Consider the following 251,916-nt stretch of genomic DNA (forward strand, 5'->3'; position numbering starts at 1 on the left):
TGCATACATAATGTTGCATGTGTATCTTTACATACACTTGGGTAAACATAGACGGGTATACTTATGGCATACACATGACTTTATACACGAGAAGCAATAATGGTAAGGAACATAGGCCCCGGATTAGACCAACCTGGTTCAGATCACACCTCTGTGACTCCAGGAAAGTTGTAGCACCTACCTTATAGGGTGGTGGCAGGATTCAAATGAGATAGTCCTGTTTAAAGTCTTAGCACTGCTCTGAGGCATAAATGTTACGTTACTAAGATGATGAGTATGCTGTCCTTGTGCAAAACACGGTGTGCCTGATGTGTAGGTGCAGATGTGGTATGTAAGGGAGAGAGAGATGTCTAAGAACAGGAGCGGGTTGACTTCCCTGGCCATCCAGTGGTTAAGACTCTGCGCTTCCTGGTGGGGAACTAAGATCCAAAAAAATACAAGAGAGGGGAAGAGGGAGGAGTTGCCCACCCCTGCAGGTGGAGTTCCCACTAGACTGGCCCTTTCTATGGGGTGAGGGGACTGAGCGACAGCTCACAGAGGGGACAGCTCAGCTTTACACAAGCGGGGGACACCAAAGGGTCTGAAACTACAGGGCCTTCCTGATAAGCACAGAATCTAAAGTGGAAATTAGTTGAAGGAAACAGGCAACAGAGTGGGATGTGATGCTGAAGCTCAAAACACCCTACATATATATATATCCACTACCAAATGTAAAACAGATAGCTAGTGGGAAGCAGCTGCATAGCACAGGGAGGTCAGCTCGGTGCTTTGTGACCACCTAGAGGGGTGGGATAGGGAGGGTGGGAGGGAGGGAGACGCAAGAGGGAAGAGATATGGGAACATATGTATATGTATAACTGATTCACTTTGTTATAAAGAAGAAACTAACACACCATTGTAAAGCAATTATACTCCAACAAAGATGTTAAAAAAAAAACCCGACATAAAAGAGAGATGAAAGAAAAAAAAAAAAAGAATTGAAAGTGATCTCTGGAATTGACATGTATCCAAATTAGGCCTCTGTGCTTGGAGAACATATGACTTCATCTGCTCCATCCTAAAGCTCCCCCCTGTTTTGAGCCTCATGTATGTTTGCTTTTTCAGAACTGACACAGAAGAACTTTGAAAAGCATGTAAACCACTGTGATCTGTTCTCAGACCTCTTGGTTCCCTCTTATGATTTTCCCATGGAGTTATATCTGAGTACTTTCTTCATGATAAGGAATTGTCATCCCTGTGTTTGAGAGAGAAGATACAGTAAAAGCAGAGCACCCAGTATCTAGTCCCAGTTCTGCCCCTAACTCACTGGGTAACATCAAGGAATCTCAGTCTCTCTGGGCACAGCTGCCTCATCTGCCACAGAATTTGATTGGTCACTTTGGGTCATTATCTTTTGACTTCCTGCCATCCTAGATGAGGTTTAGCTCCCCTCAAACATCTCTCCTCCCCTTAAAGTTGTATCACCATATGACATGGTGGTTAAGAGGCCAGACCACCTGCCTCTTGCTAGCTGTGACTCCTAGGATGAGTTATTTAACCTCGAGTCTCCATTTCCTTCTTTGTAAAACGAGGGTAAGAAGAGCATAGTGTATCATTGGGCTGCTAAAAGGATTAAATGAGTTAGTGCAGGTAAAGTATTTAAAACAGTGCTTGGCACAGATAAGGGCTACACTACTCTGGTGTTATGTAATAATAATAAGATTATTATTACTTTATTGGGTAACTTTGTAGTGTTAAATGAAATATACTATTGATAAATCAAGAAATAGAAGTATAAGCATTATTTGGAGCTATAAAAGGCTCCAGTGGGTAGGGTAGGGGGGACCTGGGACATTGCTTTTCCTTTTTCTTTAAGCCATCCTGTGCTTTGACTTTTCAAGGATGTGTCTGGACCACCACAGTACTGTTTTTTTTTTAATTTCAAAAGATTGAGCAAAAAGATCACTCAAGTCCCTCTCAACTCTCACAATTCAAGGACTAACTGTGATTTTTAAGGAGCAGTATTTTTTAGGTGGCCGGTTTATCTTTGGTATCATAGCTACCGTTAATACATTTGACGTTTTCAGGAAATCCTCGTAAAAGTTTAAAATAAACACAATCACCGGGGCATGTTTATAACTGAGTGTGTTTCAGCGTCTGGGAAAGGAGCGAAAATGAGAAAGGTGAAAATATAAACTTTGTAAATATTTGGCCTTATGAGCTAGCCAAATATTTTGCCCCCTGTGATCTTTTCCCAGAAATCGACTCAATTGCACAAAGGAAGGATCAGTGGCAGAGAGTAAGCTCAGAGGAAAGCACTGCGGGCGCCCGGCGCTGAAAGCGTTAACAGGGCTGAGTAAGGCGATCCCTGAAGCGAGTAAGGCTCGAGTTGTAAAAGTTTGCAAAGCAGCGGCAGCCCCAGCTCCCGGGGAAACGGAAGCCGGTCGAGGGAGCCTGGCGGAGCGGGAGCCGAGAACCGCGCTGAGCTGAATTCAGCCGGGATTACAAGCTCAAGGTTAGTGGCCCCCGCACAGCTCTCCGCGCTGACATCTTTGGAGAGTTGTCTCAGGAAGGCCGGCGCCGGCTCTCAGCCTGGTGTGTCCTGTCTGCTTTATTCACCAGTGGGGCCGCCGGGTGTCGTGCCAAACCTCCCGCTAATGCGTTCGCCCAAGCCCTGGCGCTGTGAGGGCCGGGGACCTCTTCCCTGGAGACTCTACTAAAGGGGAGACTTCTTTTCAGACATCCGAAAGGAAACTGTTTCTGGGACAAAGATGATTTTCAGAATACACACACACACAGACGCACACACACACAGACGCACACACACACCTGTATATGCTGCTCCCTATTGGTTCTTGCAGGCTGTGACCACAATCCAGAATTCCTACCTGCTTCAGTTGAAACTGAGAACAATTGTCAAAGTAACAAAACAGGCTGTGCAACTTTATCTTATGGGAGGGATATTGTCTCTGGGGCTAAGATAATCAAGGTGAGAAAAAAGAGAGAGAGAGAGGAAAAAAAAAAAAAAAAAAGAAAGAAACTTCCAAGCCACATGGCCTGGAGTTGACAAAAGAATTTTTGAAAATTAGTTTCTAGTAGAAATTTTTCTTGTACATTGCTAGAACAAAATAATGGGAGAAGATGTAGTGTGAAGGAAAGAATTCTACAGCTACATGAGATTCAGATACATTTATCTATGTAAACAATTTGTTATAGTGTGGTGCAGAAAGCAGATAAACTTATAGAAGGGGGGGAAGAGTAAATAGCTTCAGAGAAATTGCATCCTGAGGGGCCTTTCATTTGAGACTCAGATGGACTGCCTGAGGGCTTTCACCCTTGGAGCCCTGGCTGAGAGAGAGGGGTGGCTTTGTCCCCTCAACGGGCCAGTTCTGTTTCCCCCTCTTGCCTTGCACACGGAGAGGCAATGAGTAAGTCGTCAGTGGCTGTGCTGACTGTTCCCTCACATCCACCAGCAGGCAGGAGTCGAGGCTTATACCTGCGAGCACTGAATCAGAATGAGTCATCCGAAACTTGGGTGCGGGAGCAAAGCCTTTGCAAACTGCCTTATGAGACTGTGGCTGGATGTAGGTGGGATGCACCTCTCCGAGCAGTCACAGGTTTTTCTTCTCTTCCTTTCTCCTTCAAACCGGCAGGCATCCGGACACTCTCAAGAGGCAGTCTCTGCCCCTTTGGCTCAACTGACCTGACCATGTGGACTTAGCCCCTCCGGGGTCAGGACTAGAGTTTTAAAATAAAATGGATGATGTGACGTTACTTGATCTTCTGGAGTGCCCCGTGTGCCTCGAAAAGCTCGATGTCACCGCCAAAGTCCTCCCTTGCCAGCACACCTTCTGCAAACCATGTCTCCAGAGGATTTTCAAGACCCACAAGGAGCTGAGGTGCCCTGAATGCAGGACCCTGGTGTTTTGCAGCATCGAGGCGCTGCCAGCCAACCTGCTGCTCCTGCGCCTTCTGGATGGCGTGCGCTCGGGACAGGGCTCGGGGGGAGGGGGCACCCTCCGCAGGCCTGGCGTGCTGACCTCACAGGACAGCAGGAAGAGCAAGACTCACCCCCGAGGTCTGCAGTGCAGCCCTTTCCGGCTGGTGCCTAACATCAGAATCCACATGGATGGGGTAAGAAAGATCTCATTTGTTCCTACTGTGTCCACTTGGAGGTTGGGTTTGCCTGCACCAGCAGTTGGGGCTTCTCTTCTTTTAGTTACATTTCAAAGAGCCCCTGCGGAGGATCCCCTGGGGATAAGTTTCTGTGGGCGGTGATCGTTGTACTGAGACTTGGTGGAATCCTGAGCCTATCTGATCCACCCACGAATTCTTAGAATTGTTAAAGCTTCCCAGTGTCTCCCTGCTCCTGGTCCAGAAGGTGGTAGGACAAGGAAAAAAGCTTTCTTGATTATATTTTTGGTCTTACATTTCTGCTGTTCTGAGGCCAAACCAGGGCACGGGAAATGCACAGAGGATGGGAAAAAAGAAAAACAAATCTAACTGCTTGCTGCTTTTGAGATCTCAAAGAAGTTTCCAAATGTCAGGTTTTGTTTGCATTTTACCCCGATCCATCTTTCCATTCCCAGTCATAAAGTGCCATCATGACAATGTTCATTCATAATGGTTCAAAGTTATCAAGACATTTAACTGCCCAAATTTCACGTGGGAAGGGAGCATGTATGTGGGTGGAGTGATTGACAGGAAAGGCTGGCTGTGAAGTACAATAGATGTGTATAGGAGCCCCGCAGGTGTGTCTTACTTTACAAAATGAATAAAGCATACACAAAGTGCACATCAGAGGCTGCAATAAAAAAAATGAAGAGCCCCAGGAGAGCCCCAGGAGATCACCCAGTAACGCTTTTGGTGTTTGTAATGTGAATCGTTCTCTCCAGCCTTGTGGGCACATCCTCAGGACTTTATCTGACCTGGATATGGGAAGCTGGGTAAGGGGACATTTCAAGAGAAGAGCGTGGGTTCTTGTGGCTCCAGGAGGATTATATGCTGTCACCCTTGCAGTCAGTGTGTCCACGTGGACATGGCAAGCTGTGGCTTGGGTGGTTGGCATACTTAGAAAGTCTCAGCTGTATTCTGTGAAGTCCCACCTGAAGCAAGCTTTAATACTGGCAGCAGAGTCTCACGACTCCCTGCTGTGAAGAGTAGCAGAGGGTGGGAGGGTCCTCCCCGGATTCCTTCCCACTGAAGGAGAATAGCCTTGTGGTGTGCGTTCAGAGCAAGTTTCTAAAGTATTCCTTCCAACAACTCACCCCTCCTTGGGTTCCCTGCACCCTTTAGCCACCCATGCAGTAGGAGAGTGTGGAAACATTCCAAAATGAGAGCGGGAAGAAGCAGGGCATTGGTGTGATTTCTTTACTGCAGACTTTTTAGTGCCATTGGGCCTGTGTGCGTGAACACATTCCCGAAGAGGGCTTGGCGCCCTTGTTTAAGGCTCCTTATTAGCCCTAGGTCTAGTCATCAATCAGAATCCACAGGCCTGGAAAAGGCGGGGTCAGGGTGGGGGAGCAAACTTTCTGAGGCAGGCTGTGTTTATAGAGCATTAGGCTCTATCTTGGGTCAGCAAATCTCCCTTTGAATTCCTAAGACCCAGCAACCTCTCCCCTCCCTTGCGCTGCAAAGTCTGACTTGCCTCCCCGCAGGGCAGAGTATCATCGATCACTCAGAGAGTGTCGGGGGACTGGGAGGAGGCAAGTCCCCTACCACCTTCGCATGTTTTTGTTCATGCTTTCATCTTTTTTCGATGTGGCTATGTTGCTAAGAAAAGGTAGCAACAGATGGATCCACAGCTACCTACTTTTTGAGCCACAGAGGATTCCCAGGCCCCTCCCGGCATAGGGAGTTGTAGGAACTAGAGCTGGTCCAACGTAAGAGACAGCCAGTAAGATGCTGCGTGTCCCTGGAACTCTTTCACAAGGACCTGTCACTGCAGACCAAGGTGCCGGTGATGGGGTTGTGCCCATCCTCTGAGCTGCACTGGAGTCCTGCCATGAGGCTGAAATAGAGAAGCAAGCCGTTGAGGGCTCCTGCTTTCAGGCAGGACCTGGTTTAGTGAAGACTCTCTACAAGAGAGCAGAGCTGGCATCCACCCCACAACTGCCCCTGTTTCCTTCATTTCCTGAGCCTACCTTTCTCCAAGTGCCTCGTGTCATCCCTTTTGCCCCTCTCAACGGGGATATGAACAAACTACTCCTGGATGTAAATACGGCTGTAATTCTGCAACCTGTTCTACTCCCCCAAATACAGCTACCTTTCCTGTAAGTGTGAAAGCGATCGCGTGTCCCTGGGTTCAGAGAATTGCGGATTATCTGGGAGGCCACACTGTTCTGAGAGGTGGAGGGATGGCCTTGCATCCTCAGTCAAACCCTCACCAACCTACTTGCCCTCTCAGCCTCAGTTTACCCAATCCAGTCAACTTGCTATCTTTACAGCATACTCATAGCACCTTAGAAAACCTATGCCGTGTAAATGCAAAGCATCATCATTATCATTAATTTAAACCGGCTGTATGTCTTTGGGCAAGCCACTTAAGCTTGCTGGGTCTCAATTTAAAATTCTGTAAAATGGGAGAACGTATTATAAAAACAGAGAGCCACTGTGAGGCTTAACTAATGAGTGTCTGCAAAGCACTTTGAGATCCTTAGATGAAAGGCATTAGGAAGGTCGTTATCATAGTAAGCATTATTATTGACTGTTCAGTGTGCCCTGCCATGCATGAGGCATTCTATAAAATACAGCAGGAGTGATAGCCCTTGCAGGAGAGTGTAATAGGTGTTATTATTGAACTTGAGTCTATGATGAGTCCAGGCCAGGATAATACTAAGTATCAAGTACTACCCTAATACGGCGTAAATAACCGGTTGTCACAGGGTACCATTTTCTAAAACACCTCTTCCAAAGGACTCGATGTTAAGGTGGCACTCTCAAAGAGTTCATTGAACTTCCTGTCCAGCAGCTTTTTAAGGCCAAAGTCTGTTCTGCTCCCCTAAACTCATCGAAAACACAAGCTCATCAAGATGTTTCTGTTGGCTCAAAGAGGCCTGGTACTTTTTGTGCCAGCCAGTATACTAGGGTGGAACCAATAGTCACACTTCACGGTGCCAGCCCAAGAGACAAAAAAATAGTCCATTGTGCTTACCTGTCTAAAACCCTCCTAAGCCGATTGTGTAAAAAGAAAACTTGAGAAACGGCTGTGGGTATCTACAGCACGCAATTATTTCAAACCAACAGGGGAGATCAACAGACTCCTGGAGGGCCCATGGCAGTGCAAGTCCCACCGGCTCTTATTCCTTCCCGTACTGCAGGTGAGCCAGAGGAACTTTGCAAGCCTTCGAGAAGATTATGGGCTTCTGTATAGCTGATCTCTCTTCCTCCTCGCTCTGTTATCCTTTAATAATATTTCTGAATTAGAACAGGCAAGAGGGGCTTCCCTGCTGGCACAGTGGTTAAGAATCCGCCTGCCAATGCAGGGGACACGGGTTTGAGCCCTGGTCCGGAAGATCCCACATGCCGCGGAGCAACTAAGCCTGTACACCACAACTACTGAGCCTGCATTCTAGAGCCCGCGAGCCACAACTACTGAGCCCACGTGCCACAACTACTGAAGCCCGTGTGCCTAGAGCCCGTGCTCCACAACAAGACAAGCCACCACAGTGAGAAGCCCGCACACCACAATGAAGAGTAGGCCCCGCTCGCTGCAACTAAAGAAAGCCCGCTCACAGCAATGAAGACCCAATGCAGCCAAAAATAAATAAATAAATTTATTTAAAAAAAAAAAAAAAAAAGGCAAGAAAGCAGTGAAGATAAAATTTGCAAAGTTAGGTTTGAAAAATACCAGAATTCAAATCCTGATTCTGCCCCTTGATAGTTGTGTAATTTGGATGAATCACTTAAACCTCGGTGCCTCTAATTCCCCTTTTATAAACTAGAGATAACAGTATCTACCTCAGAGCGTCGTTGGGGAGAAATAAATGAGACTGTTAATGTCAGTTAGCTCGTAGCACCGCAACTGGTTCCTATTACAAGCTCAATAAATATGAGCTGGTATTGTTATTAAAGCGACTCAAGACTTTCCAGTCTAAATTACGCAACATCTCTCACCCCCTTGTTAATCGAGTGTCCTCCAGAGATGGTCCCGGGTACCCTGATTTTTGGTTTGCTTTGCGTCTCCAGAGGATCCGGGGCCATGATTCAGGTGTGTGATTTCTCCCAGCATGCGCTGCCTTGGCAGCTCACTTCCAAGACCCTTTAGGAGCTAGGAGGTGATGCTAGGAGAAAACGTGCGACCCAGCGTCACTTCCCCAAATGGCAGGCTCAGCAGAACACCATACAAAGGGCAACAACCTGGGCCACGTCCGCAGCATCACCAGTTTCTCATTAAGGTCTGTCTTTCCTTTCCCCTGCATCTCTCTATCCCCAGTACAAACGTTGCCGCCCTGGGCCTTGCAGGGCTGGACTCTCCCTTCTTTGTTAAACAACATGCCAACCACACACATTCCTGTCTCACTTGCCCTGTCTCAGCAAGAACACACCTGCTACCTACAGCACACAGACCAGGTGGCTATGTCCTAGAAACTTTTTCAGCTGATGTTGCAAGCAGCTGAGAGGGCAAAATGAGGTCAGCAGGCACGTGAGGGAATTGAGGCTGGGTAGAAACCGGAAGGAGCCCAGCCCCTTTTCCTGGGTTTCAGCTGCTGTGTCCTACGGCAGAGCTGTGACACAGACGGTGGTTTCTGCTAAATTTACAATGGGATTAAAACCATCCCAAGCCCCTGAAAACAGCAGGCAGATGCCACTGGGCCAGCAAGGCCTGGATGCGGCAAGTGGAGGAAGACATAAAGGTAGGAGCTGAGGTTGAGAAGTCAGGAGACCCAGATGGTTCCCCAGCTCCACCCACATATGCAAACCTTTTAAAACACCACATGGCCCCAGACTGGCTTTGCTCCCAACCCTCTCTCCATGGACCTCCTTCCTGGTTACAGTTCCCTCCCTTTTACTGATTAGTGTTTAAGGATTGTGGTCAAATGGAGCTGGGTTTGTGCTGGGATTCAGTTACCTGTGAGCTATGAGGCCTCAGGCAAATCACTTAACCTCCCTGACCCGCAGTTTCCATATTTGTGTACTGGGGATAATAATGGCGTACATATATCAGAAGGCTATTGTGAGATTAAAATGAGATAATGTATGTGAAAAGCTTAGTATAGTATGGTACATAATAGATGCTAATAAATGTTAAATAACAAAATTAACAATAGAGGAGAAAGTTTGGGGCATTGGATTTGCACCCACGCATAAACATGCAGAGACTTCTGTTAAAAAATTAAGCAAAGGGGATAGCAAAAGGACAGGGGGTTCATGAAAAGACAAAACTATAGTGATGAAAAATAGTGGTTTTCAGTGGTTACCAGGGGTTCTGGGTTGGGAGAGGATTATAAAGGGATAGCATGAGGGAATTCTATGGGATGAAGGGGCTGTCCTGTACCCTGTCTGTGGTGGCAGTTAAATAAATCTGTGTATGTGTTAACATTCATAGGAATATATACCAAGAGAAAAAACAGTCAATTTCACTGTATGATGATGTTTAAAATAATATTTTTAAAAATGAAAGGGAGCTCTTATACATTTCTTGGAGTCTCTGCCTGATTTTTACCGGTCCCACTCCGATGTCCTTTCATCTCTGTATGTACTGGGTCAATGCTATTTCGGAGAAGGATTTTGCCACCGTTTAAATGATCAGGGTAATTCCTGCAGGTGGGCTTCTCTCTGTTTTAGCAAACCATTCTATTACCTGCTTCAGTTTTCTCATCAGTTAGAGGTATCTGGCCGGTAGACAAACACAGCGGCTCAACCCCCAGTGGATGGCCCAGGCAGATGGCTGGGATGGAAGGTTCTCCTCACTCAACCTCAATTATCCAGCACATGCACTGGGGCATGTCACCTAAGGGATTAGTCAACGCATATATTTTGTGTCATTTTGTTGCCTCTTAGGAAAGGTTGCCTTCCCACATGTCCCTTCATACTATAAGGAGATTATGAAATGAGGGAAAGTGCTTGTTCAGCCCTTGACTCAGAAAGAGCACCTTCATCCATCCCATTCCAGGCACCAGTACATAGCTTTGGGCTTAGCTGGGACCAGCTCACATACAGCTCTCTTCAATCTCATGATCTTCTCCCTTGCTTTCTTATTTTTAAATTCATGCTTATATGACAGTCTTTCACAGAGTGTATTCTGTAAGCTATTAATGGATGTTCCATAGAGCTCCAGGGTCAAACAAACCTGGACTGAAACAGAGCCAAACATTTTTTTCTTTGCCGCAGGACTTTTCAGCACTTTTAGCACGCTAATGAGCTGTGAGTCTCTAAGTGGTAGATAATAATAAGAAACGTTCCCCAAATTCCTGTAACAGTGGTACTCCCCTCTCCCTCCTTTTATTAGTACCTTGAGTAGTGTTAATTGTCATGGAACAAATTTGGGGAAATGCTGTCGCATACTAATGCAGAGGTAGCTAAGCCCCCGGAGAGAAGCTTTATTGTGGTTAGAGACTGTTGACTCGGTCCAAAAAGAGTTTTAGGCAAGCTCTTGTCATTAGAAGATATTTTTGGAAAACTGTTTGAAACTCACTATCACCACCTTCTGCAGTATTTATTTAGCTTCTATCAGTAGTCAGATATAGGTACACTGGGAACCCACACAGCAAAGTAAAGATTCCACCTTCCCAGTGCTTACCGTCTAATGGTAAAACCAACTAGTTAGATACATGTGTCTAAGCATTCATAAACAAATATATATGTGAATATATGTGTGTGTGTATATATATATATAACATATCCCTGATTTAAAGATATTATCTATCGTAAGATATATTATTTAGTTATAGCTCTTAAGGGAAAAGAAACATTACCATGTTAGATGTTCACTGTAAGAGACATCCAATTTTAGAAATGTTAAGATATGAAAAAAGGAATGTCTTGCTGAAGAGTACATATTGTGTGATTCCATTTATATAAAATTCTAGAAATGGCAAAACTATAAACTATAGTGATTTTTTGGGTAATGCAAATGTTTTATGTGGTGGATATAGGTTTGTCTAAATTCATCAAACTGTACATTTAAAAAAAGTGCATTTTTGGTATGTAAATTATAACCCAATAAAGCGATTAAGACAAAGAAGTCTTAGACACAAAAGATGATGGTTTATGAAAATGTCAGGCGAGGAGGTGGTTCAGTTTAAGGGAAAGGAAGTTTGGCCAATAAAAAGAAACTTCCTACAAAAAATGGGTGTTTTAATGGTCAGGAAGGACATGGTCAAGGAATGAAAAAGCAGGGTCTACTCTGGGCATGTGAGTGCTAGGAAAGTCAGGGCAGGACAAGGATATCTTGAACAGAATGGAAGTTGGAAGAGAGGGAGAAGGAAATAGATGGAGCGGAGATGGGGTGACCAGTTGCCTGCTTCAACACCACTGCTAGGAAGGCATGTGTCAGTTTACTCTGTAATAAAGTCTCTCTGCGGCCAAACTGCTTACATGTCATCATGTGGCCTGATGGATTCAGTGCAGCCAAACAAGATATCTCTGCTCCAAGCAGATGGCTGAGCTCACTGGGTGACTGAGGAGCAGTCTCCACTTCACTGGCAGACAGAGCCACTCTTTTCCATTGAAATGGTCAGGTTACCTGACAACCCTAGCATGCAGGAACACGAGCCAGCACACCCAAAGCAAGGAGGAGAACACAGGACAAGGAAAGACAAGTCCGTTTGTCGTGAGCTGCTTCCTGCAACTTGGGTCTGTGTCCGCCCCCAGGACACAGACACCGTTCTGGATCCCCAACTCAGAAGCCAGGGCATTCAACAGACTGCTTCTAAGTGCCTGCTACGTGCCAGGCTCTGTCTTGAAAGCTCACACCATTGAAAGCCCACACCAGGAATGCTCATGGTCTCAGACTCCAGGACTCAAATAGCAGCTGAGTTCACCTCAGATCTCTTGTCATTTTTCCAGTCTCTTTTCCAAACACCAGCAGAACAGAACAGTCTTTCACAAAGTGTATTCTGTAAGCTATTAATGGATGTTCCATAAAGCTCCAGGGTCAAACAAACCTGTGTCCCGTGTCTCAATACTGTGCTTGGAGTACCCAGCCTACAGCCTGGCCCAGATTAGGAACCCCCAAATATTTTTCAAATGGATGAATAAATAATGAATGTATTCATGTCTCTGGTAGACTTCATGGAATCATGGAATAACCCCTCATAATGCAGAAATGAACTCTATGGATAGAGCCATGACAAAGCTATGTGAGGAATGAGCAGCATATTATAGTAGGCATACTGAAATAGTCTAGTTGGGAATCACCTTATTAAATACATTTTTGGGTGACAGACAGTACTGTCCAGAAAACACAATGGGCCAGGTTCAAAACCACTTAGCTCATGAATTGCTAACCCTAAGAAGATAGGAAATGCCTCTCCATATATGGCCAAACTCCTGCATCAGACACCACAAATTATACGTGCTCCTTTGATCATGGGGGAAACGCTTCATGTTGAGTTAATTTACACTTAGTCCCAGGGATACCAGTGACAGAGAAGATAAGGCACTAGAAGAATTTGCCCCTGAGTTATGAGCTAAACTGACCTGGCCTCCTACATGAAGGGAAGGCAGTATTTCAGGTAGGAACATGGCCCCTGCACCTCTCATGCTGACAAACCTACATCACACATGTATATAATGTATATAACATAAAGGTTGCAATTTTAGCCATTTTTATGTGTATAGGTCAGTGGCATTAAGTATATTTACATTGTTGTGTAACCATCACCACTATCTATCTCCAGAACTTTTCATCATCCATACTGAACGCTGTACCAATTAAACAATAACTCCTCATTGCCCCCTGTGTGTGCATGTGTGTGTACATGTATGTGATTGTATATATATATACACACACACACATATATATTTAAAACTTTTTTCTGAGTAACAGGAGTAGGTGTTTTAGTATCATTTTTAAAATATGTATTCCAGTTTTCTGCTGCTTCTGACCTTAGACTTCCAATGAGATAAGCAAACAAGATAATGCTGTGATTCAGGACAAAGGCTCTTCATAAATGTATACTGGCTGTGTGCTTCTGGGCAAGTTACCTAGTAATTCTGAGCATCGCTGCTACAGAATGAAAATAGGAAACTTAACTCATAGTGTTCTTGGAAGGAGTTAATGAGGCGATTCTTGTAAAGTGCTTAGCACAGGGTCTGGACAAAGTAAGCTCCTAGTAAAGGTTAATTGTCTGCTTGCACTCATCCAGGTAGGTTAATCTTATAAAGTACTACTACACTGACTGTGGTCAGCCTGCTATTTGACTGCACTGAAGACACGGGGGTAACAGTGATCGTGGCATCATTTGGAGGATAATTCAAGATAATTCTTGTGAAGTTCTTAGCACAGGGCAGGACACATGGTACTCCATGACAGTGAGTGTGAGGCACTATTATTTCTTCCTATGCCTCATTCATTCAACAAGCATATACAGGATGCCTTTTATGAGTAAGACCCTTTGCCAGGCTCTAGTGAAGAACAAAAGGATTGTTATTAAGGATATGATCCTTAATAACATGTAGACATGGAAGAGACCCAGGAAAACTGACTAATTCACCAAAATGGCTGAAACCCTCCCTTAAAGAGCTCATGGTCTTTTGGGAGACATCCATGTAAAGTAATAATTATGATGCGGTTAATAAACGTTAAACAACGACTTACTATGTCAGGCACTGGGTAAAGCACTTCTACCTACAGAATCTCACTTAATTCTTTCTACAACCCACTGAGATAGGTGCTACCATTTTCTCTACCTCACAAATAAGAGGCTTGTGCTCAATAAATGTTCATATAAGAAAACACAATGGGAGAAAATGGCTGCAGATGAAAATTGAGCATTCCTGTATTTGTGTTTGGGGCAACTGTTGAGGTTGCATTTTTTAAAAATGCAAATGGTCTGATTCTTGACCATTCATAGAAACCCACGACACTGAGGACTGCAAACCTCAGAATACACTGAGAGGCATGTACATTGGGTGGTGACTTCCTGGCATCATGGTCCCAATGCTGCTGGTTTGGAAAGATGTGCCTTTTGGCTTCCATTCACACGCACAGCATGGAAAGACCAAGTGAAGAGGGTGAGAGAGCTTGGATCATTCGCTGTTACTCTTCCCTGAGAGGCTAACAGGAGAACTTTAGCCTGGAGACAGGGGAAATAAGGCAAAATACTCCCGGCGTGCCTGAAGCAAACCACCCCAGCTGAGGGTATCAGCCACCTGCCAGCGTTAGAGAAGGCAAGTATGGAACCATCTGCCTAACTGGGAAACTGGCCCACGTGCTGACTGCAACCCATCCTCTGGTCTCAGTGTAGCCTTCACTCCTCTAGGAAGTCAGCCCTCTGTCCCCAATCCCAAGCCAGCCGGCCATTTGTTCCTCCCCAGGCTCCCAGAGTCCCCAGTGCTACCCTCTGGCCTCGTAGCACACATAAGGTCCATGAGGTTAAGGAAGTGTCTTGTCTCCTCTGTACTCAGCACAGTGCCTGAAATGCAACCAGCATTCAATAAATATTGAAGTACTGAATGCATAATGTTGGCGATATTGCAAGACACTGCTGTTAGATTCAGAATCTTCAAGGCTGAGGAGCCCCTGGTGTCTTCCCCTGAGGCTAGAGGAGAGGAGACAGCCCAGCCATCTCATCCCCAGGATCCCTTCCAGCCCCTGTCTTGTTGACAAGGGTGTTTCTTGACTCAAGGCCAGGTGTGCTAGGAATGGCACGTAAGTGCTTGCAGGGGATTCAGAGGTAATTGGGAGGTGAAAAAAGAAATCAGAGCAGAATGGAGCCAGAGAGAGAGGAGAACACCAACTGCCTGGCAGGCGCAGCCCTCTGAGCAGATCGCCCTGGATTTGCAGAATTGAGGATGATATGGCCGCACACATAGAAGTATTTTATTTGGTTGCCAAGGCAATGCAGCAGAGTCAGTGGGCATGGAGCAGGAAAAGATCTCTGCAGAGCTGTGTTCCGGAAGGGTGTTTGGCTGTGATATTAATGAGCTGCCTGGATAGGAGAAAGGCGAGGCTGACATAAACCTTATTTGGGACTTTTGCTTAATAAACAGGAATGGCAGAGAAATGGAGGGGCAGAAGAGAAAACTTCTCTTTCTGGCTTTCTGGGGAAGCAGGAGAGGTAATCTTCTGGACTTCCAGTTTCTCGCTGGAGTGGTTCCATGCTTGAAGGAAGGCGGAAGGGGATGATTGAAGAACAAAAGGAGATGGCAGCGTTTTCTTCCCCTTAAGAGATTATAAAAAGGATGCAGAAGCCTACATTTTAACAAAAAGAACATTTTCCATCTCCTCCTTTTACTTCCCTTTGTGTGAGAAAGGAAAAGAATTTGCCGTTAAACATGTTTCTTTTTATTTTCTTAAGTTTTTGAAACACTAAGATTTTTTTTTTTTCACGATCAGAAAACTTTGTGATTGAGACAGGTCCTGGGTTTTCTAACTTCTCCGTCTACTTGCTGTCCCAAAGCCTCGAGAATCAGGCAAACTCCAGCAGGCAGAGTGCTTGTCCCGATGGCTTGGGCAAGGAGGGTGGGGCCAGAAGAGAGAGAAGCCAGAGGGGAGGTGGGCATTATTAATTAGCACCTTAATAACTACAACTGTCACGTAGCACACACTGTGTGCCAGACACTGTGTGAAATAAGCATGGTTTTCTTGAGTTCTCCCAACAACCTTTGGAAGTCCATGGTGTTTTCTCATTTCACAGTTGAAGGAACTGCTAGGAGTGGCAGAGACAGGATTTGAACCAGGTTTTGCCTACATCCAAGGACTGGGCTCTAAACGAGATCAGTCAGGGTGACCAGACAAGTATGGTCTTCCTTGGCACCTCAGGGAGCCCTGCACCATCTGCCATTGCTGGTTGGTTCCTGTTGGCACCAACACCACCATTCTAATGTGGTGATAAGCCTTCCAGAGCATGATGTAGTCTGTAGCCAGTCCAACTCCATGTGCACGATATGCTGTGTCTTAACTGGGAGGCCACTTGGTCATAAATTTAAGGGTGTAGGTAGTAGAAATGAGTCTAAGTGGATGGAGAGGGAGACAAGAAAGGAGGAAATGGAGCCAGAGAAGAGAGGAGGGTAGGGATAGAGAAAGGCAGAAAAGACACATGGGAGATGTAGACGGGCAACAGAAAGCAGGGAGGAAGGAGGAGGAAAGGGAGAAGCTGATCAAGGAAGCAAGTGTGCGGGGGAGGACTACTTGGGGAGATATGTTATCAGGAGATATGGCAGGCTCTGAGCCAGAGCTGGTCTGCTTTTCCCAAAATATAAACAGAGTTAGATCAAAATATGTATGCTCCATTCCTTTCGGAAACCTGTCATCGGGATAGGCAGAATGGTCTATTAAAGGTGGAGAAAAATAGAGCCTGAAATTCAGGAAAGTCAGCTTCTAATCCTGTCTTAGCTGAGAACCAGCCCGGTGACATGAAATGTATCTGAGTGCTTAGTAAACGTAAGCAATCACTATGGTTATAGAAAAAGTCTTAGATTCTCTGAGTCTCAGAATTCCACCATCTCAAATATTTTACAGAATATGCAAATGATACAGAAGTATTTGCATTTATGTTTTGTAAAAAATCTATATAAATTTAAAGATTTTCAGAGAAATAGTTACTGGTTTTGAACCCTTATGGTCTTCACAGGCCTGGGCTAAATACCTGCAAAAGCTTATTTAAACCACAGAGCAACACTGTTTAACAGCAGAGGAAATTGAGGTTCAGGAGTACTGAGTGGCTTGCCCAAAGTTACTTGTGTAGACTAACTCTAAGCCCACATTGTTTTTTTTTAAATTTTTTAAAATTGAACTATAGCTGATTTACAATATTGTGTTAGTTTCAAGTATATACAGCAAAGTGATTCAGTTAAATATATATATTTTTCAGATTCTTTTCCTTTATTGGTTATTATAAGATACTGAATATATTTCCCTGTGCTATACAGTAGGACCTTGTTGTTTATCTATTTTATATATAGTAGTTTGTATCTGCTAATCCCAAACTCCTAATTTATCCCTCCCCTCCCCTTTCCCCGTTGGTAATCATAAGTTTCTTTTCTGTGTCTGTGAGTCTGTTTCTGCTTTGTAAATAAGTTCATTTGTGTTATTTTTTAAATTCCACATATAAGTGATATCATATGATATTTGTCTTTCTCTGTCTGATTTACTTCACTTAGTATGATAATCTCTAAGTCCATCCATGTTGGTGCAAATGGTAATATTTCATTCTTTTTTATGGCTGCGTAATATTCCATTGTGTATGCATATCAACATAGCTTCTTTATCCATTCATCTGTTCATGGACACTTAGATAGCTTCCATGTCTTGGCTATTGTAAATAGTGCTGCTACAAAACATTGGGGTGCATGCCATCTTTTCAAATGAGAGTTTTCATCTTTTCCAGATAAATGGCCCGAGGAGTGGGGTTGCTGATTGTATGGTAACTCTATTTTTAGTTTCTTAAGGCACCTCCATACCATTCTCCATAGTGGTTGCACCAATTTACATTCCCACCAAGAGTGTGGGAGGGTTCCCTTTCCTCCACACCCTCTCCACAAGCCCACATTCTTGACTATCACATTATGCTACCCTGCAGCACAGTAGCTCTGCTTTCCTTATGCAAAGAGTATATGTAGCACATACATTTTGTATTTATTAACGTGGCGTTAGTAACTTCCTCTCAAGTCATGTTCCCTGTGTAAATCTTGTTATTCCAGAACTACATGGTACCAACCACATGTGCAGGGACTGAGTGAGTGTCTTCTAATTCCTTTGTATTCTAGAATCTCACACCGCAGGAGATCTTAAAGTCCTCCAAACTAGCCAGCCACCTCTCCTATGCTTCAGTCCTCTTTGACTTCCACAGAGACACCCACTTGACTGTTGCCTTCAGACTCCAGTGTGGGGGAGTTTCTGTGCCTGAACCTAGTCTATTCCCTCCATTTCTTGCCAGCAATCTTAGAAAAGTCTTTCTGAGATTGAGCCACACAAAACACACCTGCTCTCTCTTCCATGGGAGCCTACAGGTCTTTGAACCAACTCTGGAGGGTTGCATCTTATTTTTGTATTTCATTTTCGATCTTACTTTCTACAGGCTAAAGTACTTCTCTTAGTTCACCTGGAGAGCTGGCTTAGTTATTCCTAACTCAGGGGCAAGATGGAGGAATAAGAGCAGGGGCTCTGAAGTCATGATAGCTGATTTCAAATCCCAGTTCTACCTCCTGTTAGCTGTATGAACTTGGGTACGTCATTTAACCTCCTGAGCCTCACTCTCTTTATCTGAGGACGAGGTAACATACAAACTACCCCACACAGTGGTTCTGAGGATTAAACAACATGACACATGTGACACACTCAAGCACTGGCCCATAAGTGCACTTAGTCCACGTTGGTGATTTGTTTTTTTTTTACTGAGGTATAGATGATGTACAGTATTATATAAGTTTCAGGTGTACCACATAGTGATTCACAATTTTTAAAGGTTATATTTCATTTATAGTTATTGTAAAATACTGGCTATATTCCCCATGCTATACAATATATCCTTGTAGTTTATTTATTTTATACATAGTAGTTGTTCCTCTGAATTCTCTACGCCTATATTGCCCCTCCCCCTTCCCTCTCCCACCAGTTTGTTCTCTATATCTGTTGAATCTGTTTTCTTTTTTGTATATTCACTAGTTACTGTTTTTTTTTTTTTCAGATTCCACATATAAGTGATATCGTACAGTATTTGTCTTCTCTGTCTGACTTTTTTCACTTAGCATAATACACTCCAGGTCCATGCATGTTGTTGCAAGTGGCAAAATTTCTTTCTTTTTATGGCTGAGTAATATTCTGTTGTATATATAAACCACATCTTCTTTATCCATTCAACTGTTGATGGGCACTGGGGCTGCTTCCATATCCTGGCAATTGTAAATATTGCTGCTGTGAACATTGTGGTGCATGTACCTTTTCAAATTAGGGTTTTTGTTTTTTTCAGATATATACCCAGGAGTGGAATTGCTGGATCATATGGTAGTTATATTTTCAGTTTGCTGAGGAACCTCCATACTGTTTTCCATAGTGACTGCACAAATTTACATTCCCACATGTTGGTGATTTTTTTATTCTTTAGTATTATTATTGCCCCTCTCCCTGCATAGTTGTCCATCTTATTTCACTGGGAGCACCTGGTCCAGGATCCAGTTGCTTTTTGCTTTAAACTTTCCACAAATAAGCATAACAGGGTCTGTCCCAGAAAAGACCTCTGAAGTATCTCCACACTGGGATTTCAGGAAGAAATGCCACAGTCCTAGAGAATTTCTCTTGGGATCTCCTCCCTGTAAAGAGCCTCTAGCCATAACAAACCTTGCTAAAGCAATAACAGGAATGCTACTCTTGAAAGCACTATAGAAGACAAAATCCCTCTTTTTTGTACTGTATGTTTAGGAGGGCACACGTAACATTCTGTGGGTGCATGGTAGGCTACTGGTATAAACTAAACTAAATGAAAGGAAAAAACACTACATTACAGTAATAATACCACTAGTAGGTACTCATTATACAAATATATATCGAGTGCTGTCACTATGTACCAGACAGTAAACTGGGCAGCAGGATATAATAATGAACAAGATAGACATAAAAGGTACACTCTACTGGGGTTGATAGAAAGAAGAAAAAAGCCATGGACTTAGTTAGGTTCCCCCAGAATCAGACTCTGACATGAGGATGAGTGCTCATAGATTATTTGGGAGGAATGAGGACATCGGTCGGGGAGTGGGAACATCATACAGGAGAGGGAGGTGACTAGTTAAGGTGTGTTTTGAATCCACTCACCACAGTGGGCTACTGATGCTTTACCCCTTGGAAAAGCTCTAGGAAACTGTAAAACTCAGACTGAAGAATTATCCTGGCCAAGAGGTGAGAGATCTGGGGCATTTATACCTCTATACCTGTTGGTCAGTGGTTAAGAGCTACCCCAAGGGGCAAGGTATGTTCTAGAAGCTCAAGGGAAGGCTTCCAACAGAATTTGCAGTGCTGTGGCTATTGGAAGTGAAGTTCAGCTGCACAGAAATGATAATGGGATCTGAGAAGATATGGGTAGAGCACCAGCCACGTCACTTACATACATACAAAATAACCAAGATAGGGCTTCCCTGGTGGCGCAGTGGTTGAGAATCTGCCTGCCAATGCAGGGGACACAGGTTCGAGCCCTGGTCTGGGAAGATCCCACATGCTGCGGAGCAGCTGGGCCTGTGAGCCACAATTGCTGAGCCTGCGCGTCTGGAGCCTGTGCTCCGCAACAAGAGAGGCCGTGATAGTGAGAGGCCCGCGCACCGTGATGAAGAGTGGCCCCCACTTGCCACAGCTGGAGAAAGCCCTTGCACAGAAACGGAGACCCAACACAGCCATAAATAAATAAATAAACAAATACTTAAAAAATAAAAAATAAAAAAATAACCAAGATAATCACAAATTGTGCTGAGTGTCTGCTGTATAAACTAACTCTTATCTATACAAGGACATGAAATAGAGGATAAAAGGGAAGAACTTTGATCAGGGGAGGCATTGATGCTGAGACCTGAGTGAGGAGAGGAGGGCAGCTCTGTGACAAGGAGAGAACTGGGTTCCAGCGATGGAGGACATCTTGAGCCTGATCCCAGACGGAACTCGCTGAGTTTGGGGAACCAACTGAATGCCCACTTGGCTGAGGGGTGATAAGCAATGAGTTGAGATGCATGAGAATAGACTGCAGAGGAAGGTCTAGAGGGACCAAGAAACCATGGTCATGAAGGGAGCTTGGATCCTAGATGCAATGAGAAAGATTAAAGCAGGAAAATCATCTGACCTGATTTTCAATTTAATATCTTACTTTGGCTCTTGTGTGGGAAACGAATTTCTGGGGGACAAGAGTAGAAACAGAAGATCAATTTCAAGTCTTCTGGATGGGTGGCCTGGACTAACATGGCACCTGTGATGGAGAGAAGTGGATGAGTTTGAGAGCAAACTTGGAAGTAGAAACAGTGGGACTTGCTGCATTTGGGCATGCAAATTGGACCCTTTATGTGCCACTAACCTTACTGAAAACTCACTATGCCAAGCACTTCCATTTAACTCTTGCAACTTCTGTGTGAGGCAAATACCATTACCTTCATCCCATTTTACAGGTAGGGAGACTGAGGCTCAGAAAGATTAATTTGCTCAAGGTCTCACAGAGATCAAGAGACAAAGCTGGATGCGGCCATAGCTGGTGACCTCAAGGTGCTCTACTGTCTCATTAAACCCAAGAGGAGGTGGAGATTGGCCCACGTCACCCTCTATGAATGTGTACCTCACTGTTCAACGGTGTTAAACCTGCAGGATGCCAGTCAGGCAGAGGGAAAAGCACAGGCATTAAAACCAAAGGACCTGAGTCTGAATCCCAGCTCTCTCACTGGCTACTGTCACTAGAACTCTCTGGCCTCAGTTTCCTCCTCAGTAAGGTAGTAACATCTACTTCAAATGGTTGTTTGTTTGTTTTTTTAATTTTATTGAAGTATAGTTGATTCACAATGTTGTGTCAAATGGTTGTTCTTGATATTATAATAAATGGAACCTTGTAAAGGCTGAATCACCAGGTTGTCCAGAACCAACTTAGACCACCTCCCTGGGTGCCTCCAGCCAGGAACAGAATTGGGGCCACATAAGGCCTCCATCCTTGGGAGTTGGTTCAGGAGACTTGACTCTCAGGACTCAGAGGGGCAGATTCCTTCAAAGGGGAAACTCATCCAAACAAATTCCTCCCATGACTCTGCCTGAGGCCCGACCTAGACTGGGTGTTGCATATAAGGCAGTCCTTACCCAAGTTCATCTCAGGCATTCTTTAAAAATGCCACCTTGTAAGGAATCATAAAACACAGGTGCTGGGCTTCCTTGGTGGTGTAGTGGTTTAAGAGTCCGCCTGCCAATGAAGGGGACACAGGTTCGAGCACTGGTCCGGGAAGATCCCACATGCCGCGGAGCAACTAAGCCCGTGCGCCACAACTACAGAGCCTGCACTCTGGAGCCCGTGAGCCACAACTACTGAGCCCACGCGCCACAACTACTGAAGCCTGCGCACCTAGAGCCCGTGCTCTGCAACAAGAGAAGCCACTGCAATGAGAAGCCTGCGCACCGCAACAAAGAGTAGTCCCCGCTCGCCTCAACTGGAGAAAGCCCGCGCACAGCAACAAAGACCCAACGCAGCCAAAAATAAATAAATAAAATAAATTAATTAAAAAGAAAAACACACAGGTGCTGAGAGCTGAAAAGGACCATAAAAAACCATCTGGCCCAATGTCTTCCTATGCAAATGAGGAGTCTGCGGCTTAGCGAGAAGAAAGGACTATCCAAGGCCACACAGTTTGCCAGTGGGACCAAACTCCGGTCGTTCTGAATCTTGGCCTGAGCACTCTGTATTTTAACTGCCTTGCATCTTGCCCAGGCCATTGTAGTGAGTTTGTTGGGCTTGGGTCAGAGGCCTCCAAATCAGATTTCAGCATAAAGAACTCCTTTAGAAACGTGAGCACATTCAGATCATGTGTAGTGTTTTGCAGCATGGCCTGGTGAGGGCACTTTCAGACCTCTGGCCCTCAACTGCAATCTGGGCTGAAAAGCATGTAAGCATTTACACGGTCTCACGGTTTATGCCAATTTTGAGCCTCAAAAGGCAATTTCCAAAGACTCAGGGGGAAAGAACAAGGGACAAGCTATACAGAGAGACATAGAATAAATCTAGGATGGCAAGGAAAGAAAAATCTTTCCGATGTAAAACAAAAGGTATGAAAGAGGTGAGCCTGGAATTGGCATCGAGTGGCTCTAATTTCGTGGATATTGTTCTTTAGAAGCACTTTGTTATGCAACCGTTTGCCCAATCCCACCTGCTAGTTCGGTTTTGTCTTTTAAATATTTTAAATTATTTCCAAAGAATAGAAAAGTGATTACTGGCTCAGAGGGGATGAATATTTTTGAGACTCCTGATACATAATATTCATTTGCTTTCGTCTGTGTTTGTCAGAACTTTTACTTGCAAGTGACAGAAACTCACCTCAAATGAGTTCAAATAAAAGTGGGAATCTGTTAGCTCATGAAATGGGAAGTTCAGAGAGCTGATCTCAGGGCCTCTAAGGACCCAGACTGTCTTGCCAGTTTGCTCCTGTATCTTAACTCCACTTCTTTCCCTATATTGGCATTATTCTCCCCAATCACAAATAACATTCTCCACGATGGGGTTGGAAGAAGGTGCATCCCCCAGGTTCTTAGTTGCAGACAACAGAATCCACTGCAATTGATAATAATAATAGGGACTTCCCTGATGGTCCAGTGAGTAAGACTCTGCGCTCCCAATGCAGGGGGCCCGGGTTCGATCCCTGGTCAGGGAACTAGATCCCACATGCCGCAACTAAGAGTTTGCATGCCACAACAAAGATCAAAGATCCTGTATGGCACAACTAAGACCCGAAGTCTGACTGGAGGCCACTATGCCAGGAACACTGCCTTAAATGACCAAGTGCTGACTTCCAGGGCTGACCTTGCACGCTCTGAACACGGAGGCCTCCTGTGGCCCCCCTCCTGTTACTGCAGTTGGAGGTCACCTTTGCATTAGCCCCTACCACTTTCCCACAGAAGCAGAGATGAGTCTTCCTGGGTCCCCTCTTTGTGTCACTAACTCCCAATTTGAAGTTCAAGTCAGATCTCTGGCACTGACAGAGCCTAGACCCCTGGTTGAAAGCAGTACTGATAAAGCTGGCATTTTCAGCTTCTTAATTTTGAGGCAGTTTCCGCCACCCACCAAAATTCATAAGGTGGGTGAGTTCCCAAACATAGAAAATGGGTTCAGATGCATGGCATTCAAAAGGAACATGAACATGTACTACACAAAACACAGCAACAGACAGCTCAGATTTATATCGCTCCAGCTCCACCACCCCAGAAAAAAAGGAAAGCCTCTTTCAACACTACCTAGTTCAGTGCCTGGCACATAGTAAATACCTGTTGGACAGAAATGATCCAGAAGCTTTCACAAGTAAGACCTGATTCCAGATCCCAAGACTCCTTTGTCTGATACTGACAAAACAAAGATGAAATTAAAGTCCTGTGTCCCCCTAGTTTCCTTATATCTGAAATATTTCTTCCCTGAACTGTTGTTTAAAGGTGGGCAGGCTGACCTACCTCACTTGTGTCTAACTTTTATGGCTGTCTGATTTCTTTTTGTGGGGGGAAAAAGGGGGATGTAATATTTCTGATAAATGGAAACTTGACATCTTTACCAATGGAAGTCTACTGAAATAGAAAATGAGATTCTTACCTAGGAAGAACATTAACAGCATGTAAAATTGCTATTGGCACTTAAAGATGCATTAGGAGGGTCAAAACTGGGATCAAAAAGAACCCAATAGGCAAGGCAGAAGACAAACACAATTCTCAGTTGCATTGAAAACAGGGCAGGGAGTTAACATGCAATCCCTCAAAGAGCTTTTACAGGTAGTGTGATATTTGATAGCATCAAGCAACTGATGGAAATTTTTATACAGATGCTGAAATTAGCTTTGCTAACACTACTCCTACAGTGAGCACTACCCAGCCTTGACTCTTGGCAAGTTGCCTGTGGAGATAAAATGAAGAGGGCAAACTGGTATCATTTTTGAAGACAGTAGGATTTTTCAGGAACCACTTCATTCCCACGTCCATCCTCATTTTTTTTGCCTCATGTCAATTCAAAAGTTTGTAGTAGAGAAAAATCCTGAGGGGGTTATCTTTAGTTGTCACTTGTAACAGTCTTTCCCTAATTTGGTAGTAGAAATAAGCACATGTTGAGTCATTAGAATTTTCTCATTTCTCAAGAAAGCACATTGACTCTTCTCCAGACTATACTGCCTCTTTCTGCCTGCGGGGAAGGAGGGAGCCACAGAGAGAGATAACCTTTCAGAGGTGGATGAAGTAACACTCATAGAATCCTGGGTGCAGACAGGGAACTATTTCAGGATTCTCTGGAATGAAAGGACTCAAGTACCTAAAATACATGAAATAATCAGTGATTCATGGTTAAAAGAATTTTGTGGTTTTGATCTAAACTACTTGAAGTCCAGGCATCTACTTGGCCATTATTATAACCACAGTGGTTTTATCATTTTAAGTGAAGTTGCTGATTGAGGCCATCAATTCATCAAGAAAGAAAAGTTGGCCAAGCCAGAGGTCAACCTGAAATATCAATTTTTATTAATACTGTTTAGACCAACTTATCCAAGAAAATTTCCCTTGTGTCAACACAGTTTATCAACTCTATGTGTGAGGTTGTTTTCAGTTGTAATTTGCAAAATTCCTTGCCAAACTAACTTAACCAAAAAAAGAAAATAATTGGGAGAGGGTGACTAGAGGATTGATGGTTTCACTGAGATTTGAAGAGTGGATTTTAGGAGTGGCAGGATCTATGAGTTCACAGTAATCTAATTCTGTATCTCTCTGTCTCTCTGCTCTGCCTGCTACTGCTTTCTTCATTCTTAGGAAAGTTCTTTCCAGGAGAAGGATATTGGCAGCCAAACTCTACATCATTCTTAAGGCTCTTAATCTTAGAGAAATTGAGGGCATACTGCTTGACAGCTCTGCCAGAGATGCTAATTAGCTTGCCTTAGGTCCTATGTGCATCTCTGAGCAATTGCTGTGGATGGGATATAAGGAATACTCTGGTCAGGACTAGGTCACGTGGCCACACCTGAAGCCAGAGGGCAGGGCAGGGCAGGGTCAGCCCACTTGCATCACAGGGACTGGGCAGAATTACCAGGGGATAAAGGAGAGGTGGTTCACAAAAGTAAAAGAGTCTGCAGACAAATGTCTCAGTAAGAATACATTTAAATCCTGGGCACATTTTTAATATTATTTAGGATTAACTGCCATGCATGGCAGTTAAAAGCAAAAAGGAACCAAAATACCAAGTTCCTCCCAATGTTTTATTATTTCCTGAACTGACTTTCCATCCAAACTTTTCACCACCCCACGGTTCAGTGTATCAACACCCTGCCCACACTTTTTAAGGTCCTGTTCAAATGCCACTTCTTTATTTTTTTTAATACTTTTAAAAATTGAAGTATAGTTGATTTACAGTGTTTCAGGTGTACAGCAAAGTGATTCAGTGTGTTTGTGAAGTATCACCTCACACTGGTAAGAATGGCCATCATCAAAAAGTCTACAAATAACAAATGCTGGAGAGGGTGTGGAGAAAAGGGAACCCTTCTACACTGGAATATATATATTCTTTTTCAGATTCTTTTCCGTTATAGGTTATTAGAAGATATTGAATATATTTCTCTGTTATCTATTTTATATATGGTAATGTATATCTGCTAATCCCATACTCCAAATTTATCCCTCCTCCACCCCCTTCCCCTCTGGTAACCATAAGTTTGTTTTCTATGTCTGTGAGTCTGTTTCTGTTTTGGAAATAAGATCCTTTGTATCATTTTTTTAGATTCCACGTATAAGTGATATCATATGGTATTTGTCTTTCTCTGTCTGGCTTACTTCACTTAGCATGATAATCTCTAAGTCCATCCATGATGCTGCAAATGGCATTATTTCATTCTTTTTTATGGCTGAGTCATATTCTATCGTGTGTGTGTGTATGTGTGTATATATGTGTGTGTGTGTATGTACGTATACACATACACACCATATCTTCTTTAGCCATTCACCTGTTGATGGACATTTAGGTTGCTTCCGTGTCTCAGCTATTGTGAATAGTTGTGCTATGAACATTGGGGTGCATGTATCTTTTTGAATTAGAGTTTTTGTCTTTTCTGGATATACGCCCAGGAGTGGGATTGCTGGATCATATGGTAGCTCTATTTTTAGTTTTTTAAGAAATCTCCATACTGTTCTCCATAGTGGCTGCACCAATTTACATTCCCACCGACAGTGTGGGAGGGTTCCCTTTTCTCCACACCCTCTCCAGCATTTATTGTTCGTAGACTTTTTGCTGATGGTCATTCTGACTGGTGCGAGGTGACACCTCATTGTAGTTTTGATTTGCATTTCTCTAATAACTAGCGATGTTTAGCACCTTTTCATGTGCCTGTTGGCCATGTGTATATCTTCTTTGGAGAAATGTCTATTTAGGTCTTCTGCCCATTTTTTGATTGGGCTGTTTGTGTTTTTTTGATATTGAGCTGCATGAGCTGTTTGTATATTTTGGAGATTAATCCCTTGTCAGTCACAAAGTTTACAAATACTTTCTACCATTCTGGGGGTTGTCTTTTTGATTTGTTTATGGTTTCCTTTGCTGTGCAAAAGCTTCTAAGTTTAATTAGGTCCCATTTGTTTATTTTTGCTTTTGTTTCCATTATTCTACAAGATGCATCGAAAAAAATATTGCTGTGATTTATGTCAAAAGTGTTCTGCCTATGTTTTCCTCTAGGAGTGTTATACTGTCCAGTCTTACATTCAGGTCTTTCATCCCAAATGCCACTTCTTTAGAAAATCTTCTCAGTTTGTCCCTGTCTGAGATTCTGCGTCCCTCTTTAGTTCCGATAGCCTCACCTGGCAGTTCCCTTGCCCGGCCTCCATGTGTCTTATATATGCATGCTTTTGCCTTAGGTACCACCCCCTGACTGCCACCAGAATAAAACTCAGAAGATACTTAGAAAGGAAACGATTAAGGGAGCAAGAGAAGGAAGAAGAAAGGAAGCAGGCTAAGTCAGGATCCCCTTTGGACTCCACACTTCCCCCTTTATCTCTTTTACTGACATGGATTTCTTGTCTCTTTCTCCTCCTGGACTCAGTTCCTTGAAGGCAATGACTATGTTGTTCAATTATTCATTTTTTTATAGCTTGCACAAAATAAATACTGGATGCATGAATGGATGGATAAATGAATGACTTTATAGAGTTAGTTGCAGGCTGACATAAACCTTCCCCTTCTCCAATAAAAAAGAGGTCCAAAGAATGAAGGGATTAAGATCAGCTGAGTAAGCAACCAAAAACTTTATACTGGAAGGTATCATAACCACATTGAACACAAAAGGAACACACACACACACAAAAAGAAAATAAATGGAACACAATACATTACACTATTGCACAAGAGAATTTGTTTTAATATAATGAAAAACTACCCTCCTGTCAGGCTGATTAAACACCAAAACCCCTCCTACCTTCACTTACTACTTTTCAAGTCCCCTGAACACAAGGGGCTGGATTAAGTGACATCAGGTGACCTTCTTCAACCCTCTCCTTCACCCCCAGCTCTTTGATTCCTTGGAGTTCCCCTTAATTGTTTTGGGTTTTTTATTGCTGTGCCTCCATATCATTAGAAAGTCCCAAAAGTGCAGTTCTAGTTAAATTCTACTTACAACAAAACAAGAGGCAAGCATGTTGTGGACATGTGCCCTGTGTCAGTTTTGACCATGGATCCTTAAGTGATCTGCTCCAAGGCTCCACTTTGCTCTCAGAAAAAATGCTCCAGTAGAAAGACGTTTTCTTGTATGTACTGAGAATAATTAAATGAAGTGGCCAGCTCATTTTTGAGGCTTTTGTTATTTCCGACAAGGTTGTTCAAAAAGCAAAAACTAGGAGAGCCCTATTTCAGCCAATTGCAGTTTTTCAATTTTTCTCCTAGAAATGGCATTGCCCTGTTTTGTCAGTGATGTTTACCCTCAGGCTCTGTCTGATTCTGTAGGTAGCTATCAAGTAAAGAGTGATGTGAGTTCGCTTGTTTATCTGGGGCTATATTAGCCTGATATCAATGGTCAATTGACTCTCTGTGTTACAAATCATCGTAAAACTTCTGAGCAATTGTCATTTTGTGATCTAGAGCCATCACCGTTTTGGACTAGGATGATGGCTGTCTTCTGTTAAACTACGAGAAGGAAAAGAGAGTTGAAATTCAATTGTATTCATTTCAACAAACATTGCCTTTTGCACAGAGAGCAATAGACTGGGCATTGTGGGGTTTTCAAAGTCGAAAAGAGGTAAGATAATCAGTGTTTACATGAACTACTCTAAATGTCATTCATCCTTTCAACAAATATTCATTTATCAGCCACCATTTGCCAGACATCCTGCTAGGCTGTGGAGGGGATGGAGTGAAGAAACATGTAGATGCAGTTTCCGCTCTTACAGAGTGTGCTGTCTCATTGGAGAGAGATTAAGTAGTAAAACACACAAATATGTATAAAATTTTGAGGTGTGATGGGTAATAAGAAAAAGACCTGAAAGCTCTGGCCTATTCTTGAGGAGGGATATTTTAGACAAGAGTCAATGAGGGAGGCTTCATTAAAATGAGAATCAGAGATGAGAAAAAGGTACTTCCTGAGGGAGTGAAGGATAAGTTGGGATGACCCAACTAAACAGTTGGGCAGGAGTATCTGAGGTAAGGGAGTAGCTTGTGCAGAAGTCCTGCAGAGGAGAAAGGAACTGTTAGAGGACCTGCCCTCAGGTAAAGAAGGGGAGAGGAGTCACAAGGTAGAGGAGAGGGAGGCAGGATCAGATTTTAAATGCAATGGGAGGCCACTGAAAAGTTTTAGATGGGAAGGAGATGATCTAATTTACATTTTCGAAGGATCTTCCTGGCTGCGTTGTTATGAAGGACTGGGTGAGGGCAAAGGGGAAGAGGGGTGACTATGAGGAGAGCATGGCAGAGAGAGATGAGAGTGGAAGTAAGACAGAGAAGTGACATAGTTGAGACCTATTTTGGAGACTCAATTCCCTCAACTTTAAAGTGGAATCGATAACACCTATACCTTGGGGTTGTGAGAAAAAAGGAAGACAATGTATGTAATGGTTTATAACAATGCTTGACACGTTGTGAATGTTCAGTAAATGTTAGCTATTATTGTTTGCATAATTTTCAGAGCAATTTTCAGAATGACTTGAAAAAAAAAAAAACTCTCTCCTCTGTATTGAGAACCTTCTGGAAAGGGGTTCTGGTTCACAAGAATTAAAATATGCATTCTATATCCAGCCCTGTACCAAATGCTGGAGGGAACACAAGAGACAGAGGAGATATGGTTCTTGCACTCAAAACAATCCAGATTTGATGGGTGGGAATGAAGAGATGATAAGATGCATCCTCATGAAACAAATAGAAGTAATGACTTTATAAATAGGGACCAAAGACCCTTCAAAGGGTCTTTTTTACCCTTTAGCTTTTATCCTTTAGGTGAAAATCTGCCAAGTGGAACCGTGATTTTGGAATAGGAGCCCTGGTATAAGTTGAATACTGTTTAAATTGTTCCTATTTAGGCAGCTGCTTCAAAATAATAGTTTTGGTGTGGAGAAAAGGTGCCCAACGTTTCAGTAAACTCACACAGACACCAGTTCACTCTTCTAATTCTCCATTTTAATGACTCCTGCCCCAGTCAGTCACTGACCAATGACCGAGCACTGAAAAGCACTGTTAACTCTGTCAGTGGAACAAGATGCCTCAAGATAAAATCATTCAGCAGAAGTGCCAAAAGAGAAGTAATATTTAATTAGTGCCTCCTTGGGTCAGACCCGTGAGGTAGGTCGTTTTGCCTTGCTTCATGGAGGAGACTGAGGCTGTGTGAGTTTAAGGCTCTGAGCCCAAGTCTGCCTAACACCGGGTGGGGAGTCTTGACCACTAGGTGGGATTGTCTCTCTCTTCTAGTCAACAGTCAGGACACTTAGAAGCTGAATTTATGGTGAATTGTTTCCCTAGAAGTAGACTTGTTAACTTTGATTCCAGGAGATCCATGAATTCCTGATACCCTATGGAAAACCGTATGGATGTTTACCTGTGTGCAATTTCCAGCAGAGAGAGTCCATCAGAGACTCCATCAGATTCTCAAGAGGGGTCATGACCCCCAAATGTTAAAAGTTGGCTTAATCTATCAAAATTTAAGATGTGTGTACTTATTAATTTAATAATCTCACTTGTGAAATACTAGTGAAGTGCTTAACAATATTTTTGTACAGATGCTCAAACTCTGCATCACTGCTTATAAAAGAAAACACTGGAAACAACCCCAGTTGTGAGAAATGGTCAAGTAAACAATGGTCTATCTATACAACAGAATATTTATTGCCATTTTAAAAAACGAAGGTAGCTCTAAATATACTAATAAAACATGTCCATAAAGTACAACTAAATGAAAAAAGCAAGTTGCAGAACATATCTACATGTGCTATATACATATTTTTGTTAAAAATTATGGTTACAAATGTGTTTGTGCATGTATGTAGGTTTGTGTATGCATAGAAAAAAATCCTAGAACATTATTCCCTAATATAATGTGAGCCATGTATGTAATTTAGCTTTTTTTGTGGCTGCATTAAATAAAGAGAAAGGTGGAATTAATTCTAATAACATATTTTATTTAATCCAATATATCAAAGTATTATCATTTCAACATGTAATCAATATAAAAATTATGAGATATTTTACATTCTTTTTTCATACTAAGTCTTTGAAATCTAGTGTGTATCTGCAGCACATTAAATTTGACTAGCCACATTGTAAGTGCTCAGTAGCCACATGGGGCTACCATACTGGATAGTGCAAATCCAGAAGCATATACATCAAACTGCAGACAGTAGTTGTCTTGTCCAGGAAGTAGGATAGAGGAGAGAGCAAAAAAGGGAGCTATATTTTCTTTATACATTTTATAGTGTCTAGGTTTCTTTATAAATATATATTTCTCTTTTTACTTCTTAGTTACATATATTTTAAAGAACTATTAGGAGCAACATAGAGGTACCTGAATTTGCTTCTCAAGTCCAGCCAGATATCCACCCGGGCTGTAACATACTTGATGTCAAGGGTTCATGACCAATATTTACATGCTGCTGCCAAGCAGATAAATCAAGCCATCAAGTGTTTATTAAGAATATACAGTGTGCTGTCAAAATGGCTATGATCAAGTGGTGCTGGGAAAACCGGACAGCTATATGTAAAAGAATGAAATTAGAATACTCCCTAACACCATACACAAAAATAAACTCAAAATGGATTAGAGACCTAAATATAAGACTGGACACTATAAAACTCATAGAGGAAAACATAGGAAGAACACTCTTTGACATAAATCACAGCAAGATCTTTTTTGATCCACCTCCTAGAGTAATGGAAATAAAAACAAAAATAAACAAATGGGACCTAATGAAACTTCAAAGCTTTTGCACAGCAAAGGAAACCATAAACAAGACGAAAAGGCAACCCTCAGAATGGGAGAAAATATTTGCAAACGAATCAATGGACAAAGGATTAATCTCCAAAATATATAAACAGCTCATTCAGTTCAATATTAAAGAAACAAACACCCCAATCCAAAAATGGGCAGAAGACCTAAATAGACATTTCTCCAAAGAAGACATACAGACGGCCACAAAGCACATGAAAAGCTGCTCAACATCACTAATTATTAGAGAAATGCAAATCAAAACTACAATGAGGTATCACTCACTCCTGTTAGAATGGGCACTCATCAGAAAATCTACAAACAACAAATGCTGGAGAGGGTGTGGAGAAAAGGGAACCCTCTTGCACTGTTGGTGGGAATGTAAATTGATACAGCCACTATGGAGAACAATATGGAGGTTCCTTAAAAAACTAAAAATAGAATTACCATATGACCCAGCAATCCCACTACTGGGCATATACCCAGAGAAACCATAACTCAAAAATACACATGGGAGATTAACCAAGATGGCGGAGTGGAAGGACGTGCTCTCACTCCCTCTTGCGAGAGCACCAGAATCACAACTGGCTGCTGGACAATCATTGACAGGAAGACCCTGGACTTCACCAAGGAGGATACCCCACGTCCAAGGACAGAGGAGAAGCCACAGTGAGACGGTAGGAGGGGCGCAATCAGAGTAAAATCAAATTCCATAACTGCTGGGTGGGTGACTCACAGACTGGCGAACACTTATACCACAGAATTCCACCCACTGGAGTGAAGGTTCTGAGCCCCACGTCAGGCTTCGCAACCTGGGGGTCCGGCAACGGGAGGAGGAATTCCTAGAGAATCAGACTTTGAAGCCTAGTGGGAATTGATTGCAGGACTTTGACAGGACTGGGGGAAACAGAGACCCCACTCTTGGAGGGCACACACAAAGTAATGTGTGCATCGGGACCCAGGGGAAGGAGCAGTGACCCTGGGGGAGACTGAACCAGACCTACCTGCTGGTGTTGGGGGGTCTCCTGCAGAGGCGAGTAGTGGCTCTGTTTCACCGTGGGGATAAGGACACTGGCAGCAGAGGTTCTGGGAAGTTCTCCTTGGCGTGAGCCCTCCCAGAGTCTGCCATTAACCCCACCAAAGAGCACCGGTAGGCTCCAGTGTTGGGTTGCCTCAGGCAAAACAACCAACAGGGAGGGAACCCAGCCCCACCCATCAACAGTCAAGTGGATTAAGGTTTTACTGAGCTCTGACCGCCACAGCAACAGGGAGGGAACCCAGCCCCACCCATCAACAGTCAAGTGGATTAAGGTTTTACTGAGCTCTGACCGCCACAGCAACAGTCAGCTCTACCCACCACCAGAGCCTCCCATCAAGCCTCTTAGATAGCCTCAAACACCAGAGGGTAGACAACAGAAGCAAGAAAAACTACGATCCTGCAGCCTGTGGACCAAAAACCACAGTTACAGAAAGATAGAGAAGATGAAAAGGCAGAGGGCTATGTACCAGATGAAGGAACAAGAAAAAACCCCAGAAAAACAACTAAATGAAGTGGAGATAGGCAACCTTCCAGAAAAAGAATTCAGAATAATGATAGTGAAGATGATCCAGGACCTCGGAATAAGAATGGAGGCAAAGATTGAGAAGATGCAAGAAATGATTAACAAAGACCTAGAAGAATTAAGAACAAACAAACAGAGATCACCAATACAATAACTGAAATGAAAACTACACTAGAAGGAATCAATAGCAGAATAACTGAGGCAGAAGAACGGATAAGTGACCTGGAAGACAGAATGGTGGAATTCACTGCTGCAGAACAGACTAAAGAAAAAAGAATGAAAAGAAATGAAGACAGCCTAAGAGACCTCTGGGACAACATTAAACGCAACAACATTCGCATTATAGGGGTCCCAGAAGGAGAAGAGAGAGAGAAAGGACCAGAGAAATATTTGAAGAGATTATAGTCGAAAACTTCCCTAACATGGGAAAGGAAATAGCCACCCAAGTCCAGGAAGCGCAGAGAGTCCCATACAGAATAAACCCAAGGAGAAACACGCCGAGACACATAGTAATCAAAGTGGCAAAAACTAAGACAAAGAAAAATTATTGAAGCAGCAAGGGAAAACGACAAATAACATACAAGGGAACTCCCATAAGGTTAACAGCTGATTTCTCAGCAGAAACTCTGCAAGCCAGAAGGGAGTGGCATGATATACTTAAAGTGATGAAAAGGAAGAACCTACAACCAAGATTACTCTACCCAGCAAGGATCTCATTTAGATTTGATGGAGAAATCAAAAGCTTTGCAGACAAGCAAAAGCTAAGAGAATTCAGCACCACCAAACCAGCTCTACAACAAATGCTAAAGGAACTTCTCTAAGTGGGAAACACAAGAGAATAAAAGGACCTACAAAAACAAACCCAAAACAATTAAGAAAATGGTCATAGGAACATACATATCGATAATTACCTTAAACGTGAATGGATTAAATGCCCCAACCAAAAGACATAGACTGGCTGAATGGATACAAAAACAAGACCCATATATATGCTGTCTACAAGAGACCCACTTTAGACCTAGGGACACATACAGACTGAAAGTGAGGGGATGGAAAAAGATATTCCATGCAAATGGAAATCAAAAGAAAGCTGGAGTAGCTATACTCATATCAGATAAAATAGACTTTAAAATAAAGAATGTTACAAGAGACAAGGAAGGACACTACATAATGATCCAGGGATCAATCCAAGAAGAAGATATAACAATTATAAATATATATGCACCCAACATAGGAGCACCTCAATACATAAGGCAACTGCTAACAGCTATAAAAGAGGAAATCGACAGTAACACAATAATAGTGGGGGACTTAACACCTCACTTACACACCAATGGACAGATCATCCAAAATGAAAATAAATAAGGAAACAGAAGCTTTAAATGACACAATAGACCAGATAGATTTAATTGATATATATAGGACATTCCATCCAAAAACAGCAGATTACACGTTCTTCTCAAGTGCGCACGGAACATTCTCCAGGATAGATCACATCTTGGGTCACAAATCAAGCCTCAGTAAATTTAAGAAAATTGAAATCATATCAAGCATCTTTTCTGACCACAACGCTATGAGATTAGAAATGAATTACAGGGAAAAAACCGTAAAAAGGACAAACACATGGAGGCTAAACAATACGTTACTAAATAACCAAGAGATCACTGAAGAAATCAAAGAGGAAATCAAAAAATACCTAGAGACAAATGACAATGAAAACACGACGACCCAAAACCTATGGGATGCAGCAAAAGCGGTTCTAAGAGGGAAGTTTATAGCTATACAAGCCTACCTAAAGAAACAAGAAAAATCTCAGGTAAACAATCTAACCTTACACCTAAAGAAACTAGAGAAAGAAGAACAAACAAAACCCAAAGTTAGCAGAAGGAAAGAAATCATAAAGATCAGAGCAGAAATAAATGAAATAGAAACAAAGAAAACAATAGCAAAGATCAATAAAACTAAAAGTTGGTTCTTTGAGAAGATAAACAAAATTGATAAGCCATTAGCCAGACTCATCAAGAAAAAGAGGGAGAGGACTCAAATCAATAAAATCAGAAATGAAAAAGGAGAAGTTACAACAGACACCGCAGAAATACAAAGCATCCTAAGAGACTACTACAAGCAACTTTATGCCAATAAAATGGACAACCTGGAAGAAATGGACAAATTCTTAGAAAGGTATAACCTTCCCAGACTGAATCAGGAAGAAACAGAAAATATGAACAGACCAATCACAAGTAATGAAATTGAAACTGTGATTAAAAATCTTCCAACAAACAAAAGTCCAGGACCAGATGGCTTCACAGGTGAATTCTATCAAACATTTAGAGAAGAGCTAACACCCATCCTTCTCAAACTCTTCCAAAAAATTGCAGAGGAAGGAACACTCCCAAACTCATTCTATGAGGCCACCATCACCCTGATACCAAAACCAGACAAAGACACTACAAAAAAAGAAAATTACAGACCAATATCACTGATGAATATAGATGCAAAAATCCTCAACAAAATACTAGCAAACAGAATCGAGCAACACATTAAAAGGATCATACACCACGATCAAGTGGGATTTATCCCAGGGATGCAAGGATTCTTCAATATACGCAAATCAATCAATGTGATACACCATATTAACAAATTGAAGAATAAAAACCATATGATCATCTCAATAGATGCAGAAAAAGCTTTTGACAAAATTCAACACCCATTTCTGATAAAAACTCTCCAGAAAGTGGGCATAGAGGGAACCTACCTCAACATAATAAAGGCCATATATGACAAACCCACAGCAAACATCATTCTCAATGGTGAAAACTGAAAGCATTTCCTCTAAGATCAGGAACGAGACAAGGATGTCCACTCTCACCACTATTATTCAACATAGTTCTGGAAGTCCTAGCCACGGCAATCAGAGAAGAAAAAGAAATAAAAGGAATACAAATTGGAAAAGAAGAAGTAAAACTGTCACTGTTTGCGGATGACATGATACTATACATAGAGAATCCTAAAACTGCCACCAGAAAACTGCTAGAGCTAATTAATGAATATGGTAAAGTTGCAGGATACAAAATTAATGCACAGAAATCTCTTGCATTCCTATACACTAATGATGAAAATCTGAAAGAGAAATTATGGAAACACTCCCATTTACCATTGCAACAAAAGAATAAAATACCTAGGAATAAACCTACCTAGGGAGACAAAAGACCTGTATGCAGAAAACTATAAGACACTGATGAAAGAAATTAAAGATGATACCAACAGATGGAGAGATATACCATGTTCTTGGATTGGAAGAATCAACATTGTGAAAATGAGTATACTACCCAAAGCAATCTACAGATTCAATGCAATCCCTATCAAATTACCAATGGCATTTTTTACGGAGCTAGAACAAATCATCTTAACATTTGTATGGAGACACAAAAGACCCCGAATAGCCAAAGCAGTCTTGAGGGAAAAAAATGGAGCTGGAGGAATCAGACTCCCTGACTTCAGACTATACTACAAAGCTACAGTAATCAAGACAGTATGGTACTGGCACAAAAACAGAAACATAGATCAATGGAACAAGATAGAAAGCCCAGAGATTAACCCACGCACCTATGGTCAACTAATCTATGACAAAGGAGGCAAAGATATACAATGGAGAAAAGACAGTCTCTTCAATAAGTGGTGCTGGGAAAACTGGACAGCTACATGTAAAAGAATGAAATTAGAATACTCCCTAACACCATACACAAAAATAAACTCAAAATGGATTAGAGACCTAAATATAAGACTGGACACTATAAAACTCTTAGAGGAAAACATAGGAAGAACACTCTTTGACATAAATCACAGCAAGATCTTTTTGATCCACCTCCTAGAGTAATAGAAATAAAAACAAAAATAAACAAATGGGACCTAATGAAACTTCAAAGCTTTTGCACAGCAAAGGAAACCATAAACAAGACGAAAAGACAACCCTCAGAATGGGAGAAAATATTTGCAAATGAATCAACGGACAAAGGATTAATCTCCAAAATATATAAACAGCTCATTCAGCTCAATATCAAAGAAACAAACACCCCAATCCAAAATGGGCAGAAGACCTAAATAGACATTTCTCCAAAGAAGACATACAGATGGCCACGAAGCACATGAAAAGATGCTCAACATCACTAATTATTAGAGAAATGCAAATCAAAACTACAATGAGGTATCACCTCACTCCTGTTAGAATGGGCATCATCAGAAAATCTACAAACAACAAATGCTGGAGAGGGTGTGGAGAAAAGGGAACCCTCTTGCACTGTTGGTGGGAATGTAAATTGATACAGCCACTATGGAGAACAGTATGGAGGTTCCTTTAAAAACTAAAAATAGAATTACCATATGACCCAGCAATCCCACTACTGGGCATATACCCAGAGAAAACCGTAATTCAAAAAGACACATGCACCCGAATGTTCATTGCAGCACTATTTACAATAGCCAGGTCATGGAAGCAACCTAAATGCCCATCAACAGACGAATGGATAAAGAAGTTGTGGTACATATATACAATGGAATATTACTCAGCCATAAAAAGGAACGAAATTGAGTCATTTGTTGAGACATGGATGGATCTAGAGACTGTCATACAGAGTGAAGTAAGTCAGAAAGAGAAAAACAAATATCGTATATTAATGCATGTATGCGGAACCTAGAAAAATGGTACAGATGAGCCAGTTTGCAGGGCAGAAGTTGAGACACAAATGTAGAGAATGGTCATATGGACACCAAGGGGGGAAAACTGCGGTGAGGTGGGGATGGTGGTGTGCTGAATTGGGCAATTGGGATTGACATGTATACACTGATGTGTATAAAACTGATGCCTAATAAGAACCTGCAGTATAAAAAAACAAACAAAACAACTAATACTAAACTTTCATTGGGTTATTTGTATGGAAATATGTTAATATAAATGTTTCAGACATTACATGAAATTTCTAAAAATCTTATATTTGTATTTGTATGGAAATATGTATGGAATATGTTAATATAAATGTTTCAGACATTACATGAAATTTCTAAAAATCTTATATTTGTATTTGTATGGAAATATGTATGGAAATATGTTAATATAAATGTTTCAGACATTACATGAAATTTCTAAAAATCTTATATGTTCTGGTATAATGTTATAAGTAATAATCCTAGTTATTACTTTAAAATGTATATCTCAGAAATAAAAAAAAAAAAAAGACACATGCACCCGAATGTTCATTGCAGCACTATTTACAATAGCCAGGTCATGGAAGCAACCTAAATGCCCATCAACAGACGAATGGATAAAGAAGATGTGGTACATATATACAATGGAATATTACTCAGCCATAAAAAGGAACAAAATTGAGTCATTTGTTGAGACGTGGATGGATCTAGAGACTGTCATACAGAGTGAAGTAAGTCAGAAAGAGAAAAACAAATATCGTATATTAACGCATGTATGTGGAACCTAGAAAAATGGTACAGATGAGCCGGTTTGCAAGGCAGAAGTTGAGACACAGATGTAGAGAATGGACATATGGACACCAAGGGGGGAAAACTGCGGTGGGGTGGGGATGGTGGTGTGCTGAATTGGGCGATTGGGATTGACATGTATACACTGATGTGTATAAAATTGATGCCTAATAAGAACCTGCAGTATAAAAAACAAACAAACAAAACAACTAATACTAAACTTTCATTGGGTTATTTGTATGGAAATATGTTAATATAAATGTTTCAGACATTACATGAAATTTCTAAAAATCTTATATTTGTATTTGTATGGAAATATGTATGGAAATATGTTAATATAAATGTTTCAGACATTTAAAAAAAATGGCTATGATCAAAAAGAACACAAATAAATGTTGGCAAGGATGTGGTGAAAAGGGAGCCCTCATACGCTGTTGGTGGGAATGTAAATTGCTAACAGCCACTATGGAAACAGTATGGAGGTTCCTCGAAAGACTAAAAAGAGAGTTACCATAGGATCCAGCAATCCCACTCCTGAGTATATATCCAAAAAAAATGAAAACATTAATTCGAAAAGATACATGCACCTCAACGTTTGCAGCAGCATTATTTACAAGCAGCAACCTAAGTGTCCATCAACAGATGAATGGATAAAGAAGATGTGGTTCATATATACAAAGGACTACTACTCATTCATAAAAACGAATGAAATTTTGCCATTTGCAGCAACACGGCTGGACTTGGAGGGCATTATGCTAAGTGAAATAAGTCAGACAGAGAAAGACAGATACTGTTTGATATCACTTATATGTGGAATCTGAAAAATACAACAAACTAGTGAATATAACAAAAAAGAAACAGACTCACAGATATAGAGAACAAACTAGTGGTTACCAGTGGGGAGAGGAAAGGGGGGAGGGGCAATATAAGGATGGGGATTAAGAGGTACAAGCTATTAGGTATAAAGTAAGCTACAAGAATATATTGTACAACACAGGAATATAGCCAATATTTTATAATAACTATAAATGAATATAACCTTTAAAAATTGTGAATCAGTATATTGTACACCTGTAACTGACATAATATTGTACATCGACTGTACATCAATTTAAAAATGTACAGTGTGAAAAAAATCTCAGTGAGAGCTAAACCCCATGGAGGTTATGAAGAAGGAGGAGGCACAATTCCTGCCCTCGAATTTAGAATTCTGTTGAAAGAAAAGGCTTATTTATGGAAAAATTGTAGAAAAAATTCAAGGTTGAATGGCATCATCAAATTGGCAGTGTAGAGGTGACAGTGCAATGGGAATTCAAAGAAATGGGAGTTGGTGGGAAGTGGGAGGGAAGGAAGGATGGAAGTGAAGGAGGTGAGAAACAAAAAATGCCCATCGTGGGTGTATTGGGGCAGGAGGACTCCAGGTTCGCTGTGTCCCTGAGTAGTGATGGAAAGGGATGGAGGGCAGATCCCAACACCTCCTTATTCTCTACCTGGTTTATGTAGCAGCTACAGAGGTGAGAGGGTAAAGCAGCTTAGAGGAAAGGAGGATCCTAGCCGTGAGTTGGCAAAGAACACCAGGCAGATTGGGATGGGGTGGTCAGTATATTCTCTAACATGGGTGTGTGATTCCCAGGATCCTGGAAGACCCAGGTTGCGCTGTAACATCACATATTCTGAACACATTCTCCCAGAACTCTGCATTTATTCTCTCCCCATCCCTTTAATCTGAAAATGCTGTACTTACCAAGAAACAAGGGCTTCATGTGCAAAAGAATCTACTCATACTGCCTAATAATAATAATGGCTAATCATGACCAAGCCCTCATTCACACTGGCTATACATGCATTAACTCATTTAATCCTCACAGAAACCTTGAGCAGCTGTACCAAACCTTGAGCATCATCCCATTTTAGATACTGGAAACTGAGACTCAGGAACATTAAGTGGCTTGCTTGCCCAGATTCCCACTGCCAGTAAGGGCTAGAACTGGCATTTGATATAATCTGAACCCAAACCAGCATTCTCCTACCGCCCCTAGTGGTTTGTTTGTTTTTTGAGGTAACATTGATTTATAACATTATATAAGTTTCATGTGTACCATATTATATTTCTACTTCTGTATGCCCTACAGTGTGCTCACCACCAAAAATTTACTTTCCATCTGTCACCATACAGTTAATCCCCTTTACCCATTTTGTCCTCTTCCCCTACCACCCACCCTTTCCTCTCTGGTAACCACTACTCTGTTCTCTGTATCTATGTGTTTGTTTTTGTTCGGTTTGTTCATTGACTTTGTTTTTGTTTGTTTATCAGCTTTTTATATTCCACATAGGCGTGAAATCATATAGTATTTGTCTCTGTCTGACTTATTTCACTTAGCATAATACCCTCAAGGTCCATCCATGTTGTTGCAAATGGCAAGATTTCATCTTTTTTATGGCTGAGTAGTATTCCATTGTGAGTGTGTGTGTGTGTGTGTGTGTGTGTGTGTGTGTGTGTGTGTATACACACACCCACATCTTCTTTTCTTCTTTATCCATTCATCCGTTGATGAGCACTTAGGTTATTTTAGTATCTTGGCTATTGTAAATAATGCCGCAATGAACATGGGGGTGCAGATATCTTTTTGGATTACTATTTTCATATTCTTTGGATAAATACCCAGAAGTGGAATAGCTGGATTATACGGTAGTTTTGTTTTTAATTTTTTGAGGAATCTCCATACCATCTTCCATAGTGGCGGCACCAATTTACATAACCACCAACAGTGCATGAGGGTTCCCTTTTCTCCACACCCTCGCCAACACTTGCTATTTGTTGTCTTTTTGACTACAGCCATTCTGACAGATGTGAGCTGATATCTCATTGTGGTTTTGAATTGCATTTTCCAGATGATTAGTGATGTTAAGCCTCTTTTTGTGTGCCTGTTGGCCATCTGTATGTCTTCTTTGGAAAAGTGTCTGTTCAGCTCCTCTGCACATTTTTAATCAGGTTTGCCCAACCAGTACTCTTGACCTCTGTGCTATATTTGCTTTCCCTCCTACTGGGTGTTGACTGGGCCCCATCTTACTCTAGTAAATGAAACGAACATCAGCATAAGAAAAACATTCTTTCAATTTTCCCAACAACCTGGGAATTCAGAGCTTTGAGAATTTTTTTAAAGAGGGAAGTGAACTTGGTGTATATCAGATGTTCTGACAATTAATGAATGTGTAATTTTCACTGACATGATTACAAATGCAATTTGATCTCCACATTATTCTCAGAGCATTTGAAAAGAAGAGGGAAAATCAATCTCTTTACAAAACTTTGAATCATTTTTGAGTCACAAGGAATATTAATGGGAACCGAGTTCCAAGGCCTTCCAACTTTAAATAGTCTCTAGTTTTGAGGTTTCCTTTGCAGTGGGCTGGTTCTCCTTAGACCAGGGCTCTGCTTTCTCTCTCTCTCTCTTTTTTAATACATTTATTTACTTTATTTATTTATTTTTGGCTACATTGGGTCTTCATTGCTGCGGGCAGGCTTTCTCTGGTTGTGGCGAGCGGGGGCTACTCCTCGTTGTGGTGCACGGGCTTCTCATTGCAGTGGCTTCTCTTGTTGTGGAGCACAGGCTCTAGGCACGCAGGCTTCAGTAGTTGTGGCACATGGGCTCAGTAGTTGTGGCTTGCGGGCTCTAGAGTGCAGGCTCAGTAGTTGTGGTGCACAGGCTTATTTGCTCCACGGCAGGTGGGATCTTCCCGGACCAGGACTCGAACCTGTGTCCCCTGCACTGGCAGGCGGATTCTTAGCCACTGTGCCACCAGGGAGGTCCCTCTGCTTTCTCTTGCAAGAACTTAGAAATTCAGCCCAAAACAACCTATGAATATTACTTACATGGCTGCATCTGGACTTGAGAACTCTGCAAGAAGTCATATTTGTTCCACCTACAAACTGAGCGCTTGGGTTTGGAAACTTTTCCTACCAGTCAAAAGCTGACAAGCAGGCTTTATTGGTTTGTAAGTAAGTGAAGCAATAAGCCAATAAACAGCAGTCTGCCTCTCTCCTTCCCTCTGGATCCTGTCATCAGAAGGTGACTGTCCTAGTTACAGGAGCTGGTTGAGGGAAGAGGAGAAGGGACCAGCGCATGTGGGGCTTCTCACATGTGTCATTTCACCTTTACAGCGACTGTACAAGGTGGGAATTATTATTTCCACTTGACTGATGTGGAAAGTGGAGATTAGAATAGGCAGGTTATTTTTCCAAAGTCTCCCAGCTGGCAAATGGCTCTGAAGCCTGTGTTTATTCCTCAGTACTGTGCTGTTTTCTAGGATGGTGGAGGCAAGCATCCAGGCTTGAATGAATGACCAAGATGCCTACTCTGGCCAGCCATGTGCTAGGTGCTATGGTGGGTGCTCAAGAAGAAAATTACATGGTCTTAGCTGACCCCAGCAGTGTTGATAAATAAGACTATCAATCTGGAATGGTCAGGCTAAGATCAATCCCCAAAGTTAAGACACAAGACAAAACATGAGGTTTGAAATAGCCAAGAAGTGAAAATAACAATGATAATGGCTAACAATTTTGAGCATTTACGAAGTTCTGAGCATTGTTTATGGGCTATCTCCTTTAGTCCCACAACAACTGTATGAGGTTGGTGGTATTACCACCCTCGTTATAAAGAGGAAGAGACTGGGCCAAGGTCACTCAGCTAGGAGTGGAAAAGCTGGGATATGAACCAGAGAGACTTTGCTTTAATCCTTACTAGACCGGTCATCTGATGACCTTGAGCATGCTATTTAACTTATCTTGCTTGCATCAATTCATCTGGAAAATAAATAAATAAAACTAATAATACCAAAAGAGGGAGGGAGGGAGGGAGGAAGGAAAGAAGGAAAATAAAGAAGGAAGGAAGGAAGAAAGAGGTCATGCTCTGAACCATAGTAGGTAGAGAAGACAGGGACTATTCCAGCATCCTACCAGAACAGCAAAGGCTCCATTTCTACTCTTCAGGACAAACTGGTTTGCTGCCTTCTGAGGGAGTGAGCGCAGAAGCTACGGCATTAGGAGGATGTGGGCCCCCCCCTTCCCCACTACCCACCCCAAATACTTGACTTGCTCCCTGCTGATCACGCTCCAGAGTGTTATCACAAGGTGACTGCCCCAAGCCATAGAAGGGGCAATGGACTGGATGTGAAGTCCTCTCCCAGCCTGAACACTGCCTCAACGTGTGAGTGTCACAGGAAGCGCAAGTATCTGGGGCCACATGACCCCAGAAGGAGACATCTGCTCTGCAATTGCTCCTACATCCTTTGCATCCTTCCAGGAGATCCAGAGGCTGCGTAAATTATCTTTACCTCTAATGATCTAGCACCATGGCAAGTCACTTGGCTGCTTTGGTTGAGGGATTTTGAGAGTATAACTGGGGCCAAAGTGAAGCTGAGGCTGGCGATGTACATTACCCTGATCCTACTTTGAGCTCCATGGAGGTGGAACTTTGTCCTATTTGCTGCTTTAGTCACAGTGGTAAGCACACAACAAGGCGTGAGGGATAAAAGAGTAATGTAGGTATGAACCCTGCCCTTAAGGAACTCATGCTTCACTGCAGTTAGACAGGCATGTGAACATGGAATTAAAATGTAGTATAGTAAGAGCTATGGTTGGGGAAGTAAAGGGTCCCCTGGAGAGACACTTGACTCATGCTTGGGAGTCAAGAAAGCCTTTGAGTGAATGGCATCTCAACTGGGACTTGAAAGATGGATAAGAGTTAGCCAGCTAAAGAATATGGCAAAGAGGGTTCAGGGCAGAGGAACAACACATTCCTCCAGGAGGAAGGTTCTGAAACGAGAGATCTAGGAACATCAGAGGAAGAAAGAGGAACAATGAAGGTGAAGAAGTTGACAGTGGCCTTTAAGCCATGTTAAGGAGTCGGGACTTTATCTTGGGGGCAATGGGGAGACTGCTGAAGAGTTCTGAAAAAAAAATGATATGATCATTTAGGAACTGGGCATTTTCAACATTATTATCTTCCACATCATTCAAGAAAGACAGTGGATCTGAAAGCAGTCGTGCTTCTCTCCATAATGTCTTTTGAGTCCCTTTCACTCTTTCAAACTATTCGTCACATATGTAGTCGTTGTTGAAATGCCCCAAAATAGATTCATCCTTTTAAGAAGGATAAGTTGCTGAAATCTCTATTGATCTGTATAGGAAGAAAGAGGTGCTGCTTTTATTATGCCAGAAAAAAATAACTGCAGCTTCCCTAGGTCTTTCTCCAAGGATACTTGAGCCCATTCAACCCAACTCAGTTTGTTCTTCTTGATTGTTTTTTTGTTTGTTTTTGTTTTTAACCTTAAGACAAAATTGCCCTCTAAATATTTCATCAAGGGATATATGGATATGGTTCTACTGCATTTTCTACTTGAGACATATATGTGGCAATTATGAAAGTCATGAAGTAGTGAAAAGGAAAGTAGAATAATTGAGAAAGAAGGGCATATCTCCGCTGTGTAACAAATGTGCACAAACTTAGAAGCAGAAAACAACACACACATTATCTCACAGTTTTAGTAGATCTGGAGTTCAGGCACAACCAGCTGAAACTTCTACAATCAAAGCTTCTAGCAGGGCTGGGTTGTCGTCTGGAGGTTCGACTGAGGAAGGATCCACTTCCAGGCTCACAAAGGTTGTTATCAGAATTCATTTCCTTATGGCTGTAAGACTGAGGGCCCAGGCTTCTTGCTGGCTGTAGGCTGAAGGCTACCTTCAGCTCCTAGAGACTGCCCTCAGCTCCTGGCCATAAGGACCTGCTAACATGACCACTTACTTCTGCAAAGCCAGCAAGGGAGAGAACCACTAGCAAGATGGAGTCTGATACAAATGAAGTAATCACAGTAGTGCTGTCTCATCACCTTTGCCATCTTCTGTTGGTAGAAACAAGTCACAGATCCCACTGACACTCAAGGGGAGGGGATTACACAAAGGCATGAACACATTTGTCCATGGTGGGGCGTCATGGAGGTCACCTTAGAGTCTGTCTGCCACAGAAGGACAGGGAAGGAAAGGGCAAGAAAAGAGCAAGGAGAAGAAAAGAAAAATGGAAGGAGAAGGAAAAAATATCTATGTGTACGTAACATTTATTAACCATGTATTGTGTGCAAGTTCCTGTGCCAGTTATCTTTACGTTCATTTTATCACCCTGTGTAGTAGGTGCTACTAATATCCCCATTTTGCAAAAGAGAAAACTAGGGTTCAAAGAAGTTAAATACATTTCTCAAGTTTACGTAGTGTAAAAAGTAAAACAAGAATTCATAATCATTTCTACTAGATTCCACAGTCCAAGCTTATGACTACTATTCTGTGTTTTAAGAGAGCAGGGAAGGAGAGAGCAAAAGAGGATTAAAGAGAATGGAGCAATAAGACAGGACAGAGTTTCCAAACAAATGCAAATTTGTTCCTAAAACAGTTGGCAATCAATGAGGAAATCTTAGGTCTATAATATATTGGATTGGTTTCAGCAAGAAGCAGCCAATCAGAAAAACATGAACTTGAACTGAAGCTGGTTGGGACCATTGATGAGTCTCAGGCTTCTGAACCCTTTTCTGGCCCATCTGGGTTTTTCAGAACCTAGAGCGAAGCACTACAGCCAAGGTGCGCTCGGGACCTTGGAGACGCCAGCTCAAACAGGCAGCGTCCTATACCCAAGTTCTGCCGAATTTCTGCAGGAGCACATCTGGGCCCAGGAGCTGGGCCGGAGCCTGGGCTTGTTTTTCACGACTCAGTTGCAATGTCCCGTTCTATTCCTGGGCACTCCGTCCTTCCCAAGTGACACTGGAGCTCAAGTTTCCCAATAGCCACTTCACCACGATGGCTCCAAAAGCGCTGCTCAGCATCAGTCCTTGGAACTAGCATTGTCTTGCTCTAAGAAGGATGGCTGAACACGGCATACCCCGACTCCCCTCAGCTGTCTGAAAGGGGCAGCTGCAGGCTGCACAGGAAGCCTCCTGCCCCTGACAAAAGGTGACTCACAGCAAGCAGTATGGGGGAAAGGAAGGGTTTCGAAATAGGCCCCCCTGCACCAATTTGGGGCAGGCAGTATGGCTAGTCCCCGCCCCTGCCTCCTGCGCTGTTTGACTTGACAAAGCCCCCAGCTGGTCCCCACCTGCCCAGAGGGAGAGATGAGTAAAACCATTGATCTTATGGTTCACAGTCAACCCTGCTGGAGTCTACCCAAGCCATAAACTTGAATTGAGTTCAAACTTTACACAGGGCCACTGGACCCTCAGCAGAGAGTCCAAGGAAACAGAAGACATTATGTCCTCATACCCGGCCCCTGCCATTTACAAGCTGCGGTGCTGCGGACAGATCCCTGCTCTGTGCCTCACGTCCCTATCTGAGGGCTGGGATGATAAGTGGACTTATCTCATGGACTATTGTGAGGCTTAGAGGAGATGCTGCATTAGGACATAGTACTAACTAACCAATAAATGTAACTTATAGCAGGCACTCGATGAGGAATGAAGGGTGTTGACTTTTTTGAAAAGTTAGACACCTGCAGTGAACAGCGTACACAAATACTTAACTGTGCAACTTGAGTAAGACAGTGACAGGTCACATGCATACTGATCAAGAATTTCCCTTTACACGTGATGGATTTTAGTAAACATTTGGGGAATTAATTGACCTGGAATATTAAGCAAGTACAACAGGGAAGCCACTCCTGTAACACTACATAGAGAGGGCTCATTAATAAATGTAGGATGCTGCAGATGAAAGAAGCTGGGCTTTGTCCTCAGACTCCACCACTTATCAGCTGTGTGACCTTAGGTTACTCCTCCTCTCTGAGCTTCAGATTTCTTTGCCTATAAAATAACAGTAATACCTGCCTCATAGGCTGGTTATAAAGACTGAATAAGATATTACATCTAAATGAACTTTAGCCTGCTTCCTGATCCACAGCAAACACTAAATGATAAGTAATGACTTTCATTCGCTATTTGACAGACTAATGGAGTTAAGAAAGGAAAACAAAAAGGGATTTTCAATTGAAATGCACTTGCCTAAAGGCTAATATCACTAACTCTTAGAAAACACCTTGCCATAGTTTCACTTCCTAAATTGACAGAAAGATTGCCTTATTCATGCTTGACTGGGAATTTGAATAGCCTTGTTCTAACGGGAAAAGTCAGTGAGAAGTGAAAGATATTAGTCAATGACTGATAAAATATCTGAGCCGGACATCCTCTTAGACGGAATTGAGCAGAAGCGATTTCACCACTGTAACCCAGTTATCCCAAGCAAGCCTAGAACTTGAAAGAGAAGCTCACATGCCTAAGCCATCTAGTTGACAGCTAGGCTCTCCATCCAGTTCTCCCCATGGTTCTCTAAGTTGAGGTCATTTGAAACGATCAAAAGCTGACCCACTGTGTGATCCTGGGCAAGTCCTGTCATTTCAATTTGTGTTTTATAAAGCATGTTAGAACAGAAAGTCACTCTAAGACTTACCCACTCGCCACCTTCCAGAGTCTGGCTCATACCCTTTTGTCTATACACAGACTAGGCAAAGCAAGAACTTGTTCAAATGAAGTACATTCATGTCATAATACCAGCACATGACCTAGGCCAACCCACACCCTCATCTCAGTCACAGATGAGAAAACTGAGGCTTGGTGAAGGTCACTTGGGACAACTAGAGACAAGCAATGGGTGAGCAGGGGCCAGAACCCAAGTCTTCTGATTACTAGCCCAGAGCTCTTTTTCTTAGGTCAAACTACCTCCTGCACCTACTATAACAAAAGGAAAAACAAGATAGCTTATGGTTGCCCATCACCTATACTTTGTTCTGACATATATGTTTACTATTTTCCCACAGACTCCGAGGAAGGAAACTAACAGTTATTGAACACCAACTATATACTGTAGATGCCTTCCTTGCATTAAATTCTCATCATACACCTATGATAATGAAAGATAGCATTTATTGATTAAAGTAGCCAGCTGCTCTTCTAGGAGCTTTACGTGTTTTTGCACATGGTACCCAGCCAAGGAGGTATACCGGAGGCTGAATCCAACCTCTGCTTACCAAACCCTGAAATGCGACCACATCAGCTGCTTGGTAGGAGTGCCTCTCTGTGTAACTTATCTGCCCAAATATACAAAAAGGCATGCATAGATATGTGGTGGAGGGATCTTGACAGCATCCCCATAGGGCTGGTCCTATGACCGTTCACTTGCTGAGATGTCACAGCTAGTTAGTGGCCAAGGCAGGATTTGAACCCAGGAACTCTGACCCTTGTCTCATATCTGGGCTCCGTGAGAGGCAAATTGAGACAGGGGCTCTGATATTACATACACCCTGAGGACAGAAATTCTGGCTGCTTCACTGACGTGCCCCAGTGTCCAAAACTGTGTCAGCACACACAGGCACTCAGTAAATTTCATGGACTGATTGACCTCCATTTTACAGATGAGGAAGCTGAGTGTCAAAGAGGCTAAATAACTTGCTTAAGGTCACACAGAGAGTTGGAGATATAGTTGGCATTTGAATGCAAATCGCTCTGACTCTAAAGCCCTTGTTCTTTCCACAACAACATTCTGTCACTCATAAGCATTTGTTGAGTGTACTGAACTCTAATTATGTGCTCAGGAATATGGAGCTACAAAGATTAATAAGATTTACTGCCTACTCTCAAGAAACTGGGATTCCAACTGCCGGCAAGAATTCATATTCCCCTGAAAAAGAATAGAGATATGTATATTTATGGCGGGGTCACTTTGCTGTACACCTGAAACTAACACAACATTGTAAATCAACTATACTCCAATATAAAATTTAAGATATTTTAAAAAAAGAATTCATATTCCTGGAATCATATTCCCTGATTTCCTAATTCAAAGCAAATCTAAATGGTATAAGCCTGTGGTACATTTTAAGGCAAGAGGGTCTGTCCTGTCTCCCAAGCTCAGGATTATAAAAGTGGCCCACCACAGTCCATTGGCCTGGTCTGTTTCCTTCTATACACCATTGGCTGGCGTGTCCACAGAATATCATTGCTGGGAGAATGAATTACATCTGTGCAACCTTGGGATAGCCAAATCCCCATCCTAGCTTCTCTAGATTCCTTTGAAGTGAGGTCCACAGGTGAGTTTTTATATGTAACTCCATGTCCTCTTGCTTTCTTCCCCATTTACCAAAAAATGAATACTTAAGTTAGAACATTAGGCTAGGAAACTTATGCTTTTCTGAAAGCAGCGATCATGTTTCGATCAGGAACATTAATTCAGGATTTACTTCATTTTCCTTCCTGCTTTGGTTTTCTATCATATTTAAGAGGCAGGAAGTGGTTAGAAGAGAAGGGTGGTTTAACAAAAAAAATCTCTAAATTCATTAGTTGAATTCCACAGGGCTGTGTGAGCAATCTCTTAATAATCCTACATCAATACGAGAGAAGTTGTAACTAGTTCACTTAGTGTAATTATAGGGCAGCTTTCTGCCAGCCTTTAAAGATAGACTTTGAAATGTTTCTTTTTTCATTTGCCTCCCGCTGTGTGTGGGGAGCAACTCAGGTTGCTGGGATACCTGCCAGAGCTAAATGGGGGCCAACTGGAGAGAGAGGCACCAAGATTTGGTTCCTGCTTTCTTGTGCTCAGACTGCTGGGAGCACAAATATCTTACCAAAATGGTCTCCTGTAGAAAGCTCTGGGCCTAGAACCACTGTCTAAATCCTCCCATCTTTAGATCAGAGAAGAACTGGTAAAGCCACTAAGATTATGGCAAGATATATAGCACAAAGCTTCAGAGTTTGCACTAGAATAGTAGTTCCCCAAGTGCGGTCCCCAGACCAGCAGCAACGGCATCACCTGGGAACTGGTTAGAAACACAAATTATTGAACCCCACCCAAAATGCATAAGAAATTCTGAGATCCCCAGCAATCTGTGTTTCAACAAGCCCTTCAGGTGAATCTGAGGTGCCCTAAGATTTGAGAACCACGTTTCTAGGGACATGACATTGATGAGCATGATCCTACTAGCTTTGTCCAGGAGATGGGAATTCTAACTCGTAAAGAGAGACTTATTCAAACAAGGCATATCTAAACATTAAGATGTTTGGAGTTGCGTAGAGCAGGGCTCCAATCCAGGCTCTGCCTCTCACCAGCCATGGGGCTTAGACAAGTTACTTAACTGCTCTAAGCAATAGTGTGCTGGTAAATGTTTAACAAACAGCTCGGTGGGAAATGTAGTGTTTGCCAGTTTCCATGGTGTATATACTCCCATCTCAGCTAATTTCAAGCTACCCACATGATGGTCAACTAACTCAAAAAATTCATGAAAATTTAACAGTTAGTTCTCATAAACCCATTCAAGCTGATGCCAGCACACCACTGTTTCTAAGACTCAGTTTTCTCATCTGTCAAATGGACGGATTTAGTATTTACCTCGTAGGGTAAGTGGAATGTTGGAATGTTGAAGTGAAAAAATAATAAGAGTACTTATATGTACCAGGCACTTAATATGCATTATCTCACTCAATTCTCATACCCATGAGTTGGGTACTATTATTCTTTCCATTTTATATATGAGGAAACAGCTGAAAGAACTAGTCCAAGGTCACACAGCTAGCAAGTGGGAGAGCCTGTGGGTGAGAGACTTCTTAGCACCTGTGTGTAGACTTCTCTGCATGATGCTGGGCACAGGGTGTCGCTCAGTAACTGGTAGCTATTATCACCATAGAAATGAACTCATTAAACGCCTCTCCACTTTGGAAGGAGGGATCAACAGTTTGTGCTGAAAGAAACTTCTCAGTCACAGATGCTACATTCATTTTCTCCTGGGAGGAAGGGCCAGTATCAGTCCATGCAGGCTGCTATAACAAATACCACAGACCACGTGGCTTATAAACAACAGAAGTTTATTTCTCACAGTTCTGGAGGCTGGGAAGTTTAAGATCAAGATACCAGCATGGTCTCGTTCTGGTGAGAATCCTCTTCCTGGTTCATAGCCCCTGTCTTCTCACTGTGTCCTCATATAGCAGAAGAGCTGGGGAGCTCTGTGGAGTCTTTTTTACAGAAACACTAATCTTGTTCATGAAGGCTCCATCCTCATGACCTAAGCCCCACTTCCTAATTCTATCATCTTTGGGGGATAGGATTTTAACATATGAATTTGCGGGGGACACAACATTCAGACCAGAGCTGCCAGGTTGTCTGATGGAAGAGCCAGCTAGCTGTTCATTATTCGTGGGACAGATGTAAGCTCCTCCCCTCCCCAATTTGGCAAGCCTTTTTCCCAGGCTTCCTCTGTGCTTATACACTGATATATGTACACATACACATATGTCATTTTATATCGGGTCATTTTTTTGCAATTTTCTTTTCTTTTTAACCTAAGAGTATATCATGGACATCTTTCTGATGGCGGTCCATATCAATCTATGTCATTCTCTCTCAAGCTTTTGTCACTCACTCCACAGTGGCTACATACCAGCATTTATTTAACCACTTCATGACTGAAAGACATTTAGGCTGTTTCCAATTCTTCATTCATATAAATGATTCTCCACTCCACAGTATTTTATAGATTCTTGCACATGTCTGAAGGAGAAATTCCTAAAACTAGGATTTCTGGGTCAAAAAGAACACCTAGTTTAAATCTGGATCAGAGTACCCAAACTGACTTCTCAATGTGAAATTAAAGCTCCCAGCATTCAAGAAGAAAGGTGCCTCATGAAAAGATGCCCGATATTGCTAATTATTAGAGAAATGCAAATCACAACTACAGTGAAGTACCACCTCATCCCGGTCAGAATGGCCATCATCAAAAAGTCTACAAATAACAATGCTGGAGAGAGTGTGGAGGAAAGGGAACCCTCCTACACTGTCGGTGGGAATGTAAGTTTGTACAGCCACTATGGAGAACAGTTTGGAGGTTCCTCAGAAAACTAAAAATAGAACTACCATATGACGCAGCAATCCCACTCCTGGGCATTTACCCAGACAGAACTCAATTCAAAAAGATACATACACCCCTATACATGCAGCACTATTCACAATAGCCGAGACATGGAAACAGCCTAAATGTCCATTGACGGATGAATGGATAAAGAAGATGTGGTTCACATATACAATGGCATACTACTCAGCCATAAAAAAGAGTGAAATAATGCCATGTGCAGCAACATGGATGCAACTAGAGATTGTCATACTAAGTGAAGTCAGAAAGAAAAACAAATGCCATATGATATCACTCACATGTAGAATCTAAAATATGACACAAATGAACCTATCTATGAAACAGAAACAGACTCATGGATATAGAGAACAGATTTGTGGTTGCCAAGGGGGAGGGGGTTGGGGGAGGGATGGAGTGGGAGTTTGGGGTTAGCAGATGTAAGCTATTATATGTAGGATGGATAAACAACAAGGTCCTACTGTATAGCACAGAGAACTATATTCGATATCCTATGATAAACCATAATGGAAAAGAATATTAAAAAAAGAATGTATGTATATGTATAACTGAATCACTTTGCTGTACAGCAGAAATTAACATAACATTGTAAATCAACTATACTTTAATTTAAAACAAAAGAAGGAATGTGCCTGTTTGTCCATACTCTCACCAACATTGGCATTCCTCTGATAATTTTTAAAACTTTTTATTATGAAAGTTTCTTGATATAAAAAACAAAGAAAATAATAATACTGAACTGCTATGTAGCCATCACTTGGCTTCCACAATTATCAACAATTTTAAGGCAGAAATAGAGACACAGATGTAGAGAACAAACGTGTGGACACCAAGGGGGGAGAGCGGAGGGAGCGGGTGGTGGGATGAACTGGGAGATCAGGATTGACATATATACACTAATATGTATAAAATAGATAACTAATAAAAATAAACAAAGAAACTAATAATAGTGAACTGCTGTGTAGCCATCACTTGGCTTCCACAATTATCAACAATCTTATTTCATCTATACCCCACTTTCTCCCTCCACTAGATTAAATTGAGATAAAGCTCATATATCATCCTCTTTTATCTGTAAACAACTCAATAGTTACCTTTAAAAGATAAGGACTCTTTTTAAAAAAATATTGATCGTTTTTTTAATTTTTTTTTTTTTTGGCTGCGTTGGGTCTTCGTTGCTGTGCGCGGGCTTTCTCTAGTTGTGGCGAGCAGGGGCCACTCTTCGTTGCAGTGCACAGTCTTCTCGTTGAGGTGGTTTCTCTTGTTGTGGAGCACAGGCTCTAGGCACGTGGGCTTCAGTAGTTGTGGCTCACGGGCTCAGTAGTTGTGGCTTGCGGGCTGTAGAGCGCAGGCTCAGTAGTTGTGGTGCATGGACTTAGTTGCTTGGGGCTTGTGGGATCTTCCCAGACTAGGGATCAAACCCATGTCCCCTGCATTGGCAGGTGGATTCTTAACCACTATGCCACGAGGGAAGGCCCAGGACTCTTTTTTTTAAACATAGCCTCAATACCATATCACATCTAAAAATTCCTTGATATCATCAAATACCCAGTCAGTGTTCAAATTTCCCCAATTGTCTCAGAAGTTTTTAATAATTGGTTTGTTTGAATCGGGATCCACCAAGGTCCACACATTACACTTGGTTCATATGCTTCTTACATGTCTTTAAATCTCTCTGTTTCACACACACACACACACACACACACACACACTGTCTTCTTTTATTCCTTGCAATATACTCATTAGAGGAATTGGGTCATTTGTCTTAGAGTTTCCCACTTTCTGATTTTTTCTTATTACATCCCTGTTGTGGCATTTGTTTATTTTGTGGGGGGGGGGGGTGTCACTTAATATGTCTCCAGTCTTCTGTATATCTTGTAACTGTTAGATCTAGAGCTATGCTGTACAGTGTAGTAGCCACTAACCACATGTGGCTATTTACATTTAAACGAATTAAAAATAAATAAAATCTAAAATCCAGTTTCTCCATCACGTTAGCCATACGGCAAGTGCTCAGTAACCATGTACGGCTGGTGGCTACTGTATAAGACAGTACGGAAGAGCACACTTCCATCATCACAGACAGCTCTTTGCACAGAATGCTTCTAGAGGCATCATCAGATCCTCTATGATTATTAAATTATTTTTTCCTCATCTGTGCTCAAGAGCAGTGATGAACACCCTAAAGTCTGTGTTACTAGGTAGGCTCAGGTAATATAAGGGAAGTCACTCACATGGGCCAGACTACTCCTGCCTGTTTTAAGCGGCAGCCACCTGTGTTTACAGACGATGATTAGATGTTTGTGATGAGCGCGCCACAGGTATGTATGAGATTCTGTGATGCTAAAAGGTCAGCAGCTCCCAGCGTGCAAGCAGCCCTGACCCTTTCCTGCCTCCTCAGAGGGAAATTGAGAGGAATCAATGCTAATTCAGAAGGCTCAGTCTTGCAATTACAGGACATGCTGGTTCCAGAATATTCCTAAACATTCCTCCTCTCCCAGAGGTGCAGGTGTTTCTGGCTGGAGCCTTCTTCCTGCCTGTGTCTTTGTCATGGCATGTGTGTAATGAGCACATTTCAGACCACACCAAATAGGTTTCTCAGCTGACTTCTGTGACACTTGGCAAAGCCCACAGGGGCCACAGCAAGGCAGGGGAGGGGAGCAGCTGCCACCGACAACGGAGCCGTCTGGCTGGCTGTGCATTCTAGCAGAAACCTCCCCGGCTTCCTGAGAAAACCTCAACCAATCTATGAGGAAATGTATTCTTTGGGGTCTTGATAGGAGATAGTATAGAAAACAAAAAGCATTCTGTGAATTTGGGGTTAGGGGACCATCATTCATGGATTCATTCATTCTAAAAATACTTATTGGGCCAGACACTGTGTTTGGCACTAGGAACAAGGTGAGCTCATTAAAAGTTTCTGCCCTCACCAAGTTTACAGTCTGATGGAGGAGGAAGAGCCATAAACAAGCCATTTAACAAATACCACGGTGGGAGCACGGGGGTGCTGTGCTAGACAGTGTCATTAAAGTACCCGGAAGAGATCCCTGCCCTTGACACGGACACTTAGGGACATACCGTTTCAGCTGAGACCGAAAAAACAGGTAGCAGGTGGGCAGGAGAGGAAGAGGGTGGGATGCTTAAAGAACATTCTGGAAGAATGTAAGAAGTAGCCATGCATGAGGCATTGGTAGTACAGAAAGATGTGCGGTTGGGCTGCAGTGGGCAGTGTGGTAGGAGAACGACTAGGGTTAAGAGTGGAGAGACAGGGTCTGAGCAAATCCCAGCTCTCGGAGCTGAGGCAAGTCCTAGATTCCTGTGCCTCAATTTCTTCCTCCACCAGATAGGCATAATAATTCTTACCGTGCAGTGTTGTGGTTAGAGCGCAGTGACCCAACAGATGCAGAAGTATTTTACAAACCACATCCTAAAATCCCAGCTGTAGAAAGACAACCGTGCTGTTCTGTACAATCTTGCACCCCTTGAGCAAGCGTGAATTAAGGAGCTGTGTCGTGGTGTCGGACCTGGTCCCTAAGGGCCCACGAAAGACAATAACGCACATGTCTCCTGTCTTCCCAACTCCATATTCAGCAGCGCCAGGTTGGTAGTCCAGATAGGAGTATTTACACCATGGAAATTGGCAAATACTACAAGTCAGAGCCTTTTTTTTTCTTTGTTGGAGAGCTGGTTTACCAGCACACCACCAAGTGAGAATGAAAGGAATAGAAAGAGGAGGAACCCTGGGGCAGCAATTATCAAGGAATGTCCATCCACGACAAAGAAGAGTTTTCACAGAGTGAGTCTATCATTTTTTCTGCCATCTGAAACAGGCCCACCCAAAGCCAGTCCTCAGGGAAGAGAACAGCAGGGCCATTCCTTCATGCCAACTCATCCCCAGACGTGCCTGAGGAGTGCCAGTGGCACCCGGGTCACAGAGATGAGATTGGAGCCTCTCAGATCAACAGCTGTTAGGAGCTGCTTTCTTTGGCTCATGTGGCCAGCGAGAAATTGGATTTCAATGTTCCGAACAGGCAGAAAAAGATATCTCCTTGCTTCCCTCTGCTCCCTTTCCTGGCACTGCCAGCTGGCGTTTTTTTGTCACTCATCATGGCTTCCTGTAGTGGAAACTAGACACTTGATGAAGAGGACATGTAGGCAAGAAAAAGTCTTCGGCAATGGGAGGCTCCAAGGCAGGTATCCGTTGGAAAAATGGGGATACGGACATAGCTCAAAGCACATTTTATGTAATAGGGCCTTTTTAAAGGATGACCTGTAAAAATACTATTTTTATCTGTGGCTAGCCTGCCTGGATACGCCCCAATCCTGGAAAAATAACTAGTTGGGCTTGTTGGAATTTTATGTCAGGAGCAGAGATGGCAAAATATCAAAGTTGGAGTTGGGTTTAAGTGGCATGGTGTGGCTTAAAATTCATTCATTCATTCATTCAACAAATACTTACTGAGTTCTTACTAGGTGCCGCTAGAATGTAAATCCCATAAAGGCAGAGACTGCATCTGTATGATGTGCTGTAGGCATTCGGAACATTTGTGTTGAATGAATGAGTGGATACCATTGCTTTGCCACGTGTGAGTGGTATAAAGATGGACAAATCATAGACCCTGCTGCTGTAGAGTTCAAATCTGGTGGACAAACAGACAAGTAAACCAGCAATTACAATACAAAGTGATGAGTGCTGTGTCAGGGGAAGTGTAGGGTGCAGTGGCTCACTAAAAAAAGAAGCCCAACTCAACCTTATGGGAAGAAACAGCAAAGGCTTTCTAAAGACCAAGATGCAGAAGACATAGAGGCAATGCCAAAGATATTGGCACCTATCTGGATAAGACCTTACAGACAAAAAAGAACTGTCCGCATATTCTGCAGTATCTCATATTCCTGGGAGGACTAGTGACTTTATCTCACTGTGGAATATGATTGCAAATAGCTGCTGTAATACTTCTATGGCTTAATCCTTGGAAACGCTCTCCATTTCTCAGGGACTTTCAGAGGGTTTCTCTCAATTCAAGCTTTCCACTGGAACAATCCTGTGCTCAGTGTGACAGATGACATGTGGGTCTTTACTATCTCTCTGATGTCCAGCCACTCACTCCTAAAATGGGGTCCAGCTCTATAGGCAGGCAGGGTACTTCTCCTGTAAGTTCACATCTGTTCCATTTGGTGTAAAGGAGAGCATGCTCTGAATTTTGATTTCAAAGAGGCAGATACACTGCAGATTTGCAGGAGGTCCTGGTATTGACAATCCTGTCTCAAGGACAGCCGAACTGAGAGGGAAGATTTCTAACTTCCCAGGGCTTGCTGTTTTCAACAAGAGTCATGTAGACTTTTTCTTTGGGTATCACCAAATTAAAGGGCAAATAAGTGTAAATAGGTACACAGACACAAACCCCCAAGTCAGAGAGGAGGAGGCTATTTAAGAAGTAAAGCATCTGAAGCTCTATTTACAATAGCCAGGACATGGAAGCAACCTAAGTGTCCATCGACAGATGAATGGATAAAGAAGATGTGGTACATATATACAATGGAATATTACTCAGCCATAAAAAGAAACGAAATTGAGTTATTTGTAGTGAGGTGGATGGACCTAGAGTCTGTCATACAGAGTGAAGTAAGTCAGAAAGAGAAAAACAAATACCATATGCTAACACATATATATGGAATCTAAAAAAAAAGGTTCTGAAGAACCTAGGGGCAGGACAGGAATAAAGACGCAGACGTAGAGAATGAACTTGAGCACACAGGGAGGGGGAAGGGTAAGCTGGGACAAAGTGAGAGAGTGGCATGGACATATATACACTACCAAATGTAAAATAGATAGCTAGTGGGAAGCAGCCGTGTAGCACAGGGAGATCAGCTCGGTGCTTTGTGACCACCTAGAGGGGTGGAATAGGGAGGGTGGGAGGGAGACGCAAGAGGGAGGAGATATGGCGATATATGTATATGTATAGCTGATTCACTTTGTTATACAGCAGAAACTAACACACCATTGTAAAGCAATTATACTCCAATAAAGATGTTAAAAAAAAAGTAAAGCATTTGAAATCCAGATGTAACTTTTGGACAGTAGAGGACAAGCCCAGCCACTTCAGCTCTCCTCTCCAAAGTCACTTTCCCCGTGGTTCTGGGGCACTCACATCCCTTCACTCCTCACCACAGCCTGTCCTGCGGTGGCACCTTTACTCACCAGCCATTCTAGGAGGACCACGTACACAAGAGCAGAGAGAGTAGTGGAATAAACTGCCTCTACCATGACTTAAATCTCAATGATTATCAATATTTTGCCAATTTGGGGTCATTGTAGAGACGTGGATGGACGTAGAGACTGTCATACAGAGTGAAGTAAGTCAGAAAAACAAATATCGCATATTAATGCATATATGTGGAATCTAGAAAAATGGTACAGATGAACCAGTTTGCAAGGCAGAAAGACACATGTAGAGAACAAACATATGGACACCAAGTGGGGAAAGCAGGGGTGGTGGTGTGATGAATTGGGAGATTGGGATTGACATGTATACACTAATATGAATAAAATCAATAAGTAATAAGAACCTGCTATATAAAAATAAATAAATAAAATACAAAAAAGTTATTTTGCCAATTTGGTTTCATCTCATCCATCGCCCTTATTTCTAGCATATTCTAAAGATACTCCTGGAACTCTGATCGTTCACTTAATATCCCATTATCATTAGCATTTGAAGGAATGGTAAAATTCACCTTCTTCACTTTGCAGTTGAGGAAACCAAGGCGCAGAGAGGTTCAGTGCCTCTCTCAAGGACCCAAGTCTGTAAGTTGTGTATTACATCTATGGGCCACTTGAAGTCCCCAGACCAGATGGCTCCATTATCAGAAACGTTCTGCTGATTGCCTGAATCATGTTGTCACCAGTCATTCCTCCTTCAGCTCCAGAAACCTCCACGTGGAGGTGAAAGAGAGAAACAACTTGGTGGAGAAAGCCAGTGTACATGTGACCACAGTTTTTTTCCCCCTAAGTCAGAAAAGTGGTGGTGATGGTGGTGGGAGGGTCATTTGACTCATCTTCCCTCCCTCTGCATGGTGGATTTGGCTCAGTTTCTTGAGCCATATGGAAAGAGACTCATCCACCAAGTGCCACACCTACAGGAAAAGCTCTCTCTGGGAATGGAGAAAATGGAAGGGGGCAGAGTGGCCTCCCAGGAAGAGTGAGATGGCTCTTCCGTCTGTCCTTCAGGCTCCCACGCACCTCCAGCCCTTCCTCACAGGTGCCCTGTACCCTCCTGTTAGAAGAGATGGCAACCAAAATGCTTTGGTTCCCTGGAGAATTCAGTGTTCTGCCACTGAACAGCTCCAGGATCTGGCACCCAGCCCATCTCAAATGCAATCCCAAGCTGTGTATTAAAAACCAGCTTATGGGACTTCCCTGGTGGCACAGTGGTTAAGAATCCGCCTGCCAATGCAGGGGACACGGGTTCGAGCCCTGGTCCGGGAAGATCCCACATGCCTTGGAGCAACTAAGCCCGTGCGCCACAACTACTGAGCCTGTGCTCTAGAGCCCGTAAGCCACAACTACTGAGCCTGCATGCCACAACTACCCATGCGCCTAGAGCCCATGCTCCACAACAAGAGAAGCCACCACAATGAGAAGCCCGCGCGCCACAACAAAGAGTAGCCCCCACTCGCCGCAACTAGAGAAAGCCCGCGCACAGCAACGAAGACCCAACGCAGCCAAAAATAAATAAATAAATTTATAAAAAAAAAAAAAAAAAAAAAAAAAAACCAGCTTATGTAGGTAGCCAAGAATATGGCCATGAACATGTCTGGGATTACCTCCTGTGATGGGGGAATGAAATCACCCCCAGGCAATCTCAGAGAAATGTCCGGAAGGAAAAACAAAAGCATGCTAATGGTGACCTTGAAAAGAGGCTGCTGGTTATGAATGGTTCTTTCTCTGCCCACTGGCGTAAATCCTGCTTCCTTCCCCCTTTTCCTGCCCTAGGACCCCTGATAACTCAGGAAGGAAGCAGGAGAGACCAGGGGAAAGAAGGCTGGCATATTCCCAGTGCCTGATTGATATTTGATTAAGGGAGGAAGGAAGGAATGCCGTGCCCACTGAACCACAGTGGCAGGAGATAGATAAAGAAGGAAAATGGACGGACAAAGGATTAATCTCCAAGATATATAAACAGTTCATGCAGCTCAATATTAAAAAAACAAACAACCCAATACAAAAATGGGCCAAAGACCTAAATAGACATTTCTCCAAAGAAGACATACAGATGACCAAGAGGCACATGAAAAGCTGCTCAACATCACTAATTATTAGAGAAATGCAAATCAAAACTACAATGAGGTATCACCTCACACCAGTTAGAATGGGTATCATCAGAAAATCTACAAAACAACAAATGCTGGACAGGGTGTGGAGAAAAGGGAACAGTCTTGCACTGTTAGTGGGAATGTAAATTGATACAGCCACTATGGAGAACAGTGTGGAGGTTCCTTAAAAAACTAAAAATAGAGCTACCATATGACCCAGCAATCCCACTACTGGGCATATACCCTGAGAAAACCATAATTTAAAAAGAGTCATGTACCACCATGTTCACTGCAGCTCTATTTACATTAGCCAGGTCATGGAAGCAACCTAAATGTCCATTGACAGATGAATGGATAAAGAAGATGTGGCACATATATACAATGGAATATTACTCAGCCATAAAAATAAATGAAATTGAGTTGTTTGTAGTGAGGTGGATGGACCTAGAGGCTGTCATACAGAGTGAAGTAAGTCAGAAAGAGAAAAACAAATACAGTATGCTAACACATGTATATGGAATCTAAAAAGAAAAAAAAAGTGGTCATGAAGAACCTAGGGGCAAGACAGGAATAAAGACACAGACCTACTAGAGAATGGACTTGAGGATATGGGGAGGGGGTGGGGTGAGATGTGACAGGGTGAGAGAGTGTCATGGACATATATACACTACCAAACGTAAAATAGATAGCTAGTGGGAAGCAGCCACATAGCACAGGGAGATCAGCTCTGTGCTTTGTGACCACCTAGAGGGGTGGGATAGGGCGGGTGGGAGGGAGGGAGACACAAGAGGGAAGAGATATGGGAACATATGTATATGTATAACTGATTCACTTTGTTATAAAGCAGAAACTAACACACCATTGTAAAGCAATTATACTCCAATAAAGATGTTTAAAAAAAAAAAAGGAAGATGTGGCACATATATATGATGGAATATTACTCAGCCATAAAAAGGAATGAAATTGGGTCATTTGTAGAGATGTGGATGGACTTAGAGACTGTCATACAGAGTGAAGTAAGTCAGAAAGAGAAAAACAATATCATATATTAACGCATATAAAAATGGTACAGATGAACTGGTTTGCAAGGCAGAAATACAGACACAGATGTAGAGAACAAATGTGGACACCAAGGAGGGGAAAGCCGGGGGTGGGGGGTGATGAATTGGGAGATTGGGATTGACATGTATACACTAATGTGTATAAAATAGATAACTAATAAGAACCTGCTGTATTAAAAATTAATTAATTAAATTAAATTATTTCTTAAATCACAAAAAAAAAAAGGAAGGAAAATGGAGAGCTGTGCTCTCCCAGGTTTCTACCTAGGACTAGAAGAAGAGAGGCTGAGACAAAAGGCTTGGGGGAGAGAAAAAGGAGAGAGGTACATGACAAAAGTCACAGGACAGAATAGACTTTTAGATATAGGTATAAGGCCAATAATAAGAACCTTCCTTGCACTGGTTCTCCTTCCATCCCTCAGTGTCTCTCACCTCCCTATTCTTCTCCTCTATAACACTTACTCCAACTTGTAATTATGTATATACTTGTTTATTTATAAGTTTGATCTTTGTTTCACCAGGTAGACAATGCCTGGCATGGTTGGCACTCAAAAAGACCCCAGGTAAACAGTCTCTCTGGTCAGGCAGGATATTCCAGGGGCTTAGAGATTTTGGCCCAGGTCAAGGGCCAAAACTTCCATTGGAATCTGCAGGGTTTGGGTAATACAGACTTGCTGAGTTTACTGCATAAAGAAGTATTAGTATTAGCCCCAATTTGTGGATAATCCAAACTAAGAATCAGGAAGACTTAAGTGATCTGGCCAAAGTCACAAAAGCCAGAATGCAAACCAACACCTTACTTGACTCTAACATCTGTGTTCTGTTGCACACTAGTACCACCCCTGAACAAGTAAAATTCTCTATGAAGGAAAGAAACTCACATGGTATGTCTCATAAGCCTGGCCTCAAATTTGAATGTCCAGATTCAGACCTTCTGATGATCTCTAGCCTTTGAATGTCCAGATTCAGACCTTCTAGTGATCTCAAGCCTTTGAATGTCAGGATTCAGACCTTCTGGTGATCTCAAGCCCCCAAGCAGCAGATGGTCTGGGATTTGTCAAGGCTTGATAGATCTGATGCTGTTGAGTGAGCACTGAAGTGTTCCCCTTCCTCATCAGAGAAACACGAGCACAAGGGCCAGCCAGCACTTTCTAACATATGCTCCCTTGCCCCCGACATCAGATCCAAAAGGGTTGCCAACATGAGGGAGGGATGCAGGATGGCTCACTTGGCTAAGCAGCAGCTGGGAAGTTAGGACCCAGGACAGTTAGCTGACCCTTTGCCTCACGAGTGGAATGAAATCACAGGGGGATGTCACATTTACTTTACCCAGCATTCCCCAGGCCCATTCTGCTAATCCTGCAAAGTGGTCCAGATGCAAATACAAGGTCACATTAGTGGAGTAAAACTTCTGAGAAGCCAGTAAGCAAAAGAGCCTGTGTGATTTTGTTCAACTCAGTGATTCCTGAGCTTATTTGGGTATGGAAACCTTTTTGAGTATGTGTAGCATGAAATTGTTAAAATTCAGGGAAATTTGGAAAAGAGGACCCAAACTCGCCTTTTTTATTTTCTAGCTCATGCCACTAGATCTTTCCAATAATTATTATCAGTCATATTTATTAATCTTATATGCATTCTTTTCCTCCAGGAATGGCAGTTCCTAGATGTTTCTTGATTAATTCACAAATTCATTCACCAAGCATTTATGAAACACCTGCTTGTGTCCAGGGCTCAGAGACAGAGTTTCAGAGGTGTTTCAGACACAAATCCTAAACTCTCGGGCAGAGAATTAATAGCCTGGTGAATGATAGCCAGGGTGTTTTCTCTTGGCTCCATTCTCCTGTGATGGGCCATCTCATGACCAGCTCAGGGAGGTAAGCAGTTAGCTCAGCATGTTGGTTTTGGCCCCATCTGATGCCAGGAGTAGAGAACCAGGCCTGCCTCTTTCTAAACAAGTGGGAGTGCCACTCATGCATGGTGAACAGTTCATTACACAGGAACAGGTTGAATGCTCACTCCAGCTCGGCTTTTTCCCTTGTCTCATCACTGTGATGATTCCAATCTTGGGCTCCTTTTCTCTTACCCTGTTATCAATCCATATGCCTCCTTCTTTATTTTCCAATTGGAAATAAGCTCAGAGCTCATTGGTGGCTAGTCCTCCTGCTGTTTCTGAATTCTGCTTTTTGGATATTTCATTTTTATGCAGTTTTGTTGTTTCTGGGTTTTTAATATGTATTAATCAGGACTTTTTCAGTTTCAGGGGTCAGAAAATAACTACAAGCAGTTTCAGTAATAAGCAATACATTGAGGATATCATCTCATTTAACTGTGTATCCTTTAGGCACAGTTGGATATAGACATTCAAATTTTCTTGTGAAGGCTCTATCCATTACTTACCTGTTTATCTCACAATATCTCTAGTTCTGCTGCCTTCTGCAGCTTCACTCAGGAAGGTGTGTCTGCTGGCTGGGAAATATCACCACTGGTAGTCCAAGGCTTACCGCCTCCAGGCTCATGATCCAAAAGAAACACTCTTTTCTTGGGTGTCTATATATCAAACGTCAAAGAAGATTCTAACTGACCCTATTTGGGGCACACGCCTGCCCTGTACCAAGCTTTATGCCAGGAGGATTTGGGCACTCTGTTACCGAGCCAAACTTGGGTCCACTCACCCGCACAGTAAAGCCAATCTACTGACATCAGGTTGTGGTGAAGGAAAGTGCAGCGTTTATTGCAGGACACCAAGCAAGGAGAATGGGTGGCTAATGCTCAAAAGACCAAAACTCCCTGAAGGATTTCAGGGAAGGGTTTTCAAGGCAAGGTGAGGGAGAGGGTTGCAGGGTGCCAGATCAGCTCATGGACATTTTTCTGATTGGTTGGTGGAGAGGTAACTGAGTGGTATTTTGGGAGTTAACATCATCAACCTTTTGGATTTAACTGGTCTGGGGTCTACGTGTATGTGGTCAGCATGCAGCTAACTTTTTTCACCTGGGGAGGGTTTTAGTATCTGTAAAACAACTCAAGGACATGGCCAAAATATTATTTATAGTCCTTAAGGAGGAACTAAAGGTCCTTGACTTTGTATTATGGCTAAACTATTATTTTGTCTCGCTTGACTGTTTTTGTTTCTGCATTTTCTCATTTTTGATTGAATTTGTTCTCTGGAACTCAGGCAAGGCCTAGGAGGCTAAAGCTCTTTTACAAACAGGAGGCAAGGGACATGGTGGGGGGTGGGGGGGGGTGGTTCTGTCCCCAGGAAGGCCTTCACAGGGCCTCGTTTGGTTATATAACTGGCCAGCCTGAGCCACATACCCATGTGTATGTGGTATGACCAGAGTGAATAACATGCCCATGAGAAGATGGAGAGCAAATGGGTGGATCCTCAGAGAAGGGATGCCTGCCATTTTATTACCAACACACATAACTACTACAACATAATTTTACCACTAATGTCTCTGCATACCCCTGCTTCCTTATTTCAGGGTTCTGTGCTTTATCTTCCATCAAAAGCATGGACCTCGTGGCTTTCACCTCACCCTACTGAGGTGACACATCAATAGACAAATTACAGGTGCATAGAAGTATTAATCCTTTTGAATCTCTGAGAAGGAAAGCTTTTTAGGCACACACACAGCCTTCCACTGGATTATCTGGCTTTCTGAAAAACACCAGGAGAAACATTTGGTAATGACCTGGCTGTGAGACCGCCACACCCACTTTATCCCCATGTTCCCTCCCTCCTGCACCTGTCGAGACAGAAAACAATTGGGGTGGTGTTTTGTTTCACCCAACAAAACAACGGGTGATGGCTACTGCAGAACTTGGAGTTATTTTCCCTTGAGAGAACCATGGCGGACTGGATAGAATCAACCAGCTGAGTCTCTTCAGGCAGGTGCTTAACTTTTATGCGAGGGCTCTAGAGTTCAATAATTCATGCTCATGCAGCCAACAGCCAGCAGCAAGCAGATGGCATTCAAACTCTATTCAGATTTTGATTATAAAACATAACCCCAAATGAGTTTTATGATGGAAAAACATACTAGATGACTTCAGAGGGATGAAAGAGAAATCAGGGCTTTGACGTCAAATGAACGGAAGTCAGTCTCGGGGCCACTGTACATTGGCTGTGTGACTTTGCCTGAAGGTTGACCGTCTCAGAACTTCTGTTTCTTCATCAATAAAATGAAGATAAACCTACTTCACAGGGCTTTGAGCTCATATAAATGAGATAGTATTGTATATGGAAAGTGCAGTAGTGCAATAATGTAAGACAAATTTCTATGGCTTGCCAGAAACACAATAAATGTTAATTTCCTTCCCCTCTTCAGATTCTTTCTCTCTCCTTCCCCACCCCCACCCTCTTTACAGCATGGAAGCCAATGTTTTGTATAAGTATGAATGTAGAACTGAGAGTAAAAGGGGAGAATGAAGAAAAAAGGTGATGAAAAGAATCTTCATGTTAAAAATAGAATTTACAGTTTGTTTCCACAATAGTTTATCTCAACTGAGGGGAGATAGAGAAAAGATGAAGATGGTCAGGCAATTAGTACTATCTCAGGGTTTCAAAGTTTATGCCTCTTCAAAGAGATTTAAGCATTTTGTGCAGTTTTAGTCTAATATACTTGCTCAATAGTCATTAAAATACATAAGCCACCTTGTATGGGAATGTCTTCCAGAAAAGAAAGGAAAAAAGCAGCTTAGCCATTTACAAAACTACATCAAATCTCCATTTTAGTTAGAATAAGACATAACTCAGACCAGCGGCATCAAACTTGGATGGATGGGAGAGTTTGATAAAAATGCAGCTACTTAAACTGCCCTCTAAGAGATTCTGGTCAAATTGGTCAGGGATGGGGTCCAAGAGTCTGCATTTTTTACATTTCCCGAGATTCTGATCTAGGTAAACCACAGACTTCATTTTGAGAAACACTGGTTGAGTGGTTAAGAGCTTGGGCTTGAGAATAGACATACTTGAGCTCAAATTCTAAAATCTACCACTTTCTAGCTTCATGAACTTTGGCAAATTTTTAACCTCTCTGATCCCCAGTTTTCTAATCACAGGTTGTTGTGAGAATTAAATAAAATATATTGTGGAGTGCTTAGCACTGTATCTGGTACATAGGAGGAAGCACTCAATAAATATTAGCTATTGATATTATCATTATTATGCAAAGTCAAAGGAGCTTCAATCCCTTTTTTCCTGATTTTTTCATTCTTCCTTCCTTTTCTTTCTTTTCCTTTTATGAATCCAAAATAAAAGTGTATTAGGCAAGATGGAAGTTTATTTAGATTTCAGACACAAGTCTGGAAGTAAAGTAGCCCAGGACTTGCCTGGCAGCTCTGCAACCCAGACTACTTTCTCCCCTTTTTAGGTGTGACCCTTATCCTCATTGTTCAAGATGGCAGCTAGAGTGCCAGCAATTGTGTCTGCATCCCACATAGCAAAATGGAGGAAAGAAAAAGAAAGTCAGTCTCTCTCAGTAGGGACACTTCCTAAAATTTGCTTATATCCCATTGGCCAGATGTAGCTGCCAGCAAGCCTGGCAAATGTGACCAGTGTGTGCCAGGTGCTCATATACCCATAAAAATGTGATTTATATCACAATGTAAAATTGGGAGAAGGCTTAGGGACAATTATTATTCCCTGATATGTCTAACCCTGGGAGTCTAACAGATTCAGATCATTCCCCAGAAATCTTCTGTTCTCGATCTGCTTCTACCTGCTTACTTCTCAGGTAAGGGAGAAGCTTCTCCAAAAGGTAGTTACATGGTTTGTTGATCCCACTCAGCTAGGCTTATTTTCTTCCTAAATTCCTCCCATACCTTTCACTTCTTATCCCCCAGCTTCATTCATTTTCTTTTTACTATCCAATTGTAATAGACAGTACAATTTTTTCATTGTTGAAAAGTTAGAAGACACTGCAAAGCACTTAGGGAAACTTTTTTTTTAATATTCAAAAATCTCATCACTTAGAAATAACCACTCTTAAAATGTTAGTATATAGCCATCTAGCATTTTCCCCAGGTAAAAAATATATATGTATATTTATAAAGAGAGCCTAGTCTATATAACTGTTTTTAATCTCTTCTATTATACTTAACAGTATATTATGAGTAACTCTCAGTGTTATTAATTATAGATCAACATCATCAGTTTTAATGACTGTAGGGTTTTCCATTGTATGGATGTATCATAATTTATTCAACTGATTCCATTTATCTACAACAGTGTGTTAAACCTCCTAGCACATACATCTTTGCTCATTTGTCCACTCGTTTCCCAAGGATGAGCTATGTTCCTGTGGTTTTCTAACTCCCCAGGGACCAGCAGAAACCCATTGCTCTGCTGCTGTCCCATCAGCAATATGATGCCGTTCAGGTCTTGTCTCGACCCTGAAGCTGCTTGAAATTCCTTTTCAAATGAACACTGCAGACTCTGAAGGTCCTTGAACGTCCCAGCAAGACTGTCCCCAGCAGAGGGGAATACTCCACCCAATGGCCGAGGAAAGTACAAAATACAATACAATCACAGGTGACACTGAAGGGCTTTCTATAAAACCTAAGTTACTAGAACTTTCCATTTGTCAGACTGACCTCAAACAAGACCAAAGTGAGGCCATTTCTCTGTGGAGAAACCAGTTTCAATCAGGAAAAGAAATGCATTTGACTGAAATAATTATTTAGACTGACAATCGATTTGACAAATGACAATTCTTTAGCTGATTTTTTTTTAGGTGATGATTGATTTCTGATTGTTAACTCATCTTGGTTGTGCTTCCTAAAGATCCAAACACACATGAGGTTTACACTTTCTAGACAAGGCTGAAGACAAATTATAATGCATCACTCTCACATAGCACTTTCTATTTTCAGGGGGTTTTCACCTCAATTTTCTTGCCGTCAACACTGAGACCTACATTACGGTGTTAATTCTAAGAGGTGTCATTTATTGAGCACATACTATGTACCAAGCAATACACAGAATGCATTATCAATATTTTTTAGTCATCACAGCAACTCTAATGAGGTAGACATTCTATTATTACCCCATTTTATAAATGAATGTTGTTTAAGAAAGATGAAATAACTTGACCACAGTCACACAAGAGCAAAGAGGTGGAACCAGAATTCAGAATCAGTATTCAGTTCCCAGAAAGAGTCACAGCCTCACTCAAGTTCACATAGTTGTGGAGTCAAGTCCAAAATCCTGTTCCCTGCATAGTGATTAAGAACAGGGTCTCTGGGCTTCCCTGGTGGCACAGTGGTTAAGAATCCACCTGACAATTCAGGGGACACGGGTTCAAGCCCTGGTCCGGGAAGATCCCACGTGCTGCGGAGCAACTAAGCCCGTGCGCCACAACTACTGAGCCTGCTGTCTACAGTCCGCGAGCCACAACTACTGAGCCCGCACGCCACAACTACTGAAGCCCGCGCCAAGAGCCCGTGCTCCACAACAAGAGAAGCCACCGCAATGAGAAGCTGGCGCACCACAAGGAAGAGTAGCCCCTGCTCGCCACAACTGGAGAAAGCCCACGTGCAGCAACGAAGACCCAAAACAGCCAAAAATAAATCAATAATAAATAAATAAATAAATAAATGTATTTTTAAAAAAAAGAACAGGTCTCTAAAATCAGATTGTCAGAGTTCAAACCCCATATCTGCCATTTCCCAGCTGTGTCGCCTTAGGCAACTTCCTAAACCACTCTGTGCCTCAGTCACCTCATCTTAGAAAGGGGAATCATAGTGTCTATCTCAAAGGTTAAACAAGATGACCCACGTACGGCACTTAGCACATAGGAAGTGCCCTGTATTTAGTTATTAATATGATCCCTTGTGTCCCTCCAGCCTCTAAGCCATACATATTTTATTGATCCATGACACTGCAGGTGCCGCGAGCAAAGGCCTTGTGCAACTACCGAGGGCAGAATCCCGGTGACCTGAGGTTTAATAAGGGAGATGTCATCCTCCTCCAGAGACAGTTGGATGAGAACTGGTACCAGGGGGAAATCAATGGAGTCAGTGGGATCTTCCCAGCCAGCTCCGTAGAGGTCCTCAAGCAGCTTCCCCAGCCACCCCCACTCTGCCGGGCCCTCTACAACTTCGACCTGCGCAACAAGGACAAGAGTGAGAACCAGGACTGCCTGACCTTCCTCAAGGTAAGATTCTGGGCAGCTACCAAAGTCACCAGTGACCACATAAAGACTGGCAGAACCTCGAGTTGTTTGTTTAATATTTGCTGATTTTTTAAAATTATATTTTATCCATAAATGTATAAATCTGTGCCTATATATGTAATGTGTATGTATAATTCAAACATATGGTAGTAACGTCGCCAGAGAAATCTAATAGGAGTTTGATGGGAATCCTCAAACCTTTTCTATTGCAACTACAAAATTAAGTATCTGTACACTCATTCATTCATTCTACAATCACTTTTGAGCACCTGTTCTTTGCAGCCACTGGGGAGACAGCATGAACAAGTCACAGCACCTACCCTCAGGCAGAGGAGTGAGAGAGACAGACACTTGGACAGAAGATTACAGACACAGTTTAACAGCGTGCTGTGTAGAACTACAGATCTTACCTCTTCATTGTGTATCTGCAGGGGTATTCTCGCTGACCAAGTTCTGATCACCTAGTACTACTCATTTACAACACTCTATTTTGTTTGTAAACACTGCATTCAAAACACTCCAAACAACAAAATAACATAATAATATCTTTACACATAAAAATCACCTCTTACAAGATATATTTTCCAAACACATTAGTTACCCTAAGGTTTTTTCCCTCTCTTTTTTTTTGGATGATTCTTCAGCATTTGCAAGTAAGGACAAGTCTACTAAAGTCTAGACTACAACCATCCCTCAGTATCTGAGGGGGATTAGTTCTAGGACACATTGATTCCTGAAGATGCAGAAGCCGCGGACATGCAGGGTCGACTGTACTTTAAGTCACTGTATTCAGTACTTATTATTCCCTAAACATTTGAAATCTCTCTTAGAAACCAAAGTTGGGGTGATTTTCATTCTTCGCTACTTATGATAAGTAGATCAGATACAAGTACAAGTGGCACTGCTACAGTAGCTCAGGAAAGGTCTTTTGTTTTGTAAAACATTTTTATTCCATCACTACTGCAAATGAGATTTACTTCAGATTCACTCAAACTAGATAACCCCACTGTCCTCCATATTTTGAAATACTGATCTTTGTTATTGTCTTAGCACCTCAGAGTGAGTCCCCTAAGGAATGTCATTCTGTAGCTGACCTGTAAATTTTATACTTTGACTACAGCTGGAGAAGGGCCGTTCAATTCCACAGGCGTTTATTGAGTATTTACTTTGTGCCAGGCATTAGACACTAAGCTCTAGGGACACAGCTGGAAGAAGACATAGGCAGGAAGCAATACCTGCTTTTTTGCCCTTTTCTGGGAATTTGCAAACTGGGACACTTACCCACCTGCTTGTTCATTCATTGAATCCATCTATGTGCCAAGCTGTCCACTGGGGATAAAGTGATGAGTCATTATCCCTGTCTTCACGAAGCCAGCAGTCTACTGGAAGGAACAGACACATAAATAGGAAATTAGGACAGAGGACACAGAAGAGAGGATTTGATCCCTTCTGGAAGGCCATTGAAGGCCAAGACTACACTAGGATATCTCACGGTCTTCCTAAACTCAGCATGTCCAAAAAAACTCAAGATCTTCTCTCCAGAAGCCTTTATTCCTAGTATTTTCTGTCTCAGTAAATTTTTCAGTTCATTCACACATGCATTTATTCATTCATGCATGCATGCATTCAAGAAATATTGATTGTTTAAAAACTGTGAATCACTATGTTGTACACCTGAAACTTATATCACATTGTACATCAACTATACCTCAACAAAAATAATTCAAAAAAAGAATGATTGGTTGACTGCTATAGGGCAGCCGCTATATAAGGTCCTAGGGACAAAAGTGAACAAAACAGATACAGGCCCTGCACACATGAAGTTTATGGTCTGATGGGGTGGACAGGCATTAAAGAAATCATAACCTATAAATATGTAATTACAGGTTGCAATAAGGACAGAGAAATCTAAGAAAAGGTATAATGCAGTAATGGATTTAGATTTGGATTCGTCTGTATTACTAAGGGGCATAGATCAGAAGATCAGAGAGATCAGTGGATGAATATTCAGATTTAGATTGATAACAGGTACAGACATGGAAAGGTATTCCTGATGTGATATTAAGTGAAAAATCAATGTATCCTATATGATTTCATTTGTAAGAAATACAAAATAAGCCAAATGAATGTATTTGCTAGGAGTCAGAGTAGTGGCTACCTCTTGCTATGTGACAGGAAAGAGTACTAAAGAGCCATCTTGGTGCTGGAAGTATTTTATATCTCTTACTCTGGGTTGGGGTTTTGTGGATATATTCAATTTAAAAAATTCATCAGGCTTTACATCAAAAATGTTTGTACTTTATTGTATGCCTATGTACATTTTCTGAAAAGTTTTTAAAAATCAGTGTGTCTCTATGTACATATATTTTATCCTCATAGAAAAGAATCTGGGGGAAAATGTGTTAACCAAGATGTTAACAGTGGTTGTATCTATATTGTGATAGAATTCTTTCTTTGTTTTGCTTATCTGTGTTTCCAAATGTTTCTACAAATCTCCATATAACCTTTGGTAATAAGAAACATTCAAATAAAAAGACACTTTATGTTTGATACATTAAAAATTGAATAGGGGGACTTCCCTGGTGGCTCAGTGGTTAAGAGTCCGCCTGCCATTGCAGGGGACACAGGTCGAGCCCTGGTCCGGGAAGATCCCACAGGCCATGGAGCATCTAAGTCCGTGCACCACAACTACTGAGCCTGCGCTCTCGAGCCCACGAGCCACAAGTACTGAAGCCCACGCACCTAGAGCCCATGCTCTGCAACAAGAGAAGCCACCGCAATGAGAAGCCTGCGCACCACAACGAAGAGTGGCCCCCGCTCGCTGCAACTAGAGAAAGCCCACGCGCAGCAACAAAGACCCCACGCAGCCAAATAAATAATTTATAAAAAAAATTTTTTTTGAACACTGAAAAGTGTTCAAAATCAGAATGCAATTCATTCTTCCTTTTGCTAAGCCGAAAGTCTATCTCCCTACCCCTTCCATCTTGGTTTCTCCATCAGATTAATTTAAATGAAAAGCCCAGATTCTGCTGGTGATGGAAAATTAGAGACATTTCCAAGTTTTCCTATTGGATTTCTTCGATGCTCCAAATTATTTCTACTCCTCTTTTGGTCTTGGTGACCCAAATACTGCCCCTTTTTTTTTTTTTTAAGTATTTATTATTTTATTTATTTTATGGCTGTGTTGGGTCTTCGTTTCTGTGCGAGGGCTTTCTCTACTTGTGGCAAGTGGGGGCCACTCTTCATCGCGGTGCGTGGGCCTCTCACTATCGCGGCCTCTCTTGTTGCGGAGCACAGGCTCCAGACGCGCAGGCTCAGTAATTGTGGCTCACGGGCCCAGCTGCTCCGCGGCACGTGGGATCTTCCCAGACCAGGGCTCGAACCCGTGTCCCCTGCATTGGCAGGCAGATTCTCAACCACTGCGCCACCAGGGAAGCCTCGAAATACTGCCCTTTATGGAGAAAGATTATTTTAGTGGAAGATTTTGTAAATAAATTGTGAAAGAGTTACATTCCTTGCACCTTACACCATCTGAGACTCCAAGCTGATCTCCACGGAAGGCTTTTAGCACCTGAAAACTGACAGTAAATGCTAACCAGGAGACTTTCTCTCTTTCAGGATGATATCATCACTGTGATCAGCCGAGTGGATGAGAACTGGGCAGAAGGCAAGTTAGGAGATAAAGTCGGCATCTTCCCAATCTTATTTGTAGAGGTACGTGTCTATCAAGTCTACATCTGATTCGAGCTTACTCAGAATTATACATATGCTACAGTGATGCCTGAGAGTAATTCCTATTTGATATGAGGCTTATTTCAGAACTAACTAAAGTCTTGAAAGAAAAGATGCTAGATGATAATACCCATTTCTGGCAAGAGTGTGGGAAAGGGCCTTTTCATTCTGCTGATAGGAGTACAAATTGGTGCCATCTCTCGTTTCCAGACTCAAACTCCTATCAAGGACGTTGAAAATGTACATTTCCTTTGAGTCATTAATTCCACACCTGAGAGTTCATTATAATGAAATATTAAAACAAGTATGCAAAGATATGTGTACAGAATGTGCAAAAATATTCATTGTAGCATTGTGCATAGTGGTGAAAAACCAGAAATAATCTAAAACTCAACAATAAGGATTTAGTTTTTTAAAATCATGGTAATGGAAAAATATATACCCATTAAAAATAATGTTAAAGGAGAATACTCAATATCATGGAGTATCTGGTATTATGGAAATATGTTTGTGATTTATTAAGTAAAATAAAGTTTAATATGTATAAAGTTTCAGATTTAGAAGATGAAGTTCTGGAGTTCTATTACAATGTGGATAAAATTAACACTACTGAACTGTATACTTAAAGATGGTTGTTATAGTAAATTTGGTTATGTGTTTTTTACCACAATTTAAAAAAAATTAACTTCTTGAAACTAGCTTTGTAAATACATATGTGTATATATAAATGGATAAAGGGCTACAAGAATAGGTACCAAGGTATTAACAGTGGTGATCACCAGATAGTGAGATTCTAGATAATTTTCATGTTCTTCTGCTGACTTGTGTTTTGTAAATCTTCAGAAATGAGCACATATTACTTCTATTGTTTTTTTAAAATCTACCTTGAAAAAAAAAGAAAGAACACATGCTAGGCTGTCTACCTATTTCTCCAGTATAGTAATATAACCTATAGCCCCTAACCTCTCTAGCCATCACCCTCTCCCCAGCTTGAAGCAGGTCATTACACATTTAAAAGAGAGGCTTCATTGTTTAACTGCACTTATTGGGCGCTTACCAGGCATAAAGCATTAAAAGCAAGCAGTACTGAGCTATAAAAGAAGTAGAAGGTATGCTCCCTGCCCTCTAGGAGGGTGGGATGAAACAGAACAGAGGCAGAGTTGGAAAGAAGGGACCAGTTCTACCATTCTTAAGAGCCGAAGCGGGTTCTGAAGTGAATGGTGTGCCCAGAACACTGCCCAGCTGTCAAAGTTCCCTCACCCTCTCATCTCAATCTGTATGGAAGGAATGAAAGATGGAAGGGAGGGGAAGAGGAATGGTCCAGAGAGGCTGGTCTTCCTACTCTCTCCACTAAATGATCGTGCTTTTTCTCTTGTTGAAGCCCCTTCCAGGTATACCCACCCAATTCTCTCTACGTGTTCAACTTCACTCATTTTATGAGGCTCAGCTAGAAATCTTCTTTTTCCATAAAATTCCAGCAACTAGTTGAATACTGAGTTGTCTCTTTCTTCTCAGAACACCTGGTGGGTGTGTGGCTTGTACTTCACAGGCTAGCCCAACACAGAGCAGGTACTTCATAAAAAAATTAGCTTCACAAGTGAATGAATGAAAAAAATATTTGGGAGGTGGTCTGACTGACCAGGAAAAAAATTCAGAGAACAAACCTTTCAACGTGACCCTGTCCTAAATATATATTCAATAATTCAACTTATTTTTCATTGAGTGCCTGCCATGTCAGGTCCTGTGCTAAGTTCCAATGACACAAGACAGATATGAGTCCCTACTTTCAAGGATTGTAGGGTCAGACATGAATAAGTAATTATAAGTGTGATGAATGATGCAAAGAGTGAAGGAGAGGGAACTATTGGGGAGAGGAGAGTATGGTGTTCAACTTACCTGGGTAGGGTGTTGGCAAATGCCTTGTAAGCCAAGATCTGACAAATGATGAGGAGTAAGCATGGAGGGAAGAGTGTTTTAGGGAATGGAGGTAACATGTGCAAAAGTCCTGCAGGATGAGGAAGTGTGGTGCCTCCAAAGGACCAAAGAATACTAGAGCTGGAGCTTAGAGAGTAAGAGAGAGACAAAAAAAAAAAATGAAGCCAGGGAAGCAAATGGGACACAGACCACAGGAGACTTTGTAAACCTTCCTGCATTAGTCAGGATGAGCTAGGTTATGCTATGGTAATAAACAGCCCCCGTATCTCAGTGGCTTCACAAAGAAAAAGTTATTTCGAATCCATATTACATATTCAGCACAGAATGGTGAGAGGCTGTGCTCACACAGTCACTGAGGAGCCCAGACTGATGAAGCTGGGCCATCTTGTAGCCGTGCCATGTGGAACACATGGACTTCCTAGGTTTCATGGCCTAGGAAGTAAAGAAGAGTGAGTTGTGCATCAGCAAAGGCCTCAGCTCTGTGACATTTGTCACTCCCACTCATAGTCCATTGGCCTGCACCAGTCACCTAGTCCCACCTGGCTTGAAATCAGCTGAGAAGTGTAGGGGACTACTTGGAATATTTGCTGAGCATCATGACCTCTGCCGTATCATAAGGAGTTTGGACTTGACCCAGAGGTCAGAAGACACCACTGAAAAATTTAAAGTAAGGCAGTGACTCCATCAGATTTGGGTTTCTTAAAGATTGCTCGGGATGCAGTGGGAAGAAGAATTTGAGGAGGAGGGATTTAAAAAAGCAGAAAGATCAATTAGGAGGCTACTACATGGCTCAGTTAGAAAATACTGTAGCTTTGACTAGTAGACTGGAAACAACTGGACAGATTCCAGGACCTTTTAGGAGGCAGATCCACAGGAGCGGGGGATAGGGGCGAGGAAGTGGTCAAGGATCATGCCCCACTTTCGGATTTGTGTGCCTAGGTCAGTGGTAGAGCCATTTGCTGGATCAAGCAACATATGCTGAAGAGGAACGATTACGATGTTTGGGAGATAACCGTTAAGTCTCCAAGGACAGAGATGAGCTACAACTAATCCTAGTTGGATACATAGGAGGTGCTTAAATTTTGGCAGACTAGAGCTTGCATGGTCCCCTGTATTATTTCAAGAAGCTTCTTCATAGGTCTGGGGAAAAAAGGCATCACTGATTTCATTACCCATTTCTGATATCCTTTTTTCCCAAAAGTTCTACATTTAATGATTATTCATTTGGATACTCTCCCCACTACTCCACCTTTAAAATTAGTGATTACAAGAACCCTCACAATCATCATCAAACTAGCCATCACTTCATTTGTTCTCCTAATTGCTAGGAGGGGAAAAGATAATCAAGTGGTTGCTCTAATCTGGGAACCTGGTTTTCAAAAATTACTTGAACTCTAAATTGAGCTTTTTAAAGGAGTACTTAAAATTTGACTCCAGTCATTTCATTAAGACCAGCACTTGCTGAGAACCCTTTAAATAAGTTTTGAACTACCAGAGCCGTGCAAAGCAACTGGAAGGAAGGAGAGCTTTCTTCTGAGAGTGAGGTGGGGCTTTTTTGGCATAAACAGGATTTTTCTTGTTAATGTATCATTTGACTTATTGAATTGCACCTGGGTAAAAGGTGGTAAAACAAACGCGGAGCTTATGCCCGTTCTTGTCAGGACTTCTCCAGCGGGGCCTGCCTGGGTTATATGAACCTCACTCAGCCCAGTGAACCTCAAGGATATTGTTTCAAATGAGTGGGTGCAAATTGAAGAGCTCTGCAGTCCTTCCCCGACTGAGCTATTAATCACCCTGGCAGAGGACAGGGAAGACCTAGAGTCACACGGGGCTCTTTGTCTGTGTTGCTGACGGAAACACTCACGGTATTGCTCACCTGGGGGCAGAACAATTAGGTGAAGGCAGAAAAAAATTAACTTATTTCATCGTGGCTATGAATGACCAGAAAGAACTTTACTCATTCAACTCAGCGTGTATTATCGTCTTACTGGGTGAACAATGGCGGGATGGGTGCTCTGGGGGAACATGAGACATGGTCCAGGCTTCCATCAGAAGCGCCCTAAATAATTTCAGTAATTTCCCAGTTGATCTCCCTCCTTCCGGTCTGGCACTTCTGAATAGCAGCCAGAGTGAGCTTTTTATGTATTTATTTTTATATACATACAGTAAAATTTGCTCTTTTTGGTGTCTCTGCATTCTGATAAATGCATACAGTATAACCACACTACCATCAAGATATAAAATAGTTCCAACACCTGCCAAAAACTACGAGGGCAGGCTGCCTCTTGGAAGTCCGCTCCTTCCCTGACTGCAACCCCTGGCACCCACTGACCTGTTTTCTGCTCCTGCAGTTTTCCTTTTCCAGAATGTCACAGAAATGGAATCATATAGAATGTAGCCTTTGGAGTCTGGCTCCCTTCACTTAGCATAATGCCTTTGAGGTTCAGCCATGTGGTCGGGTGTATTGGTAGCTCGTGCCTTTTTTTGGTTGAGTCATGGTCCACGATGCGGATGTGCCGGAGTCTGTCATCCATTCGCCGATTGAAAGACATTGTGATTGTTTCCAATTGTTTGGTAACTATCACTAAAGCAGCTATCAACATGAGCATACCCATTTTTGAGTGAGCCTGAGTTTTCATTTCTCTTGGGTAATTACCTAGGAGTGGGATTGCTGGGTCAGATGCTAAGTAGGAAGCGGCCAAACTGTAGCATGAGCTTCTAAATAAAAGCATACATCAGATCATGTCACCCTTCCACCTAAATCCTGCCAAAGGCTTCCTATTACACTCAATAAACTCAGAGCCTCCCAGCCTTATGCGATCCAGCTCCTGCCTGTCTCCATGGTCTCCTCTTTACCACCTGCCCCTCACTCACTCTGGTCCATCCTTCTTTCTGGTTCTTTCACATCTTTTTCTCAAACAGGCTGAGCTTTCTCCCTCTTCGGGATCTTTCCACTAGCTTGCGATCCCTCTCCTGGCATGTTCTCATGCCTGTCTTCACATGGTTCGTTCCTTCTTGGCGTCTGTGTCTCAGCTTGAATGTCACCTTCTCAGCAGGTCTTCCTTGACAGCCCCCCACCAATCTAAAGTAGCTGCCTCCCCCAGTCACTCTCTGACACATGAGAGCATTTATTACCGCCTGGTCTTTTCTTGTTTGGTTGTTTACATGCTGGCTCTGCCATTTATGTCACCCCTTCAGCTCTCTTGTCTTTAAAGTGGGCATAAGAATGCCCCTTCCCCTACTTGATGGTTTCTTTTCACAATATTACAAGCTTCTGGTGGCATCTTTTATAAAATGTTCTATCTCAACTATATTAATCATCTTAATCATCCTCACATTGTTATTAAAAAGTTCTTAAAGGAAGAAAAAGTTCTTAAAGGAGCAAACTCCTTTTTACCTCTATAGGTGAATCTCTAAATTAGAATGAGACACATGCTTTTAGAGGGCAACTGGTGACAATCATCATGATGGAAATTTAAGTAAGTGTCCTGGAAAGTTTGTTCACACAATCCCCTTTGTCAGCATATTTCCGATTTCTGAAGGCCATGAACTCACGGGGCCCTTGGTGGCAAGGGTACTCAAAATACAATACAGTCAGTGGTGGTGCTAGAGCTGGCTGGAGCTAGATGGCAAGGGCTGGGTGTTAGGTTTTCAGGAATCTTGCTAGCCAGTTGTTAAACCATTGGTAGATTTTTACACCACAGAGATTGGTACAGATCGGGGTGAGGGGGGTCATTTGTTTGTTTGTTTTGTTTGTTTTTCTGATGTACCAGCACACCACTGACTAAGAGGTATAGAACAAGAGAGAATGGTGATGAGGTAAAAGTATTTAAAGGAAGTAATAAAAGGTGGTCTTAGCCTTAGGTGATCCAGGGTCCTGAATGGATTTACATTCTGGTTAAACACTTATCAAACGTATGAACTTGAGCAATTTCGTCCACTCATTATTCCACAAACACTCACTGAGCACCCACTCTGGGATACAGCAGAGAACACGCGTATAAGGCCTCTGCCCTCAGGCAGCTAACAGTCCAGCAGAGGAAAGGAAGATAAATGATTACGGTGTGGAGTGGGAAAGCATGGGGGCTGCAGGAACACCGAGAAGGGCAAACAGCCAAGTCAAGGGTGGAGGGGGGGATTCAGGGGTGGCTAGAGGAAGAGGGAAGGGTCCCCCAGGTAAAGGAGGCTGGGATGATGCTGAGAGAGACGGGAAAATCAGAGCAGAGTATCATGGCTTGTTTTAAATTCTTCAGACTTCAATAAGAGTTGTACCTACGTTGCAGGAGAGTTGTGAGAATTGATTGATATAGTAAAGGAATTGGGATATATTGATAACAGATGGAAGCTGACCAAGGAATGACAACTGAGGCGGTGGCATCTGAGCCTGCTTCAGACTAGTCTGGGTAAGACACAGCTGCTCACACGAGATCAGGATGACTAAATTCTCATCAGACCTTTTGTCTTTTCAGCCAAACCTCACCGCAAGACACCTCCTAGAGAAGAACAAAGGCCGCCAGTCATCCCGCACAAAAGGCATGTCCCTGGTGTCATCCTCCAGAGGCAAGGCGACCAACACACCCACACTCCGAAGGGGCCCGGGGTCCAGGAGGAAGGGGCCCGGGCAGTTCTCCATCATGACAGCCTTGAACACCCTCAACAGGATGGTGCACTCTCCCTCGGGGCGCCATATGGTGGAGATCAGCACCCCAGTGCTCATCAGCTCCAGCAACCCCTCTGTGATTACCCAGCACATGGAGAAAGTGGATGCTCCTCCCAGCTCCGTGGGGCAGGTAGGGAACAAACCCCTGGGATAAGGGTACCTTGGAGATGGGCAAGTGACCCACACCGTGTCACAAGCAATATTGGATGTTTAGTACCTGCTAAGCCCCCATAATGCATTAATAACAACTAATGTCATCATGTGTCAGAGATGTCTATACATGATCTCATTTCATCCTTGAAACAGCCTGTGAGCTAGGTATTATTATTATTGTTGTTGTTGTTGTTACCCCCATTTTACAGATGAGAAAACTGAGGTTTAGAGGAGGGGGGTTTGCTTTCCCTTGCTAAGAGCCATGGCATGGTTCCTGTCCCTTAGAGAACTTCCCTCCAAGGAGATAATGACATCTGTCTTCTGGGATCACAGTTTAACATTCACTGTTCCATCCTCCAGTAATGTATCAGGCATCACGTGGAAGGGAAGAAAAAGAAAGAAAAAGAAACTATGGGTTATTGGGTGTTTTCAGGACTAGCTATATACTTTCCAAGGCCCAGTGAAAAATGAAAATGCAGGTCAAAAATGATTAAGAATTTCAAGATGGCAACAGCAGAGCATCAGACCAAGTGATGGGCCCTTCTGAGCACAGAGCCCTGTGTGACTACACATGTCACACACCCTTGAAGCCAGCCCTGGTGGTTTTCATATGGAGCATTTAATAAGATAATGCATGTAAAGTGCTTAGCACAATGCCTGGCACATACTGAGTACCCAATAAGCATTAGCTCTTAATACTATTGTTATTAATACAACTATTATTATTATTAAGCCTGGCCACTGAGTTGCCAACTGAAGGGAGATAAGCCAAGGGGCAGTCCTGGCAATCCAGAAGCAGAACTACTTCTAACAGCATGAGGCTATTTAGGTTGAAGGATGCTTTAAAAGATGAAGGACCAGAGGTACAAGGCAAAGTGATTAAGAATTGCATGTCAGGTATTCTGCTATAAACACTCTCTGGAGCCAGGCAGATGACAACTTGAAAAGACAAACCTCAACTTGCACTGATGTAATTTTTATTAAGCTGTAAACCTTGTTTTTAAACATGAATCTCTACCTTGGGATTAAATGACTTAATTGGACTTTAATCCCTTTTTAACAAGACAAGGAGGAGGAGAAAGTCAAGGGTTCCTCAAAGACCTGTGTGCTGGTCTAAAAGGAAAACAATCACCTGCTACAGCACTTCAGACCTTATACCACTGTCTGCATCTCTAGGAGGCTGGCTGTTGATGTCATTCTGCCCGCCACTTGCACTGCATACACACTCACACACAATTACACTCTCCCCTCCCTATACACTCTCCTTGCATTCAAAAACTGTGAAATTCCCTTCCCTTCCCTATACACTCTCCTTGCATTAAAAAACTGTGAAACACACTCCATACACTTTTTTACAAGTACATACACACTTTGTGCCCCAAGTTCTACACCCCGTACACACACATACACACACATACATGCTCCAACATGGGAGCCTAGTGACTCACAGTTAAGTGAAAGACTAGCAGAATTTTTCTGAAACCATTCTTTCTAAATATATAGACATAGGTATACGAAGTACAGCCCACACTCAGTAGATCTAGGCTAGCTCACTCAGCTATAAGTTGGCTTCCCAAAGGATTTAACCAAGAGTCACTTTCCCTGTGCCTTTTTCATTCTTCTTCCTGGTCATTTACCTCATGAACAGAGAGGCTGGACCGAAGCAGAGAATCCTAGTAGGATTCAAAACAAGTAGTAATCCTTCCTAACATTCACAAATCGTGAGAATTCCAAAGTGTGGCATTGGCATATCCTATCCCCAGGGAACCACTGCACAGCACTGATAGCCTTTTCTCAATTCACATGGTGGTGGATTATAAGTATTTCTACATGTTTGCCCAGATGTTGTCAAAAACACACTCTTAAAATGCCCCACTTATGAGCTACATCTAAAGATGAGTGGAAAGTTGAGCAAACGACAAGATCTCCTGCTTCCTTTTTCTCTAACATCCTTGAGAGCTATGGTTGGGTCTAGCTTATCAAACCCCCCCTCCTTCCCCATCCCAGCACCTTTCATAGTACACAGTCCCTAGTAGGTGCTCAATAAATCAATGAATCAAGACATTTGGCTTAAACATCTAGGCAGATGGTGGTGGCGTATACATAGACAGGGAAGACTGGAGGAGGAATTGTTTCCTATAGAAAGATCACAGGTAAGTGTAATTCTTTCAACCAGTAGACATCTGTTGAGTGCTTACAATGTACTAATTACCAGATTGAGTCCTGGGGATTCTACTACCAAAGCATCAAGAACAGCAATAATAACCTCAAACATTTATTGAAAGTAAAAGAATTGATAGGTAGAAAAGGAAGGAAGGGAGGAAGGAAGGAAAGGAGGGAGGAAGGGAGGGAGGAAGGAATTCTTTCTTTGTTGCCAGTGTCCTGAGTCCTGCGCTCCATCCTAAAATATGGTAAGAGCCTTTGTAGGTGAGGTACTCTCACTTTACAGCGACGTAATTCAGGCCCCCAAGAAAAATGGTTTGGCCAAAGTTCCTATAATTAGTGAACAGTGAGAGTCTGTTTTGACCGTAGAATTGTGTGATTCTGGCCCATAAGCTCTTGTCACTATGCTTCGCCATTAAAAGAGACGTCATCAGGCAACACCGTTACATCAATGTAGTTTATCTTGAATGTCTGTAGCCTCCCTTTTCTTGCACGTCTTCACTTGACTCCAAGGCCTTCCAGCATTCTCTTCTCTGCGCACCCCTCAGTAAAGAATTTGCCCTAAGTCTTCTGCACCTCAAGAAGGTTTTCATTTACTATCACTTTGTTCCTTTATGAACTACCAACTGTGTCCAAGCATTGTGCACGGTACTGAAGGCACCAGGAGTAAGCTTTTGCCCCCAAGGAACTCACAGTCCAGCAGGGATACAGAAAATAAATGACTGACTATAGTGGAGTTAGGGCTTCCTAAAATGAGATGAGCACCCTGATGGCACCCACACTGACTTAGGTGGTGAAGATACTTGGAATTTTACAACACAGAACTGTCGACAGAGAAAGTTACTTCCTTTCCAACTTTCCCCAAGCCTCTTGGTGATATCAGAAAGTCTTAGTTTGGTGCTAGTCTGTCTTTAACATCCTCTATCAGGTTTTGCTAATCTCCCTCTGTCAGGAAGAGAGAACAAGGCATCAGGCTCAGAGCTTTGGGCAAGCAATTGCCCATCTCTGAATTTCATAACACTGTATGTTTGTTTGTTTTTTTAATTTATTTATTTATTTATTTATTTATGGCTGTGTTGGGTCTTCGTTTCTGTGCGAGGGCTTTCTCTAGTTGCGGCAAGCGGGGGCCACTCTTCATCGCGGTGCGCGGGCCTCTCACCATCGCGGCCTCTCCTGTTGCGGAGCACAGGCTCCAGACGCGCAGGCTCAGCAATTGTAGCGCACGGGCCTGGCTGCTCCGCAGCATATGGGATCTTCCCAGACCGGGGCACGAACCCGTGTCCCCTGCATTGGCAGGCAGATTCTCAACCACTGCGCCACCAGGGAAGCCCCACACTGTATGTTTTTTATCATGTTGTCAGATGTTATCCTCCATATCTTACAAGTGATACCAGTTCTTGTTCACAGAAGTCTATGAAAAATCTTTAATACTTTATTAAAATGTTAAAGCTTTTTTTTTAAAAGAACAGTGAGTTAATAAAGGTACAAGTGATATGTGGATATGGCAAAAACCATGAAGATGGGATGCAATGCAGTTTAGAAAGCACCAATCCAGAGTAAATACAAACATAATTAGAACATGTAGGAAGTGTTGCAGAAGGAGAGAAGAGGGCATTTGTCAGCTTCAGTCATGTTCCCTGAGAGAGGGATATTTGAACATTTGAACATTGGTCCTTCTGTGACTGACGTGTAAAAAGTCCAGGGAAATTTTTTAGGGAAAAGCCTCTTTAAAGAATGTTCAGTCCCCACCAACTAAACGGAGGGGGCTTGGAGGAGCAAGGAGTAGGTTTCCTGAAAACACCTCTAAAGAAACAATGAAGAGGTGGATTATCCTTCACCTCTTAAACGCCAAAGGGTAGCAGTTCCTATCTTCTCACAGAGAGAAGCTGAAGCAAGGAATTCTGTTTTCCTGTTGTCATTGTGTCCTCCCACCCTTGGGAAACCACCTGACACATCTGGCTGGAACATCAGGAAGTGACCTTAAAGGTGAACTTTGGACTAAAAACAATTGTGCTTGAAAATAATTCAGGATTAGACCTGAAGACTCTGAGTAGGTTCCGTGGGAAACTGCACTGCAGGAGGTTAAGAAGGAGAATTGGAACCAATGCCACTGGCCTTTGGGGGAGTCCTGGAGATTATCTCTAGGTCTGCACTGAGGACGGCGATGCCTTAGAAGGAGAAGGAAAGTCAACTGCATGGGACACGAGTTAGAAAGAAGTCCGTCAGTAATGCCTCTTAAAGGAAGCCACCGTGCCAGGCCCACCCTGGAGATACCAAAACTGACTTGTTCAGGATGTGGAGTTGGTTTGTCCCATCTCCCCACTCGCAGCACCATGAGGTGCTCTTGTTTTCTGTAACTCTAGCCTTCCTAAGACATTCTGCTCCCCCAGTCTACGCACCCTCCCTGCCCAGTGAACTCAGCCTCTTCCTCCCTTCCCCCTCCCGCCACTGCCAATTCCTCCAGCCCCCTCCTTCAGCCCACCCCTTCTCCTGTATCACGGGCCCAGGTGAGTGCAACTGCAGTGCAGCTATATAGAAAGCCTGTCGTCATTCCAGAGTTCTCTCTTTCCTTCACCTTCTACATCCAGTTCGTCAGCAAGCTCAGTTTGCCACCTAAATTGCAATTGTTTCTATTCATTCCATCCCACTGCCTTAGTTTTGGTCCCCATCACTGCTTCAGCCTCTTCCTGGTCTCCCAGAACCTTGCTCAATCTCAACCCCTCACCCTGCCGACCCCCTCACCCCTACCCATTCTCCCAATCATAGCCTCCATACTCTTGAAAACCCAAATCTGTTTGGCTGCTTCTCCTCCCCAGACCACCAATGGTTCCCTACAGTCTTCAGAAGCGGCAATACCTGCCATTAACTAAGTGCCCACCAGAAGTCAGAAACTATCAATATGAGATGATTTACAGACATTATGACTATTCTCACAACTGTTCAGAGTAGGTATTCATGTGCCCATTTTACCAAACAGAAAAGGTTTGGGACAGAAAAATTAGATAACTTGCCCAAAGTCTGAAAGCTAGAAACAGACCCAGGATTTGAGGGCAGACCTGTGCCCTCTCTCCTAAATGAGTGAAGGCATTCTAAACCCTCCCTGATCTGACGGTAGCCTTCCAGCCTCCCCCCATGTCCCCCACACACATGCACACACACAAGTTGCAGTGACCTACTCAACATCTGTAAGCATAGTGTATACTAGGCCACCTCTTGGCTTTTTGTGCTTGTACCCAGCATAGTGCCTGCATTACTCTGGGCAATGAACAAATGTTTGTGGAATAAATAAATGCTGTTCCTCCTGGAATTTATTTTTGGTTCATTTGCCTGTCACAGTCACATCCATACCCCAAACCCTGTATGCATACCATTTCTTCAAGGAAACTTCTGCCACCCCTCTTCTGCAGAATTAATATCTTTCCCCTGTGTTCACATCACATTGTTTACACTTGTGTTCTTTGTACTATAAGCACCCCATATGTATCTTATCACCAGGCTTACTAGATTGAAAACTTGTTAGGGGCAGGGGTGGTGTTTTATTCATTTATGTTGCTGTTGACTTTCCAAAGCCCCAATCAAGTTTTCTAATAACATATTTTGCCTCAAGAATCAAAAACAAAGACAGAGTTCTCTGATTTACTTAAATAACTACCAATCCCTTTCCCCTCTTCTGATTACCCAGAAAATAAAAGAGGCAAGATAGAGAGGGGAAAGACAGGTCACTGAAATCATTCCTCATGATGTGATTCCCTCCCCCAGGCCTCCTCCATCCCATCCCAGGATGATGATATGACAAGTCCAAGCATCTTTCCTGGGCTCCTGGGAAGATAAGCTGTCATGTGCCTTAGGGAATCCTGAGATCTGTAAAGCTGTCTCTCCTTTCGATCCAATATTCAAAATATTCTGAAGAAAGTAATTTCTTGGAGCTTCAACTATAAGTCCAGATCTCCTGTGTCCCTTTGTCTCCATCTTTCGTAGAAATCTCCCAACCCAACTTTACGGTACTCAGGACGGCCATGAGAGATGGTTTTTACTGAGTAGTAAGATAATTTTTTTTTCCTTTGGACACAGTGTCAGTGCTAATGTATGTTTAAGATTCTTAGCTAATCCTCCTTCTAAGGTAATTTACAGAAATAAACTTCCCCTATGCTTATATTCTTATTTTGATTATCTTCCAATATAAATTTTTATCTTTACAATTTTCACACAACAAACCCCTGCTCACAAGTGAGGCTGTCAGAGCTCTCTTGAACTGGCCGGATTGGCCCCAAAGAGTCGTGAGTGAAAAGTGGGGAGGCGCCACTAAATCAACACCTGTCCCCTCAAACTGTTCTGTTCCATGTCATCACTATCTGCCCCAAAGTACCTTCTATGGGGCCTAACAGGTGCTTGAAATATGTTTATTAAATTTTCAAGAACGTACTCCTTGGGTGGAGACAGCCCCTTAGACTGTTCTCATACATTATCAGTTAATGCCTTAGCAGGAGTTCCCTGGCAGACATCTGAAAGCAAAAAAAAAAAAAAAAAAAAGACACAGGGTAGAGCCAGAGGGCTTCTGCTGCCCTGCCAGATCCCCTGGGTAAAGAACTCTCAGGAGCCACCTAGAGAAGCGGTGTTACGTACAGGGGAAACCACTCCAGCCTTAGACCCAGACACCTCTCCCCCGTCCCAGCAGTGAGACTTCTGACAAGTCCGTAGCCACTCTAAGCTTCAGTTTCCATCAAAAAAACAGGAATAACCCCTACCTCACAAGGCTGTCGGGAATATCAAAGATGTAAAGTGGGTGTAAAGTGCTTGGCTCCCATTTTTATTATTTTTGTTATTATTAAAAATGTTAGCAGTCGAAATTTCTTAGTAGTCAGTTGCTAGATTTCTCTTCAATCACTCTCCTCCAGGTTTTTTGAACTTTTTTGTAACAGAAAATTTCAAACACAAATAAAAGTTAAGAGAAGAACACAGTGAACCCTCCTGTATGTATCACCCAGTCTCAGCAATTATCCACTCACAGGCCAATCTTATTTCAGTTATAACCCCACTCATGAACCAGCTCCTAATTGAGTTACTTTAAAGCAAAGCTCAGACATAATATCATTTCATCCATACACATCTCAGTATCTCTTTAAAAATTTCAGGGAGTATTTTCTTCCAAGAGTTTAACATAAGAGTGATCCCATTATCACACACTAGAAAATGGAAAATAATTTCTTAAAAACATTAAATGTTCAGTGTTCAAATGTCCATATTTGCCTTATAAGTTTTTTACAAGATGTTTTGTTTAAATGGCATCTAAATGAGGTAAACACCTTGCATTGGGTTGATATGTGTATTAGATTTCTTTTATTCTACAGGTCCTCTTGCTTTTGCTTTCTCTCTCTGTCTCTCTCTCTCTGTCCCTGACCCTCTCTCTCTGTCTCTCTCTCTCGTCCTTTGCCATGGACATGTAAAAAAAAAGCCAAGTCATTTCTCCTGTTGAATTTTCCACATTCTGCACATTCTGGGTTGAGCCTATGCAATGTTAACACATCCTCTCTACCATTCATGAGGACCCATTCATGACCATTGATTCAGGGCTGCAAAATGGTGACATTCCAAATCTATCATCCCTCCTGAATTTTTTTTTTTAATATTTATTTATTTGGTTGCGTCAGGTCTTAGTTGCGGCTTGCAGGCTCCTTAGTTGTGGCATGCGAACTCTTAGTTGCTTCATGCATGTGGGATCTAGTTCCCTGGCCCGGGATCGAACCCGGGCCCCCTGCACTGGGAGTGTGGAGTTTTAACCACTGGGCCACCAGGGAAGTCCCCCCTCCTGAATTTTTTTAAGCTGCAATGCTTCTATAAGATTGACTACTACCTTCTACGAGCTGATGATGTGTAAGATCCTATACTGTGAGTTTTAACTAAATTATTTCACAATGATCTCCAAACTTTCATATCATGGGCCCTCAGCATATACTGGGGAATCCAAAGTTCATGTCTTAACCACTATATATTTATTCTCTCCCCACCCGCCCCGTGTTTCTCTTTCTCTCTCTTCCTTGTTTGTTCCCGGGCGTTTCCCTAGTTCAAAGACAGGACTCATTTCTCACCACCTTCTCTCCTGGCGTGTTTGCCATCACTGAACTGCTACTCCTTTTTCCACTGGTCGCTGCCAGCTGGGCTAATCTCCCCTGCCTGCCTGTGCCAGTCTCCTTGTTTACAGCCTTATCACTGCCCTCAGGCCGGCCTCCTCATCCTGGCCCCATCAGCCGTGTGTTCACCCTCCTGCCCCTCCTGAGGACTGGTTCCCACAGCTGGGCTAAGACCAGGAGAAAAAGACCAGGTTTCTTTAACCTGGAGAAGAAAGGGCTTCAGGGTTGCTGTGGGAATAGAAGTTGACTTTATTTTTCCAAACGTGGGTTTACAGACTGGTTTTGTGTTCCTGTGTCTGGAAGAGGAAAGGAACATAAATCAGCACATGAAGGATTTCATGAGGAACAGGGACAAATCTCTCCCATCACATAGACTGTTAGAAACTAATTACGGAAAATGCTGAAGGAGCCTATGGGTGCTGCTGTTGGATTTTGGGGTGGTTTTTATTTTCCCCTGTAGAGGAAGGCAGCTTAATATAAACAGAAGGGCTCTGAGTCAGGCTAAGCTTCATGCCATGGCTTTGCTACCTAATAACTAAGTGACAGTGAACTAAGTACCTTACCCCATCGAGCCTCAGCATCCTCATCTGCAAAATGGGTAGGTCCTTCCCTGCGAGGTCTTTTCAGGGATTAGCCATAACTCGGTAAGCTGCTGCCATTGCTCTTACCTGCTTGCCTCCAAGCAGAGTGTTTAGAATATATCATCGTTGGTGTGATTGAGGAGAGCCCCTGGCTTAAACCGGGCATCGAGCCAGACAACTTCCAAGATCTAGGTGACCCTTCCAACCTGAATTCCCTAAGGTATATTTTTCACAACTCCTGGCCAACATGGGGGTGATCTTGTCTCATTTTATATGTGAGAAAATCGGCAGGAAAAGGTAATTCCATAACAGAGTCCACGTCTTCCTCCAAAATCAAATAAACTAACTGTGGTTTAAGACCAAACTAAGAGTCCTTTTACTGCATCATTTAAAGCCTCATCCGTGAGCCACGTGGTCCCAGGCTGCAAGAGTGATCTTTAGTACAAGACAGGTGCCATCACTACCTAATGTGCCATGATGTCACCAGTGAGGCCTAAGAATCTGATCCGAGCGCTCCCTGCCATCAGCAGCGTGACGGGGGGAGGCATTTTGCCTATCTAGGTCCCAGCTTTCTCGTTTTTCTAGGTGGAGTAATAAAACAGACCCGGCAGAGTATTATGCTGCTCAGTTAGCGAATAGCACACTCTGAAGGTAAATGACACCGGGAAGAACAGCTCCTATTATTTAGTTAATGATGGTCATGGTTGTGATTCCTCTGGTCTTTTCTCAAGCACTCTTTCACACAAGAGTTCTCTTTAAAAATAAGGGCTTTGCGGTCAGCCAGCTCTCATCCTGCCTCTTACTGAGCAATATAACATTGGGCAAGTTACTTAATCTCTCTGGACCTCTGTTCTTCCATCTGTAAAATGGAAGTGATGTGGTGATTTTTTTTTTTTTTAAACCTCTTAAGGTCGCTGTGAGGATAAAATGAGGTGATGCATGTATATGAGATAATGGCCAGGGTTTGGCAGTGGTAAATGGCCCAGTAAATGTTCACTGTATGATTAATGTTGGGTCAGCTCAGGAAGCTATGACCTGCCCCCATGCCCATGCCCCAGGGCTGGCCTGTGCAAACAGGCCTTGCTAAGAATGCCGTCCACCAGCAGCCTGCTTCAGAAGGATGCTCCATCAGAGCCTGCCTGGGGTGCAGAGGCTTCCAAAAGTCCCCGTGCTTCCTTGATAAGCAGTGGCAATTCTGGAAGTAGGGAAGGAGTATGGCTTTGGGCTTGTATCTTGTGGCCCCTTGGGGCAACTGTATTTGCTCAGCTCAGAACCTCAGCTGTAATCCCAAGGGGAACCTGCAGGAGGGAAGCCACGAAAAAAGACTTTGGGCAAAGGAGGAGACCAGGGTGGAGACTGAGGCAGGGTCGTGTTTCCACCATCTTTTTTTGGCACCTTTCAGCTTTTTCTGTAAGCCACATCCTCATCTGGTCTAGTTGCCCAAGCCCCTCACAGCCCACCAGTGAAGCAGCCAACAAAGAGTTGTCGGATGTCCCCAGTGCTCCAGGCACAGGCAGTACAGTGGACCAGGCAGACATGGTCCCTAAGCTTGTGGAATCTCCAGACTAGCAGGAAAGACAAATACTAAACAAAGTATTATAAATACCTGATACAAGATTGTAAGTGTGCAAAGTTCTGTGAGGTTGAAGGAAGGGGAATGAAGAGAGTCTGAGGGTGGTCAGGGAAGCCTACCTGCAAGAAGTGACCTTCAGGTAGAGAGAGACCTGAAGGATAAAGGAAGTCAGCCTGGGGAAAGAAGGAGGTGAAGCGAGACCCTCTCCTCAGCCCCAGCAGCCCAGTTCACTTTATACTGAAGTTACGCCAGAAAACGGCAGTGCTCCTGGAGCACCATGAGGCCTGCAGTGCACAGATCCCCGCCCTGCCCAAGCTCCCTGAGGTCCTCTGGGGAAAAACCATTCTTGTTTCTGGTGACCAAAGCAAGTTCGGTAATTAACCCGGCTTGCTTCTTTGATTCAGCATTTCTTCAACAAGAAGTTAAACTTTACATCATCATTCTGCCCAATTAATCCTGGCAGGTGAGCCACTCAGGAGCCCCAGCCCTGCCAGGGTTGAAAAAGGGAGCGGCCTGGCCTGACCGCAGACATTTTAACACAGACTCTTTAGCCCTGGGAGCCAGGAGCAAGGGTAACTGATACCCAAGGCCACTGGGGCCCTTAACACACACACACACACACACACACACACACACTCACTCACAGAATTCAGCATGAAGGAAAAATAGGAGAGGAAAAATAAAATAGAAGGGCAAGAGAAAAGAGAAAAGAGGTGTACAGGGCAACAGTCAGGGACAAGGAAGGTAGTATAGAGAAGGGTGGTACAGGAGACATGGACATTCCTTAATGGCACAGGGACCTTGTCCATGTGGCTCAAATTTTCAAGGACTCAGTAATAGCACCTTTCACACAGACCTGTTAGGAAAGTGAATGAGATATTCACATAGAGAAGGATTTGTCAGCCTCAGCACTGCTGACATTTGGGGACATGTGACTCTTTGTTGTGGACACTGTCCTGTGCACGGTAGGGTGTTTGGCAGCATCCCTGGCCTCTACCTACTAGATGCCAGGAGCACCCACCACCTGGCTGTGGCAACAAAAAATATCTTCAGACCTTGTCAAATGTCCCCCAGGGTCAAAATTAGCCCCAACTGGGGACCACCTATGTGCGGGAGATAGCACAGGGCCTGGTGTACAATACATGTAGAATAAACGGCAGCTGACATAAGGTCTGTGCAAGGCAAATGCCCTTTCTGAATATCAGACCCTTCTTCCCAAACACATGCCAAGAATATAAGGGCTTTGGAGAAAAACTGGAACTTTCCGTAGGTGGGACGGGTAGACTTGCCAGTGCCATCACTGGAAATGTGCAAACAGACTCATGTGCACAGGGTTGGAGAGGCTGAAGGGACCTATATATTCACTGGATTGTTGGAACAGGTCCACTGGGAAAGGAGCTAATTTTGTGGCGTGGATAGCAGGTGCCAGGCCCAGTGCCAGGGTCTTACATACAGACCAGCCTCTGTGAATACTGTGAATAGATATATTGTTTCCATGTTAGATGGAGGAACTGTGACCCAGAGAGGCTAAGTAACTAGCTCAGTGTTACTCAGCAAGTACATTTCAGGATTTGGGTCAGAACCCAGGTCTGACTCTCTTCCAAGCCCATGCTCTTTCCCCACCCAGGTGGCAGGAGTAGGGCTTCTCATATGCTGACTTGATCATTCACAGTGAGAGTTTAAGAGCAATTCGAGGGCAGTAACCAGGCTTAGTGGGAAGAAATGATGGGATTGATTAGCAATGTCTGTCATGGGCCCAGGAGTAGGAAAAGGAGGCAGGTGTGCCAGGTGTTTGCCATCCTTGTACAGACCCATAATCCAAGATTCAGTGATTCTGTATCAACCTAGCTGGCGTTTTCTGGGGTCTACAGTGGACTAGGGGTACATCTCGGTTTGTTCAGCAAATTAGCTGCTTTCATGCTTTCTCGGGGCATAGCTGAAAATCAAGTCTTCTCCATAGGTGAGGGTTTCTACAGAGGGCACAAGGAGGCTGTTCTTAACACATTGTTCTCATGGAAAAACAAGGTAAAAGCCCCTATCACAACCCTTTGTTAATGCTTGAGGAATTTTGTTTTTGATGATTAATAATGTTTTCAAAAAAGAAAAGGAAAGAGAAACTTCTGAGGAAATGGGCCATTTTTTTTCCATAGAAAAAAAATGTTTGTTGTATTTTCAAAGCACAAGCTTTGGCAGATGCAATATCCATCCTTCTCCCTCTCTTCCCACTCCAAAACAATCCAGCCCTGGTGGAAAATTGCACAACTAGATGCATAATAAAACCTGCTTACATGTGCAAAGAACATTGCAAACACCAGTTTGTTTCCAGACACTTCAGCTAGGGAAACTTGCTTTCTCATGGCTGAGTCTAGGGCAACCCTGAGGACAGAGAGGGTAGAGTCAGAAATGGGAACAGATCCTTCCCTCCTGCTGGGCTTAGTTCAAGCTGCCTAACTGAGCTCTTGTGCTCCACCTGCTGCCTTGGCCTTGACCTTGATCTGAGCTGGCACTGATTAGGGAAGGCTCCTTGCCTTCACAGTCCTGTTCACAAACACAGCGTGCCCACCACGTGCCAGCCAACCATTCATTCAATAAAGATTTACTGATTCCATGTCATGTGCCAAGTTCTGGGCAAGCACTGGGGAGACCAACCCTAAATATATTTGAAGCAGCATGTACCAGGTCATAGAGAGCATTCACGGTTTTACTCATTCTCTTGCATCCATTTCAAGTGGGTAGGACATGAATGAGATTGGAGAATGTCTACCCTTGATGTTCAAAGTCATATTCCCTATGCCTGGGATTAGGCCCTTGCTGGGTCCTCACCTCTTTATGCAAACAGAGAAAGCAGTCACCAGGGGAAGGACTAGGCACTGCAAACTATTTCTGCTATTGGCACCTGGAAATTATCCACTATTCATTTATTTGCCGGGGAGGTGCTACAATAGGAATGGCAAACTACAGCCCACCGGCCAGATGTGGCCCTCAGCCTCGTTTTGTATGGCACAAAGCTAAGAAGGTTTTTACAGGTCTAATTGGTTGGAGGGTAGGGGGGAATCAAAAGAAGAATACTCCATGACATGTAAAAATTCCATTTTCAGCATCCAAAAATAAAGTCTTGCTGGTACACGGCCACACTCATTCTTTCCGTATTGTCCACGGCCGTTTTCACACCACACAGCAGAGCTGGGGACTTTCAAAAAGACTGTATGTCCCACAAAGCCTAAAATATTTACTGTCTGATCCTTTACAGGAAAAGTTTGCCAACCCCTAGGTGAAACCTTGCTTTCTCTCTCTCTCTCTCTCTCTCTCTTACTTTAAAATGCAAATACTTGCTGGTCTAGCGACATTGAGGTCCCTAATGCCTTGGTGAGAATGCGTGTACCTGGTCACTTGCAGCCCTGCAGGGAAGAGGTAGCAGCAGATGCCTGGGAGGCACCAGCTGAGCCCCCATAGCCATTCACATCTGCCTCTGGGTACACAGCTGTCACTTTACACCTTGTTTTGGCATTTACCTTACTGCTGCCTTCTTACCCTAAACTCCATAACAGCAAGGTAACTGGTGCCTCCTGACCCTCTCCAGGGTTAATCCTAGTTGAGCCTGGCACGGGGAAATATTTAGTAAATGTTAGTAGATGTCTGAGTGAGGAAGTGAGTGAAACCCAGTGAGTGTACCAATGTGTCTGAGTCAATAAACGTAAACAAGAGACTGAAGAAATGGCTGAATTAAGGAATGATCAAGTGATCTAGGGGTTGGATGAAAGGAGACATGGACGAGTGAGGGAATGCTTGTAAGAGTGAGGAACTGAAGAAAGAAATAAGTATACAAGTGAAAGCGGGAGATGGGCTCTCTACAAGTGCCGCGTAAAGGAGATGAAGGGTGTCACCGCCAAGCTCTGCTGATCCCCTCATTTTGCCTTGCTTGCTCATGCCCTGCCAGCCGTGGGGATTTTGTGCTTAATCAACACCCTCCCTTGCTGAGGGTGTGCCCATGCTTTAGTGCTTTAGCGTCTAGGGCTTCTGTCAGAGGACAAAAACACCTGCGCCCCTGGGCGTGAGGCCGGATGGCTGTGCCTCCCTTACTGTGGCCTCCCATATATGGAAAAGATACGCCTTCAGCTGATGTGTCCTCAGCCCCATCCCTTCTGTGCACCGCACGGGAATAGGACCTACCCCAAAAGCTGAGGTCCCCACAGAGGCACGCTTTCCCAGTGCAAGGGATGGGCAACATGTTGATTTGGATGACATTCATGGCCACGGTCATCCTAACCAGGTGGGAAGACGTGGAATCAAAAACACCCTCTCCAAAGCCAGCCCCTCCCGGTATTCTGTTTCCTTCCTAGCACATCTTTTTTAGTCTCTTTCCTTGTCTTTTGTTTTGTGTACGTTTATTGTTTTGCCTGTTCCCTCACTAGAATATAAGCTCCCTGAGGACAGAGCCAGGCACATGGAAGTCTCAGTAAATACTTGGTGAAAATCAGTGAAACATAGTCTGGAAAACAAATCATGTAAACCAACCGCTTGAACCAGCTACCAAGACAGGATCCCTTCTCCCAATGGGGACCTGACCTGACTCTGCCACCAAATCCCACGTGTGACCTTCAACATGCCATTTCCCCTCTCGGAGGCTCAGGAGATTAAATTAGACTATCTTTAAGGTCCCTTGCAGCTCTCATATACTACAGTTCTAAAGCCAAGGGGAGTGGGCTTCAGATTTTTCAAGGTTCATATATAGTTAGTTAAGAAGAATCTCAGTTCCCTGACCACAACTCTAAAAAAAAACTTTGACTATTGCATAAGGGACAGCCATTCCATCTGGCTCATGATGGAGACAAAGTGACACTGGGTGTGGTAACATCTCTGTTTTGGCCAGCGGACATCTGAGCATCAAGTGTGACTATCCAAATGCAGCCATTCCTCTCCCTTAGGCTTTGCTGAGCCTCTGCACAGAGCCAAAGTCTGGCCTGACATCCCACTGCCGGTGCCTAATGAAAGCCATAAAAGTGCACCATGAAACCCCAGGGAGAGAAAGGACAGGGAAATCTCTTCTCAGCCATCCTTGCAGGATTCCCAGAAACCAGGCATACTCGCCCTGGCTCAGACCAGCAAATAAGTTACAAACATTGGGAGAGGACTCGTCTGAGGGCTCCAACCCTCACAGACTCCTGCGCTCTGAGAACTCTCCAGCCCTGACAGCCTCTTGATCCAAGCTCCAAACTGCACACACTGCTTTGCATACTGTAGGGAGTTATGAGAGGGTTGGCTCTCAAGTCAGGATGTTTAGGTTTGAACCCCAGCTCTGCTTACTGGCTGGCTCTATGGCCTTGGGCAAATTACTTTCATGAGTTTTGCCTTGACTTTCTCATCTGTAAAATGGGAATGGTGATGATAATAATAGTATTTAGCCCTTTGGTGTGTTGGGACGATGACATGAGCTAATAGGGTGCTTAGGAATGGATGATCCCTAGGAAGCATTCAAATATTAGCCCTTGTGGTGGTTGTGATTTGCAAAATCTGTGGATGGTGTTCCCCATCTCATCTCAGTGAGATTATACACTCCTTAAGGGCAGGGACCACACCTTCCTCTCAACCCCATCCTCACATTGCCTCATCCAAGGCTGGGAACACTCAGAACGCTTTTCAATCAACAGGCATCAGACATTCATTCTCAAATGTTATAGGAGGTCTGCTAGTCAAAATCCATGGGCACTGGCACCTAGCCTTCTTTTGAGAAAAATGACACAGGTTGTGAGAAGAGGCTGAGCTAAGCAACATCGAGAGAAGGTAAAGAACAAAAAGTAAAACTGTCCACCCCCCCAAAAAATATATATATATATACTTTGTTTGGTGTTAACTTCTTAATGCCAACAGAAGAGAGAACTGGGAGGATAGTCTCTTCACATCTGTCCCAGATGGTTCAGACACTGACCTTCCTGGAAGCAGACTCAAAAGACATTTACTGAGTGCTGAGCTACTGTTCTACAGGCTGGGAAAACCAATAATAAGTTTACGGTTGTTCTAAGGCTGGCCCTCCTTCTTAATGCAAGTCCATGGTTTCATTCCTTCTGAGCACAATGAGATGAAAATATCATGACACCTGGAAACGAATTTGTCTGAAATGTTGTGCCCTCCCTTTATTTCCTATCCGATGCAGTGCCCTGAAGGGTGCGATGCACCAATTGTGCAAAAGGCCTGGGAGCTCCAAGCTGGTGTGGTTTGCTCAGTGACAGGAGAAAACAGTAGAGGGCTTGCTTCAAGGGCAGTCAAACTGTCAGGCACCACAGACTGAGCCCTCTGGGCAGGCAACCAAAACTATTTAAATCTAATTTGGGACAGTAGTGGACAAGCTTCTGATTTCTGCAGAATCTTATAAAGCCTGCAAGCACACTATCCAGAAAGGGGCTGTAAGTCCTTGCTCTGGAAATATTACATGTCTTTTCACTCACTGTAGATCCCTGAGCTTGTCTCAAGAAAGGACCCCCAGATCTTGGTGGACTTTATGACCACATCCTATCAACCCCGTGGGAAGGAAAAACTGTTAGGTGACAACCACATCAGAGGTCTCCCAAGGGTCCCCTATAACAATGATCCAGAAGAGGAAGGCAGACTTGGCAACAAAAATACATCAGGCAGTGTTCCAGGGTACCATGACGGCTCCACATCCTAGGTCTGTGAGATTGTAGATCCTTCATTTATTAAGGGGACTTATTACTCAAAAGGTGCAGAGACCACTGCTCCGACAATGTGGAGGGGTGTTATCCTTTTTCTCTTTTTAAAAATGTCTGTTGGGGTTGCAGTGATATCCTTCGAGAAATTTTTTAAATAATGAGACAACAAATAAGTGGCAAGAAATTAACTTTCTGAAGATACCAAGTGAACTTGACACTGTCACATGATTTCTGGGCTCACTAAATTCTTTTTCTGGCCGTGCCACGTGGCTTGTGGGATCTTAGTTCCTTGACCAGGGATTGAACCTGAGCCCTCAGCAGTGAAAACACCAAGTCCTAGCCACTGGACCAGCAGAGAATTCCCTTCACTAATTTTTTTAGAAGGGAATTTTTTTTTTCTAACTTTCCTTTAAGCCCTGCTTCAGTTTGCTTCTCCAGCTACCTCCCTCAAAGTAAAAGCCACAGGCCTATAAAGATTGATAGTCCTTAGAGAAAAACCTATTAAACCTCACCTAAAACAGAAGAAGGAATTTAGGACCAGGTAGGTTAATTTAGGACCAGGTTAACTTCGCCAGGGTCATCTGGTAAAAGAGTAATAAAGCAGGGAGCCATACCTAGGAAAATCTGAATTCAGAACCCACGTTTTTAGCAATTATGCCATATTGTCTCTTGACTGGTTTTGGTTTGCTGCTTTCCCCATCCAGCTCTCCCTGTGGGTCCATTTTCCTTAGTTCAGGAAATAACTGTCAGCCCCACTCTCTCTGCCATAAAAAGCCACTTTCTAAGTCATGGAGTCTGTATCAGAGACCAGTACAGCATGTGAATTTCTAGATGTTCAGAAATGACTCCTGTTTGGGTTGCTTGTGTCTGGAAGATGTGCAGGCAGGACCCAGGTTCTGTCAGGTTTGAGGCAGAAGAGTTCTCGCACAGTCTGCGCTATCCTGGTGAGCAGTGGCCTTCGTCATCGATCCCCAGGACCTAGCACAATACTCGGTACTCCGTAGATGAATGACAAGCATCTCCTGGGAATAAATGCCATGAGAGGACCCACAGCAGATCTAAGAGGAACTTTGCTTGTTTAGATTTTTATGGCCCCTAATGAAGCCCAGTGAGAGGATTTAATTATAATTATTGCCAAGCAGTTACTTCTTCAAATGGACCGTTATGACTAGGAGGGCAAGGGTTATAATTAAGGTTTTGGTATACCATGGCATTTCAAAAAGCACTAATAGCACTCAACCCATCAGATTCTGCTTTGGTACAAAATCCCACCTTGCCGGCAGCAGGCTGTTAGGCTTAGGAGAACATGAGCTTGAAAATGGAAGGGGGAGTGGCAGGGCTGGGGATACTTTTTGCCCAACCAGAGGACCCAGCTTAAAGGGGATTTTGCCTTTCTGGTTTGAGGTGTGGCGTTTTTTCTGCATTTTCCCAAGAAGCCAGTGCAGAGCACAGCTACAGAGAGGTGCCAGACCCCATCCTTCACTGGAAGCCTCAGGGTACATGAGAAAAGCCCAGTCCAGTGTCAGGAAAGGACTCCTGAATACACGTCCCACACGCAGGGCTAGTTGCCCGTCACTCAGTCTTTCTCAAAGGGAATCTGGACTACTGAGGCCCTTGTGTCCCAGAGAATGAATAATTTCCTCCTTAAAATCCAATCTCGTGTGAAGCAACTATACTCCAATTAAAAATTAAAAAAAAAAATTTTTTTTAATCCGATCTCATTGAGAAAGTCCTATCTTCTTCTGCTTCTTCTCACACATCTGCTTTGTATGTCTCCCCTCTTGTAATAGTAACAATGTTACAATTTAGGGGGTATTTCATATGAGCCAGATGTTGTGCAAAGTACTTTGCGTATATGTTCTGTTGAATTCTCACAAGAATTCTAAGGGATAGCTACTGTTATTGCCCCCTTTTATAGATGAGGAAACTAAGGCTCAGAGGAATTATGTCTGAGCTTCACACAGTTGGTTACGGTGCCAAATTTCAAACTCAATTCAGACGGCCCCCAAAGTCCATTCTCTTAGCTATGGCTGCATAGTGTTTCAAGGATTTATAGAAATCCACCAAATCAGTGACTGTCCCCATGCAGTTCTTCTTGAGTAATGCCATGGGACCCTGGAGAAGCTAAGAACTTGAACTGACAGTGTGGTGGTCCACATCACTACTCAACACTGTCCCTCCCAGAGTACCTGGCCAGAACAGGAAGATAGGAAAAAGAAGTAAAAGGTTAAGTATCTGAAAGGAAGAAACATAGTTGTCATTATTTGTAGATGATACTGTTGTCTATATAGAGAACTCAAAAGAATCCAGAAAAATGTATTAGGAATAAATAAGAACTTAGCAAGGTTACTGCACACAAATCAATACAAGAAAGTTAACTGCACTTCTGTACTCTAAAAAGAAAACAGAGAATTCCCTGGCAGACGAGTGGTTAGGTGGTGCTTACACTGCCGAGGGCAGTTCAATCCCTGGTGGGGGAACTAAGATCCCACAAGCTGCATGGCATGGCCAAATAAAATAAAATAGAATTATTAAAAATAAATAAAAAGAAAATAGAAAAATAATTTTTTTTAAATATACCATTTACAACAGCAACTCAATTTTTTAAATCCAACAAAAGCTATGCAAGCCCTTTATGGAGAAAATGTATCAGACTTTACTGAAAGACATTAAAGAAGACCTAAAATGGTGGAGGAGAGAAGGATTGGGAGTTTGGGGTTAGCAGATGCAAACTATTATATATAGAATAGATAAGCAACAAGATCCTAGTGTATAGCACAGGGAACTACATTCAATATCCTGTGATAAACATAATGGAAAAGAATATGAAAACGAATGTAGTATGTATAACTGAATAACTTTGCTGTACAGCAGAAACTAACACAATATTGTAAATCAGCTATACTTTAATAAAATTAAAAAGAAGACCTAAAATAAATGAAGAATTATGCCATGCTCTTGGATAGAAAGACTCACTGTCTCCCCATTTTTATTTATAAATTAAAATCCCAGTGGGTTCTTTGTGTGGAACTCAAAAGGTGATTCTAAAATTCAAATGGAAGGACAAAAAGCCAATAGCCAAGATGCTTCTAAAAAAGAAGATGGAATTTGGTTGGGGTGAAGAGTGGGACCTACACTATCAGATATCAAATTTTATTTTAAAGCTATAATAATTGATGGCACGAATTTAGCACAGGGATTCTATTAAACCATGGAACATACTGGAGAACCTAGAAACAGACAACATGGAGACTTGATTTATGACAGAGCAGGCTTTGCAGATCAGAAGGGAAGGATGAAGGGAAGGATGAACCATGGTGCTGGGCTAATTGGGTATCCATGTGGAAACAGATGAAATTGGATTCCTCCCTTGTCAAAAAATCAATTCCAGGTGGATTAAAGACTTAAATGGGAAAGACAAAACTATAAAACTTTTAGAACACAACATAGAAGTATATCTTTATGACCTTGGGATAAAAAAAAAATAGTATTCAAGATTCTTCAAAAGTATAAGCCATAAGGGAATATATTGTAAATTTGACTCTATTAAAAATAAGAACTTCAGTTCTTCAGAAGACACCACAGAGTAAAACTACAAGCTACAAAAAATTCATATCCAAAATATTAGAACTCCATAACTTAATAAGAAAATAACCCAAGAGAGGGGTGGAAAAGCAGACAAACGAAATGAACAGGCATTTCACATAAGAAACAAGAATGGTCCATAAACATTTGAAAAGAAACCCCAGCTCATTAGTACTCGGAGAAATTAATTTGAAACCACAATGAGATATCATTTCACACCCACCACAAACAGGTATTAAAAAGCTCAGCATTAACACACGCCGGCGAGACAGTGGGGTAACAGGAATTGTCATTCACTGCTGGCGGAAGTGTAAATTGTTACAGCCACACTGGGAACCAGTTTGTTATTGCCTAATAAAACTGAGCAGGCTCCTACCCTACGGCCCATCAATTCTACTCGTAGGTGTAGATCCTGGGGGAACTCTTGTACATGTGCACGGGGAACATATACAAGAATGTTCATAGCAACATCCTTCAGGACAGCCCCAAACTGACAATCACCCAAATGACACATAAATGATAGGACGGTTAAATGGTGGTAGATGCATACAATGAAATACAGGACAGCAGTGAAAACCAACCACGACAACTTAGTGTTAAGCGGAAGATGCAAGTCACAGAACACATGCAATGTGAATCCATTCACACTGTGCTCAGAAACAGGCAGACCTCAACTACGTATGGTTTAGGGATGTATACCAACGTTGTTAAAAATTACATAGAAAATCAATGGAACAATCAATTAAATTTCAGCATTGTAGTTAGCTCTGGGAGGAGGGAAGAGATCTGATTAGAGAGGAATATGCAGAGGGCCTCTAAGTACAGTATTCAATTCCTATTTTTATTCTGTTTCTTGAGTTGGGTGCTATGTATGCAGGTGTTAGTTTTGTTATTCTTCTTTAAATAACAAAAAATTATATACACTTATTTCTATGCCTACTGTATTTATAATTTAAAATGTCAATAACAAGGGAAAATAACAGAGTGGAGATGGGGGTGGGGGCATGGAAAGGGCAGGGGTGACAGAAGCAGTGTGACCTGCTCAAGGAGCTGAGAAAAGACCCCACGGCTGAAGGAAGTGAAGCGGGGAGGGAGAGGGGAGGAAGGTGAGGCTGGAGAGCAGGGCAGGGGCTAGATCACAGAGCGTATTCAAAGCTTCGATGACTACCTAGAAAATGGAGATGTAGTCAGCTTCACAGCATTATATAATATTACCCCTGCTGACCTCACTGTGTACTTGAGAAGACATTTTTTCCGAGGTGGACCTAAAGGGACCTGCTGCCAGCTCATGATCGAGTTTTCTTTTTCAGACAACGCTTTTACTCTCAGGGCAAATCAAAGCACTGGACGGTGCCTCCCTGCTCATCCAGAACAGGGAGGCTTTGTAGGCCGGACTGGTTCTGAGACAGGCTTAGAGAAGGAAGGAAAGCAGTCTGGCAAAAGGAGCTCTGACTCTGTTGGGACGTCGCTTTGGCCAGGGAAGGAGGAAGATAAACAACAAAACAAAAAGAACTTCATATTCAACCTCCCTCCAGATCTACTGTATATTACAGGGGACACTGGCCAGGGATGCGGGTCGTCATGAACATGACATACCTGTGAACATAAAAACAGAATGCTGAATTTGGCTAGACGGCTTTTTCCTGGGATGCACAAACATGCCTCACATACATGAGCTCTCTAGCCACATGGAGTTAAGTGCTAACCTTGGTGACTCACAGAAAGGGCTCCAGGCCAGGGTCCTTGCTCCTGGTGTCAACTTAACCTATCACTTGCTGGCCATCTCCTGAACATCATGTAATCTTTCTATCTTGGCTACTGCATCTGTAAAAATGGGAGTTGATGACAGTGAGGTCTGTGTATCCCAAGTTAGTGTTGGAATTGTAGGCTGTGAGTGAAATACCTCTTGGAGATCAAGGCGAGCGTCTCCCAGCAGCGCCCAGAGCACCTTGAGCCCCACCCCTCGGCGGCGCCAACATGCACCATGTTTACATAACTATGGGTTTAAGCGTCTTCCCTGGTATACATGGTGAGGTCCACCTGAGGAAGGAGCTCTATGTGTCTTGTTCGTTGCATTAACTCCAGTGCCCAGTGCCCACACATTGCAATCGCTGACTGTGGCTCTTAAACCTCTTTTCTTTTTTTTAAATTTTATTTTATTTTATTTATTTTTTAAAACATTTTTATTGGAGTATAATTGCTTTACAATGGTGTGTTAGTTTCTGCTTTATAACAAAGTGAATCAGCTGTACATATACATATATCCCCATATCTCCTACCTCTTGTGTCTCCCTCCCACCCTCCCTATCCCACCCCTCTAGGTGGTCACAGAGCAACGAGCTGATCTCCCTGTGCCATGCAGTTGCTTCCCACTAGCTATCGGTTTTATATTTGGTAGTGTATATATGTCCATGCCACTCTCTCACTTTGTCCAAGCTTACCCTTCCCCCTCCCCATGTCCTCAAGTACATTCTCTACTAGGTCTACGTCTTTATTCCCATCTTGCCCCTAGGTTCTTCATGACTTTTTGTTTCTTTTTTTATATTCCATATATATGTGTTAGCATACAGTATTTGTTTTTCTCTTTCTGACTTACTTCACTCTGTATGACAGTCTCTAGATCCATCCATGTCTCTACAAATGACCCAATTTCTTTCCTTTTTATGGCTGAGTAATATTCCATTGTATATATATATATATATATATACCACATCTTCTTTATCCATTCGTCTGTTGATGGGCATTTAGGTTGCTTCCATGTCCTGGCTATTGTAAATAGTGCTGCAGTGAACATTGGGGTGCATGTGTCTTTTTGAATTATGGTTTCCTCAGGGTATATGCCCAGTAGTGGGATTGCTGGGTCGTATGGTAGTTCTATTTTTAGTTTTTTAAGGAACCTCCACACTGTTCTCCATAGTGGCTGTATCAATTTACATTCCCACCAACAGTGCAAGAGGGTTCCCTTTTCTCCACACCCTCTCCAGCATTTGTTGTCTGTAGATTTTCTGATGATGCCCATTCTAACTGGTGTGAGGTGATACCTCATTGTAGTTTTGATCTGCATTTCTCTAATCATTAGTGATGTTGAGCAGCTTTTCATGTGCTTCTTGGCCATCTGTATGTCTTCTTTGGAGAAATGTCTATTTAGGTTTTCTGCCCATTTTTGGATTGGGCTGTTTTTTTTAATACTGAGCTGCATGAGCTGTTTATATACTTTGGAGATTAATCCTTTGTCCATTGATTCATTTGCAAATATTTTCTCCCATTCTGAGGGTTGTCTTTTTGCCTTGTTTATGGTTTCCTTTGCTGTGCAAAAGCTTTGAAGTTTCATTAGGTCCCATTTCTTTATTTTTGTTTTTATTTCCATTACTCTAGGAGGAGGATCAAAAAAGATCTTGCTGTGATTTATGTAAAAGAGTGTTCTTCCTATGTTTTCCTCTAAGAGTTCTATAGTGTCCAGCCTTACGTTTAGGTCTCGAATCCATTTTGAGTTTATTTTTGTGTATACTGTTAGGGAGTGTTCTAATTTCATTCTTTTACATGTAGCTGTCCAGTTTTCCCAGCACCACCTATTGAAGAGACTGTCTTTTCTCCATTATATATCCTTGCCTCCTTTGTCATAGATTAGCTGACCATAGGTGCGTGGGTTTATCTCTGGGCTTTCTATCTTGTTCCATTGATCTATATTTCTGTTTTTGTGCCAGTACCATATTGTCTTAATTACTGTAGCTTTGTAGTATAGTGTGAAGTCAGGGAGTCTGATTCCTCCAGCTCCACTTTTTTCCCTCAAGACTGCTTTGACTATTTGGGGTCTTTTGTGCCTCCATACAAATTTTAAGATTTTTTTGTTCTAGTTCTGTAAAAAATGCCATTGGTAATTTGATAGGGATGGCATTGAATCTGTAGATTGTTTTGGGTAGTATAGTCATTTTCACAATATTGATTCTTCCAATCCAAGAACATGGTATATCTCTCCATCTGTTGGCATCATCTTTAATTTCTTTCATCAGTGTCTTATAGTTTTCTGCATACAGGTCTTTTGTCTCCCTAGGTATTTTATTCTTTTTGTTGCAGTGGTAAATGGGAGTGTTTCCTTAATTTCTCTTTCAGATTTTTCATCATTAGTTTATAGGAATGCAAGAGATTTCTGTGCATTAATTTTGTACCCTGCAACTTTACCAAATTCATTGATTAGCTCTAGTAGTTTTCTGGTGGCATCTTTAGGATTCTCTGTGTATAGTATCATTTCATCTGCAAACAGTGACAGTTTTACTTCTTCTTTTCCAATGTATTCCTTTTATTTCTTTTTCTTCTCTGATTGCCATGGCTAGAACTTCCAAACCTATGTTGAATACTAGTGGTGAGAGTGGACATCCTTGTCTTGTTCCTGATCTTAGAGGAAATGCTTTCAGTTTTTCACCATTGAGAATGATGTTTGCTGTGGGTTTGTCATATATGGCCTTTATTATGTTGAGGTAGGTTCCCTCTATGCCCACTTTCTGGAGAGTTTTTTTTTTTTTAAACCATTTTTTAAAATATTTATTTATATATTTTTTTGGCTGTATTGGGTCTTTGCTGCTGCGCGCGGGCTCCCTCCAACTGCAGCGAGCAGGGGCCACCCTTCATTGCGGTGCGCAGGCCTCCGACTGTGGTGGCCTCTCCCGCCATGGAGCATGGGCTCCAGGTGTGCGGACTTCAGTAGTTGTGGCACACGGGCTCAGCAGTTGTGGCACACGGGCCCAGTCTGGAGAGTTTTTATCATAAATGGGTGTTGAATTTTGTCAAAAGCATTTTCTGCATCTACTGAGCTGATCATATGGTTTTTCTTCTTCAATTTGTTAATATGGTGTATCACATTGATTGATTTGCCTATATTGAAGAATCCTTGCATCCCTGGGATAAATCCCACTTGATCATTGTGTATGATTCTTTTCATGTGTTGTTGGATTCTGTTTGCTTGTATTTTGTTGAGGATTTTTCCGTCTATATTCATCAGTGATATTGGTCTGTAATTTTCTTTTTTTGTAGTATCTTTATCTGGTTTTGGTATCAGGGTGATAGTGGCCTCATAGAATGAGTTTGGGAGTGTTCCTTCCTCTGCAATTTTTTGAAAGAGTTTGAGAAGGATGGGTGTTAGCTCTTCTCTAAATGTTTGATAGAATTCACCTGTGAAGCCATCTGGTCCTGGACTTCTGTTTGTTTGTTGGAAGATTTTTAATCACAGTTTCAATTTCATTACTTGTGATTGGTCTGTTCATATTTTCTATTTCTTCCTGGTTCAGTCTTGGAAGGTTATACCTTTCTAGGAATTTGTCCATTTCTTCCAGGTTGTCCATTTTATTGGCATAGAGTTGCTTGTAGTAGTCTCTTAGGATGCTTTGTATTTCTGCGGTGTCTGTTGTAACTTCTCCTTTTTCATATTTAATTTTATTGATTTGAGTCCTCTCCCTCTTTTTCTTGATGAGTCTGGCTAATGGTTTATCAATTTTGCTTATCTCCTCAAAGAACCAGCTTTTAGTTTTACTGATCTTTGCTATTGTTTTCTTTGTTCCTATTTCATTTATTTCTGCTCTGATCTTTATGATTTCTTTCCTTCTGCTAACTTTGGGTTTTGTTTGTTCTCCTTTCTCTAGTTCCTTTAGGAGTAAGGTTAGATTGTTTATTTGAGATTTTCCTTGTTTCTTGAGGTAGGCTTGTACAGCTATAAACTTCCCTCTTAGAATTGCTTTTGCTGCATCCCATAGGTTTTGGATCGTCGTGTTTTCATTGTCATTTGTCTCTAGGTACTTTTTGATTTCGTCTTTGATTTCTTCAGTGATCTCTTGGTTATTTAGTAACGTATTGTTTAGCCTCCATGTGTTTGTGTTTTTTACGTTTTTTTCCCTGTAATTCATTTCTAATCTCATGGCATTGTGGTCAGAAAAGATGCTTGATATGATTTCAATTTTCTTAAATTTACTGAGGCTTGATTTGTGACCCAAGATGTGATCTATCCTGGAGGATGTTCTGTGCTCACTTGAGATGAAAGTGTAATCTGCTGTTTTTGGATGGAATGTCCTATAAATATCGATTAAATCTATCTGGTCTATTGTGTCTTTTAAAGCTTCTCCTTCCTTATTTACTTTCATTTTGGATGATCTGTCCATTGGTGTAAGTGAGGTGTTAAAGTCCCCCACTATTATTGAGTTACTGTCAATTTCCTCTTTTAGAGCTGTTAGCAGTTGCCTTATGTATTGAGGTGCGCCTATGTTGGGTGCATATATATTTATAATTGTTATATCTTCTCCTTGGATTGATCCCTTGATCATTATGTAGTGTCCTTCCTTGTCTCTTGTAACATTCTTTATTTTAAAGTCTATTTTATCTGATATGAGTATTGCTACTCCAGCTTTCTTTTGATTTCCATTTGCATGGAATATCTTTTTCCATCCCCTCACTTTCAGTCTATATGTGTCCCTAGGTTTGAAGTGGGTCTCTTGTAGACAGCATATATATGGGTCTTGTTTTTATATCCATTCAGCAAGCCTGTGTCTTTTGGTTGGAGCAGTTAATCCATTCACATTTAAGGTAATTATCGATATGTATGTTCCTATGACCATTTTCTTAATTGTTTTGGGTTTGTTTTTGTAGGTCCTTTTCTTCTCTTGTGTTTCCTACTTAGAGAAGTTCCTTTAGCATTTGTTGTAGAGCTGGTTTGGTGGTGCTGAATTCTCTTAGCTTTTGCTTGTCTGTAAAGATTTTGATTTCTCCATCGAGTCTTAATGAGATCCTTGCCAGGTAGAGTAATCTTGGTTGTAGGTTCTTCCCTTTCATCACTTTAAGTATATCATGCCACTCCCTTCTGGCTTGCAGAGTTTCTGCTGAGAAATCAGCTGTTAACCTTATGGGAGTTCCCTTGTATGTTATTTGTTGTTTTTCCCTTGGTGCTTTCAATAATTTTTCTTTGTCTTTAATTTTTGCCAATTTGATTACTATGTGTCTTGGCATGTTTCTCCTTGGGTTTATCCTGTATGGGACTCTCGGCGCTTCCTAGACTTGGGTGGCTATTTCCTTTCCCATGTTAGGGAAGTTTTTGACTATAATCTACTCAAATATTTTCTGTGGTCCTTTCTCTCTCTCTTCTCCTTCTGGGACCCCCATAATGCGAATGTTGTTGTGTTTAATGTTGTCCCAGAGGTCTCTTAGGCTGTCTTCATTTCTTTTCATTCTTTTTTCTTTAGTCTGTACTGTAGCAGTGAATTCCACCATTCTGTCTTCCAGGTCACTTATCCATTCTTCTGCTTCAGTTATTCTGCTACTGATTCCTTCTAGTGTATTTTTCATTTCAGTTATTGTATTGTTCATCTCTGTTTGTTTGTTCTTTAATTCTTCTAGGTCTTTCTTAAACATTTCTTGCATCTTCTCGATCTTTGCCTCCATTCTTTTTCTGAGGTCCTGGATCATCTTCACTATCATTATTCTGAATTCTCTTTCTGGAAGGTTGCCTATCTCCACTTCATTTAGTTGTTTTCCTGGGGTTTTATCTTGTTCCTTCATCTGGTACATAGCCCTCTGCCTTTTCATCTTGTCTATCTTTCTGTGAATGTGGTTTTTGTTCCACTGGCTGCAGGATTGTAGTTCTTCTTGCTTCTGCTGTCTGCCCTCTGGTGGATGAGGCTACCTAAGAGGCTTGTGCAAGTTTCCTGATGGGAGGGACTGGTGGTGGGTAGAGCTGGTTGTTGCTCTGGTGGGCAGAGCTCAGTAAAACTTTAATCCACTTGACTGCTGATGGGTGGGGCTGGGTTCCCTCCCTGCTGGTTGTTTGGCCTGAGGTGACCCAACACTGGAATCTGCAGGCTCATTGGTGGGGCTAATGGTGGACTCTGGGAGGGCTCACACCAAGGAGTACTTCCCAGAACTTCTGCTGCTAGTGTCCTTGTCCTCACGGTGAGCCACAGCCACCCACCACCTCTGCAGGAGACCCTCCAGCAGTAGCAGGTAGGTCTGGTTCAGTCTCCCCTGGGGTCACTGCTCCTTCCTCTGGGTCCCAATGCACACACTACTTCGTGTGTGCCCACCAAGAGTGGAGTCTCTGTTTCCCCCAGTCCTGTCAAGTCCTGCAATCAAATCCCACTAGGCTTCAAAGTCTGATTCTCTAGGATTTCCTCCTCCCGTTGCCGGACCCCCAGGTTCGGAAGCCTGACGTGGGGCTCAGAACCTTCACTCCAGTGGGTGGACTTCTGTGGCATAAGTGTTCTCCAGTTTGTGAGTCACCCACCCAGCAGTTATGGGATCTGATTTTATTGTGATTGCGCCCCTCCTACCATCTCATTGTGGCTTCTCCTTTGTCTTTGGATGTGGGGTATCCTTTTTGGTGAGTTCCAGTGTCTTACTGTCAACAATTGTTCAACAGTTAGCTGTGATTCATGTGTTCTCACAAGAGGGAGTGAGAGCACGTCCTTCTACTCTGCCATCTTGGTTCAGGCTCTCTCGTCATCTTCTACTTGTTGGTCAAGTTCCTCTAGGTCAGGAGTGCATGTATCTTTTCAAATTAGTTTTTTTTTGTTGTCTTTTTGTTTGTTTGTTTGTTTGTTTTGGACATATACCCAGGAGTTTAATTGCTGGGTCATATGTTAGTTTTATTTTTATTTTTTTGATAAACCTCCATACTGTTTTCCTCAGTGGCTGCACCATAGTTGCTCCCACCAACAGTGTACAGAGGTTTACTTTTTTCCACATCCTCACCAACATTTGTTATTTGTGTTCTTTTTGATGATAGCCATTCTCACAGGTGTGAGGTGATATCTCATTGTGGTTTTGTTTTGCATTTCCCTAATGATTAGCAACGTTGAGCATCTTTTCATGTGCCTGTTGGCCATCTGCATTTCCTCTTTGGAAACATATCTATTTAGACCTTCTGCCCATTTTTAATCAGTTGTTTGTTTTTTTGATGTTGAGTTGTATGAACTGTTACATATGTTGGATAGTAATCCTTTATTGATCATATCATTTGCAAATATCTTCTCTCATTCAGTAGGTTGTCTTTTCATTTTGTCAATGGCTACATTTGCTGTGCAAAAGCTTTTAAGTTAATTAGGTCCCATTTGTTTATTTTTGCTTTTATCTCCTTTACTTTAGGAGACAGATCCAAAAAAATATTGTTACAATTTATGTCAAAGAGTGTTCTGCCTATGTCTTCCTCTAGGAGTTTTATAGTATCCAGTCTTACATTTAGGTCTTTAATCCATTTAGTGTTTATTTTTCTACATAGTATTAGAGAATGTTCTAATTTCTTTATATGTAGCTGTCCAGTTTTCCCAACATCACTTATTGAAGAGAGACTGTCTTTTCTCCATTGCATAGTCTTGTCTCCTTTCTCATAGATTAAGTGAACGTAAGTGTGTGGGTTTATTTCTGGGCTCTCTATCCTGTTCCATTGATCTATGTGTCTGTTTTTGTGCCAGTACAATACTGTTTTGATGACTATAGGTTTGTAGTATAGTCTGAAGTCAAGGAGTGTCATTCCTTCAGCTCTGTTCTTCTTTCTCAAGATTGTTTTGGCTATTCGGGGTCTTTTGTGTTTCCATACACATTTTTAAATTATTTGTTCTATTTCTGTGAAAAATGCCATTGGTATTTTGATAGGGATTGCAATGAAGCTGTAGATTGCCTTGGGTGGTATGGTCATTTTAACAATATTGATTCTTCTAATCCAAGAACACAGTATATCTTTCCATCTATTTGTGTCATCTTTGATTTCTTTCATCAGCGTCATAGTTTTCAGAGTACAGGTCTTTTGCCTCCTTAGGTAGGTTTATTCCTAGATATTTTATTCTTTTTGATGCTGTGGTAAATGGGATTGTTTCCTTAATTTCTCTTTCTGATCTTTCATTGTTAGTGTATAGAGATGCAACAGATTTCTGCATATTAATTTCATATCCTGCAACTTTACCAAATTCATTGATGAGCTCTAGTAGTTTTTCTGGTGGTGTCTTTAGGATTTTCTACTCATAGTATCATGTCATCTGCAAACGAACAGTTTTACTTCTTCCTTTCCAATTTGGATTCCTTTTATTTCTTTTTCTTCTCTGATTGCCATGGCTAGGACTTCCAAAATTATGTTGAATATCAGTGGTGAAAGTGGACATCCTTGTCTTGTTCCTGATCTTAGAGGAAATGCTTTCAAATTTTCATCATTGAGTATGATGTTAGCTGTGGGTTTGCCATATATGGCCCTTACTATGTTGAGGTATGTTCCCTCTTTGCCTGCTTTCTGGAGAGTTTTTATCATAAATGGATGTTGAATTTTATCAAATGCTTTTACTACATCTATTGAGATGATCATATGCTTTTTGGCATCTTTTTTCAAAGCTTATTAAAGCATATTTCACATACCATACATTTAAGCCATTAAAGGTGTACAAGTCAGTGGTTTTTAATATATTCACAGATATGTACAATCATTATCACCACAATTTTACAATATGTCATCACCTCAAAAAGAAACCCTGTACCATTAACTATTATTCCTATATCCCCCCTATATCCCCAGCCCCTGGAAACTACTAATCTACCTTCTATATAGATTTGCCTATTCTGGTCATTTCATATAAATGGAATTATGTAATGTTTTTTGTGTCTGACTCCTTTCAATTAGCACAATGTTTTCAAGGCTTATCCATGTTCTGGCATATATCAATACTTCATTTCTTTTATGGTTGAATAATATTCCATTGTATGGATATACCACATTTTGTTTATTCATTCATTAGTCAATGGACATTTGGGTTATTTCCACCTTTTGTCTATTATAAATAATGCTGCTGTAAAATTCATACACAAGCTTTAGTGTGGACATATGTTTTCATCTCTCTTGGGTATTGGACTTACTGGGTCATATGGTAATTCTATGTTTAGTCATTTGAGGAACTGCAAAACTATTTTCCAAAGGGCCTGAACCATTTTACGTTTCCACCAACACTGTATGAGGGTTTTGATTTCTCCACATTCTTGCCAACACTTGTTACTATCTGACTGGAATAGTTTTCTGATCCTATACCTGGATTGAAATGTCACACATACATACGCAGCCATACATACATTTACACAGTCATTGGCACACACACAAAACTACACCCATGCATATTTGCACACACCTCTAGAATTTACATACATACACACAGAATTACAGATAGACATTTACAACCATACATACATATAATCACACAGAGTATACATGCTTATCAATCCACAGGCCCACATGTGTGAACATAATCAGACATACAATAGACCAGTGCCATCATACATGTACATACAATTGTCATGGGTTCTGAAAAAACATACGCAATTGTAGAAAGAACCAGAAATACATGTACTCGGTAATGGATTAGCAACTGCCCAAACACACATATGCAAATAATAGTCATACCCACAAAAGTATAGTCCTAAAAAGGCACACATATGTAGTTACCATCACTTATGAGCCGACAACTGAAGACAGATTGAATGTATTTACTCTGGATGGCATGGAGATGGTTGAGGTTTCATTAGTCCTTGGTGGACTGGGTAGAAAGATCTTTTTGTTCATTTATTCATTCTTTAAGCTACAAGTACATATTGGGCACATAAGAATTACAATGATGAACAAGATATAGTCCCTGCCCTCATGGAACTTACAGTCTAGTGATGGGGGATGGTCAGTAACTAAACAAGGAAACAATCACAGCCTGTGATATATGCCAAGAAGGAAATGAGCAAGGTAAGACGTTAGACAACAGGCAAGATGCCAGGATAATAGGCAGTTTCCAGATACTTTTAGCATTATTGCTCCCTCTTTCATCCTGGAAAAGTAAAGAGGATGCAGATTTACCTTCCTTAAGTCACTGGGTAAACTGGTGTGTGTGTGTGAGTCTGAGTGTGTGTGTCTGTGTGTGTCTGTGTGTATGTTAATACTGATAGTGTGGGCTCAGGACCTAGACAACCTGGTTTAAAAGTTTGTTTCATACTTGTTAGGTAACTTTTCTTTCCCTCAGTTTCTCATCTAAAAATAGGGATGATAATAGTCCCTTTAATAAGGATTAAATTAGCTGATATTTGTAAAGCTCTTAAAACTGCCTGGCGAGTGTTAAGTTCTCAGTATCAGCCATTGTATCATTTTATGAGAATAGGTTTTCATAGAGGGAGGTGAGTGTAGTGGGAGATGGGTAGGGAGGGGCCCAGGGAAGAGATCGAGGATCCTGGAAGTACCCTGTTGACTGTAAACTAGACAGGTCTTCATCCTCTGCCCTTTCTGAGCAGTCTTTTGGATTGCGACCCTGGCATGCCACCCCAGCAGACCATAAACCAATCTACCACCACTCGGCTCTGCCCACAGCCCCAAACCACAGAGAAGACACATGCTGGGCGGTGCTGGGCGTGGCCCTTGGTTTTTGGTTGCATCAGGCTGCAGCAGCTCTACTGTGGGCCTGGCTGGTGATGTTCACTGGTTCTGCCTGGCTTTTCTGTCTGTGTAGGTCAGCACTTATCACCCTGCACCTGCCTCCCCAGGACATTCCACGGCCATCATCAGTCTGCCTGGCTCCCAGCAACACCTCTCAGCTAACATGTGAGTAAAAAAAGCTCAACCCTCCACTCCTGGTCCTGGCACAGAGGGGTCATCTTTGCCATCCCTCTGCCATCAAGCGTCCCCCGTCCCCAACCAACACATCCAGAGAGATAACAGCTCCCCTTCTTTTACAACCTCCAAAGGGAGTAATGGTGAAAAACACGAATTACCAAACCACATCATCCTGGCTCATTATTTTACAAAAGTAGAAAGAGACTGGAAGATTATATACCAAAACATTGCAGGAAGCTTGGGTACTGAGCAATTTCTATTGTCTTCCTTTAGATTCACAATGCTAGGTCATCAATAGATGTTGCTCTAGTAATCAGCAAGAAATAAATATAGCATTTTAGAGGGGAAAGGAACCTTGCAGATGAGAACACTGTCCTAGCCCCTTTGATAAAACCTTTCAGTGTCCCACAGTCCACAGAGTCTAGAAGGACTTCCTAACATCCAGCCTGAGGCCATACACTGGTAACCCCGAACCTGGCAAGCCAAAGTGGGTTATTTTTAATGCCTTTAGTCGGGCAGTTATTCTCCTTCCACAGCCTCACTATTCCCCAGGGTCTTCACCCCCTGGCTCATACCTGGATGTTACCTGCCCAACTCCGGTGTGGACTTCAGAGAGGCAAGTCACTGCACTAACCCGAGAACATTTCTACCATGTTTCAAGCCCATCTTCCTCCATGCCAACATGCAGCCAGTATTCCACTGCGTGCCAAACACTGAAATTAACACCCGCCTCCCATTTTCCCATGTCCACCTCTGGCCTACATTAAGCTAGCTCCTCGGGCCATTCCTGGGGGTCAGACATGTCCCTACCCTCAGGAGAGGGAGTGGATCAGAGAGGTTCCTCTGCTGACCCCTCAGTTCCCTGAACCTTGATGGCTGTGACTACTGTCTTGGGGGATACTCTAAGCAGTATGAAAAAGCATCCCAGAGAGAACCATCACTTCCAGGTTTGAGACCCAGCTCTGCCACTGATTCCTGGTCACCAACTCCTTTCTCTATTCTAGACCAGTTTCCCCATTGTCAAAGTGCTGATGTGACCTAAATGAGTGATTTGCAGCTGTGGGGCACTCTGTGGAGGAGCAGGGAGAAGGAGGGGGCAGGGATCTGGGCCCCTCCACTGCTCCTTCAGCCAGGCTCCACCACTTTCATCTGCCTTACATAGTGAGATTTCAATTCTTAAAAGGTGTTGTCGCTAAACACCAGGCAGATGGTCTCTGAGTTTTCCTCTCGCTTCACCCTTCACTGGTTCCATGCCCTCCGCTCACCAGCTTCCTTTACCAGTTCCTTGTGTCTCCCCAGGTTTGTAGCCCTGCACTCCTACTCAGCCCATGGACCTGACGAACTGGACCTGCAGAAGGGAGAGGGCATCAGGGTCCTGGGGAAGTACCAGGATGGCTGGCTCAGGGGCGTCTCCTTGGTGACCGGGCGAGTCGGCATCTTCCCCAACAACTATGTCATCCCCATTTTCAGGTGGGTCCTCTCCAATCTCAGGCATCAGAGGGTCAGGTCACCTAGGCCAGGGGCCATCTGTGGGTTGAATCTCTGAAGGACTCAATGTCCTTTCAGAGTGCGGGCCGAGAAACAGCTTTTGTTCTAGTACCCTCCTAACACTTAACTTTAAAAAAAAAAATAGCAGAATAGTTATCTTTTAAATAGCTCTTCCCATTTTACAAGCACTTTTGCATCTTTTAACTCATTGGCTATGCTCAAGAATCTCGCTTAAGGTAGATGTTATTTTACAGATGAGGAAATTGATGTGCAGAGTTAACCAGTCTGCTCAAGAACTAGATTTCAGGTTTTCTACTATATAATCCCCCCCAAATCGCACCTCACACCCTGTGCCCTGACACTTCACAATCATGGCACAATGGGAAAACACAATGATCAGAAGACCTCTTGGAGCACCTTGGGAGACTTCCCAGGATGCTGGGCCATTAGGCAGGGTTTTTGTGACTCAGACCACTACCCATCCATCCACACCCCAGGTCACATGCTAGTTACCCTGAAGATCTTCTTCCCAAACAACTTTTCCCAATCTTTTTCATTCTCTGGCACATTCATCAACTTCACTGGCATACAGTTTGTCCAGCCACCTCATATGACCACAAATACACACAGACCCCAAAACTATCCATGGTTCCTCCTACCCCCACCCCCATTAAGTCCAGGCAAAGCCTGTCACAAGGCAGCAAGACCATCACCACATATACACTCTGTCTTTATGACATACCAGAGAGTCATAACTCCAAGGAAAGGGATAATCCCATTGTACTCTACGGGGGTCAGAGCTAGAGTCATATATGGCCAGTTTTGGGGACTTTCATGTAGGTGGGGCAGTGTGTCCAGTGGAGGGCAGCAATGGTGAGGAGACAGAAACTACATCACTGGAGAAACCTATAAAGAAAGTAGGATTATTTGAGCTGCAGAAGACAAGGGTCAGAGGGACCATAACAGACTGTGTAGACGAGGAAGTAAATTTGTTCCATGAGGAGACAGTGAACCAGTGAATACAATTTAGAAGGTTCTGGTTTAATAAAAGACTGCACTTTCTAACCCACAGATTTTTCCAATCAGTCTGGCTGGTGAGGTGGTGGATCCCCTTTCTAGAAAGACTACAGGCAAAATGTGGGTTCCAACAGATTCAGGCAAAAACATTTCTTCACATGCCAGAAAATTGGAATAGAGGATCATAGTTACTCCTTTCAAACGGAAGGTTCTTGGAATTTGTTAGAAAATTGCAAAATCTCCAAAGGCAAACTAAGGATGTCTACAACTGATGCTTTAATTCATTTATTCAACAAATATGTATTGAGCACTATATGTGAGGCACCTTTTTAGATACTGGAGAAACACCAGTGAACAAAAGACACAATATCCTCGCCCAGTGGAGCTTACATTCTAGTGGGACAGACAGACAATAAACAAGACATATAAGTAATACATGTGGTGTGCTAATGATAAGATCTAAGAAGAAAATAGGAGTCAGGAAAGTGGGGTAGAATTTGCGTGGGGGTGATTACAATGTTAATAGCTTGATCAGAGATGGCCTTACTGAGCAGTAAGAAGGTAGAATGAAGGAATGAGGGAGGTGTGTTCCAGGCCCAAGGAACAGCAAGTACAGAACAAAGGCCCTGAGGGAGGAGCACGCCTGACATGAAGGCCAATAGGACTGGGTTAGGGAAGTGAGAGGGGGTTTAGTAGGTGAGGAGGTCAGAATGGTAACAGGGATTCAGATCACACAGAATTTCCTCGGTCGTAATGAGGAATTTGGCTTTAACCGTATTATAGGGCTTTGAGCAGAAGCATGACATGATCTAACTTACGTTGTAATCAGAATCCCTCTAGTTGCTGGGTTGAAAGTAAACTATAGATAGGAAAAGGTGGAAGCAGAGAGACTAGTTAAGCAGATATTGTAATAATCCGGTTGGGGGAGGGGGTGATGGTGAAATGAACCAAGGCGCTAGCTGTGGAGGGAGGGAGCAGTGGTTAGATTCTGGGTATGTTCTGAAGGTAGGGACAAGAGGATTTTCTGACAAATCAAATACTGGGTGTAAAAGAAGAGAGGATTCATGGTGAGTCCACTTTTTATTTGCCTTGAGTAACTGGAAGACAGAGTTGCCTTTTACTGAGATGGAGTTGAAAACCAAAAGAGGAACAAACAGGTTTTGAGGTGTTGGGGGGAAGCAAAAGCTTGGTTCGTAGAAGATTAAGTCTCAGATGCCTTAGTATTCCTAGTAAAGACATTGGTAAGTGGTTGAGTATACATGTCTAGCATTTAAGAATGAGGTCCAGCCTTGAGATGGTATTTAAAGCCCTAAGACTAGATGAGATCACCACAATAGGATCCACTGAGGTGGAGAGAATGACAGTGATCCAGGAGCTCAATTCCTCAAGGAAAGAGGGGAAATGATGGCTCCAACAAGGCAGGGTGGTAGGTGGCGGAGTCTAATCATGTGAACCCAAGCTGGGAAGTCTTGAGAAGAGTGGGTGGATGGTCCAGAAGTGACAACGAAGAGCAAGGACCTACCCTAACTCATGAACAGTCTTCCATGGGATCTTACCATGAACCCTCTAGGGACCATCTCTACTACTGGGGCATTTGCTTATGCATCAGGCCTTAGCCCGAAGTCCTGGATATTCCATGAAAAAAACATTAAAATAAGAGTGACCATATAACTTATCATCCAAACTAGGATGCTTTTGAGATAAAAGAGGGACACTCTACCAGGAGAGCAGGTGTAAACTGAGACTCTCCCGGGAAAACCTGGACGTAAGGTCACCCTAAGTAGAATGCATGTAGGACTCCATTCCAGTGTACTTCAAGGCTGCAGCTTCCCGTTCTCTCCTTCTTGGCTTTTCTCCAAGTTAGATCTGTTCTTGGGCGAGTCATGAGCATCCAGATTCACCTGCTCCATGATGGCCACGTGTTAGGCAGTGGATGGAGTTTCAGCACCACCATAGTTTGCCATGAGTCCATCCCCACCCCCAGCTCATAGAAACCTGAATATGTGCATATACTGAGATGCTACTTATGCTGGTGTGTGTGTTTGCTTCTAGGGAGTCAGCATTTCCAAAAAGGAAAGTCCTTGTCACAGTATAATCTCCTGAGGGCTATTAGGTGACAGCAGATCAATGCTTTCTGTGTGTGTGTGTTTTCCTTGACAGCCTCTCAGGTGCAGAGAAAGTTCCCATCCCCAAAATCTTGGACGCAGATGACATGTTCGGTTTGTCTATCTGGGGGCAGCTCACCCTTGTTCTTAACAACCCTTCCCCCTGTGGGAGGTTTAATTCCTCCCGCTTCTCAGGGCTGAATGATGCCATCCTTTGTCAGCTGAGTTTTTCCTACTGAGTGGGTTGGACTTCGTGCGCAAGGCCCCTTTCTGTTCTAACGTTCTGTGTGTGTGAGAGGTTTTGCCCCGTTTTTATTGTCTGTTTGCAGTGATGGCTCTGCACTGCCACCAGCCCCCTTGGTGTACAGGGCTGCCTTTTATAAGACAGCCAGACCTCAAAGGTGTGAAGTGCCCCCTGAGCGTTTGAACCTCTGCTCTTACTAGCATCATCTCCTAACGAACTGAGCCAGCCAGAGTTTGGGGATCAATTAGAGACCAGAGTTGACCAAAATGCCAGGGTTTCGATTTACGATTCAGCAAGGGAGCCTTTTAATTACTGAGAGAGGAAAGGCTGCTATGCTGTGTAAAGCTCCAGCCCTCTGTGCTCGATGGTGACACCAGCCTGTCCAGCTGTGCCAACCACAACTAAGTATCTGCCACCACGACCTAGTTCCCGTATCCCAGAGTTATCCCCTGGCTCAGGTGGTACAGAACACTTGTCACGTTTTCATTCAAGCCCTTCATAACAGCACCTACATCCCTTTGGTTTCTGCTTCCATGCACAGTCTCGGTAGAGGCATAAGGTTTCCTCCCTTTTCAGAGGCTGCAGAAACCAACTCCTCCCCCTCCCCCTCCTCCTCCTCTTCTCTCCTCCTCCTCCCTCCTCCTCCTCCTCCCCCTCCCCTCCTCCTCCTCCTCCCTCCCCCTCCCCTCCTCCTCCTCCCCCCTCTCCTCCTCCTCCCTCCCCCTCCCCTCCTCCTCCTCCTCCCCTCCTCCTCCTCCTCCATCCCCCACCCTCCTCCTCCTCCTCCCCCTACCCTCCTCCTCCTCCTCCCCCTCCCCTCCTCCTCCTCCCTCCCCCCCCCCTCCTCCTCCTCCTCCCCTCCTCCTCCTCCCTTCCCCTCCTTCCTCCTCCTCCTCCTCCCTCCTCCTCCTCCTCCCTCCCTCCTCCTCCTCCTCCCCCTCCCTCCTCCTCCTCCTCCCCTCCCTCCTCCTCCTCCTCCCCTCCTCCTCCTCCCCCCCCTCCCCCTCCCTCCTCCTCCCCCCCCCCCCCCCCCCCCCTCCCCCTTCCTCCTCCCCCCCTCCCTCCTCCTCCTCCACCCCCTCCTCCCCCCCCCCCCTCCTCCTCCTCCTTCCCCTCCTTCTCCTCCTTCCCCTCCTTCCCCTCCCTCCCCTCCTCCTCCTCCTCCCCCTCCCCTCCTCCCTCCCCTCCCCTCCTCCTCCTCCCCCTCCCCTCCTCCTCCTCCTCCTCCCCCTCCCCTCCTCCTCCTCCTCCCTCACCCTCCCCTCCTCCTCCTCCCCCTCCCCTCCTCCTCCTCCTCCCCCTCCCCCTCCTCCCTCCCCCTCCCCTCCTCCTCCTCCCCCTCCCCTCCTCCTCCTCCTCCCCCTCCCCTCCTCCTCCCCCTCCTCCTCCTCCCTCCTCCTCCCTCCTCCTCCCTCTCCCCCTTCCCCTCATCCCCAACCTCCTCAACTCATCACCACAGGTGAGGGACAGGCTCAGCCTCTTGGGACTTGGAAACATGAACAAGGAAGGAACAAGGGAGGAAAGAATGTGGACAGAGTTGAAGGCCATTCATGGCGGGGACTCAAGGAGCAGCACCTGATCAGACGCTTCCCACCTCAGATCCCTGCTGCCCAGCTCTCGGCAGCCTCCCTTGGATCCTGTTTCCAAGCTCTTTCCGCCCCCTCCTGTCCTCCCAATGAATGCCCTTCTGCCCAATAAGCCAGAATATTTCTCTTTCTGGCAACCTTCACTGGACACATACGCCATCCTGATGCCTAAGGGTGGAGAAAAGTGACACGTGGGCCACCACTCACTTGCCTTTAACTTTCTACATAGAACTATATAAAGATTGTCATGGTCCAAGCTTTTGCCTTACCAGGAGGTCACTGGCAGGGCTGAGCAGGATAGAGCCGCTGCGTGTCATGTCCCTTTCAAATATTGCGCAAGTTCTTAAGGGCTCGTATCTCAGGTAGAAAAGGGGACACAGGGACCTACACGTTCAAAGCAGCCCAGTGGAGCGAATCAGAGGCAACACACACACCTCCCGCTTAAACCCAGAATATCTTTCCGTCTCTCCATCTAGAAAACAGGGATCATAATATCTGCAGGTCTGGGGTGTCATGGGGATTAATGAATATATGTTTGCAAAGTGCTTTGATGTTAGAAGAACATGCTGTGTAAGTGCTGAGCTTTTTGCCAAAAGACATAGAGGGACTCAGTGTTGGATGGGGGACTTGAGATTTAGGAGTTTCTGGAATCCGGCCTCATGCTAGGCCAGAAAAATGAAGTTGCACCTTGGTCTGTAAACAGGTGTCCAAGGAAGGGACTGGTGGAATTAGGCTGGCTTGGGCCTCATTAACTGTATTCTGTCTGGGCTGCTGCTGCTGCTGGCAACAAATCTGGAACCTGTCTTTCGTGTTGCTGGTCCATTTTGTAGCATCCAACACTTTGAGGCCTTTGTTTAAAGCACAGGTAGGGGCTTCCCTGGTGGTGCAGTGGTTAAGAATCCGCCTGCCAATGCAGGGGACATGGGTTTGAGCCCTGGTCCGGGAAGATTCCACATGCCGCGGAGCAACGAAGCCCGTGCGCCACAACTACTGAGCCTGCGCTCTAGAGCCCGCGAGCCACAACTACTGAGCCCATGTGCCACAACTACTGAAACCTGCGCTCTGGAGCCCGTGAGCCACAACTACCGAGCCCGCATGCCACAACTACTGAGCCTGCGCTCTAGAGCCTGCGAGCCACAACTACTGAAGCCCACACTCCTAGAGCCCGTGCTCTGCAACAAGGGAAGCCACCGCAATGAGAAGCCCACGCAGTGCAACGAAGAGTAGCCCCCGCTCGCTGCAACCAGAGAAAGCCACGCAGAGCAACGAAGACCCAACGCGGACATAAATAAATAAATAAATAAATTTATAAAAATAAAAAAACAACACAGGTAGAGGCAGACTCTGCCAGGCAAGCCAGTGCTGGGGAGTTCTCTCCAGCCCAGCCCTCATCTCCAGAATGTAGTCTGAGCTCTTCCTGGTGTACAGCCCACTCCACCTCACTGACTGCATCCCCAGGGGCCAGAAGCAGGCTGAAGGCTGTGCACAGAAGTCCCTCTCCGCAAGCAGCAGTTCCCAGTGCATTGGGCTGCATATGCTTCCTGGGCAGAGTTGGCTGCATTACACGATGCCTTTCCCATCTTGTACAACACTGGTGGCTCAATGTTAAACTACATATACTTTTTTAAAGCAAAACAAGGAGAGAAAAGGAGAAATAAGGGGAAATTACCTAAAGAGAAACCTGGAGGCACTGACAGGAAGGAAAATACGTGGAGGGCATCCCTGTGCCGGGGCCTTGGTTGAACTGGTTATCTCCAGGGAATTAGCAGGGGTTATTTAATCAACAGAGTGACGAGGGGATTCACGGACTACTCGGTAGGGGCTGTGATGTTGGGGCAGGATGGTAAAAGGGCAAGAAGGGTATGTAAAATGACACCATTCCCCATGGGGTTCAGGGAGCTGCAGGCTGGAAACATGGACAGGAGACTGCTGTTTTACAAAATATTAACACTGTTCTTAAAAATCAGAGCCTAAAGGGCTTCCCTGGTGGCGCAGTGGTTGAGAATCTGCCTGCTAATGCAGGGGACAGGGGTTCGAGCCCTGGTCTGGGAAGATCCCACATGCCGCGGAGCAACTAGGCCCGTGAGCCACAACTACTGAGCCTGCGCGTCTGGAGCCTGTGCTCCGCAACAAGAGAGGCCGCGATGGTGAGAGGCCCGCGCACTGCGATGAAGAGTGGCCCCCGCTTGCCGCAACTGGAGAAAGCCCTCGCAGAGAAAATGAAGACCCAACACAGACAAAAATAAAAATAAATAAATAAATAAATAAATAAATAAATAAATAAATAAAAACAACAGCCTAATGGCTTCAAACTCGGGGTGGGGGGCGGCGGGGGGTGGGGGGGGGAATCCAAACTTTAAAAGCAGCTTTATAAAAAATAAAAAAAAAAAAAATCAGAGCCTAAGGCTGAAGAATTAGGTCTTATGGAGGCATGTGTAGGGCCTACCAGCTCCTTTAGTGTGTTAATTTTCAAGTGGGACGCAGGGTTTTCCAAATGATGAATGCTCTAACTAGCCAGAAGGTAGGGTAGCTTAGTGGTAGAGCGAGGGGCCAGCCTGGACCTGGGTTCAAATCTCAGATCTATTCATTGCTTGGACAAGTAACGGTAAATCTCTATTTTTTAACCTACAAAACAGTAGCACTAATAGTACCTACCTCAGAAGGCTGTTGAGAAGAACCTGTGAGATGATGTGGGCAAAGTGCTTGGCCAATGCTGGGTGTTACAGTGGGTATACAGTAAGTGCTTACTATGTGTGAGACAGAATGACTGGCTTCAGTGCTAAAAGCATCATGGCAGCCATTCAACAAACATTTATTAATAAACAATATGTGCAGAACACAGAGGCTATAAAACAAGTCATATAAAATCTCTGCCTTCATAAGAGTTTAGGATCTAGTGGGAAAGTCACTGAAAGAACAAGAAATCGCCCCTGCGAAGCAAAATGAACACATACAAGATCTTGTGCTCTGAACTGAGGGCTGAAGGGACACGGGGTGAAGAGTGAGCAGAGCTGGAGTGAAAGATGATGATATTCAAGTCTTCTAGTTCCACCTGGCCTCAGTATGAGACCCTCTCCCCGCCCTCAGCATGCCACACAGTTATCCAGGTGTGGAAGCTGAGGCCTCCATAGTTAAGCCTGTGATGAAGACAAGTGTAAACATATATATATGTATCTATGTATGTATGGGTCGGAATAGGATGAGGGGGGACCACATGTGCTATACAGTTGGGAGCTGATGGTTTTTTTAAAACAGGACTCTTGACTGAACCTGTTGTTTCTCTATTTCTCTTTCACAAAAAAAAAAAAAAAAAAAATTTGCACAACCAGAAAGACATCTAGTGTTCCAGACTCCCGGAGCTCTGCTCTCTACACCACATGGTCGTTATCCACCTCCTCTGTGTCCTCCCAAGGCAGCATTTCAGAAGGTGATCCCCGGCAGAGCCAGCCCTTCAAGTCCGTCTTCGTGCCCACGGCCATAGTCAACCCCGTGCGGAACCTGGCCGGTCTGGGGACCCTGGGGCAGGGCTCCCTCCGCAAATCACGGAGCAGCATGAGAAAGAGTAAGTGGTGGCAGAGAGGTACGTGCCTAGAGCTAGGGGATGGGGGGATCTCACACTGGCAAACAGAGTGCTTTTTGCAAAAACAAAGATCTTGGCTTTACAATAAGCCTCTGTGAAGGTTGCTTTACACTTCCCAAATACTGCGTTGTTTTATCACATGAAGCCACAGGGACTCAAGGTCCCCGCCCTCAGTCACTTCATACACGCACGCTGACTGATTGGGATGATACCAGCCCTGTGTGCCAACATGTAATCAGAGCATGGCCAAGGTGGATGCTGGTTCTTATTAAGACAGAACAACTAAAGCACTTGCTGGATCAATGCTTCTTAAACTGTGCTCCACGGAACCCCTCAGGAGGTGCCAAAAGGGAAACAAGGGAAGGATGCAGGGGAGGAGGAAAAGAGGAGTCATTGCTAAGAGCCCCTGAATCCCACTTTGTTTAACTAATATATGCACAAGGTAAAAAAAATTATATTGTACAAAAGTACATTATACTGTACAAATGTCTCCCTCATATCCTTCCCCCCAAGTCTCAAGTTCTCGTCCATGTACATACATACCTTGTAATCTTAGTACACTGTTGTGCACCTTGGTTTTATTTTTATGTAACATCCACATTGCACACATGGCAATTACATAGCTCCTTCATCTTCAAAGCCATGTTTTTATCTCCTAATATATTGAATTTCTGTATAAGGCTTCATTTTCAGGGGTTCTAAAAAAGTGGTTGAAACCCATTGTTCTATAAAACATCAAGCCTCTATATTCGTACACCTCTCTAGAAGAAGACAACGAGCCAAGCAAAGTCAACTTGATTTGTTCTACATCCCCTGACTTAAACTGGGCTCTGCCATCCCTCCTGCTATCTTAAAAAAAGATTAAAGATGAAAATGTAGTACTAGTCAGAGCAAAAGATTCACATGTGGGACAATATGCCACACAGACATTAAAGCAATTAGTGCCCCAAGACAATTAATGCAATTATCTTAGTTCTACCCTTTCTCAGTGCTTTCTGATCATCTGCTTGACCACCAATCCCACCACTGTTGCCTCTTAATTCTAGCCAACGGTGCCTTCCTCCTCACCCTCTCCTCCACCTTCTCCCCACAAAACACACGTGCAATAAGTTATCCCACCACAACAGCCTCGGGCAAGTTACTGACCTCTTCGGCCTTCAGTTTTCTCATTTGCAAAATGAAAATAAAGATAGTACCTACCTCATCAGGGCATTAAATAATTCATTTAAGACTAATGGCACAGTGCCTGGCACATAATAAGCTCTCGAGAAATGTTAGCTATTTTTATAGTATAGCATTTTATCAGTATCAATACTGTTACTGCAGCTAAGCAGATCATGTTGGGTCCCTCCAGAATGTGAATGTAATTCACTTCACTTGCGTTGAAATGTTCACATAGTCTAGACCACTTTTGAATACCGAGGAGAACAGCCCCTTGGCAATTGTTCACACTTCCTTTCGAACACTCCCTCTCTATCTTTGTGTAGATCTTGATTGGCTTGGAGTTTTGACTGCTTGCATTATATGCACATGTGATAAGAAAGCATTAAATCTGTTGGAAATTAGGAACCCGACAAGATAAGTAGATAAGGCAGTAAACTGATTTTTCACCCATTTCCGAGAGCCTGAGGACAGGTCTGCCTAGTGTGGCTTTGACCTTCCTAGGTCCCAGAGGCTTTCTCTCTCTCCCTTTTCCCAAGGTGAGGATGGTCAAGCTATCAATCTTCCCAAAGCAAAGAGAAATGACAGAGAATTGACTGTATGCATCTCACAGGGCTGTCAGTGGAAAAATAGACATTGACATTGAAAGGTCAGACTTGTGTAAGTGGTGGTGGGGTTGCCGGTGGCAGCTGAGAACGCCAGCGGTGTTACAGTGAGCGTCTGCTCTTCATGTTCACACCCGGCTTGATAAAGAGTCATGACACAGAACATGGCCTTGGCTCAGGCCTTCTGTGCTGGACACAGATGGCTGTGATTCACACACGTGTCCATAGAGTGTCACAAAAAACTAACATCTCTGCTGGATGTCACCTATAGCTCTAAATTCTGGGAGACCCTTATGAAGAAATAGCCCACAATGCTTCTCAGGGTGTTTCCCCCACTGCCCCCCACAGAGCACAATGAACTCTCGATTATTCTCCAGGTCACCCACAGGGCATATGCTCAAAGGATGGGGATCTCCTGTCTTCCAGAGAATTTGAGGGGAAGGAATAGCTTCCTTTTACTGAGGGAGGACTATCTCAGTTTAAAAAAAAAAAAAAAGAGCTCAGGGAAACGGAAGGGGCAAAACCAAACTCCTGGACTGTGCATTTTTAGAGTTTGCTTCTCCTTACCTAAAAAAACAAAAAAAAAAGTTTTAAAACATGGGGCATTTATTATGTTCCAGGCACTATCCTAACATTTTGCACACATCATAAAATGTAATCCTCACCCCAGGCCATGAGGTGCTGTTGTTAGCTCCAGTTTACAACCAGGGGACCGAGGACCAGGGGGATGATGTGACTGATGTGCCCCTGGCTCCCTGGGAGGAGATCTGATTCCAGAGCCTGTGTCATGGGACTTCACGAAGCTCATCCGCTCACATCCCTATCTTGGGAATAACCTTTCCAAATCTGCTTCCGGCTGCTGTCACATTTGCGTGGTGCACACAGTCCCTAAATCCCGCTCACCCTTCCTCCCTGCAGACCCGATGAAAAGCAGAGGTCCCACCACCACAGGCCTACAGCTTCCATCAGAATTTTCTTTAAGTAGCGGGTTGGAGTCCTCTCCCCTCTCTCCTGCCCTCTCTCCCTCCCACTCATGCCTCTCCATTGACTCTCTCTTGTGTGTCTCAATTTCTGCTGTCTCTTTCTTTGTCTCTGCTTTTGTTTCCTCTTTGGTCTGCATGCCTTTATGTTTATTTCTCACGGTGAAGCTCTCTCTTTAGGACTGTCTTCTTCACTTTCCATCTTAAAGGCCTGGAGGGAGAAAGTAGGAGTGTGTGTGTATATGTGTGTGACAGAGAGAGACAGAGAGAGAGAGGGAGAGGACAAATAGAGGTGATATACCTTCTGACGCCACCCCACCCCCAGTATTCGCCTAGCCAGTCATTTGCTGCCAGCATCAGCAAACAGCACTAAAAAAAGAATAAGGTCACCTTTGAAAGACCCTGGGAGAATGTGAGCACAGTCAAATTGGGAAAGCACTTAACTATTCTGGGCTATCAGGACACACTGCTTACCCAGCTCCCACCCAAGCTGCTGTCAGCCGCCCCATTGCTGATATCTCTGTCATACAATTCCCCAGATGGATCCCTGCAGAGACCCGTCCAGTCAGGGGTCCCCACCCTCGTGGTGGGCTCCCTCAGACGCAACCCCACCATGGTCGTCCAGCCTCAGCAGTTCCAATTCTACCAGCCACAGGGGGCCCCCTCCTCAGCCTCGGCGGTGGTGGCGGAGATGGGACCCAAGCCCACTGCCACTGGGGAGCCTGCCCTCACGTGCGTCAGCAGGGGCAGCGACACCAGGATCCACTCAGCAGCCAGTTCCCTCATCATGGAAGGCAAAGAAATCCTCGCCAGGAGTGAGCCTCTACCAAAACTGCCTGCATCTCCCCCGCCATCCATCCTGGTGAAACCAGAGAACTCAAGAAATGGCAGCGAAAAGGTAGGAGTAGGTGACATTAGGGGGGCCTGATTCTTTAGACCCCTAACTTTGCACAGTGTCCCAGCTCCTGAGATTTCACCGTAAATGGACGAGGAATCAAAATTGCAGCCTCCAAAGAATCCTCGCACACAACGCCCCTTCCATATCCTCACATCACCCGCACCCTCCCCAGACATGTTACTGAATCTCCTTTAGGCTTCCAGAGGATTTTATACATCCTTCTTTCGAGGCCCAGAGGCAACTTGGAAAAAACACGGCTTTGGCATCAGACACAATCTTGATTTGAATTCCAGCTGTGCTGCTTGCTAGCTGGTGACTCTGGTTAAAACACTTCACCTTTCTGAGACTCTTTTGCCTAATCTGTAAAATGGTGGTAAGAAGAGTAATAGCCTCATAGGATTGGAGAGGAGTTAAATGAGTAAAGTACTTACGTAGGGCTTGATACGTACTCGTTCACAGTATAGAAGAGGCAACTGAGGCACAGGAGAAGGTAAGTGACTTAGTAAGGTCACACTGAGTTATAACTACTCCAACAACTGTTATCGGGACCTTTGCGGTTATCAGTTATCGGTTCTAGGGCTTTTCCCACTAGAAGTCATAAGAGTTTTTGCAAAAGTGTTATGTTCTCAACAATATGCTTGAGGCAGGGACGGAGGAGGTGACGTGAAGAAAATTAGGTGACTGTTATCTTTTAGTGTATTGAACATCACACCACCACCATTACTATCACTATCACCACCACCATCACCACCATCACCACCATCACTACCATCACCCATTTCCCTCCAAATGGAAAGATGGTGTGGTTTCCTCCTCTTTGTTAAGCATTTACTGAATGCTAACGACCTAGCAGGCACTGTGCTGAGTACTTCACATGTCCTATCTCATTTAATTCTGACAACAACCTTCTGATGTCGCTATAATTATTATTATCATCCTCATTTAAAAATGAGGACATGAAGGCTTACGGAGTTAAAGTACATGACCCAGAAGCACACAGCTGACACACATGAGTGTCTGGAGTAGAATCGAGATCTGACACAAAAACTCATGTTCTTAATGTTAAGCTATAAGCTTGCAGGGAAAGGCATTTGGAAAAAGCTAGTGTTAACTGATATAAATGTTGAGAGTTCTTCTTCTGAATTACGGTATTCAAATAATTCAAAGTTTTCCAGACCCCACTTGTCAATTACCCCCAAGCCATTAGATGCAGCCCTCAAACTGTGTTTAGTAAGCGCCCAGACCTCTGCTGGACATGGTAAGGGTCAAAAGTATGAAGACATTTGGATGTCTTCATTTGGAAGACATTTGGTCTCCCACTCACCTTTCAATCCCAAGACACTGGGATTGAATTTCATAGAAAAAAAAAAAAAAGATTTCTGAGCAGTAGCACAGAACACTTTATTAACCTCTAAGACAGGGAATGGCCAAAGTAAAACCTAATATACAAGATCTATAACAGGCTAGGAAAGAAGGGAGAGGGGAAGGGCTTATGCAAACATCAGATCATTGACTCCCACATAAAGCGGGGCCTGCTAATCAGCTCCAGCCAATTGCTGCCAGAATGCGGCACAGGCCCCAGTGTGCCTGCACTTTATCTTAAGGGACATATAAAATGCTGATTTTTATATGCATCTCCCAATTTTTATGTGTTAGCCACTAAATCAAACTCCCAGACTTTGTGCAGACTATATTCTACTATACTACCTCTGCTCTGAGGATTTATGAAGGAACTGTCTGGATGGAGTAAGCAGGGAGGCCTTACTGGCAGGTGGAAAGGAGAGAGGGGAGGGGAAGGACCCTATTCTCAGGTAGGTGGTTGTCACCCCTATTTCTAGTGGCTAATTCCCAGTCGTTCTTCAGTTCTCGACTGAAATAACTCTGCCTCTAAGAGACCTTCTCCGACAAGCCCCGTTCCAGCTTCAGTTGGATACTCCTCCGCATTCCTCAGCATCTTCTGCTTCCCCCGTGGTGGCACTGGCTATCACTGTCATTTGTCAGGGCGGTTTTGTTCACTCTTGGCTTCACAGCACCTGATAGAGTGGTGAGGCGTGGTCGACACTCATGACAGACACAAGTATTTGCTGGATGAACACGTGAATGAGGCATTCCAGGAAGGGACGAGTGTAGAGAAACAGCATGAACCAAGTCCCAGGGGGAAATAGCACAGGTCTCCCACTCACCTATGTCCCTTTGCTCTCCTCTGTCTTACAGCAAGTCAAAACCGTGAGATTTCAGAATTACAGCCCTCCTCCCGCCAAACATCACACCTCTGGGAAGCCTGAACAAGCAGCCACCCCGAAGGGGTCCCAGCCTGAAGCAGCCCCCTTGGGCCCAGAGATGACCGTCCTATTCGCCCACCGAAGCGGCTGCCATTCTGGACAGCAGACAGACCTCCGGAGGAAGTCAACTTTTAGCAAAACCATGACCCCAGCGCCCACTGCCTCGGCCACGCAGACCGTGTTTCCCAGCAAATGAATCTACAGGTGGCTTTTCCTAGACCCCAAAGAGGTGAATTGCATTTAAATACAGTATGCCTCCACTGAGGGCGTCCTGCCATTCTTTGGGGACTCGAGCATGGGTCCTTGTTCTGCCCACTTTACCTCCAGGAAAGGACAGGTGGGAGTGGGGATTCCTGCCCTGGCTGGGAAGATAGACTAGGTGACCTTCCAAACGTAATGATTCAATGTAGCAAGGCCACTACCCAGACCAAGGAATGGGAGCTCATCCTGCCCACTCTATTCCCCAGCGTGGAGTGTGCAGCCTCTCATCCTCTGGGTTCTGTGTAGAATTTCTATGATGTTATAAAAGGGGCTTCAGCCAGGTGGGTCACAATGGTGGAAGGCTGGCGTTACTTCTTTGGCCTCAACATCTTAGAACAGCTTCTGCCATCTTCTGGGACCTAGACACCAGCCACTAGTAGCCCCCATATCTTTGTCCCTCCATCAAGTCATAATCCTGGCTGCCAAGGGAGAATTTCTGGGAAGGGTGTGAGACGGATACTTTGAACATTCCAAGAACCCTCTAAACCAAAGAGAGTCAGCTTCCTGGCTTTGCTCCAAACAAGGTCAGAGAGAAAGCTGACTATTATCATACTTTAAGCTTCTCTATCTGTTTGCCCACATATAATCCTACACGATAGATAAGCAGGAATCACCTACTTGTGGAGAGGGTCTTGTATGGTGTTACGGACAATTCATTCATCCTGGCTCTAGTCTGACTTCCCCAAGAAAACACAGCATGCTTAGAAACAACTTAGTAAGGGGTCTGAGTTTAGATATACATTCTGTTTGCATTGCAACAGTATTTACTTTCACTGATTTCTTCTATTTGGGGCAGACTAGCTGTTTCACCAGGTTGCAGAATAAGGCAACAGTGTCATTGAGAAGATGCCAATCCATGGCTGGGGTGAGGGTGCCTTCTAGAGGAAAGTTTCTATAAAAAAGGGACTGGACAAATAAGGTTGGAGAGGAAAAGTGGGTAAGAAGGAGAAAGAGGGAGAGTGAAGAAAATATGGAGGAGAGAGAGGGGAGGTGATGAGAGTGAGAAAGAAAGAGGATTAGGGGAAGTGTCCAGGAAGAAGATAAAAGAGTAGGAGAGCAGCCTTGACATTCTTGACAGGTGGGGAAAGAAGGATGGAATCTGCAAAAGTAGGTGACCCCACTAAGATGGGGCTGAAGTGAGCGGGACCAGCCAGGCAAAGCCTTGTAAACAGGGGTAAAAGAGCATCCCAGGGAGTGGAGGCAATGCTGTAAGACAAATCATTAATTCTCATTTAACTTAATTGTTGTAATTTAACATTTATTGCATGCCCATCAATGTGGGCACTTTAGTGCATAAATGTCATTTGCTACTAAGCCTGGATGTCATTAAAAAAAAAAAAAAGGCAGGTCTAATTAGACCTTCTCCCTGGACAGTTCTTGAAGATCCTGGGATTAAAAACATCCATATTTTACGTAGCAACCACACACTTGGCAAATTGAATTGTCAAGACTTTTCCAGACCTTAAAAAAACAAAAACAAAACCATAATCCTGCCAAGGAATACTGCACCTGTGTCAGACCTTTGGGGTTGGTAGAGCCAATGTGGTCACATGCCCTGGTGTTTCTGTGTGACAGTGACCCATGTCTATTCCACAAAATCGTCAGGCCCAACTGCATGACTCAATGAGCTGAATATAGTAATCCAGATGGAGAAATGGGGAAAAGTCATAAAGACAGGGAGGCGTTGTATGATTTGTCAAAATATGAGTACTTACACCTCGTATTTACCCCAAAAAGCACTCTCGGTGAGTTAATGAGTTTAGCAATCTACACCCAGAGTGGCAGATACATGGCATGCCCAGCCAACCAAACATTTAGTCTGTGCCTCAGTAGCAATGGAGCCAGTTAATTTTTAACTGTTGTGGCTGAAAAGCAGGTTGTTTGGACGTAATGAAGATACAATCCATACCCTCCAAATGAAACAGAATATTCTTCCCATTGTCCACGATCTCTATAGAGTAACCTCTCTGAGAAATGTAAACACCACCAGAGGCTGGCCATCCCCATTCCATCCAGCCTTCTTCCCCCATGCCCAGCATCAGACTCACTCCCTCCCAAACCAAATCCCATCTCTGCAGAGACATATGAGGATTTGAAAGGGGCAGTACAAGTTGAATTCACTGGGCACTGCCCATCATTTATTCCACCACCATGTTTCAGATATTTCTATGAGCTGGGTACTGCAATGAGAACAAGAGATACATCCCCTCCTATAACGTCCACCATAACCTTATAAGGCAAGTACAATTGTCCCCATTATAGAGCCAAGGAAACTGAGGCTTGAAGGGTAACCACAGACGATGACAGAGCGAGTTTGATAGCTGCCCTCACCCTGAGTTCAGGCTATCTAACTTCAGAGCCTAACTTGGGACTATGCTACATGAACCAAGAGACCATCCTTGATGTCAGGCCACTGACTTCAAACTGCAAGGAGGTGGCATAATGCAGTGGTTACAGTTGCAGGCTCTGCTGCACAAAGACGGGGTCCAAATCTTCATTTACCACGTGCTAGCTATGTGATGCTGGGCAAGTTACTTACCCTGTCTGAGCCTTGTCTTCTTAAATAGGAACGATAATAGAGCCAACCTCACTGGGCTACTGTAAGGGTTAACTGAGGTAATAAAGTGCCTGGAACCGTGCTGGCACATAGTGAACACCTGATAAATGTTAGCCTTGAATGTTCTTAAGGAAGCAGGCCATCGAAATTCCAGGTGAGAAAGTCTAAAACAAGGGCCTGACCAGGGCTGTGGTGCTAAAAGGAGACCAAGTAGCCTACTCATGGAGGTCACGACACAGTCTGAGTCCTGAAGGACAAGAAAGAGTCAGGCAGACAAAGGGGTGCGAGAAAGGGTGCCCAAGCAGGGAAGGAAGCATTTGGCAATGGGTTTAAATGTAGCAATCAAGCCAAGTTCTCTTGTACCTAAGTACAGAGGAATCTACTTCTTTGTGGAACATTCCCGGGATCCCAGTTGGATCCCCAGCACCTCACGTCTGAAGCCAGATATTCCATCCTGTGAGAGCTCCATCCCCTCAGCTAAGACTCAAGAGTCCCTAGAAGAGGTGCCCCTTCACCCCGTGATCAGACCTGACACCTCAGTGCTAGGAAAGCTGCGGAGGGCAGGCTCTTCCCGGGGGCGGGGGCAGAGAGCAGGGGGGACATCTGAGAGGTGAAGGAGGGGTGCAACCAGCTGAGGACAGACTCTGAGGGCCACACCTAAGGAAGTGGTGGAGTCGCACTTGACTTGAGCAGCATCAAGGTCCTCACTTAAAACTTATCTCCTTCCCTTCTCGCGTGGGACCAGCTACACCTCCTCCACCCTTCCCCCTCCCACAGACAGAGCTTTTGGAGCAGGAAGAGTTTAAAGCAACGCCCTACCTGTGACTTGGTGAGGTGCAGAGCTGAGTCACTGACTTCCAGCTTCCCTTGACAATTCGGAAGGTCCGTCCACACCAGGCCCGCGCTCCCGACTGGCAGCCATCTCTGGTGGGGCTGCAACTGCCGTGAAATGGACATGCGCTCTTCAATTTGCCCCACAGCCCCAGTAGCCTGCTTCACTCGCTCACACGACCTGCACCTGAAGTGGGCGTGTCCCCCTAGAGACCGTGTGCTTGACTTCATCTCCCAGAGGCCTCATAAACCCCTTGAAAGTTAGAGCTGGATTCTTAGACATCCACCGATCCAGGCACACAGGTCTCAGGAGCATAGCGGGCCGAGCCAGGGCCCAACAGGGTGTCGCTCAGTAGTTTTGAGGTGGGGACTAGGCATCTGCGCTTTCAACAAGCTCCCCAAGTGATCCTGAGGCACATAAAGTATGAGAATCAAATTCACCTTTCTCATGTGGTACAGCAGAGCTGACATTTGGATCTGACATTCAGCAGGAGTAGGGCCTCGCTGGTTGTTAATATATTGAAATCGTCCTGTACTGATCGGTGAATAGCAGATGCTCTGAGCTCCCCAAGACCTCTCCCCCCTCCCACACCCTGGCCCTTTCTCCATGTCGTCCTCCCCATCGCTCTCCCATCCAACAGCTAAAAAGCTAAGGCCAGCTGCAGCTGAGACCTCCAGCAATAAAGCCTTTCTTCATGCTGATTGGCTAGTGCTATGCCATACTGATTATTAAATATCTTGACTGTTACCCTATTATACAGAATAAGGCCCAGAGGTTGAGAGCACTGCTGTCAAACCTGACACTCTTCCCAACCCCCATCCTGGCCACCGTTCATCCCCCGACAAGCACCTTCATCAGGCCCCTAGCTTAGGAAATCAGCTGACTTGGAGGATGAGCATTTCCATGCCTATTCACCTACCTTTTTCGGCTAAGAGTTTCATAGGCATAAGTAATGCACTTCAGCTTCCCAGCTCCTCTGGCATCATGTTGGCAGGTATGGAAGCACATAATTTGCTTCAGTAAGATGAGCAGGCCTCCATCTTGATCCTCTCCCCAGCCCCTATTCACACAGGCAGCCCCACAGCCTCTGACTCCCTTCCTAGGAAGTGAGAAGCTGAAGCAGGTAGAATAACGAGGGCCTCTCAAGCCTCTCCAGCTGGGAGCAAGTGCTTAACAAGCTGGGCTCTCCTGGGGCAGCAGCTGCTGCCACTGATGCTTCTCTTGCTTAGTCTTGAGAGTAAAGACTCCAGTTCCCCCTTGGGCTGATTGAAAGGAGTGTTAGCACTTACAGAAACCTCTTAGGTGAGCCTGAAAGGCAGTCACCTAGGGGAATGTGTTTGGCAGGCAAGACTAAGCCAGAGGAGTTAACTCCAGAGACCCCTGCAGCAGGTTGGTGTCCCTGAGGATAAATCTCACAAGGACGTTTTGCTTGAAATAGAGCAATGTTAAATGATGATCAAAGCCACCTGCTGTTGGCCAGGCCATAGTATTGTGTCCTAGACCAGAGCAGAAACAAAATGTTCCCAGGAGGCCCTTCTGCCTATTGACCTGTACTTTGACAAATGGAATGCAGCAGAGGTGGGATCAAAGATGATGGGATGGAGGAGCATTAGATTCACCCATCCAACCATCCATCCATCCATCCATTCATTCAACAACAGTTAATTCATCACGTACTCTGGACCAGGCTCTATGAGAAGCAACAGGAGTACAGTAGTTACCAGGATAGGTAAAAATACATATGGCCTTCACAGAATGTTGTTTCTTATTACTTTTTTCTGGATTTAGGGCTCCTTTCTGCTTTTCTCCCCTTTTATAATTAAATGTTCTATAGAAATATATAGGATCATAAAACCAATAACCATATACCTACCACCTAGCTTTTAAAAAAATAATTGAAACCTGCTGTGTGCTTCTCCCAGTCCCATTCCTTCCTTTCCCACCTCCCCACTTCCTTCACAACCACTATCCTGAATTCCATGCTTATCACTCCCTTGTAAATTTCCCACTCATGTACCATATGGAACTCTGAGTGCAGCTCATAGAGGTACTCAGTAAGCACTAGTCAAAGCAAATATTGCAACCTGGGGCCATAGATACCCTGCCTGAATATTTGAACTCCCATCTGGCTTCTGTCACTGGGACTCTAAAGCTTTGATTCATTGCTGGGAATTGAGATTTTGATGCACCAGCATGTCTGGTTTTGAGAAGTTTGAGTTTAAAGGGGTTTTTACAAGAATTCTTCCAAGTACAGCTGTTTTAGGAGACCTTGTTGCTCCTGAAGAGAGAAAATATGGGTTGTGGCTATGCCTGCATTGTTTGAGTACAGGGTTTTCTAGCTAGCTCTCCTCTGGGCCTTGCCTGGAGCCTCTGGGTAGCCAACTGCAAACACCAGAGTAGGTCCTCAACTTCTGAAATTAAAACAGATCTTGCTGCTGCTGCCACCAAATTCTTATAAGAACCCCGTGAAGAGTGCAGAGAAAACTTACTTTTGTCCCCAGACTACAGATCAAAAAGCTGAGACTCAGGATGTTTCAATGCCTTGATTAAGGTCACATAATTAGTTTGAGATGGAAGGGAGACTACTGATTCTTCATCCAGCAATAATTGTCACCAATTACTGAGCACCTGCTGTGTACCAAGCACTGCACATGCATTATGCCATCCAACCCTACCCAACCCTATGAGGGCAGGCACTGCTGTTATTCCATTTTAGGGATTAGAATTATGACTCAGAGGTCAAGTGACCTGTCCAAGGCAACAAGAACTAGAACCCAGGACTCTAAGTCCAAACCTTAATCTTAAATCACCACGTCCCTCTTCTTCAATAGCAACTGTAAACACATAACATGGTTGAGGTTGGAGAGGTTGCACAAATGTGTGTGTGCTGCTGAGACCACAGGGATGAGGATGGAGATGGGGGTGGGAGAATGGTTTAACTCAGGGGGTCAAGCCCTCCCAGAGAATAAGTATTGGGTTGACCAAAAACTTTGTTCAGGTTCTTCCATAACATCTTACAGAAAAACCCAAAAGGACTCTTTAGCCAACCCATACAAGGGTCTTATCATCCAAGAAGTAGGGGTGGGAAAGAAGGTGACTGAGAGTGTTCTGTATAGAGAAATCCAAAAAGCAAATCTACGCCTGCTGCAAGGGCGGCCAGACGCAGCCCAGCGACTTGAAAAAGAACCAAAGCTTGCAATGTGGTTCTGGATCACTGATATCAAAACACAATGATTATTTTGCATTCCCTAGATCTCTCCCTCTTCTTGAGTTTACTTCCTCTAAAGGATACAGAGTCCAGACGAAGGGGAATATGATGTCCAAAATGACCCCCACTTTCATCTTCTCTGTGGGAACAAGAGGACTCAGAGAGCTGACACCTTCCAGTGTTCCATGCTGGTATTTTTCCGAAGTTCAAAGGCAATTGCTTTTGGGGGTGGGGGTGGGGTAAATACACACCCACAGATGCAAGCTAATTATGCAGATAGGGTCACTGCTGGATGGACAAGAGCTGCAGCCTGGTAAGGACTAAAAGGATGCCAGCCAAGACCCAGGGAGAAAGACAAAATGCATTCGCAAAGGCCATATTGTGTATCCTTGGTTAATGCTGTTAGAATCAGTGCTAGGGTGACCGACCGACTTGATGAAAGCCACTCGCAATGTCAGAGTTTGACTGCTGTCAGTCGCACGTGTCCTGGAGGCCAGAGCCATCCTAATGTCCTTCCCATGAAAAGAACTCCCTGGACCATCTGAGAGGATTGTGAGAACTATTTTCAGTCAGGAGACTCTCACAAATAAGCAAAAGCAAGCGTGAATCAAAACATAAGGAGACAGCAAAAACGCCTGGAGGACCAAAGAGGAATTCAAATAAATATCACCTTCAAAGGGTTGTACCTGGATCCCTACCCCTTCCCCACCCAGTTCCTTGGGAGATGTTTTCCATCTCTGTCTAGGAGAGAGCTGGAGGACCGCACTGCCTGAGGAGAACATGTCAGTCACAGCTCGAGAGAGATGGCACCAGCTTCCATGACAAAGGACAGAGCAGTCAGACAGCTGGAAGGTGCCATACTGTTTGGAACGGAAGGCTGAATTTTAGATATCAGAACCACATTTCCAAATATTCCATCCTGCACATTCTATTTATAAATTGAATTCTTTTTTAAGCTTACATTCTTTTTAGATTTGGCAAATTTGATAGCTTGGACCTTCTTCATGGAGACCTCCAGTAAAGGACTAAATTTTAAAACATCAATCAACAAGGATTTGGGGGTAGCTATTCTAGCTGTATTCCCAATCCACTAGAACTTTACAAGATATGGAGAAACAATATAATATAATAGCTAGGGTGATGGGTTTTGGAACCCAATCATCTGGGGTTTGGTCCCAGCTTGTCACTTACTCGTTAGGTTTCCTTTGGCAAATGACTGAAGCAACTTGAGAAAGTTACACCACCTCCCTAAACCTGCTTTCTCATCTGTAAAATGGGAATCAGAACCTCCACCTCATAGGGTTCTCAGCAGGATTAAACGAGATCATGCATGTACTGCTCTGATGGTGATACGGGGTACATCAAAGTGTTCAGTAAATGGTAGCTATTACCCATAAGTGGGAATGGAGGCACAATTCAAAAACAGAGTACAAGAAAGAGCTAGGCTCAGAAGCAAGAGCGGGGAGTAATGAAGGAGCGTTTCAGCTGTCAGGAGAGCTCCGCTGAGGCGAAACCGATTCTGAAAGACGGCAGCATGGAGAAATGAAGAGGAAACCACCTGGGCTCTGGAATCACATGTCCCTGGGCTCAAATCCTGGCCCCACCACTTCTCGGCTGTCTGACCTTGGACCAAGTTAACTAACCTCTCTGAGACTTTCTTTACTCATCTGAAGAGTGAAAACAATAATCAACACTTCACAGAGTCATTGGGAAGATTAAGTGAGACAGACAGGCCAGATGCTGGCGTGCAGAAGGGACCCTAGCAGTGAATTTTGCAGTCATGACAAAGGCAGGTGATCAGGAGAAATGCTAAAATAAGAACAGAATCTTCTAACTACCATTCATTACACGGCTACTAAATGCCAGGGACTGAGCTAACCCCTTAGAGGGTCATTTACAGGGTGGTTAAAAGCACAGTGAGTCAAGGTGACCGGGATTCAAATCCAGGCTCTGCGTTTCCTCCCTGTGTGATCACGGGGAAGTCATTTAATCTTCCCAAACTTTAGTCCCCTTGCTTGCAAAATGCAGGTTCTAACTGTGCTTTCCTTGAGTGGTTTGGTGGGGATTAAAAGAGATAATGGGCATGAGGTCATTAGCACAGTGCCCAGCTTATAGAAAATGCTCTGTGACATTAGCTATCATGACTGTTTACATGCCTTTTCCCATGTAACATTCACAACAATCCCATGAGTTGGGTGTTATTGTCCCCTATTTATAGATCAAACGGATCTGAGGCTCTAAGGATAAATCACTTGTCTAAGGTCACAGAAAGGAAGCAGTGGGGCTGGCTCTGTAAGACTAGAAATCTCAGCTTTTTTGTTCTCTTCACTTTTCAGATCAGCTGGTCAGTGGCACCAGGGTTGAGGAAATATGACAGTTATTTTTAAATGTATCTCATGCCATAACCCTCATCAGTCTTTTGTCTTCTGCTTGTCCCCATCACCTCACCTCCTCATCTGTTGAAGGTTTGAGGTTTAAGGTCGTCTGTGACCCTGAATGCAGCCAGTGAGCACCTTGGTGCTGCCCCTCTGGGGACTTATTTGCAGCTTCACAAGGTTGACAAGGTTTATGAAATGTCCATTCTGATTTGCAAATAGGTCTGACATGGACATGCTTCCAGCTGGCTGGTGATTTCGATAAAAACCCCTCCTCCTCGGTGCTAATTGACAGAAATTAAATGTCCCTGGCACACTTTGTAATTCAGAAAATGCATGTGCTGATTAGTTAACCCCCTGCTGGACACGCCATTATGACCAAGGGGCTCCAGGCCAAAGTCCTAGCTCTCGCTCCATCTCCATTTAAAGTCACAGAATGTTTTCTTCCTGGGTAGAAATCAGTGTCACCTCATTCATTTATTCATTCATTTTCATTCAACAAATATTGATTGAGCATCTACTGTGTGTGAGGTTTTGTTCCATACAGTTGGGATACAGCAGTGAACAAAGCAAGTAATGTTCCTGCCTTCATGAACGGGAGTAAATGGTAAACCATTAAACACACAGGGTTGTTTCTATATGACAGATGTTATGAAGGAAACAAAGGTGGGATGGAGAATGGCTGGGGGGTATGCACTATATTGGGTAGGGTGGCCGGGAAAGGATTCTCCAAGGAGGTGAGATTTCAACTGAGATTTAAAGACTGAGAAGGAATCGGACATGCAGCATAGTGAGATGAAGAGGAACAAGTTCAAAGTGTCAAGGAAATTCATTCATTTATCAAACATTTTTGATCATACATTCAATATGTGTTGAATGAAAAATTGGAGAATAAATGAATCCTCTTTTTCCTGCCACGAAGGACCTTCACAGGAAAGATGAACTTATGGGCGATGCCACAAGCTTAGAGGCAAGTTACTTCCATTTTCTCCAGCCCCGTTTCACCTCTCAAACAAGGGGCTTGGCGTAGGCACTAGCATTCCAGGACTGCAGGATCTTAAGTACTCACCTTCCAAAGGGACTGGCCCTCACAGCTCTTTAAAGCCATGACTCTGCAGCAAGCAAAAAGCAATCTCATTTTTCTAAGCAGTCAAAATGGTTGTTTCGAATTATGTAGACAAGGCATAAAACGTCATCTGCTTTGTTATCATTAGGATATATGTATTGAATTCCCACGCCCACTTACTCATTCCAAGAATATTATTATTAGTTGCGAGTCTCCCTCTCCCCTTCCCTCCCTCCCTCCTCCTCCCCACCCCCCCACCTCCTTCATTCTCTTCCGCTCACCTTTCTCTGGCCTAGCAGTGGAGAGCCCAGGCTATAGAATCAGAACACCCATTGTACCTCAAGTGTGACTCACTGTGTGACTTTGGGCGAGTCACTTCACCTCTCTGAGTCTCAATTTTCTCATCTATATAATAGGAAGAATAATAGAGGCCCTCTCATGACAATCATATAAAGTAAATACTGAGCTATTGTTGTCCTCAATTTGTGGATTAGGATGTAAAATTTTAAGAACTCTATTCAGGTTTTTAAGGCAAAAGAAACTCCAGTAATGAGCGTGACCGTGAGCCAGTTTAATGATCTGTATCCACCTGTAGGGTTTTCCATTCTTTGAGATAATCAAGAACCAGGAACATAATAAATAGCCTTGAAGAGGTCTCTTAATTTATAGTAATACTTTTGAGCCAGCGATGATAGACAGACCCCCTGCCTTGTGCCAGACACTTTTATGTGCTTTACTTATATTGACTGATTTTAAAATCTCACTACAACCATACAAAGTAAATACTATTACTATGCCCATTTTACAGGTAAAGAAACTAAGACCTAGAGAGAGTAAATAGTTTCCATGGGGTCATACAGCTGGGACTTGGTGGAGCTTGGGAATAAACCCAGCCAATCGGACTCCAGTGGCTGCTGCTAGCTGCTTGCCACCTCATTTAAGATGAGACACAAAAGCTTTCCTGCAGACATCAGGGTTTTCTACTTCAAGCAGACCTCTCCCCTTGAGCGCTCAATAAACAAAGCGTTACTACCTGCCTAATCCTAAAACCCCTGGCCTGTAGACACAGGACTGATAAGAGCTGCTACCCAGTACTGTACAACTGCCAGCCATAGGTAAATTCACACCTCCTGCCACTGATGGGATTTTTGAGTGTCCATTAAAATGTCAGTGGATCTTAGAGTTGAAGTTCTTTCCACATCATTTAGCACAAGCTGGAAGATCAGATTCATGTGGCAGCTGGCCTTCCCGTGGCAGTTACTTCCTTATTACTTCCCTGTCCCTGCGCTCACCCTCAGAAATGCTACATCACAATAAAGGTAGTTAAAGAGCTAACAAACCACCACTACTCCCTTGAGATCCAGAAGCAGTTGTCTCAAATCACCTTGCCTCCAGTCTCGGAGGGATATGCCCCCAGCTGCTGATGCCAGGCCTGATGTGCAGATCAAAGCAGCCATTTCCAGGCCCCCTGTGATAGCAACGGGTTGACCCATCTCCAAAGGCAGGTGCCCAGCATCAGTGCCGGTACCCACTTAGGCACAGGAGGAGAAGCAGACTATGTCTAACACAGGTGTCTTCCCTTCTTAGGGCTAAAAGTTGTGAATAGCAGGCTGAAACTCCTGCCCGTGTTTGGGGGTGTACGATGGAGACAGCATAACTCCAAATCCTGTGTAACTTACTGTCATGATGGGACGCAGAATGCGTCCTCGTTATCACAGGCTTTGTATTCATTCCTGCTTCTCCCGTGGAATAGGAAGCAGCCACCTGGAGCCTCCCATGGCTCTTACTTGCTGTTATTCTGAGTGGAGCACGCCCGCAAAGGAGTAAGTCCTGTCTTGCATCGGCAGGCCCTGAGAGCACAGAGAAGCTCAGCTGTTAGCCCAGATGTGGTTGCCTGCTTGAAAGCTCAGGCTCCTTCAGTATACTTAGTCTCTGTAGCCACGATTCATGCTTCTGCCTTTGGAGAGGGGGGGTTTTGGTCAGACTCCCCAAAACCGCTATTTCCCATAAACTTTGCTTGCAAGATCCAGCTGTCCTGTGCCACCCCGCAAAGAATGAACCTGTCTGTGATCATCATTAAAATTTCCCCAAAGACAAAACTGGCCTGTTAAATCAGCAGGAGTCGTTGGATAGGAAAGGAATCAGGCTCCAAAATGAAAGACATTGGGCAGGAGATGGAAAACTCCCTCTCCTACTTATTTCCCGTTTTACTGGGTTTTCATGGGAATTCACTCGTGGACAAACTCCGAGCCTGAGTCTTTTAGAAAGCAAATCTTTTTAAATGTTATTGGACCAATTTCCCATCATCCTTTTAGCTCTCTCCTGTCCCCCTTCAGCATGGTCAGTCGGGACTTCATTTGCACTCAGAAGGGCCAAGAGCCAAGCAGTGGCAGCAAAGTCACAGAGAGCAGCCAGCTCCTGTGATGCCCATCTAAACCGCCTGCCCTCACCTGGACAAGGGGCAGCTGCAAGTGCTGGCTGCACTTCCTTCTGGGCATCCTCAGCCTCGGGAAGAGAAAAGGCACCAGGGGCTGGGCAGGAAGGGGAGGACACTGGCTGCATGTGTGGGGATGACAGGAATGCAGGTTGGGCTTGGAAATCAAAAATAAAATATTTGAGGCTTTGGAGACATTCTGGGGGCTCGTGAATTTTAACTTTATTTTTTAAATAATTTCAGACTTTTAGAAATGTTGCTAAAATAGTACAAGGAATTCCTGTGTACCCTTCAGAACTAGGTTCCCTAGATATTAACATTTTACTATGTTTGTTTTGATCCCCTCTCTCTTTTATATATGTATATACGTATATATTAATTAATGATTAAATTACAATGTAATATAAATTATATATATAATTTTTCTGAACCATTTGGAAGTAAGCTAAAAATCAAGTGCCCATTTTCCCCTAAACATTTCAGTGTGTATTTCCTAAAAACAAGGGTGTTACATAATCACAATGCGATTACCAAAATCAGGAAATTAACATTGATATAGCACTATTAACTACTCTACAGATCTTATCCAATTGTCCTATCCTTTTCCTTTACAGAGAAAACAGATTTTGATGTCTTGTCTAGGATCCCATCTAGGACCACATATTGCATTTGTCATATCTCTTTAGTTTCTTTTAATCTGGAACAGTTCCTCAAGATTCATTGTCTTCCGTGATCCTGGCATTTCAAAGAATATAGGCCATTTATTTTAACAGAAAGTCTCTCAATTAGGCTTTGTCTGACATTTCTTCATCAGTAGATTCAGATTATTCATTTTTGGCAGTAATGGATGATAATCCTTACAAATAATCAAATAGGAATCCCTGAGTCCCTACTATATAAAGAAATGAGGGAGAAGGAAAAGCTCTTCCTTACAGTAGAGTGCCAACTAAAAAATGTAGAAGGAATGATGGAATTTTTTAAAATCCCAGTTTGACAACCACTGCAGTAACAAATGGTTCGAGCAGAAGTCATCAATGGATATTAAAACTAGTGTATCAGAGTATCTCCTCAAAAGATACTTATTAATCACAAAGGGGAAAATACAATTTTATAGTGAAGAAAGCTGGTAGACAACCACCTTAACCAAAAGATCAAAGTTTTAGCATCCCCAGTAATGGGGAAGTAGATAGTGTGTACCTCCCGATATGACGAACAGAGGACACGACATCTCTTTTGTGAAATGAAAAGACAAATTCCTGCTCAAAAGACTTAAGAATTTTAAAGAACTATAGTTCTAACCAGGCTGCATTCACAATAGATTCTGAAATCCTTTTCACCTTCACAGACCCCGCCTTCCCAGGAGGAGCTAGCAATAACCGGATACTGAAGAGAGCAAATCGTCTGCTTGAATGGAAACCGCTTGGTACAGAGCTGTGGACCATGTGATACTCCTTGGACATCAGGGATGGTACAGGAATACCAGTAGGCTGGCCTCCAAAACAGAAGGGTAATACGAGAAAAAGCAAATCTGTCTTCCCACAGTATCAATGGGTGGCGGGCCAGGTTGGAGAAAAGCACGTGAGTCATGTGCCGCTACAGGTTACACCAGACTCCTGGCCCTCCTGTTATTCTGTTCTGCTGTCAAAGCCAAACTTTGTCTTGCCAATTTCTCACACCTTGGCACCTAACTGACAAATGAAAAGACCGGACATCAAACACCTCCCAACACTGTGTCTGGCCTATCACTCCAGCTCAGATTTAGAGCAGTACAGGGGATGGCATAATATTCTCCTCTCAGGTGTTCAAGCCAGAGAGGCCAGTGCTTCTTCACAATGCCCCCAGCCTTCACTCCCTCCCCTGACTGTGCATCCTGCATCACTCCACCACATCCACATTCTTTTCCATTCCAATTCCGTTCTGTCTTTCCACCCTGACACTTTCTGATCCAGAGGGTTCTTGTTAGAATATACCAATCAAGGAAATAAGGACTTAGTATATAAATAATCTCAGACAAGAAACATGCATGATCTTATAAGAGAGATGCCACAGACTGCAGTGCTTACTGAGAGGCTATTGCAAGTCTAAAGATATAAAAATCAGTTATAACCATGTAGGCTTTTTTGTTCAGAAATAAGTCATCTTAAAGAAGTCAAAAGAAGATATTCTACCCCTGTTTTTTCAAAAAACTATAATTTAAAATATAAATTTTAAATTATCTGTGCTAACCTGAGAGAGAGATTGTACAGATAAATGAAATGCACAAATACCCTCAGACTCTTTGAGCCATGTGTTTTCATCTTCTCCCCCATCTTAAGACATCAATAAGAATTTCATTTCTAAAAGCACATGCCACCTTGATTATCAAAGACAATGACAGGAATGCAGCATGATTTGGATATGTACTGATAGATGGTTTTGAAGTTCAGTATCATAATTTTGCACTGAAGCATCCCCAGTCTTTCATCCAGTCCTGCTGGTAAGGAGCCAAGCCAAACTATGAGCTGAGTAAGGACTGTATTTTGTGGTTACAGAAATGTTTCCCTCTGTGTGAAGCTGTCACTTGCAGGGCTCAAACTGGCACCCGTGTCTTAATGGGATGACTAACTTAATGGACTTCTTAATCATAGCCTTCTCTTGGTTAACCCCAGGGGAAGGTGATAATAGGCAACAAGAAGCCCCACAGCATTGGCTTTATCTGCCAAGAGGTGAGTGAGAAGCAAGAAGTATGATGAGACCACAGAAAGGCCAATGTAGTGACAACACCTCCTTCTTACACGTGGTCCATGATGGTACTGCCAATTGTCGGTCATCCCTTTTCTCTGAACTGCTGTGACTAAATGTTGGTTCCATTTCCTCTGGGATGAATTCGGGTTTGGCTGGCTCCTCATTAGCCTCAGGAGCAATGAATAGAGAGATGCTGCCTTCAGATTCTGGCATCTACTTGTTACAATCATGAGGCCTTACAACCCACCTATAGATAGGTTTCAAAGACTTCACTTGCCAGGGCAAAGTCATAGAGTGTCAGAGTTGGAAGGAATTTTAGTTTTATAGGTGATATACAGAAAGGTTAAGTATAGGCAAGGTGTCCACACAAAAGCAAGTTGTATAAGCTGGGTGGGGATGGGGGAACAACACAGCTTTTAATGCCCAGAAACCATTAGACCACATTGGCTAATTATAGCTTTGTCCCCAAGGCCCTCTCGCTCAGACTTTCTTCTCCTTAGACTGGCTTCCCCCTCTCACATTTAGAATAACAAGAAACCACCACTCCTAATTTTACACTTGCTGTTTTTTCATATCTGGGAACTTTCCATGTCTTATAGTTTCATGGAGGGTTTCATGAAGAGTTAGCTTTCCTTTGAAACTGCTTAGCCAAATAAACCAAATATTTTTTTCTAAAGCACAAAATGAAGACTATGATTTGTTCCCAGCCAAACTCAGAAGCGTACGAAAAGCTCCCCCATTTGCTAAAGTTTTCATCTCCAGACTGTGAGCTCCAGCATATATATTCCAAATTGTCGTGGGTCAAAAAGTGCTGGAGGTGGTGGGAATGCAGCCAAGGATGAAGTAGAATGATTAGAATGAGGTCAGCCCAGAAATGCACCAGAGAATAGTCTGCTAACCAAGAAGTCTGAGTTTCATCTTCTGGAATTGTTGCTTCTTATTCCTGCATGCTGGGTCAGGGGGAGAGGGTGTTGTTTAGGGGGAAAAAGGAGGAAAGAGAAAATGGAAGAGGAGAAAAATTCACTCCTCCATGGAAGTATCAGCAGAAAATCTATAGACTCTTTCGTCTCTGCTTCTTTTTTCAGTACAATGTTTTTAATAGACCAAAAGACAATCTTTATGATGTAATAGGTATGTGAATAATGTTTATAAAAAGGGTATATATAACATGTTAGTCATTATCAACTATTGTATAAATAAACCTTAGATATGTAAAATATATAAACATATAAAAATTATTTTATAGGGCAGTGGATACTTTTCATATCTTCGTTCCAAAAAATAGAGAGTTCCAGGGCTGGCATCTTATTCTTCATTAGTATATTGCACTGTAAAGCCAAAAGGTTTGGTGGGGTTTCATTTGTTTTTCTTCTGGTTTTGTAATTTATAATAATCTGAATGGATTACTTTGAAATGTCTGTTGCATGTGTGTTGGTATTGTTTGCCCACACGGAGTCATCAGAGATCCAGCCCACATTTTGCATCCTGGAAAATCAAAAGGAGTTTTCCAGTGAGAAGAGAAACACAGAGAAGAAGCCTCCGCTGTTGGGTAACTCAGATTTGTACCCCTGACAGCTTCTTGTAAGTCTGAGGAAATGAGAAGTTTAAGATCAAATTTGTCGTCTCTCACTTAAGCACTGGGCATTGGATAACTTTTCTGCTGGGAAGGAAGTACATATTTTTGTTAAGTTCTTTCTTCATGGACTTGACATGTTCTAGGGGAAACTAGAAGTCATGGCCCTAAGCCACCTTTCTTCAGGACCACTCTCCACCATCCGTTTTCAAAGAACCATCCACATATCAATTCTCTGATGTTCCGTGATTCATTGGCAGACTCAATGCTTTCAGAGCCCGGAGTTTTATTTGTTTGGGTTTGTGGCTCTAAAGAAGTGTTAAGTTTGCTCTACCACCGAGACCGATCAGAAGAAGCAAAGGGGAAAAGGGAGCTCCCTTGCTGGAGAGGTTCGCTTGCACTTCTGACCCCCTCTGACCACAGCCAAGAGAAGCACTGGGCCAGTAGCCGGTGCGTGAAATGTCATCTACTCTTCACGCAGTGAGGGGTCATCGTGTGAGAGTGGAGAGGTCACCCAAGTCTCCTTTGCCAAAAATGCATATTGTTCCCAGCTGTAAGACTGTGAAGCACAATATGTGTTTTTGCATGAAACAATAAAAGAGGTTTATTTTCACTTAATAGACCCGTCCCTCAGGCCTGGTGTTTTCAGTAGCTGGCTTGGAGCAGGGAGTACTTTATCATGTATTAAATGTCAACATTGCACATTTTATTGTTCCCAAAGAGCTTTGGTCCCTGGCAGCTGCCCTGGACATCCAAAAGGAGGGCTGAGAGGAGTCCTTCGTCAGACAGGAATTGCTCAGTTTCAGTGGGGATGGCTGAGCGCGGGGGTGAGTGACACTTCCCCTCAACGCTGAGTTCACCAGGCTGAGTTCATCAGGCTGAGTTCACCAGGCTGAGTTCGCCTCCCTAGAGCAAACTCCAGTTTGTGCAAACACGAGGGCCCAAGAAGGCCTCTTAGCCAGAAACTTTCTCTGCTTGCTTAGTGCAGGAGTTAGTAACACAGCCTCAATAGTCTGACTGCCTGTCACTTACCAGCTGTGTGGTCTTGGGCAAGTTACTTAACCTCTCTGTGACTCAGGTTCTTGTCTGGAAAATGGAGCTGTAATAGCTCCTTCCTGAGGGATGTTAAGGATGAAACGTCTTAAAACAAGTAGAGTGCTTTGAACAGTGCCTGGCACATACAAGCACTCAATACAATTCATGTTTTACCACCTTCATAATGTTTGCCCTATCCACCAACCAATTATATTATTATTTACCTAATGTTCTTCTTTTAATTAACTCAATTTTAACCTAAAACTTGATAGAAAACTTTATATCCCAACTGTAAGTGGAGAATTATCATTTGCTGCAAATATAAGGTAACAGTAAATAGTAATAATAGCTGATATTTACCAAGTCCTTGCTCCTTCCCGGCCATTGTGCTAAGTGTCTTGACTTGTTAAAATACTGACAACCCTATGAAGACAGTACTGTCATTTTACAGAGGAGGAAACTGAGGTCCTGACAGATTAGCAAATTTGCCTGTAGTTACACAATTAGTAAATGAAGGAGGCAGTTCAGCTTCAGACCCCAAGCTGCTCAGCATTGCTCTGTGCTGCCACGCTAACAAGAACAAAAGTATTCTATTCCCATGGTAGATGGTTGGTGAATTAGCTTCCTAGGGCTGCTGCGGTAACAAAGTACTACAAACTGGGTGGCGTAAAACAACAGAAACTTATTCTCTCACAGTTCTGGGGGCCGGAAGTCCAAAATCAAGATACTGGCAGGGTAGCGCTCCCTCCGAAACCTCTAGGAGAGGATCTTCCCTTGTCTCTTCCAGCCTCAGGTAGCCCCGGCGCTCCTTGGTTTGTGGCAGCATCACCCCAACCTCTGCCTCCATCTTCTCATGGCTGTCTTCCCTCTGTGTGTCTACCTCTGTGTCTCTTCTCCTCTTCTTGTAAGGACAGCAGTCATGTTGGATTAGGGCCCACCCTAATGACTTCATCTTAATTACATCTGCAAGACTATTTCCAAATAAGGTCACATTCACATATACGAGGAGTTAGGACTTCCATATCTCTTTTGTGGGAAGGGGTTGGGGGGGGCATAGTTCAACCTGTAACAGTGGCCCACCTAAGGCTTTGAATCTGGGGCTGAAGATTTACAAATGTTGGAGAGCTGTTCAGGATCAGCAACAAGCTGAGACTTTCTCCTTTATGCCAGTCAGGACTGAAGGAGTCAGGACAAGGGAAGGACAATGCTCCTGCATTACAGTGATATTTAGGGCCCAGACCAGGTGCTAACTGATTCGCTTGGCTGTACACCTGAAACTAACCCAACATTGTAAATCAACTATAATCCAATAAAGGTTTTTAAAAATAATAAAAAAATAAAATAAAACCGTCTTCTGCCCCATCATTGGTACTTTGGGAAAAGAGGCTTAGCTTAGCCATATAATAGTTCTTCCTGCTTCCCAGACATCTCTTGTGAAAAGGGAAGATGGGGGAAAATGCAGCCTTCCAAAACTCCAGGCAGGGTGGTGGAGGGTAAAAAACTCACCTCTCGAATCTGCCTAATATGGCAGGGCTGGGATAGCCAATTCAGACAAATAACAGAGTCTTCATTGGGGGTACGTGTAAAGAAAGGACAACAGTAAAGACAGTAGTGGGAAATCATTTATTTTCATACTATTTCAGTGAAACCTTAAGAACAATCTCTCTACTAAGAGGGATTTGAGAGGAGGGTGTGGGGAAGTGAGGAAGAGGAGATTTCTTGCTCTGTCAGATAAGATTTTCCTTAGTCGAAGGGGCCGCATAGATTTCGTAGAGTTGGGAGGTCCTCATCTTGAGTTCCCGGGCCACCTGGCAGATGGAAAAAGGCCAGCAGCAGTGCACTGCCAGCCAGTCCTCGCACAGCGTGCCCTAGGGGAGACCGGGTCTCTGTCCTGGCTCAATCACACAGGCTCAGTTCCCTTTCCCAGGGACCTCCGCAATATTACCTCATGGCCCATCCCACCCACTGCCCCCAAGATCCGCCACCACCCTGAAGTCATCGCCCAGGGACACAACTCCACCGGGTGACCCAAGTGCCAAGCAGCTCAACACCTAATCAATCCTTGCAATTCAGAGACCTGCCCTCAAGACTTCGTACCTGAAACCACTGTCTCACTGACAGAAAATTCTGTCAACATCTTTTTTTTTCCTCTTAGAACTTAATGTTTATAATTATTTTATTTACGTTTTTGGAGTAATAAATGCACATGGTCCAAAATTCCCACAGTAAGAAGGGATAGGAAGTAAAAAGTAAATCCCCCCCTTCTACAGCTGTCACCAACCACCCAGTTACCTGTCAGGGGGCTACCGTTGTTGGTAGTTCTTATATACACTTCCAGATAAATTCTATGTCTAGGCAAATATATAGATACATATAGATATATACACATTACATTTTACATACATATATATAGTCTTTTTAAGTAAATCGTTACATACTTATATGCCTTGCTCTTTTGTTCACTTAAAAATATATCTTAGGGATCATTTCACATGAATATATAAAAAGATGCCTTTAACTAATGAGAACCTACTGTACAGCACAAGGAACTCTACTCAGTGCTCTGTGGTGACCTAAATGGGAAGAAAATCCAAAAAAGACGGGATATATGTATATGTGTGGCTGATTCACTTTGCTGTACAGCAGAAACTGACACAGCAGTGTAAAGCAACTATACTCCAATAAAAAAACAAATAAAATAATAAAAAGATGCCTTTTTATCTGTCCACGTCTTAGTAGGTATGACATGTCTGTCCTCAATCTCTCATTGTACCTCAGTCTCAGCTGCGCTGGAAATCGTCTGGCTCTTTGAAGGGTCCCCAGGGAACCCCCAGAGTGAATTCTGTATATGCTGGATGGGCTACATTTTAAGTGAGATTATCCCAAGTGTATCCTCCAAATTTGGTGCACTTCTACCTATCATCTTCTCTGGATGTAATAAGAGACAGAGAAACAGAAGTGGCCAACAATCTACATTATAATAGGTCCCCCTTGGAAACACCCTTCACAATGTGGCATTTTCGTTAATATACATCCTAGTAACAAATGAAATCGGAAATTTCTTCCCTTTCCTTTCTCAAAGTATTCCACTAAGTGTGGTGTTTTTAAGCATCCTCACCCACACCTCATTTTTTTTTAAAAATCACAGGTTTGAAAGGCACAGGTTCTCATACAGATCCAGCTTCACATATACATCCAAACACACTTACCTGTATTTTATGTCTCTCTCTGGTGCCAATTCTTAGTGCAAAGGTGGACCCAGGTAACAATGGCCAACAAAAACACTCTCCATAATGCCTGGCGATGTCACACTCAAGACACATGGGACAAAAGAGACCACAGAAACCTGTCAATAACCACATAAAAGCAAGGTTCTCAGTTGTGCTTGGAGCAACTTCACATCTCAAAGAGCATTTATAGCCCTATGCCATCAATTTAATACTGCATTGTCCCCCTGCAATCAGGGACTGAGAATGAATAACCAATTTGCAAAACTCACTATATGAGAATTGCCATAACTGAGCCACATCAAAATTGTCTTCTTTTGTTAAACACTGGCAAAGCTGAACCTGCTACAATTCTGTTAACGTTCACTACAGTAATTGTTTTTCCTGTCAAGAGAAAAGCATTAAATAATTTTTTATAGTTGAAACATAACTGTTGCTTCTCTTATGTTCATCTATCTAATTTCAATATTCAAAATAGACACAGTATATGATACTTTTGAATAGCAGGCGTCTTCTTCTATACATGTGATTGAAAGCTCTTATATGGTACACTGATTCTGCCTGCTATTCTTATAAGGACTTTATTCTATTTCTCAGGCCAGAAGGTTTCGCTAATGTTTGCAGCTTCATGGAGCCACTGACATCTGCCAGTTTTAATCTGTAAACTAGTAGAGGCTTGGTTCCTTGAACATCAGCTGGAAACAGTTGGTCATTTATTCATTCATTCATCTTTAACTACTGATATTGTTTCCTACACATCCTGCATGAACCATTAACACAGAGGTTCTCTTTTAAATACGTTTTGGGTCACGGGCCCTTTTGAGAATATGGTGATAGCTATGAACTTGCTCCTGAAGGAGAGAGAAAAATACATGAACACAGACATGCAAAATTGTGCATTCAATTTCACGGGGTTCAAGGATCCATTGAAAACTATCACTGGACCACAGGTTAAGAACCCCTGGTAAACGATTAAGATGCTATATCATTGCAAAAGATGACAACCTTGATGAATACAAATAATCTGAACTATGAAAGAGCAAAAAAACTAACCATAACCTTTAAAAACGTATTCAATAAATATGCTATTGAGGCATAATTTGTAAACAAGAAAATGCACAAATCATAAATGTTCAGTTGGATGAGTTTTGACAATCATGTTCACCCACGTAACCAAATGTGTAGAATACTGCCATCACCCCAGGGAGTTCCCGTGTGCCCCTTCCCAGACAATTCCAGTCCTCCCACCCCCACTCCAGACATATCGCTATTCTGATTTCTATTCCCATAGATGAGTTTTACCTCGATTTGGACTTCGTATAAGTGGGATCATGTTTACTTTTGTATCTGACTTCTTTTGCTCAACATCATGTTTCTTGAGATTCATCTATGTTGCTATGTGTATCTGCAGTTTGTTCCTTTTATCATTGAGTAGTATTCCCAATGTATAAATGTCCTACAAATTGTCCATTCTCCCACTGTTTATTCCATTTTTTGCTATTATGAATAAGCACTATGAATATTCATATACAAGTCTTTACGTGGACAAATATTTTCATTTCACTTGGGTGGATTCCTGGAAATGGAATTGCTAGGTCATGGGGTAGATTTATGTTTAATTTTACCAGAAATTTACAAAGAGTTCTCCAAAGTATTTGTACCATTTACCCTCCCACCAGCAATGTATGAGAGTTTGTTGTTCCACATCCTCACCAACATTTGCTATTGTCAGCCTTTTTTATTTTATCCATTCTAATGAGTGTGAAATGGTAGTGTTCATAGCCTTCTAGTGCACCAGACACAAAGGCTTATATACCATGTCACTAGCATACTAGAAGAATTCCTTGTCAAACACCTGTCTCTGTTGCCTCATCCCTCCCTTCCTCTTCAACAGTGAGGAGTGCAGAGTCCCACTCCCAAATTCAGTGACAAAGAAGCAGAAATCTAGGAATGCTGTTTTATCTTAGAACCTCCAAGGGATGTGCCTGGACTCTGGACTCCTCCAGTTTCATATAAGGGGTGAGGTAGCACATGTGCATGCAGGGCATGAGGACTGGAGGGGGGAAGAGGACAAGGAGCAGCCTATCTTTGAGGAACAGAACATCTATGTCATCAGGAATCTTAAGAAAATCGCTAAATCATGTATTAGAGGCATCACTTGGCCCAAAGCAAACACTAAATTCAGCCTTGATTAAGTCTGGGATGTTTTGTCCCACATTTTAAAAAAATCATTACTCCTAGCGAGATCAGAAGATCCCACTCAGCACTGACAACTGGTATAAAGAGGTCAGAGGACAGCAAATGGCCCATGAACGTGCAGTGAGTTCAGAGTGGTAATATTGTATGCAACCCTGAATTAGGGGACTTTGAAATCATGGCACATAAAAATCAATCAAAACTTATGCATGAATTACAAAATACTGTAGTGTATATCCCTGTAAATAAAAAATTAATCAAAAGTTGCATAATTATAAAGCTGGCAAGCTAAGTGAGTAATAAATTGTGTTTACACAATTGCCTGAGCTGCACCACTTTAACTGGCAGAGAGAAATGCCCACCATCCTCAATAAGCATATTGTAAAAAAGTTGTTTTGTGCACTGGAGTTCCTGTACCTTATTTTTATGACTCATATAACACATGCTGTTAATTTTATTTTTAAGCCTTTCCATTTGTATATCCATGTTATCTAAGTGTTCATTATGAGGTAGTACTAGATACTGAGGAAACACACCCAAAATTCAATTACCTTGGGACAGAAGTCAGATATGATAAAAAAAAAAACCCCACAATGAAAGCCAAAGTTTTATTATATAATAGGTAATATTTATACAGATTTCACCATGTGCCAAGCCCTGCTAAAAGTACTTTGCATTTATTAACTCATTTAATTCTCACAACAATCCTATAAAATTTACTATTATTAGGCCCATTTTACAGATGAGCAAACTAATGCCCAGAGGATTTAAGCCATTTGCCCAAGTTCATACATTTGTTAAGAAGGGGCAGAGGTCACGTTTGAACTCAAGTAGTCTGGCTCCAAAGTCTTAACTACTACACATACCACATACGCCCAAATGTTCTCATGTTTTATGTATTTAACTAGTAAACAATTGTGGACTTGTGTGTTCTAAGACAGTGTCCTCACCACCACTACAATTACGACACAGTACATTCAAGATCACCCGGTACTGTATATCCATGGCCTCTCCTCCACAGGTCACGTCCAGCTGTAAAGAATATTGTATTCTCCACATGTCATTCCTTCTTGCCCCTAGAATGGGCTCTCCAATGGACCAGCAGGGACCCAGAAGACCTGTGTGGTTGGTCTCCTGAACACTGATGGGGGTGGAGCGCAGAACTAAGCAGTGAAACAATGTTTAAGGCTGAGGGGGTGGCATGTGGTCCTTTCTTTGGTCAACTTTTTAGGTACTCTTGGGATTGGGCAGCAACCAATCTAAGTCTCCTGATTCTACTCTTTGCTCTCAACATTCTGGAAAATAAAAATTTAAAACAACAATAACATTAATACCTAAGATTTACTAAGTGCATTATTGTATATTTGTTGGAATTTTCATAGTAACACACCCCAATAGTAAATTCAGGAATTTATCCCTTCCCTATTGTGGGAAATAAGAGAACTGGCATTCAAAATGCCCTGGCCTAGTCAAGCAGCAGGCATGACCTAGGCTAGGCAGATTGGGCTCCATTGCTGAAACAGCAATTCTCAGACAGGAAACCAAAAGGATTAAAATGTTTGGAGTTGACCAGACTTTCAGCTATCTCCTGATAATGCATCTTGTCCCTCCTAAGCTTAGCTTTTAGTTGATTTCCTGATTTTGTGAGCTACCCCATAACCTTCTAATGAAATCCTATGTTTGCTCGTGTATTAATTTCCTAGGGCTGACATAACAAAATACCACAAACTGGACATCTTAAAACAATAGAAAGTATTCTCTCGTTGGAGAATTCTGTAGGCTAGAGGTCTGAAATTGGCGTGTTGGCAGGGTTGGTCCTTCTGGAAGCTCTGGGGGAAAGTCTGTTCCATGCCTCTCTCCAAATTTTTGGTGGTTGCTGGCAATCCTTGGCATTCCATGGCTTATAGATGCATTATTCTAATTTGTGCCTGTCTTCACATGGCAATCTTTTCTGTGTGTGTGTCCAAATTTCCCTCTTCTTACAAGAACACCAGCCACTGGCTTAGGGCCCACCCTAATCCACTATAACCTCTTTGTAACTTGACAACAATGCAAAGAACCTATTTCTAAATAAGGTCACATTCAGAGGCTCCAGGTGGACATGAATTTGAGGGGACACTATTTAACCCAATGTAGCATGCAACCAAAAAAAACTCTGATCCAGTTATGTTCCAAACCAGTGTTCTAGAGTGGGTTCTATGCATTATCTGCTTTAATCTTGACAGTCTTTAAGGTGGGCACCTTTATTTACCCCCATTTCAGAGGTGGAAAAATGAAGGCCCTGAGAATTGTTCAAGGTCAAATGGCCAGTAAGAGGCAGAGTTAAGATTCAGACAAGGTCTATATCCAATACAAATGTGCTCTCCTAACCACTACATTATGTTCCAGGCTTTGCTCTACTTAGAAATGCATTGATACCCTCACCCCTCCAACCACCACCTATAAGCTATGAAAAGAAAATGGTCCACTTCCCAAACTGGGGCTAGGTCTCCACATCTCCACGTAGCTATTCTGCCTTCTCTGTGCCACAGTACTGGGTGACAACCAAAGTCAGAGAATGTAGACAAGAACCAGGAAGAATCCTGAGTGATTCAGAGAACAGCTGCCATAACTGTCTGGTCAGAAGTACACATGGGTAGCTGTGGCAGGAAGAAATCTGCTGAGCTCTGGGTCAGATGGTCAAAGGGACAGCGATGGAGGGTAGTGTTTGGTGCTGGGTGGTCTCTTCTCTGTGAGGCCCAGGCAGACAGTGAAGGCTCAGGCTTGGATGATCAGAGGACCAAAAAAATTTTGTTAGAGTTTTTGCCTCAGCAAGACTCAGCTGAATAAGGACGTGGATCAGGTAGCAGCTCAGAGCTCTCTGGTTGATCCATCTTGTGAGGCTTTAGGATAAATTCAGGTCTTGCCAGACCCTCTAAAGGGTGGAGAAGCCATATTCTTCAAAAATAGCAGATCCAGAGTCTGTTGAACTTAAGAGACTGGCCCTCATCCATCAAAAAGGACAGCCCCCCACCCCCCCGCCAAAAAAAAAAAAAAAGATTCTGTGACTGAGTTACTCCCTAGGGCAAGAACATCAGGTCCTGGAAAAGGATACTGACGTGTGGTACCAGAGATGGGTCAGAATGTCCTAAGGTACAAATAGAATCAATGTGCTTTGAACTTCAAACCCAGCGGAAAATCATGCAGCTAGAGGACAGTGTTGTTGGTACTTCTTTACACCTAAACCAGTGTCTGAAAAGATTTCAATCAACAAAGGGAGCTATTCAACCTAAATGTCCATCAACAGAAGAATGGATAAAGAAGATGTGGTACATATATACATTGGAATATTACTCAGCCATAAAAAGGAATGAAAATTGTGCAATTTGCAGAGATGTGCATAGACCTAGAGACTCATACAGAGTGAAGTCAGAAAAACAAATATCATACAACATCGCTTATATGTGGAATCTAGAAAAACGATACAGATGAATTTATTTGCAAAGCAGAAATAGAGACACAGACATAGAGAATGGACGTATGGATACAAGGCGGGGAGGGGGGAAGGGATGAATTGGGAGACTGGGATTGACATATATATACTATTGATACTATGTATAAAATAGATAACTAATGAGAACCTACTGTATAGCATGGGGAACTCTACTCAATGCCCTGCAGTGACCTAAACGGAAAGGAAATCCAGAAAAGAGGGGATACATGTACACGTATAGCTGATTCACTTTGCTGTACAGCAGAAATTAACACAACATTGTAAAACAACTATACTCCAATAAAAATTAATTTATTTTAAAAAAAGGGAGCTTCTTTTTATGATTGGTCTTATTCAATGACTGGTCTTCCTCACTATTCTGTGAGGAAAGTACTACACTTTCTTCACAGAAATACTAGAGATAAGCAAAAAGAAAAATTATTCATTAGCGTACCATCTGGAGACACTTGCTGTAAACATTTGTATTTATATCCTTCCAGATATTTTTCTAAATATTCCCCCAAATTAATGTCAAATGTACATGGTTTTACAATCTGATTCTTTAACTTAAAATTGTATCCCAACATTTTTCCATCTCAGGAAGTATTATTCTACAACATGACTTTTCATGGCTGTATAATAATTCATTGTATTGAAGTCCCCACTGAACATTTAGGTTGTTCTAGATTGTTGCTACAATAACCAATGCTGCAAAATTTAATGATGCTGCTAAATCTTTGTACATGATTTATTTCCTTCGACTAAATGCCTAAAACTGTAATTACTGGGTCGAAGGCTACATAACACTTGAGGTCCTTCTTATAGGTGTTACTAACCATTCACTGGGAAGCTTGTACCAATTTATACTCCATCAGCTGCAGATAAGGGAGCCCATTTTGTGCATCTTTACGTACAATGGATTTTGTCATTTAAAAAGATATTTGAAGTCACCACTTATTTTATAAAAACATCCACATCCCTGAAAAGCAAGATCCTTCCTGTCAAGGAGTATATCTGAGTCACTAGAACATTAATCCAGTTAGTCTGAAACCATCTAATTTCTGTCCTTGTGCCTGATGCAGCTTTTCTACCCACTGGTGTCTTAGGAAAAAAAATAGTAAAGGAGAACTTAAAGGAAGAGAAAAAACATACAAATTCTCCTATCTCTGCAGACACTGAAGAGGCCGGTGCTCCAGTCCCCACCAGTCTGGACGATCATGATTGTGGTCCTGCCACTGGCTCCCCGGACAGGCTGCTTCACCACAGCCTGGGCTGGTGCATGGCTCCTGGAGAGTCAAGGATGGTGATTAACTTGGAAACAAAGAAGATTGTTCAGAAGGATAATCATCAAGCCAAGACAGAGTGATAAAGAGATAGGGACCCAGTGATGCCCAGTGGCTCTTATTTCATAGCCCAAGCTGACTTCACCATCTCCGTCCCTCCTCCTCCATCATACCTCCTCCTCTGATTTTTTGCCCCATTTCTATTAGTGGCATTATTATTCCAAGTTCTGTCACTTGGACTCAATGTCCAGTCTACTTCCTCAGTGTTTCTCAGTGTTTAATAATAAATTCACAAATTTGGAACCAAGAGTCCTCAGTTCAAGCCCCAGCATGTCACTTCCTGGAAGCCTGACCTTGGTTAAGTGGCTTAACCTCTCTGTTTTGTTTGTTCAAATTTAAGATGAAAAAACTACCTCACAGGGTTATTATGTGGACTGAAAGACAGATAATTTGTTTATTGTGCACACAGCATGTGTAACAATGTGACCCTGAGTGAGGCTGTATGCAAGGATTTTGAAACTTTGTTGAAAAGACTAATAAGGAATTGGACTGAATGGTACATCTAAATCTGGACGAGGCTACTGAAGTGGGACAGGTAGTATCATTTAAATGAATAACCCAGACTTCAGAATATATCTTGATATCAAACTACTATATTGTTGTCCTCGTGCAGCCACATAGTACAACTCTGGTTTGATTTTCCCTGAAGGGCATAGATATTCCACTCAGTCATTCTGAAATAGAAATACAGGACCAGGGGATGGGCTTCAAAAGTGAGGTGAGAAAAGGACTTCTTTCTCTTTCTGGGGCTGAAAGTTAGTTTTGCCTGAATGCCTACCATGGGGATACCTGGAGTGAGTCCTATAGTGAAGGGCAAGCTGTTATCTAGCCTCATGGAAGGGGCAGGTCAAGAGTGGGATAGAGGGGCCAGAGAATGAGAATGAGTCTGAGCCTGTACATAGTAGCAGTTACTCTGTTTGGGGCTACCCTTTTACCAAGCTTCATTAAGAGTTTTGTACCTGGTCTCTGATGTGTTATGAGGAAATAAAGAGCTTGCCTCATACTTGAGAGAAAATAAAAAGACAGCAGAATTTCTTCCTGTAACAGCTGTTGTTACGGTAATAGTCACCAAGGTTCTGCACCTGGGACACAAAACCTAGAGGCCACAGTAGAATACTCCTGAGCATCCTTAAGGCAACACCCTGGGGGCACCTTGGAAACAGCTGCGGAGCCCTTTGAGAACCTCTGATTTGGGACATTAAATCCAATGGGATTGCAAGTTATCATAATATGGGGAGCACTGTTCTTGTTATTAAGATCACATCTCTTTTTCATTCCACCAATACCACCCACACCCTCCCAAACCTGACAGCACATTAGCTTGTTAAAAAAAACGCATTCCCAAGCCTCACCCCAGACCACTGTACAGGACTCCAGGGATGAGGTATAGAAATCAGTGTTCATAATAAAGTTCCCAGGCAACGCCCACGTAGTCATCCTGATAACAGCCTGAAACCTGATACAGGTGGACTTGGAGACCACTGATGATCCCTGCAGTGGCTTCTGCGTCTCCTACCAGGTAGGTGGTGACGTCAGCGTAACAGAGATGGCAAGGAAAATAGAATAGGAGGTAAGGCAGAAGGGAAGAGGATGTTGGGAGCACAGCCAATCTACAGTGTCAGTGAGACATGAGGGGCATCCCAGCCAACAGCCGGGAATGCTGCACAAGAGCTTGGAAGAGCAAGTAGAGTTGGGAGTGACCTATATAGAAGTGTCAAAGTAGAGCTGTGAAACATCCCCACCCTTTTATCCATTCGGCATTATATAACATAGGTATGGGTACATGTTAATATATTTGCTATGATGTGGGCTAAAGCTTACTGCTATGGATTGAATTGTGTCTCCCCGAATTCATATGTTGAAGATCTAGCTCCCAACGTGACTGTATTTGGAGGTAGGGCTTCAAGGAGATAATTAAGGTTAAATAAAGAATAGGGGTAGGATCCTGGTCCGATAGGACTGCTGGTCTTATAAGAAGGGAAAGGCCATGTAAGCACTCAGAGAGAAGGCTGCAAACCAAGAAGAGTCCTCACCAGAACCGGACCATGATGGCACCCTGATTTTGGACTTCCAGCCTCCAGAACTGTGAGAAAATAAGTATCTGTTCTGTAAGCTACACAGTCTGTGGTATTTTGTTATGAAATTCCGAGCAGACTAAGACACCTATGAAGACTTCAGATTGGTCCTGAAGAAACTACCTCTATACATATCTTATCTCCTCTACTTCCATGTGAACTCCTTGAGGTCAGGGGGCACCTGCTGCTTCTCCCTGTATCCCCAGAATCCAGTGCACTCCTTGAAAACCAGTGCGTGCACAACAACTGTTGAATTGGGTTAAACTCAATTCACACATCTCTTCCATTATATTTGAGTCCTCCTCAAATCTAGCTACAGATTATGTGACCTTAACCATGTTTCATTCTCTAGTAAAGGCACAACTCTCAGGTGTGAATTGATTACATAAAAACATCAAGAGTTTTTATTGAGAGTAGCCTAAAATCTTCTTGCATGCCTCCACAAAACCCAGGGCATTTACCTCTCAATGTGATCCCTGCAAGTTGGGACTTCCATTATTGCACTAAGAGTTTCCAACAATTTTAGTAAAGGAGTTTCTTAGGGCTGAGCCCCTAGGTTAGATTTTCCCCTGAAACGCATTTATAGCTCGGAGCCCTAGAAGAGAATTTTCTGCTTCTATCTCAGCATTATATGTGTAACACCTATTATGGCAAGGAAGCCTGTCCTCTAGCTATTGCAAATCAAATAACTAAGAGGGTAGCTTTTCCTTGGTGGAAAAAAAAAGGGGTTTTTGTGTGTGTGTTTGCCTAATTTTGAACTCAAGGACTGTATTATTTTCTTTCCTTAATACTCTGAATCTTTGGTGATTTTTATATTAAAATGTTTGAATTGACATTCATTAGCTAAAACATTTCAGTTCAAGATTATAGCTCATGTGTCAAAATTAAAATAAGAAGCATAGCTACCCTTCACCGAGTACCTGCTATGTGCCAGGCACTTAGTAGTTCCTTTAAGAACTGAATAATTATTCAGGGGCTGCTACAGGTGTCAGACTAAAGTAGCTATTGCAGCTTCCTACATAGCTTTTAGCTCTGTATATTACTCTAGATAGATAGAATCTTACACTACCATTAATAGGAATGAGTTTGGAAGCAGTGGGTGAAGCTGATGGTCACACAGTTTCTAAACCAGAGTAGCTATCCATTTGCCATCAAATTCAGCAAGTTCTTCATTTAGTGTAAAGAGGACAGAGCTTCGATTCAGGCACACTAAAGTACAAATGTGGCTCAGCTGCATTCTAGTTGTTTGACCCTGTAAAATACAACTTGTCCCAGCCCTCAGCTCTGGTCTCCTCTTCCATAAAATTGTATTTAAACCATCGTACCTCCATAGTCGTCCTGAGGATTAAACAAGATTATGTACTTGGCATATAGTAGGCACGCAGTTGATAGCAGCTACTGTTATTATCTAAATTAAGGATCTTGCACATACCCTAGGGCATCCTGAACACTCTTCTGAGAAACAAAAAACAGAGGGAGGAGACTGGGGGGAGTTTCTCAGTTGTCATATGTGCTACCCAAATACCTTAAAATTCAATCAGGGTGACTAATCATCCCAGTTTGCCCTGGCCTAAGGGTTTTTCCAGGATGGAAAACTTTCAGTGTTAAAATCAGGACAGTCTCAGGCAAACCAAGAGGGTTGGTCGCCATAAAGGAGAGAAGCAGAGAGAGGCTTCTACTGGTGGGAGGCAGAGGACTGACTGCAGTCATTCTAGTTATCAGCTCCTACCAAACAACAGAGTTGAGACGGATGAGACACACAGCCTTCCCCCTTTTCAGCCTTACTCTAACCTTCACCTCTTCCAGCAGCTAAACACATTCCCCACTGCATGTCCCCACACACCTGGTGCTTCAGCCTGGGGGGTTTCATGTCACCCTCTACCTTAATGAAACTTGCAGTACTAAGAGTTTGTTCTGCCTTCCACTGAGGTCTCCATGATTAACCATTTCAAACTCTTAACTGAAGTCAAAACTCTTTGAGTTTTGATTTCAAAAGGGTGGAAATTAATGGCAGCCACCAGAAATAAAGTTTCACTTGGTCAGGGTGCAACATTTTCAGTTAAGGATAAAGAGACACCTTTCCATCCAAGCCAGCTCTTCTCTTTTCACCAGCCAAGCAATGCTAGAAGGAAATAATCAGTTGCCTCCTTTTCAAGTACACATGGGAAATGATAGCAGCTTTCTTCCTGAGCCCAGTTTTCTTTTTCCTGGCTCCTTATAAGAAGAGATTGATTTGATATTCCAACCAAAGAGCAAAAGCTGGGGGTAAAATCACCCTACTCCCTACCTCAAGCTGGAAATAAAATGTTCTTCATCTTCAGATGATATGAGTGAAAGCAACAGAGGTGAGTGTGTGTTGAGAAAGGAAATATCCTCAGGAAACTTAGAGAAGTAATTTCCAAACCAATTCATAGCTAACAGGTATTTTCTTGTCACTTGGGATATCCTTTTCCCTTCAACAATATGCTGACTGATTCTAAACTTAGGTTCAATCCAAAATGAAACATCTAAAGAATGTTGCCTTGATATTCTGGAACCTGAGGTCATAGCAGTGTAACTGGCAGACATCTTATTTCTTTAAAGACAGGTACACAGTTAACAGTGGGCATGTCCGTCTTACTAACCTGAAGGGAGATACTGCTGAAGATATAGTGTAAGTTAAATAAAAAGAAAACTTCTCTTTGGTGGAAAAAATCCCTTTGCTTTAAGAGATAACTCTAGCAAACATTTATCTAGCTAAGTGTCACTTGACCTTTCCTTAGGGGACTCAAAAGGCTACAGATTTCCTCCATGCCTTGTAACTGAGAAGTAGTGGGGACCTCTCATCATCCCCAGGGTCACTGGTCCAATTCAGCAAGAGGGTATGAGTCCCACAAATAACCTGAAAACAGAGACCTGAAACCTGAAAAAAAAGAAAGGTCTTTCAGCACAGATATCGTGCTTGAAACCACCTAATAAAAGATGGTTTCCTAAAGTTTAAGCTATGCTAAGTTGCCCCACGTCTCTAAGGATTTTTTACAACTTCTAGAAATCTCCTACTCTTCCATGGACTTCATCGAGCATGCCGGGAAAGTGGCTGCTTCTTCCCTACACAGCCCAAATGGAATCTGGTGAACAAAGCAGGGCTTGGCTGGTGATCGCCTCCCTACTGCTCTGAATCTTCAGGGTCTTAGGAACCTCTGAAGTATGCCTCTAGAGCATGTCTTATAGAGGCACGGACACCAGAAACACTAGGAAAATGTTCCTAGAGGAAAACAATTAGAGAAAATTGCACACTGAGGGGAGGGGTCTGCAATAAAAATTCAACGTTATTTATACTAGAAAGACAACAGGCGGAAATTGCCAACTCTACTATATATTCTCATCAGACCCATAGAGAATGATTGTTTAGGGTTCTGAACTTCAAAGCATTTACTTGAACAGGGTTGTTAGCAAAAGCCTCTATAATACCTCCCAAATCAAGATCCTTCAGATACAGCTTCCTAATTGCCTTCACTCACTAGGTTCTGGACAACTCTCATTGTCTTCTTAACTGTAAGGAGGCAGCCTACATGGAGGACAGCCATGTTTCTTCTGCTTACCACTCTATTCCAAGTGCTTAACACAGTGTTTGAAACACTGTGAATAAGCACTCAATAATTTGTTGAATAAATGTGCCATATATGAACATTCAAGTTTATAAGAATAACAGAAGTTAAGTGATTACTAGCTTTGCAAAAAGATTTACAGTAAGATTCCTTTGAAGAATGAGCAACCATTGCACATGTAAGCTGATTCCGTATTTTAAAATTTCATTTGTGCCAACTTTTCTAATCAAACATCTATTGTATGAAGTGACCAATCCACATGCCACACAGCTCTTTCACCTAAAAATAAATGAAAAAGAGAGAGAAGAAAAAGAAATGTTCTTCTTTATAGAAGAATGACAACTATTTATGGAAAAGAAACGGTAACTGAAACCCAGTCCCCTGAAACAGAGTCCCCTGCCGAGTTTCTGATTAACCACTCTATCCAAAACTTTCTCTTTCTTGTCCAGCCCCTCTTCCCCTCAGGACTGAGTAGTATCAAAGAAAAGGGGAGATCGAAATCGAGCAGGACCTTGCAGGGCCCTCTCAGGTACAGAAGTCCCTCCATGTTCCCTGTTTCTTATTTGTAGAAAATGGTTTTAGTCTCCTAGGCCTTCCCCCTAAGTTCTAAAGGGCTAAGACTAAGGCAATTTACTAATTAGGGAAGTGAGGGAATGCAACAATAAAGGAAAAGCAAATAGTTCAGCGATAAAACAGAGGCCGAGCTCCTCCTAAAGGGATATACACACAATCTGATGCATATCTTCGAGTTGTTCTGCAGAAACTAAGACCCCCAACCTGGTAGAAGATGGTGACGATCTGCTGACCATAAGCACAGAAACCTCAGACTAGCTGGAACCAGAAAGTTGATGATTAAGATTCCCAAAACATTAGCCTGTTACCTCACCACCAACCAATCAATCAGAAGAAAGTCCAGGAGCTACAACCCTCACCCCAAATGTTGCCTTTAAAAACTCATACTTGAAAGCCATCAGGGAGTTCCAGTCTTTTGAGCACAAGCTGCCTGTCCATTATCCTTGCTTGGCACCCCGCAAATAAATGCTGCACTTTCCTTCACCACAACCCAGTGTCAGTAGCTTGGCTTTGCTGTGCAGCAGGTAAGCAAACCCAAGTCTGGTTTGGTAATAATTTTGGCATTAGAAAATCACCATTTTGCAGTCTCCAACGTAATTTATTCAGGAAAGGATCGGGGGTAATAAAACCATAAGGTAAAAAATTGGGAACAGGACATTTGCAAGGTGCCAAAACATCACTCTACAGATTTCTAATTGTAAAAGAAATAACGAATCTTAACTCTGGAGAAACACTCAAAATGTATCTTTACAATGGAAAGTCCTGAGAGTGTTTTTTTAAATGTATCTTTACAACAAAAACTCTGAAAGTGATTAAAAATATGTATCTTTATAATGGAAAGTTCTGCAAGTGATCAAAATGTATCTTTAAAAGGAAGAGTTTGAGAAATTATCAAATTTAGCATCACTAAGAGTGGGACAAACTGATATTACATATCTCTTGATATGGTACAACGGGAAGTAATGTTTAACCTAAATCTTTGTCTGTAGACCATGCTGTCCAACAGAAATAAAATACGAGTCATATATGCAATTTAAAATTTTCCAGTAGCTACTTTTTAAAAAGTAAAAAGAAACCGATGAAATTAACTTTAATATATTTTATTTAATCCAATTTATTCAAAATATTATTTCGGCATGTAATCAACATAAAATTATTGAGGTATTTTACGTTCTCTTTGTCATAAGTCTTTGAAATCTGAAGTGTATTCTACGCTTTTACAGCACACGTCAATGCAGACTACTCACATTTCAAGTCGTCTACAGACACATGTGGTTAGTGGCTAAATTATTGGACAGCACAGCTCTAGACCTAACTCCAGTATAAGGAAAACAAGGGATACAACAAATTACCACTTACTCCTCCAAAGTGAAAATGCAGTTTACTCCTTTGTCACATTCCTTAAGCCTTTAGGAGTAAGGATCATGTCCTATCCTGTTTGTTTTTCATGTGTGTGTGTGTAGGGGGGGGTTCCCTAGCTCATAATCAATTAAGCTTTAAGGATAGCAGTGAGCAGTTAGAAAACTTAATTGATGCTGTAAGTCTTGGGTGGCATCTAAGTATTTTCTAATACAGATGTGAAGTTATGTCCAAAGATATTAAGGAGAGAAAACAGCATAACAAAGTATCAGCTAACATTGAGAACTTACCTGAGCCAGGCACATAAGTATCTAGTAAATAGTCATCAGAATGACTAAGTGAATGAATTTTTCAAGTGAAAAACAGAAAGACAAAACTACCACAAACTATAAAAGACATGAAGGAACATATCATCTCATTCCCACCTAAAAATTTGCAGTGACTCTCTAGGTAATTAAATCAACTCGAATTTCTGCCTGGAATCCAAGAATTATTATAATAAGGCCCAATTTACTTACCTGTTTCCAATTTCTCTCTCATTCCTCCAAGATAAACATTCCATTCCTGGCATTATCTCCCAAACAAGGCATGCATTTGCTTTCACCTCCTAGCCCTTATCCACACCTGGTTCTAAAAGCTTGGAATGTGGCCCTGCTCTCCTAGCTGCTACTCCAATCCTAATAATCCTTCACGTTGCACCTCATCTGTGAAGTCTTATCTGACTCAAGTCCATAGAAATTTCTCCCTCTTCTGACCTAACAGCCCTGACATCGCTGGTCTTGGTCAAATACATTCTTGTTTCCCATGCATGCATTCCTTGTTTAATAAGTATGCTGTGATGGACTGGAGCTATGGAAGCCAGGGCTCTAACACAGCTCTGCCACTGATGTATAGGATCTGGACAGGTCACTTGTCCTCTCTAGACCTGTTTCTTCATGTGGCCTCTTTGTTACCCCTTCAGCACACCAGCTACACGTCCCTGCCTCAGAGCTTTTACACCTGCTGTACCCTCTGCCTAATATGCTTTTTTATCCAGATTATCTGCTAACAAAACTATATATGTATTTACCCTTGGACCTACAAGCCAACTTCCATAAATTTACTCTTAAGATACACTTCCACAAATACAAAACCACGTATTCACAAAGTTACTCACTATATAATTCTATACAGATTCTATAAAATATCAGAAACTTAGATAAATGCCCATCCATAGGAAACTAATTGAATGAGTTACGGTACACCTTTACTAAAGTATAACACAGAGGAGTGAAGAGGAGGGACAGAAGGGGGCAAGGGAGGAAAAGGAGAAGGACAAAGAAAGAGATCTCCATGAACTAAAGTAAAAAAATACATACATATAGTTATCAAAAAATAAAGTTAACTTAAAAAAGGTATAAATTATCTATAACATCTACTTTTTACATGAGAAAGGAGGAAGTAAAGTACATATAAATAAATATTTGCTTATTTTTAGAAAAAGAGACACAGGAAAGATAATCTAGAAACTAGCGAAATGGTTAGCTATAGAACACGGGAATGTGGTGCAAGAGAGTAAAAATTCTCTGAATGGATGTAGTTTTGACTTTCAAACAGTGTAAGTACTTTACTTATTCAAAAAATAAATAAAAAGGGAATAAAACCATAAAATTGAATAAGAAAGAGAAACAAGTGACTTTATATTAAAACCACAAATGAAAAGGAATTCATTCAAGTAACATTTAAACACAGTGCTTTGACTATTTCCCTTAGTGAGAAACACCTTAAGGACACAAAGAACTGCAAATATGTTTTTGTTTTTCAAAAAATATATATTGAACTCTACTTAGTAAATCTGTTGTTCATAGTAGCACTGGATTGGCAAGTCTGAAATTATTAACAGAGCAAATGAGTAAATATACTGAGGTTCTTGGGAACCAGAATTTTCACTGTGTGAGAAGAAAGATACAAATATTTTCAGGGAAAATGCAAGAAAGAATTGTGGTATTAGATAAAATTATGATTTTTATATATACACATTTCTTAGCTCTGCCTATTGGAAAAGCCTAAAAAAACCCCACAACTTAGTAGCAATGAGCACACAAAACACCCAGATCTTGCTTTCTTAATATTATTCTCCATTAAAATGAAGCAGAGGTCCTTGGAGAAAAAACTGATTCCTGTTCTGGGGACAGGAAAATACAAAGTGAACAGGGAACTGCTTGTTGTGCCATTAAGCAAAGAAATGTTCCAAGACTGATGGGGAGATAGCAAAAGGACACAGGAACTAGCTTGAACGGGGCTCCCACTGGATAACTCCAGAAAATCTGAGCAGTCAAAGCATAACAATGGTAATAGATTATAGCATATATGAAAAAAAGAACCCATCAGTCCATAGTGGTTTGTAAAGAATGGTGAAAGGCAAAAAATGGAAGCAAAGGGGAAACCTCTTCTTTACAGAAGAATGATACCTAATACATGTAGAAGAAATGATAAAATTAAGAATTCACCTTATTACAACTACCAGTGTAGTTACTGGCAGAAAGATGATCGATGAATGCTACCATTTCCTGAAAGTTTGCTGGTAAACAGGATATTCACATAAATTTTAAAATATCACCTTACAGGCTACTTACTAATTACAAAAGGGAAAGATTACTTTTTCAATGGAGAAATCTGAAGATACTACTTTAACCAAGTGATCACACTTAGTATCATCAGTAATGGGAACACACCAACAATATATGAATCTGACAATCATCAATACATGATGCAGTGGGAAATATCACCCTGTAGTAGTCTTGCCAAGATTTTAAAATCTGAATTCAACCATGAGAAAACAGACAAATCCCGATTGTGAGGCAAACTTACTAGCAACTGGCATGGAGTCATCAAAAATGTTACTGTGATGAAAGACTGAAAAAGAAAAGCTGAGAAACTGTTCTAGTGTGAAGGAGATCAAGAGACATGACCACAAAATGTAATGCTTAATCTCTGAATAGACCCTGAAAAAAAATACCTAATATTATTGCTAAACTACACTGGGCATATAAAATATATGCCCAATGTTACATTTCTTTGGCAAGATATATATATGGTTTTTTTTTGATTATACAAGAGAATGTCCTAGTTCTTAGGGGTTACATGCTAAAGTATTGAAAGGTGAATTGTCATGGTGTCTGCAACTTACTGTTAAATGGTTCAAAATTTTTAAAAACTATATTCTAAATGCAAGGCAGTATCGTGGATAGGATCCTGTAATAGCAAAAAGACATTAGTGGAAAAACTGGTGGGACTTCCCTGGTGGCGCAGTGGTTAAGAATCTGCCTGCCAATGCAGGGGACACGGATTGTATCCCTGGTCTGGGAAGATCTCACATGCCACGGAGCAACTAAGCCCATGCACCACAACTACTGAAGTCTGCGCCCTAGAGCCTGCGTGCCGCAACTACTGAAGCCTGCGCGCCTAGAGCCCGTGCTCTGCAGCAAGAGAAGCCACTGCAATGAGATGTCCGCACACCGCAACAAAGAGTAGCCCCTGCCAGCCGCAACTAGAGAAAGCCTGCGTGCAGCAATGAAGACCCAACACAGCCAAAAATAAATAAATAAAAATTTATACAAATATAGACATAATATTAAAAAAAAGAAAAACTGGTGAAATCCTAATGAAGCCTTTAGTTAACTGCAGCGTACCAGTATTAATTACTTAGTTTTGACAACTGAACCAAGGTTACATAAAATAATAACATTAGGGGAAACTGAGTGAAGGGTTTACCAGAACTCTCCATACATTAGATGCAACTTTTCTATAAAGCTAAAACTATTCCAAAATAAAAAGTTCATTTTTAAAAATGTATGTTCAAAGAGAGAGAAAGAAAATGGAGCAAAATGTTAATAACTGGCAAATCTCAGTTGACAGGTATATGGATGTTTAGTAGCCAATTATTTTAACTTTTCTGTAGGTTTAAAATTTGTCAAAATGTGAAAAGAAAATAAAGTGACAGAAGGTTAAAAGCAAAAGAATGGAAAAAGATATTCTACATGAACACTAACCAAAAGATTGATGTTATTATACTAATGTTAGACAAAGTAGCTTTTAGGACAAAATAAAGGAACACTTCTTAATTAGAAAAGTTCAATTTACCAGAAAGATAGTAGAATCTACATTTATATGCACCTAATCACACAGCATCAAAATTTATAAAACAAAAATTGTCTGAACTAGGAGAAATATGTATATGCAGGGTCATGAGAGATTTCAGTATGTCTCCAAAACAAAGAGTACACCAAGAAAACAAAACGGTAGGATACAAATTTGAACAATTCAATCTGCAAGTATGACCTAATGCACATATGTAGAATTCCACAACTGCAGAATAAACATTCTTTAAAAGCTCACATGGAACATGTAAAAAGAATGTTCATACACTGGGCGATAAGCTTGTCTTTATGGGAGGAGGCATAAGGCAGGCTTCCAAGGTGCTGGCATTGTGATATTCCGTGACAGGGTGGTGATTACATAGGTTTTTGCTTTGTTGATAAATTCTGTTTCATTGTTCATTTTTTGTATGTATTTTATATATTTGTGTGTATATTATAGATTTCTTATTGTTGTTCACTTTTTGTTTATGTGCATTACATTTTACAACTTTAGGGTTAAAATCCTTTAGGAAGGTAACCATCTCCCATAAAACAATAAGCCCAATGCAGCTTATCTTTCCTTCAGCATTTCAACTAGTTGCTGTTTTTTCAGTTTCACACCTGGCGAAGTAATAGGCTTATGCTTAGAGGTTTCCTTATACAAAACTTACATATCTTTAAACATAAAGAATATATTCAGCCCAGCAAGACATTTATTCTTAAGAGAGACACATAGGAATTGAGACTGAGGGAACAGAGAATCCATGAATCCCGACTCACACTTAATCCAAGGAAGTATAGGTTCATAGGCTCATTTAATAAAATAGGCACAATCACTTACATAGTAAAATTATTTTCCTTTCACCTTTCTTTTTTTTGGGCAAGCCCATTTCATTTAATTTGCCTAAGTTAAACATAAGTAGGCTTTAGACCCCAGGAAGGATTACTTTGACTTTGGGAATAACTAAGGCTATGCAGATTGAGGGAGCAGAAAAGAATCTAATGGAGGGCAAACAAAACAGTTGCCCCAAAAGAACCAAACAAATATGACATGATTATGGCCCATAGTAATCTTAATATAATCTTTATATCTTAATCCTGATATAGTAGTAGTAGTAGTAGTAGTAGAAGAAGAAGTAGTAGTATTCAGTAACATTTACTGAAGGCTCATCATCATCATCATCATCATCATCATCAGTAACATTTCTGAAGGTCTACCACTTGCCAGGCACTATGCTATATATAAGATTTTCTTAGATTGTTTCATCTAATCATCTCACAGTAAGCCCAGAAAGTAGGTAAATTACTAGTTCCATTTTACAGATGAAGAAATGGGCTGAGTAACTGGCCAAAACCACCCAAGTAGCAAGTGGAAGAAATGGAAATCTAACTTAGCTAGCCTGACTTCAGAGAATGTAACCTTATCCACTCTGTTATACAGCCTGTTCCTAGCAGATAAACAATGATTTGCACTTACTGATCTCTAAGGAATATTTCAGTTCTAACGTTCTATGATTTGCTTTAATGAATCTATAATAGAGCATTCAACTAGGCCCAGTAATCTCAAACTGTATAAAGCAAAATAAGGAAGCTCAATAAAATCTCTTTACATGACCTGAAAAGTTAGAATTCAGGTTCCTTAGGATTATCAGAGTTGGTCTTTCCCCATACTAAACCCTTCAAGAAACGGAAATGTTTTTCTTGTCTGTCAATCAATACCTAATATTTTTTCCTCATATGAAAACAGATGGCACAGACAATATCAAAAGACATTCCAGAAAGAATAAAAGAATTTGCAATGCTGTTGGCTTGATCTTTTTTGTTATGGTTTTTGTTTTATTTATTTATTTATTTTTGGCTGCATTAGGTCTTCGTTGCTGGGCGTGGGCTTTCTCTCTAGTTGCGGCGAGCGGGGGCTACTCTTCATTGCGCTGCTGCTCAGGATTCTCGCTGCGGTGGCTTCTCTTTACTGTGGAGCATGGGCTCTAGGTGCATGGGCTTCAAGAGTTGTGGCACACAGGCTCAGTAGTTTTGGCACACGGGTTTAGTTGCTCCACGGCATGTGGGATCTTCCCAGACCAGAGCTCGAACCCATGTCCCCTGCATTGGCACGTGGATTCTTAATCACTGTGCCACCAGGGAAGACCCCGTTGGCTTGAGCTTTAAACACAATTGGACTCAAGACAAATCTGATAAATGCAGATTTCTGGGGGAAATCCTAAATCCTAAAATTTCACCTAAATTTAGTGAAAATCAAATAAACTGTTTATAAACTATTGATATTATCCTTGAAAAAATATTATTGGTGGTTAATTGAATATATTAAAGCTAAAAAAAATTCTTATAAACATAAGACCTATTTGTTCTTCATACAAAATACTGAGTGATCATAATCAAGTCAAAATATTCTCATTTGTTCTTTTAAAATCATCATGAGAGTTCTTTTTAAAAAGCAAAACTAGCTGTCTAATTTACTCTTTTTAAAGAAGAAAAACAGCTAACTCCACAATGGATATAATATAAAAAGTTGTTAAATGCTCCTTAGCCTCATAAATAATATGAAGTATACCTCATACAGGAAGCATACTGACACTTCTGTAATAATCTGAAATACCAGAAGCTTCTGGGAAATGGTAATAATTTGTTAAAAAACAAAAACAAAGTATGGTACAAACTACTTCTCTTTGAGGCCTCAATAAGGAAAAAAAATTTATTAGGTCCAGGAATCCAAGAAAACTTGGTGTATTTACAAGTACATGCAGAATCTGATGGTTAGAAATGAAATCTATTTAGGTCCAGCCTAAGATTCTCATAGCCCATCTATAGGCACAATCATAGTAGTAATATCCCCAGAAACCAGGATAAATCTCCAATGTGCCTGAATTTAATGAACCAGATAGATCATTGTATCACCAATATCCGCCCGTAGCCCATTTTCAGTAAGATGAATTTTCTTGCTCGTGAGGTCCACGTGGAAAACAGCATGCTCAGAAATGGGGGTCTTCTCAGCGTGCTCTTTTCCCAGGACAGGAACTCGCCGAGGCCCCAACAGTGGATCATCAAATCTCATCAGTTTCACTTTGGAAAGGTCTACAGCAAAAGAAAGTATCAATATGAACATTTAATTACAGTCACTGACTCAAGCCCATGCCTGAGTCTGAATAATTCACACTGGTTGTTATATCTAAAAAAATATTTTCATCAGATTACTACATAGGACCCGATGTCAGAAAGCAAAGCTGAATCTAACAAATCTTCATCTTCTGTCAGCTTTTACCCAGATCAAAGACCAGCAGAGATTCTGGATAAACACATCTCCTGGAATTACAAACCAAGGGGAGGGATTGATTATATTTTTGAGCATTATCCTATATGGTCTCTCAAATCACTTTTAATACACTTCAGTTAACCATTTTTCAGAATATTAAAAAGCCTAAAACTTATTTATCTTTCTTGTCTCGCTTCCTGGAATATTTAAAAGTGCAAGAATTGTAGCTTTTTGGGAAAGATAATTTTGGAGAAAGAATTACTACTCTAAGAAATAGCATTACCAGTTTCTTGTTTTGCTCAAAGGATCAAAGTGTATTAACAAGCTGATGAGAGACAAGGAAAGAAGGGGAATGGCTGGAGGAAAGGGCACAGGTTTTAGAATTTTGAGCTTTTGGATGAGCTCCAACCCTCCCTTTGCTTGAGATTTTCCTGATCTGCTCTTGTGCAAGCTGATAAGATGGCTCCTGGTAAAGACAGCACTTGTCCCTTGAACAAATTTATCATCCAACAATCCTGCCAACAACTGAGCCCAAAAGAAATTTATTTATTTCAGCAATTCTGAGACTTTTCAACATCAAATGGTTTTATTTTATATGGTAGAAAAACACCATAAATGGCTACAAACGCTGATTCTGGATTTACAGCTCATTCTAAGTGTAGCATGGCTAGTTTATACTTAACCTGATCCACAGAAACTGAAGATCTTTTCTGAATTACTTCCCACTCCTTTCTAAAGTAGATTGCTGGGTGGTCCATGAGCTACACTCCCTCATGTTGCCTTGAGAGTATGAAGCTTAGCATGAGAGGGATAAGATTTAAAAAAAGATAAAAGGAGACATTAATGCAGCTGGCGCCTATGCCAGGAGTACAGGTTATCCAGGCATTCTATTCTCCTTGGGAAACAAAGACTGAAAGGACTACAAGTTTAGAGTAGGGATCCTGGGGCTTATAGAGCAATTACCTGCAACTACCATGAAGGCAAACCCTGCCTAAGAGTCTTTGTAGAGGCTCTGCAGAGGCCATACAATCTATCCCCACATACAGCACAAGCCCTGAAAATTAAAAGGGGAAAGGAGCACTTACAGTCTTCATGACAGCCATGGTCTTATTTGCGGGGAAGAACACAATTCATTTTAACAGCTACTGCAATTCAACATGCACATCAGTGATAGCAAATTATTTTCTTATGGAAGCAGTGACAAGTCCTACCAGCAGATTTTATGCACAAAGCCTTTTACTGCAGATCTGCCTCTGTCTCTCTCTCTCACTCTCTCTGAAACAGACCTCCCTCATCATTCCAAGCAATGCTGAATCAAACTATTTCAAAGAAGCCTTAACACCCAATCGGGCTTCTAAGTGACAAAACACATCTGCTTTGATGTTTCACCATGTAGTTCATTACTGCCAATAAAATTATTGGTGCTTTCTTAGTGGTTTTACTATCTTTTCTTATCTCAGACCTCTCTTATCATTGAAAATGTTGAAATTTAAGTCTGCAACTACACAAGATTTAAGGCACTTAGAGAAAAGATGAGAGTGATTGAGAGTCCCTAGGGATTGATAATGTGAAATGGAGCTTTTCACCTCCAAATTATTAGTTCATATGTGGCATGGGTGGTAAGTGATTTAAAGTCATTATCATCAAACAGTTGCTCCATGGCCTTTGTGGAGTGAATGACGATTTTAGCTCCTAGTGCCTCCTGGACCTAGATCATAATCACCCTCAATACAATTGGCACTAACTGGATGACTTGCTGGCTATCACAGCAGACAGACTGAGAAATATGTTATTGAATTTCACTCCTTTCCCATCTCATATATTCAATATACTCAGTCCCCTTAGATATCAAAGTATTCTGAGGGCTTTTGGAAAAGTCTTAAGTTTAGAGCTCTTCTGTAGACACTTGGAGGAATATCAATTGCAAACTTCCCCTAATATTTCTATCTATCTTCCAAATTCACAGCAGCCACTAATACCAAACTTAAAGCACTTCATGATAATATTATTCACAGCTAGAATGACAAAGGATGCAAGAATTATGCCAGAGGCTCAGTGAGAAAAGACGAGCTAAAGAAAACACATCAGTACAGTTCTAAAGAACCTAGTCAGTGCTGCATCTGAGTGTATTTACAAGGGAGTCAGGTTTAACATTATATTATATAATCCAATTTCCAATACAGGAATAAAACCTCTTATGCACTATAACCTCATAATAATCCTATCCAGCATGTCCACACAAATATCTATTTTCTTTAGAAGCCACCATACTGTTCTTCAAAGTTAAGAGTTCTTCCTATTACAAAAATTTCTCATGACTGAATATATGAAATATAAAACAGCCAAAAGGAAGGCCACAAAATGGCTTCCTATATATGTTCACACTTCAAAATTTTCAAGTTCTGCTTTTTGTGGCCTATAAGTTCTAAGGATGGCATTATCATTCTACAGTACCTGGTTTATTGAAGGAACACGCTAAATGTCTACAACCAAATGGATGAACCTTGAAAACATTTTGCTAAGTGAAATAAGACATACAAAAGAACAATATTGTATGATTCCACTATACAGGTACCTAGAACAGTCAAATACATAGAGTAGAAGAGTAGTTACCAGCGACTACAGGGAGGAAGAATGGGGAGTTATTATTTAATGGGTACAGAGTTTCAGTTTGGGATGATGAAAAAGTTCTAGAAATGGACAGTGTGATGGTTGCACATCAATGTGAATGTACTTAATGCTACCGAACTGTACACTTAAACAATGACTAAAACAGTCAATTTTATGTTATGTATATTTTACCACAATTTTTTTAAATGTCTGCAAACAAAAAAATTCCTAGTCCTAACATATTGCTGGTACACAGTGAAAAAAGCATCAGTGTTTCCCTCATGCTAGTACACACTTTCCCTTCACCCTCACAGGTATAATTCTCAAGGCCCTATCAAACAACGTTTTCTCCATAAAATCATCTCTGATCACCACAGCTGGAAGTAATCTCACCTTTTTCTGTGTGTAAACTTTACTATATCTCTCTTACTGTACTCAGCAGTTTCTCCTTAGATTATGATTATGTACTTCAATAGCTTAGTCCCCTACTCCTTCACTAGATGCAGCCTCCTAACGAACAGTACTTTGTGGACTCCCCAAAGCCCCTAGTACCTACATAGGAGTCTGCATACACACTTATCTCTACACACACTACACATGACAGTCTCGCAAGAAATGACAACAGAAGGTACACAAATGACTTCAAGAGAACAAAAAATACATGGTAGAATGAATTCCAAAGGGCTATTTTAAGTCTTCTATGTAAATGGAATGTTGTTACCCTGAATATAGTTCCATAAATTGGTCACTGTATGGGATTTGTAAACCTTTTCAGAAAATTTTATACTGATGGTATTTGGCCCAATCAACTCTTGATTGCCATCAAGAAGAGAAGAGAGAGATCATGCAAAATAGGGAATCTCAACATTAATTTGTCTTCATAATTTGGAAGAAAAACAATACAGAAACAAACTAATTCCCTTCACACTCTTCTCAGCATAAGACCAGCTGAGTAATTAAAAAAAGAAGCTATACAATCCCACTACTGGGCATATACCCTGAGAAAACCATAACTCAAAAAGAGTCATGTACCACAATGTTCATTGCAGCACTATTTACAATAGCCGGGACATGGAAGCAACCTAAGTGTCCATTGACAGATGAGTGGATAAAGAAGATGTGGCACACATATACAATGGAATATTACTCAGCCATAAAAAGAAACGAAATTGAGTTATTTGTAGTGAGGTGGATGGACCTAGAGTCTGTCACACAGAGTGAAGTAAGTCAGAAAGAGAAAAACAAATACCTTATGCTAACACGTATATATGGAATCTAAAAAAAAAAAAAAGGTCTGATGAGCCTAGGGGCAGGAGAGGAATAAAGATGCAGACTAGAGAATGGACTTAGGACACAGGGAGGGGGAAGGGTAAGCTGGGACGAAGTGAGAGAGTAACACTGACATATATACACTACCGAATGTAAAATGGATAGCTAGTGGGAAGCAGCTGCATAGCACAGGGAGATCAGCTCGGTGCTTTGTGACCACCTTAGAGGGGTGGGATAAGGAGGGTGGGAGGGAGATGCAAGAGGGAGGAGATATGGGGATATATGCATATGTATAGCTGATTCACTTTGTTATACCACAGAAACTAACACAACATTGTAAAGCAATTATACTCCAATAAAGATGTTAAAAAAAAAAAGCTATAAATTATTATATCAGGGGCTTCCCTGGTGGCACAGTGGTTGAGAGTCCGCCTGCCAGTGCAGGGAACACGGGTTCGATTCCTGGTCCGGGAGTATCCCACATGCCACGGAGCAACTGAGCCCGTGCGCCACAACTGCTGAGCCCACATGCTGCAACTACTGAGGCCCATGCGCCTAGAGCCCGTGCTCTGCAGCAAGACAGGCCGCCGCAATGAGAAGCCTGCGCACTGCAATGAAGGGTAGCCCCCACTTGCCGCAATTAGAGAAAGCCCACGCGCAGCAATGAAGACCCAACACAGGCAAGATAAATAAATTAAATAATTAATTTTAAAAAAATTATTATATCAAATCTAATCATAGGAGATCTAGACTTAATCTTGCTAAGAAATTAAGATTATTTACATATTTTACCCAGAGGCACATTGTCTAAAAGAAAGAATATGAGCTTTGGAGTCAAATATATCTAAGTCTAAATTCCAGCTCCAGGATTTACTAGCTGTATGAACTTTGCAAGTTATTTAGCCTTTCTAACCTCCATTTCATCATCTGCAAAAGAGGAATAATACCCTCAATGTTATAGTGTTGTAAAAGGATTAAATGGCTAATACCTGGTAGACACTCAATAACTTTTACTCTGTTTCTCTTCCTTCCCCAGGAACAGATTCAGTCAAGCAGGTTAGTTTGGAATATTAAGGGAATATGTTCCTTAATTCTGAATACTTCTGAGCGTTGGAAATGGCTTATTACAATTTTAAAGCTAGATGGAATCCTGGAAAAATATCTAATCCAGTGTCCTCATTTCACTAAAACAGAAATCAGTTTAGAGCTTAAGTGACATGGCCAAGTCACCAAGCTACCTAGTCACAATGTCCCAAAAGAGAATATAGATGTCCTGATTCTGGGTCCAACACTCTTTCCACAACATTACATGACTGTCCCTAAGCAAGACAGTTACTTTTCTTTCTCCCCTCTGCTTAGAACTCATCAAGTCCACAAGCTACTGCCAAATGTGCACTTCAAGGAAACCATTTACCTTTGATTCCTCGGTCCACCTTCATTAAACGCCGGATTATAGAATCACGGTTATCTCCTTGCCTGATTTCAATTTTGGTTGAGAAATGGCCATTGAATGGCTGAGAATTCACTAGGGAAACTGATACACCAGGCTAAGAAAATAAAGAGAAAATGAGTGTTATATAAGAAATCAAACTTGAATACTGCTGAGGGAGAAGGAATCTCTGCTAGATTTTTAATGCCCAATGAAAGACAGATTTAATTCTGGTATTCTAAAATCAAGACCAAGGGATACTCAGATATGAAAGAAAAAATGTACAAAAGCTCAAGCTTATAACCAAATGCCTAGGTAAAAATGACTACGAGTACACGTATCAATACTGATGATGGATAAAAACAATAATTCTATTTTCTCTTCTAAAACTACCACCATTTATTGAATTCCTACTATGTACCAGATACTGTACGAAGCACTTTATAGACATTATTCCTATATCCTGAAAGGCAGTTCCTTAAGACCCCTTTCCACAGATGAAAAGCTGAGAACCAGAAAGATTAACAAAGTAGCCCAAGGTCACATAGCTAGTAAGAGGCAGAGCCTCACCTTTACTGAGCATAAACTCAGTTCTATGCCATACTAACTCCTACATAATATAAGCTATATAGTTAAAGAACTTGCTCATTATTTTAAGTGGAAAAAGTCAACTGAGCCTTATGAGACTTAAATACATAGCAGCTTAATGGAATGCTTGAAAGAAGCTTGAAATAAACATATTTGTATGGGGAAAACTATTTCATGTACCTATATCCATGGCCCAAATGACTGTAATTTTAAAAGCCACCATATCTTAATGTAATGAGACTATTTATAATCTGATGATAAATTTAGGAGGTCTGCATGATCATGATTACTTCATCCTTTCAAAATAGACTTTTTCTGCTTGCTGAATTTTCAATTAAATGTGGTAAAAGTAGCAGGATATATGTTAAGTCCTCTGCTTATCAAGAAAAGTAGGGCATTTTATGGACTCTCACAATGGCACTCCAGTGAACTTTACCAAATGCTGCCATTCTGAATGGATTCTTTAAGAGTTAATAAATAAAATCTCCCCAAACTTCAAAACCTATTTATCTTCACCAATAATGGCCAAAAAATAAGAAATTTAAAAAAGCATTTCCAGGGCTTCCCTGGTGGTGCAGTGGTTAGGAATCCGCCTGCCAATGCAGGGGACATGGGTTCCAGCCCTGGTCCGGGAGAATCCCACATGCCGCAGAGCAACTAGGCCCATGCACCACAGCTGCTGAGCCTGCGCTCTGGAGCCCGCGAGCCACAGGTACTGAAGCTCGCGCACCTAGAGCCTGTGCTGCGCAACAAGAGAGGCCACCGCAATGAGAAGCCCACGCACTGCAACGAAGACCCAACGCAGTCAAAAATAAATAAATAAATAAATTTATTAAAAAAAAAAAAGCACTTCCAGTATAATGTGAAATGATGCATCAATCTGGTTTATGCCAGAAACCAAAAGTCTTGAATACCAATTAAACCAAAACTCATCTGAAATATGAAAGCTCCTTTTCACTGTTTAAAAAAGTTTCACATTTCAATGTCCACTATCTTTTTTTTTAAGTCAGGTTTTGAAAATCATATTCTTATTTTTAAAATCACAGTCAACATCTGATGCTACCCATGATAGTAGAGTAAGGAAAAGTGAGGGTTGCATTAACCAGGGAATTAGAGGACCTCAAATCCAGACCCACTACTAACCAACTAAGTGGCCTAAGCCAAGCTAATCATTTAACTTCTCTGGACCTCACTTCCTTCCATCGTTAAAATGATGGTTTTAGATGTAAAGCTCTCTAAGGTCTCTTCTAGCTCTAAAATGCAATGATTCAGTGAGATTCTTTCAACTTACTTCTGTTCTAAAAACATTAAGTGGTTTCCCAGGACAGCAGTCTTCCCTGACTTTATCTTCTGCTTCAGAGGCAAACTTGACTTCTATGTGTTCTAGCTAAGTAGAGGGGAAAAAATGGAAGTCATCAGTATCACTTAATATGATTGGAATTAATCATCACCTCATTTCACCAAAGAGCAAAACCAGGTTCTCCACTTATCATGAAATGGCTTTTGCAGTTTTATTATTTTCCATATAAACATTAAATGAAACCTATCATCAAGTATTTAACACTCGTTAGATGCCTCATAGTATGTTATTTATATAGTCATGTTTACCATCTTCTATAAGGAAATCTGGCATCTACCTGCTGCCTAAGAGGAAACAAAAATCAGTATAAAAGGCTTTCACTCAAATAAATGGAAAAACTCAGAAATGTAGCAAATTGCATATACCTGAATACAAGATGACCCTAAATAAAGTGTTCCCATTGTCCCAGTGAAAATATCCAAGTTTTTTGACCTCCATGAATATATATGAACATTTAGAAATATACATAAAATAGATGTCTACTAATACTTTATTAACACATTTATAATTACATGACGTAAAATGCTTATTTAGAAATGCTTCTTTCTTCCATTCCTGTATTTCATAAAACAATTTTATTCAAACTCTAAACCTGCACTTCTTTCTTTTAGTGTTTTCATTATTACTAGAACCACTTTTTGAATCCTCTAACACAATTTCCTATAGAAAATTATCTTTCCTTCTGCCTAAGGTGAATGAGAGACAGCATTTTTAGAATCTATATATTAAATTGTCACTGGGGCAGGAAGATGGAATGGGGAGAAACTCAGATATGTGAAAGCTACTGGTAATGGTCTAGTTCCTGAGTTGGGCAGTAGATTCATGAGTGGTGATTATATTACTAATTAAGAAAAAAAAAAAAACAGGGCCAAACATGACCACTGATAATATATAATGAATCAAGGATTCTAATTAATCCAAATCTGTGATTCTGAGGTCTTAAAGGGAGGGGGGGAAAAAAAGCAATCCAGAATACCCCATAATATGAGAGATTTTGAAAGCATTTGAATATAAGGTCTCTCCTCATTTTTTTTTACGGATAATTTTGAAGAGGAAATCCAGGCATATACAGTTAGTATTTTAGAAATAGAATAACTTTTAAGTGAAATAAGAGAACAGATCATTTCTTCTTCCTGTAACTTCTATACCACCCATTCTCTTTCCCCCCAAAATATATTTGGCAAAGGTACTAAACATAGAAGATGAAGTTTATAAAAAGGTTTATTATAAAACTAAAAAAAAAAAAAAAACTAAAGAACTGGACTGTTTACTATAGTTAACTAGTTATTATAATCCCAGGCCCCTCTTACCTCAAGGGAATTGGTCAGATAGACTATATTCTCCATGAGCACTGCCTGTTCGTCAAATTCTAATTGCAAATCCAGAACACGAGGTCCCATCTTCTCCAGATTTTCCTAGTGGCCAAAATGGTTTTGAAAAACAAAATCACATTAAGAATATGATGAAAAGAACATATTTCTGCCGAAGCAATCAGTCTCTCAAGTGATAATATCTTCAAATTTGAACAGTTAAAGGAAAGGCCTTGGACTCATGGTTTCCCTTATCTATGTTTGCTCGGTAATGAAATTACTCGCTGAGAGTAATTATCATTTAAAGTATGATAAGATTAAGACAGCACTGAAAAGACTAGAAGGACAAGGTTTTCAGATTTTTATAAAAGAAATATGATTTCATCAGTTCATTTAGCCTGACTTAGTATGCAAACCTGAAGAACTCACTTTGACAAGGAATCAAACAAATGTCTTAAAATACCCTTTCAGGTAACAAATAAAATAAAATAAATTAAATTAAGTTAAATGTTTCCAAGGTATCACATCTGTAAAGCTATTTCAAGAAACAGTGAATTAATAATAACCAAACAAAACATTCCTATAAATTTAAAAATTTTTTAAAAGTCAGATTATATGGGTACTCAGATAATCCTGTGACATATAAAAAACCATTTCTTATTCTTAATTTTCTTTAACATTAAATAAAATATCAATATTTGCTGCTCAAGATGTAACCTTCAAGACCTAAGTTCATATGCACAAATATAGCTAACTGCCTAGAACATGTTTCACTTACATGAAAGTGACCTGACATGATTCTTAATATTCACTACCTTCATTTACCATCCAAGTTGTTTCTTTTCCCATGAGGTGCTAGAAAACCCTTTTCTTATTCCCAGATTTATTAAACACTTTTCAAAGTTTCAAACCACTAATTTGCCTGATAATACCAAGTAATACCAATATTACTGAAAAAATATTTTACTACTCAAAAAATCTAACACTGGTTTTTCAAAAAGCCAACCCTTGAATCTACCATCATTTAAAATCAGTTTCACTGGATTCTATAAAGCATGTCACCAAAATTAATTGCCTCTGCAACCAACAATGGGATATTTTGTTGATTTCCCCATATTGACAATGGATCTGACATTTTGACCAATGGCACTAGCTAGGAACCAATGAATTATGAGCATACCAGCAAACATAACTTATTAGTTATTAGTGTAGGTCAAGCCATGATTCTAAATTATTTCTGCAACTTCAAATACCATAAGGCTCAGATAGTTGACTCTTGTTCTAGGAGAATTAAAAGGCTCTCCTAAGAACACAATCTACTCCAATACAAGACAAGCTAAGAGTTTTGGTCTCTTATCAGGCAGGCATCTGTAGCCTACAAGATTCAAGAATTAATCTAAAGTATAAGAATAACCATTACATGCTGAGCAGCCTGGAAGACACTGATATACATTTTCTTAAAAATGTACTGAGCCTACTTTTTGACAGGTAGTATTAAAATGTATTATGTGTATTAATTCATTTACTCCTCACAGCACTCCTAAAAGGTAGGTTCTATTAATTTCCTATTTTATAGATGAAAAACGTTGTGGCCCAGAGAATTTAAGTGATTTGTCTAAGTCCTCCAAACTAAAAAGTGACAGAAAACAGGATTTGGGCCAAGATTTGTCTACCCCCAGAGTCTGAAATCTTAAGCAATATACAGTCTTCTTTCTGTTTCTCTTTGTCAGGAAATCCACCAGATCAGTTATATATATGAAAAAGACGAAGAGTTTAACCCAAAGATTCTCAATGGGGGAGCTATGGTGGGGGGCTGATTTTGCTACCAGGAGATATTTGGCAATGTATGGAGGCATTTTTGGTTGTCATAACTTGAGTAGGGGAGGGAGAAATTCTACTGGCATCCAGTGGGTAGAAGCCAAGGACATTGCTAAACACCCTATAGTGCACAGGACAGCCTCCCACAACCAAGAACTATCCAGCCTAAAATACACATAGAGCCATTGTTGAGAAACCCTGATCTAACCACTATAAACAACGTTTATCCTGTTAGGCTAAACCTATACAAATGTAGAATCTTGTTCCAGTAATAGGATCTAGTAAAAATACCCTAATGTAAGCCAAAAGACTATGCTTCCTCCTTAAACTGAAAAGAAGGGAAGGTAGAATATGAAAAGAATCATTTAGTGTAGTAATTCTCAACCAATTTTTCTTCCACAATACATATTTTTCACACACTCAGCAATTCCACAGGTAAACCCCAAATCTGATCACTCATTTCCACAACCACTGATTGAAAAGTGCTATTTTAGCAGATTTCTTGGGGGAGACTGTGCCCAAAGTGTTCCTCTTCCTTCTACTATCCTATCTAACCATTACCCATGTGGTCACAGCTGCACAAGGTCCACAGCATACCTTAATCATGGCGACAAATGGCATCACTTTCTTCATGTATTTCTTCAATTCTGGCAAATTGACTAGTTCACTAGCAATGACTTTGTTATCAGGCAATTTTCCACTGTTGGTCTAAAAAAAAGAGTGGGAGAGGAATGTGAAGAAAAATATTTTAAAGATAATGTAGGATAGTAGATGTGCCTGTAAGAAACTAGCCAGACATGAAATGGTGGCCTCTGCCAATCTGCTAGAGAGCAGCAGAAGAGGGTGCAGCCTCTAGCATCACGGGGAAGTGAAAGGTAAATGAATAATACAGAAAGGAATCTCCTCTTTCCTCTAAATTCAAAGGACACATGTTTTTTTGGGTAAAGGAGAAGAGCATGTGCATCATGCTGAAATATTTAATTTTCCCTTACACTAATGATACCTCTAGGATTGTAACATTAGATCTTATCTAGTGATAAAATGGTCTTATAAAAAATCCTATTTGTCTTCAAACTTCTCAAAGCATTTCATTAGTCATATCAAAATGAAAACTATACAGCTGGGCTTCCCTGGTGGCACAGTGGTTGAGAGTCTGCCTGCCAATGCAGGGGACACGGGTTTGAGCCCTGGTCTGGGAAGATCCCACATGCCACGGAGCAACTGGGCCCGTGAGCCACAACTACTGAGCCTGCGCGTCTGGAGCCTGTGCTCCGCAACAAGAGAGGCCCCAACAGTGAGAGGCCCGCGCACCGCGATGAAGAGTGGACCCCACTCGCCTCAACTACAGAAAGCCCGCGCAAAGAAACGAAGACCTAAAGCAGCCAAAAATAAACAAACAAATAAATAAATAGATAAATAAATAAAGTGGACAATAAGGTTGTTTAAAAAAAAAAACTATACAACTATCATATAAGATGTATTATAATGTCTGCTTTTGAACACTCTGCCTTATAAACTGTTACCACAAATGTGAAAAAAGAATCTCTAGCTATCAACCTGTTAAAAATAATATAATTTCTATCTACCAAAAATAAATATCTATATCATAAGCACTAATATGCAGACAGTCCCAAATAAGCTGCCTGAATTTAAATTCACTCCTGCAAACATCAATAGAGGAGAAATAAAGTAAGCGGCCTTTCCAGACTTTTGGGTGACCTATTTTCTCCTTATTGTAAAAGAATCGCACCAAAGCCAAGGGTTGGGAATAAATCTAAAAGAAAAGTAACATACAGTAAGATTTCCAATAATCTATTTACTTTCAATTCTAATCTTTACTAGAGTACATAGGAAAAAATATTTTCTCCACTTGCCAATACGTTGCTTTGAAATACATAAGAAAAAGGAGAGGGTGGAACACACTCTTTTCTCCTTATGTCACCAAAAAGGTGCCATATTGAACATAAGAACATTCTTCTTGATTATAAGCTGACATTCTTTTAGTTCTTTTGGATGAAAACAAATGAAAAATTTAAAGGAAGCTGGTCATTCCAAATAATGCCAATAGATGATGTTGATTTCAAACTATGTAATCTAGTCAATAAATATAACTAAAAATATAACTTCTAAAAGAACAGTGGTGATTAACTTTTTAATATCTGGGACATTACATACCATATTCGGTTCTTCTGCTTCCTTGAAAATGCTGGTATGAATATATACGCCACTGAGGCAAAATTTCATTTTTCTAACTACCAAAGTAGCTTTTACTCTTTTACTTACCATAAGTCAAAACTCTGCAAGCAGATTCTAAAAGCTACACTCCATTTCTATCAAACGCAATCAAAGGAAGAGGTAGTTCTCCATAAAAACAGGTTCACATATTGTAGAACACAAAAATACTTGCTCTTCTCTTTTCCATTAAATCTTACAAATATAAAAGTTCTTCTGAGTATTTCTTGGTTAACCATGAAAAGTACTGAGGCAAAATTCCAATAAAGGTCTAGAAAATCAAAGCTAAGGATTCTTCCTTTCTATTACCACTTTACGCTTTGGCCATAATCCCTATTTGGTCTCTCTCTTTCTTTCTCTTTTTAAAGTGCGCCTTAATGGTTTCTGTCCACCAATAACTGTTGTTTATAACCTGAGCAAAAATTCTACAACATATACTTTGTTTCCATATTTTGAATGTGAAAGGAAAAAGGAAGGTGAACTTTTTTTTCTAGGAAAACCTAGAACTAAGTTTAAATATTGAGTTCCCTTTAAATACAACTACCATATTTAATAGCTATTTACCTGACAATCAAAAACACAACATCAAAGTCTCCATTTCTATGGGTAATTATCAAATTGGACATTTTCTTTTAAATTACTCAAGAGCCAAGCTTCAAATTTTTTCAAACATAATAATGTTAAGGCTTCATGAATGCCAGTGTTCAAGGCACAACAAATCCAAAAGGCAAACTCAGTCCTTTTGCTTCAGAATTTTAACCACACATATGAAAAAGTCCCACACCTTTTGATTACATACAACTAGATCTAGTATTTTTTTATGAAAGTTTCAGAAATGATGAAAAACAGCTTTTCCCTTGGCATCCATTTAAGAGCCACCAAGGATAACAAATGGCACTCCATGCGTAAAGGTAATTAAACAAAGCTGCCTGTCTTCCTTCCCCTAGACATTGCCAACATCCTAAAAACAAAAACAGCATAGGCAGAACACGACACTGCTGGGTTGAGGCAGGGGGGAGTCTATTGAGAACGGCACCTCAAAGTGATGACGCAGAACTGACAAGGTGATATGTTGCCAAGACGGATAGTTCTTTGCCACATAGATGGTGCAATGTGAAGGCTTCTGAGGGTGCTGCTTGTCAGTCTTCTACAGGGCAGAAGAAAGAAAAAAAAACATTTAATCACTTTCATATACACCAAAAATGAAAGAACCCTCTCCCAGTATATAGCACTACTGCCTTTAACATTAAAAAATATGCATACAATAGAACTGCATTAGAAATGAAAATAGCCCTACATTAGCAATGAAAATAGTCCTAATGAAAGTTGTCTTTATTTTCATTACTATTAAATGTTATTTGACCAATAACTTTTAAGGAATGACGTTAAAAAAAAAAAAATGACTTCACCTTCCCTTTAGCAGGTATCATATAGTTCTTGAGTCGCAGTCTAAGGTCATGTGCTACTTCCATGAGATATTGTGAGGAGCGTATCAAGGTTTCATCCACAGGACCTGCCAGAGGCCATGAAGCATTCATAACTGAGTTGGGCTTAAAAAAAAAAAAAGGTTCAGTGAGATTAGACAACACAACTATTTTATGATTCTTGGTTACAGTTTCATACCAAGGCATAGTGTGTAACTGTGTGCTCAAAGTTCAAACCTGACTACACATAACACGCTTCCACAGACCCTGATCTAATGTTCCCTAGAATCCAAGCTGTGAAGTCTGACTCTACATTCTTAATTAGCATCCATTTGTACAAGCATATTGATACCCACACACATATGCTCACTTTCAAAGAAAATTATGTAATGCTAATTTGCCTAAATTTAATCTTTGTTATATAAATTATGCATACTCTCAGTTTTTATCCTATTAATACATCCAGTACTGAAAGTATGGCTATTTGGAATATATATCATGAGCACATTTTTGCATTGTTCACACATTGAAAAATACAAAAGAGCTTGGCTAATAACGCTGGAAAGGAGTTATTAAATCAGCCAGTCTGTTTATCTGTAAGCCTGGGAGAAATAAATTTATCTTCACAGTAAGAATGCTAATATAATATCCCTGAATATGCAGCCCTATATATGCCAGGAATTTTATATAAAACAAGAATATTTATGCAAGTATACACTTCTATCTTTGTTTATAAGCAGCTCATAACAGTTATTTACATCTTTCTCAATATTTTCACCTTTCTCAACAAACAGTTGAGAAAACAGTATTAGTTATACATGTATTCAAATACATATTATTTCAAATGTATTATAACATTTCGTAATAAGAATTAGGTGATAAACAACATGCACAAAGTCACGTTATTAAAATATATACAATAAATCAAATAAATAAATTTTTTAAAAATTAAAAAAAGCGGGGGGCCTCCCTGGTGGCGCAGTGGTTAAGAATCTGCCTGCCAATGCAGAGGACACGGGTTTGAGCCCTGGTCTGGGAAGACCCCACATGCCACGGAGCAACTAAGCCTGTGTGCCACAACTACCGAGCCTGTGGTCTAGAGCCTGCGAGCCACAACTACTGAGCCCACGTGCCACTACTGAAGTCCGCGTGCCCAGAGCCCATGCTCTGCAATGAGACAAGCCACCGCGATGAGAAGCCCACACACCACAACGAAGGGTAGCCCCCGCTCGCCACAACTAGAGAAAGCCCATGCACAGCAACGAAGACCCAACACAGCCAAAAATAAATAAATTAAATAAATAAATTTAAAAAAAATTTTTTAATAAAATAAGATAAAATACATACACCGTGTGTGTATAAATTAAGGCATATATACCCGATGTAGCTTCAGTTTAAGCTGCTGTAATAATTATGAGATAATGAACCCAATATTATTCTTGAAATACTCACTTTCAGTCTTTCTCTCTTAAGTAACATTATTATCCCAACATTTATTTAATGAGGCCAAAATCAAAACCACCCAGAACATCTTAAATGCATAAAGCTACCTTTCCCAGGAGTGTCCAGACGTGCTCACACAAATGAGGACAGAATGGAGTCAAGAGAAGTGTCTGAACTTCAATAAACCGGAAGACGAGGTCTCGGTGCATCCCTTCTATGGCCAATTCACGGTACTTATCTTTCGCAGCCTACAAAATTTGGAATTATTTACCATTTCTCTCCCCCACTTCTTTAAAATAAAATTATAGGGAAAAAAACTCAGTATCTCTATTTTAATGCATTTTTAAGTATTTAGTCTTTTAAACTTCCATAATAAACTTTAGTAAAGGTTTTACTTTATTTTTAACAACCTGAAAATAAATGTATATCAATCCTTAGGTTAAAAACAATAAATTGTTTAAACTTATACATCTTTGATAATCTTTGCTATTAAGCATTTCTTTTTAAGCATTTCTTAGCCATTTAGGATTCTTTTGGGGGCGTTGTTTGTTCACGTCCTTTGGTCATTGTTCTTTGGACCATTAGTATTTTTTTGATGGGCTTGTCAAAATACTGAAATACAGACTGTAAATAATTTTCCAATTAACTGTGTATTTTTAAGATGATTTCAGTTATGATTTTCTTATCTATGTTGGCAAATTCATCAGAATTTTTTTGGTTATTCCTTTCTTTTGTTTTTATGATTAGGAAATCTTTTTTCAATTCTAAAATCAAATAAATGTTCACTTAGCCCTGTTTTTCAGAAAAAAAAAAAAATGTAAATCAATCCTAACAAAAGGATAATGCAGTTTTATACTGATTCTCAAGAAAAATATCTGAAAAAGACATTTTGCAATGGACATAAAAGATGAACAATTTAAACTGTGTACTAAGGGTGAATGCTGAGTAGCATGTATTAATAGCATCAAAAAGGCTGTAAATATGACACACTGCTATGCTCAGCACTTGTCCTTATTTAATCATATCTCTGAAAACCAAGTTACATAAATCCCAATGTGATATTTTACAAAACTGACTGAGGAAAGCTACATTTTTACTTTAAGCACTTGAACTGCCAAACCTGAGGATATGCTGACACCTTGTGGAAAACCTCAGAAACTGTTTGCTTTCAAACTAATAGCAATTAGTTACAATTATGCCTTTGTTTTTTATCAACTTTAAAATGTTTTCCTGGAAAACCTGACTAATTTTTAGATTTAACATCTTTATTAACCCACAGCTCAACTAAGAATAGAATTACTTATATTAAAGAGACATAATAGAAAAAGTACCGAAGAAAACTATTTAAAATCACAATTTATTGAATATTTTACAAATTTTCAGTCTCCACTTAAGATGAGTTATAATGCTACAGCAGGAGGGGAAAAAAGAAGAAATACATCATATTCACACTGACATATTTTATAGCTACTAAAAGAATAGCCTACCTGAAACTCAAAAAACCCTGTTTTCAAAGCTTCTTTAAACATCATCTTTTCATAGTTTTGATCTGTTTTTATAATGCCTGCATTCATTTCACTATTGAATAGGAAAAAAAAGGTAATTGAGTTTAAAGGCAAGTACATATATATAGGTATAAAAAACTTCCACACATACTAATAAGCATTAAAATGAGAACAATGCATGAAACATTTAAGACTGCTCAACTACAAAACCATCTTTGTGTTCCTCAAAACTGACTATTGCAGCCTCCCACTGTCTATCCACTCTTGAGTATTGTCGTAACACTACTTAGAGCTCCTGTTTATGACAACGCAGTTAACCACATGCTTGTTTAAAAATTCCTTGATGGTCACCCTGATACCAAAACCAGACAAAGATACTACAAAAAAAGAAAATTACAGACTAATATCACTGATGAATATAGATGGAAAAATCCTCAACAAAATACTACCAAACAGAATCTAACAACACATTAAAAGGATCATACAACATGATCAAGTGGGATTCATCCCAGAGATGCAAGGATTCTTCAATATACGTAAATCAATCAATAAGATAAACCATATTCACAAATTGAAGAATAAACACCATATGATCATCTCAATAGATGCAGAAAAGGCTTTTGACAAAATTCAACACCCATTTATAATAAAAACTCTCCAGAAAGTGGGCATAGAGGGAACCTACCTCAACATAATAAAGGCCATATATGACAAACCCACAGCAAACATCATTCTCAATGGTGAAAAACTGAAAGCATTTCCTCTAAGATCAGGAACGAGACAAGGATGTCCACTCTCACCACTAGTATTCAACATAGTTTTGGAAGTCCTAGCCACAGCAATCAGAGAAGAAAAAGAAATAAAAGGAATCCAAATTGGAAAAGAAGAAGTAAAACTGTCACTGTTTGCAGATGACATGATACTATACATAGAGAATCCTAAAGATGCCACCAGAAAACTACTAGAGCTAATCAATGAATTTGGTAAAGTAGAAGGATACAAAATTACTGCACAGAAATCCCTTGCATTCCTATATACTAATGATGAAAAATGTGAAAGTGAAATTAAGGAAACACTCCCATTTACCATTGCAACAGAAAGAATAAAATACCTAGGAATAAACCTACCTAAGGAGACAAAAGACCTCTATGCAGAAAACTATAAGACACTGATGAAAGAAATTAAAGATGATACCAACAGATGGAGAGATATACCATGTTCTTGGATTGGAAGAATCAATATTGTGAAAATGACTATACTACCCAAAGCAATCTACAGATTCAATGCAATCCCTATCAAATTACCAATGGCATTTTTTACGGAACTAGAACAAATCATCTTAAAATTTGTATGGAGACACAAAAGACTCTGAATAGCCAAAGCAGTCTTGAGGGAAAAAATGGAGCGGGAGGAATCAGACTCCCTGACTTCAGACTATACTAAAAAGCTACAGTAATCAAGACAATATGGTACTGGCACAAAAACAGAAACATAGATCAATGGAACAGCCCAGAGATAAACCCACGCACCTATGGTCAACTAATCTATGACAAAGGAGGCAAGGATATACAATGGAGAAAAGACAGTCTCTTCAATAAGTGGTGCTGGGAAAACTGGACAGCTACATGTAAAAGAATGAAATTAGAACACTCCCTAACACCATACACAAAAATAAACTCAAAATGGATTCAAGACCTAAATGTAAGACCGGACACTATAAAACTCTTAGAGGAAAACATAGGAAGAGCACTCTTTGACATAAATCACAGCAAGGTATTTTTTGATCCTCCTCCTAGAGTAATGGAAATAAAAACAAAAATAAACAAATGGGACCTAATGAAACTTCAAAGCTTTTGCACAGCAAAGGAAACCATAAACAAGACGAAAAGACAACCCTCAGAATGGGAGAAAATATTTGCAAATGAATCAAAGGACAAAGGATTAATCTCCAAAATATATAAACAGCTCATTCAGTTCAATATTAAAAAAACAAACAACCCAACCCAAAAATGGGCCGAAGACCTAAATAGACATTTCTCCAAAGAAGACATACAGATGGCCAAGAAGCACATGAAAAGCTGCTCAACATCACTAATGATTAGAGAAATGCAAATCAAAACTACAATGAGGTATCACCTCACACCAGTTAGAATGCGCATCATCAGAAAATCTCCAAACAACAAATGCTGGAGAGGGTGTGGAGAAAAGGGAACCCTCTTGCACTGTTGGTGGGAATGTTAAATTGATACAGCCACTATGGAGAACAGTATGGAGGTTCCTTAAAAAACTAAAAATAGAATTACCATATGATCCAGCAATCCCACTACTGGGTATATACCCAGAGAAAACCATAATTCAAAAAGACACGTGCACCCCAATGTTCATTGCAGCACTATTTACAATAGCCAGGTCACGGAAGCAACCTAAATGCCCATCAACAGACGAATGGATAAAGAAGTTGTGGTACATATATACAATGGAATATTACTCAGCCATAAAAAGGAACAAAATTGGGTCATTTGTTGAGACGTGAATGGATCTAGAGACTGTCATACAGAGTGAAGTTAAGTCAGAAAGAGAAAAACAAATATCGTATATTAACACATATATGTGGAACCTAGAAAAATGGTACATATGAACCGGTTTGCAGGGCAGAAGTTGAGACACAGATGTAGAGAACAAACATACGGACACCAAGGGGGGGAAAGCCGCGGGGTGGTGGGGATGGTGGTGTGATGAATTGGGTGATTGGGACTGACATGTATACACTGATGTGTATAAAATTGATGACTAATAAGAACCTGCTGTATAAAAAAATAAATAAAATTAAATTCAAAAATTAAAAAAACAAAAAATTTCCTTGCTGGAAACTTTATTAAGAAGCCCAAAATGCAATATGAAAATAGCTTTACTAAGGCTGTAGTCAGGTTTAATTGTTGCATTTTAAACAACTGACATTGGATTAAAAAAATATTCCTTACGCTACCTCAGGCCCTTCATAATTTGGCCTAATATGGCCCCAACTTGTTTGATCTCCTACTTCTGCCCTCCACATACTGTACACTTCAAATAAATACCATACTCTTTCCATGGCTTTCTCCTCTCCCTCAAAAATTAGGTTTATTTTTCAAGAAACCCAGAACTCACATGCCATCTCCTCTAATTTCCCTCTATCCCTACTATTGCACTTATAATTGGTTGGGTAAGTGTTTTTCTCTCCTGCTAGACTACAATGAAGGATCAAGTCTTATTCATCTTTGTAATACCAGTGCTTAGGATGTTCCTGATACAAAGAGACTGATAAATGTTTTTTGAAGGAAAAAAGAAGAAAAAAGACAATTCTTTTCCTTTAACCTACTTTTCCTTTAACCATTCCACCCTCCTCTAATGCAAGACAGCATGGTAAAATGGTCATGAGAATGGGCTTTGGAGACAGAAACAAATTCATATCCCAAGTTTGAAATTACCAGCTTTGAGACATTTAATGAAATACTTAATTTTTCTAAGCTTCAATTTCTTTAACTATAAAATAGAGCTAATAATATCTTTAACATATAAAATTGCTAGAAGGCTAAAATCAGATAATGGATACAAAGTAATTAGCATAGTACCTGGCACAAGTAAGCTTTCAGTGAATAGTAGTTATCATTAACTTCTAATTTATTTAATGAGGAAAAAAAAGAAAACTTAAAAATACACCAGGACTAAGCAACTCTAAAGTACAAAGTGGTTGGGGTCCATAGATTACCTGGCGAAAACTCTATCATTGAAGGTGCTGGCAGGACCACTTCTTAGGCTATCCCAGTTGGCAACCATTTCTTTCACCCATTCCACCCAGGTGTACAGACGGAGAATACCTGCATCTGCCATGGTTTCCACAAAGTTAGCATCTTCAACAGTGTCACCAGCATCAGCGAGAGCCAAGCGCATTCCTGGAAGAAGAAAAACTCAATCGATGATTTAAAAACGTGGTTACTGCATATCAACTACGTATCCAGTTGAGTACACTGCCAAGCCTACATACAAATTAAGAAATAACAAACGCTCTAAAGGACTACATATATCAACAGCAAAAATAAAGATCACCAAAAGTAGAATCCATAATGATGTTGCTAAAATATTTGAATTTTCTGTATTGATTTGCATACACTTAGCATCAATATGTGTTTCTTCTCAGGCATGTTGAGTTAATGAGATAAAGTGATCTTTAATGAGGCAGAGGGAAAAAATGATAAACTGGGGAAAGATATCCCTATCAACATCTCAGCCTCATTTACAGGTAGCAAAATATTACTATATTTTAATGCATTAAGAACACACAGAAGTGCCTTATGTGCACAAATACAGATTTTCTTAGTCCTAAAAGCAGATTCTTCCAACTTTCCTACTAACGAAATACAACTTTTCAACCAAAATCTTCCATTCTAAAATACTGAAAAAATCATCAATAAGAGTCTAGATAAATTACAGGACATCCTTGCAATGGAAGACTATATTGCTGTAAAAGAGTGAGGTAACTCTTGTATATCAACATGAAGTGATCTCAAATATGAACTAAGTGAAGAAGGCAAATTTCAAAACAGTATGTAGGGTATATGCTACCATCTGCGCCTTAAAGGAGATGAGAATATGTAACATCAAGTTATGTATGCATTAAACATCTTTTACAATACACAAGAAGCTGAACACATTTTTAAATTTTTTATATTGAAATAATTTTACAGTTACAGAAAAGATGCCAAAGATGAGAATAAACATATACCATTTACTGGACTCTCTTAATGTTAACAACTTACATAACCACAGTTGCAAAAGCAGGAAGTTAACATTAGTATGATACTATTAACTGAACTACAGACTTTATTCAAATTTCACCAGTGCATCCTCTAATATCCTTCTCTGCTCTAGGATCCAATCCAGAATCCCACCTTGCATTTGACTGTTGTATCTCCTTGGTCTCTTCAAAGCTGTGACAGTTTCTCAGTCTGTCCTGGCCCTTGACTTCTGATGAACAGTAGTCAGGTATTTAATAGAATTTCTCCCAACTTGGGTTTGTCTGATGTTTTCTCATGATTAAACTGATGTTATGAACCTCTGACAAGAATATCACAAAAGTGATGCTGTGTGTCTTTCTCAGTGCATCATTATCAGGGAGGTAGGTAATATTGATATGGCTTATTACTACTATTGCAAGCCTTCCTCACTTGGTCAGGTAGACTGTCTGCCAAGTTTCTCCACTGTAAAGTTACTGTTTTTCCCTTTGTGATTAAGAAATATCTTGGGAGAGATACTCTGAGAATATGCAAATAATCTTTTTTTTTTTTTTAAACTTTCACCCATTGATTTTGGCAACCACTGATGGATTTTGTCTGTGACAATATTACTATGATGTTTGTCTAACGGTGATTTTATATTTCACTCAATCCTTCTACTTTATTACTTGGAATTCTTCTGAAAGGAAGAACAGTCCCTACTCCCCCACTTATTTATTTATTCAATTATTACTATACATTCATATGGATTCATAAATATTTAATTTATTCACTGGGTTATAATTCAATACTATCATTATTTACTTTGTTTCCTAAATTGCTCTAGCGTGGGCAATTGGGAGCCCCGTCAGGTTGGCTCCTGTGCCCTTTCAAACTGTCCCCATCCTTTTTGAAACATTTCCTTACTTTCTGGCATCATAAAATGTTCCATGCTCATCTTGTATTTTCCCTACTCCAGCCCTCAAATCAACCCTTCTCCTAGGAGCCCTAGTTCCTTTTATTAGAGAATGGTATTTAGAAACCAAGATCTGAATGCCAGGTGTTTCACTGTCCATGGGCTCTCTCAGCAGAAAGAACTAGGAAAATAAATGTATGTACACTAACCCACACATAAATCTATGTTTATTTTTATATCTGTCTGTATGTAAAATAAAACCCGTGAGTTCATACTGATGTTGCCAATTCCAATCCAACACCACAGGGTTCATTCTAGCATTTCCTCTTGACCTATTTATAGCTTCTGACAATGAGCTCTCATCTATAATATATTTATTTGTCAAATCCCAGTAAACCCATAAAAGTTTCAGAATTGCTAATCTACACCTCTTTTAAAAAAAAAACTACAGGATTTGTGTACAGTTCTTTTTGCCTTACTGCGTTCAGTCAAAATACTGTTTTTCTAAGTAACTTAGGTTAGTTCTTCCCCATCCCCTTCAGTGCAGTCTCAAACTATGGTAGCCATGATCAGCAAATGATCAGCCATGATGACCAAAGACTGGGTTACATAAGAAATGACTGGTTCTTTCAGGTTAGACAGTGCATTTCTTCTCGACAAAGTAACAGTTAAATGGAATAGTAATGAGGCCAGGGAAAACATATTTTTTGAAGACATGAATGCTCCTAGGTTCAAGTCACTTATATGTATACCAAATATGGAGGAAATACTTTGAAAAAGCTTCCTACATACTTAACATCTCTACAAACCAACTCTTTTTTTTTTCTTTAAGATTTTTTTTTTTTTGATGTGGACCATTTTTAAAGTCTTTATTGAATTTGTTACAACATTGCTTCTCTTCTATGTTTTGGTTTTTTGGCCACAAGGCATGTGGGATCTTAGCTCCCTGCCCAGGGATCGAACCCACACCCCCTGCATTGGAAGGCGAAGTCCTAACCACTGGACCACCAGGGAAGTCCCCCTACAAACCAACTCTTTAATCTTAGAAGTAGCATGAAATTAGGAACAAACCAGGTAGCACAGTGAGTTTCCTTTGAAAGAAGACTCTAATAATCTTAGCTTAAATTTGTTCCTAAACAGATCAGATCAGCAATTCTTATGTTTTAAAAATTACGTTCCTGTACACAAAGAAAACATGAGTATTTTAAAGTATTGGTAAAAGTGAAAGAGAAAAGCAATGAAACTGAAACAACAATGCTAACTTGCCTTCTGTAATCTGAGGAGAACTGGACACTATGCAACAGCAATAACAAAAAAGCATACTCACCATCGGCTGAGTATTTGTCAAGAGCTTGGGTCAAAGTGAGGAAGTTGCCTGTGGATTTTGACATCTGAAAGAGAAAGTCAATGATCAGGCATTAGTAAGAGTATATATAAATAAAATAAACCAAATCAGCCACATCAAATTAAATGGGTTGGCCACAATCAGATAAAAACCAAAAGGATCAGAAACATGGAAAGGAAAAGATACCTTATACTAACTTTACAGAGGAGAAAACTGAAGTGACTTGTCTGAGTCACTAACCTAGTCAGTGACAAAGCTAGGACAGCATCTCCAGTCTGATACTCAGTCCACGGCTCCTTCCATTAACCAATACTGTCCCTTGGGAATTGGTTGAGACACGTGGATGATTCCACTATAACTCTGCAACACTTCAGCTGGTCATAAAGAAGAGCTTTACAGCAATTACAGAGTCATTCAGCTTTACAGAGTCATTCAGAAATGAATGGACAAGCTCATGAGGTCAAAATTAGGGTTTTAGGGAACCTCCTGTCATTAGGGTCACAACTGGCTACTCAAGTTGTGGTCTGCCTGAAGGCAGCACAACTAAGGAGGAACTGTGCCCAGCCTAGCAATCTTTATTATTTAAAAAATGTTTATGTTTTTGTAACTTTGCTGATACCAAAGAAAGGTGGTCATTCTATCAATTTTCAACTATATGGCAGTAAAATATTTTGTTCTAATAAAATGAGTATAATGTACGTATAGCACAACAATGTGGAGACCAAAGGAAATGTCATGTTATAACAGGATTCATATTTATATACTCACATATACATACACACATATATACACATACATATATATAAATATATACGGTTCACTTTGACCTACAAAGAACAAATGAGTTTGATAATCAAAAGTCCTTGTTGATTTAACAAACTCTATAAAATAGCTATTTTTCAGCCTAATGTACAGATTACCTTACATGAACTTTTTTATTCCCTTTCAATATTAGGACACTGGTAAAAAATAACATCTCATTTTGCAATTCATATCATCTGCTATGTTTAAATCTATAACTATTTTCATTATGACATACCTATAGCAATGAATATTCTCTTACCATTAATATTCCAACAGATGTAGCAAGATTCACTGGTTGGAAAAAGTCCAACTTGTTACAATTGTTATTAATGAGAAGTAAATAATATTGTAACTTAATTTTTTTTTGTTTAGTTGAGGAAGGGTGCCCCTTTCTAATGTGCACAAAAGCATCATAGGGGCAAACAAGGGCTTGTCAAGAGGTTGGCATAACTCCTGTTGAGGATATTGAATAATTAGGTGAAGTCTTATGTAGCATAAAAAAAATCATATATAGAATATATTAGTAGTGGTAACGTAAAGGGGAAGTTGCAGTAGTATGGGGAGAGAGATACCATCTGGAAAGAAGCATTAAATGACATTTAAAAATCCTATAAACTCCAAAATTCTATTATTCTAATTTAGTGGCCAGACACATTATAAAGCAAAAACCACCAAATTATTTTCTCAACTTAATGAGAAAGATATTGTCGGGTCACAATGCTAGGATCTTTACATTTCCTGTCCCTTTCTCTCTCTCCTCCCGTAATAATTTGTGTCACCCTTTGCCACTCTAATACAAATGTTATAATAGGGACGTTTTCCCCATCCCACCTCTCAATTAATACTATCTACTCCACTCACTCAATTTTAAAGATAAACTTCTCATTTACGCTGGTAGTCCTAAACATTTTAAATGGAAAATATTTAACTCTCTGATTTTCACATTCTTTATTTAAAAAGTACAACATCCTAAATCTAAAAAACTTTTCTGTAGCATTTTAACCTTTCAAGAGGCAATGAGCCTTACCTTCTCAGAGTTGAGGAGGAGATGTCCATTTGCTCTCACAGCTACAGGCCATTTATCACTTGACAGGAAAATGTTTAAAGATAGAAAATAAAATTTAAAGATTATGGTTTAGCCTTAAAAATTTGAGGTAAATGCTAAAAGATTCATAAAAGATTGCTAAGGCAAATGTGCAGGGATATTAATTGAGTCCTGTTCATAACAGGAAACCAGTGAAAACAAGGAAAGTATCCATTAGTAAAGGACTGGTTATATTGATATAAACTACGGTACAGGAATACAATGAAATACTATAACTATTTTTAAAATACAGGCAGGGCTATATATATAAAAATAAAAAGATCTTAGAAATATACTATTACAAGGAAAAAACAAGAGACAGAATAGTGTCTATAATGTGGCATCTTTGTATAAATTAAAAAATAAACAAGTACAGATATCTGCTGCTTGTATATGCATACATACATTTTCCAGAAGAAATCACAAGAAAGCAGTAGCAGTGATGAGCTTTGGGAAATAGACTAATATAGGGAAAAGGGTGAAAGTTCACTTTTAACTTTGTACCTTTATGAGCTGTCTGAATTTTCAAACTATGTACATATCATTCATTCATTCTAACAATGAGATCATGTAGGGGGTAATGTTAAGAGCAAGAGTTCTGGAGCCAGACTGCTGGGTTCTGCATCCTGGTTCTGCCATTGCTGGGTAACTCTGGGTGAGTTATTTTGAGCTCTCTATGCCTCACGAAGGTTCCTTGTCCGTAAAAACGAGGATATTACAGACCTTCCTCGAAAAGTTGTAGTGAAAATTACACGAGTTACTAAAAGTGATTAGAAGAGTGTCTGACAAAAGCACCTGAAGCTACCACTTATCTGTAATTTTTAAAACCCTAATACATGTCCAAAACTTGATGCAAGGGGATAAATATTCTACTATGTTACTAACAAGTTCTTCGGAGACACCTGATATCTCCAAAAACACATTTTAGCCAATAGAGAAAAATAATTGGATGACAAGAACCACATCATATTTATTTTATTCCTCTTCTTCAAAATCTCCCTTTTATTCTTGAGAAAGAAAATGTAATCTCATTCTAAATGCAATCTCATCCTAAATACAAAAAGTCCCATGAGATTGCTTTTACAAAATAAAATTTGAACAGTGGAAGGGGTTTGTTTCTTCAGCTACTTGAGGACAGGAGGGAAAGGCAAAGAGACATGTCTGGATCAAGAGGGAAGATGATAGAAGGATTACTCTTGAGCACATGGTATTAAAAAATGCATCTTTGACCTAGATTCTAGTCAGAACATCACTACTTAATGCTGGAACCTTGGGGCTCTCAGCTCTAAAGGGATGTTTCCCTCCCTTTCTAATGTCCTAGGCTCTGTCTGAAATCGCCTTTATTCCAGCATCTAACAGGTCAAATGAGTCACGTAACAGGTCAAGGGAATTACTGACAGAGTACCTGACATGTGACATGCTTTGGTGGCCCAAGGTAGGTACGAAGATTTCTGGATATAACAGATAGGAGAAGGTGTGCTTTCTCCTTCAGTACATTTAACGTAAGAAAAAGAATGTAACTGTTAAATCTAACTATACCCCCCACTATAACATCTATATATTTGAAGCCACAAGGCACCCTTGTCAATAATCAATAAATTTAGTCCACATCTTTTTTAGCACTCACCTTTCTTCTGGCCACATAGCCACATGATTATAAAGGAAATATGAAAGATGATTTGGAATAAGATCCTTGCCAGACACTCGAAGATCCACAGGATACCAGAACTCAAATTCCTGCTTTAACTGATCTAATTTTTCCTTTGGGATCTGAGTCTTAGGAAATGGAGCCTCCTTGAAGAAAACATAATCCCAAACTTCCTTGGTCATCTGCTGTGGTCTGTATTAAAATAAAAGAAACGAACAAACATCAACAACAAAATATATATATAATTTCTTTGAAAGAATCAGCATTCTAATCCAACTGTGAAGTAGAAATCACTTTCTTAATGTTTTACAGTAACAAATGAGGACAACAGACTCCCATAAGAATGAAGAAGGGATAACAGAGAAGGGGCTATTTATTACTTTCTCAGTTCAATGCAAAAAAAGCAAAAATATCATGACAAAATTCCACTAAATGAATTCTTATAAAACCTAATTATTAGAAAGAATTTTCTGGCTTCCCTGGTGGTGCAGTGGTTAAGAGTCTGCCTGCCAAAGCAGGGGACACAGGTTTGAGCCCTGGTCCGGGAAGACCCCACAAGCCACGGAACAACTAAGCCCGTGAGCCACAACTACTGAGCCTGTGCTCTAGAGCCTGCGAGCCGCAACTACTGAGCCCACGTGCCTAGAGCCCGTGCTCCACAACAAGAGAAGCCACCGCAATGAGAAGCCTGCGCACCGCAACCAAGAGTAGCCCCCACTCGCTGCAACTAGAGAAAGCCTGTGTGCAGCAACAAAGACCCAACACGGCCAAAAATAAATAAAAATAAAATAAGTTAAAAAGAAAGAATTTTCAATACATAAATCAAAAGATCACCTCATGCTAACAAATTACATTCCTTCCCCTTATCCATTTACCAACCTGATGCCCAGTGGAGACTCTGCCTGTCCACGCAAGTTACCTCCCTGCAACAGATGTACAACTGTGTAAAATGCCATGTAAATAGTGGAGTCAGAGAGTGATTCAATCAGCCACTGCTCATCCCACGGCAGACGAGTACCTGCAAGATAAAAAGAAGATAATCAATGCATGAGGAACCTAAGAGACACTTCATCTACAAAATTCACATTTTTAAGAGCAGGTCTATAGCACTGACAAAGCTACTTATTTAGGTTCTTAAATTTACTTGAATAATTAATATAAATAAACAAGTAAATAAAAAAACAAAATGGTTGAAGCACTAGAAACTTTGTATTAAAAAAAACTGCATCATAAAAGCTATATGGGCATTAGATACTTCTACCACCAGGTAGATGGTAGGGGACCACATCCTAGCTTCCTTCACCCTCTAACCAAAACCTCTCACTTCCAATTCAGAAACACACTGGAAGAGAAGAAAAAAAGGTGAAGTGTTAATTTGCTGTGTAACTGGCAAAGTCATTCAAACAGAAAAATTTGAAGTTTCCTTACCTAAGCCGTAAGTTCTTGAGCAAGCATGCTCTTGCAGCCAATCTAAGGTAGCTTCAAAATTCCTCCTGGTCTCCTCACAGAACCTAGAGAGAGCAGAAGATAAAGTGTCTCTCTTCAGCTTCATTGTCTTCCCTGTTTCTCATCTCCTTCCCTATCATTTTCTCCCATCTTACGTTTCCAGGTTCTTCAAGCACTGGGATGTCTTTTTTTTCCAGTTCTCTTCTCCATAATCCAAGTACCTAGGAGTGGACAAATTTATTAACAAAAAAAAAGTCAAGGATAAGCAAAGTGACAGGAAGAAATTTCTTCTTGCTATAAGAAAAACTAACCACTGGTCACACAGGGCCACGACACATTCATCTGAAGACCTGGACATAACTTGTTTCTCTGGTTCCATGTAAATATATGCATCTCCCTAAACGAAAGTAAATAAAAATATATCAGATATTATGTCAAGGCAATCTCTATTCCTCAAGGAAAAGAAAAGTAACTTTTTAGAAAAAAAAATGCTCTACCACCAATAACCAAAACCCCAGGTTTTCATTATGTCTTCCCTCTTCCCAGGGTAGAAGTTATCTGCTTTTCTTTCTGTATAACACATGCTTCTGAAAAGGCATGCATCTTCATCAAATGGATCACCTTCTCTAGGCATAGCTTATTCCTTTTCAGAGTGAACGATGTTTAACAGTTTCTAATGTTATGGTTTGAAGGTTAGGCTGCCTATGGCAGCCTTTTATTCTTGTTATAATAAAAATATAAAGAAAATAGATGCATGGAACCACTGCCTTTAAAAAAAAGAGATGCACAAAAATTAAACACGGAAAATACTTTTACTAAAGATTTATAGCATCATGAAAAATTCCCACTAGAAAACTGACCGTAAATTTTATTTTTAGAAAAAAATACAAATATCTCTTAATGTATTATAATCCCAAACTTATTAGGCTAGGATAATTTTTTAAAATAAAATTCAGCATCATTATTCAAAAAATGATTCATTGCTCTGTGTTCTTAATGCAAGTTCTTCACACTGAACTTAAATAGGTAGGACTTTGGTTTAAAGATGGTAAATTAAAAACAGACATTTAATTAACTCTGCTCCCTCTCAAAGTTCTAACAAAATAACAACAAAGAGGCTTTTTTTGTTTTAATGGTATGAAGCTACAAAGACAACAAGAATGGGAGAAGAAATAATATTAACCAAATTTTGGAAACTAAAAAGCAGAATGAGTGACAATTGTATTAGCAGATCAAAGGAAGCTAGCTGAATCCTAAGCCCACAGAAGAGAAGGCTGAAAAGCAATTCAGTTTGCATTACAGAACCTCCAAAAAGACTCAGGATTTGTGGCACAAGATAGTTCTGGAAGAGAAGGTAACATGAGACTGGAAACAGGAGGACTAACTGAAGTCTTTTCAAGAAGTTAGAACCCCAGATACCCTAATCCCACACCATGCAGGCAGGCAACTGCCCCTTCCTACGCCAGCAGAACAGTGAAGGTTTACTCTCTGGAGAGGACAAAAGAGAGTCAACCAGAGGACGAAGTTGAGGGTATGGGTATCATAGTGAAAAAGAGGGATTAAGTGAAAGTCAGCACATTGGGTGTCGGAACCCAACCTGGTAATCTTCCGCCGTTTAGCTCCCAGAATGCTCAGTTAGCTTAGACCCTTTAAACCGGAAACTGAAGAATCTTCTGAGGGGAATCTAACAAACCAAGAAGCCCTAATTAACATCAAGGCTAACATCAGGGTTTCCCTAAGGTCCAAATGGACCTGCCAGATCTCTCCCAGTGAAGCCCAGAGACAAGCCCTACCCATATCCAAAAAGGTTCCAATCATCTTTTCGTACCCACTCTTAAATATCATTAGTCTTCCTCAGATTAATAAGAGATTAAAATTTCATATCCCTGAAACAAGAATAGCAGCATCCTATAAAAAAAGGATAAGATAACAAGAATAAGCTCTTAAACTGGCTCTGAGTTGGTAAATGCTGAAGCTGGGTAAGAGGTACACAAGAATTTATTATACTACTCCACTTTTTTATAAATTTGAAATTTTCCACTCAACGAAAAAAATTCTAATGAATTCTTAGAAACATTTATTTATACACACATGCACAAGCACACAAGTAGCAGATATAAAAAACACAGTAAACAAACGAACAAAAACTCATAGGAAGAAAAAGTTGAGGGACTCCTCCAGATAGAAGAGCAAAGAACTTCAGAGTCTAAGAGATCCAATATCTGAATAATAAGAATTCAGAAAGCAAAAATAAAGAATGGGAAGGGATAAAATAATTAAACAAAAAAGTCAAGAAACTTTCCCCAAATTGGAGAACATAAGTTTCCAGATTGAAGGAGCCCAGCATACAGCCAGAAGAATGAATGAAAACTGACCTACACCAAAATAAATCATCATGAAATTTCAAAATACTGGAAGAAAAGAGAAGATTCTATAAGCTTTGGCAGGGTTGGGGGCAGTGCAGGGAACAGTGGAGACACAGGTCACTTATAAAAGATCCATTATTACCAGAATGGTTTTGGACTTCTCAACAGCATCACTGAACCAGAACACCATGGATAATGGCCTTCAAATTTTTAAGGGAAAATTATTTCTAACCCAGAATCCTACACCCAGGCATTCAAGTATGAGGACAGAATAAAGATACTTCAGACACGGAAGGTCACAAAAATTTACCTTCCAGGCACCCTTTTTCAGGAACACTACTAGAGGAAGAGCATCACCAAAACAATAAAGTAAATAAGAAAGAAGAAGCCATGGGGGCAAGGAAACACGAGATCCAACTCATGAGAAGCAAAGGAAATCCTAAGTAATGGTGGAGGAACATCCCAGATGACATCTGTGCACACCTACAGTAAGCAAACGGTGTGGATAATTACAACAGGTCAGAAGGCTCTGGGAGAACTTTCTCCAAGATGTAAACAATAGCATACTCATGTGTTTGAAGGTACTGAGAGGAGAAATAAACAGTTGGGACAGAGTTTGGGGATGAAGTATTGGTAACTGTATTTAAAAGTAAGAAAAGTGGGGGAAAAAAAAAAGAAAAAGACAGTTATTAACTCCAGGGAAAACCAAAAGCTAGGGGAGAGAAGTTCTCATTGTATACTACATTATGGATCAGCCATGTCTCAAAAACGTACCCACTGACTACTGCTCTAACGTCAGTTATAATATACCTATACTAGGAAGATAGGGGGTGGAGAAGTGTATACAAATGCGAGGTTAGAGAGGAAGACACAGGTTGGAGAAGAGTTCAATCTTGATCTTCCACAGTAGGAAGTCTATGGCTGATGGCTAAAACTGAAAAATTTAAAAATTACTCTGCAAGTATTTAGATTAGAGATCTATAAGAGAGGTAGAGGTCAATACTAAAAGAAATAACTAAAAGAGAGGAAAGTAAGTCTGTCCAAGGAAGAGAAATTTAAGAGAATGTGGAAGGATGGAGAGGAAATCGCTTTTTTTATTTTAATAAGACTTACAGATCATTGTCTCTCTGTATTATGGGTATACACAACTGTCAAAAATAAAAATTCAATTTCAAAAGTTAGGTACTTAAGTAACTCAACAGAAAAAAGTTACAACAAAAATGAAGAGGGGAAAAAGGATGAAAGTAAAAAGTAAAGCACTATATAAAGTAAGAACTGTCAACTACCAGTACCTCGAATGGTTCCTGCCAGGAAGCATCACTAAAATTCTCTGTATGTGATTTGTACATGCCAACTTTAGAACACTATCTTCATCAACATTACAGGTGGGATGTTCAAGTTAAATGAATTGCTAAATAGGTCTCCAATTTTATATATAAATAAAATTATATCTTTAATATAGCTCCAGGTTCTACTACAGAACTCACTGCTAAGTAACGCTGTAAAGTCTATTAACTGAAAGCTCTTCTCCTAAAACAGCCTTCAGAGGATAGCCTATTACATACAGTGTCAATCATCTTGTTTTTAATAGTCTTCTTTACGTCTTGGACCTTCTGTCCCTTAAATCCATCCACCAACATTACCTAAAAGGATGAGAAGTAGGGAAAAAGCACATACAATTAATATTTGCTTTGGGTGCCCCCCCTAGAACTTTCCCTAACTAAATTTACTTCCACACACAATCAAAATATTTTTAGTGTGAAACTTATCACATTTATAACCATAAATTTTTATTTTGGCACAGCTTGGACAACTAATATTTACAACACACTTGTTTTTCTTCCAGTATAACTAGGATAAGTATTATGAACATGATTAGAAAGAAATGCTCACTTCCTTCCCACGTCTCAGGTTTCCATGTAGAGAGGATTCCTCTACCCTAACTCACATCATTCCTGAAGGCTTTAGGAGAAGGAACTGAGCAAATGCAGCTCGGCCCCACTTAGGCTTCTCTTTTCAGCTCCGCCTGTTGTCAGCAAGCATTCTCCTTTGCTTGGCCATGTGATAAACTTGGCTCTTAGAGGAAGGCCTACTGTTTTTCAACTCTGCCTTTTACGTAGTGGGGAGATTTAATTCTAGGGCAAAGTAATGACTTTCCCATTGCTGTCACAGAGCAAAGCCACAATCCCCTTCCAGCTGATACTCTGACCTCCATCTATCTGACTCCTGTTGACTCTCTCAAATAGTTTCTTTTTTTTTTTTTTTTGCCACACTGCGCAGCATGTGGGATTGGGATTTTAGTTCCCTGACCAGGGATTGAAACTGGGCCCTCAGCAACTGGAGTGCAGAGTCCTAACCACTGGACCACCAGGGAATTCTTAATAGTTTCTATCGTAAGTGGAAAAGACACGTGTTCTTTTTCTGCCCCAATTCTCTAATGTACCAAAATGCTTCGTATCTACTTAATTCATCATTATGAAATTATAGTTACTGATCATTATGGCACAGGGGTTAAAAGCACAAATCTTAGAGCCAAGTTGCCTAGTGTGAGTCCCAGTTCTGCCTCTGCCTGGCTATCTGGCTGATCTTAGGTACATTTCTTAATCTCTTAGTGCCTCAATTTCCTCATCTATAAATCGGGAATAAGTGCCTACTTCACAAGGTTATTTTGAGATATAAGTAAGTTAATATGTAAATGCTCTGTAAGTGTTGGCTTTTACTGTCATCCAAAACGTGTAAGTTACTTTTAAAAAGGACATATAACCAATTCTTGGTTATCCAGAGAAATGAAAGTAAAGGTAAAAATAAAGAACATTCTCACTTACAGCCTTAAAAATCTTCATTTCAACCTCAAGTCACTAGCAACTTGATTGGGTTTTTACTTTCTCTAGCCTCATCTTTCCATGGAAACGTAAGCCACGTTAACATATGCACAATTGAGGAGAAAAGAGAGGTTCACAACTTACCTGTTGTGCTAACATGGCATGGAATAGGCATTAACAAGTAAATTAATGAACTGAATGAAACTGCTTATTTAAAATATGAACTCCACAATTAAGAGAGCAAAAGAAGGGACCAGGTATGGTCCATGCAATAAGCCTTTGGAATTTATTGTATAATAATATGAACTAACTTTAAATATCTTCTCAAGAAATTCACTCAGAGATTAGAGGGCACAAAAATGGAATTTCCATAAATACTATTGGACCAAAATAGATTAAAAAAATAAATTTGGAAACAGAAGAACACAATCTTATAGTAATCCCTCTCAAAACAGGATATAGCTGAAACAATATTGAATTTTTCTATAGTTTTTTTCTAAATCACTAAGAAGAAAATCATAGAGCATGGAGTAAGTAAATCAAATAAAAATGATAACAAAATTATTACTTACACCATCATAAAAGCCTCTTAGGTATAATTTCTCCTTTGCTTCTGCAAGTTTTTCTCGGTCATTCTGGCTCTGAACTTTCAACTCATCACACATGGTTACAGCAGAAAGCTGTCCAAAGCCTGGAATTTCAATGACTGGCACCTGCAAAAAAGAGCAATGTCAGAACTTATTCACACTGAATAAACACAAAAACAGCCCTAAAGGCATGGTCCTTTTGCCTCTACTGTCCAATGAAGTCACTTCAGATTTTATATATCATTAGGGCAGTGTCACACATTAGGGACTAACATCCAGATGTGAGTTTGTCTTCCTACTCTCCATAGGAACCCCCTGAATTCTCTGCACCAACCCCCGCACCGTCCCTCCCTCACTACACACACACCTTCCCCAACTCTCAACCCCCCACTGGCACATAATTAACTAATGTTGAAACTAGCAAAATGCTGTAAACAACTAAATTTATGGATGGTCTTACTTCTGGTTTATATTAAGTCTTCTGGATTCTTCATGAAAACTATTCACTAGTAATTTAAATTTTTTTTCTTCTGCAGATACTAATATGAAAACATAAACATTCATGAGTAATATGGCAAAATTTTGTCTTTAGAAGCCTGGAAATTGGCCACACTAGAAAATAAGCTACTATAAAATTAGTAATGCTAAAAGGCTACTTGTTTGTTTCAGAATTACAGGTGCCAGGTGCTAAGAAAATGCCTATTGTTGGTTCTTCTTTTGCTCTTATCCACCACAGCAGATATCACGTTAAAGTAAATAAACTCTTAAACAAACTCCCTCTTATTTCATACTCTACCAATTATTTAATTCTGTTACAAGTGAAGTGTTAGCTGCTCTTGTTTCTCTAATAAAGAAATGGATATTAATACTCTGAATCATCTATGCACTCACAGGCTCAAATGGCAAGACCATGTCATCTCTAATTCCATATTTTGCTCGTAAAGCCTACAAAAAAAAAACTGGAAGTTAATATTAATGATCAATACTTTACTGGTGCAGTAAGTCCCCTACATATGAACGAGTTCCATTCCCAGAGCACATTCATAAGTCCAATTTGTTCTTAAGTCCAACAAAATTAGCCTAGGTACCCAACTAACATAATCAGCTATATAGTACTGTACTGTAACAGGTTTATAATACTTTTCACACAAATAATACATAAAAGACAAACAAACACAAAAAATAAAGAAAACATTTTTAATCTTACAGTACAGTACCTTGAAAAGTATATTACAGTAGTACTGTACAACAGCTGGCATACAGGGGCTGGCATCAAGTGAACAGGCGAGAAGAGTTACTGACTGGAGGAGGGAGAGGAGGTGGGAGATGGTAGAGCTGAAGGATCGTCAGCAATAGGAGATGGAGGGCAAGCTGCAATTTCACTCATGCCTAACACTGATGGATGGCACAGGTTCTGGTTCCCTGCTGCAACCAGATGCACATTTGCATCTTTGAAAGTTCACAACCTGAAGGTTCATATGTAGGGGACTCACTGTATAATCATTGAGAAACACCCTCCAAACTTTTTAAAACTATTTTTGTTCTTCCCTCCATAGAGAGCAATTTTTTAATTTTACAAAATATCTCAAGAAGGGATGTATGACTTTAAAAAACCAAACAGTTTAAGTTAGAGTGAATGACTTAAATGATGAAACTGTACAGCCAAAAGCAAAAATTCACATACATACACACACACACACCACTTAAAATGAGGTTCATATTCCAGGTTGCAATGAAAATGTGAATATCAGAAAATTTTTCTCAAACCTTTTTTTCAAAAGTTTTATGAAATCCATCACATCTACAGATTAAAAAAGAATAATCACACAATCATATCAACAGATGAAAAAAAGTATTTGGCCAAATCCAATACCTATTCAAGATAAAAACTCTCAGTAAACTAGAATAGAAGCAGATTTTCTCAACTTGGTAAAGACTACGTATAAAAAACCTACAGTTAGGGAATTCCCTGGCGGTCCAGTGGTTAGGACTGCGCGCTTTCAATGCCAAGGGGCAGGGTTCAATCCCTGGTCGGGGAACTAAGATCCCACAAGCCACGCAGTGTGGCCAAAGGAAAAAAAAACCAACCTACAGCTAAAATCATACTTGATGATTTTCAAAAAATTCAAAGCTTTCCCACTAAGATCAGACACAATGCATATCCCCTCTTACCACTCCTTTTCAACATCATACTGAATGCTCTTGGTAATTAAATAACGCAAGAAAAGAAAAGGTTTACAGACTGGGAAGGAAGACAAAACTCTTTGTTTGCAGATAGCATGATCATCTATGTAGAAAATCAAAAAGAATCAACAAAAAAAACGTCCTGGAACTAACAGACAATTACAGAAAGGTTGCAGGATACACGGCTAAAATACAAAATTCAATGGTGTTCCTATATACCAACAATTAACAAGGGGAACTTGAAATTAAAAACACAATACCACTTACACTAGTAACCCCCAAAATTAAATACAGTTGCCCCTTCAACAACATGGGGGTTAGTGGTGCCAACTACCCCAAGCAGTCAAAAATCTGCATATATCTTTACAGTCAGACCACTGTATCCATGGTTCCACATCTGCAAATTCAATCAACCACAGATCACCTGGTACTGTAGTACATATTTATTGAAAAAAGACTTATAAATGGACCTGCACAGTTCAAACCTGTGTTGTTCAATTGCACTTAGGTACAAAACTAACAATGTAAATGTAAGATATGAGGAAAACTACAAAACTCTGAGGAACAGTATCAAAGAAGAACTGAATAAATGGAGAGATATTCCATGTTCAAGGATTAGAAGACATAATGCTGTCAAGATGTCAGTTCTTTTCAACTTAACCAATAGATTCAATACACTCTCAATCAAAATTCTAGCCAGTTACTTTATGGATATCAACAAACTGATTCCAAAGTTTACATGGAGAGGAATAAGCCCCAGAATAGCCAACTCAATATAAAAGAAGAATAAAGTTGGAAGACTGACACTGTCTGACTTCAAGACTTACTATAAAGTTATAATAACCAAGATAGTGTGGTGCTGGCAAAAGAATAGACAGATAGATCAATGGAACATAACAGAGAGCCCAGAAAGAGACCCTCATAAATACAGTCAACTGATCTTTGACAAAGGAGCAAAGGCAATACAATGGAGCAAAGACAGTCTCTTCAACAAATGTTACTGGAACAACTGGACATCCACAAGCAAAAAAATGAATTTAGACACAGTCCTGACACTCAACACAAAAATTAACTCAAAACAGATCATGGACCTAGATGTGAAACACAAAACCATAAAACTCCTAGAAGATAACACAGGAAAAAACCTAAATGACCACGGGTATGGTGATGCCTTTTTAGATACAACACCAAAGACATAATCTATGAAAGAAATCATTGATAAGCTGGACTTCATTAAAATTAAAAATTTCTTCTCTGCAAAAGACAATATCAAGGGAACTGAAAGACAAACCACACACTGAGAAAAAATATTTGCAAAAAACACATCTGATAAAGGACTGTTAAACATACAAAGAACTCTTAAAACTCAACAATAAGAAAACAAACAACCTGATTTAAAAAATAAGGTTTCCGGGAGCAGGCTCTGGGGAAGGGGTGGCAGACACCATGTTGGGCCGCGAAGGTGGCGAGGAGAAGCCCCTGAAGCACCTCAAGAAGCAAGCCAAACAGATGGACGAGGAAGATAAGGCATTCAAGCAGAAACAGAAGGAGGAGCAGAAGCAACTCAAGGAGCTAAAAGCGAAGGCCACAGGGAAAGGCTCCCCTGGCCACAGGTGGAATTAAAAAATCTGGCAAAAAGTAAGCTGTTCCTTGTGTTTGAGGAAATGATGATCCTAATTCCATTCCTGTTTAAACATCTGGACTCTCTGCCATAGTATCTGTTGCCACTTATAGCTAGAATGAAGTGTTGTCTTGGAACCTATTGTACATTTAAGAATAAACTTTTGTTAAAAAAAAAATCATACAGTGGCTCATCTTGTCTTTAGCTCTTCTCAGCCATTTCTGCCTTAGCTATGAGATCTGCATAAACCCAGCCCAGAACCCTGCCAAAATGTGTTCTTAAGTCTTTGTTCTATCCTGAATTCTGTACCACCTGGAATTAAAACAACTCATTTGAAAAAAATAAATAAGTAAATAAGCCAAAGACCTTAACAGACAAATCTCACCAAAGAAGATACACAGATGGCAAATAAGCATATGAAAAGATACTCCACAACATCTGCCATCAAGAAAATGCAAAATAAAACAATGAGATATGACTACACACCAATTACAATGGCCAAAATCTGGAAAACTGACAATACCAAATGCTGACAAGGATGTGGAGCAACAGGAACTCTCATACATTGCTGGTAAGAATGCAAAATGGTACAGCCACTTTGGAAGACAGTTTGGTGGTTTCTTACAAAATTACACATACTTTTACCATATGATCCAGCAATTGCACTCCTTGGTATTTACACAAAAGAGTTGTCTATACAAAATCCTGCACACAGACGTTTACAGCAGCTTTACTCATAACTGCCAACACTTGTTAGCAAACAAGATGTTCTTCAGCAGGTGAATGAATAAATGTACATCCAGACAACTGAATATTATTAGCTCTAAAAAGAAATATGCTATCAAGCTATGAAAAGACATGAGAAACCTTAAATACATATTGCTAATTGAAAGAAAATTTAAGAAGGCTACATACTGTGTGATTCCAACTATATGACTTTCTGGAAAGGTAAAACTATGGTGACAATTAAAAAGATCAGTGGGGACTTCCCTGGTGGTCCAGTGGTTAAGACTCCACACTCCCAATGCAGGGGGCCAGGGTTCGATCCCTGGTCAGGGAACTAGATCCCGCATGCTGCAACGAAGATCCCACATGTTGCAACTAAGACCCGGAGGGAGGGAGGGAAGGAGGGAGGAAGGAAGGAAGGAAGGGAGGGAGGGATCAGTGGTTGCCAGGGGTGGGAGGGAGGAGAGACAAACAAAAGGAGCACAGAGGATTTTTAAGGCAGTGAAAATCCTCTGTGTATTATAATGATGGATACATGTCATTTATACATTTGTCCAAACCCACAGAATGTACAACACCAAGAGTTAACCCTAAGGTAAACTATGGACTTTGGGTGATTATGATGTGTCAATGTAGGTTCATCTTCAGTAAAAAGAAACAAAATGTACCACTCTGGTGAGTGATACTAATAATGGGGAAGGCTATGCAGGTGTTGAAGCAGGGGGTATATGGGAAATCTCTGTACCTTCCTCTCAATTTTTATTATGAACCTAAAACTGCTCTAAAAAAATAAGTCTTAAAAAAAAGATTCTATGGGGACTTCCCTGGCGGTCCAGTGGTTAAGACTCCATGATTACAAGGCAGCAGGGCATGGGTTCGATCCCTGGTCAGGGAACTAAGATCCCACATGCCACACAGCACAGCCAAAACAAAAGAAAAGATTCTATAAATTTTACATCAATATTTAAAATTCAAATCATAGAAAAACATATAAATATCAAGAAACAGGTTAAAGGCAGCATTTCAAAGATACATGTATAGCTTTTTAGCCTAATCCAATAATTAGTTCAGTGGTACCTAACCAATGAGATGATGAAGAGGAAATATGAACATGAGATACAGATACTCACTTGCTTTTTCTTCAAGTCTCTGAAGGCAGCAAAATCATCGGGGGAGTCAGAAGGAACACTTGTGACCACACCAGTACCTTATAAAAGAAAATGTAGAATTAACTAATATAACCAGAATGTGTTTCCCAAAGAATTTCTAGAAAGAAATAAACTCTTTACCTTTATCCTCCTTGATGGTGAGCATTGGGAGAACATAGATCACCTTATAAGATGTTAAAGGCGCAGAAAGTGATGCACCAAGAATATCCTATGTAAGAAAAAGATGAGCATAAAGCAGAAGTAACTTATTCTAATCATTAAAATTTAAAACAATGTTAACAGTTTAAGCCCTGAGAAGCTAATAATCAACAACACTCATTCTTTTATACCTACTAGACTAAAAATAATTGAAAATAATTATAATACCCAAATCTTGCAAGGTTGTGAAGAAATTAATACACTTATACATTGCTTGAGGAAAACAATATAGGAATCCAACTTGGACCCAGCAATCCAATCCTAAGAATTTACCTCAAAGGAAAAAGAATTATTTTTTCTTTGAGAATCTCCCCAATGCTGTGTTAACTACATTAGCCAAAACCTGGAAACAACTAAAACTTTAAATGATAAAAACATCACTTAATAAAATATGAAACATCAACAAGATAGAATACTGTATCTCTATTTTAAATGATAATTAGGAAGACAAACTGAATTAAAAAGATGTATCTTAAAAGAAAAAATCAGAAGATCTGATAATATTGGACCCATATTCTCATATATCAACAAACAGCTTGCGGGGCTTCCCCCGCAGTCCAGTGGTTAAGACTCCACGCTTCCAATGCAGGGAGCTCAGGTTCAATCCCTGGTCAGGGAACTAAGATCCCTTAAGCTGCATGGCACAACCAGAAAGAAAAAGAGAGAACAAGGAAGATGTTTACCTACTGATAAAATGATTACCAAGTTATAGTTAAGTAAAAAAGAAAGTAAAACACAATGTGATAAAATACATTGCCATTTGTGTGTAAAAAAGAGGGCAAAAGAATATATATATATATATATATGTATTTGCTTGTATACACATGAAATACTTCTGGAAGGATACACAAGACAGTGATTTTACTGACTGCCTATGAAAGGGAGAATTGAGTGACTGGGACTATTTTGTGGATCTTTTTGTCTTTTTTTTTTTATTTTTGGCCACTCTGAATAGCTTGCGGGATCTTAGTTCCCCACCCAGGGATTGAACCTGTGCCCTCGGCAGTGAAAGCATGGAGTCCTAACCACTGGACTGCCAGGGAATTCCCTCTTTTCGTCTTTTGAATTTTGAGTCTTATGAATATTTAGTAACCTAGTCAAAAAATAAGTTTACAAAATAAGTAATAAATAAACTCTCCAATTCAAAAGGAGAACTGAGATGGTATTCTACCCATCCTTTTCTTTTAAAAGATTATTTATTAAGATACCAATGATCAGCATTTACCAAAGGGAATAAAACACACCCAGAAACACCAATAAGTAAATAAACTAACTCTAAGGATAAGAGCTATGCAGCCATCTAGATTTAGTTAAGATCAACCAAGACTTCCTTTTCAGAAAAAAAGCAGCTGCAATTCCACTCCAGGAAGGCAGGTAATCATATTAAAAAGGTAATATAATGTCTACCACAGCTATTAAATCTCTCGGGGAGGACTATCTGTATTTTTCAACCAGATAGTTACTGAGCTGCAATGTAAGATTCAAAAATACTATTTTACTGATATGGTCACACAATGAATACACCACAGCAATAAAAAAAAAAGAACAAACTACTCCTACACACAACATGGATGAATCTCACAGGCATCATGTTGAGCCAAAGAAGCTAAACACAAAAAAGTACAGGCTATACAATTCCACTGTGTAAAGTTCAAGAAGAGCAACTAATCTTTGGTGACTGAAGTCATGGCACTGGTTACCTCTGGAGGAGCAGGCTGAGCAGTGATGTGAAATGGACATGACAGCACCTTCTGCAGTGCTGGAACTGTTCTATATCTTGATTTGGGTGGTGCTTACATGACTGTATACACATTTGAAAATGCACCAAAAATATACACATTTATGACTTAACACATTTGACTGTAACGTATACCTCAATTAAAATGTTTTTTTAAATGTTCTTTTCTCAAGCTTCATTTTTGACATTTTCCTCTAAATTCATGCACTAAAATAAAGTCTACTACCCAACTTACCTCTCCCATTAACTCTTTAACAACAGGCACCACTCCGTTGTCCTTCGTAAAGCCCTGGTATGACATATTCCTTGCGGCTCTTTGGGTGCAGATGAATATATCTCCATTCACTGTCTCAAATCCAATGTACTTCATTTGAGGGCAAACCCAACAGTTTGTCTGTCCAAACATGGTCTCAGGTCTGAGAGTAGCAGCTACCAAGAAGATATTTTTCCCTTTCAAGCCACTAAGAAGAAAAAATATACATTTATGCAAAAAATGTTATGGATTCTATCACAACTATCTGATATTTCAAAAAGATGAAGCAACAATTCTTCTACCTATTAAGGTAGGTAGCAAACCTACCTTAATTTGGATGGGTATGGCTCAAGCACTTTCAACTTGATTAAAGTATATTCCTGAGGTCCAACACCCTAAACAAAATAAAACAAAAATTCAAGGGAGAAAGAAAGGCCTGGATTACACCTACTAATCTATGTGACAGATCTGATTCACATTTCTAAGATGGGTTCCTGCATTGTTAGAATAATTCTTTCTTCCAATGAAGAGACTGCCAGTGGTGTGTTGACCACATGGAAGCCTAATGTGTAAAAATGACTTGAAGACCACCATCCCACCCCACACCACACCAAAACTGATCAAGGAGGCCCAGACTGTACTAAGTAAGATTTGCTAAGAGCTCCCTTGAGAGGGAAGAACAGCGGAAAAAAAAATGAAGTGACTTAGATTAATCAGCCAAAATAGTGTTTGCCAAAATCGGAGTTAGAAGATACAACCAACATCAATCCTACAGAGCAGTCATCACAGACATACACTGGACCAGGGGTCAGATGATGTGCATTCAAAACCTAGCCTGGGCCCTTACTTGTGGCTTGACCCAAGGAGTCACAATCACTCTAAGCCTTCATTTCCTCATCTGTAAAATAACTGCACTGTGCCTCATACAGGACTGTCCTGAGGAACACCTAAGATAATGATAGGAAAATGCTGTGAAAATCTATGATGTACTACTGAAATTTAGAATACTGCTACCACTGACTATATTAAAGCTTAACATAGTCAGTAAACTGGGCCTTCTGAAGGCTCTCAAATCTTTCAAAATTTTGATTAATGCTCATTTCTGTCATGTAAGTTACATCATAATTGAAGGCTGACTTTGAAAGGTAGTTGCTAGACTACAAATGTGTTCAAAGGTGGTAACAAAGAATGACACACTCATAGGGACTGCGAAGTTCAGATCCTGGCATTGCTGTTGATTTACTGTGCCAAGGCTTTAGGCAAATGACTTACCCTTACTTCATTCAAGTATTACATGGAATAATGTCACTAATGTGTCCTACAGGAATGTAGAATGAACCTCTGTCATGCATGGCTGGAAGTACTTTGAAAATAAGTAAGTAGGCATGTGACCAAAGCAAGTATAAATGGAATCTGCATATATCAGTTAACCACATATCTCATTACCTTTCCTCATGATCTCCTTTTAGAGCAGTGCACTCTCCAAGCGGTGCTTCTCAAACATTAGCAGGCATATGAATCACACTGAGAACACGTTAAAAGATTCCTAGGCCCCACCCCCAGAGCTTCTGATTCAGCAATTTGGGGGTGAGGTTCAAGAATCTGCTTTTCTAGGATTTCCCTGGCGGTCCAGTGGTTAGGACTCTGCGCTTTCCCTACTGAGTGCCTGAGTTCGATCCCTGGTCGAGGAATCCCACAAGCCAGGCAGAGCAGCCAAAGAAACAAAACAAAAACAAAAAACAAACGAACAAACAAAAACGTGCTTTTCTAACACAAGCTGATGCAGCTGAACCTAGTGCTACTCTTGGAGTAGCAAGGTCCTCGACAAGATACAGGTACCTATGATGACATTCTGCCTCTGGCTTAACAGCCACCAGAGTATCATGACTATACAACTCAGCACTGAAATAAAGTGATTTTTAGGTTTCTAATCTATTTCTTGAACTCTATGCCCATATTAAGAATTATTACAATAGGGACTTCCCTGGTGGCGCAGTAGTTAAGAATCCACCTGCCAATGAAGGGGACACGGGTTCAAGCCCTGGTCCGGGAAGATCCCACATACCGCAAAGCAACTAAGCCCATATGCCACAACTACTGAACCCACACGCCATAACTACTGAAGCCCACGCGCCTAGAGCTCGCACACCTAGAGCCCGTATTCCGCAACAAAGAGAAGCCATCGCAATGAGAAGCTCGAACACCACAACAAAGAGTAGCCCCCGCTTGCCGCAATTAGAGAAAAGCCCACGCGCAGCAACAAAGACCCAACACAGCCAAAAATAAACAAATAAGTAAATTTATTTTTTTAAAAAATTATTACAATAGCTACTCTATGGCACAAATAATTACCTCTCCAGTTTGTCTGTCATGATCCATACAAGGCTGTCCATCTTTTGGAGAATAAATGGTATACCTAAAAAATAAATAAGTGACAAATATTATTATAACATACAAGTTTTATCCTAACATATTTGTCAGTGTTGCTCCTAACCATCACAATATTTCTTCTAACTAAAACTTCTAACTGAGCAAATGTTTACATCATTTTTATGCTTTTATGGCGAGTTCTACTGCCAACATAGTTATTTAATGAAAGCCTTCTGCCTTCATCAAAGGTAAGACCACTGAAAAATATTCACTGATCTTTGCTTTATGGTATGAAACAGAAGACTGTAAAATAAAAATTTGCTTTTAAAATGCAGATAGCAGAGGGCAGGCAGCAGAAGCAAGAAGAACTACAATCCTGCAGCCTGTGGAACAAAAACCACATTCACAGAGAGACAGACAAGATGAAAAGGCAGAGGGCTATGTACCAGATGAAGGAACAAGATAAAACCCCAGAAAAACAACTAAAGGAAGTGGAGATAGGCAACCTTCCAGAAAAAGAGTTCAGAATAACGATAGTGAAGATGATCCGGGAGCTCAGAAAAAGAATGGAGGCAAAGATCGAGAAGATGCAAGAAATGTTTAACAAAGAACTAGAAGAATTAAAGAACAAACAAACAGAGATGAACAATACAATAACTGAAACGAAAACTACACTAGAAGGAATCAACAGCAGAATAACTGAGGCAGAAGAACAGATAAGTGACCTGGAAGATAGAATGGTGGAATTCACTGCTACGGAACAGAATAAAGAAAAAAGAATGAAAAGAAATGAAGACAACCTAAGAGACCTCTGGGACAACATTAAACGCAACAACATTCGCATTATAGGGGTCCCAGGAGAAGAGAGAGAGGACCAGAGAAAATATTTGAAGAGATTATAGTCAAAAACTTCCCTAACATGGGAAAGGAAATAGCCACCCAAGTCCAGGAAGCACAGCGAGTCCCATACAGGATAAACCCAAGGAGAAACATGCCAAGACACATAGTAATCAAATTGGCAAAAATTAAAGACAAAGAAAAATTACTGAAAGCACCAAGGGAAAAACAACAAATAACATACAAGGGAACTCCCATAAGGTTAACAGCTGATTTATCAGCAGAAACTCTACGACGAGCCAGAAGGGAGTGGCGTGATATACTTAAAGCGACGAAAGGGAAGAACCTACAACCAAGATTACTCTACCCAGCAAGGATCTCATTCAGATTCGATGGAGAAATCAAAAGCTTTACAGACAAGCAAAAGCTAAGAGAATTCAGCACCACCAAACCAGCTTTACAACAAATGCTAAAGGAACTTCTCTAAGTGGGAAACACAAGAGAAGAAAGGGACCTACAAAAACAAACCCAAAACAATTAAGAAAATGGTCATAGGAACATACATATTGATAATTACCTTAAACGTGAATGGATTAAATGCTCCAACCAAAAGACACAGGCTTGCTGAATGGATACAAAAACAAGACCCATATATATGCTGTCTACAAGAGACCCACTTCAGACCTAGGGACACATACAGACTGAAAGTGAGGGGATGGAAAAACATATTCCATGCAAATGGAAATCAAAAGAAAGCTGGAGTAGCAATACTCTTATCAGATAAAATAGACTTTAAAATAAAAAATGTTACAAGAGACAAGGAAGGACACTACATAATGATCAAGGGATCAATCCAAGAAGAAGATATAACAATTATAAATATATATGCACCCAACATAGGAGCACCTCAATACATAAGGCAACTGCTAACAGCTCTAAAAGAGGAAATCGACAGTAACACAATAATAGTGGGGGACTTTTAACACCTCACTTACACCAATGGACAGATCATCCAAAATGAAAATAAATAAGGAAACAGAAGCTTTAAATGATACAATAGACCAGACAGATTTAATCGATATTTATAGGACATTCCATCTAAAAACAGCATATTACACTTTCTTCTCAAGTGTGTATGGAACATTCTCCAGGATAGATCACATCTTGGGTCACAAATCAAGCCTCAATAAATTTAAGAAAATTGAAATCATTTCAAGCGTGTTTTCTGACCACAACACTATGAGATTAGAAATGAATTACAGGGAAAAAGACGTAAAAAACACAAACACATGGAGGCTAAACAATACGTTACTAAGTAACCAAGAGATCACTGAAGAAATCAAAGAGGAAATCAAAAAATACCTACAGACAAATGACAATGAAAACACGACAATCCAAAACCTATGGGATGCAGCAAAAGCAGTTCTAAGAGGGAAGTTTATAGCTATACAAGCCTACCTCAAGAAACAAGAAAAATCTCAAATAAACAATCTAACCTTACACCTAACGGAACTAGAGAAAGAAGAACAAACAAAACCCAAAGTTAGCAGAAGGAAAGAAATCATAAAGATCAGAGTAGAAATAAATGAAATAGGAACAAAGAAAACAATAGCAAAGATCAGTAAAACTAAAAGCTGGTTCTTTGAGAAGATAAGCAAAATTGATAAACCATTAGCCAGACTCATCAAGAAAAAGAGGGAGAGGACTCAAATCAATAAAATTAGAAATGAAAAAGGAGAAGTTACAACAGACACTGCAGAAATACAAAGCATCCTAAGAGACTACTAAAAGCAACTCTATGTCATTAAAATGGACAACCTGGAAGAAATGGACAAATTCTTAGAAAGGTATAACCTTCTAAGACTGAACCAGGAAGAAATAGAAAATATGAACAGACCATTCACAAGTAATGAAATTGAAACTGTGATTAAAAATCTTCCAACAAACAAAAGTCCAGGACCAGATGGCCTCACAGGTGAATTCTATCAAACATTTAGAGAAGAGCAAACACCCATCCTTCTCAAACTCTTCCAAAAAACTGCAGAGGAAGGAACATTCCCAAACTCATTCTATGAGGCCACCATCACCCTGATACCAAAATCAGACAGATACTACAAAAAAAGAAAATTACAGACCAATATCACTGATGAATATAGATGCAAAAATCCTCAACAAAATACTAGCAAACAGAATCCAACAACAAATTAAAAGGATCATACACCATGATCAAGTGGGATTTATCCCAGGGATGAAAGGATTCTTCAATATACACAAATCAATCAATGTGATACACCATATTAACAAATTGAAGAATAAAAACCATATGATCATCTCAATAGATGCAGAAAAAGCTTTTGACAAAATTCAACACCCATTTACGATAAAAACTCTCCAGAAAGTGGGCATAGAGGGAACCTACCTCAACATAATAAAGGCCATATACAACAAACCCACAGTCAACCTCATTCTCAATGGTGAAAAACTGAAAGCATTTCCTTTAAGATCAGGAACAAGACAAGGATGTTCACTCTCACCACTATTATTCAACATAGTTTTGGAAGTCCTACCCATGGCAATCAGAGAAGAAAAAGAAATGAAAGGAATACAAATTGGAAAAGAAGAAGTAAAACTGTCACTGTTTGCAGATGACAGGATACTATACATAGAGAATCCTAAAGATGCCACCAGAAAACTACTAGAGCTAATCAATGAATTTCGTAAAGTTGCAGGATACAAAATTAATGCACAGAAACCTCTTGCATTCCTATATACTAATGATGAAAAATCTGAAAGAGAAATTAAGGAAACACTCCCATTTACCACTGCAACAAAAAGAATAAAATACCTAGGGAGAAAAAAAGACCTGTATACAGAAAACTGTAAGACACTGATGAAAGAAATTAAAGAGGATACCAACTGATGGAGAGATATACCATGTTCTTGGACTGGAAGAATCAATATTGTGAAAATGACTATACTACCCAAAGCAATCTACAGATTCAATGCAATCCCTATCAAATTACCAATGGCATTTTTTACGGAATTAGAACAAAAAATCTTAAAATTTGTATGGAGACACAAAAGACCCTGAATAGCCAAAGCAGTCTTGAGGGAAAAAAACGGAGCTGGAGGAATCAGACTCCCTGACTTCAGACTATACTACAAAGCTACAGTAATCAAGACAATATGGTACTGGCACAAAAACAGAAACATAGATCAATGGAACAAGATCGAAAGCCCAGAGATAAACCCACGCACCTATGGTCAACTAATCTATGACAAAGGAGGCAAGGATATACAATGGAGAAAAGACAGTCTCTTCAATAAGTGGTGCTGGGAAAACTGGACAGCTACATGCAAAAGAATGAAATTAGAACACTCCCTAACACCATACACAAAAATAAACTCAAAATGGATTCGAGACCTAAATGTAAGACCGGACACTATAAAACTCTTAGAGGAAAACAGGAAGAACACTCGACATAAATCACAGCAAGATCTTTTTTGATCCACCTCCTACAGTAATGGAAATAAAAACAAAACTAAACAAATGGGACCTAATGAAACTTCAAACCTTTTGCACAGCAAAGGAAACCATAAACAAGACGAAAAGACAACCCTCAGAATGGGAGAAAATATTTGCAAACAAATCAAGGGACAAAGGATTAATCTCCAAAATATATAAACAGCTCATGGAGCTCAATATTAAAAAAACAAACAACCCAATCCAAAAATGGGCAAAAGACCTAAATAGACATTTCTCCAAAGAAGACATACAGATGGCCAAGAAGCACATGAAAAGCTGCTCAACATCACTAATTAGAGAAATGCAAATCAAAACTACAATGAGGTATCACCTCACACCAGTTAGAATGGGCATCATCAGAAAATCTACAAACAACAAATGCTGGAGAGGGTGTGGAGAAAAGGGAACACTCTTGCACTGTTGGTGGGAATGTAAATTGATACAGCCACTATGGAGAACAGTATGGAGGTTCCTTAAAAAACTAAAAATAGAATTACCATATGATCCAGCAATCCCACTACTGGGCATATACCCAGAGAAAACCACAATTCAAAAAGACGCGTGCACCCCAATGTTCATTGCAGCACTATTTACAATAGCCAGGTCATGGAAGCAACCTAAATGCCCATCGACAGATGAACGGATAAAGAAGATGTGGTACATATATACAATGGAATATTACTCAGCCATAAAAAGGAACGAAATTGGGTCATTTGTTGAGACGTGGATGGATCTAGAGACTGTCATACAGAGTGAAGTTAAGTCAGAAAGAGAAAAGCAAATAGTGTATATTAACGCATGTATGTGGAACCTAGAAAAATGGTACAGATGAACCGGTTTGCAGGGCAGAAGTTGAGACAGAGATGTAGAGAACAAACGTATGGTCACCAAGGGGGAAAAGCCGCAGGGGGTGTGGGGATGGTGGTGTGATGAATTGGGCGATTGGGATTGACATGTATACACTGATGTGCATAAAATTGATGACTAATAAGAACCTGCTGTATAAAGAAATAAATAATATTAAAAAATTAAAAAAAAAATGCAGATAGCTTTTAATGAGTCCATATAATCAAGGAACTTTATAGAACATTTTATAGAGCAAAAAGATAAACTAAAACACAAATAAAATTATTTTTCTACTTGGCTAGAATACTTAAGAGAATCTTTAGTGAGAACATAAGAGAGAATCTTCAGTGAGACCATAAGAGAGAATTTTTAGTGAGACCCCTATTCTCCCTGGTTCTATTTGTCACAAACACTAAGCAGCTCAGAGAAACTGAGACACCAGCCAAACAAAAAGGAATACAAAGGAAACAAGAGAACAAAAAGAGAAATTATAAAAGGAGAAAAGATAATGGAAAAAAGTAGACTCCGGGGCACACTGAATTACAATGCAGGAATTACATGATTTTTACTTTATTATACCGAAGGACAACAAACTCACCGCTTCCCAAATTTAATTTTGCTTCTTTCTCTTAATGTTAAAAACTGCCACCTGACAAACGAGTCATAGTAAGGATTAACATCAGTGGTGATGAAGGAACGACGCCAGTCTACCTACACAAGGAGAAAGGAAAAGGTAATTTTTGAGAAATTTATATGGTCTCTATGAACAGGAATTCCCATGAATCAATTATTTACTCTTCTACTCCTTATTTCCCAACTTAGAATTATATCAAAAATATCAAAAGCAAACCAAAAACTTTCAAGTTCCACCTATTAAATATATAATACGCCACAATTATTATGTTAATTTGTGCTTAATATGTAAGTTTTTAAACACACACATTTACCTATTAAACATACAGGAATTATAATAAATTAAGAAGGAGCATTTACATAACACCTTTATGTATCCCTAAATATTCAAGCTACACTTGGGCTTCTTCATATCTTCTTTTTTTAAAATTTTATTGAAGTATAGTTGATTTACAATGTTGTGGGCTTCTTCATATTCTTTGAATAGAATTCCTTTCTACTAATTGTTAATATACATATATACATTCCAAAACAACAAATATTGAAGTACTTCATTGCTTACATTGAGGCCCATGTGGTTCTAATCTGACAAGAACAGTACCAAGTCATTACTGGAATATATTATTCTAAATTAAGAGGTAGTCCAAATCTCATTCAATCACACAAATATGAATGTATTTTTCATATTTCCTTACACTCTGGGGGTGATGGGCATACCTTCAAACCCATTCTCTTCAGATCCTGAACAGCCAGTGGTGGGAAATAGTCAAGCCAATATTCTGCTTCAGAAAATTTGACTATCTCTTCATCAGACAGACCAAGGGATTTCATAATGTCCCACTGGTATTTAGAAGATCCAGCTTTAGCAGCAGCTTTACTCTGAAAATAACAGCAAAACCAAACTCCATCAAAGAACAACTAACAACCGGTTAACAAATTCCAGGACCACAGTAATTTTAAGTGAATAATCCTATTTGGTAGTTTTTTAAAATCTAAGACAATACTGTTGACATGTCAGAATACTGCAGGATCTGGATGTACTGTTCTGTTTGCCAAACCGTATAGTCTGATACCTGGATTCTGACACCAAAGACAACTATCAATACAGAGGTGGAACCATAAAAAATTATCATCACAAAGATAAGATCTTAGCACCAAACCTTCACTATTTCCTTTTTTCAAATACCATATGCACCTTTTTTAGCTATGAATAAGCTGCTAACAAGAGTTTCCTCCTTTTCCAATATTTACCAATATCAAAAAGGTAACCACATGCCAGGGACTGGAGGTAGTCAAAAAGGCTAAACTATATAAAAAGGTAGGACAAGGAATTTGGGGGCTGAGGAAACTGCTCTGTATAGTACTGTGGTGGTAGAAACATGACTCCATGCACTTGTCAAACCAACACAACGATACACTGTGAAGAGTGAGAGAGAGATGGGAGGAAAGGAGGGAGGGAGGGAAGAAGGGAGGGAAGGAGGGAGGGAGAGAGAGGAAGGAAGAAAGGAAGGGAAGGAAGGAAGGAGGGAGGGAAGGAGGGAAGGAGGGAGGGAGGGAGGAAAGGAAGGAAGGAAGGAAGGAAGAAAGGAAGGAAGAGTTTACATTAATTAAAAAAAAAACCTCATTTAAAAAAATATAAAGAAATTTTTAAAAATGTATAAAGAAATAAATACAGACACGTACATATAAGCGGGTTAGTAGACATACATATATTTCCTTGCTCTTTCTACTGAGAGGACCTAGAAACAATGAGCATAACTAGCACTCGGAACTTAGTTTCTAAATACCATATTTCAATAAAAGGAAAAAGGACTCCTTGAAAGAGTGGTTGACTCTGGGGCTAAAACAGGGAAAATACAAAATGAGCCTGGCACATCTTGTGACACCTGAAAGTATAGAAGTGCTCAAAAGAAACAAAAAAAAGAAAAAAAAAAAAAAAAGAAAGAAATAGAAAAAAGAAAAAAAGCTGGGGGCATGTCAAATGGACACAGGAGCCCACCTAAAAGATTCCCCCAATGGCCATTGCTAGAACAATTTGAGCAATAACAATAACTCAAAAAACCCCAATAGGATTAGATTATAACCCAAAGAATAAATAAATATGCATGAATCCACACTGATATAAAAAAGAAATTAATAAACAAGTAAATGGGGGAGAAGGAACTTTTCCTTTCAGAAGAATTCCAGGTAATAAATGTAGAAGGAATGAGGGAAACGGAAAATCACCATTAGAACAAAATATGCAGCAATAACCGTTGCAGGGAAGATCCACTGATCAATGCTAAAATTAGTGAGCAAATATATAAAAAGAAACAAGATATTGGGACTTCTCTGGTGATCCAGTGGGTAAGACTCCGCACTCCCAGCGCAGGGGGCCCGGGTTCGATCCCTGGTCAGGGAACTAGATCCTGCATGCGTGCCACAACTAAGAGTTTGCATGCCACAACTAAGAGTCCACATGCCACAACTAAGAAGTCCACATGCCACACGCAACTAAAAGATGCTGCATGCCACAACAAAGATCCCGAGTGCCACAACTAAGACCCAGTGCAGCCAAAATAAATAAATAAATAAATAAAAATTTTAAAAAAATAAAGTATACAAAGCAATGGTTTAAAAAAAAAAAAAAAAGGTATTATTTCCATAGCCTCAAAGTATCTCTCCCAAAACATACATGAATTACAAAGGGAAAAATGAAATCTTTACAGGAGAAAAACCTAATAGACACCACCTAAACCAAATGATCAAGGTTAACATCACCAGTAATAAGATATATCAATATCTTATACTATCTGATATGACGCATTGAAGACACATCACCTTTAATCTACTCATGAGAAAGCATTAGACAAACCCAAAATGAGGGACATTCTATAAGTTATCTGACCAGTACTCTTCAAAAGTGCCAAGATCATGGAAGACAGAAGAAGAGACATGACAAGGAAATGCAAAATGGGATTTTGGACTAGATCTTGGAACAGACTAAGGACATTAAGGAAAAACTGTTAAATCCAAATGAAGTCTGTAGTTTATTAAACAGTATTGTTCAAATGTTGGTTTCTTAGTTTTGAGAACTGTACCATGGTTATATAAGATGTAACTGGGTTAAGATTCTAAGGGAACCCTGTACAATCCTGTAATTCTTCTGTAAGTCTAAAATTATTTCAAAATAAAGTAAAAAGGGGAAAAAAGGTAATCAAAAAGTGAGAAAGATAATTCTGCTTTATTACTTTTTAAAAATTACTGAGTATTTTTTATGTGTCAGGTACTACGCTAGTACTGGGAATGTACATATAAATCAGACAAATATAAATATAAAACTTCAACCAAGATAAGTATCATCAAACCACCAAACCTTTTTTCCTTTAGCTTTATCCTTAATTATTATATCTTCTGTTTTAATACTGACTTCTTCTTCTTCCTCTTCCTCATCTGGAAAATCAGGGGGGCAACCATAAAGCTCTATTTCTCTTTTCAATTTATCAGCACATGCCTACAAAAAACACAACATTAGAGATGGTTAAGTTAAAAATTCAAGGTGGAAACAATTTGAGTTTTTTTGTTGTTTCTATGGCCAACTAAAACTGACTCTGGGGCTTCCCTAGTAGCGCAGTGGTTAAGAATCTGCCTGCCAATGCAGGGGACACGGGTTTGAGCCCTGGTCCGGGAAGATCCCACATGCCACGGAGCAACTAAGCCCGTGTGCCACAACTACTGAGCCTGCGCTCTAGAGTCCTCGCGCCACAACTACTGAGGCCCGCGTGCCACAACTACTAAAGCCCGCATGCCTACAGCCCGTGCTCCGTAACAAGAGAAGCCACTGCGATGAGAAGCCTGCGCACTGCAACAAAGAGTAGCCCCCGCTCGTCAACAACTAGAGAAAGCTCGCGCGCAGCAATGAAGACCCAACACAGCTAAAAATAAATAAATAAATAAATAAATAAATTTATTTTTTTAAAAAAAACCTGACTCTGAAATTTAGGTAGATAGGACAGACATTAAGTTAGAAAACAAACCCTGAAAGATGAAGGGATTTATCCAAGGTTATAAAGCTAGTAAGCTGCAGAATTACAACATGAACCTGCACTTACAACCCCAGCTCTTTTCAGCTGTACCATAATGAGTCCACTGTCACAAACAAAGATGACACCAAGTAGACAGTGTTATGAGAAAAATACAAATATAGAATTGTGAATTTCAAAAAAAGGGAGGGGACACTTCCATGAAGAATTTCAGCTAACAAATAGTGAAAGAATGAGACAACTAGAAAGTCACCATTTTACAACCACAAATTCAATAACTGAAAGACAAGGATCATGAAAGGATGCTAAAAGCACTGAGTTACTGGGTAACCAAATACTCAGAGGCTCGTAAGGGATTATCCCACAGATTACTTTTTAATTAGAAAAGAGAAAAGCTACCTTTAGAATGAGGAAATCTGGCAGTATTAACTTAATATCACTAAAATGACACAAGCTGCCATTATATGTCTTTTGATGTGATACAGTGGGAAGTTCCAACCTCATCGATGTAGTACTGGTGATAACCAAATGCAAAGTGTGATCCACAAAATAAAAAGGAAAAAAACACCAGAAAGGATACAACAATGTTCAATTTCGTGGAGTGGACAATGGGACTATGACAATGTAGAAGAACGCCCTTGCTCTCAACAGATACAAGCTGCCATGTTTAGGGGTGACACGTCATGATGTCTGCCAACTTACTTTCAATGAATTCACGGAAAAAGGGAGAAAAAAGTGTGCATGTATTGTATGTTGAGAGACAGAACTAGAGCAACTGTGGCAAATGTTAATACTTGGTGACTATAAGTGAAGGGTACACGGGTGCTCACTGTACTATCGTTTTACCTTTCCTATAGGTTGGACATTTTTCAAAATAAAAGACTGGAGAATAAAAAGAAATGAGTTATATTTCCCAATTCCCAAGGATTTAGGGAATCCTTTCAACTGTAGTTTTCTTGCCCATAGTTTATCAAAAATTATTTTTATTATAAATTTATGACAAATTTAAGACACTTGCAAAAATGACCAAAATATGATAGAACTGTTTATTATTTTATTCCAACAGCCTATATGCATCATGAATGCATAAAACACTGCCCATTTTACTTGTTAGTAGTTATTATCTAATTCTAAAACAGAAATATGAATATATAAGGAACCAAAAGATATCAGCATTACTTAGAAATCACTTAGACCTTAATGTGTGCCCTTTAAGCACTTCTCCAAATGTTTTCTAAAAATTAATCTTCACGATAATAAATTCAGTTCACTTCAAAAAACACTTTAACGTAATATAGAAGTACATATTTGAAAACCCTATTTCAAGCTCTTGAACTGGATATTACTATTTGCTCTAAGCTAAAAAGAGTACAAAGCAATCCCAAAAGCAATCTTACCTTAACAGGCATTCCAGTACAGTGTAAACCAAAGGGAAACAGACAAGTTTTTCCTTTCAATCTCTGGTACCCTACTGCAAACTACAGAAAAAAAATTAAATTTAAACTACAAATTTAAATGCTAGATGAATACAAAATTCTGACTTTTCACGAAGATCATCAGTTTTGTTTTCCTCTTCACATCTTCCTTTAGAATACCAGTTAGATTTTATAGTCATTCCAAAGTTATCCTTTTTTTTCTGTCTTTTCACCAACCTATAAATTACTTAAGAACATGTATACATACCTAGACCCCTGCACACACACACATACAGCATGTGAAAATAGAAAAATTAAATTACTTAAACATAAAAACCATGCTTAAAATTAAGGAATTCTAAGTTCCCTTAACAGGAAATAAATTATATAGATGCCATTTTCTTTGAAACAGTATTTATTAAAGACCCTCCCATCCCATTATATTAAACATAGAGGAAGCTTTACCTCACATTTGGATAAAGAAAATGTATGTCCCAAGTGAAGGCGCCCATTCATATATGGATATGGGAAGGTTACAAAGTACTTGTCCTTGCTGCAAAACAATCATGTAAAAAAGAAAGTACAAAAAAGAAAATGTTAAATTCCTTTTATAATTACGGGTGGGGTCATGAGGACAGTTACTATAAATAACTTGTTTAAATTTTAGTTATTAAACAGACAGTGAAAATTAAATTTATAAATCCAGAAATTATAAGCTCTCTAAAATTGAAAATTGTTTTTGATTTAGAAAAACTAAGATATTATAGGTGGCTATTAAAGAACTAAATATCCTTGTAGTAAATATTGGAGGTTTAACTTAAGCTAAAATACTGAGTTAAAAATGATATACTAAAAAAAAAAAAATTAATAGGGAGACTGGATTAATTTACTGTTTTACTGATTAAATGAGATATGCTTTCATTAGATATATATAAAGCAATTCAAAGTCCCTCAGGTAGAATAAAACATCTTCAAAATTACACGATATGTGATAAATTCCCTTAAAAAGCACCTTTTTAAAGCTGCTTAACGTATTATGTTATACTCCTTTTTTCTATGAATCAAGTGTATCTAACAGACATACGTAAGTTATAAAGCACACGTGTGCTTCATAAGTGACCACCTGTAAACACACCATCCAACTTATGAACTCACTGAAGCTACCTGTGTGCTACTCCCCACCCTCCCACCAGAGAGAACCATTATCTTGAAATTTACTTTGGTCATTCTTTTGTTTTTGAATAGTTTGCACATATGTCTATGCCTTTAAACGATACATCATTTAGTTTCACTCACTTGTGAGCTTTTTTCATTTAATGTTATGTTTCTAAGTTTCTTCAGTTCATTTTCTTTCACTGAGCAAAAGCACTTTCTAATTCACTTTTGATTACTTTAAATTACCTTAGATTTGACCAAAGTTCTAGAACCAAATAGAAACTTCAAATTATAGTTTAAAGTATAACACCAGAGACTGTGTATTAGAGCAAATTCTTTTCCTCTCTTTAAAAAAAAAAGAAAAAAAAAATTCCATTAGAGTGTAGCTTAGTAGCAAGGATAGACTTTGGAATCAGAAAGTCCTGATAAGAAGTCCAAGCCCTGTCAATTCCTAGCTATGCAATCTTAAGCTGGTTACTTAACCTCTCTGTGTCTCAGTTTGGAATCAGAAAGTCCTGATAAGAAGTCCAAGCCCTGTCAATTCCTAGCTATGCAATCTTAAGCTGGTTACTTAACCTCTCTGTGTCTCAGTATACTCATCAATAAAACAAAAATTAAAATACTGGTAACCTTAAAGCGTTACTAAGAACATTAAATGAGAATATGCATGTTAAAAAATGGCATATTTCCGGGGCTTCCCCTGGTGACACAGCGGTTAAGAATCCACCTGCCAATGCAGGGAACATGGGTTTGATCCCTGGCCCGGGAAGATCTCACATGCCGTGGAGCAACTAAGCCCGTACGCCACAACTACTGAGCCTGAGCTCTAGAGCCCACGCGCAGCAACTACTGAGCCCGCGTGCTGCAACTACTGAAGCCCGCGCACCTAGAGCCCGTGCTCCGCAACAAGAGAAGCCACCGCAATGAGAAGCCCACGCACCGCAACGAAGAGTAGCCCCCGCTTTCCACAACTAGAGAAAGCCTGCGTGCAGCAACGAAGACCCAACGCAGCCAATAAATAAATAAATAAATAAGTAATAATAAATTTTTTAAAAAAATGGCATATTTCCTACTGCCTTGGCGTATTGAATAATACCTGTTCAGTATTAGCTACTATTATTGCTATTGTTGTCAGTGCATTTCCTCAACTCTAAGAAGCACATTTTTCTACATTCCAACATATCTGAAATTGCAACGCATCTTATAAGTGATGCAGATATTTACTGTGGTACTGTGTTGCAGCAGTTACTTTGTTTTTCCCCAGTATCATATCATTATCTATGGTCTGTCTTCTAATAAACAATTCTTAACAACAAGGCAATACAGATTTATAAAATGAGATCTTTAAATACAGAAATCCTTCAAAATTTATATTCCGTGCCTTTGGAGATAATTATCACTATAATATGAATCTCCATAACAGAATGACTTGCTTTATCAGTCAGCAAAGATAAAACTTCAAAACATTTTCGTTTGTCTAACTATGAAAAATATTAGTTTTTAAAAAAACCTTTACGTAGGAAAAAATCCTTTAAGATTCCATAGGAAAGAGAATGCTAATTTGAAATAGAGAAAGTGGAAGTTACCTCCTTCAGCCTGTTTCAGACATTGTAAATACAATCTGCCTTATTCCTTCCACAGAGCAGTTTCTGCAGCCAATGGTTCTGGAGACACAAGGTGTAGAATTTCACAAACTATTACTCACCTAGTCTGTTTCTCTAAATTAGATGCATTGACCTCAAACACTTTCTTGGCATCCCATTTTTGTTGAACTTCCTTCTCAATCTTCTTCAAGAAGTCCACTTTGGTTGTTCTTTTTCTTTCCTATTGGACACAAAAGAGATAGAATAATACACTCTATATTTCAGCAGACTTGCTTTAAAAAAAGGAAAAAAAAAAATCTGACTTCACACAGAACTGAGCTGTTTACTGACAGATTAATTTTTCCATGGTTATCCTGAAATTTAAATGAGTAAGACTAAAAATTAGGGTTATCATGACCTTATAGGATTATCCACTTGGGATGTCAAAGGGATGACTAAAGAATTACTTAAATACATAAAAAAGCTGTGAAATACTTGTTTTTAATTAGATACTACAATATAACACCGTTGTCAAATGTTCCTATTTAGTTAAAATAGATGAATACTTAGAAAAGCATAGGATGGTGCAGTGCCTGCTTGCCCAGCTGCAATTATGCCCACCAAAGGAGGATGGTGAGGCCTAATGGGTAGAGGCTGAGAGAGGATTAGTCATCTGCGTGTTCTTTTTTTCAAGGAAGCTGATGAAGAACTTCTCTCCAAAATGGTTAACAGGTTATTAATATGAAATTAAAATGAAACAGAATGGCAAACATGCCTCCAGCATATTGGATCTACCTGGCAACATTCCCATCATCCCTTATGCTACCCTTGGATGAAAATAAAAGGAAAAAACATTCATGATCACTCTAACTCTGAAAAAGAAGGATTAGAACTTCCCTCTCAGTTTGTGACTCTGTGAAAAAGAATTAGCTACTAAAAGCACGTGTGCTACAGCCGAGGTGGAACATGGGACTTATGTAACTGGCAACTGTGAAAGCTGGACACCAATGGACCATACACAATCTAATTCTGTTTTGAAAACTTAACACTAGTTTCTAGAATTTTATTTTCTTGTACAAAATTATCTGAGCCGAAATTAGATTTTCTTCCCCTTCTTACATGCTAACATTTCCAGATTCTGCAGCATTTTCAAATGAGAAAATACCCTGGTTCTACTTATACTGAATACCTTTACAACCTACTGGGCAAGTGACCTTGCCAAGTCATGTCGTGTCTCCCTCTGTCCTTCCACCCAACAATTTAAAACATGCTTTCTACTCATATCACAGATATACTGGATTTTTAGACAGCTATTTTTAAAAATGGTTACACAAATTTGAAGTACTATGCAAATGGGACTTCTGTGCAATTAAAAAAAAACCCTAAACTTACCACTATTTCTTCAATAACTATCTTAAATATATCTTGCGTATTATGTAATAAAAATAAGAGTACTAAAATTAGGTAAGATTCAGTACAAATATACCACAGAGTTGTCAACTCTGTTTTACTATTTTCAGTTTTTTGGGTTTTTTTTTCTTTCTGTCTTTTTTTTCGTTTTTCTTTTTCTTTTTTTTTCTTTTTTGGCCATGCCATACGGCTTGTGGGATCTTAGTTCCCCGACCAGGGATTGAACTCCAGGCTTCCCCACTGAAATCGCAGAGTCCTAACCACTGGACCGCCAGGGAATTCCCTCAGTTTTCTTTATTTTAAATCAAAGGATTTGATTAGTAAATCAAGTTTACTATTCCTTTTTTATTTTTTTAAGCAAGTTTAAGATAGAAGAGGACAAGCAACAGAAAGATGAAATGTCAGCTTACAAGGGGAGGTGCAATGATGGATTAAAAGAACCCTGCCACAAAGGCAGAGAGGAAATAAAAAAGAATTCCACGTTTGAAAAGTCATGGACATAAGTTTCTCTAGCACCAAAGGAAAATAAAAATGACAAGTAAATTTTTTATTTCTATAAATCCTGACCAGATCGTAATTGCTGTGAGTAGAACTTATATCAAAACACAAATCTGATCAAGTCAATTCCTCTTCAGAGGTTCTCTACTGCTCTCTGGATAAAGACCATACTCTTAAACCTGGCACTCGAGGCCCTTCTTATCTCATCTTTGCCAGGCCCCTCCCTCTTCCCTCTCACCACCACTCCAGGCCTATTAAGCCACCTGCACTTTCCCAAGTGTGCCAAGCTCCCTCTCTCCCCTCTGGGCCTTTGTTCAAGCTCTTCTCTCCGCCTTCATACCCCACCAATCTCTTTGCCTGGCTACCTCATCCTTCAGGTCTCAGCTAACCACCTGCCTTGATTCCACAAGAGAGTATCAGGTACCATTCTTAATATGTTCCTACCTACCAGTATTACCTCTATGATAGCACTAATCATGCAGTATCAGTATCAGTCTATCTTCCCCATAGGACTGTAAGTTTGTTCACAGTGGGGACTGTGTCTCATTTCTCATTATATCCTCAATGTCTAAGCTCATAGCAGTTCTCAAATATTTGTTGAACATTTAAAGATTTAAAAAGAGAAATGAGTAATACACTGCCAGCTTTTGCATACCATGGCCATAACAAAATAACCTAAGACTAAGAGCTGAGTTGCATATTTGAGTCAAGTTGCTAAGCAATTTGGACTCTTTCCCAAGAATTTCCATAAAACTAAATGTGGCTGCATAAGGAATTTCCTTTTCCAAGAAAGAATAAGGCCCTCCATCTATTCACTCTTTTCCATTCCTGCTACCAACCAACTTCATTTAGACCCTCAGCTCCTTGGCCCCCTCTTACTGCAAAATCCTCTTTTTAACAAATAATCTGTAAGTTATAAGTAAGTCTCTCTATTCCTATACATGCTGACCCCTGTTTTCAATTCTAACATGCAAGAACTACCATTTGAAAAAAAGCTATGGCAGAGATGACAGTTTGCCTATGCGATATCCACTCCCTCCCTTTCTTCCTCAGCAACAGATGCCCAACCTTACTTAGGGTAGTGCAGCAAAGGCAGTTAGGCATACTCTTCCATGGTTCCAGGAGAATTCACAGATTGGAGCTATGGGACTGGGTTCTGGCAAAGGAGTTTTGAGCAGAAGAAAGTAAGTCACTTCCACCTGGCCCTTAAAACAGCCTGTACAACTCCTAATAGCCAACTTAATCTGTAGGTGGAAGAGGCACACTGCCTAGGGCCGACAATACTTCTACAGGCTCATCAAAATATTTTACTATCTTTTAAAATCAGAAGAAAAAATTAAACTTTTGGATAGAAGAAAAATCTTTAATATATAATATTAATATATCTGTCTTTATACAACACAGTTGTCAAATATAATTTCTAATATTTTTTTTTTTTACAGAGGAAGCAGCCCACAAAGGCAAAAGTATCTAAGGCCTCATGAAGCCTTGTTGTGCCTCCTATCCTAGGGTCATGGGTCATATGCAATCCCACTGTATCATTAGTAAATTCCTCTTTCCTTTAACCAACTTGAGTTGGCTTCCACTGCATGCAACCAAATAATCCCTGATATTTACCTAACTGGGTTGTAAACTCCTGGCAGACAGCAACTTTTAGAACATTTATAGTCACCTCAGCACCACATCCAATGCTAATAGACACAGAAGTTACATGACAAATATTTTTTGCTTAAAAATGACATCAACCACCCATGAAAGCAACAGTCTTCACAAATTACTTAGAACTATGTGTTTCTTTTCACTGTATTGAGCATGCTAAATGCACAAAAGCTCTTCTTTGAGGTCTCTGCTTCTCAGAAAAACTTGTTCCTCAAAACTCGAAAGTCAATTGTAATGAAATCTGATATTGGCCCCAGCACCAACTTGTTGTATAACTTTGAGCAAGTCACTTGATCAATCTGAGTCTCAATTTCTTCACTGGTTACTCAACTAAACAATTGGTTTGTTGTTTTGTCTCATTTTGTTTCGTTTTGTTTTGTTTTGGCCGTGAAAGCACAGAGTCCTAACCACTGGACGGCCAGGAAATTCCCAACAATTGATTATTTTAATTAGTTAAAAGGTTATTTAACAAGCGCAAAGTTCCTAAACTTTGGCCCTATTGACATCTGGGGCCAAATAATTCTTTGTTTTCAGGGGCTGTCATGGGCACTGCAAGATGTTTAGGAACATCCCCGGCTTCTACCCACTAGCTGCCAGTAGTATACCCCCAGTTGTGATAATCCAGAGTCTCCAGACCACATGTTCTCTGGGGGGCAAAATCGCCCCCAGTAAAGAACCACTGAACTAGATAATAAACTTTTCCATATATTCATAGTATTCTGCAGTTCTTAAAACTTTTATGCACATTAACTTATTTGATCTTAACAACAACTCTAAGAGGTGGGCAATAATCACCCTAAGAAGTGGGCAGACCAGCGATTACCATTTCAAAAATGATGAATTTGAAGCTCAGAGATCATCATGCCAGCAAATGGTCAGGCTGGACAAAAACCCTCATCTTCTGACTTCTATTTCTGCTTTCTCTTAGTACTCTGGCCATATCCTAGCACCACTGGCTGTAGCATTTAGACAAGATCCTTAACCTCTTTAAGCCTCCATTTCTCTATCTATAAAATGAGGATAATAATTATATCTACCTTGTACTATTATGATGAGGATTAAGAGATAATACGCACGAAGGACTTAGCATAGTGCCGGACCCATGGTAGATGCTCAATAATGCTAACCATTATCACAGAGGGACAACTAGACATCATGTGCTTTTTATCAGATGTCAAAATGGCATTGTGGTTATGTTTTAAGAGAATATCTCATTATATTTTAAAAACTTACTGAAATATGTATGGATGAAATGATACAGCGCCTTGAATTTGTTTAAAATGAATCCTGAGAGGTGGAGGAGGTTCTGGGGAAGGTATGACTGAAACGAGGTTGGCCCTGAACTGCCAATTATTGAAGTTGGGCGATGGGTACATGGAAGTACATAACACTATTATCTCTACTTTGTTCACTATTTAAATTTTCCAAATGAAAAATTTTAAAACAATAAAAAATTTAAAGTTGACTATTATCTTTATTACAACAAATCCCCAGGTCTAAGTCTGACATGTAACTAAAAGGTATTAAAACTGTCAAAACCTCTATAAAATAAATATTCCTATGATATGAAGGAAATTACATTGCTTGCTCTTTAAAAATTCAATTATAATATAAAAACTAACTTTATATCCATGCTACTCCATGTTTATTATCTTATACTCTTTACTATTGGTAAGGTTTCTTCCAGAGTTAGAAAACTTTCATTACAGGAGGGTGCTTGCAAAAGAAATTTCCCCATAGTTTACAATTGCAAATAGTACAATAATTAAGAGACTAAGCTCCAGAATGGGACCAAATGAATTAAAATTCTACTTCTTAGTAGGTCTGATCTCACCCCCTCTATTCTATACAGGAACATCACTTTTCTCTATCAATTTTCCCTTTCTACAGGACAATTTCCATAAGCATACAACCACTATATAATTTCTCCTGTCCTTCAAAAAAAACCAAAAACCAAAACCAAACAAACAAAAAAACCCTCTTTTAACCTTCATCTATTACCCCATTCCTCTGCTCTCCTTTATAGAATTCCTCAAAAGAGTTGTCCATACTCATTATCTCCAGTCTCTCTCTTCCCATTCATTCTTGAACACTCTTCAATCAGGACCTACGAGGCTTTATATGACCTACATCCACCCACCAATCAACCACCACCACCACTACCCCCACACACACACACACATCATCATCATCATCATCATCATCATCACCTCCCCCTGGATGACAGTCCTTTGCATATACAACCGTCCTTGTTTTTCACGCCACTCACACTGTTGGCTCTGCCCGGAAATCTTTTCCTCCGTATAGCTGCATGGCTTGCTCCCTTACCTTCTGCCACAATGCCACCTCAGCAAAGCCTTTCTTGATCCCCCCCTTCCTGATCTATTTTTTTTGTTTATAGCACCTACCGGCACCTGACATATTTTACCACATACTTTAGAATGTAGCGCACACACACGTAAACACCATGAATGCAGAAATGTTTGTCTCCTTTACAGAGGCGCTCAAAAATTTTTTGTTGAAAGAAGAAATCAATGTCACATACTCCTCTTTCTCCAAATCAGTTTTTAGAAACTTTGGTGAAATAACACACGTGACATGAAGTCGTCTACAAAGTTAAAGATATCAGGGCCTCGCTCATCAGCTAGCAAGAAAAGGCACATCCTCACAACAGCCAAGCCTTAAACGTGGGAGGCAAGGCCTCCCCTTTCTTTAGAAAAGGATTTTTTCCCTTCAGGACAGTGGCTACCACGTGGGGCCCCTAGACTCTGGCGAAAGCAGATAACCAGCCGGGTTCCAAGGCCTGGCCTAGCGGACCCTCTTCCCGCCAAAACTCACCGCCATGGCGCCGCCCGTCCGACTGTGCAAACCCACGACGGTGACTTCGGTGATTCCCCCTCAAAGGAGTGGTTACAACCTTTCCCCTCCCTCCCTGGGAAGGCAGGCCTACCACGACACTAAAGCACACACTTCGCACCTGATGAGGCAATCACTAAATAAGTACTTCCGGGGGCATCTCGTAGCCTGCTGGGAATCGTAGTTCCCAGACCCCTAGACCCCACGTCCTTCAGGCATCTATTGACTACATTTCCCAGAGGACAACAGGCTACGGAAGTGTACCCGATAAGCCACTCAGAGGGGCACCGGTAGTGACGTCATGAGCATGTTGAACTACAAAGCCCATGATGCAGTTCGGGGTCGCAGACTGTCGCGAGCGCGCCCTGACTGACGTGAGGATAGCCCGCGTTCAACCTCTTCACCGTATGGAGTTGGGTTGAGTGTCTTGTCAGGATGCCGGGATGCAAGGTGTATTCGTCTTCAGTGACTGAGGTGCTAATTATGAGTTGCCGTTGTGCACAGATATTTATCACTGTCGGTGGTATTCAAAAGTCCAGAATTTAGACATTTTATAACCATTTATTTACAATCTCCATTTTTTTAAAGGAGAGGCTGGAAGCCTTCTACCTGGTCCCAGTGCCAAGCTCAGACTGTTTCATCCGTGTCACCAACCAACTGAGCTGTCTGAAGTACTAGTCACTAGCCACATTGTGGCTATTTAAATTAATTAAAATCAAGTAAAGTTTAAAATTTATTTCTTCAATCGCACTAGCCACTTTTCATGTGCTGGACAGTCCATGTGCCTCGTTGTTACCATATCTGGACAGTACGGATACAGAACATTTCCATCATCAAAGAAAGATCTATTGAAAAGTGCTGATCCAAGACTTTTACTTTCGGGTGGTCAGGTTAGTTACTCTCACATGCATTCCTTTATTAATTCAATAAATAATCATTAAGGATCTACAAAGCACTTGGAGGGGTGGAGGTGTGCCCAGCCCAGAAGTGTGTCTTCCTAATGGAATAGAGGGAAAAAAATTTTTAATAAAAATTTTAACAAAAATAAATTTTGAATTATATATGTGTAATATATATTGTATTTACATTTTTCAACAATTAGTTTTGAAATATAAATTTAATGATGGCCTAACACAATGCCTGGCACATGGTATGGGCTCAATAAAAATTTGTTGGATGAAAGGAAGTTAAGAATGAACCTTAGGTTATAGAGAACCTACCAGTGGCTCTCCTGCCTCCGGGCTCTTACACATACAAATACTCCGCATCGCTTTCCACACTCTCTACCTTTAGCTACTAACCATTTAGACATCACTTCCTGACAGCCCAAGTCTGGGTTGAATGTCCGTTCCTAAATATTCTCTGAAGCACCCCCTTCCTGCCCTCCCTTGGGAAATTTATCTCACTGAATTTTAATTGCCTGTTGATTTATCACTAGAGTTAAGCTCTATGATAGCAGAGGCTGCCTAGCACAGTGTCTGGCACGTAGTAGGTGCCTTATAAGTATTTATTGAATGAATGAAAGAATCCTCATCATCCACAGCGCTTATAACTATGGTTAGGCTTTCCTGTTCCAATTCTGCCCTAACCAGTACTATTTGTCATCTTTGACTCATCAGCTTCCAATCCACGTTGGTAATTGAAATTATTTATACAATCAATATTTATTAAATACCCCCTATGAACATGACATAGAGGTAAGGTATAGTAGGGAACAAGACAGACACCGCCCCTGCCCTCATGGAACTTACAGTCTAAAGTGCATGAGCCATTAAAGAAGAAAATAAACAAGTGATTGTGTGATGACAAATTATGAAAATTATGAAAAACCTACCTCCATGCCTCCAACTGCATTCTTTTTAATTTTCCTATTTAAGTGACAAATATTTTTTTCAAGGGTCACTTGGTTTTCACTCATTCGACAAAAATTTAATTCACTTATACTACATGCAAGGCACTATCCTAGATGCTGGAAATACAACTCTTGAACAAGACAAGTGCAGTCACCTCCTTCTAGTGGAAGAGGCAAACACTGAAGCAATGGGAGCGATGGGAGGCCATGGAAGGGTTTTAAGTAAGGAAGGGACATGGTCCCACTTGTGTTTCATAGAGATCTTTCTGAAGAAGGGTTGAAAGGGAGCAAAACTGGAAGCAAAAGGCTGTTGCAGTTGTCCAGGTGAGAGGTGACAGTAGTTTAGACTTTAGTGGTGACAGTAAAGGTGGAGAAAGGTAAACAGAGTCAAGAGGTATTTAGAAAATAAAGTTATTACAGCTTAGTAATATGGCTTTTTAATTGGGAATTATCGATTCTTTGCTATGCCATGTGGATTACCCCCTCTGGATAAATGAAATTAGAAAGGTAGCATAGTGGATATTAGCTCAGGCTCTGAATCAGACCAAGTTCATCATTTACTAGCTGAGTGACCTCAGGCAGTTCAATTAACCACTCTGTAAAATAAAGGTAATAATAGTAAGTACCTCATAGAGGATTAAAGAAATAATATGTATTTAGATATAAACCCTGTATATATATGCCAGCATATAGTAAGCACTTTAAAATGTCAGATATTTTTATTACTATTTTAGGAAAATTGGTCTATAAACACTAATCTGAATCTGATTAAAATAGAGAAAGCTTACCTGCACCGCATAATAATCTCTTTCCTAGCCTAACTGAGCTAGTTATCACCATATAATTGTGTGGTATGCTTTCACCAACTATCAGACCATATTGTGCTCATTCTTTAAAATGCCACAACAGAACTCACTTCCACCTTATTTTATTTTGTTTTTCTTCCAAACCCACCCCACCGGTCACTCTACTCAATTCAATTGAATCAGTATTTCTAAATTCAGATGCGTAAAGCTATAACTAGCTTTGGCTTGTCTCTGAGTCTCTTTATATTTGTTTTTCATGCATATTTACCTAACCTCCCAACCTTTATATGACACAGTTAAAGAAGGAATTGGGGGCATTTATTTTCATACTTCTGTTCCACAAACATGGCACTCAATAAATATAGTTGTCACTTCCCTACCCTATTAGACACCTTTTGTTTTTAAATGGTTTTTTTCCCCAACATTAGTGTTCTACCTTAACTTTTATGTTACCTGAATGGTGAACAGTTTTGTTTTGTTTTTTTATGATCTAGGCAATGAATATAAAGAGAAGGAGATCCTTCTAGGCTTTATGGACTTCAGCTGATCCCGGGGTTGCTCTATGTGCAGCCTCCAACAGTTACTGGGCAGCAGAGGAAGCGTGTGTGCAGTGGTTGGGCTCACCGGCCTTGGACTCAGATGCCGGGGTCTGACTTGAAGCTCTGTCCTGTGCTAGCTCTGCTCCCTCAACCTTGGGACTCTGGGTCCTCACATGTAAAATGTGTGTGATGATAGTACCTACTTCCTAGGCCTGCTGTGAAAATACAATGAGCTATACCAAGGAAGGTGATTAGCCCAATGTGTGGTTCATGGGCTAAGTGCTCAAGAAAGATTAATCTAAAGAGAAAGAAAGAGAAGTGGTGAATACTGGAAGCCAGTTTGATCAGTGTTGTGGTCTGGTATGAATGTTTGTGTCCTCACAAAATTCATATGTTGAAATCCTAATGCCCAATGTGATGGCATTAAGATTTGCAAGGAGCTTAGGTCAGGAGGATGAAGCCCTTTTGAATGGGATTAATGTTCTTATATAGGAGAACCCACAAGCTACCCAACCCCTTGCACTTTGTGAGGATACAAAGAGGAGTGTTTGACCTGCAATGGGGCCCTCACCCGGCCATGCTTGGCACCCTGATCTGCAGACTTTTAGCCTCCAGAACTGTGAGAAATAAATTTCTGCTGTTTATAAGCCACCCAATCTGTGGTATTTTGTTATAGCAGCCCGAACAGACTAAGACGGTCATTTAATTAATGGGAATTCTAAATCTGATTGACATGAACTAGGAACAAGTAGCCATATTAATTAGGGAGACTTTTATATTTAGACAAATGTAACCAAATTAGAGAAGTTGCACTTCTCCAGTACCAAATTTTTGAGAAACCCCTGTTGCCTAGATTTCTCCTAAAGTGGTGATACTCGTAATTCTTGGGAATTAGAAATCACTCACTCATACCATGCCACTCCAGACTCAGGATCCATATGCTTCAGCCTGCTCTTGTCAACATTGCACAGAGCACTGCCAGCCATGTCATAGGGTCATATGGGAAATGTGACACTTGAGTTCCTAAATAACCTACCTATCTAAATTGTTACCAGCATTTCCATCACCATTGTGAAGCAGTCCAGGGGCTTCTTAAGAAACAGAAGGAGGGAAGGAGAGGATGGACAGATGGATGGAAAAGAAGAAAAGGAGGAGAAAAAAAGAAATAGGTAAAAACAACCAATCACATATCATTGAGTTTCCAATTTCAGTGGCTATATTTTTAAAATATCTTTTGTGCATTTACAACATTTAGAATTCCTATTTTTACAATAACAATGAAATCAGACTGGTCTAAACTATATAAGAGCACAATCATGGTCCTACTTTTTTTTTTCTTATTCATTGGTCAGGCTCCCATTATCTTTGTAGCCAGAAGTCAGTATCTTCCTCTAGATACCATTTTATGTAAAGTCCGAGAATGTGGGCTCCATTACCAGATTGACTGACTTTGAATAATGAACACCATCCCACCCTGTTCCAAACTTGCTGTGTGACCTTGAACAAATCGCTTGATCTGCCTAGGCCTGTAACATGGTGATAATAATAGTAGTTACCTAGCAATATTGTTTTGATGATTATATTAGTTATTCATTTATATTTATTGCACATCTATTATATACCAGGTTTTGTTTTCAGCTCTAAGAATATAATGTGAACAAGTAAGACAAAATCCTTGACCTCATGAAAATTCTAGTTAGGATGGGGGTAGAGAAATACATGAAAAAGTTTCAGACCATGAAAAATGCTTTCATAGGGACTGAGGTCCCTATGAAGATAAAACAGGATTATGTGATAGAGAATAACTAGAGGGGGGAAATGGGGTGTTAATTTAGATGGGATGGTCAGAGAAGGCCTTCCTAAGGAGGTGATATTTGAGCTGACAAGAAAATTCAACCATAAGAAGATGTATGGAAAAGAGTTCCAGGCAAAAGGACCAGCAAGTGCAAAGGTCCTGAGGTGAGAAGGAGTTTGAAATGTTTGAGAAACCTAAGATGCTTTGTCCTCACAACTCTCTTCTCAAGTATCCAGCACCCCTTCCTCACATTCAGCTGATGATTGCTTCTTAATTCACTGAAAACATAGCAGTCTGTAAATAACTTCCATGAGTTCCTTTTACTATATCCATCGTACCTCCATCCCTTAACATGTGCTCTATTTTCATTTATCATGAATAATCAGGGCTCCTATTAAGACCTACATTCCATCTGTGCACTAAATCCCATTGTCTTTTCCTACTAAGAGATTTTACCTTCCACATCATCAAATTTCATTTCTCTACTAGATCATACCAATCTACATTCATACATATCTTCTAACCTAATGCAAGCAAGCAGACAAACAAGCAAAACAAAAACAGAATGAAATGCAAACAAATCCTCCCTATCCCACCACACCTTTTGGTACCTTCATTGTTTTACTCCCCTTTACAGTAAAACTCTTCAAGAGAACTGTCATACTATCTCTGATTCCTCTCTTCTCTTTCTCTCCTGAACTCTTCCCAATCATGTGTTCACCTCCTCCATTTCATGGAATTGTCCAGGTCATCAATGAACTTCATGCTGCCAAATCCAGTGGTCAATTCCATGTCCTCATCTTACTTGATGCAAGAACTACATTTGACACAGTTGAAAACTCCATCTTTCCTGAGGCACATTTCTTCTTTCTCTGTTCTCCTCCTGCCTCATTGGCCAAGTCTTCTCAGTTTACTCTACTGGATATTACTCCCTTTCCTTCTAAATAGGAGAATGCCCTAATGGCCTTTCTATCTAGATATACTCACTTCCTCGGTAATCTTATTTAGGCCCATGGTTTCAACACACTTTACATGCTGATGAATCCCCAGTTTTTAACACAAGGCCCAATCTCTCTCATGAACTCCAGACTCTCAGATCCACCTGTCTACTTGGCATTCTACTTGGAGTTTTATATTAATTATCTATCATGCCTAAGAAATTACCCAGAACTTAGTGGCTTAAAACAATAATAGCCATTAATTATCACTCACAGTTTCTGTGGGTCAGGAGTTTGGAAGCAGCTTGACTGGGTAGTTCTGGCTTGGGGCTTCCATGAAATTGCAGTGAAATGCTGGCCCGGGCTGCAGTCATCTGAAGGTTTTACTCAGGCTGGAAGATCTGCTTCAAACATGGCTCACTCACAAGGCTAGAAAGTTAGTCCTGGCTGTTGGTAAGACGCCTCAGTTCCTCTCAATGTGGGACTCTGCAAAGGGTTGACTGAGTGCCTTTGGACATGATGACTGGCTTTCCCCAGAACAAGAGGTCAAAAATAGGAGCTATAATGCTTTTTATCCTAGTCTTGGAAGTCAATGACTGTCATTTCTAGTGTATTCTGTTGATCATACAGACAAGCCCTGATCCAATGTGGGAGCAAAGTATACCTGGGTGTGAAAACTACAAGGTAAGGATCATTGGGGGCCATCTTGGAGGCTGGCTACCACTGTGTCCAATGTCTAAGACAATGTCTAATGTCTAATTCATGTCCCAAACTGAATTCATGATCTACCAGCCATTCTCTAAATCTGCTCCTCCCTCATTTTCCCCATCTCAGGCCAAACACCTTGGTGTCATCCTTGATTCCTTTTTGTGTTTCATACCAACAATTAATCTGTCAGTAAAACTCATTGACTCTACTTTTAAAATATATCCAGAATCCAACTTCTTCTTACTATCTCTTTCAGTGCTGGTCTAGTCCAAACTACCATCATTTCTTGCTTGGATTATTGCTTCCTAACTGGTTTCCCTACCTCCACTTTTGTCCCCTTTAGTCTGATAACCATGAGGCAGCCATAGTTATCGTGTTTAAAAATTAAAAACTAAATCAGACAATTTTGTTCCTCTGCTTCAAACCTTCAGTGTCTTCCAGTTTCACTCAGAATAAAAATTCAAAGTCCTTATCATGGCCAACAAAGTCCCCCATGATCTGGCTTCTAACTACTTCTCTAACCTCTTCTACCATCACTTTCCTCCTGGCTCGCTCTGCTCCAGCCCTATTGCTTTCCTCCTTTCCTCAAACTTGCCAAATTAGTTCCTGCCTCAGGGTCTTTGCACATCCCTGAAAAGCTCTTCTTCCTGATATCCACATGACTAACACCCTCCAGACCACTGCTCAGTCATTCCCCATCACTCTCTCTCCCATCACGTTGCCTTATTTTTCTTCATAGAATGTATCCCCCCCGACATATGATATAGTTGTTTATTTGTCATCACTCTCCTCCTGCTAAAATAGATCTCCAAGAGAATGCCTATTTTATTCGCTGCTGTATCCCCAGGGCCTATAAGAGCGCTTTGCCTATGATAGGTTTGCAATCAATATTTCTTGAAAGAAAGAAAGGCTGAATGCAGGAATTGAAAGAGGCTAATCCATGCAGAGTGCCTGGCACACAAGGAGTATGAGTTATTATTATTTGATGTGTCCAAATCCCAAGGGGCTTATTCCATCCAAGGAAGAGAGGGCAGTTGTCTTCTAATATCACAGGGATAACCAGAGGGAACTGGTGTCTGGTCGGTCTACGGTTGCTATTTCCTGCTTTAAAAAATAGAAGTCCCTACTGCAGTGGAGCTTTGCACATTTCTCCTGGATGCTTTTCTAATCTGTAAGGATGGCAGACTGAGGTCCCTATGAAGATCTCCGAGAATGGGGCATGGACTATTTCTGGTACACACACATCCAGAGATGCCACTTTCAACCTTTTCTCCCTGTTGACACTGCTCTCTATGTGTGAAGCAACTTTCTTTTAAATTGAGATAATTGTAGAATCATAAGCAGTTGTAAGAAATAATGCAGACAGAACTTTTGCACACTTAATTTCCCCCAATGGCAACATTTGCAAAACTCTAGTTTTATGATTTTGCAAATCATAATCAGAATATTGACACTGACATGTTTTATGTGTATTCATTTGTGCATGTCTCTGTGTGTGTGCATAATTCTATACAATATTATCCTCTCTGTAGTTCCCATACGCACCCCCACATTCAAGATACAGAACAGTTCCAATTCAACAAGGATCCCTCATGCTGCCATTTAAAAAACACGCCCTCTTTCCCTCCACACCCCCATCTCTGTCTTCTGCTCCTAAAATTATGTCATTTTCAAAGTATTATATAAATGGAACCATACAGTATGTAACCTTTGGGGATTGGCTCTTTTCCTCACTCAGCAAATTCATCCAAATTGTTGCATGTATCAATAGTTCCTTCCTTGTTGGAGGGAAGCATGGGATCGCATTCCATGGTATGCTGTGTCACACAGTTTAACCATTCATCTGTTTAAGGTCATCTGAGCTGATTCTTGTTTTGGGCTATTATAAATAAAGCTGCTCTAAACATTTGTGTACAGGTTTTTGTGTGTGAACATATGCTTCCATTTCTCTGGGATAAATGCCCAGGAGTGTAATTGTTGGGTCATATGGTAGTTGCATGTTTAGTTTTTAGAGAAAATACCGAAGTGTTTTTCAGAGTAGCTACCATTTTACATTACACCAGTGAAGTGTGAGTCATCCAGTTTCTCTGCCTCCTTATCAGCATTCAGCACTGTCAGTTTTTTTGGGTTAGTTTTCTTATGTTAGCCATTCTTTTCTTTTTTTGGCTGTGTTGGGTCTTTGTTGCTGCGCGGGGGCTTTCTCTAGTTGTGGCGAGCAGGGGCTACTCTTCGTTGCGGTGAGCGGGCTTCTCATTGCAGTGGCTTCTCTTGTTGCGGAGCACGGGCTCTAGGTGCGCGGGCTTCAGTAGTTGTGGCTCGTGGGCTCAGTAGTTGTGGCTCATGGGCTCTAGAGCGCAGGCTCAGTAGTTGTGGCGCACGGGCTTAGTTGCTCCGCGGCATGTGGGATCTTCCTGGACCAGGGCTCTAACCCGTGTCCGCTGCCTTGGCAGGCGGATTCTTAACCACTGCACCACCAGGGAAGTCCTAACTATTCTTATAGGTATTTAGTGTGAAGTAACTTTTAAAAAAATCCCTTTTAATGTAGTTCTCCTAGGAAAACAAACTGACATTTCCATAACGAAGAGAGACTCTTCCAATTGACTGACAAACTATTTGGCTGTCAACTCACCTTGACTTTGCATAACTAAGATTCAAGTGACTTTTACTGAAGTGACTTTTCTCTGAGCCAGGTGGGCTGCTCCAGGTGACCCAAACTCAGGAGAGACTGATATTTTGATGCGTGTGTTGTTCAATTAGCTGATTATTTACAAATGTACAGACATGAGAGGGTCTGTTTGTAAGCATGAGCTTCCTACTTTGAAATTCCACCAAAGCTTAATTTAACTGCATGTACAGGAAGCAAATTGTGATTGTAAAGTTCATAGAGAAAATTCAAAAATGACCCTCAACTTCTCTTATTGTACATCTGGGACATTCTTAGCTGCAGGTTGGAGAATAAGGACCAAAAAACCCCCCATAATCCCTCCAAAAAAGTGGGCACAATACACTCTGATTTTGGAAAGCCTGTCTAATCCTGTCAACACTTGTGTGAAATCACACCATTGACAGTTCTTTCTGGTGGAGGCACACTTACCCTCAAGCCAAGAAAGTGAACTTGGTTTGAATAAGGATGGTTTAGATGTGTTTTCTTCTTGTAGTGTTACTCTCTCTTTTCAATGCCCCATATTAATAATCTCTTTTGTCTTTGATAAACTGGCATCTCTTTTTTTCTCCTCCTGTGAAAATAAATAAACTGAGAGAAAAGTCAGTATTTGTCAAGTATCCATTTTAACATCCACCTTAATTAACTAAGGAAAGAACATTTATTTAAAATCAGTTTTACTCTGTATTATCCAAGAGCAGTGCCTAATAGATGATAATGGGCTCAATACATATTTGTTGAATGAAATTTGAATGAACCACATAGTTCATATGTCAGTGTTTGCAAGTGAGGTGATTAAGTGAAGGTTACAGGTGTGGGCTTTGGAATCACTCATGGTCAATGCTGGGTTTTTTCACTCATTAGCTTCATGACTTTCTGGGATGCAATTTTCTTGTCTATGAATATTGTTTACTATACAGGGGTACTGTGACCATGAGAGGCAGAAATACACTGAAATATTTAGCATAGGGCCAGTACAGGGTATGTACTCAACTTTGGGTTTGATTATCATTTCCAATGCACGACTATTAGACCACCAGAACCTGAGCTCCCGAAAGGCAGTGAATAGATATAACTTTTCAAACTTTTGTCTCTGCCCCAGCGTAGAACACAGAATCTGGTACCTGGTAACCAGCACTAAGTATAGGTGTGTTGAACTAGTACATATGTGTACGCATTGCCTTCAGGGTAGCCCAATAACTGAATGACTGGAACCAGTGCCACATTTATTCATGGACTTCAGATGAGTCAGTTCGGTGCATACAACAAATAAAGTATATGGAAAATTCTGGGCCATGGCTACTGACCAAATCTGAACCAACTATTTAGCAAATGGAGTGAGTCGGGCATGGGAGTGGGATTGCCTGTATTGTATCCCACTTCCACTTCTGGAAAAGCAACTCTTCTATAGATGCCACTTTCTCAAGACACAGTTTGGAGTTCAACATCTACATTCAAAATACTAGTTTATATCCATCTATCTATTTTATTCTATTCTATTCTATTCAGTTTATAAAAGTAGTAACATCACATTTGAAAAATAGGGGGAAAGGAATAAATTATCCAGGGTCTCCAAACCCAAATATTGCTACTGTAATCATGTCTGTTCTACTCTCTGTGTTTGGTTAAATGATGCCCTTGGTCTCTAGGAAGCTGGTATCTCAGCACCCTCACCTCTGAAGTAAGGCTTGAAAAATCTGTTCTATAAATACATTTGAAAAGTACTTTGAAATTCTTGCAGAGGAGTGATTTACTGTGATAAAGGCAATTCCTATTCCATATCAATCATGCTATCAAGTTCTTGCCTAGCCCTAGGCCTAATGAAATCACTTTTACATTTCTCTTTTTAAAATTTCTGTCATTTTGGGGTAACACTTCATCTCTGTAGTGGAAAGAAGTAAAGGGAAAATGTGGATAAGCATAAGCCAGAAGGGGAGGTGAGAGGGAAGAAGAGGCAACAGTTGAATGTGGGAACGCTCTGGGCTTGCTGTTAGAAGCTGTGGATGTTACTTCTGCTCCATTGACAGACGTGCAATTCTGCGTCAATCACTCAGTCTCTCTGGGCTTTTTTTCTCATACGCAAAGTTGGGGAAGAGGTGTCAGTGAAGGAGTTTCACTAGATGATTTTTTTTTTTAATGATTTTTTTTTTAAATTTATTTATTTCTATTTATGGCTGTGTTGGGTCTTCATTTCTCTGCGAGGGCTTTCTCTAGCTGCGGCAAGCGGGGGCCACTCTTCATCGCGGTGCGCGGGCCTCTCACTATCGCGGCCTCTCTTGTTGCGGAGCACAGGCTCCAGACGCGCAGGCTCAGCAATTGTGGCTCACGGGCCCAGCTGCTCCGCGGCATGTGGGATCTTCCCAGACCAGGGCTCGAACCCGTGTCCCCTGCATTGGCAGGCAGACTCTCAACCACTGCACCACCAGGGAAGCCCCAACACTGGATGATTTTTAAGTGCACTTCACTTTTATCACTCTACAGTGAGGGGTCCACAAACTGCGGCCTGCAAGCCAAACCATATTGGCATCTGTTTCTGGACACCTGCGAGGTAACAATAACTTTTACACTTTTAAATAGTTGAAAAAAAAAAATCAAGGGAACAATATATTGTGAAAATTCTCTACAGTTGAAATTTTCATATGAGTTTTATTGGAACACTGCCACAATCGTTTGTTTACATATTACCTATGGCCTATTTCATGCCAAGAGGGCAGAGTTGAGTAGTTGCCAGAGACCTCATGGCCCACAAAACCATAAATATTTGCTGTCTAGCCCTTTACAGAAAAAGTTTGCCTACACCTGCTCCATATATATATAGCATGCCTGCTTATCTTGGGTTGACCCGTCTCTTTTATACGAGGTGTGTGCTCATCAGGTATTTTTCATAGTGTTATGATTATAATGCATTATCCCATATACTGTTCAGCTTTCTAAGAGGAGGGACTCTGTTTTGCTCGCCATTGGAATCCTAGTGCCTTACACAGTGCTGGTATATAGCAGGTGCTCAGTATTTGTTGTTAAATAAACATTCTAACACCAGTGCCAAGCCAGTCATTTCAAAACTCCAAAAAGGATTTTTCATCTAGTACAGACTAAACTATTTCAGTGAGTTCAATTTTTTAAAAGTTATTTTTTAAAACTTTTTTTTCTGACCAAAATCCTCCCTGCACTAAACTCCCACTGAATTTTAGACAGGCAATGAAGAGAGAATTTTTGTAAAAATTGGAATCCTTTTTCTTCCTAAATAAAAAATATATTTAAAATACTGGTAAAATTGAAATGGCCTCAGCTTTTTACAACCGTTGCGCCACGTTTTAAAAATGACGATTATTGGAGTCCAAGGCATGGTTGCCATAGCATTTTGCATAATTTAAGCACAGCAGCAAAGGATACCGGTATGTGTGCCGAGCAAA

General features: G+C 41.1%; 3 protein-coding genes, 1 long non-coding RNA gene, 1 other non-coding gene and 1 pseudogene across 9 annotated transcripts; 3 read left to right on the forward strand and 3 right to left on the reverse strand.

Annotated features, from left to right (window-relative positions):
* The first annotated feature begins 2,367 nt into the window (after nt 1–2,367).
* SH3RF2 (SH3 domain containing ring finger 2) lies at nt 2,368–149,126 on the forward strand. Of its 4 annotated transcripts, none has more exons than XM_036845498.1 (11): nt 2,368–2,494; nt 3,633–4,113; nt 70,461–70,730; nt 74,367–74,462; nt 80,885–81,205; nt 114,415–114,506; nt 115,818–115,988; nt 124,288–124,538; nt 127,824–128,182; nt 130,397–130,693; nt 144,543–149,126. In XM_036845498.1, the coding sequence occupies exons 2-10, from the start codon at nt 3,736–3,738 to the stop codon at nt 130,658–130,660; spliced, it is 2,202 nt and encodes a 733-aa protein (XP_036701393.1). In that variant the 5' UTR covers nt 2,368–2,494; nt 3,633–3,735; the 3' UTR covers nt 130,661–130,693; nt 144,543–149,126. The 4 variants fall into 4 exon arrangements, with proteins under 4 accessions (XP_036701393.1, XP_036701395.1, XP_036701394.1 ...); XM_036845500.1 differs by having other exon boundaries at nt 124,288–124,520; XM_036845499.1 differs by lacking the exon at nt 2,368–2,494 and having other exon boundaries at nt 3,567–4,113.
* A 1,018-nt stretch (nt 149,127–150,144) lies between these two features.
* Nucleotides 150,145–163,383, reverse strand: PLAC8L1 (PLAC8 like 1). Its single transcript, XM_036846367.1, has 4 exons — nt 163,130–163,383; nt 158,577–158,710; nt 151,739–151,875; nt 150,145–150,397 (listed from the first exon to the last, which is right to left on the reverse strand). Exons 1-4 carry the CDS (start codon nt 163,252–163,254, stop codon nt 150,257–150,259), a joined length of 537 nt encoding a protein of 178 aa, XP_036702262.1. The 5' UTR covers nt 163,255–163,383; the 3' UTR covers nt 150,145–150,256.
* Nucleotides 163,384–171,174: 7,791 nt separating this feature from the next.
* Nucleotides 171,175–239,347, reverse strand: LARS1 (leucyl-tRNA synthetase 1). Its single transcript, XM_036846366.1, has 32 exons — nt 239,186–239,347; nt 232,903–233,021; nt 230,508–230,595; nt 230,025–230,105; nt 227,961–228,098; nt 225,323–225,484; nt 224,571–224,683; nt 218,746–218,809; nt 216,721–216,788; nt 216,376–216,601; nt 214,325–214,412; nt 214,166–214,242; nt 209,396–209,449; nt 208,490–208,630; nt 206,661–206,738; nt 203,041–203,126; nt 202,885–202,950; nt 202,712–202,794; nt 202,163–202,301; nt 201,263–201,475; nt 199,579–199,636; nt 197,730–197,793; nt 194,484–194,667; nt 190,718–190,808; nt 189,338–189,478; nt 187,773–187,913; nt 187,400–187,510; nt 184,729–184,839; nt 182,314–182,418; nt 180,935–181,030; nt 179,041–179,173; nt 171,175–173,569 (listed from the first exon to the last, which is right to left on the reverse strand). The coding sequence occupies exons 1-32, from the start codon at nt 239,189–239,191 to the stop codon at nt 173,364–173,366; spliced, it is 3,531 nt and encodes a 1,176-aa protein (XP_036702261.1). The 5' UTR covers nt 239,192–239,347; the 3' UTR covers nt 171,175–173,363.
* On the reverse strand, nt 207,397–207,469 carry TRNAW-CCA. Its single transcript has one exon. It is a non-coding gene; the product is annotated as a tRNA-Trp (tRNA).
* LOC118892144 lies at nt 212,135–212,586 on the forward strand (annotated as a pseudogene).
* Nucleotides 239,348–239,589: 242 nt separating the features above from the next.
* On the forward strand, nt 239,590–243,051 carry LOC118892985. Of its 2 annotated transcripts, XR_005019389.1 has the most exons (3): nt 239,590–239,677; nt 239,792–240,093; nt 242,356–243,051. It is a non-coding gene; the product is annotated as an uncharacterized LOC118892985 (long non-coding RNA). The 2 variants fall into 2 exon arrangements; XR_005019388.1 differs by having other exon boundaries at nt 239,590–240,093.
* The last annotated feature ends 8,865 nt before the right edge of the window (nt 243,052–251,916 follow it).

The sequence above is a fragment of the Balaenoptera musculus genome, chromosome 3 (genome assembly GCF_009873245.2).
Source record: "Balaenoptera musculus isolate JJ_BM4_2016_0621 chromosome 3, mBalMus1.pri.v3, whole genome shotgun sequence".
Lineage (NCBI taxonomy): Eukaryota > Metazoa > Chordata > Mammalia > Artiodactyla > Balaenopteridae > Balaenoptera > Balaenoptera musculus.

Excerpts from the sequence above, each read along its gene's own strand:
- SH3RF2 (XM_036845498.1), top strand. The coding sequence starts at position 3,736 with ATGGATGATGTGACGTTACTTGATCTTCTGGAGTGCCCCGTGTGCCTC. Across the intron at positions 81,206-114,414 it reads CTCCCAGCTCCGTGGGGCAG|GTCAGCACTTATCACCCTGC; the intron begins GTAGGGAACAAA and ends CTGTCTGTGTAG. Across the intron at positions 124,539-127,823 it reads GAGTAAGTGGTGGCAGAGAG|ATGGATCCCTGCAGAGACCC; the intron begins GTACGTGCCTAG and ends ACAATTCCCCAG.
- PLAC8L1 (XM_036846367.1), bottom strand. The coding sequence starts at position 163,254 with ATGAATTGGTTTGGAAATTACTTCTCTAAGTTTCCTGAGGATATTTCC. Across the intron at positions 151,876-158,576 it reads CTGCAGAGATAGGAGAATTT|GTTTCTGTGGTCTCTTTTGT; the intron begins GTATGTTTTTTC and ends GGTTATTGACAG. Across the intron at positions 150,398-151,738 it reads GAGAGAGACATAAAATACAG|GGCACGCTGTGCGAGGACTG; the intron begins GTAAGTGTGTTT and ends GGTCTCCCCTAG.
- LARS1 (XM_036846366.1), bottom strand. Across the intron at positions 228,099-230,024 it reads GTACTGGAATGCCTGTTAAG|GCATGTGCTGATAAATTGAA; the intron begins GTAAGATTGCTT and ends TGTTTTTTGTAG. Across the intron at positions 206,739-208,489 it reads TAAGAGGCTTTTATGATGGT|GTAATGTTGGTGGATGGATT; the intron begins GTAAGTAATAAT and ends TCATCCTTTTAG.